General features: G+C 38.9%; 6 protein-coding genes across 20 annotated transcripts; 3 read left to right on the top strand and 3 right to left on the bottom strand.

The window, feature by feature from the left end:
• Window positions 1-27,527: 27,527 nt before the first annotated feature.
• Window positions 27,528-116,322, bottom strand: DYRK1A (dual specificity tyrosine phosphorylation regulated kinase 1A). 4 transcript variants are annotated; one of them, XM_086618213.1, is made up of 12 exons: window positions 116,290-116,322; window positions 85,717-85,795; window positions 51,331-51,536; window positions 41,641-41,733; window positions 40,583-40,771; window positions 39,700-39,847; window positions 36,048-36,334; window positions 33,493-33,639; window positions 32,971-33,111; window positions 32,365-32,671; window positions 31,919-32,043; window positions 27,528-30,856 (listed from the first exon to the last, which is right to left on the bottom strand). In XM_086618213.1, exons 2-12 carry the CDS (start codon window positions 85,724-85,726, stop codon window positions 30,233-30,235), a joined length of 2,277 nt encoding a protein of 758 aa, XP_086474339.1. In that variant the 5' UTR covers window positions 85,727-85,795; window positions 116,290-116,322; the 3' UTR covers window positions 27,528-30,232. The 4 variants fall into 4 exon arrangements, with proteins under 4 accessions (XP_086474339.1, XP_086474348.1, XP_086474358.1 ...); XM_086618222.1 differs by lacking the exon at window positions 116,290-116,322 and adding an exon at window positions 107,532-107,552; XM_086618232.1 differs by lacking the exons at window positions 85,717-85,795; window positions 116,290-116,322 and adding an exon at window positions 50,319-50,324 and having other exon boundaries at window positions 41,641-41,750; window positions 51,327-51,540.
• LOC147529385 (uncharacterized) lies at window positions 112,965-117,235 on the top strand. The gene is given in 8 exon segments (XM_086621526.1): window positions 112,965-112,970; window positions 115,668-116,374; window positions 116,376-116,513; window positions 116,515-116,725; window positions 116,728-116,808; window positions 116,810-116,872; window positions 116,874-117,057; window positions 117,060-117,235. Coding segments are annotated over 8 exon segments (1,566 nt in total).
• A 25,088-nt stretch (window positions 117,236-142,323) lies between these two features.
• VPS26C (VPS26 endosomal protein sorting factor C) lies at window positions 142,324-164,297 on the top strand. Of its 8 annotated transcripts, none has more exons than XM_086618158.1 (8): window positions 142,324-142,377; window positions 149,497-149,640; window positions 150,911-151,060; window positions 154,663-154,743; window positions 157,231-157,305; window positions 161,345-161,495; window positions 161,840-161,992; window positions 163,645-164,297. In XM_086618158.1, exons 1-8 carry the CDS (start codon window positions 142,336-142,338, stop codon window positions 163,725-163,727), a joined length of 879 nt encoding a protein of 292 aa, XP_086474284.1. In that variant the 5' UTR covers window positions 142,324-142,335; the 3' UTR covers window positions 163,728-164,297. The 8 variants fall into 8 exon arrangements, with proteins under 8 accessions (XP_086474284.1, XP_086474275.1, XP_086474308.1 ...); XM_086618149.1 differs by having other exon boundaries at window positions 142,324-142,392; XM_086618173.1 differs by lacking the exon at window positions 142,324-142,377 and adding an exon at window positions 149,945-150,129 and having other exon boundaries at window positions 149,610-149,640.
• Window positions 164,298-166,038: 1,741 nt separating this feature from the next.
• Window positions 166,039-232,560, bottom strand: TTC3 (tetratricopeptide repeat domain 3). 5 transcript variants are annotated; one of them, XM_086618085.1, is made up of 46 exons: window positions 232,533-232,560; window positions 231,667-231,752; window positions 228,626-228,671; window positions 227,326-227,458; window positions 226,139-226,226; window positions 224,863-224,916; window positions 222,968-223,091; window positions 221,926-222,011; window positions 221,293-221,387; window positions 219,418-219,480; window positions 215,787-215,841; window positions 214,938-215,100; window positions 214,769-214,817; window positions 214,306-214,429; window positions 211,003-211,057; window positions 206,097-206,157; window positions 203,325-203,391; window positions 201,167-201,304; window positions 200,082-200,162; window positions 199,239-199,351; window positions 196,868-196,994; window positions 195,204-195,326; window positions 194,914-195,015; window positions 194,152-194,244; window positions 193,395-193,459; window positions 191,858-191,994; window positions 188,581-188,895; window positions 187,494-187,757; window positions 187,005-187,051; window positions 184,638-184,694; window positions 183,152-183,228; window positions 182,237-182,389; window positions 180,990-181,887; window positions 178,978-179,043; window positions 178,119-178,268; window positions 176,749-176,888; window positions 174,963-175,031; window positions 174,149-174,245; window positions 173,069-173,169; window positions 172,312-172,405; window positions 171,583-171,681; window positions 169,148-169,569; window positions 168,561-168,681; window positions 168,180-168,407; window positions 167,873-167,962; window positions 166,039-167,315 (listed from the first exon to the last, which is right to left on the bottom strand). In XM_086618085.1, exons 2-46 carry the CDS (start codon window positions 231,739-231,741, stop codon window positions 167,205-167,207), a joined length of 5,916 nt encoding a protein of 1,971 aa, XP_086474211.1. In that variant the 5' UTR covers window positions 231,742-231,752; window positions 232,533-232,560; the 3' UTR covers window positions 166,039-167,204. The 5 variants fall into 5 exon arrangements, with proteins under 5 accessions (XP_086474211.1, XP_086474232.1, XP_086474222.1 ...); XM_086618106.1 differs by having other exon boundaries at window positions 172,312-172,402; XM_086618096.1 differs by having other exon boundaries at window positions 226,139-226,223.
• A 588-nt stretch (window positions 232,561-233,148) lies between these two features.
• Window positions 233,149-237,219, top strand: PIGP (phosphatidylinositol glycan anchor biosynthesis class P). Its single transcript, XM_009977995.2, has 4 exons — window positions 233,149-233,303; window positions 234,582-234,654; window positions 235,178-235,296; window positions 236,695-237,219. The coding sequence occupies exons 1-4, from the start codon at window positions 233,222-233,224 to the stop codon at window positions 236,823-236,825; spliced, it is 405 nt and encodes a 134-aa protein (XP_009976297.1). The 5' UTR covers window positions 233,149-233,221; the 3' UTR covers window positions 236,826-237,219.
• Window positions 237,220-248,524: 11,305 nt separating this feature from the next.
• Window positions 248,525-254,375, bottom strand: RIPPLY3 (ripply transcriptional repressor 3). The gene is made up of 4 exons (XM_009977994.2): window positions 254,260-254,375; window positions 253,295-253,364; window positions 249,946-250,013; window positions 248,525-248,672 (listed from the first exon to the last, which is right to left on the bottom strand). The coding sequence occupies exons 1-4, from the start codon at window positions 254,373-254,375 to the stop codon at window positions 248,525-248,527; spliced, it is 402 nt and encodes a 133-aa protein (XP_009976296.2).
• Between the last annotated feature and the right edge of the window lie 4,922 nt (window positions 254,376-259,297).

The following is a 259,297-nucleotide window of genomic DNA, read 5'->3' as shown; positions in this document are numbered from 1 at the left end:
AGTAAAGAACTTCTAAATAATGTACATAGATGTGTAATTAATGTAGGTTTAGAAACAGTTCTAGAAATACTGGGATGCAAAAACTAACTACCCATCAAGTAGGCATTTCTCTTTAAACATTTGGAGTGTAATATTGATTTTTTCCCCTATATCTATGGCTCTTCTAGTGCATGACATTTTCATCAGTGTGCCAGACTGGCAGCTATTTAGAGTACCTCACTGTTTGCCAAACAGATCGTTTTACTGACTCTAAAAAGCCATAAGTCTGGGAGAGGGCAAGGCAGAGAAATTGTAACATAATTGCTGATATACTGTGAAAATGTTTACAAATAAGGCAAACGGTTCCTGGTTATTTTTTTGGCAGTTCAACCTAAAATTTAGGCTGTGGCAAACTCACGGCAAACCAGAATTTCCTGTATACTCTTAATATAGTGAGCATGTTTCATGTGGAGGCATTATCCTTTATATGCAATATCTAGGGAAACTTCTCCCTTCTCCCCACCCAAACCATGGGATTTCAGTGGAGTAGTCTGCTACACAAACAGCACAAGCCATTGAAAACCGAGTGTTGCACCTTAGCCAGTAGATTTCAGCTACTCAGCTGGGAAAGAAACAGCCGAATTTCATCTCAAGCCGTAATCAATGAAATTCATTTCTTGACGGTACCGGTGCTTGGCCGGTCCGGCAGAGTCACGGCTGGCGCAACATCCCTGGGTACACGCTCCAGCAGGATTTCTCAGCTAAACACACGGTTCCTGCCACCCACGCTCAGGAGAGCGGTTCCCTCGCGACTTCCTTCACCTTAGGTTGGCTCCTGGGCTGTTGTGAATCAGCGCAAATCCTGCACGTTCCGACCGGACGACTCTAAAATTAACGGGGCGGTGACAGTTGGCATGGCTTCCGCGGCGGCGCTCGGGCGAGCCGGTGCACGCGGTCACGGTTCCGCGGGCATCAGCGCCGTAAGGGGCTGCTCACGCGGCGTCGCCCAGTGCTGAGGACTCCTCGGTCAGGCCCAGCGTGTGTAAAATACTGCCTGCTGAAAAAAGCATTGCTTTCGGTGGGCTTCCGCTCAGGCCCATCCCGAACAGCGTTCCTGCCAACGAAGGAGAAGAAGCTGCAGCCTTAATTTTGTTGGGTTTTTTTTTTTTTTTTATATACTTGCCTACTCCGGAAAGAAAGAATCCACTGAAGAGAATTCCGAAGCATTTTTGTACAGAAACATTTATGTTAAAATAGAAGAGAAAAACAAAAAAAATAACCTCAGGAGAAACTTAGTGGGCAGGTGGAAATTTTGCACTGTGATATAGCTTTTGCATTAATTTCACACTTATTTTCCTTTTTTTTTTTTTTTCTGAAACAACTGCCCGTTGCTAATTTTCCCAGAGCGTGGCTAGTCAGTGGGGTTTTGCAGGTCCTCTAGCTGTGCTTCATGCTGAGGTGGGAAGGGCAGGATGTGGGAAAAGGGGTTGCACACCAGGGACTGGTAGATCAGGCTGGACGGAAAGAATTTTGTGTTTCAGCTCTGAACAGTTTCCCTAAAAGGCATTTTCCCACAAAGCAGCACGATGTAAGGAACGGTGCAGAATATGGACTTTTGTTCCCTCCACCTGAGACACTGGTTCTACCAACTCAGCAAAGGTTACTTAACACTTACCTTTTGTGAGATAGCACTCATTTGGCTACAGACCTTCCAAAGCTCGTTCTTCTGCCCCAGCATCCGCAGCTGCCAAGCGCTCCAGTTCATCCATCACAACCCAGCCGCAAGGCTACCCATGAGGGGTACTGAGTGTTTTTAAGGAAGGGAGGCTCCACAGCTCCATGGGAAGACAGAAGCCTTACAGCAGAGGAGCCAGGGGAGCACGGCATCGGTAGCGACCAGCCGCCCCCACGCCTCTAGTCCTAGCGAAAAGCGCATGAGCTGAAAGCAAAGCATTCCTCTGAGGATAAACCTGCTTTTTGCTCTTGTAATTTACTGGGCCACTCTATAATTCATTGCTGCAGTTTAACAACAGTTTGCATTAATTAGAACAGCAGCTCAGGGCCCTAATTAAACCTTTTTTGTGTCCTTTAGCAAAAAAAATATAGACTTTCCGCCACTGGGGCATGCGCATGTGTAAGCTATATTTTTGTGAATAGGGCACTTAAAGCTTAAGGTGTGTGTGTTCGTCTCTTTCTCTCTCTCCCCATGTATTTTATTGTCTTTGGTATTAATGTAGTTCGGACTGTAAAGTTTATGAAATCTCATTTTTGTAACATAAGCTTAAAAAAAAAAAATAGAAGCCTCCAAAGCTTTCAATGGGGAAGCTTCACGTAAACTTTGTACTAGAATGTCCCTATCAAACACCTCTATTTTTCTACAATGATTGATTAAGCAGTTTAACAATGTATTTTGTGTCAATGATTTCAACTGAACTGATAAAAAGATAATTAAGAATTGAATGCTGTTAATTAACAATGGATTTTCAAGCCGTATATGCTGAGTGGTGTTTTCATTGATAGTAAATATCCTGGGAAACTCTTCTCCTAATCCTAAACAATATACTATGAAATAGTGGTGCCCTATGAAAATATTTTTGCAAACCACGTTTAAGGAACACGAAAATGCAACATTTTAGTATAATTGACAACGTAATTAAACAAGACCCATTACATCTATATATACTTCACTAATATATTTTGATGTCTTTTTCTCAAAGTATCTTGTGATTTCCAGGAGCAAAAGACTTTCCAGAGACAAATAAGAGCTCACGGTAATCTACTGCAGCTCTCAATTCCTTCTTCAACAAACAAAAATACTGCACAGGTGCTTTGTACAGACTCCATGCACAGAATTGCACAGTCCTCTCTGGCGCCTTATCATTCTTTTTCTTTTTCTTTTTTTTTTTTTTTTGAATAGCAACCAGATTTTTCAGCTGTCAGTAACAGACACAGACATATTGCTTTTAATGGAGGAACATAAATTTATACCTGGCGAGAACTTGACCTTCAGCAGATACTTCAAGCTCAGGCTTATTTTTTAGCAATAAATACCACCTTACCAGCATTAAAGTGAATTTCAGAAATTAGCTCAAAATAAACATCCAAAAATGCTAATGTTCTCTTAGATGTATATAGCTGTTATGATCTAGATCTTTGCCCCACATAACCATAGTCGTTGGCACTGATGTGAGCCATCCCAACAAATTTAGCTTCTGTGATCAAAGTTGAATGTCGTCTTCTCCGCAGGGCCTTGCTGCGAGTGTGCAGGTACCTGCAGCAAGTCCCTGCGGAGGGGATTGCACAGCCCTGAGTCAGAGCTCTGCGCGTCCCTTGCATGGTGGAGGAAGGAGGTGGCGTGCCAGAGGAGGGTCCCCAGCAGGCAGCTGCCAAACGAGGTGGGACAAGGTGCTGGCAAACGCAAGAGGAAAATGCTTGATGGACGGTTTGAAGTTAACTTCAAGGCAGGCGCTGGCTTTAACTCTGGTGTGCGGAGGTGTCCAGATCTGCGGTTGTCCATGTTCCTCTGCTGGAGGTAAAGAGGAACTCCTTTCAGGCTTTTCAAAACCAGGGAATAAATCCGTCTTCTCTTTTCAGCCACAGGGCAGAATTTTGGTCAGCTGCACAATATTGGGCTACTTCGGAGAGGGAAGACCTGGATTCAGCACTCTCTTCAGCCCAGGGAGGTTGAAAACCACATCCCACTTCTCCCAAGAAACTAACCCTGTCATAATAGGAACGGCAGAGCTCCAGCCCCCATGCCAAGGGCTGGCTGCCTCTTGAATTCTCCCACTAGCCCAAAGAAATTTTAAATTCTTGTGTTTTTAACAGAAGAATGGAAAATTCCTTATTCCCTGGGTCCATAAAATCCTCCATCCTATCGATCAGGGTGCTCCCTGGCTAAATGGCAGACCTCAGGCTCAGTGCTCAGGTTTCTCATCTCCTGAGCCGGCACAGCCAGCAGTCAGCTGCTATCTGCAGAGGTGCAGCACCACAGCCTTCGCCGACGTTTCCAAACACAACCAGCTACGGCATCTCCTAGGAGGGCAAATCTCCTGAGACCTGGGTTTGACGTGTTCTGAACACCAGCCACCAGACCAGCCTTGCCGGGCGGTGGAGGTGGAGGGAAGCCAAGTCATTTTATCTCACTCCAGCTTGGTTGCCATCGGGTACAGCAGGGCATAGCCCTGAGAGGACGCACAATGTTAGCCCCAGAAACCCTGGCTGGCAGGAGGAAGGGGTAACTGGGACTCCTGTCTTTTGCATATTTGAATTTAAGCAAGTGGTGAATTTATGCCACTTACTCCAGTTATTTAATGTGGATGTGAATTAGAGGCTCAACACTGAAAATGTAGTTTGTCTATACAGCAATGGGAGGGTCGGGCATCTAGGGTAGGACATTCTCGGGAGAGCTTCTGACTGTGAAACATTAATTTTTAACTATTATGGTACTTTCTGTCCATCAAAATATCTTTCTTTTCAGAATATCAGCCACCTTAACACCCACATTATCTCACTCAGACACTTTTTAGGCCATAAATCAGACCTAATAAAACAAGAACAGAAGTTGGCTTCTCTTCCACTCTCGTTCCTTCAGCTCGTAAACATGCTGTTTGGAAACACATACTTGGAAAGCAGGCATAAATTTGGGCTTTGTGCTGTAAATAATTCTTAAAGACAAGACCTGAAAGCTGTTATTTATTATTCATATTAAATGATGCTCTTTCACGCTTCCCAAGTGAATTTTAAACTTGTAGGATTTTGCTTGTTGGAGAGGAGTGGTGGTATTAAACATTCCAGGGTATGCTTCGTTTTGTGCATTTAGTTCAAGCTTACTTCTACCAATTTCCATTTTTTCACATCCTCTGGATTTCCAGAAATTATAATCTAGTGGCAACTTCAGCGTAATGGCATACTTATTTACCACTTGCCATTCTCCCATTTATTATCTGTACATTGATGCTCTAATACAGTTTCACACAGAAATCATATCCAAAGACAGCATTTTAAAGAGACTCAAATATCTTGCTATTTCATCTCAAGTGTGAAATCTGTTTTCTATTCTAAGCAAATTCACAAGTATAAACCACAGTTCTTCCCTCATCCTCCCTTACTTGTGTGTCATCCACACAGAATAAAAACTTAAGAGCTTCAAGTAATACCAGCTACTTTGAGGTTATTTTCCTTAGAGGATAGGACTGGGGAGAGCCCTCCTCACTTTTTTTGCCTTTTTTTTTTTTTTTTTTTTTTGAATCAAAGGCAGCAGCTCCAAACTCACAGCTGCAGCTCATGGGCAGTCCTCTGGAAGCTACAGGCACCATCCTGCTACCAGCTTGCTTTGAAGATTGTATCAGCCACCTTTCCCAGCATAGAGCTGTTTTCCCCTCAAATAATTATATGCAGTCACTTGCACTAACTTTTCTGAAAGGTTTAGACTGGAAGAACTAGTGGAGAACTGTTACCCCACCAAGCTTTCCCCTACATGCTTTTCACAGCCTGTTGGACTGGAGTCCTCTGGACTTCTTCCAGCTCAGGACAGGAGGATGCCTGGCACGCAAGCACAAATCCTCACAGCACCCTCCTTGGCTGCTTTGTCATCATCGTGACCAGGAGGACCCAGATTCCTCACTGAAATATCCGTACTAAAGTCTGCGTGATGTGCTGCTTGAGATGTTTCCATTCTAGTTCAGAAAGCATGGCAAAAAGCTGAGGAAACAGAACTGAAGTATCACACTACTAGCAGAGTTCTTTAAGGGCCTAAGAAGTCTTGCCAAGAAAGTAACTTTAAACAAATTAAAGTAAAACGGACCTTTTCTGAAAATATTACGATATCTTAATGAGAAATCTCTAATCTGAAAATATCAGTAAGCTTGGGAGTGGGGAACCCAAACTTTGAAGTCATTATAATGAATCTTGTTCAAACAAAGATAGACATTATTTCCTTTTCACAGCAACATTTTTGGTTTAGATGGATGGGATGTGAGAGCTAACTTCCTAAATCTCTGCTTTTGATCTTCAGAAATGCTGAACATTTACCAGCTCTTACCAAGATCAATAGGAATTAGGAGGCATTTCTGTGAAGAGAGACCATCTGCTCAGATGACAACATAAGAACTTAGTGCTGGCTTTTGCTCCTGCTTTTAGGCTCCCCAGGAGATAATGGAGTCAGGAGAGGTCCCTACCTCACTGAAATGCCGCCTGCATCAAATGCCAAAGTCCTAAATAAACCACACATGTTGCAGTAGGTTTTAGGAAGGACATGGAGCTGCTGGAGCGGATCCAGAGGAGGGCCACGAAGATGATCCGAGGGCAGGAACACCTCTGCTATGAAGACAGGCTGAGAGAGTTGGGGCTGTTCAGCCTGGAGAAGAGAAGGCTCCAGGGTGATCTTATTGCAGCCTTCCAAGGGGACATACAGGAAAGCTGGAGAGTGACTTTTTACAAGGGTATATAGTGATAAGACAAGGGTGATGGCTTTAAACTGAAAGAGGGGAGATTTAGATTAGATATAAGGAAGAAATTTTTCACTCTGAGGGTGGTGAGGCACTGGAACAGGTTGCCCCAGAGAAGCTGTGGATGCCCCATCCCTGGAAGTGTTCAAGGCCAGGTTGGATGAAGGTTTGAGCAACCTGGTGTAGTGAAGGCTGTTCCTGCCCATGGCAGGGGGGTTAGAACTAGATGATCTTTGAGGTTCCTTCCAACCCAAACCATTCTATGATTCTATGATTTTCAGAATCATAGACTTGTTTAGGTTGCAAAAGACCTTTAAGATCATCAAGTCCAACCATTAGTCCAATCCCTAGGCACCCTATGTTTCACTAAAGGCACTGTAAAATGTGCTAAAGATGCCGCCAAACAAGAACAAAGAATGACTTGACTCTCTCAAAGGCATTTTATTGAAATTGTGTTAAGACACAGCAGTGGGGCAAGAAGAGGAAGCTGCACAGCTTGCACTTGTGCTGTAGCTTCTGTAGGAAAAAAATGGAAGCCATCACTTAGCAGAGAAACCAGCAACCCTCTTTTCTAAAAAGCTCAATACTTAAAAAACAAGAAAGCAAGATAACGCTCTTCCTATTCAAAAAGTGAAATGGTTCAAAGCAAACACAAAAGACACCTGGAAAGGGAAAGGAAGGAATACAGGTAAGTGCAAAGTCTACTGATGAAACTCAACTAAAATCTTGGCCAAAAGGCAGGGCCACTGGAATCGAGAGGTCAAAGATAAGCCATGCTACTGGCCATTTCTTACTTTTCATACACAAGTATCATTTCTTTGACATGCACAAAATTACTATTAATAAATATAGTAAAGCATGACCAAAACTATTGCTTAAACAAGTCGACTAGCCAAATTATCAAAATGAAATCTGTATAAATAAGAAGAGACAAGGGAGAGAATTCATCACTTAAACCTCATTCAGCACTTTTTTCCCCCTTGTGAAATGCATGAGATGGCATTGGTTTTAAACTTACTGAATTCAAAAGGAAGGGGGAAAATGTTCAAGGCACAGAAATCATTGTGCGTCTTCAAGACCTTATCTGTAGGGTCTTTTGCCATCATCTACACGACAAGGAAAAAATTAGCTGTACGCTACTGTAATGATTGTAGAAAAGCTTTTATCCCTTGAGAGGCACAAATTCAAAATGACCTTGAAGAAAAATCACAGCAAGATCACCTAATATGACAACTAATACACTTAAAAGGAGTTAAGCTTCTGCTTAGCCTCATTTCCCAGAGAAGAAACAGCAGAACAGAAAAAGAAAACTGCATGCAAATTTTCCTGAAAAAGGGCAGAGAAAAATGTGGGTTTATTTCATAAATTTAAATAACAATTTCCTCCTTTTTAATGACAGTGTTTGTTCTTTCTTTGTGTCAATACTCTGACTGATTCGCTAAAAATCTGCATGGCCATAAAATTAGGACCTTTCAAAAGTAATTCTGGTTTTGTAAAGAAATAATTTATTTTGGGTCTTTAATTATTAATTGTTGAGTGATCTGTGGATTAGTACTGACAATTAGAACAAGATCAAAACAGTGAACTGCTTCAGAGAAAAAAATTCACAAAAATTAGAATACATCACTTTATGAATCAGAAGGAAATATTACATCCACAGATTTTCTCCTCACTTTTCCAAAATAAAGTAATGAAACATTCTGAGATGAGAACAAAATGTTTTGTTCAACTGGAGACTTTCTTGAAATAGTGACATTTCCATTTTGCTCATCTTTGCAGATAATGAACAAATTCACACCATCAAATTAATGTCCGTTTACCTACTGTAAAAATGAATAGGTGGTTGTTTGGTTTTGGTTTTGTTTGTTTGTTTTTTTTAATAAAATACACTGCTGGAGATATCTAGCACTGAAGAAATCTGCCACCAAGCTCACCCTTATGATATGAGTCAGTCATTGCCATGACTTTGATTGCAACTAAAATTAAACCATTCCCAATGTGACATTCTGTACGTTTTCACAAAAATGGACTTGTGAAAGGTTTGGACCAAAATGTCAAGGACCCACCTGGGATTTCAGAAATGTAGGCTCAACTTCCTGCTGTAACTGACTCAGACAGAAATTTTTAATCTTCGGTCATCTTAAATATGGAGTTGCAGAAACTCAGGCCAGATTTTCTCCTTCCCTGGCTGTTTCTGTCCATCAGGTTACAAGTTATCAGTCAATCTGTTGCAATCTCTGAAGAGCTATCAAAAATAAAAAATTATGTTAGGTTGAAAAATTCTGAGCAAATTTACCGTAAATCTCACAGGGAGATACAAAGACTTTCTTTAGTCACTGGTTGGAACTGGAGCTGTGCTTCTAAAGGCTGAAAGGCAATACTCTATCCTGGCCTACCTGGAATGAGCAAAGAGCCGTCTAAGAAATGAATGATTAAAAAATTATCATAGCTGTCAGCCTGTGAGCAGCGGGAGAAAGGGGAAGGGTTACACAAGCACAGGGATGGAATTCCAGCATGTTCCAGCAACGGCCCCTCCGAGTCACATCTGAAACACCGAGGAAGCACCGACTGCTTGTTTTCTGCATTGCAGCTCTCCTGCGATGGAAAATGTCATTATGGGACAAAAAAGGGGATAAAAAAAAAAAAAAAACAAGAAAAAGAGGGGAAAAAAATGGGAGAGAGGTGGAAGGGGGGGAAAGGTGCACTACCTGCATTCACCTGCTAAAGCACCTACAAGGCTCTACATTTTGAGAAATGATGGATGTCACAGCAGATGTGAGTGAAAAGGACCTCACTGCAGCCTCAGGCCTGGTAGTGGGCCACATCTTTAATTGACTCACGTTCTACCCACCTCAGCCAAAGGCAAGCTATGTTTCTCATCAGCATGTCGCGTTTTGCTGGTTGATTTGGCAATTGTTTATTGGAAAATTAGCAAAATGCTATCTGAGTAGATGTGTCCAGTTTGCCTGCAATCTCACTTTCATCTGGCCCACAAACATCAGCAGCACGCACAGCTTAAACACAGGTTCATGGCTCCGGAGTTCTCCAAGAGTCTGTTCCTGTGGGCACCTTGCTGGGACTAACTAGCCAGTTCAAAGCTGATGCAACACATGGAGGCTTATGTCAGTCACTGCTTTTATGGCACTACAGGAATATGCACCAACATCAGCCTGAAAACAGAGCATACTGGGTCATAGAAATTATCCGGTAGGAATCTATGTGTGGTTAAAACTGATGAGGTTTGTGTGCTGTGGTTCCAGGTCACATTTCTTCGGTAAACACAGTTCTTCGTCATTAGCTATTTGTGGGTTGTACCGTTTCACGTAAACACTGATAATTTGCTGAAAGAAAAGAAGCAAGGGAAAACAAAAGGGAGGAAAAAAAATGTCACTCTCCCTCTAACACTGAAACAACCTTCTAGTAGATGAAATACAACCTCTTTGGGTTGGCGCTTTTTCAATTATCCAGTGCTACAAACTCCAGTGTTCAAAAAGATAAAAAGTTACAAGATTATCTTAGCAGGCATAATATTTAAAATGGTAAGACACTTTTCAATAGGTTTTGTGGTCCTAAATTGGTAAGATGGCTATGGAAGATCAGCTTCCAAGCACTGTCATACTAAGAGCTTCATTATTGCTACTGGATATTTGAAATTTAATAATGCTTTGTTAGTTTATAGGACAAGAGGATGAAGATATTTTCTACAGCCCATATGTCTGTGCAGTTCTGCTTTGATTTATTTGGGAAAAAACAGCTAATGAACTGTAAATACAAATCTTAAAAAATGAGTTTTGGTGGGTAATGATCTTGGTCTCCGAGACATTTTGAAGTTGCTTTTCAACAGTCTCAGGTGACTCTGTCTCACATTATATCAAAGTATATTTTCCTTTATACTTTCTCTAAGTATTATATTATTAAATATGATATATTTTACAACTAGATTATACATAACATACTATAATCAGATTTCAAATTTCTTTAAAGACACTTTATTCTTAAGCAAATTTTAATTTACCAGAACTCAGTTGTCTCAGTGAGAACTCAGCTTTCTATTCTGTACCCTGTCCCTTGCCTCATCAGTCATTTTGCTATACTGAATCCTGGCCACCCATTGCACCATATCCCAAGCCAAATCTCTGCTTCTCATTGCTCAAGTTCTTTAGAATTTGCTTCTTCTGAAAAGCCCATGAGAATTAACTCTAACTCAAACTTGTTGGATCATTATTTGGAGAGTGGAATAAACTCGATCAAACTAAAGTCATTTAAATATTGATTAAGTGCTATAAACCAATTCAGTGCAACCAAATTAATCCACTTCAAATTATACCATTAGCTGATTTAGATTAACTTCCTAAGTGGAAAAGTCTCAGCTATAAAGCTAGAGACAACAGATAAACAGGAAGAGAAAGGGAAGTGATGCAGAACTATTGTTAATTTGGGTAAGGCAAGTAGACTAGCCAGTACTAAGGTTTTTGTAACTGTTATCAAAAAAAATAGAAGCTATGAGGAGGAAGATTACAGCTATACATAAGACTATTGCGTTATTATTCGTGGAAAGTCATTCTCAGATGCAAAAGAGAAACACAAGGAAAACGAGAAGACGGTGGCGAAACACTGGAACAGGTTGCCCAGAAAAGTTGTGGATGCCCCAGTCCTGGAGGCGTTCAAGGCCAGGTTGGATGAGGCTTTGAGCAACCTGATCTGGTGGAAGGTGTCCCTGGCCATGGCAGGGGGGTTGGAATGAGACGATCTTTAACGTCCTTTCCAATCCAAACCATTCTATGAGTCTATATCCTCTCTGAATGGAATATTCAAAATGAGTGATTGGATTCAGACTATTTTTTTTTTATAAAAATCATGAAAAGTAGGTAATTATTTAAGCAATTTCAATGTACCATAATGAATGGAGAAGCAAAAAAGCTCAGTCCTGGGAATATGAATCATTAAAATGCATATACCTATTCTCACACCTGACTTCTAATACACATTTTTTCTTAAGCTGGTAAATAACCAGAAATCAGTTTCTATGATTTTATTTTGTTATGGAAACAAAGAAAAGGACAAACAGCATTATTCATGATTCAGTCCTCTGCTGGTATTAAAGAACTAAGTATACTCATAGTTTTATATGCTGTCAATAGATCATTACTCCCTTCATGCCAAATTTTACATCACGTTAGATAACTTCTGTAAAAGGACCAAGAATAGCAAAAATATTAGCTAACTCTTCAGAGAAAATTATGTTGCATAAACTGGAGAAAACAGTTGCTTTTATACAAACCAACCATGAACCTACACCCTCCAAACCACATGGATATTTTATTAGCATAACATGCAGCAATAATGCTGTTTGTGTTTTGCTAACGTGCTGGAAGAAGAGCAGGACTGTCACATTTTCATCAACATTTTCATATTAATTCTGTGAATTTTTCAGTGGGAATGGAAGGTATTGTGAAATCAATTTAGGAAATTTTGTCTTTAGGCACAGGAACAGAGCTGTGCGCTGAAGGACATGGGTGTGCACAAATACCTTTCCCAAATTAGAGTCTGTGAACGTTATAAGAGCTACTCAGCACATTGCGGGATCATCTTAAAACGATTTGGTTTTGTAAATGACACATCATTGAATTCCATTTAACATGGTGGGCTGCAGAGCTGGTATATTTACTCCTCATTGAACAATAATAGTTAGGGCGCACAAGTTACCAGTTTAATTCCAGAGGCACGCCCAACTCACTGCCTGCATGTAGCTGTTTGCTGTTCAAGAGATCAGCGAGGGGAGCCACATCTCCCTCCAAGGGAGGGATGCTCTCATGTAATGACCAGTAGCCATCAGCAGAGCTTGTTGAAATCTTTCTAGGCAAATTTGCTTCATTTGGAAAACTGAAAAAAAAAAAATCTTACTGGTTTTGTAAGATTCTCCTGATTCTCAGTGAGTAGAAGCAAATACAAGGAGTATTTATGTGAAATTATCCATTTCATAGGGGGATTTTATTATTTTGCTTTGGCCTTGTGATCCATGAAAATTTATCCTTTGCTTTAAATTTCTTAAGACTTAGGCTACTTGGAAGCTGAAGGTCCAAGGGACATGCAGGAAGGCCTCTGCGCCATTTGGTACTCTACACCAAATGGCCATGCTATTGCTGGTTAACAATTTCCCATAATGATATCCTGTATTTTTATATTAATACTGAACAGAAAGGGAACAAAATTTTTTTTTGGTAAATGTTTCTCCTATAAACAGCAAATCAGGTCAGAGTTGCTCAAATGCATGCAAACAGATTTCTTTAACTCTCACTGTGAAGAAAAGAGGGAGCTATCAGCCAGATAGCTCTTCAGTTGTACTTTATGGAAAAAAACCACAACTGTTATCACCTAAGCCAGCTGACACATTACCTTTTCCGCTGAGCCGCACTTTTGGTTTTTCCTCCTCCATATTCTTGTCCAGATTGAATGACCAGAAAAAAGTACTCCTGCCCACTGAAAATTGTAATTGCACCAGAAGAATAGATGGATTTCATACAGTTTTCATTTATTTTCTTTATTTTTTCTCTTTTTTTTTGGCTAGCTTAAATTCTTTACTTTCTTTGAGCTTTATCCACTTCGCTTTCTTCCTGTCACGTTCCACCCTTGACGGATGTGTACAAGTGTTTCTGCTTTCCTTGCTGTATCAAATGTAGCCTTGCTCCGGTTATCTGATACAACAGTTCAGCTATTCTGTAAGGTTTTTTCCTCTGGCATGGATTTTGGTTAGCTCCAGAAATTTAACTTGCTTATGGACCTACAATGCACCAGCTCTAGAAAGTTGCATTTTATATTCCATTACTCCACTGACATGACTGAGAAACATCTCCTGCAAACATATCTTACTATTTTTACAAATCCTTCTAATAGCATTACGTTCTCAGATTTCTTCCATCAACGGCTGTGGGATTTTTTCAATGTCTCATTATTATTAATAGCTGTTCATCCTTCATATCTCTTACCTCAAATTCACTTTCAGTTATTTCTGTGTTGACAGTTGCAGCCTCTGCACTTTATCTAATCTCCCGCGTGTGCCTTCCCTTTTTTGAATTATGTTCTCCTGAAGCATCGTAGACTGAGTTAGCACTTTTGTCTTTCTGCCCCCAGAAACACAGCACAAATTCCACCTTCACTGCTTTGTAGCAAATGGCTTTTTAATTTCCATAATGAATGTCAAAACATTCTTTTAGTCTTCCCAAGTTGAGGAATTCAGCCTTGTGAGGTTTTTTGCTCATGGTATACCTAGACAAAGTCCAGAACTGCTGGACTCAAGTGTACTTTCACAGGTTTTCTCATTTCTTCAGTAAATCGAGCATTGCAAGACTTCACTTTGTCTCTTTACTTGAGACTAGTCACAAACTACATAGTGCTTTTTCTTCGTTTTCAGAGTGAATGAACAGAGATACCGGTTCAGGAGAAGTATAGTATTTTGCCTTATTTGCTATGTCAGTTTGTGCCCATAAGAGAAATTACTCAAACCTTATGAAGAAATCATAACCAAAAAGATGCAAGAGTGAAACAATCTTTCATAAAAAGCTCCACTACTACCGATTTTTGCAGGGTGTGTAACTCAGAGACAGAAGAAGTGAAGTAGCTTGTCTAAAGCTATGCTGAAAATCTGGCACAGGTGTGGGTATAGAGCTTAACTTCCAAGAAATGAGCTCAGTGCCTTAACCCTCATCGCACACACACAAAGAAAACCAGAGGTCAACATCGCATCAGTGCAGAGGGGAATTGGGCTGCACACACATGAATTTATTCTCCCCTCTCATGCCCAGAGGCAGGTACTGCTCCAGCCATTGTTATTGGGAGAATGAAGAGGGCACATGCGTGAAGACATTTCCTTCCCTTCTCTTCAAACCCTGTTTAAAAAATATTCTCTCCTTCTTCTAAATTAATACTTGAGGGGAAACCACATCAAACGCACAAGACGTATACTGGATTAAACAAAATAGGCCTGTTTAATAAATGCATCTTCAGTGTACCATACCAAAATAGATTTCATTAAAAATTTCCTTTAAGAGAACATCTTAAAATGAAGTTGGGGAAAGAAAAAAAAAAAAAAAGGGAATCAAATGCTGAGGCACTTGCTTTAATTGGCTTTAACTTCTGCAAAGTCTAAATGTGAAGTATGAGGCCCATTATGATTTGGATGGCTGGTGTTTCTAAACATAGTGTCAGAATTCAGTGAATGAAGAGAGGGGTGGCTGGCCAGCACACTCGCTGCCAAGCGAAACAGCTACTCCAGCCACGCTGCAAAAACCCAACGCACGCACAGAGCAGTAGCTATAATTAGACAGGAACAAACCATGCCAGACGTGTTAAGAACCCACTTTAATTCAAATATTTCTTAAGTTTTCTCAATTATGCCCTTTTGCTGAGTTGAACTGAAATCTATTTCAGATAACGGTGCAAGTTACCTCGTCAGGATTTTCTTTCCAAACTAGAGGAAAAACAAGTCAGTCGAAATGTCCATGCTTATATCTACTTTTTCCTGGTTCTCCTATTAACCCTCTTAAATCCTTCTCTCTTTTGTTCGGATTTTAAAACACGCCTTCTTGAACTCACAGCTGCGTGAGTTTGGCCAACGTTCAAAACAAGAGACAAGGAGCTGTTTATGTAATACACCTGAAGCTGAATGTGGATTCAGTGATGAAGGAGAAGGTTGCAGGACAGGCAAGCTTTGATAAAGCCCTTACATAGTCATGGAAGAGATCTTCAGTATCTTCTCCCCACATACAGCAAGCACTCCAGTTTCAAAGAGAGTAACTACAGTAGAAAGCAGCATTAGCAGATTTTTGTACCAAGAAAGTTTTCTCCTAACTTTCAATAACCAGAACTGATTAATGCCCCTAGGATTGAGGGTGCTTGTTCTCTTCAGTATCTGTTATTCATTTTGATTAAGCATTACCTATACACTCTCTAATGCTCTCTTTTCAGTCCTTGGTTTTCCAATGAGAGTTATGGGAACGAGCTGCATGGGCTTAGCAGCGCATAGAAAAGCTTTGACTTTGTCACTTTCGACTTCAATTTCAATTTTTTTAAGCAAAACAATTTCACAGTATTTCACCTCACAAATAGAAAGGTGAGTAGAAGTTTTCACTACACTATATTGGCGTATATTTTTAAATTCCTCTACATGCTTTTTGTCCCTTCTCATTAAATAAACAGCCTGAGACTTTTCAGTCTCCCTCCATGAGACCTTTTCCATTCCCTTTATCCTTTCTTCTCACTGCTCTCCACATCCTTCCCCCTGGACATTTTCACTGAGCTGCAGATACCCAACTGCAGGCAGCGTGCCGTTCAGTGAATTCCCCAGCTGGCTGAGGTGCCTCTCAAGTTTCTCACAGCTTTCATGAACTTTGCCCAAGTTTACCACCCTGTGTCATTTACGGGACTTGCCATTGTGTTCCTCATCCTCTTTCCAAATGTATAGTAAGGATACAGGTCCTAATCCAGGACCTTTTACTTGTCACTTCAAATATTGTTATTGCTTTCATTTGCATTGTGGTAACTTCCACGCTCTGAAAGAGAGCCCTGCTGTCCCTCTCTGCTCCCAGGCTCCTATGGAGCATCTCCTCAAGAGCAGAAATCATTTACGCATGTGGCTTCAAGCCATCTGTACACAGCCACGCTACGCACACAGGGCAGGAATCATCCTGCTCCCTTTGCTTTCCGGGCGATGGAGTGGAGTAAAAGACCTATACTCTCTGTCAAGGATAATGTTTGCTTGTTTTTCATGTAAATAAAAAATACGGTAATTACAGCTTAACTTTCTATTAGTTGGAGAAGTTCAGAGCACTTTTGTTATTGTTTGTTCTACTATCAGACACTAAAATTTCATTTGCGATTTATCTCATCATCACTTTGAATGTTGGGTTTTTTTTAGCTTGTACCACACTCAGGTTTCTTTCCCCTGTCAACTGTACATTTACTAAGGAAGACAAAAAGACATGCCAAGCTTTTGATAGCTCTTGAAGCACGCTGACCCAAACAAAGGCTCAGGGTTTCTGGTCTGAATTTACACAGTAGTGAATCAAATGCCTGGTAAAATTATTTACAGCATTAATCTTCCTTTCCTTTTCCATGACACGCACCAATTGGGCCACATACAAAAATGAGTTCAAATGGGCTTAGCTTGATTTTCAACAAACGTTTGCATCATGTCACAGAGAAGGTACCGCTTATTACCTGAAGGCAGGCAGAGAACATTCTTGAGCAAGAGGCTCAAAACCTACTTACACCTCAGATGATAATTGGTCAGCTCACAATGGAAACATGTTGGGTTCGAGTCAGTAAGTACAAGCCCAGACATCAGCGCTGAGGACTTAACACATTCTTTTTGCCTTGGATAGAAATCTATTTCAACTGAGAAGAGTCACAGAAAAATGAGAAAAGTCTAGACTTCAGCACTGCCTAGGTTAGACAGTTACAGACAGTTCTACTTTGAGCCACAATGGATTGTGTTTCCTGAGATTTTCCCTGGGAAGCACTGGCCTTTCACTCAGGGAATTTCCCTATCAGTTCTCTGGGAACAAAGTTCTCTCAGCCTTTTTCACACTCATAAAACAAAATGCTATAAAGACAAAACTGAATAGAAAACAGGGAAATATGTGAAAGAGAACTAAAAAGTATTAACGAAACACAGTGCTCATAAATGGACCTGAAGTGTGACTGCATTGGAGGCCCAGTCTCACCACTCCCAATTGCTCAGCAGTAGTATTGGGTCCTTCTCTAATGAAGACATCTTTACCAGATCTGCTTTCACATAACACTGTCAGACAGGAAAGTGCAACTACCTCCACTTCATAAGGGAAGCAAAAGGGCGGAAAGTTTGTTGTAACGTAAGCCCAGTGCCTTAGACCTTAGGATGCTGCCTGATTGTTTAACCATTCTTCTCTCAGGGGAAGGAAACTGAGTCCTTTTGGTCTTCCAATACTTACTCTATTAGTTGTCCCAGTTCAAATCACAGCCAGCTACAGAGTTTGTCAGCTACTCGTTCATACTCTTGAAAATTGTTAGTTTTAGACCAGAAAACAGAAAAACAGGGCCAAGAAGAAGGATGAGCTCGGGGCAGCATAAGCACTCACCTACCCACAAAAAAGGATCTGATCTCTTAACAGCAAACAGCTACATGCAGGCAGTGAGTTGAGCGTGTCTCTGGAATTAGACTAATTCTTATTACTCAACAAGGTAATTTTAAGAGGTGAGGGGCACAATGCCTCCTCTTCCTTTTCTTTCACCTTCTCTTCTATACTGAAAAGAAAAAAATATGTGAAAGAAAAGTGAAAGAAGATACAGAAGTTGAAGTGAGAAAATGAGACGTGAAAGAAGACACTGAAAAACAATCCTGAAAGATGCAAACATTTGAAAAGGGAAGCAAAAACAGACAGGAAAAGAAATTATAAGGAGTGAAGGAAGAAAGAACTGCCACAGAAAAAGTGAAAGAAAAAAAAAGAAGAAAGAAATTAAAAAATAGAACCGAAGAGGAAAATGAAAAAGAAACAAAAATTGAAAGAAGCAAACCAAAAAGGAGTGACGAGAAGTCAAAGCAGTGACAAGCAGGAAAATAAATAAAATACGGGAGAAAAAGTCCTGAAAGGCAGTGAAAAGAAATCAAAGGAGTGTGTATCTCGGACCAGTGTCAAAAAGGTGAGGAAAGCAGCAAAAAGGCTGGGAAAAGTGAGAAGCCAAAGGGAAGGGAAAATCAGTGAAGGAAAAGAAGGGGTGAAAGAAGGAGCAGTGAGAAAAAGTCAAAGCCATGAAAAGCAGCGGAGAGTAGGAAGGAGCATGGAAGGGAAAATCAGGGGAGAAAAGACAAGATGTGAGAATTGGCAACATGAAGTCAAAGCAGAGAAAAGCAGTGAAAATCAGGGAGGGAAAGGGGAAGTGGAAGGAGGAGGAAGAGGGAGATGGAGAAAGCCTAAGAGGAAGGAGTAAGGGGATCAAGGGAAGAGGGAAAGAAGAAAAACAGGGAAGAGAAAAGAAGAGAGGCAGGGGGGAGATAAAAGACCTGAAAAAACAGTGATAGGAAGCCAAAGCAGGGAAATAGATAGCAAGAGAAGGGAAAAGAAGAGCAGGAAAAGGAAAAGAGGAGGGCAAGAGGTGAAAAGCAGTAAAGCAGTGAAAAGCATCAAAGCACATTCCAAACAGTGTAAATCATGTAAGAAGAAAAAGCAGTGAAAGCAGGGGAAAAAAGAGAAAAGAAGTGAGGTGGGGGAAAAAAACCTCACAAGACATGAAAAGCAAGGAAAAGCAGTCAAAAGCAGTGACAAGCAGGGAAAAATCAGAGACCAGAAAAGCAGCCTAAAGAAGTTAAAGCAGTGAAAAGCAGGGAAGAGAAAAGCAGAGAAGTGAGAGAGGAAACAAAACAAAAAACACCTGAAAAGTAGCAAAAAGAAGCACATAAACTGAAAGCAGGAAAAAGCAGTCAAAAGACAGCCAAAAGCAGGGAGAAGCAATGAAAAATAGGGAAGAGACAAGCAGGGAAAGGAAGTGGGGTGGGGTGTAGAAAAGATCTAAAAAGCAGCCAAAATGTCAAAGAAGCGAAGCAAATGGAGAAGCAGGAGAAGGAAGGGAATGGCCTGAAAAGCAGTGGAAAGAAGTCAAAGCAGTAACAACTAATGAAAAGAAAGGAAAAGACCAGACAAGCAGCTGAAAAAAGTCAAAGCAGTGAAGAGGCTGAAAAGCAGGGGAAAGGAGGGAAAACAGGAAAGGAGGGGAAAAAAAACCCCAAACCCAACAAACTAAAAAGCAGTAGAAAGCAGGGAAAAGAAGAAAAAAATCAGGGGGAAGACCAGAAAAGCAGTGAAAGGAAGTCAAAGCAGTGATAAACGGAAGGGGGGGTGAGGGAGGGTTGAGGGGGAAGGGAGTCAGGAGACTTGAAAAGCAGTGAAAAGAAATCAAAACCGTTACTGGCAGGGAGAAGAAATCAAAGCAGCGAACAGCGGGCAACGGGAAGGCAAAAGCCAGGGTGCGGTGGGGCATAGGCAGGAAAAGACCTGAAAAGCAGCCACAAGAAGTCAAAGCACTGAAAAGCTGCAAAAAAAGTGTCAAAGAAATGATAAGCAATGAAAACAAGTCAAAGTAGTGACAAGCAGGGAAAGGAGAGAAAGGAAAAGAAGGAAAAATCTGAAATACAGAAGTCAAAGCAGTGTAAAGCAGGGAGAAGGGGAAAAAGTAAAACAGGGAAAGGCTGGGAAAAGAAGTCAAGCCAGCAAAAGATGTCAAAGCAAGGAAAAGAAAAGAAGCAAAAAGCTGAGACAAGAGTCAAAGCAATGAAAAGCAGGAAAAAGGAGAAGGGAGGGGATAAAAGACCAGCAGAACGGGGAACAGAAGTCAAAGCAGTGACTAGCAGGGAAAGGAAGGGAAAAGAGCTGAAAGGTGCTGAAAAATAGTCAAAGCAGTAAAAAGCAATGAAAAATAGACAACTGAAGAGAAAAAACAGGAAAAAGGAGAAGGGGCGGGGGAGAGAGTGAGAGAGAAAAAAGGGAAAAGAAAAAGACATTAAAAGATCTGAAAAGCAGGAAAAAGAGGATTGGGGGTGGGGGTGAAGGAAAAGACCTGTAAAGCAGCAAAAATATGTCAAAACAGTGAGAAGCACTGAAAAGAAGGAGTAAAGAAGTAAAAGCAAGAAAAGGAGGGAAAGATCAAGAAGCCATAACCAGACAGGAGGGAAAAATAAAAAAAATAAAACTGAAAATCAGTAAAAAGAAAGTCGATGCAGTGACGAGCAGGAGCCAGGGAAAGAAAGGGATAAGTATGTAAAAGAGAAGAGAAAAGCAAGACAACCTGAAAAGCAGAGAAAAGTCTGTAAGTACTGAAAAGCAGGCAGAGGGTGGGAATAAAAGCATTAAAAGCAAGGAGAAGACAAGGAGGGAAAAGCAAGGAGAAGACAAGGAGGGAAAAGTAAGGAGAAGACAAGGAGGGAAAAGCAGAGGAAAAAAGTCAAGCTAACGAAAGCAGGGAAAACAAGGGAAAGTCTCTGAAAAGCAGAGGAAAGGAGGTCAGAGCAGGGAAAAACAGTGAAAAAAAAGAATCAAAACAGTGAAGAGAGAGAAAAGGATGGGTGTGTGGGGAAAAAAAAAAAGAAACTAAATCCCTGAAATGCAGGGAAAAGGCAAGGAGTGGAAGGCCAGGGAAAGTTAAGAAGGGAGAAGGGGGAAAAGCTGAGAAGAGAAAAGCAGGTAAAAGACAAAGCAGTGACAAGCAAGGAAAAGAGGAGACCTGAAAAGCAGTGAAAACAAGTCAAAAGATGGGAAAAGATGTCAAAGCAGGAATAAGTTGGGAAAACAAGACATGAAAAGCAGTGAAAAAAAGTCCAAGGAATTAAACGAATATAAGGGGGGGTGGGGTGAGGGGAACTAAAAGAAGCCTAGCAGAGAAAAGAGGGGGAAAGCATCAAAAGATGAGGAAAGATGGAAAAAGAAAGACCTGAAAAGCTTGAAAGGAAGTCAAAGCAGGGAGGGGTTGGGAAAACAGGTGATGGGAAAACTGGGGATGAAATAGACCTGAAAAATATTTGAAAAAGTGGAGAAGGGGAAAGAAATCTGAAAAGCACTTAAGTGAGAAAATGAAGTAGAGAAGACACCTGAAAAGCATTGAAAAGAATGAAGGGAAAAAAGAAGGGAGAGACACAGAAAGCATTGAAAAGGAAGGAGAAAAAGAAATTAAAAGCATTAGAAAGAAGGAAAAAGCAGTGGAAATCGGTGAAGGGAAAGCGACGCAGGAAAAGCAATGCAAAGCAATAGTGGAAAAGGAAGTGGGAAAGACAGGCAGGAAAAAAGCAGGAAAGATAGGCAGTCAAAAGTAGTCAATGTAGTGAAAAGCAAAGAAAAGGATGGGAAAAAAAAAAACCAAGCTGAAAAAGCTGGAAAAAATGAAGAGAAGTCAAAGCAAGCGGGGAAAAGTCAGCGCAAGGAAGAGAATGGAAAGCACCATAAAGGAGAGAACAGAGAGAACCTGAAAGTCCTGAGAGGAAGCCAAAAAAGCAGCAAGCAGGGAGGAAGGGAAAAGCACAGGAGGGGGGTGAAAGACCTGACAAGTATTGAAAAGAAGGGGGCAAGGGGAGCAAGGGAAACAGGGAAAGAATGGCAGGAATAATAGGTAGGAAAACAAAAGCAGGGAAGACAAGCACGGACAGGACAGGAAGAGTTGTGAAAAGACAGGAAGAGAACAAGCAGGAAAAGGGAAGAAATACAGTGAAAAGAAAAAGCAACAGAGGAAAGCAGGGAAAAGCAGTGGGAGCAGCAGGGAAATAGAAAAAGCAGGGAAACAAAAGAAAAGCAAGGAAAAAATAAAAGGCTGAAAGATGGAAAATGAGAGAAAAGTAAAAGGTGAAAAGTAGGGAAGTGGGGAAAAGAGTCAGAGCGGAAAGTAAGGAAGGGGATGGGAGTGAGAAGCAGTGAGAAAAGACAGGAATTTGGTGAGGAAGAAAAGGCCGCGAGACGTTAATGTTTCTGAGGAGGGAAATGAACTACGGTTTCTGCTGAAAAGAAAATGAAAAGGGTATTAAAATTATTTTAGCCACAGTTACTATGTTTGACTTTTTCTTCGGACAAAAAGCTCTCATTGTCCCCATGAAAGAACTCTGAATATGGCATTTCTGATTTTCAAAGCTCTACCTCCTGAGATTTCTGTATTTGTCTTCTCAGGTCACTGAGGTTACATCAGGACATGAACCTTCATCCTGTCACCGTGTCAAAGTGACCTCTAGGGACACACTTGATTTCATGGCACCGCAACTGTAACGTTTCTACCTGTAGCATGTTCTGTCGACAGTGGAAATGCCCCTTCACAAACACACCGGATAGTACGAGCTCTGCATATCGGAATTGCCAAACTGATGTGAGATAGCACACACATACAGAGAAGAGTACAATATTCCAGCACAGAATAAACTCATGTAACAGCATTTTTCTTCAAAGAAACGGCAACTTTGCTGAAGTACAAAAAAGTGCTAAAATTTCCTCATGCACAAGGCAAACATTTTATACAGACAGAAGACCAATTCAGCTGAAAATAAAAATGCACGAGTGCTCTGGCACACTGCAGCGAAGAGGAGGAATTCTACTGGTACTAAACTGTGCCAGCCCTGCACTGAGACTGAAGCTTTGAAAACTAAATTCCCCAGCTTATTCTTGATTCCAAGGTCTCTGAATGGAGTTTCCTTCGAGTGCAAATTATGAAAGGGTTTGTTGCACTGAAAATGCAGAATAGCTCAGAGTGTGCTCCATTCAGGACTAGCCTTTCTTCCTGCTTTAGGTAAGGAGAGCTTCTCTTTATCATCATCATCCTTGTCTGGACAGAGAGGTTTTTCTGCTTGACATCTTCAATTAATTTCTTTAGAACAAACCAACTCAGATTTTACTTTTTCATGTATCATTTTCCAATCACTAACCAACTAATTGTCTTTTGACAGTCAACATCTGTCAAATTAATCTCCTTTCCTCCTACTTCTCATGGGAAGACCTACAGGAGGTAGATACGGTTACTCATTTCTGTTGGTTTATCTATGCTACTGTTCTTTTTGTTACTCAAGACCATATGGAATATCCCTAAGATCTGAAGTTTAAAAAAATTCTTAAAACTCATGGGATTTTGCAAGAGATCCATAAGCTAGTGCTCAGCAGGACTCCTCTCTGTGATGATCGCACAAAATTGGATTTGAGAAGCAATGTTTTTAACCCTTTCCTCATCTCCTAGGTTGTTGTTTTTTTTTTTTTTTTTTGAGGGATCAATCTGTAGATTGCCTTGAAAATTAAGTCAAATTTCTTTACATGCACACTGCAGAAAGCCAGCACAGCAGTAGGAAAGCCAGAGGTTTTTTTTGAAAAAAAACCAAAAAAAGCTATCAAGCCAGATCTTCAAAATTAAACTACTGCCATACCATTGCCTTAAGCAGTGAGAACTGGCTGACACTACGCAGAAAAAATACATGCAAAAAATCAATGCAAACATGGTAAGACAACAAGTGCGTTCCGCAGTCGAACACACCCACTTTCAACACCCTTTAACAAATAAATACTTTGAATCGAAAAGTTGGTATCAGTACAAGTTGTAAACAGCAATGCACACATTATTAAAAAAAGAAATTAAGCAATCCTTTAGACTCAAATTGTTTTTTCTAAGAGGCATAAAACTGCTCATCTATTGCTCCACTGGCAAAATGTCTTCCCAGAAAGTTTTCACGATAGACTCTACCAGGAGGCTGCAACGAGGAATCCAAATGGCTGATGTATTCAAGAGAACGTTGCATGTATTATAAAAGCATTCATATTGGAGACCAACATGTTTCTCAGGAGCCGCTGCAACACTGTCCTATGGAACACAGCAATTCCACGAGATTTGTCCGTTCGTGTGTAAAACAATGATGGAAGCAAAACGTCAAAATGTTTTCCTACTACTTTCTTTGTTAACTGAACAGCTTTTAACGAGATTTGACACATAAGATGCAGTGTTCTAGAAAATATAATGCCCTTATAACCAAAACGTTCACCCAGACATCATGACAATTTGTATTCCAGGACGCTGGAGTTCGCAGCAGGGGGAAGCAGAAATTCCTGTTGAAGCTGTTCCTACGGAGTACTTGGAGACTAAGAGCTGGACTGCACGACTTACCAGAGATGAGAAATGCCTCTTGCGAAGACACACAGGAAAGAGAAATAGAAGAAAATTCCAGTGTTCTACACAAGAAGTTTAATTGCATTGCCGTGTTTACCTAAAGCCACATTACATTCCGTTGTCCAAAAAGCCTGATCTACGTGCGGGTTTCTCAGTACTGGCTCTTTTGAAATCCAGACCAACTTCCCCCAGCTCAGGACACATCTGCTCTTTAGGATTATTAGAATTTGTTTTCGAAAGCCAAACCTGGTCCATGCGCTCCTCCTGAAAGAATTTATGACATTTTTATAATAATGGTAGTTCTGTCTTACCAGTAAGGATGTTATTAGCCTCAATTTTAAAAAAATAGCTGATGCTTTTTCTTATTTAGACTGAAAATACGGGGGCTGTTTTCCTTACATGCTAGTTTTCCATCTGAGGTTTGCAGCTTTTCACTATGACACTGCTTATCATTATTTAGCTGGGATACTTTCCACTGTTTCTCACTGAGGAAAAGTCGCTTGTTGTGAAACAGAGGAAGTCCTGCCTTAGTAATGAGGACTTAGGGTGGATGCACAATAAAACACCTTTTGGGTTATACAGATCCTGTGCCCTTTCTACTCCATTGCAATATTATTTTTTTTTTAAGGATGTCTTTGGTTAGTCTCACTTCCATTCTCATCCTACTAAACACATGTGCAAGTCTTCATAGATAGCCACTCACTCAAAAACATACCCTACTTGGGGTTTTGGTTTCTTTATTCCTACAGTTCTAAAACTCCATTTGTAAGATCTGCTGTGGTTTGCCTCTATCAAGGTCTCCCTAGGCTCTGCTTTCAACCCATTTTAACCTACACATCTCAGCCCTACTTAGTAAATAAATTAAAATCCCTTAAGTTGCCTACATGTTGAGAACAATCCACTCAATCCATTGACTGTTGCTTCTGCCAGTCTGACCCCTCCAGTATATCCTCATTTGGTCTGCTGTCAGAAATCAAATACTTTCTTCAATTTAGCCTCCCTAAATCACAATAAAATCATCCAAGCTTTCATTTCTGCTCTCTTGCAAACTTCCAAATTTGACCCAAGTCTTGCCACTCGATAAACAGTTGGGATTCAAATCTACCTTGAAACAAAACACTCAGTTACATTCTAGACATCTCTCACGTTAATTACTGGAATCCAACCTTCTGTGAAAAATATATTTTCCACTCAAAATAGGTCTGTTAAGCCTCATTCAACATGGCCATGAAGTTCTTCATTTAGGTTCCCTCATATGCTTTCCTAGGACCAAGACCAGATAAAAAAAATTCTTGGTCTCACTTTCAGTTAGGGTCTACACAATTCCACTCCAGCTAAGGGTAGTTCCCTCCCCTCCCTGTGCTATTATTCACATTGGTTAGACTCCCTCCATGCAGAACATCCTTCCAATTCCAACACTTATCCTCTTCTAAATCTTCTATCCTCACTTTCCCTCTAGAATCTATGCACATTGCTTAAAGCGAATTAAATTCTCCCTGCCATTCAGCAGAGGAGCCTGAAGTTCAAACTTTTAACTACCACCTTTGTCTGCCTTACGAAGTGTATCACGTTCTTGTGTCATTCCAGTCCTCAAGGATAGTCACAGCGACCGTCTCATGACTGAACTCTGTGACGCTCTGTAACATTGAGCATAACAGTAAACAACAGAAACTGCAAATCCTCTCAGGTCCAGACAGATCATGTATTTGACAGGGCTAGTATGGAGAACTATTGAAATAAAACCAAGGCATCTTAATCAGTAAGGAAAAAATAATTCAACTATCATTATGAGGTGGAGAAACAAACACCAATTGCAAACTTGTCAACATGAAGTTGCTTCTGTAGAACCCCACAAAACCAGGGATATGTAACAGAAAACTACAGTTTGGCAAGGTGACTTGCTTTGCTTGGCAGATGCAAGATACTGTGCAGTTCTAATGTGCATCCTTCTAAATAAAGTAAATCACTTGCCAAAGTCATGCTGGATCACATACAAACTATCCTCAGGAGATCAACACTCTGCAATAGCCCTACTTTGCAGTCAGTTACTTGTGTAATTTTGACTAGAAAAATACTTCCATACTGTTCAGAAGTTCCATATAATGATCTTCTGTAATATATTTGTTGTATAAATCAACACAACATATTCACCACACTGTCAGAAGGTTAGAGTTTTAGATTACTTCCTCATTTAAAAAGGATGCTTCTGATGGGTTTCAACAGGAATTATCTTCAACGGTATTTAAGATTTTTCAGTTATCAAGAATAAAATATAAGCACATTGATGGTTTAATGAAAATAACGATGGTAGAGAGTGATAAACAATGAAGACAAGACACATCTATAGGTGAATTCAACCCTTCTGTAAACCAGTCCCATTCAGATATCTTTATACTTACAGGATGGAAGACAACATCCTGGCAGAGCAGCAGTTCTGAAAAGGACTTAGGAATCATGATGGATAATCATCTAAATTTACAATCTTTTAATGCAAATAACTGAGACTGAAAGATTTAAAAATGCAATCCTTGGAGGTATAAACAAACAAGCGAAGATATAAACTGAAAGGTTCAAGAATGTACCTGCACATACTAGACGCACACAGCAATACTGAAATTACTACCAGATGCTGTATGCAGTTCTTATGTCCACGCTTTAGAATGGATTTTAAAACATCCGAAGTTTCAGAAGAGCCGTAAAAGCTTTACAGTTAGAGACTGAAGGAACTCCATCTATACAGGTTATTAAAGTTAACATACTTTTATGTGAATAAAGTGAAATAGTTCAAAACTAGAATAGTTATTTGTTATTCTAATAGGCAGCTAGCTATCTGATGGCCAGCAGCTGTAACTAAACAGTCCTAAAACTGAAGGAGGACTAAGAGCATGGAAAATAAACTAGCTGAATCACTCAAGAGACATGGAAAAATCCTCACACTTGAAGAATCTATATGAAAATCAGCTATCTTTTTCAAAAGTACGTTCTACTGCACCCAAAAGATACGGACTTCATGATGCAGAAACAACTAGATTGAATTCTAGGGATAATGGCATGCCAGTCAGATTACTTCATTACCATGGTCACTTCTGGCCTTAAAATCAGCTAGTCTGCAATAGGTAGGAAGCTGCAGCGCATATAAGAACATTCAAACTAACAGATGATAATATAAAGAAAAACTACAAGTACAGTCCATCAGAATCAAGCAGAGCTGTGTTCATACATCAATGATTTGTATACCTTGCTGTTTCAATTAAAAACTCAAAATTATCTGTTATGCCTCCAACTTTTACTTTCATATTTTTAAGTCTGTTTCAATGTATCTGATATTTACATATTATAGTATAATTATACCTACCATACCATGGCTTGGAGTAGGTTAATTGCATAGGAAGATTTACTATGTTTACATTTTTTCTTAAATTACTCTTTTTTTAAAAAGCACAGTAAAGAGTCTGAGGACAAATTATTCAACTGTTTATCATACATAAGACTGCATGACTATAATACAAAGGGCTTGTCTTTTCATTTAACGTTACAATATACACAGCAAGTCCGGACTAGATCTTACAATCTGAACACAGGTATTTAACCTTTTCCATGCTGTTTATGTTTACAATGCACAGAAGTCCTGTAACCAAACTGTGTAGTAAAGCACACAAAACTGGACTGTAACATAACACAGTATGCAGAAGCACTGATTTTATGATTTCTTCTTTATGTAGATATTTTTAACTGCTTTATTTTTGGCGCTTGCTAAGGTGTGGCAACCCGCGCACACAAAAATTACCCAGATTTCATATTACCCTTATATTCCTAGACAGCAGTAAGTACTGGATTCCTTTTTATATTGCTAAACTCAGCATCTCGTTTCTAAGGTGACAGCCTTCCAAATCTTGTAAACTTCTCTGAACTACGAAGTTTGGGGAAAAACAAAACAAAACAAAAATTAAAAAAAAAGGAAAAACCTTTCATCCACAGGGCTGATGTGTCAATATAAAAGAAATATGGATTGCTTGATTTAAAAAAAAAAAAAAAAAAAAGGTAATCCCAAGTATTCATTTCCAGGTATACGGTAGTCAGCTGCTGCATTGCCACTTTAAGTATAAAAAATTCCACCTTTTAGTCTGAAAAAATGGTTTAGCGGCATAGAATTGACCAGTATGAACTCTGAACTTTCTGCTAAATTAACTTTTAAAAGGGCTTACTGGCAGAGGTAGATCACTGCTTCTGCAATATATAACGGGCAAACAACGTCAATCTGGGCAGGGCAATCAATGAATTACCCTTAAGTCTTTCAAATGTTTTTCACGGAGCTTTTACTTTTCTTATAAATAAATCTCTGAATGGGCCCATAAATTTTGCAACTGCCAAGCTGACTGTGTTATATTAAGGCAGCATTACCCAAAAATTAGGCACCTGTTAAATACAGCCTGCTAACCTCAGGTCTCATGTGAGTGTTTTGCTTTACTCAGACTATTATTTTGGACCTGTTCATGCAATCAAGGTCTTGCCTTCAAGTTTACAATTATGTTAATAAGGAATACAAGAATCAACTGCTGGTTTCATAGCTTCTGGATCTAGTGTCCCTTTTACCTTCAGAAGCCTGAACACATTTATAATGTAACAGATGTTATAGTCTCGAAGTAGATGTCAATCTATTATGTTCAGTACACAGATTGCTGTAAATGTATTGGCTATGAATTCAACAACAGTTCCAGTTTTGTTTAAGCAATAGTACAGCCATAATTTTCAACTGACATTTAAAAATGGTCTAGTTACACCTTGTGTCAAAGTGCAGAACTGCTACATTATTGGTTACAGACATCTATGTGCTATAAAAACAGCTTTGGTACAATAAATTATCAAAAAAGAAAATAAATTTTTGTAAAATTCACAGCATAATTGTGAGGCAAAAAAGCAGTCACATAAAATTCTGCATTTTTAAAAATGTTCAGGATGAACAGAAGACGTCTTTGTGCAGAAGTAATGGTGGAGAAACCACGTGCCGAGAAAAAGCAAAAGAAAAAAGTAAAAAGCAGGAAGGGACACAGTTGTAGCTATTTCCATCAAACGCAAACCACTACTCCTGTGACCTTCAACCAATAAGGAAGTCAACTTTATGACACACGCAAAGTGACCTTGCAATACCTTACAATAAGTGGGTCACAAAAGTCTATTTTAAAAGAAAGGCCTCTTGAATTACCCATTCTCTGTGTTTTCAGCATTAAGGACTGTCTGCAAAAGCATGTCCAAAAGTGATTGCATCTGAAATGGTAGGCTCTTCTAACTTAAGAGTCCAAATCCATAAGGCCAAAGGTTATCCCAAAGACCACCACTTAGACCTCCCCAGGACTGGCCAGGACTGACCCGTTGATTGCTTCTCAGTGCACCTCAGTTATGAAACCAGTCATATTTCAATACTAACTGACTGCGGGCTCCAAAACACGAGACCCACAGAATCCCATTACAATTGCTGCTTTGATCCTCAGTAGATTCAGAAAAGGAGAGTTCTGATCACCGCCACTTAGCATGCTTAATGTGCCTTACAAACTCCATTACAACCGTCCCTTTTTACAGCTGAAGAATATATATTTGCGTAATCTGAAGGTCCCTCTTTCTTACAGTACTGCATTTCTGTGCCCATGTTTGTTTGGGGAACTAAAAAAAATATATATATATATATTACTCACTCCCCTCCCACCCAAAAAACTTCAAAGGGCCTTTTATAAATCATGTGCAATGCCTTTAAAAAGAAACTAGTTTGCAACTACAACTAACATTTGAACAACAACCCCTGTTGAATGAGACCGAAAAAAACAAACCCTCCCCAAAAAACCAAACTATGACTAGGTTGTGGCAAGTTAAAATGGGGGAAGCAAAAGGTGAACACCGCTAAGCTATCCATTAAGGTGGGTCCGGACATGGCTCTTAAAAAAAAAAAAAAAAAAAAAAACACCAACCAAAAAACCCCCCCAAAAACCAAAAAACTTCATTGTCCCTTTGCAATCTTTTCAAGTTTAAAAAAATAAGTCAGCTTTGCCCTCCTGTAGCGGTTCAGTGAGTTTATCTCCTTCTGATTCAAGCAGCTTTGCACTTTGTTTTTGGAAAAACACCACTTCTATAAAAACACACAAGAAACAAACTTAGTTTCAGTTTAGTCACGAGCTAGCCACAGGACTTTGCTGAACACAAACTCCTGTCATGGGAGACTCTTCTCTATCAATTCCTTGCCTCATTGCAAGGTGTCCTTCAGTCATGTAATGAGTGGGACCTGTATTAGCAGAAAACTGGTACGTTGGATGTCCAGCTATGCCAGTTTCTTGGCGCGGATTAGAGTAGACTGTTAAATTCATGTCCATAGCTCCATTTTGTCCAAAGTCCAAGGTATTAGCAGCCACTGGGCGGTTCTGATAGGCCTGATTGCCTTGGTTACCAGTAGAGGAGGAAGATGTAGAGGAAGAAGTAGTTGAGGAAGACAGGGATGTCATGGAGTGGTGACTGTGGCCCACCTCCATAGAATCCTGGGTGGAGGAGCTGTTTGTTGGAGAATTGTAGACTCTCGGCCTGGTCCGGCTACCCAAGGCTTGCTGTCCATGATGGTGGTGGTGGTGGTGGTGGTGATGGTGGTGGTGAGAGCTATTTCCATGGTGATGATGTAATGCATTCTGCTGTTGAGGGGTTACATGGAAGGTGGTTTCTTGAACCGGATGGTTTTCAACAGTGACCTGTGTAGGAGCTTCAGTGGCTGTCCAACCAATTGGAGGAGGAAACTGTTGTCGAACCTAGGTTAATAAGCAAAATAAATTTAAAATGCTTACTCAAATCTGTCCATTTGCAATATATGAGAGATTAAGTTATTAATGTTTATGCTAACTTTAAAAAAGTTAACGAAACCTTGTAGTTGCAAAATTATTCTAGAAATATCAGCATTTTAATACACTTTTCTGAATATACCTTAAGAAAAATCAGTGCACATTCTGGACTTTTTCAAACAAACAGTTTAAGGTAGTCCAACATGTGACTTTACTGTCAAAATTATAGAAGCAGCTTTACGTAACAGTAGCAATAAACAACGTAGTATTTGTACAACACCTAGAACAATCAGGCCCTGATCTCTGATTCAGGCCTCTGGATACAATAAGCATACTACTAAATTAATATGTTGTAGTTCGTATCTTCAACAATGTCAACAGCATTAAAGGAGTACTACCCACACCTCTGGAAGAAAACAGCTGATTAAAGACTACTGAAATAGCAGATCTAGCTACACACCAATTTGTTGCATAAAGTAAATTGTCTACTTGGGAGAATTTATATTTTTATCTGGTCTGTATGAAAATAAAAATATTACTGAATTATTTGTAGTTAATCAATGCGTTGTTGCTTCTTTCCAAGAAGAAATATTGAATAAACACTAATTCATCAATGACAATGCTGATGAAGTATCTGAACATCATAAAATAGAAGTAAGAACTCCAGCAGAGGAGTCTACTGAAGTACAAGCTAGCTCTTCACTGGGTTGGAAGATGCATAATTCTGCGTACCCTTACGCTCTGTGTAAGGTGAAGCCCTGACAGCTCCACCTGACTTATGGCTACTGATACAAAACCTTCACCTCTTCAGAAACTACGGAAATTTTTACAGCTACCTCCAGTACTTTTGTCTAAATGACTGACCTAACATATAAAAGACTATATAAGAGCTGAGGGTAAAAAATAAACCAAATCTGATGGCTAGTTCCACGTCTAAACCACTTCAATCTTAAAATGAGAGTGGTATTAGGGATTTAATATTCTCAGAAAAGTCACATAAATCAAACAGACAAAAGCTCTAGTTAAACATACCTGTGGGCTGTGTGTTTCGCAGTCCATAGCTTGAACAGCAGCAGTGAAGTGTCCACCACTATGTCGATGCTGGTGTGTGGGGTCTGACCGTGCCCTTCCACTGTTGCTTGTTCCAGAAGATCCACCTATAAAATCATAACATGCACAATAACTAAAGAGACACAAAATGTTAAGCTCTAAAATAATGACGGCATGAAGATATTTAAACTGCTTCAAGTTCAAATACAAGACCTATGATAACCACTCACATTTTTGCTCATCTACTTTTTATTTTTCGTTGGAGCAGTTACCTGTTCCAGCTGATTAAAATAATTGTTTTGATGAGCATGACTGACATGTCAGGTTTTTCAACAACAATAACAAAAAAGATACCATTTATATGGGGAAGACTCCTTTGATATGATTAGGAAATAGAATTTTGTCATCCGTTAATGAGAAAAACTTACCTGAGCTTGAAGATGTACTAGAGGTGGTTCCTGAAGACTGCGACTGCTCCATGGCAGGACTCGTAGACACACTGTTACTTGTGTTTGTACCTTCGTCTGCTGTTTTCTTGAAGAAACTATGCTGTAGGGCATAATAAGGTTGAATTCGTGTCTTGGGGTCATAATCAAGCATCCTTAAGATGAGGTCTTTGAACTTCAAGTAGTCAGCTACAGTATGACCCGATTCCCCAGCACGACGTCCACCTGGTCCTCCTGTTTCAACTCCTAGTATATTGTGAAGTTTACGAGTTCCGGGTGGTTTGTATTCCTGTTGGGAAGTTAGAAATTGCTTGAAATCAAGTTATATATTAGGCCTGGGATATGCACAGTTTAAACATGCCATAAAAGGAAGTAAGACAAATAAAAGTAAGAAACTATTCAACACTACAGAAAGTGTTATTTAATCAACCTGTCTTACAATACAGAACAATAATAAACAATAAAGCTACATTTTCAGTAAGGCAAGATGTAAACCAAAGTAACATCTCACCATTTCCCCCCTCCCCCACAAAAAAAAAAAAAAAAAAAAGAAACAGTCTATATTTTCATTTTAGTTATGTAACCCACCCTTTTTCCATCTTTGGTCTTCTTCAAGTTCCAAGTGCCATCTGGCAACTTCTCAAAGAACTTTCTTGCTTTTGGTGCTTGGTCAAGGATGTGGGTAGGTGGTATCCCCAAAACTTCCACTATTTTATTCATTTGATCCACCTGTTCCAAACAAAGAATATTTGTGAAGAACATGTGACAGACAGCTAAGCAGTGTGAGAGAGTGAGATTCTAGTCACACGGGCAGGAAATGTTAATGACCCAGACAAGTTCTAAATTAATTCTGAATTTAAGAAAAATCCACTATGTACAAAACAAATTAGTAAATAGCAGTAAGAGGGGGGAGCCAGAAACCGAAAATTATTAACAGGCAATTTAGAGTTCTGACAAAAGACATTGCTATCATTGACGTTTATTCATTTTAGAGTTGCTACACTTCCCTAATTCGTGCATTACAACTAATCAGATGAAAGTCATGATGAGAATGAACAAAAAAAAAATAAAAAAAAATCAAATTGCTTGTACCGTAACATAGCTGCATACCTCATTTGCCCCACTAAAAAGAGGCTCTCCAGTGTGCATCTCAACTAAAATACACCCAAGGGACCACATATCAATTGCAAGATCATAAGGCATTCCCAGTAGCACCTCTGGTGATCGATAAAAACGACTCTGGATATATTGGTATATCTGAAATAAAAGCATATAAAGGTAACGCACAGCATCCAAAGAGCACTATTATGATTCTGTATTACAAAACAGAACTACCATGAAATACATTTTTGGTGTAGGGAAAGCCAAGGTATCAGTGGTAACTAAAAAGTATATATACATACATTAATAAAAATATATAAATGTTAATTCTTAAGAAAATACTAGCATTCACACTCAAAAAAAAATCACAAAGAAATTGTGCAGATTCACTCATCATATCAATATTTTACACTTTAGGGTGTAATCTCATGCAATTACAGGTAATCATTTGACAACATTTTAGTATGGTATCACCCTAAGAAAAACTATTTCACAAGCAACATCAGAATCACGTAACACTTCAGACAAAACTGTAGTAAAAGATCAAAAGCCACAATTATGACGTGATGAAACAAGATGAAATTATCAGGTGATTACAGGAACTACAAAACACCACATGGGAAAAAGCAACCTCTTTCCACCTCCTACTATTCTGCTCATTTCACAAGACAGATAATTCTATCTTGATTCTAAACCTGGAGACTGGTTTAAACATAGGCATATTAACAAAAAAAAACCCAAACACAACACAAAAACATCCCACATCCCAACAAACCAAACAAATTAACAACAAAAACAACCATCCTTCAAAACCCTTAACAAAAAACAACTAAAAAAAAATATCCAAACAGAACCATACTTTCTATTCTAAATAACATGCAATTTTATCCAGCACTTTCCACAAAGGTACTGGTATGTCCTTATCACTTTTTAAGGTAACCTTAACGAGAAATTACACTAGGTTTTTGTATTTGTGCTTCTTAACACCTAAAAATTATCTTACTATTGACCTAAATGATCTAGATCTCATTTCACCTCCTCGTGTCTTCCTTCACCCCGGGATGAAAAGTTTCTAGTTTACAGCAAAAAGTTCTTTTATTAATCTCAATATATGTCTCACCACTGCTTTGAATACAATATTCAATATTCTGACCTGCTCTTCCTGAACTTCTTCCCATAATCAGTGACAGGGTGCCACTAGCCAGAACCACCTCCTCAACAGAGGACTGGAGGACTTCTGTTAAAGTTAGTCCATGAAGTTTCTTAATACTTCTGATATAATGAGCCTATCTGCAGTATGACTAGCCATACTTCTGAAATGTCATTTCTTTTGCAAATGTTGCTTGTTTTGGGGAGGTTTTTTGGTTGGTTTGTTTGGTTTTTTAACATCCAGATTTCTCAAAGGAAAAAGATACCATTCACAAGTTTATAGGTAAAACTGCCGAAGGTACACAATGGACTTGGGAAGGCTGAAAATCCTTTTTTCAAAGAAACTGAAGTCTAACTTCTATCTATAGAAGCCTTCCTTACCTCTCTAGCTAACAATCTGTTTTCAGTGCAAACAACTAAAGCAAAGGTACCCTGAACAGAAGTGGTCATTTGCTCAGCCAAATGTAATTCTTCCAACCAGGAAAGAGTCTATTGTACTAGGACTATAAGGTGCAAGCTGAACAGGACATCCTGATGAACTTTGCAGTGAGCAAATTGTCAGTACAAATCAAACACTTGAGGAATATGATTCAAAGCTCTCCCTAAAGAAAACAGGCTTTGGCATCCAAGCAGAATTATTTATGATCTTAATATATTAATATTTATTGTATATGTTTTAACATTTCTTAAAGCAAATATAGATCTAATTGACTATGCTCATCAGATTCTAACAGCTCAAATAAAAAATGAACTCATCTTCAAAGTACATGAACAACAGGACACAATTACAAATTTTGGACAACTGTTTAATAACACAGATCTATCTTAACCTGAGGAACTGTCGACAGAAAGCAATCCGGCCCTTTGTCCTGGAAATGCTCTGCACATACGCATCTTTACTCGTAGCAATACCACCACTAAACTCAATTTAGTCTTTCCACAGTTACTGAAGTGTTTGTAAAAATGGGTTAGTTACAATCAGTATCTTTAAAAGCCAGCTACTGCACTGTCTCAACCCTCAAATATCTATCTCCAAGGCACACTAAATAGAGGACATGCTAAAGTGGAAGGAGTGATACACATGGAATAAGAAAATAATAAGAGAGTATTTTATTTAATAGCACTGCAGACTTTTACAATAAAGTGCTGATGTATTCTGCATTAACATAGCATAAAAACATAACCTAGGAGAAAAGAAAGATGGAAAAGTCTATCACTATGGTGAAAGTTTATCTATTATGGCACTAAAATTCGTATTTAAAGCTCCTATGGACCGTTGACCTCTAACACTCTATGTAAAAATTAGTATTTCATTTAAGTCATCATTAATAAAGCTTAAATTAGCTATGTAGGTATTATGGCTTAAAAATATTAAATATTTCATACGTATCCAACAGTAGCATAATAATACTCACTCTCTGTCCAAGTTGACACGAACTGCCAAAATCAACAATCTTGATAGCGCTTCGTTTGGGGTTACAGAGCAGGATATTCTCAGGTTTTAGGTCACAGTGAATGATACTAAGTTCAGGAGTCGCCAGAAAAAGCAGTGCAGTGCACATTTGCTGTGCGAATTTTCGTGTCAGGTTCAATGAGACACCTCTGAAGTTGGTGTTCCGCAACAGATCATAGAGATTGTAGGACAGCATTTCAAAGACTAAGCAGAGATGGTTTCGGAACATGAAGTGGCGCTTCAAATGCACTTTAAAAATGGGAAGAAAATAATTAACGCATATCCTGTGTAATTACAATACAATGCTTAAATATTTTAATCAATATGCAGGAAGCTGACCTGTGACTAAGATAATACAGTGTTACTTTTTTTTTTTCCTAGATCTGTCGTTATTTATAGAATATTGCTGCCATGCCTAGGGTATGGGGGACATTTTACACATCTGAAGTGTCCTCAGGTGTACCTCAGTAAAGCTGTATTAACCAAAAAATTGATTTAAAAGATAGAATGGATATTTTCTTAAAATAAGCTATAACTCCTCTATTAGCAAAGACAAACACATTTGTGGGTAAATACCAATATCAGCTGAAGAGACAACAAGCACAAATTGTGTGTAACACAACCTTTGCCACAACACTTTTTCAGGGCAGAGTTCATTTCTCCACCCTCCTAAAGCTATAACTATATCCAAGTCCAAGCAGACTGGAAAAAGTGGACATACAGCGGCACTCTCAACAGTAATGCAGATCTCGCACTTTAGACTGAATTATTTATTAGGAATTTCCCCTACATTTACAGAGAAAATATTTGACTGTCAGATTAACTTAAAATATACGAAGATATTACTGAAATTTATAAGCCATGAGTTCAAGTGATTACTTCAGTTAATAGAACTGATCAATATCCCAAAGGCATTATTTTCATTTCAATCAGGCATAATCTGAATTTATGAAAGTAACCAATCCAGTCCAAATCTAATCAAATTTTTTTCCATGAAATAGGTGGAAAATTCATCACATTAATCTGTTTAGAGGCAAGCAGGGTTTACAAGTCTGTCAATCATACAGGTTGGCTGCCACAAGTAAAAGAAAACGGAAATAGGAAAAATACTTCAGCCCTCAGATAAAAAGCAACACACTCCCCTTTTTGTCATAATAAAACCTTGAACCAATAGCAGCACAATTAGAATTCAGACTTTCAATTAAGGTTATTATTTGGTGTCCTATGGACTTTTTTCTTCTCCATTATCATAAGCCAGTTATTCATGTGTCCCTTACAACTTACCTGTAACGATACCATTTGCTTCCATCCTGATGCCAGTTCCTGCAATGCATCGTCTAGACCTTTTGTATTTTCTCATTTTGCCACGTTTCCACTATCCTCCCACCATGAAAGCATCAGCACCCTTTCATGTCCTTGTGGTTTTCCTACACTTGATCCCAATTCCTACCCACACCACCTATGCCTGCTGGACCTGCCAACTTGGCAAGAATCACAGCCTACTTCAAGATACTTGAATCTACCAGCATGCTACTGTTCAGCTAGTAACACCTGCAACCACCACAGAGCTCAAATAGTTTGGATAAGAGCTGAACTTGCCACATCTTTCCTTCAGTGAAGACATGACATTTGAACATCTCTCCTCCAGTCTGCCACCAATTTTCACAAAACTTGAAGAACTTAATGCATTCTTACACTTGTCTTAGATCTGAAGGAGACCAGTCAGAAGGTTTGAAGGTACCAGAGGAGGTCTGAGAGAAGTGTGAGTAGTTAAACTTTATGTCCTTGAAAATCAGGCTACAGTATGTTTACCTGTGTTATCCCTGAAGTCTACATTTTACATCACAGAGTACATTGTAATAGTTGCAATGCTTTCAGCCTTATTCAGCTACTCTCAGCATCATGTATCTGAAAGTCTGTGTGAGGGTGAATTGTCCACATGTATTACAGACAACTTACTTTTTACATTAGTATGCTGAATGCTTCAATTACGTCCTGTTGCAAAAGTTTGATCATAAGCAACTGTTCCTATACTTAAAAATATTTTCCAGTGAAGTGCCTAGAGATCTCGATTTTCCACAGTCAGTTTTTACATAGCATGCAAGACAAGGTATTTATTCAAAACATTATCTGTTAGGGTTTTTTGATCTTTACCGATGCTGTCACGTTCATTAAATAGAAGGGGAACTACTCAAATATACTCTAATATATTTGGAAATCAGCTCGAAACAAGCCTAGAATTACCTGCCTAAGCAAAGGCAGTATATACTATTTCCCCACTGTTCAAAATTGTCAGGTTTTTTTACTTTTTTTTTGTTTCAGTACAGTCATCCCACCTTAACTCATAGAAGAGGACTGTATGATGTTTTGGTCCATTTCAGTTTACCTGATGTTACAGACTCTCTAAAAATTTTAAATTCCAAGAGCTTATTTGATGATGCCTATAGTGCCTTTATTTGTTGCATATTAATCTGAAACTGGTCATGTCTTTAATGTTCCTGAAAGATCTTTTTGACATAATACTTTGTTTAGTTTCTGTTTTATGTAAACATGTTATTAATAAATTTAAGTTAAAAATACTTAAAAATTTTTAAACTGAATAACTATAATGTATTCTAAAGACAATATTCTATAAAACAAGTTAAAATGTAACTGAATACCCATCAGATATTTTAATATCAATGTATATTAACATTATTTCAAAGGTTTCTTTCTAAACTACAGGGAAAACAATGAGTAATGCAATATATACATGCAACTCAGAAAAACATAGCTGTTAGTACTTCAGCTTCTACGAACTAAAATAAAGGATGCTTAAATCCAGTTTCATTTTCCTTAATCACTCTTTTTTGTACTTCTCCATCCCTCTTTACAACATGCTATTGCTTTCCTTCCATCATCTTTTTGCCCAATTCACCACTTCAGAGGATAAGACAGGATTTAATAAACTTCTTACATGAGCTGACTTAATTTCATCATTATTACAAAGTTCAAGTAGCATTACAGTAAGTCAAAGGAACACCATTCCAATCTACAGGAATCATCAAAATTATAAGCTTCGAAATATTTCTGAGCTATAAATAGGCCAGTCTTTACATTCACACAAGACTTATCTCAGTTTTGCTATACAAAATTGAGCTTTCTGAACACACACAATCAAAAAATAATGATTAAGCTAGCCATAAACTACTGTATGATGCTGGTTTACTTGGAATACGCATGCTCTTATCCATGACAGTTCTGAGATCATTTAAGATATATTCGAAGTAGGGAAAGAGATGCAAACTACCGCAGATCACAGCTTCTGTGGAAAAGTCAGTCCATGGCAACCCCTTCAGGTGTCCATATCATTAACTGGAGAAAGGAAATTCTACAAAATATCTCAATGCTACAAAGTAACAAGTCTGTTATATAAATGATGTTATATATTCTTCTCCTAGATCTGATCCTGTAGCAAAGCAAACTGGAGAATTTGCACCAAATAATATTAATAATTTTAAAATTTGTATTATTATTTTCATTTCTTTAGCACCAGAAGCATCCTACACTATATAGCAAGATCTAAAATATTCATAATTCGAGTAAATAAAAATTAAGAATAACTATTCAAATACCTATATAGTATTTCATCTCAGTGTCATGTTTGTTCATAAGCTCAAGCAGTCGCACTTCAATCTGAGCTTGGTTTAAGAAAGCCTTCTTGTTTTTTATGATTTTGATAGCCACCCATTCCTGTTCCACTCGATCATAAGCCTTTACAACCTGAAAGAGAGAAGCCAAATATATCAGTAAAGTCTCTCAAGTCTTCAAAATAGAGCAAAACTCACTTTCTAAACTTCATTTCTGAATTCAGAGAAAACATTTTTGGAATTTTTGCTCTTTCCAGCTGAATTTTTTTCCTTAAATTTCTTCTCTTACTTGATACTACAATAAAGCCACAATTGATCATGTGACATTTATTGCAGTGATGTCGCAAAACAGAACTGAGGCTTCACTGAGGATTCACTAAGGCAAGTATTATACCCAATGCAATTACCAAATCATCAAAAACAATACTGTAAAACCACTGTCAAAATCTGAGAAAAACTAAAAAAAGCAATAAAAGAAAAGCTCCATCCTACTTTCAGCCTTCTTCTCACGCCTTGGCTACAGCTATGAAAAGTCAAAACAAATGTTACTTAGTAACACTTGTAATAGGTAATCCCCAGCACTAGACTATTATTTTAATTTAAAAACGCAAGCCAAACAGCTGAAAGTGTGAACTGATAGTAAAAGGATGAGGATTTGCTCATTGCAAAATGCTCTACCAGATCTATATGCTGAAGTATATTCAAATGTTGTCAGCAGTAACAAGAAACAGCACAAAATGCAGGCACTCAGAATAATAGGATTAAGAAAAAAAGAGTTCAATTCCAAAATGAAACAGGAGTATCACTTCAAATAAAATACATATTATAGTTCACATGAATTATAGGTTGCTCAGTTGATTCACATTACCTGTCCAAAGGATCCTTTGCCTATTAAAGAGTCAATTTCATAACGATCCATCCACTTCTCCCCATTTTTTACAATATAGTCATAGTTGTCATCATCATAGCCATCATTGTAAACTTTTCTCTCCTTTTTGTGACTGGAATCATCTCCTTGGCCCTGCTGATGCCGCCGTTTTTTTTTTGCATAGTAAACCTGAATGTGAAAAGTATATTGCTTAAGAGCACTTTTTACAACAACAGTTCAATAAGGAACAGAATCAGCTATTATTATCATCATACCTAATCATAGGATTTTAAAATGCAACTTCTACTCATGGAAAAACAAACAATTCTCTCCTGCTATCACTCTATTTGAAGTCATTATACCAAAGCAAAACCTTGATGAACGATTTAAAAACTCTGAAAGCCGATCTAAATACACTAATAACACAGATCCCTAGATTTCACAGGTGCAAAAAGAAAAGATACATCACAGTACACTATGCATACAGCAAAATTAAAAATGGTAAGTAGCAAAATTAAAAATGGTAAGTAGCCTGGAAACAAGAGTTATCAGTTGCTCTCTTAATTCCAAGGAACTCAGTAATCACTGCAGAAATCCCTTCACATTCCATACAATTGCTGAAGGGTTAGAAACTAACAGATGCTTTCCTATATTAACCACATAATTTTTATACTTTACATTTGCCAATATTATTTGATTAAATAATTTAGGGAAAACACTTTACTATTTCCCTTAAAAGTCCTTAGACACATTCACAAAGGTTTATGGCATCAACTGAAAGAGTGCTTTTATCACTCATCTCTTCCTACTATGCAATAGAAGAACTCGACATTTCTTTATAAAACAACAGAAAATAAATTCCAGGATAAAAAATTTCCTACGTGGTGAACAAAGCAGGACCATGACATCCATGATCCCAAATGAGATGTGAACAACACAGAGAAAGTTTTATTTTTCTTATCTCTTCACGAGCTTATTTATAGAAAATATAGTTAATAATGTATTGTAAACAAAAGCTTCACATCGAAACACATTACAAAGAGAGCTGGAGTCATTACCTCATTAATATGCTTGTATGTTTTGATCAAATCTACGGAGAGTTTCCTCAATGGAGCAGTGGCTGGATCACGGAAAGTTTGGGGCATCCGCCTCTGTAATATAACCACATTGTAACTTAGAAAAACAGCCAGGACTTTAATGATATAATCACTACACCAAATCATGATATTCCTCACAGAAACGAGCTCGTTCATTGCAATGCTTTTTTCTTTAAGCTGATGTTAAAAAAAGAAAAACAAATATAAGAATCAAAAGAAATGAACAGTTTAGTTACTTTTTAATATATTTAATTCATCAAAAAAAATAAATAACTCTCAAGATTCCTACCTCTCCTCTCATTACGCTTAACAGGCTTAATTCCAATAAACAGTTTTTCCCTCAGTTAAAAATACAGCTCCTCTGACAACAGAGATTCTTGCTGACATTACTCCTCTGCTTCATGACTGATACATGAACTGTAACCGTATTTAATGTATAGCTGCATTAAAACCACAAATGGAAGTTAACAACTACTACTGGAAAACTGTGGCAGTTTGCTACATTTAAACTGTATTAAATTCAAAATACAAAAAAAACTCAGGTCTACCTGCTTTGCAATATCCAAGCCTAAATCTAAAACATAAAATCTAAAGACATCTAAAGCATGAACATGAACATCATACCTACTTTGAAAGTTTTAAAACAACATCTCTGGAAAGGTAGTTACGTTTCTTATTTTTCTTAAAATTGTTTCCTAAAATTGACTATATTTACAACAAAATCGTCTTCAACAGCAGGCCATTTTTTTTAATCGTTTTCCTGAAGAAACGAGATTTATGTGTGAGAAAACTATTTATGTGCCTTTTTTTAGTTTGCACACATGCACCACGTAAATTCTGGATCTACTGATCAACTTCTACTCTTCCTTCTAGATTCGTCTGAAATCTCAAAAGGTAAAGTTCCTGAAAAGATAAAGTTCCTAGTGGCAAGCCGGAGGTGAGTAGTATCCCCAGTGAAGGCAGAAAAGACGGAAGTTGCGAACTACTTCACTTGGCTGAAGCTGATCACCTGTTCAGCAGACACTACTGAAGAACACAACTGTAGCACCAGATAAGCTCTGGCAACTTCTCTGTCTCACCCGGTGAGAGTGTCAGATGGAGAGCTGAGAGCGCGAGCAGTGAGGTTAGTGCGACTGCTCCCCTAGCCTGCCTCTCTCTATTCCCACTCTTCCCAATGACAGAAAACCACAGGGCAAGTTTAAGCAACTCCGTTGGAGAAAAGCTTGTTTCATACATGCTAAAGCTTATTCTACTTTCTTACTCTTTATTAAGAGGGTCAGCTGATCGAGAACCACCACACTCAGCCTTGCAACTCTCATCTGCCATGATTTCATCTCATGCCATCAAATATGCTCACGCTCATAACTCTCTTCACTTCCAAGTACTTAATCTCATCTGCTGCCTCCTGTTACAGCTAACTGATACGCAGCCTCCTGCAGAGCTGAGGAAAGAGCATAAGCCGTCAACAAAAACAACGAAGCTGAACTTTGTATCAGTATTTCCGAACTAATAACCAAACTGGAAAAGCGTAATCCTGTATCATTCACGGCATCACTTAATACTTACAATGGTGGCTGTGCAAATAGCTCATTTTTTTTTGCTTAACGATCAGATAAAAAACATCACATTGAAGCGATAAAGACAGCCGTGCTTCTGAAATTGGACCTGAACTCAGGTACCCAAGCAATCACACTAGAAAGCTGAGCTTGTGCTCTCCTCTGGTAGATGTGCAGACCGAGCGAGCAGGGGAAAGGAGAGTGCGAGCAAGAGGGAGGCAGCGAGGCAGAGTGTGAACAAGCAAGAGCGCTCCAGACTGCAGGGAAAAGGTGAGACACCACCAGTAAGTTTCCTATATCTGCGTGAGGCTGAGACTCCCAACAGGTAAAACAATTCAGTGGAGGTGAAAGCTCACAGAAACAACAAATCAAAGCTTTGATGCACACCACTCCGAATACACTCACGTAACCCCCGCAAGACTGCTGACTTGTGGTCTTTTTGGTTAGGTGATGTTTCTCAGAGACAATGAGATGCAGTTAAACTTCCCTCAGGGAATTTTAACGCAAGTCATGCCCTAGGTCTTTGTTCCAGTCAATTCAGTTTTGGATATGCCCACTACTATCAATTTCTCTTAACTAGGTTTACCAAGTTAATTCTTTAAATTTCTTTTACTACAAGTACAACCATTTTGTGAACACCAGAAAAGTCATTCTAAAGTTTCCTAAACAAACTACTTGACATTTACAAAACATTTTTGTTTCTTCCTTTCACCTGTCAAACAAATGTGAACCATTAAACAAATCACATCTAAATACGATCTCTTTTGGTTCTCTCCCATGGCATTGTTAAACAACTGAACAGCATCTAGTCCTGATCCCAACTGTCACTGTCACAGCATTTTCATAAGCAAGTATTTCCTTTAAATTGCTTAACCTGATTTAAAGAGATTATTGGAATACAGGAACACCAGGAGATTTTGCTGGTAAGAGAAGCCATGCTGCGGTGCATGAACACTGGCAGGGATCAGTCTGTCCTAGGCTGACATGACCAGCACATGGTCTCCATTATCCAGGTTACGAGTTTTGAGGAAAGAGCCTCAGTGCAGAAGAAGTCCACAGTTCAGATCAACTATTCAGACATAAGGTTACTCTAATTTGGAAAGGGAATTTGTAGGACAGGTACTTCCATTTATTTTCTAATTTATAAGTCAAATTTGCTTGCTTACTTTAAAAAAATAAAAATCTTCTCATTTCAACTGTCAAATAAGGAGCCTGGTGGAAAAAAAAAAAAAAATCTAATTTGTTGCTGTTCCCTAATCGTAAATAATTAAAATTCTGCAGGCCACTCCTATATTGCTTGCAACTAATACCTTACTTGAAAATTCTACTTTTAATTGTGCATTTAGACAGTCACACATTTCTGAGGACACTCTTTAACCTGCACAAACTTTTTAACAGATAGTATTTTGCTATCCTGGGTTCATAAAGTTGTTTTTTAAAAATTTTTCCCATTATATTGCAAAATTTGTAACATTCTCTTCTTTTTCCAAGATCCTTTTGGAGACTCTTGCTCCCATCTTCCTGATGATGGAAGACTATGGAACAAAGTGGTCATTATGCATTTTACATAATAACGCACTCAAAATTCTTTATCATTGGGGTAATACTGATCTCCCTCTTGGATTTAAAGAATGTTCAACCACAAAAAAAAAAAAAAATTCTATTGCATAAGCTTCAGTCTCTATCTGGTGGCCAGACGGCAACACTGCAACCTCAGATCTTCCCAAAGACAGAATATAAATCAAAAGATATGCTTGTATTTCAAGACTGAGAGATAAAAATTTATTTACTAAATTAGTAAATACCCATCACAATCTGACTGGTCCACACTTATGCCTCGATGGAAACAGTACAGCTACCTGCGATGGTACCATGATGAAAATTACATCACAAGGAACTGAAATTTTATTTCCTTACCTATAAACCAAACACACATGACATAGTGCTGAGAAGCAACCTGTAACTAGTCTAACCAAAAAAGAATCAAATAAACACAAAAAAAGGCAACCAAGAGTCCCACTTATGTGTACTCAACATATTTGAGACAAACCATGTGTCAGGGAAACTATGACTTTTAACTCAGGTATGTTATTTTAACTAGCATGGTCTTTGAGGTTTAATGAATGAAGGAATAGGTAACAGATTTTTCTCTCTTTGGACATATGCTTTGTTATCCAAAAAAACAGGTGGCACTGTTCCTTACTAAACACATTTTATTTTGATTACAGGAAATTCTGAACAGATATGTATATTCTGTTAATGGAATGCTTTAATTCAGATTTGAAAAAAAAAAACATCAGCATCCACATTCATTAAAAAAAAGGAAGAAAAAAAGATAAATTCTGTTTCTGTATAGTACATGTTCTATTTTACAAACAGAATAAATAATGAAGATTTTTACACTATAAGGGTAACTTTTAGCAAGAATTCAAATCGTAATGACCTATTTAATAGACTCCTGTATTAAAGAATTGAATGGACCAGTCTCGTCTCCCGTACTCCTTGCTATTCAAAACCCTTCTTGTATCACACTAACATAGGATAGGAAGTCAACACTAATACCGTATCATGGTGGGCAGCCACATAATAGATGGTGTCTCATAACAGATGGTCAACAAAACAAATGTTTACTTGCTATAACCACAAGTCACAGTAACACTTCCCTATAATATAGAGCAAACTTCAGATTTTTAGAAAAATGACCAAAGAGAAAAAAGCACATGTGCCAGAGAACAAAATAAGAGAAATCCAAGACTAATCTTCAAACTGGCTGTACTCAGAGCCAGAACTACATGCAGGTAGGGACAGAGTTTCAGTGCAATTACTTTAACCACTGACTTGTGTTTTGTGAGTATTTCCCTCCTATTCTGGTTCCTTCCCCAAATAAATGAGGTTGCTGAACAACAGTAAGAAACAGCTAAGTTTAAAGTTAAAGAAATAAATAAAACCAGCAAGAAGACAGGGATCATCTGCCAAGCTTTTATCCTGCCCGATTCAGCCCAACTATTAAAAAAAAAAAAAAAAAAAGCACCAGGGGAATAAGAGAAAGGGAATGAAAAACTCCACTCTGAAATTCTTGTTGCCAGAGCACAGAAATATTTTTCTAAAAAATGTCCAAGAGAGATGGAAAGTGAAAGAAATGCTTTTACTGAAATGAATTGCATGCTCACACTCATTACGGTCTCATGAAGTCTGGCCATCACAATAATGTTGCCAATTAGATAGCTGAAGTAACTGAACTAAGAATTTGCTACTGCCTGTTAGAACACATCAACTTTGTAACGATCTACTTGCAATCAATAAAATCTCTGGCCAACATCTGGTCAGTAAAACTTAAAATTTTGCAGGTGGTAAGTGATCTTAGATACATATAAAGAGAAAGATGTTTAGCAGTCAGTCTGACCTTTGAATTCCAGGTGCTTCGTGAAAGCTAAACTGTTGGAATTTGTTAATAAAATCTACCCAGGAATCTCATCTCACCATCCTTATCGGGTAAATCAATTTTCTAATCTTTTGTACTTAACTGAAAAAGTTTTGAACCATCTCAGTATCCACGATGGAAGATAAACATTAGCACAACACAAAAGAAATGCTTGTTTGAAGTTGTGAAAACTTTTAAGCTCTTATCTTATATTCACATCAGGCTATGTTGAACTCTCAAAATGCAATCAGCTGAGACAGGACAAAGAAATAGTACTGTTTGTTACTGCTAAAGGAGAAAGGTCCCACAAATATCATCTTTTTTATTCACTGTAAGCCACACGCTCTTACTGCTTTCCTGAAAATGGCTCTGGCTGGCACTTGTCAGGAGAGTTAAGAGCACACAATCAAGAGCAGGATCCCATCCTGTCAGCAGGCCTGGCACTTGGTGAATCACAGATTTAAAGTAAACCCTTACAATCCAGCAGTTTTTGGGAAACAAAAGCCTGAAGCCTAACTGCTGAGGGTGGTGGGAACTGGGGAAAGGACAGAGCTGGAAGTTTTTAACTGTAACTCAAAACCTCATAAATAAGCAAAAAACAAAGCAATCTGGTTGGCTTTGAAGTATCTTCCTGTTATTTGCTCCTTGCCAATAAAGAGATGAGTAAGTTTTGGCCACCATAGTCATAAAGCAATAGGTGCAAGAGAAGATTATATAAATAATACTTTAAGGGTAACATATAACATAAATACACATAATTTATATAACTTTAATATAAATTGTAATTACTGTCTCCTAACCTTTAATCTGCAATTGTGAATGATTCATAAAATACCAGAATGTGGTCTGTAAGCCATTACGAATCAAAACCCAAGGAGGACAGAGCGGGGATAAAAACAATAAATTAACATTCAAGGCCTTGCTTCCCCATTATTTGGTTATGAATGAAAATCATTACGGGAACTCGAACAAGACAATACTCCTCCAAAAGAGGAGTCAGCCCTCAGTAAAAAGACAGACACAAAAATAACTTGAAAAAACATCAGGCAGATCATCTTTGCTATTTATCAAAATGACATTGTTTACAGAAAATGCTGCTGTTCTACACGGTAAAACTTAACAGCTACTCTCAGCAACTGACAAGGAGTATCCTTGTAAGTATCCTTATCTGGCTGCAGCCTGAAGAAATTTACTTTCAGAGAGGAACTACTTGATATCTATTATTCCTATAAAACTTCAGCATCCCAAAAGCTGAGACTTCATCCTGGGTTTTATTTTCAAGCAAGTCAGTTTTGTCCAGACTTGGACAAAATACTCTGTTTACAAGTTCAGCGAATGGAGAAAGTATCCTTCCTAACAGCCATGTTCTCGATCCGTCGATGAAAGGCTCACTCCAAGATACACTAAGCTGCTCCGCGAGTTAGTTAGTAGGAAGCGAGTTTATGGAAACGATGGAATATTTCAGAGAGGAGAGGGCAGACTTTCCCAGCAAAAGGCAGTTCGCTGGGCAGAGCAGCGCCTTGCAGGAAGACAGGCGATGCAGTGCGGCGCTCTGGCCACCAGATGGGGGCTGGAGCTCGGGAAAGAGTGTTGCCTGGCGGTGCCGGCGCAACCCCCGCCGACCTTGGGAGCCTCCCGCTTCGTTGACCCACCTGGCTACCGATCCAGCAAGGTAACGGAGCGCTGCCAAGAGCGAAGGGGCTGGCAACTCGCTGTTCATCACCCGTTAGACGCTTGAACCCTACTAGAAGTAGCCCATTTGGTAGCACCAAAACAGACCCAATCGTCTAGGCTGCTGATGGCCACCACTGCTGGCATCAGGCAATTTTAGGAAAGTACATCTCAGAGACCCAACTTCTTGTCTGTCTGACGGGATGCAAGACATTGCATTAAAAGGATCTACCCTTTAAGAATTACACTTCCTGTATCTGCCAAAAGTCACCTTTTTCTTCCTCGTATTTTTTATGGCTATATTAGATCAATCTATCAAGCCTTCTAGAACAGACATTTAGCCTATTCCTTTTGCTTCCCAAGTTAAAAACATGATCTTCTTAACCATATATACTTGAAAACACAGACGTATGTCACCTGAAGAGAGTTTGCCATTAGTAAAAGGTTAGTCTGGTACTAGAAGCTTTAGTAACAGACAAATACATAACAACAGAAAGAACTAGTGGTGGGATTCCAACAGAGGAACGAAACAACCACATCAGGACAGCTCAGAAAATGATCTCTGCAAGAGTTTTTCAGAACTGACATATACAGGACAGAACTGCTTTTATCAAGGACAGAGAGAAAAAAGTTGCAGCATATTCAAGGTAATACCTTGAATAAAAAGGACTCCTGTAGAAACGTCATAAAGAAAGAATCTGTAAGATGTATGTATCCTTTAGACCTGAAAACCTAGATGGTATGCAGATTACCTCTGGAGTGAAAGGCAAGATGGCAGTTCACAGAAACGAAGAAATGTAAGACAGCACAAAACCTTCATAGAGTCATGGCTTTTATAAGAAGAAAAGAAGAGTGAGAGTTACATTTTAACCAAGATGAACTAAAGCTGACAAAAGAGATATTGAAAGAGAAAGAACAAGAAAATCTTTTTTGCACAAAGTCTAGGGCAGATGATCTGACTCACTAGCTTAAAGATATTAGTTGGATTAGATTAACCAGAAGTGCAGTGCAAAGCCAAAAAGCCATTGAGACTCCCCAACAGAGGCTCATATAGAACTTCCATATCAACCTGGAATCTGGTGAGGAGAACTTTTTACGCGACTTGTTGATGGGACAAGCACATGAACTCAAAGGAGGAAAGAGTCACAAAAAGCAAAAAGAGTCAGAAGACTTCAAAAACTTGCCCACCATCAAAGTCAATGGTGCTGAAAGCAGCTTTCAATGGATAAAGGTGTAGCAATTCTGAGCTGCTTAGGCAGAAGACTATAAAGACTTAGACCACGTAATTATAGTATAATACGAAGACAGAAGCTACAATGCAGAAAAAAAAAAAGATGGAACTGGAAAAATAAAAACATTGATTCCATAAAATAGTGTTAATGGTGCAAGGATAGCTTAATTGTCATTATCAAAGTGGCCAGTTGATCATTTCTTCATTTGAATAACTTCCCAGAGCCAACCATGGCTTTTTCCCTACATTTACTACAGTGGGCTGCATTCTTTGGTCAGTAATTCTTGGCTATTCTCTGAAAACTATTCTTCAGCTTTCTATTATTCAGCTACCATTTTAAAGCCATTGTGATCACAAACAGTAATGGATGGTTCTAAAGTTCTTTGATTTTGCTTTTTGGTTTGAAAACACGAAGAACTAAGCACTAATGCACACTAAAGCTCACAAATATGATGCCAGAATGTAACACTTAGATAAGTAACTTGAAAGGTTTAAGGAACACAATATGTTTTCTTAATTGACAGACTGATTCAGTAACCTCATTGTGGAGGTTTTAGAGGACCTTTAACCTAAAAAAAAAGTCACATAAAATATCTTTGTAGATTTCTCAAGCTATACACTATTATATATGAGCAGATTTACTCTTCCTACTGAGTGGCTCTCATGAAACCAAAGACATCCTTTGCCAGCTCCATTCACTTTGTCATTCTTCACAGAGCCCTAGTCATTACAGATCTCCAAAATCCTACTATCAAATATCCTGGCACTTAGTTTGACCATTCTCATCCCCTCTAATCCTTCACTCTTTCTGCATAAGTGCCTTCCTACAGAGCAATACTAACAGCATCTCTTGATGGTACTGTAGATTTTAATACCAAAGCCATCTTGAACACAAGAACAGACCTGAATCTGGTAGCAGTGAAAGACTTCACTCTCGATCCTCTGTAAGTGGAACACGCCTCATCAGCCTGCACCAAATTTTGAAGGTCTGACTTACATACTTCTGCATTTTAAGCTTTGAAACCTATCTGCGTTCGCATCTCCACAACTGGGCTGTGCCATTTTTAAGAAAGCAACAGAATTCTCTCTTACACTCGGCAGTACTAGCTCTTGTGGCTAGCAACCTAGCACTATTAGTTAGGAAGCCACTTCAGCCCTTAACTCAAAAGCAGTTAGGAAGAAACACTGAGCTTGACAGCTCAAAAGCATTCATAATCATCATAATCCCCATGTTCATTTTACCTCCTTGCAATAGTAAGCAGTAAATTACTAGTAGTAAAACCTCAATCAAAGCATAGCTTTAGATTTCGCTAAATTTTTTTCAAAAAAGCATACCTTCCTTAATAAAATGTGTCTTTTGTGCAAACCTCTCTATTCCCAATACACTAATCAGTGACTCTGCATTAAAACACTACCCATTAGAACAAGTAACAAAGCAATCATATTCTAACATCAGTCCTTAAAAAGTCCCACAACTATTATTAAACTCTCTTTCTAACATTTCACTTGGACAATCTTTCTCCCCTCTCATCTCAAAAATGTTAAAAATAGAATAATCACAATAAATATACACCAGATGTTTAAAAACAACTTCCAGAAACTTACTCGCCCATCCATCCTTGAAAAGTCAGGAGCTAATCAGTTAAAAAAACCCAAACAAACAAACAAAAAACCCCACAAAAATATATGCCCATATCCTGCAATTTATGGGTGTATAATATATTTACAGAAAGACTTATTACATCTAAAATGACTTTTTTGTTATCACTTACCTGGTTTGTTAATGTTAGAGGTTGCTGAATCTGGTCAGCATACGATAAGGCAGAAACCTGTTGGTCATTTATGTTCTGCTGCCGACGATCACTGTACTGCTGATGCGAATGGGACATCTGTCCAGCCATCTGAAGGCCAGCAGCATGGAATGAAAACGATGGTGCAAGCCGAACAGATGAAGGTTTGCATGCTGAAGTCTCTCCTCCTGCAAAGACAATGAGTTTTTAATGCAGTTAATGGCTTGAAAACATTTACCTCAGTTAGCCTCCGTCTCCTGGCTTACAGAGCTTATAAACACTACTAGTTTCACCGTTTTAACATACGGTTCTCATACACAATGAACCCAGAAATAATGCTCATGTAAAAGATTACCTATCTGAAGTGCTTCTTCACATTTCATTGTGACAAATTATTCATTAATCATTTATTCCTATTGATCCGTAGCATTTCTTTTGTAACACAGAATCATAAAATGGTTTGGGTTGGAAGGGACCTCAAAGATCATCTAATTCCAACCCCCCAGCCATAGGCAGGGAAACCCTCCACTACACCACTTTGTCCAAAGCCTCATCCAGCCTGGCCTGGAACACTTCCAGGGATGGAGCATTCAAAACTTCTCTGGGCAACCTGTTCCAGTGCCTCACCACCCTCTGAGTGAAAAATTTATTCCTTATATCCAATTTAAATCTACCCTCTTTCAGTTTAAAGCCATTGCCCCTTGTCCTATCACTACATAACCTTGTAAAAAGTCCCTCTCCAGCTTTCCTGTCATAACTCAATCAGAATTTGACAGGGATTATTTTCAAATATATGAATTTTGCATATGGATTCCATGAAAGTCAGAAAAAAGTTTTGTCTTCTCCAAAGGCACAAAATCTGCCTCTAACCAGGACAGATCCCACACCTCTCAACTCTCATTTCAGACATCCATCAGATGGCATTTAATTGGTTCATGGTCTACTTGCATCTCCACTGTCCTCTAGCAGCTGAGGACAGATTAAAGTACAATTTGGTTTTCACTGTTTGCTAATGAAAGTTTAGCATGTTTCACATTTAAAATCCATCCTTTTGCTTTTTCTGACTATGCCAGAGGGGGGAAATTCTCTAAATGGATGCCATGTTGGCACAACATAAGAGACAGAGCAGGACGGGACAAGCAGCCAGGCACACTGAAGCCAACGTTGCCACTGAAGGAATACGTGTGGAATCAGACGTTGAAATCTCGAAGCACAATTATTGGTAAAGACTAAATTCAGAAGCAAGATGTGAAATAATCAAGCACCTCAACCAGCAAGGGAAATCCCCATTTCCGTTACAATCAAAACCTTGCAAGAAAATATAATCAGTAGAAAACAGTAGATGAACACCACCCATCAATTTGACTTTCTTAAAAATAACCGGTTGCTCAATTGGCCACCTGTTTCAAGTTGAGAAAAAAAAAAAATTGAAAATGATACTGCATCATTGACTCAGCATCTGTAAGGGCAGTTGAAGAACTGGGATGAAATCAAACACCATTTTACACTAATATCATTTTAGAAAAATATATTAAATTTAAAAGTCAAAATAATATTCAAACATCTATAAATAAGAAATCCTATACATAGTATAATCACTATTACTTTAAAAGGGGTGAAGTAAAATTGCACAGTGAAATACCCACTGACAGACCACTGGTATTTTTCATCAGTGTTACAATTCCGTACTACTAAAAGACCAACAGAACAAACTGCTCCAGAAAATGAACTGGTTGCCCACAAGCACCCGCATACTTTTGCAATGTTTCATTAAATCTTCAAACATTTTACTAAAAAAAAAAAAAAAACAAAAACAAAAACAACCAAACAAAAAAGCCTTCATGAAATAACTACGATATATGAAAACTTTTTTGGTGTGCATTATGAGGCCTCTGGTAACATGATAAAGTATCAAGGTGACCTTACAAATGGAAATAAAATAAAGAAATTCCTGACCTAAAACCATTATAAGCTAAGCCAACTTAACATTGCAAAGAAAATTACTCTAACTCTTCTGTAAAACATCTATTAAAAACTGTTTTGTGATTTTTTTTACACAAATACAGATCCTAGTAAGCTCTGAAAGTGAAACTATCCTCCCAACATTTAAAGATTCACTGAAAATACGAGTTAATATCTGAATGTAGACTAAAATACTTGCATCTTTTTCTGTTTTCATTCCAAGTAACATCGTACGTTCACCTATGAAATGGGCAACAGATTGTAGCCTTTTTTAAATTTAAAAATACGTATTATGAACTTCATAAGTTCATTTAAATACAGGGGAAAAATACGTGCAAAGACTAATGCATCAGCTGATCTCTCTCAAAGATATCATGGTTCCTTTCTATATTAACGCATCCGTCACCTTGATCATGTAAAAACCATATATATTTTTCTTCTCACAACAGTATTTTCTTAATATCTAAACTCCATTTTTACTAGAGAATCAGAGTTAATCTGCCATCTATACCACTTGGTAAATTTAGTGTACATTTACTTTTCAAGATACACTGAACACTTGTGTATGAATAGGTGAACATAGGTAAGACATTATTTGGTATGTCTACTTTCTGCTCTTTTAATTTCTGCTGATTTTCTGCTTAACCTGAAAAAAAAATAAAAGGTCTCACTTAGTAACATCATGGTGACTGAATTAAAAGTCAAAACAGTATTTAAATCAGATAGTCAAAAATTAAAATTCTAAACTGTAGAGCCAACTACTTTAGAAGTTTTGTTTCTTGTATTTTTTACCCCAGGCCACATCCCAATAGCATACTAGGTATCTAGCAAATTAGATAACTTAGTAAAAACAAATTTTATTTTAAAGAATCCTGCACTTACACATGTCCCTAAAAAAGCAGAAAGCACACATATATACACACAAAAATCCTGGTAGTATAGAGTTCTCATTTACAATTTGACTTCATAGTATCTTCTGACACTCACTCAAAAAGATCACAACAAATCTGAGGATAAACTGAATAATGCACTACTACTTTTTTTAAAAATGAAGAAAAGATGAAAAGTAGAAAAGGATGAGAAGTATAATCATCGCACAAAGAACAGTCATAATAGTGATGTTTCACTTCCACTTTAAACTTTTGATGCTTGCACACCCTTTCTCTCCCGAGTCCATTAGCAGGACAACAAGGCTATAACTTTCCTGGTCTTCCAAAGTGACAACAGTTATTAACAGAATTAACTCAGTTAATTCAACAGTAATGCCCCAGAAAAGAGAGCTTCATAATTTATAACAAGGTGACTGGACTGCAGAATCACAAAGTTACTCTAAGAACCGCAGTTTGACAAATAACTTATTTTATTCATTCAATTTAAAACTTTTTTGAAGATTCAGCATTTGTGACCAACAAGCATTTACCTCTTTGCTTGGAGATAAGTCATACGCAACCTATGATGTCAAGATACACAAATAAAAATTGTATCCAACAGGACACTTGTTCTTTGGTAGAAATGTAAACTGACATCACAGAGCAGCACTGAACCTCAGAAAATGGGTTACTATTAAACACAAGAGCCTGACTATACAGTCCCATGACCTGAAGTCTGTTACAAGTAGATGGATGGAAATCGGCTACCTCGCACAGCATGTTCTTATACCAAGTAGAAAGGCATTTTTAATAGTTTCTGTGAAGACAGTGGTATCAACCCTTAACCATGTTAGCAATAAGCAACAACTACCTGGGTCAAAAGTTTAAGAACTGTAACTACAGGCTCTAAAACATCAGTAGTCAAGTAATTTTCATCTTTACGATATCTTACTGTCACTGAAACGGAGACATACGACTTCACAGACTTCTCTTGCTGAAAGCAGTCTTAGCTATCCACAAAAACAAGGAATGTTCAGGATATGGTCCCCAATGAAATACCTGCCCTTACTACATTTCAGACTTTGTTCCGTGATACCTGCAATCCTACCCCGGTACAGGTAATCCCAAGAGAACACTCATAACTTACTACTATGAGCCAAGAAACACCTAATGACATGTTAGGAAGACATGAGGGGAGAAAGAAGAATTGGCTAGAAGAGCAATCTTGACCTCCTTTAGTTTTAGGCCTAGGAGTCAGTCAGCTATAGAAATATGAACATTTGTGTACATCCATTAATTAAGGTTCACAAAATTCTTGGTGGCTGAAATTCATTTGGAGAGCTCCAGACATTCAGTTAGATTAAGTGATCTAACTGACCACCATGGGAACACTAAAACCAACAGGAACTTCTTACCACGTAACATCCCTAACTTCTGCAGGGTAGAAATATCTAAGGAACAAGGTCTAGTCCATCACCAATCTTCCTTTCTAACCATTTTAAGTTCAAATGATTATATGCTGTGAAGTACCTTGGGAAGGAAACAAAGTGACGGGAAACAAAAAGTATGCCAAGATCTCTATGCATGAAGTACTTTAAGGGAAGAGACTAGATTGAGAGGGGATAGAATTATCTTACGAATTGGCCTTACCTAATGTGTTAGTTCAGGGAATGGCATAAAAATATACAGTTTTATGTATGTTTACAGTTTAGGTTTTTACAGTTTACAACAAACATTTATTTGCCTGTGATGAGATTAAATCAGAACTTGTTGTAAAGAAGGTCCAGCTACAGAAAATATGCCTTATTTGAGCCTTGAAAGCTTATGTCCCCTTTCTCCTACAGCCATGAATGTAACTGCTCTTTTGAAGTGAAGCTGTTCAGAATGCTGTTTCATTAGTGACATTCCATACACCATAATATAAGCCAAATATAAATGATAACAATAGCGACTTCTTGAGTTTTGTAAATTTACTGTCTCCACAAAGTAACAATTGAGGAAGATGTGAGCACTAATAAAATGCTACACTATAGTACAAGCAAACCACTGTACCTATAACCAGAAGAAAATGTTTAAAAGGGGACCAACATCATAAATGTGATGATAGAGAGAACTTAAATTGTAACCTCGAAAGAGGTTCATAACTCAGAACTATCTGAAGATACAGATACTCCAAAAATGGATTGTCCTATCGTATGGAAAAAGGTAGGGTTTATTTCTTTGAAGCATCATGTTAACACAGTGGAAGAATCTAAGTTCAAGAATATATTTCTTTATTTGGTAATTACAGGAAATACTTCCCCCATTCAGAATAGGTTTGTTTTAAATTACTTTTCCAAGTATCAAAGAAAATAGTAACTCAAAGTAGAAAAATACTTGAGATGGTAGTTATAAAGTCTATAAATGAACAGTCTATAAATGAACTACAGTTGGTTTAATAGAGGAAAAATTTTGGTACAATATTGCATAGTTTTTAAAAACTCAATGCCATTTCAAAATTCAATTTCTTACCTCATCCATTTTAGATTCTGTTATTCCCATTTTTACATCAGTCTACATAACTCATTTAAACATTACCTTCTCGCAAAAGAAAGTATCATAAGGTAACCAAGAAGTGCAATGCACAGCTGGCCTTCTCCTTTCAACATAAAGCAAGGCACAAATATTCACCCATTGACTGTGAAGAGCTGCAGGTGACAGTGTGCCATCCCAAGAACAGATCACTGTTCTTGATAAAAACTGTGTATTGTGGTCCTTTAAATTCGGTATCTAAGAACATGAAAATTTAAATTGAAGTTTTCCCCTACAGCTGGGCCATTGTAAAGTCTGTTCTCTGGACAAGACTGAGTGACGTTGAATAAAACTGAAAGCCGTGCTACAGCCTTTCCCCCAGTCACTAACTGAGCACTGGCACAGCTCACCCAGAGAAGCTGTGCATAACATGTTCTGGGAGACAATCAAAACCCAGCTGGGCGCAGTCCTGGGCAACCAGCTCTGGGTGGCCCTGCTTGAGCAGGGGGAGGTTGGACCAGGTGACCTCCAGAGGTCCCTTCCAGACTTCTGTGCCACACATGTCAGCACAAAGTTAGTGACAGGAGTTCTCTCTTTGAATCGAGAAGTTGTTAGATCAGCTCCTCTGTCATGTGACACTGCATCTGAAAATCCTCATAACAATTAGATACTTTCTTTGCATTTCTGTCACTCAATTCATTAAATATAGACGCTGCTTCTCAATGTAAATCTCTTTGTCCCTCTATCACAGTTCTACCAAAGTATTCTATTCAGGTACACTCATAGTGAGGGATGGAAGAGGAGACACTCTCAGCTATTAAAATCATTAAAACATCAAAAGAAGTGAGATTTCTTTAATATTTCTCCATACCTACTTACCTCACAATTAAAAATTAACACCGAAAAAGGATCACTGTGAGTTATACAAGCTTGCCTTTAAGACTGACAAAAGCATCTTCCAGTGCAGCAGCTGATCTTGATTTCATGACATCAGGAGACAGAGTTCTCTACTTGACAACATAACTTTTGCAACAGCCTTAAAAATATTTCACTGTTTATTGACTGTTGTGCAAGATGAAGCAGGTAAAAGCAGTGAAAGTCACACCAGTGTTCTATTTCATACTTCTAAAAGTTCAAACATAGTCATTCCTTGCATTTGAGAACCTGCTATCCAGGTAACTGATTGCTTTTGAAATTATAACAACTTCATGGCCCCTTCTGTACCTAAGTCCTCTGCATCTGGCTTCCAAGCAGTGATTACTACTTCCACAGAATGCTTTGGCTGTTCCCTAATAATGTCACTGTCCCCATTTTCCCACCTCTTTGTTCAACTCAGCTCAAAGAAGAGGCAGACTTTCTTATCAGATCCATAAATTAAAGACCAGTAAAGTACAGCACAATAGCATTTAACTGGCAGAAATAATGCAGAACTAAATTGGAATCGGTGGCAATATTCCTTGGAGGTTTATCCTGGACTGTGGGGTCATCTCATTTTGAAGTATGAAACTTTCTCCTCTGTACAACTCACCTTCTTTCATTCTCTTGGCATTGCTAGTACTTTTCTTCCTGTTCTTCAACTTTTTCCCCTATAAAGATCATTGCTTTGACCCTAAATGTTTTGAGGTTCCTTTCACCTCCTCTCCCTCCTGCCCCATGCTCTCTTTTCCTATTCCATCTCTGCTATTTGGGTCATCCAGCAATGTGCAGAGGTGATCCATCTCAGTGGTATGTTCCCAGCTGAATGAGAACCTGCTAGAAAACACGACCAGAGAATAAAAGTGTGAACTGTATCATTCACCACAATGGGTATTCACATTTCCACACTCAGAGCTCAAGAGCTTGTGGGCCTACACCACAGACCAAGCACAGGAGTTCTTAGTACTGTAGATAACTGCTTCAGACTCCAAACTTTTTTGTTTCCAATCCCTGCTCTCCCACCACAGATGAAGGTATCCACCTTCTTCTTAATGTTTTTGTTTTGTTTTTTTTTTCTGTAATTAAATTACCCAATGTGAAAACAGCGAAATGTCTCCTCAAAGAAAATCCTATATTAATTGAGGAACTGTACAGCTCTTTCTTCACACAAGATCGACATATTTTTTGCAAAGTTCATAGTTTTGCAGAGTTTTGGTCAACCTTGTTTTTCAAAACTCATGCTTGGAAAAGTTCTCAGTACCAATGAACATTACGATACTTCAGCTATCAAATTGAGTATACCTCTAAGAAATGAGTCTGGAAAAGTGAGAAGACTGATCTCTGCATTGCTTTAATACTCAACCACCTCTGCACTGTATTAGCACATCCCAAAACAGACAGTGAGTGATTAGCTATAGAGACAAACACTTGTATCTTGAGAACTCTCTGTTCAAATAAACCCACATTTAAGACAAGTTAGACCCAACCAAGTTCTGCCTAAGCATAATAAATGTCAAGCACTTGGGATTTTGGAGTTTAGAAAATCATCTTTTAAGCAATAAGCAAATGCCAACCTGAACTCTAAGTGAACTACTGCTCTACTGAAATGCTCCTTTGCCTATTGTTCTCATGCACTGCATTTAAAATGACTGCATGAGAATGCGAAGGTACATGGACTTCACTCAGCCTGCTCTGGAATGAGGAAAGCTGAGAGAACCCAGAGAACAAAGGGAAATTACCTGCAGCAGCTACTGTAGAACAAACAACTCCGTTATAAATATCCCACACTAGTTCCTCCTCCTCTGAAGGAACTATATTATTGTGGAGGAATTCTATTATTAAGAATGGCTACTTCAGAAGCTATTCTACAATAACTATTCAGTCAACTTCCCTGTACAGAAATCCCAAACACCATTTTCTCTCAAAGCAAAATTAAGCCCTAAACTTAGAAACAACGACCCTCTTGAGTCCTGTTCACTAACCCAATACACCCAGCCCACAGAATCCTCCTGCTTGTGCTCTATGGACAAAGCTGCAGAGAAGATGCAGGACGAAGCGCTTCGGAAGTGACATAAAATTACTTCTGGGTACCATCTTTCCCAATGATTTGCAGATCTTTGACATGATCTGCCTGTCACGTGTCTGGTCATACGGCAGAGACAAAGCAAGAAACCTGGAGAAAAGACAGGCCAAGAGTAGGCTTCATTAACCGTACTGACAGTGCTGTGTCTGTCTTAGCTATCCTCTTCCCTGGATGAGCTGCAACAGGAGGTGGGCTTTGGAGAGGACTTGCATGCATGTGCTTTATAGCTTTTGTGCAGTAAGGCCTGTACTCGGGGTACACTAGTTCCCTCTGCTGTAGAAATATGGTGGGTGGCTCAGACCTGTGACAGGGAGAGATTGTGGTATGTATCTCTCCTTAATCACTTTGAAGATCTGGTACCAGCAAGATTAAATGCCACCAGTCACTACAGCTATCCCACAACAAGAGAAGGAAATTTCTGAAACTCCTGAGCAACTTACGATTTAATCCATTGGCAACACTATATAAATGTATATTTCATTAACATATAAATATTACTTTGAGTATACCGTGGACAATCTTAGAACTAAGAAAATTTTGCAAAAGTGAAACTACTTTTTATATAGATGAAGCCCAAGACTGCCAAAATTCTCAGCTAAAACCTACACAAAACACAAGTGCTCTAACTTTCAAAGTAAAAAATCTAGAGAGCTCTGCTTTCACACTTCTATTCTTGAGAAGCAGGCTGCCCAACAGCACATCTGAAAAAAACCTACAGCCCCACAAGTAAACAGTGAGAATTGAACATAGGTACCGGCCTTCACATAGACCAGAAGCCTCCACCTAGCTGTACACTGGACTAAAAGAATATTAAAATTTAAAGAGTACTGTGCACAGAAGTTAGGAAACACCAGAATACTTCTACAGTTTTAATTTAGTGCCTCTATGTAAATAAGTTAGGATACTTTTTACTTACATGAATACCCTATTTATTTTCAGGGACAGAATGGAAGCAGTGCTCACTGAATAGGTTGCCATACAATAGATCTTTTTATTTTCATTGTATTTAACATTATATCCCTTGACACTCCTCAGACTGTGCTCCAAATAAAATTATTACTGTCTGCATATATATTCTATAGAACAGTCATTGTTTTTTATCTATGTAATTCACAAAAAACAATTTCCTTCTGCAATATCCTTACCAGACTGGATTTTACCCTATTCTGCAGAAAAACAGGGAGACACAGGTTAAACACAAAAGGTTTCCATTATTTTAAATTTCTAATTTTGTATATATAGAAGTTCAAAGACTTTACAATGACAAGGAACACATACTAGTAGGTAAATCTGTTTTACAGAGCTCCACAGAGGAGCAGCTTTACAGGTTAGGTTTCAAGAATTTGAAAAAGTAAACCAAATGAGAGAGATGTGAAATGGATGACCATTTCTGCTTGCAAACAAAACCAAACAAGAAGGGGTACTTGATTCATGTTGGACTGAGGACTGAATAGTAACATAGCTCTTTCTAACAACAGGGCACTAACATAAAAATTACTCATATATCAAAACCAGAGATCCATTCAGATCAACGTCCTGGCTCTCAAAGCGGCCACCAGCAGTCGTCTCGGAAGAGAACCGGGCAAGCATACAGCAGTAGGGGCCTGGAGTGTTCATCTAGTCTCCAGTCCAGGAATCACATGAAGCAGAGTCTTTGCGACTAGTATGTATATACACATATATATCACGCATCCTTTTCTTCCATGGACTTTCTGAATCACTTTATGCATTTCAGCTTCTAGCATCCAGAAGATTACATGGCAAAAGACTTCACAGCTTACTCACAGGTGACATTAAGCACCACCTCCTCTTGTTTGTTGTGAACTTGCCTTTTCCACCTGATGCCCTCTGCAGAATAGCAACAAAAATTAAGGCTGCCCTTCTGCAAAGAGGCAATGATATCAACTAGGGAAACCACTGAGGGGCTTCCCATCAGCAACTTTGTTTATTCTACTGTTGGGTGATTGGTTTAGGGTTTTTTTTAAGCCCCCTTTTGACACACTGCCTCCATGTGATCCTCCAAGAGAGGATATCCTAGTATTTAGAGAAGAAGAAACATTCTCAACTGTGCAACTGAATGCACGCCAAGGTATTTATCATTGCAGGTTTTATCTTTTTCTAATACACACTTAATATTCTCCAAAGTTTTCCTACCACTTTGTAACTCTGTCCACCTCTTCATAATAAACCTGTTGCTTGAGAAACACTGGTCCAATTCAAGTAGTTTGGCTGATGATTCAACCCAACATGGTATTAACTTCATGCCAAATGAATAAGTAAAACCAAATAGCTGAGCAATCAATACTTAATTACTGAATATTTAATAAACCATATTTAAAGACGGGGAATAACATTTACTTTAAAACTGAAAAAAAAAAATATTAAAATGTTCAAAAGAAATAAAACAATCATTCTTCAGAGGACACCAATGCTGGTGCAAATGTGCCACGGGCTAGGGTTTTGACACTTCTTTTTTCTCTCCCCCTACAAATTTATGCTTATTTTATGATTTTATGTAATTATTCTAACGTTATGTGGTTTCTAAGTTTTCTTACTTAATGAAAAGCCTGCCATTTAAAAAGAGGGATTATAAAGACCCGAGGAAAATGGAGATCTAGTTTTTTGATAATCACAGTGAAAGTTCATAACAGCTTTTAAAACAGAAACAAAGAATGAAGTGTGAATATTATTCCAAACAAAGGTTTAAAAACAAACTACTTCATTCCAACTATGTAAGCATATTTAATCTAGGTGAAAGGCCCACACCTGTCCTTCAGTTCCCAGTCCAACCTGTGAAAAACACAAATACAAATAGAAAACACTGTTTATACAGAACATTCTGTCAAATTCGGTAAGTAAAAAAGCATAAAGTATTTCTCTCCTTTAAGTCATGGTAGTCTCAAAATACAGAGAACAGAAACTTAGTGACATAAAATCATGTCAATTTAAACTGTATGTAAGTCGTTCCATTAAAAATGCCATAAGGAATCTCTACACTAACATTTCAGAAGGCTTCATGTAAATTCCGCTTCAAGTAAATTCCACTTCAAGTATACATAAACTATATTTTATCTTAGTTTTTAGCTTCTAAAATGCACTAGAAATCACCAAGTTTCCATATTAAAAGAAAATGTTTGCTTTATTCAAGAGCAATTATATCTACCTCCACTGTCAGATTTCTGAAGCGTTTACAAAACAGTCAAAAAATTAAAATTCCACCAAAGTAAAAATCAGATTTAATCATAGACTGCTTGTTAACAGTAAGCTTTGGTCTTCATGATGAGTGCAACTTGTAAATTGCCGCACACTATCACTCATATGAACTAAAGCGCTCCAATGTTTAGTTTAAAAAACAAAACTTGTTTCATCCTAAGTATAACCATTAAATCATGAAAATGCTGTATGTTGTCTTGGTATTAAAGTACCAATTAATCCAAATTTAAAAAACAATAAAAATTAAAAAATAACGTATTTTGTGCACAAATGTTTTTCAAAAAATATTTCACAAAAAATAGTTGTCAAATGGAACCACTTTTACCAAAATTCTAATTCTGACTGAATTCAAAGGATTCCAAATCTGCTGACACCAGGGTTATACCTGGTCAAAAATATGCCAGTGAAAGTAATTTCCATCATTACTAGTAAATGATAGGTGTCACCAAACCTCAGACATCTGCTAATATCTATGCTAAGTGGATGAGTGAGGAGCGGGGGGAAGAACACAGAGCCTATGTAGATGGATTTACTCAGCTAAATAATTCATTAACCTTACAGTGAGTTTTACTCAGATGGACAGAAAGAATGTGAGTAGTTATACAAAGAAAGCCCACAATTTGGACAGCTAAGGAAGACAGAGGGAGGGACTGGGAAACAGAACTGAAGAAGGTAAAGTAATCCATGATCGAATGGAAGAAAAAGCAGGTTTGGAAACCAGGAAAAAAAAAAAGACAGACACAGATTTAAGCAACGAAAACATTTTAAGATAAGATTTCCCAATATTCTTAGGAAGGAATGATATATATCACAAAAAAAATCCAGACTCAACTGTTACAGCTGAGGTGGGGTTTGGTTTTTGGTGTGGGTTGGTTTTTTTTTTTTTTTGGAGGGGGGGAGGGAAGACATGTGAATACACCATTTTTAAAAGGCAAGTGTGTGTTCTAGAAATAGATTATTCTATATTCAACACCATCTACAAATACTCTTCTTGGATACAGAGGTTATTGCATTTTAGGAAGTAGGGATATTAAAGCTGACTTTACTAACGTTAAATAGCCACGCTTTCTGCATAAATCTGGTTGCTTCAATATAAGGCACCTTAGGTTTGTTTTTTTTTTAAAAAAAAAGGAAGAAAAATGAAGACATTAAGTGGGGAAAGAGCAAGAACAGCCCTCTTCCATCCGCACAGCACTCTTTCCTGGTTTCACGCTATTCCAGTGAAGATTTTTTTTTTTTTTTAATTAACGTGGCGTATACATAGACACACACATTTTTTTTTAATATACATAGACGCACGTAGGTGCACGCACACACACACATTCAGACGGGCAGGAGAGCGCGAGAGGGCGAGACTGAAGCGCAATTAAATCCTCCTCCTCCTCCTCTCGCTGCCGCTCGGAGCCCGCGCCGCCGCGGCGGATCGTTAACTGCTCGTTTGTCAGCGCCGCTCACCAGGCAACGCCAGGCAGCAGCGCGGCGCGCGACACCGCCCCGCGCCCCAGCAACAGCGCCTAATTAGCATAGCCTACCGCCGACGGCCCGCCGCCTGATTGGGCCAGCTCGGCGGGCGAGTGGCCAATCGGAGGGGGCTATGCAAATCGCAGCCCTCAGTTGCCAGGGCAGAGCCGCTGCCTATTGTCCAATCGGAAAACAAGCCATAAACAAGCCGTGCAATTGAGCTTTGTCACATTTTCGAGCCGTTGTTAACACTTTCAAGTTTAAAGCAAAATTAGCTCCATCTACCGAGGATTAGACTCGTGTTCTACATTTCACCCCCACAGCAAGGGCAGGGCAATGCAGTAATGATACACGGGGATTACAGCTAAGCGCTGCATTAGGATTTAAACTTCCCTTCCCGCAAAATAGCTCTGCCGCGGGACGGCCTGAGGAAGGCGTCGCCAAGGGCCGAGGTGTTGAAATAGCCGGAGAAGATCGCATTCGAACGCTCTCCATACCGCTCTGTTAAAATTCTTCAGAGGGTTTTACACAGCAGTGAGGAGCAGGGAAGTTCCCTTTCACTGGCTCGCTTAGATCACCCTAGAAAATTATGCGGGCTGCTGTACTGCATCAGAGCAGTACCTGCTACTCAGCATATACACCCCCTTTTTCACAGGCACTGAATTTCTGTTTGTTTGCTTGCTTTTAAGGAAGAGGAAAAAGACTAAAGAACCGCCTTCATTATTTACCCCACTGACAGATTTCAGTAAATGAGTTTCAGTTCATTTGACCAAACTGAACCACCAATAAAGACTGAATGTAAGAAGCTGAAGTATCCTACGAGAAATGAGCAATTTTACCCAACCCATTAAAAAAATTAAGCTTATCTGAAAGGGTATTTGCCGTTAAGTGTCTCTGCATATGACAGTGTGAATACACAGGGGAGTACAGCAGCTACTGCCCATCACCGCTTCCAGCACTCCTCAGCAGGTTCCCTTCCCACACGCAGAGATGTGTATTTTGAAAACCGGCATCGCTCAGCCCCCTTCAAATGAAGTCTCTAAACGCAAAGACTGACAGACTTACTCTGCAAGCAACTGCCTCTCTCTTCAAAAGCAGAACGCAGCTGCACGGCTTCCCTCTATGCCGCGGCGGACGCAAGTGATCCTGTGCATGTTTTACTTCACTTTCCACCGCCCGACAGTGATGTGAAAGCGCTACTGCAATTCACTCACCTGGCAGACCGGTGGTTGTGTGTTTCTCGCTCTTGAGTGCTTGTGGAAGGTGCCTGACACTGTCAACCGACATCTCCTGTCCAGGTACACACCAGGTACAGGATGTAAAGCAACGGCAGCAGCAGCAGCCTCTGTGTCTCAAACCCTCACAGGATCGTGACACTATTCTGCCCGCCGATCAGCTGAAGGAGGGCTGGGACTTTCTGTCCGCCACTCACCTGGGTCATCGGTAAAGAGGAGAGAGGCTCTCTATTTCTTTATCAATCTCTATGACACTCAAAACTTTTCAGATCTGAATCACAGAATGTGCTTTTTAAAAGTGCCCAAAATGTCAGTTCCACAGCCTGATGCTAACAGAAATTCAAGTTTTACTGGCTCCCTCGCTTAGAAAAATTTAACAACTTCATTTTGGAAATTTTATCAATAGTAAAACTACTAAAATATTTCCTGTCCTAAAATACATACGATTATCTTAGTATGTGCCACCAAACCCTTTGACGCATACAAAAATGAATTCCATCTATTCTTTATCTCATGTTAGCTTTTTAAACTAAATTACTGCTTTTTGATTTATACTCATCTAGCAAACCCTGTAACAGCGCAGCAGCAGCAGCAGTAAGCAGCAGCAAGCAGCAGCAGCAGCAGAGTGTTATCTGACCATAGGCTTACAAGATTTTCCAAGCAATCCAGCCTGGGCCAGCACTAATCCTTCTCCTAGTCTGCTCAACCCTCCTCTCTGAGTAATACTTTTATCAGCAGTTAAGTAAGAGTTTCTTGTATTGGTGCAGCGCCTTCTCTTCTCCCCACCTCCGAAGAGAATATAAATAACATTACTTACCATTTTCAGTTTACAGTGCAAAACTAATTAAAGACTGAATACAAATTACCTGCTACATGGCAACACATCAAACCACACGATCCGTACAAGAGATGAAAAAACACGCAGTATTTTGTACCTAATCAATACCTGTGGCTAACAGCTAGCCTAATGTCTAAACTTCACTTGTCAGATTCCACATGCATTTCCAGCTGAACATAATATAAGGTTAGCACAAATATCTGAATCAGTTTTAAAGCTCTCCTTTAATCTATTGTACAAATACATATATATTAAAAAATACATGCACTAAAACCATCAAGGGAAATAGAATAATTCAAGTCATTTCCCATTTGTAGTTACTGAGGCACAAGATATATTTAAACAGTTGGTACAGAAAAAATGGAAAGCATCTACCATATCAATGTACAGCTAGCATGCCAAACCATTAATGTAAGAGCTAAACAAGGGATGAATACATCATGTGCAATAGTCTCACATGATATAAATTATTCAATACCTGACCAAAGAAAACAGCTTTCAGGAGAGAGGGGGAGGATCTGAAAGTACTTTGTAGTTTGAATAAATACAGAACTATGAACTGATGAAAAATCTTTCTAACTCTACACCATAGTTAAATAATAATATATATTTTCAAACTGTTTCACTATGTTACGTCACTCCAACTTATATTCTGATGTTAACCATAAAGGTAGATTTAATCTGATTTCAAGTGCTGAAAATTTTAAAGTAAAACCAACTGTAAAAATGAAATTATTTGGTACATAGGCAAGCATGTATTTTCAGAATTTATGCTATGTCCCCTCCTTGCACTTGCAGGATTCGGATAACGCAGAGCCCTATTGATATCCCAAGTCTTTTTGCTTTACGAATTTCAAACTGGCTATACACCGCTTTATTCGGGATTGCCATGCTAGCAAAAAAATTAACATATCATACACTTAATTCATGTCAAAGAGAAGCCTTTTCTAGACTTAGATACACAGATAGAAGGCTTTTTAAGTGACAAATTGAACAACAACAACAAAAATCTACTGTTATAAATTACACCTCAATTATGGGGAATCTGCTGGTGTAATGATTCCAGTGAATGCCTTCAATGGCTGATTTCACATGTGATCTTAAAATAGTTTACTTCACTCAAACAGAAGTTTATAGTATATACTCAGTCTGGCAACTAACAGCACTTATGTTACATTTGGAGACAGTACACTGTTTTTATACTCTCTATTAAAACCAGGAATTCTGATGTAGTTTCTAAAAAACAGAATACTTCGAAACTCCTAGACATGCTGTCCATGTCAATCTGTGTCACTGTTGATAAACATAATAACATTCAAAAATGTTTTCACCTAACTCCAAAGTAGACTGGAAGCACCAGAACTATCTTCTTCTATAAAATATTCACAAGCTGTAAATTGTAGCTAAATCATTTTTCTGCTGTGTTTTCAATGGTTTGATAACCGATATTCTGACACGAGCATTTTACAATAGCTGTCTCAAGCCAGTCTTTACTTTCTGACAACTGCGTTCGGACTTCTTAAGTCATTAAAAACCAAATCATTCTCCAGTAAAAAGTTATAGCATTTTCGTATCTAGCTACTGCTAATCACAGAGAACTCCAACTAAAATCAGAAATAAACCCAAGCTTTCTCAAGTGCAGTGAAACCTCACAATTCCAAAGCTCTTATTTGAAAGACCAATTTCCTGCTTTAATTTTAATACACATGCTTTTAAGTACTTAATTCTTTTGATTTGTATCATTTTGAAGTACTAGCTTTCAATGAGAAAAAAACTTAAGTATAGTTGAAGAGTACTTGCAGCTAGCAACTACCAAAAGACAGTGATGCCAGGTTTCATTAATCCAAACAACAATACGACCCCAAAGTAGGGCTCACTGTAAATTGCATTCATTTCTCTTGAGTAGCACAAATTGAAAACCAGAAAAATTTAAAACAAAACAACAGCAAAAAGCACCCACAAAACAAAACAAAAAAACAGTATCGCTATTCCTTTAGGGTAATACTGTGACCTAAGAAAATTATTTTTGAAGTAATTACATTACTCATGCATTTCCTTCAAAGGCTTTACTGTTTCTAGTATAAACTACACACTATTATTAAAAAATTACAACTAACTATTACAGTTGGTGGGTTTTCTCACACCAAGACTAACAATGAGACCAACACCATTCAAGTACCAGAGTTGTGCAAATTTAAAACCTTTAAATTTTGTTTACATCTTCAGCTACATGCATTTATAGATCTTATTCCTAGGTTGCAAACACTCTGTAAGCAGACACTGGAGTTCACGTTTGCCATGACTGGACTCCTCCTTTCCAAAAAAATGCCACCTCTCTCCTCTAGGGACACTTTAGAAGATGGATAAACCAAAGACTGTGTTCCAATTGTCATGCTTAAACTGTAACATTGAAGTCTCTCTTTCCATCCGTCTCTGGTTTTACATGGGAATTCTCAGAGCTGCCTCTGCCACACATCTGCAGTATCAATATGGGGAGCAATGCAGACATAGTGAGGTACACTCTGGCCACCAGAAGACAGGTTACTTCAGAACGGGTGCAGAAATGGGGCAGGGAGGGAAGAAATCATTCTGCCATTTCCTGAAGGATATATAAACTATGCCAAGGAAAATCTGACTAGATGGTTAGACATGGTTTTGCATTTGGTTTGGGTTTTCTTCTTTCCACAGAGGTTCAGAGAGAGAACATTCCACCTAAGGAAACAGACTTGAATGCTTTTAAGGAAATAGGATTATGTAAAAATATTAATGGGATCCAAACACTAAACAGACAAGCAATTCTTCAAGGTTCAGCTAACAACTGTGTTCTGTGAAAAGATCATCACAAGTTCAGTTCATAGCATAAATGCTAACGAAGTTCTAACCCCTGCAGGCTTTTAATTCTTACGGAGTTTCAAACACAACTGTGCCAGTGGTCTGGTCAGAGTATACTTCCAGTTCATAAGCACATACTGAACATTACATTTACAGGCATCAGACACGACTGTACTGTAATGCAAAAGAACCACAACCTCCCAACGTATCATGTTACCAAGGGTCTAGGCATTGCGAGTCAAGAAAAGTGAAACAATTAACACATGGTCTCTTTATCTTAAAAGGTTAGGTACCAATGTATTTCAAAGCTTCAGCATTATGGTAAATTTTAAATTTCATTCTCAGTGAAGTACAAGAACGAAACATAAATTTACCTGATTTAGAAATAACAAAATCTCTCTTTTTTTTTTTTTTTTTTTTTTTTTTTTTTTTTTTAAGGAGGAAAAAAAAAAAGAATATACAGAACAGGAAACTTCCTAATCCAAGCATTACGATAATAAGGCATGTTATCTCTTCGGCTCTATGGAATCAATGGGCTAATATAGCCAAGGCTTATGAAACACCCTGCTTCATGTATGGCAGGCAGCTACCCCTGTGAGGACTCTGGAAAATGTACACTTGAAGATGCGCATTTTAATAGCGTCTACTAGCTAGAGAAGAGTCATGCTAAGATAAGAGGGAAAAAGTTTGAAGTGCCCTCCTCCTCATGACTGAAAAAGCAGACACCACAGACTGAGGGCTATGTTAAGCTATTGTGGGAATAGATGCTTGAAAAGGGATACAGAAGGAACATCACCAACAGTAGGGCATAAACTAGAGCAGTTAATAAAACAATCTTCAAAGTAATAGGACTTTCTATTACTACAGTGATGAACTGGGGGGGAGAAGTACAAAACAAGCACAGTATCTGTCACCTGTAAGATGTCTGTAAAAGAAAATGAGAGCTAGGTAACTTAGTATCCACATCTAGTAGACTGCCACTGAGCCCAACTTTTTACCAAGTGCACATAAGAGTTTAAAATCCTTACCACAAAAAGAGTAATATTGTTTATTGTACTCCAAAGCCACTGCAAAAAATAGGGACTTGGTGCAGAATGAGCAGAAAAAATCCAAACCACCTGCTACTGCTTTGTAGCATCAGTCATTATGCCAAGCAGTGGCAACACATGAAGCTGCTATTTGCCAAAGCATCTGGGTTGAAAGCAATACGGTGTTGTTCACAGGCATCACTCTACAAGCTCGCTCAAAACTGTTTCAAAATGTCAATCTCAGACAGGCTCTTCAAGATCTCTGTAGGAATTTGCAGAAATGCTACAATTCTTAGCAACTTCACAGAGCCCTATCACGTACAAACAGGAAGTGCCATAGAGGACTTCCCCTCTTTTCCTCTGCCCCACAGAAGAGTAAGGGAAGACTTCCTGACATCTCTAGGAACAAAAGAGGGTGGACAGAAATGGAAAAATTGGGTTTGCCATTGTTTGTGAGAAGGAAGCATGGTAGACTCTTGAGAGTGCCATGGTATTGGCCACCTTTAGCCAACAATCTAATGTTTCAAAATGTCAGCAATGATTAAACTTTATGCTACAAAATGGGAATTGTATGGAAAGGCAGAGCTGCACAGAGACTGATGATGAATAAACAGTATTAAAAGGACTCAAGTCAGAGACAGCCTTCTTCATGTGCTGACAGTTCATTGTGGGTTCCACAGTTGTAGAAAAGATGGAAAAGAAAGTAACCTGATCTGTCTTCCTACCTAGGCATGTCCAAAGGCCATGGAGGGACTTCTCTGAAATGCTCCCAGTATCAAATAGAGAAAGCAAGCTAAACCATCTTCTTGGGCATGAGAAACAAGTTTGTAGTAGCAATGAAGTCCCCAATCAGCTCCACTTCAACCTCCATAGACTTTCAAGGGAAGCGAAGTCCTCAGTAGCAAACCACGAAACACATTTATATTTGGTCACAGCACTGTTTTCTCTATAGATACAGAAACCGTCATAAGGTTGGCCCAGAGTTTAACTGCAGACTGCCGTTTTGGTTGCATATGCTCTGTTTCTCTTTCAGCTTTTCTAAATGGTCTGTCTCTACTGTACTTATGGATATGACATTACGGTGAACATCTCTTGAATTCTCAGAAGGCCTGAAAAACTTGGGAGACACCTCACAGAAGAAAGGGAGATTATTCTTCTGACCACAAAGCAAATCAGAGGTCTGCACCCTGGCACACTGCAGACTAAGAACCAGGAGACAACTACCCCTTCTCAAAAGGCATAGGATTCAAGACTGCTTGATTCTGAGGCTGAAAAAAGTTATCTGTGGAGAGAATCTTGAAACTTGCTGGTGCTCCTGTCTTGCCTAGGGTTTAAAGCTTCAACAAATAGAAGACTGAGATAGATTGTGCTCCTCATCTAAAAAGAGGCAGAGTATCTTCCTGGCATAGGGAGAACTCTTCCAATGTGATCTGATAGACTCAACAAGACTGTAGGAACCTATGTTGAAGCACTTCTCTTCACGTTTTCTCTTCAAAGTTTCCAATATCCTATTTGAAGAAGGAACAGGAGAGAACTATGCTGTGAGAAGCTACAATTCTTTTATTTACAGAAATACAGGATCAAAAAATTTCATTATACTGATTTAGTGATGGCAAAGGTAAAACTCTCAACTATCTAAACTTGACATGTTAAAGAAGTGTCTAGGCTAACATGTGTCAAATAAGAATATAAACTTTATATTAAATACTGAGAAAATAGCAAAAAAAACCCATCCCAACCAACCCAAACCCAAAAACAAACGCCAAAAAATCACAAACCAACCAAAGTGCCTCAAATGAAAAGAAATGGTTACACTTCCACTTTTACCCTTTGCACTTTTATCTCTCACTGGACATTCTCCTGTCTGTTTTTATCAAGGACAATACAGCTATCATCATTTTTAAAGAAATCGTGCAAATATGTTTCTGCATATGGAACAGAATTTTTAGAAGTTCTCAACACTGATCAAAATTCCTACTGAGACAACGTGTAGCTTTATCATTTGGTTATCACAAATGCATAGCTGTGCAAACAAAGCTTTTGAAAAGCTCTTAAATATGAATACAAATTTATGGATATATGTCCCAATCTCTTTCTACTTGTCTTTGGTGTAACCGAATATGCTGCCTAGAGTTAATCTATTTACTACTACCAAATGTTTTTAACAGCTATCTAGGTATATAATCTATGAAGTTTGTGGGGCTACTCTAAAAACTAGACTCAATTCTGAAACCGAGGAAAGACAGACACCTTCCCACCTTCTCTCCTTTTATATGTTAGCATGAGTTTCCCCAGCAAAATTCAGCTAGTTTTTGGCAACTCTGATAAAAGAAGCTAATATTTCTTAATAGTGCTGCTTCATATTCCACTCTGCTCTACTCTGTTCAGACAAATAAGGAAAAGCTTTATGAGAAACAGTAGAAGACTTTCCATCCTTCTTCAGTTTACACGTATCCAAAATGGCAGAAATCAGAGTTCAGCTCATCCATTGGTAACAATGCATCCAAACTGTCTTCTCTGTGTTCTTCAGCAGAAGGGGCAATTTGCCTGGAAGAAACATGTGCACGTGTGTGTGTGTCCACGTGCGTGCGTGTCCACGTGCGTGCGCATGCCTACTACTTTATTTCTGAATTCTGAAGGAATGATCACAGAATCTCAAAGAACAAGGTTAAGAACCAAGGAATGTAACTCGAAGGAAGATCAATAGTCAGTGGACTCATGCATACAACCCCCTTCTGTAATCAAGTAGACTATATACTGAGGTCATTCTGTCTACTCAGATGAGGAACTAGACAGACAGGATTTAATTCTGAAGGCAGAAGCATGTAAGGCATACAGATTCATAGTTACAAAGTTAACATGCTTGTCCTTTCCCCTGTAACTGTACTGAGGACCCCAGAATGAGCTGAGGAAAAGAGACTCCCTGACCTTTCAAAAGCGGGCCATATCGATGCTTCTCCACGGAGCACCTTACACAGATGCTTCTACTAACTTTCTAAGGCATTTCCTATTTTCAAAAACTAATGAACTCTTGCAGATAGTTCATATCTTTGAATAAGGGAAGACAGAAAGGAAAGACCGACCTCTGTCAGAGGTCCCACTAATCCAAAAGGTGCAATACCTGTCTAATTACCTGGTCTTTGATGAAATTTAGTTGATTCATTAGATAAATAACCATGAAGCTAATCTTGAAAGGAGACCAAATCACTTTAAGTAGCTCACTACATAGACTTGCTCATAAGACATCAATTCACTTTTCTCTAAATTGATCAAAAGGCTTAGGTAAGAGGGAGATTAACTATCTTCCTAATGGTTTACTGCAGCTTCTTGGAAAGAAGAAGCTACTGCTAATCTGCTATCGAGGATAATGTGGATTTCTGATGGCAAAAAGATACTGCTAATAAACTCAAATCTTTGGAAAAAAAGTGTGACACACAGTAAAACAATAAAATACTATATTAAAATACTCTTAAACTATAACCAAGCTGTAAATCATGAGCAAGTGTGTTTGTGCAAAGCAAGAATTCCATCCTCTTCTCTACCAACCCTTTCCCCTCCTTCCCTGAAAAAATGGTGAAGTAGACTTTTCATTCATATTATATAGGCTATAGATCACAGAGTTACAGGACACAAATTACTCCTGCGCTGTCTTAATATACATAGTGTGTTTACATGCATCTGAGCTGAATACCTGTAGCCAGAGTGAAAGACTTAAAGTAAAAAGCCGTCACTATAGATCTGGCAGAATTTTTTACCCAAATCATTGCTCTAGACGAAGTTAGCTCCCAAATTCTATTTAAAGAAACTGCCTTCTATTGAAAAAGTGGAGTATTCAGCTAGCTACATTTTCGTGGCACTTTTTCTGAACAGAGTGTGTCAGAATTTTTGTATTTGGATGGTAGCCTATAGAGTCTGGATTTCTCCCAAGAAAAAAAAAAAAAAGAAGTTTCACTCTTGCCTTCCCCTAGAGCTCCACATGCCTCCAGACATAGAAGAAAACACCAAACAAACAAAAAACACAACTACTTTTTGCCTTTCTCAAGATTTAAACAGTTGTTGCCTGAGGCCTTTTGCTCGCAGTACGGTTGTAGGAATACAAAGCTGAACACAGCATTCTAAACTGAAGTTGCAGAATCCTCACTTGAAAATTGACCAATTGATTTGGGTGTGAAACAGCCTTTTCTTCTGAGGAAAATCTCTTTTCTTCAGAAGAGAAGTCATGAGGACCCATGAAGTCCATAAATTCAGCCTAAGCTAGAGGACAAGAACAGCTTTACAGATACAATTTTTCAGAAGATGATAGAAAAAAGAAGTTTTGAAGAAACCCTACAGGAACGCACCACTAAATTCTCTCCGGCTTTGTAACTGAAAAGAAGCAAAGGAATATTCCTGCAGCTCCAGGTCAGGGAAAAGTTCTGTACTTTTTTTTTAATGTATATTATGTATACATAACAAAAGGTAAAAAAACAGTGTTGTCTTTGTTTTGACCAGGAAGACAAAAAGTAATCTTCTTCCAGAGACGACGGTAAGTCCAAAGGGAAAGGAAAAAGGATTCTACCAGTCCTCTTTTAAGGACTAGTAGACAACAGTGGACTTAATAGTTCAGTAAACATGGAACTAGCAGCTGTGTACACCGATACTAACAGATTCAGCTGGGCCGAGGAAGGTTCCTAAACACAGAACTATGACCCACTGTGTTCATAAAACGTTAGAGCATTCATAGCATCCGTTCCAACTAGCACTCTTCCCCAGTAACTCCTGGGAATGTGTGGCAGTCAGCACGTTCCCCGAATCCTTCCCAATAGGCAGCTTTCAGGCAGCCACCCAGTTTTACAGGCTAGGACAGTTAACTAGCACAGATGTGTGCTGTTCCATGTGATCAGCTTCAGTGGCTGGGAACATTCAATTTACTAACAGAGAAGTCAGCCTTTTTGTCTGTGAAATTTTATTCTTAAATCTCTTCTGACTACATCTGCTCTTGCAGCTCTCTTTTGGCATACTTGACAAATACTGTCTTCCACCTATCTTGAGAAAAACTTCCTTCCAAATAGTGAAAATGGCAAAACAGAAAAGGTTCAAGTATGAACACATTTTTGTAAAATACTGGGGTGCAAAGAAAGAGGAAGGAAGACACATTAAAAGCTATCATCTAAAAACTGCAGCGCTTGCTTGAAGATTTTGGCCTGGTGAATCTGTTTCTTTGCAAGGCACTTGGTTTAAAAAAAGATAGTGCTGTAATAAGAGATCTGTACAGTGAGATCAAAGGACAGAAACAATTAGTTGATATTGAGGATCAACAAGTACACAACATACACATGCAAAGATCTTCACAAACTAGTCTAAAGTGAAGTACACAAGACTACCTTATTTTTTTCCAGTTATTGATTTTAGCATTAAGATGATTCTGATAATATAAAAGTTTTCCTTCAACATCTCAACATGCCAATTTTGAAAAACTGAATTTTGGAGAAAACTCCAGAGATGTGAACATTTAGCTTAAAAGAAACACTAGCTTTTGTACATCACCTTCTGAAACTAAGCACCAGAAATACACTTAAACTATATGCTATGGCTACATCATTTTACTCAGGTAAGTCTCCAAGAATTACTCAGCACTGTAAAATCACTACTTAATTTTACAGCAGAAAGTTTTAGAAATGTTTAACTTACTATTAAGAAACAAGAGTAAATCAATTAATAGATTACTGCTTTTTTACAATCTTTAAGCAGTTAACACATAGTCCACTTAAAGAATCGTCTTAACAGAAAAATATGGAACACTACCTAAAAGTTGTAAATGAAAGTATGATGGACATCCATTGCTTTTCACAGATATTTTCATAAACTTTACTAAAGTGAAATATTTCAAAGGGCAAACTCACTCTTCAGTCCAAGTTAGCACACAACTTCCATATTACTGGAAGGTAAACCTATTTGCTTCTTTTTTTTTAATTAAGTTGATGTAATACATGTAAGTCAATATTCCATACCTACATGAAGATATCACTTACCATTTTCATATTCAATCCAACTCACAGAGAAAGATCTGATCTACTTCTGAGACACGTTCCTAGCAAGCCAGAATTCATTGATGTGACAGGTGAAATCATATATTCCTTTACTAATACATAAAATCTTGCAGTCTTAGTTCAAGGCATCTAGGCATATTTCAGTGACCCTGGAGGAGCAGGAAGACGGATGAAAGTCCTACCACAGATAAGCTAGCGCTTAAAAAAGAATCCATCAAAATATGGTTGTATTCATCCCACTTCTTGGGCTTCCATAATTGCTGCTGTCTGTAGAAGGATCTTCATATATTGCTAGAAACAGTTATTCCTTTGGAATGGTGGGACAGCCCTGAGGAACTGCGGACTACAATCACAGTATTACAATGCCTCTTCTCTATTCAAATGCCTTACTGCCTACACAACCAGGTAAAACATTGATTCAGCTCACAGACCAGGTAAGAATGAAATCAACTTCACTCACCTTGGCAAAGATGATCCGCAATCTGGTGTAGTGGAGGGTTTCCCTGCCCATGGCAGGGGGGCTGGAACTAGATGATCTTTGAGGTCCCTTCCAACCCTAACCATTCTATGATTCTATGACTTCCTGGCAGAGCACATCTATCAATACCTCTACATTACATTTCAGAGGTGGTACAAACAAGCGGCAAATTCACTCCAAGATCTCAACCTCAAGTAGGAAAGACATATGAACAGGAAAATTCTCCGTGATGTCAGTAAAGACTCTGGGAGACAAGGTAACAGTATTGGGTGGTGTACCAAACTCTAGGTTGGATTCTCTGTTCACACATGAAGTGGATTCAGTAAGACAAGGAATTGTAAGTCAGGAGTACACAAAAAAGAAACCAGTTAAAAGAACTAGAACTAATCAGTACAAGCAGAACATAACACTATGCTTGTACCCTCCATTTTTTACGGGACCTTGAATAACCAATGTGTTAGGAAAACGCAGGCACCCATAGATTTTCATGCAGGAGGAGGAAATCAAGAACAAATCTCTCTTCTATGTCTGGAACAAAAACTGCTGCCACCTGTTCCACCTTTATAGCAAATATGTACAACAGCTGCCTCTATCTGCAAGATACTAAAAATCTAGATTTTCAAAGATACTTGGATACTTGACTCAGCAAAATGTCAACAGGAGTTACATGTAAGTATCAATGAAGTGCTGGGCCTCAGAAACAAGGCTTCGGAATATCACTTTGGTTGATCAATATACGTTCTGCTGTTTATTACCCACTGTTGCCAGGATAACTGAAAGGTCAAAACCGCAAATTTGATGTCTCACCACCACTCATAAAAACAAATGATTGTTTCTTGCTCTCTAATTTAATCATTGTCCATAACAGCTTATCAACAAATACGTATTTTTGAGAATAGAGAGTCAAGATGAAAATCTGAGAACTGCAACATTCTCCGTTTTACAACATTTTCCTAGCTTAATTATGTACCTTGGTCCTTGTCTGAACTGCATCTAGTTACATAAAACAGCTAACAAGTATGTCCTTAACTTGCCTTATGGAAATACCCAAGCTCATAAGCATGGACAGTTGATTGCATATTAAGAGATGGAAGCTATCATAAAACCTGGCGAGAGGAATATTTCTTCCCTTACATAGAATCATAGAATGGTTAGGGCTGGAAGGGACCTTCAAAGGTCATCTAGTCCAACCCCCCTGCAGCAAACAGGGATATCTCCAACTAGATCAGGTTGCTCAGGGCCTCGTCCAACCTGGCCTTGAATGTCTCCAGGGATGGAGCATCCACCACCTCTCTGGGCAACCTGTTCCAGTGTTCTACCACTCTCATGGTAAAAAATTTTTTCCTAATATCCAATCTGAATCTACCTCCCTCTATTTTAAAACCGTTATCCCTTGTCCTATCACAACAGGCCCTCCTGAACAGCCTCTCCCCATCTTTCTTGTAGGCCCCCTTGAGGTACTGGAAGACCGCTATAAGGTCACCACGGAGCCTCCTCTTCTCCAGGCTGAACAGCCCCAACTCTTTCAGCCTGTCCTCATAGGAAAGGTGCTCCAGCCCTCTTATCATCTTCGTGGCCCTCCTCTGGATCCTCTCCAGCTGGTCCATGTCCTTCTTGTGTTGGATATATACATATAACTAGGTAAAAAACTCTGTCATCAAGTCTTTAGGATATTGTATGCTGCTTTGACAAGCTAGTAATATACCAGCTTGGCACACCAGTTAGGCATTAAGCTAACAGAATGTGTGGTCACCACTGTCTGGAATAGCATTCAATATAAACATATTAAGAACCATGTATCAAGGGATGAATTGCACCAAATAGGAAAAGCAGGCTGACTAGAAACAGAGAAATAACAGTTTTTAAGAAGCCATAACATCCAATTTCAGCAAGATTTATGAAAAACATTTGCATAGTTCTTGCACTCCACCTACCTGATGGAGTATTATCAATAGAATTCCTACCGAGAACTATCAAGTACTTAGGACTGGCTATTAAGAGAGCCATCCTATGGCGTCTCTTTCTGTATCTTTAAACCTAACCCCAAAAGAATGTAACTGTTCAGGGATGGAGGGAGAAGTCATTTACATCTGACTACATGATTTATAAAATAGGATGCCTCCTACAAACATTTATTCCCCTGCTTATGAATTCTACATAGGATACGCTAAGGAACTAAAGTGGCGCACTTTTAAGTTAAGCCACTATTAAGTGCACTGGTCAAAACTGATAAATTTAAGGTATTCTGTCTCCACAGACAGCAAAGCCAAATAAGCCTATTGCTGTGTGCAATGAAAGGTGTGCACCCTAGGATGTACTTTTAAGAATGCAAGACTTCAGATGTGATTGTTAGAAAGCCGTAACAGGCAAGCTCCTGAACCAGTGTTGCCCACTGCCAAGTTGAAGGGAAGAAGGTTCCTGTAGATATAATTCAATGGCCTTCCCCCAGAAGCACAGGGCTGAGATTCACTTCAAAGCCCATTCCCGCTCCTAACTTCACTCAAAAACCTTTCAACCCAGGCAAACAGTATCACTCCCTGAACGCGGTTTGCTACTAAAAGCACACGGAACAGGACAAAAAAGCTGTCTGCTCTACAATATGATGCGTAAGACAGAAACACTCACACGAGCAAACACCTGAGCCAGTAAGTCAACAGGCTATAGCGCAATGCTGAGACTGTATTGGCAGCTGTAAATGCAGTCTAGCCATCCTATTACTGGGCTACCCAAGAGAACCTTTACTTTTCATTCACAGACTGAACACACTGACACCACAGGGGCTTTTGCATTACAGCTGCTCATTTGATGACTTTAAGGCTCTAAGAAAGACTCTATATTTGTAGTGTTATGTTCATTGTAAGCCTCGGGCATTCTCAGTGAACTGACCAATAATTCTGGAATATGTATAATATTTTTTTATAACAGCTAAGACTGTAATTCATAATCTGAATTTTTTCTTCAAAATCAACTTTTTCTCAAGTCTAAGTCTTCGCTTTCAGAAATAGGCAACAAATTTCAGCCTTGCAATACAGCTGCTAGAGCTCTACAGTTCATTAAAAAGAAATGTTCTCATCACTTAATACTTTGTTGAAAGTTACCTCAAAAAAAGTTTTTTAGAAGGGACCATATAAATCAGGATACAACATGAATAGAAATTACTTCTTCAAAATATTAAAACTATAGATGTGTATTTTTAAGAAACTTATTTCAAGCATTATGCAGCAAAGTAATGCTTTTGAAAGTGCAAAGCTCCTCTGAATCTCCTATCTTGATAGTCTCCTGAGCTGACAACATCTCAACTCTCACAACACAGGAGACGGAGACTAGGCTGCAGTGGCTGGAGCTCTTTATCCCCCTCCTTTCCTGCCCTCCTGACGGAACAAGCTCCTGTTGACAAGCCCCTGTGAGCCCCACTGAGCACTCCTACAAACAGCCTAAGAAAGAATATTTCAATTATTTTTGCTGCAAAACATAAATGAAACTTCCAGCCACAAAAAAAAACCTGCTAGCAGAGCTTTCTATAGGAATTCACACCTATGTCTCTTAAGAGGAAAAGAGTTGCTTTCTCTTAAGAAGCAGCAAATTAAATAAAAAATGAGGCCTCTAAAGGTTTTCTGGTTTAGACGCTTTAGTCTGTTCCTGAATTAGAAAAGTATCATTCTCCGCCAGGCTATAAACTTCCATGCCAAAACCCTGGCACAGGATTTTTGTCATTTTTTTCCTCTTAGATGAGGACCGAGGCTGAAAACTTAAATCTTCAATATCATGGGTACTAAGCAATTTTGGAGGAGGATGGGGGGGGGGGGGGGAAATCCCTTTTCTTTTAAATGGGCAACTCCTTTTTAAATATGGATGCATGAATCTAACTTTAGCTGTCCAGGTTTTCACATTTCTGATCTCAAATACAGAAAGTAGAGCATTAATCTAGTCTCTTGACTTCAAGGTTATCATTCATTGAGGTCAATGACTCCATCTCTGAAAAGCAGAACTTCCACTTTCAATATGATAACTGTTGCCCTTCAGTAAGCAACTGTGTTCAACTTGTTCCTGACTGCTTTCTCACAGCTGCTGACGAAAAAATAACAGCCAGAAAGACAGCACGAACAACTCCTGCAAAGGGACTTATCTATGTTAAAATAGTGGTTAACCCTAAAAGCATTCTTACTCATGCAAAGTGCTTGTTAGCTATCTATATTTAAAACCCTCACTACTAATGAGCAACCCTGTCTCTTACATTATTTTCTTGGTATCTTCTGTTTATGTTCAACTTCCATTTATCTGCCCAGGCAAGACCTGAATATCCAACAAAAACTGTCTGTAATGATAGAGTCAAATATGTGAACAAGTTACTGATGGACAGAATCAGTCTAATTGGAATGAAAGTCATCAACCAGAAACAAAACCGGAACCAGCTCATACCGTGCTTCAGTACAGAATTAGCACATGGGCCAAACGTTTGCTCCTTTTCACCCTAAATCTGGTTTTATGCCAACAACACGCATCTTACAAAAGACACACCACGTATGCATGCATGACTGAAGTGGAACTGTTGATAGCACAGTCATCATTTCCACAAGAAGATACAGGTAAGTGATAAAAAGGTGATGCCTCAGTAAATTTCTGGAATTCCCTGGTAAAACGTATAGTAGCTCTCCACAAACTAGTTCAAAGACGTATCAGCAAACCTGGTATAACGTTAATACAGATGAACTTCAAAACACAGAGCAGCAATATTGGACAGTTTTTTCTGACTACAGAATAACAGTTAGGGTTTTTTGCTTTGGTTTGTGTTTTTTAACTACTGACACATATAAAAACATTCTTAAAAATAGCTACAGGCTCAATGAATCAGTAGCTAAAATATTAGAAATATGAGATGTGAGAGACGTGGCCCAATTCTAAATTTTCATTCTACTCTTACAAAAAATTAACACCTGAACGCTTACAAGACTATAAACTCAACCCAATCCTGGAGAACTTCCCAGAAGTCTCTACTCTGCATTTGTTGTATTTTAATAAGCAATGCAGCTGGAGGTAGAGGGGGGAAGGCAAGTATCTGTGCAAGTATTTACCATTTCATTGTTCTTGCACTAGTCTTGTGTAGTAGGATTAGAACGGCTTTTTTTTTTCCTTTTCCAAACATGACCAATACTTTTTTAAAGTTAAGAGCAATATGATCATTTCCAATGCTTTATCAAACTTAAATACACTATTTTTATATTTTATATCACTCGCTTGGTTCTCAACATCTCTGGCGCATTCAACAGATTTTCATGATGAAGAGAAGAATTTGATATAACTATTATTTTGATCTGTTTTCTACATCAAATCTACCCATGAAAATGTGAATATGTTAAAAAAATGAAGTTAATACATGACAAATTCTACTGCACAATTAAAGATAAATTAACCACCCTACACTTCTTTTCAATGATTTTACACGACCAAACTTCTGGATCAGTTTATACAGGAATAAGAATTGGATAAAACCACTATAATATTTATATACTGTACATGTCTATTTAAGACATAATCGATAAACAGTTACCCCGTTTCCATGCTACCCTTAGCATGCAGAAATGTCCCAAACAATGTTGTTCAATGGTCTTGTGGGAGACCTAAATCAGGAAGAGATATCTGTTGCGTTTTAATATAAAGTGCATTGTCATCAAAAAGCAGTTCAGAACGTGCAGACTCTTTTTCCTTTCCTTCTTTCAAGAACAATACTTCAACAATAACTGTTACCAGTTAATCTTCTCTGAAAGGATCAGCATGTGGGGTTAAGGAATGGACCCTTTTGGAACTTCCACTTTTGGTTTAGTAGATCTACACTGGTCCCGTATACTCTCAACTGAGATATGAGTCCTTTTCTTACAAAGGTTAAGAAAAGACAAGAAGCTTTAAGCTCTTCAAAAGCTTAAAGATCAGGTAACTAATTATTTTTAGTTACATATTCCCAGGCTGCAGCTAAGTAGGAAAATCAAAGCCAAAACCATAAAGTTCTATCTTATAAAACCAATCAATTTTTATAAAGTAGCCTCCACAAAGAGGAGGGAAAAAAGTAACAACCAACCACACAATTATATTCTGCTTAACAGGAGCAGGACAAGATGTTGCAATCACTTTGAAAACATTAACTTTTAAACGCAAGATGAATCCTTCCTTTTAAGTACACAGCACAATCCTGAATTTGATGCTACAACACCATAAGTACAAACAAGTAAAAAAGAAAAATTCACATTCCAAAAGTATTCAAGATATACAGATATACAAACCACATTCTAAGGCATTAACTTTGTTATTACAACATGCATTTGTAATGCACAACTACGTCTGAAATATAAATTTAACTTTTCCTATAATGATCTGAACCCCCATCTTTGCTTTTTGCAGAATGTTTCACAGAAAAGCAGTATAGATCCTATAAAATCTACAAGTTAACAAGATTGACAAAAAGCAATTACTGAAAATCTTTCAGTCCTCCAGTGTCTTGAAGTGCCCTTCTCTATACGCATCCTACATATCATAGGTGCTAAGAACAGGGCAAAAAGAGAAGTCAGACATGCTGCAAATTTGTTTTCCTGGTTAGCCAAACTGGAAAAAATATCCATGATCACCATTTCTTCATATTCTCACTTTTTTTTTTTTTTTTTAAGGCAGTGGACCTTAATACCTTTTTGTGCTTTCAGTTTAAGTGGTGATCTAAAATTCAAGTATTCAAAGACAGAAAAAGTGAAAAAATCCTCTTCCTTAAGAGGATTGTTTCCCCCAGTTATGCTGTGGTTAATTTTAGGGTTTTAGAGTAGGTCAGTTTCCAGTCAAATGAAGTGATGCCCATTATAACAAAGAATTTATTTACCCTACAGAAGCTTTCATCCTTTAGCCAATGGTAGCTTAGACATTACCAGGCATCTCTGATCAGTCACCCAGATCAGTCACCCTCAGAAGCCAAGCCTTGCTGAAAATGCAAAAGAACCCTTCTCAGTAACCACAAAACCTTTCAATTTCTGGCCTGAGCTCTCACCAGCTACTTTGAACCTGAGAAAGGTATCAGCAGAGTCATCATATGACTCTTGCTGTTACTGCATTACAAAATAATTACAGTACAGTTTTTCATTTTAAGGCATGCAAATCATGTTTATTCTCAGAACCTCAGCATACTAATATTGGCTCTCCTAATAAACAGAAAACTGTAAACGAATCTTACTTGCTTAACTTCCAACTTGTATGACACATTAGAAGCCTGAAAGTCTTTGTCAAAGTACCACTGGTTTTCATTCTGTATTTATCGAGGGACTTCTAAATAAAGAATTTGGCCTTTAGAAGATAGAATTACTACTTAAAATTCAAAATCTTGTATACCTTTCTATTCTTTAAGCTCCTAATTCTACAAGCTCACCATCATCAGAAATCCTGACCAAAACCAAAAGTGCTTAAGTTTTAAATCAGATTAATGATTTAATAAACCTAATTCTCTCAAACCGTCTAAGACACATAAGGTACTATTTCATAATATTATCTCTCCCTTCAGTTGCGGGATGAATACTTTTAAAGCTTTCAAAACATATTCTCAATATTGAAGTTGGGTTATAGTTTAATCTACACCACAACAAGCAAATGATCTGTAACATTATCAATCGCAATGACCACTTACTAGACAAGAGCTCCACAAATTTGACGGGATATCAAAAGATTCAATTTTGAGACTTCAAGTGCTATTCCTCTAGATTTATATATTTTAAACAAAGGAAAAGTTCCTTCAAAATATTTTTTCTTTCTCCACTTCTTTATCCCACCTAATTTTAGAATTCTTTAGACCCAGTTTTACTTGAGATATCAACATACAACTTACAAACATTCAACTGAATAGAAGGAATGTTCAGTTTCCACAGAATGAAATATCCACTTACAGCATCTTGGCCTTAATCCAATACACTCCATGTAAATATACCCTCTAAAGCTGTTTATGCATGAACAGCTGATGCAACTGAAAACTGTCAATCAGGATATGATCTGCATGCGTACGTAAATCTATCTAGCTTTTTTCCCAACCCCAAGGATTCATGGGCTGTAAAGCTGAACAAGCAAATGAAAGATGTCTTAAGTGTACTTCACTGTTATAGGCCTCAAAACGTAACTCACAGAACTGTTCATTGCTTAAATAAGGGTATTGGGGTATAAAGAACTACATCGATCCTCCTGTACAACTTAAATTTTATTCCACTTCTGCCAATCATGATTTTTCACGTCAAAATAGTAACCGTATTTCCAGCAAAACAGTATCACTAAGAATAATCTATTTAATCTGCAAGTACACGTGGTACTTAAGAGTATTTTGAGTACCAAAAAACTGAAAAACTTCCTAAAACATCAATTTTAAGAGTGGCTTTTAAAGATGTTCAAAGATTCCCTCCTCAGTTCTTGAGAAATCTTACAATAACTGGACACAGGCATGCGATAAGGCATAATGAACTCTTGGCTATTCATTTGTCATCCTCTTTTTCAGATGGATCTATAACATTTCTTTAAAAGAAAGTTAATGAATGATTGCAATAGTGTGTCACTAAACAGGTGACATGCATCTGTTGGCAAGCGGGGAGGCATTAAAAGGGGGTAATAACAATCAAGACAAGACTAAAAGCAGTATGTTTAGTCAGCATCTTTAAAAGCAAACCTATTTTTTGCATAAAACTTTGGAAAACAGTATTTCCATTCAGGGAAACCATTTTCTTCCAGGACAGTTGCAAAAGAGTTTCAAAGGGCAAAGAAAGATTTCAAAATTCCACGGTTCTTAAATATTCAACTAAGGTTGGAATGACATCATTTTGGGGGTATAGAGAATGGAACAGAAATAAAAAGCAGATCAAGAACATCACAGATTTTCCCTTCTAAAAGCCCTTGAAAGTAAGATCACCTGTATGCATCGTCTTCTTTCAAGTCTCATATCATCCTGTGGGGGTGTGGGGGACAGGGGAGTCCAGCAGCAAACAACACTGCAAAACAAAGAAAAAAGAAGTAAATGTAAATACGAACTGATAAGATACCTAAAAAATGCAAACATCCATTCTATTAGACCCACACAGTGTTCAGTTCAACCCTAGCTCTCAGGTAGCACCACAGAGCTAAACCAAGGGATTTTCAACAAAAAAATGAGTTTCCAACAATAAAAGTAGAGACAGACACTACAAAGATTATCTTTCACTGACATCTATTGTTGGAATAAAATTATTAAAGTGTCGAAATTTCAGGTATTGGTTTAAATTTCAGCCAGTCATTAAACAGTTCTGAAAATTAAGGTCAGCTGAAAAAACTCTTCTCAAACCTGCAAAAGTAAAATTACTGACAGTTTCTCATCCTTGCAAAGCCCTTAAATATGTGGATGTTTACAGAAACTCAGGACAATATTTACACACCACGACTTAAATTCTGTGAGATTTTACCAAATCAACAAACTATAGTAAGTGCACATAAATCCGTAAATGTACAAGTCCATTTTTTTCCTTATATCTGTCATGAAATTGTTAAAATTAAGTTCACCTTACACTAAATTAAAATATACTCAGAAAAATAAAATTATAAGTTTCTATGAGAAAAGGAGATACGAAGACATGAGTTTCTAGGAAGAAACCTCTAACAAAACTTAAAAAGAATGGTGGGATTCTTAAAAAAAAAAACAAAAACAAAAACCCACCAAAACACAACACCCAACAACTAACCAACCCCTGGTCAAAGTATTTTTCCAGTACTTGTTTTTCACTTGTTCTCCAACAAAACATCATCGGTACTTTACAACCTATGAAAATATCAAAACCACTGAAAAATTTGAATTTCAAAAAACCTCTGCAAATTACCTAACAGCTCAAATTGTGGAGTCTAGATTATTGCTATTTAAACAACTCCTGATATACATAACTCCAAGAAAGCGTGTCTAGGACCAAATGCACTTAGATACTGCAATTTGAACAGAAAACATTGCAGTTCGCTCCATTTCTTCATCATAGAATCATAGAATGGCATAGGCTGGAAGGGACTTTAGAGATCATCTAATCCAACTTCCCTGTCATGGGCAGGGACGCCTCTCAACTAGACCAGGCTGCTCAAGGCTCCGTCCAACCTGGCCTTAAACACCTCCAGGGAGGGGGCATCCACAACCTCTCTTGGCCATCTATTCCAAAGTCTCACCACCCTCGTACTGAAGAATTTCTTCCTAAAATCTAATCTAAATCTGTTCTCCTTCAACTTAAACCCATTTCCCCTTGTCCTATCAGTGGACACTCTTGTAACAAGTCCCTCCCCAGCCTTCCTGTAGGTTCCCTTCAGGTATTGGAAGGCAGCTATTAGGTCCCACCAAAGTCTTCTCTTTTCAAGGCTGAACAATCCCAGCTCCCGCAACCTGTCCTCGTAGCAGAGGTGCTCCAGGCCCTGGATCATCTTTGTGGCCCTCCTCTGAACACACTCCAACAGATCTATGTCCCTGTTATGGTGGGGACACCAGAACTGGATGCAGTATTCGAGACGGGGTCTCACAAGAGCAGTGTAAAGGGGGAGAATCACCTCTCTTGACCTGCTGACCACACTTCTCTTGATACATCCCAGGATGCGGTTGGCCTTCTGGGCCGCATGAGCGCACTGCCGGCTCATGTTGGGCTTCTCATCTATAAACACCCCCAAATCTTTCTCTTCAGGGCTACTCTCAACCCACTCTGTGCCCAGTTTGTATTTGTGCCAAGGATTGGTCTGACCCAGGTGAAGGACCTTGCATTTTGACTTGTTGAAGCTCATGCAGTTTGCACTGGCCCATCTCTCAAGCCTACCAAGGTCCCTCTGGATGGCATCTCTTCCCTCAAGTGAGTCCACAGCACCACACAACTTGGTGTCGTCGGCAAACTTACCGAGGGTGCACTCAATGCCGTCATCCATGTCACTGACAAAGATGTTGAACAGCACTGGACTCAGAACAGACCCCTGAGGAACACCGCTTGACACTGGTCTCCATGAAGACATTGTGCCATTGACCACAACTCTTTGAGTGCGACCATCCAGCCAGTTCTTTATCCACCGAGTGGTCCATCTGTCAAATCCGTGTCTCTCCATTTTAGAGACAAGGATGTCATGTGGGACAGTGTCAAACGCCTTGCACAAGTCCAGGAAAATGACATCCGTTGCTTTACTCATGTCAACCAGCGCTGTAGCTTTGTCGTAGAAGGCCACTAAATTAGTCAGGCGCGACTTAAGCACTGCATATACCCTAAGCCCAGCTAGCTTTTCTGCCACCTCACTGGGTGGTTCTTTGTGCCACAGAAATGTGATATGCACGCACAGATATACACACACAAAAGGGGGTGGCGGGAAGACAAGGAAGAATATACTTTTTTGATTCATATAGGAGCATGCATTGCAGTGGTTCTACTGATTTTATAAGCAGGTGAATTCTTGCTGTCATGTCTCCAAAAGACAGAGGGGCAAACAAAAAAACGGCCATCCCACATCATGAATCAACAGCCTTAGTTTTTTACTGCTGAAGTTCCACAGAGACCTAGAATGTCGCTGCCACATCCACAGTAGCCATGAACTTGGCAAGGCTGATAAGTACTGCTGAAAGCTACACAAGATCCCACAAACTAGGCACTCTCATGCCTAAATCATGCATATATCACATAGAGAGAGATAGTGTCTTCCACTGAGCTTAGTCCCACTAAACGCAGCAGAGGCAGTCCCTTGTATTCAAGAACAAGAAAAAAGGAAGAGCAAACTATTCTCTTCTTTACACTAAATAGTCCCTGGATTTAAAACAAACAAACAATAAGACTCCTGGAGCACAAGATACGTCCAGTCTACATGGGTGTCTTAAGGTCGCAGAGCTATGGCCTCATTCTTTAAATCTCTGTCTAGCCTGGATACCTTTTTTTTTTTTTTTTAAACTGCAGTATGTATGGGCACTAAGATTACAAAAAGCCTTTTCCAGTAGAAGCTGCAAGGAGGTATCACTCTTTTGTCTTTACCACCTTGTAGCTCAAATACACCAAGGATCACCTCTCATTTGCATCAGCAATCAGCACAAGGCCAGTTTCAATACTAAGCCAGCTTAGTTCAAACTATCAACAAACACAGTTTAGCAAAGCTAGCTGATTTTCAGCCAAAATAGATTGTAGAGCGTTCATTCATTGTCTTCTACCAGTTCTACAATGGGAATGGTAAGCTCTAAAAGCAGCACTTTAGCGTGTCTCCGGCGCTCTACAACAGCCTCATGTTGTATCAAACTGACTGCAACGCTAGCAACAGACTGCCAACTCTATTCCAAACCATACGAAGAGGAAATCAGTTCATAAGAACACACTATCCAATAGTATATAGCATCCAATCCAGCAATAAGGAAGAGTTGCTGAGGTAACTATGAAGTTGTTAACAGTTTATTAACAGGGAATCAATACATCCACCCACTTCATAGCTAACCAGCTAAACACGGCCATCACAAACCAATGTGTTTCTTCAGTCTCCTTACAACTCTCCAAAAAGTATCACATTCTGAAGAACTAGTGTGGAAATAAGACCCAAAGTGGAAAGGCAGGTGTCTTATAGCGCTGTATTCTAAGAAGGGACCCACAACATAAAAAGTGATTTTAAAACATTAGCAGAGAACAAAGACAGTGAGTTACTGTGATGGTAACAGTATCACAGACACATAATATAAAAGGGTAATGTTTTAAACTTTATTTTTTTAAACAGACACAAACAAATCACATCTAATCAGGGGTAACACATGAAACTCAGTAACTGAGTGTCTTCTGCTGTGCCTCTGCATTGCCAAGTTCTTAAAACCAAAAAGCCTGTACAAGGGCTTCCTGGTTTAGATAATAAATTGTTGATAAGAGGAGGCAAGAACAAATCTCACTCATCACACAGTCTGTAAGATCATTACTAGAAGAATCCCCTTAGTAATAACATTTACTGGGCTTCAAGAACTCAGTTTGATCTACTTTGGTATAGAACAGAAGTGAATTGGAAATAAAGGAGTAGAGGGAGAAGGAGACAACAAGAAAAGTGTTGAAAAGCAAATTATTGAAAGTGGTATAGCAAACAAAAGAATAAAAGTCAAAGTCTTTCATTTAAACAAAGAGCAGTTCTTAGAAATCAACTGTGTTCGAAGCTACTATGCTAAAACTTTACTTCATGCTTTTATTTCCTATTTTAATTACTGCTGTATTCTACTCTTCATCTTTCCTACCCACACAATGCTCCCTTGATCTCCTCGAAATACAGATAATGGGATTACCTATCCAAAGCCACTCCACATTCATGAATAATTTCAATTTAGAGTTCAGCTTTACTACAAAATGTTTAGTTAGATAAGCCAAAGATGCTGAGCACATTGTATCCCAGGTTATAAACTATAAAGATGGTGACTGTGAAAATCATAAAGCTTTCAGGTGTCTCTTTTTCTCACACCATAAGCCTCCTCTGCCTGTTAGCCTCTTTGAAGAATGTTTTATTCCACTGTATTCCTTAGGAGCATCCACTCCTTCCTTGAAAACACTCAATACCAACTTATGTCAACAGGTCCACTGTAAATCAAAGTTGGTTTCAGAGCAATCATACTTCTAAAAATCTCAAAGTTGAAGGGCAAAAACCATTACTAACGTCTCTCTGAAGAAGTTTCATGATCCTCCCCCATTTCTCTTTTTTCTGTTTGCCTGGGTATCAATCAGACCATGAGTTTTTGCAATGGGGACAATTTTATTACATACAAGCAGAGCAGGAAGCCAGTTCAGCTGAATCTAGATGCAGCAGAGCACTAATTTTTTTTTAACTATATTATTTCATAAACTTAAAAACGTACATAAGTCATGTAATATGTTGTGTGTTTAGTTTCTATAATAGATATTTATTGAAAGTATCTAGAGTTAAAAGATTCTATCCAATGCAAGTTTGCAAATTGTTAAAGGTAAATAACATAAACACCTTTAAAGAAAGAACACATTTTCACTACGATTTTGCTTTAATTTTAAGTATACATGAAGAATTCTTTCCATGACAAATTTAAGTGAGCGTTTTCAGAATATCAACAATAGCACATCCAAGAGCTTGAATTAAAGGAAAAGTCTGCTGGGGAGAGTTTTAACTTTTACATTTTACCTATCTATGTACCACTTTGTACATAGATTTACTTTCCTTATTCAGTATCACTGTATGATAAGATTCAATATAGCACCTTTAGTAAAAAACTGAAAGATTTTGCCAACTAATCACAACAAAGTTCTGGAAATTGTTCCTCTGTGAGGTTATTTTGTAATTTCTACAGTCATGCTCATGGAGTAGCACAGAAATCTCTGCATATCTCATGACTACACACACTGTTGTCAGAGATGAACATAATTCAGGTCACTGACCTTTGGTAAATGCAGGCAGGCCTGTTGCTAGCAACATAAAATATAAATACTTACTTAGAAGCAAAAATATTTATTTATTTACTAGGAAAATTATCCTGAGGTTAAATTGAAATTAAATTATCAACATGTTGGAATATAATGGATTTAGATGTATATAAATCTATACAATAGACAGATTTCTTTCTTAAACTCTTGTTATTCTGCATCTCAACAGCCTACTCTTGAAACTACACACAGACAACCAATGATGTGACTTGACATAAGACATACTGGGCAAAAGATTTACCAAATACACCAGATTCGGTGTGTTATTTAAAATACTGCACAATAACATCTGAAGTACAACCAATACTACTGGAATTTAAGATAAATACATAAACAAATAACTAAATCTTATAGGGTGCTAGCAATTGTCAATTCCAGGACTATTTCCCAGAGAGACACAAATCAAGGAATTTCAAAAATCATTGTTTTTACAGTCCTAGCAGATACAGTGTGTTTTGTTACTAGGTAAAATCCCATGTGTTTAGACGTACAAATTAACATACATCTGAAAACCAAGCACACACATGTATTTCCTGCTTCTGTTCTACTTAAGACCAACAGATGTGATGTTATATATAAGAAATAATTCACGAGAATGAAGAGAGAAAAAAAAGACTACTTCATGTATGCAATGCACAAAGCAGAACTCAGTACAACATCTCAGGTTCACCAACAAAATCACATACATTAAATTAAAAGTAGATATGGCTTCAGCATGAAACCCCAATATATCCCTCCACTTTTATAGTCACCTGCATGTTTCTATACCTGATAGCAAATATACTGAGTACTAAGCAAAACACAAGTAATTAGCAATCAGCATCACATTTAGCATTTTCCCAAAGAAGCCATGGATTCCTGTCTCCAGGTTTAAGTGCTTTGGTATTACAGAAAACCTATTAGCTGAACGTTTTCAGTGAAATAGTCAGCAACTACATTAAGCCTATCTTTGGGGCTTAAAATTCATAATTCAATGAGGAAAAATAATACAAGTCTCTCTAGTTCGCGTATTCAACAGAACTATAAGCACAGTCACCTTCATATATCAGTTTACCCCATGCTTAAGAAAGGGAATGCTAAAATTTTGGGAAAAGGGCATTTTTGTACATGACTGGTTTCCAAGTTAGGGTGAAAAGACAAAAACAATCAAAATTGAGTTTATGTTAGACTTGACCCATACACTTTTCATCCTAAAAGCCTGTATTATACTTTTTACTTCCAATAAGTTTTAAATGCACGCTGCTAAACTAGAAGACTATGCTCGTTTCTAGATCAGTATTTGTGAGATGCTTACAAAACAATTGCATCTAAAGCAAAGCACATTCTACCATCATTATTCTTGTATACCGTAAAATTATTTTCAATGTTCCAAAAAGCACTAGCTCCTCTAAAAAGAATATACTGTGAATGACCAGTTTCACTTACACTAAATTTACAACATGTGATGCAAGAGCCCATCCTTTAAGTGTGAAAGCACATACAAGCAGCTTTACTGAAATCACAAAGTTCCTCACTCAAATTCAAACCTGGCAAAGGCAGAACTACAGTTGCAGCAGAGCAAGAATTTCTTTTCAGCAGCAGTACCGCTTAAGCAGCCTGTATACTTTCCACCGCTACCTGCGTGGCTGAGAGAGCGCTACTCTTACAGGGTCACTCAGCAAACTGCACTGGGGAACTGACCCAGGTGGAACAACAGGGAGCAGGAGCAAAAAAAAAGACCAGTATTTTTAATCTCATATCGGTTCTCTAATCTGGTCTACTACAGATGCACAGCAGCCCGGCCGCAGGAACAAACAGCTGGGACAAAAAGGGGCTTCTTAGGCCAGTATTGGTGTCAAAAATAGTAAACATCAAAGCGTACCTGGTTTTATCATAGAAGGACCTCCAACGGTGTCACAACAGTATTTATTTCTTCAGTAAGACTTCAGAGTGAAATTTCAATCTCTGAAATATCTGATTTATAACATACATTTTTTTAAACTTATCCTTTTTATGAAAAGAAATGCATAACGTCTAAAAAATTTACTGCTTTCCTTGTATATGGACGAACAGAATAGTGTAAAACTTGTATTTGACCCATACAGTCAGACAACTCAGGATTTGTTTTTTAAATATTTCTTTGTTCATGCGAACCCCAGAACAAAGCGTATGGTTTTAGGAAAAATTAAACTGACAATTTAGGAGAGGCAGGGGAGGAAGAAGAGAGGAAAAAAAACCCCACACTTCTGCTAATATAAAAGTTAAAATTTTACTTCAGATTTTTTTAAATAATTTGCATATGCTTCTTTTCTTACTCATTGACTAAAAATTATTAATTTTAGAAGCACAAACTTTTATTTTTCAGTATACTGACCATATAAGGAACGAAAAATTAGAGGGGGGAGTGGTTATTTTTTCCGCCCACTTAATAGTGTCAAGCAAAACAGATGTGGTTACCTTTTAACTGTTTTGGAACAGGAAAGTCATGCCACTGTATTTACATTCCTCTCTCTCATTCAAAAGAAGCAAAGAGATGCTACAGCTGAAGTTGCTCACCTCCTGCAATATCTGCTATGACATTCACAACTGTTGGATGGCACTGAACTCCTATAACCAAGCACTTCTTCCTGTGTTAATGGCCTCATTGAGTATAAACGCAATTACTAAGGAGTCCCATTTACATGATCCTTGAAAATAATTCCAACTTAAATTCACATAAGCATGAAGACAACAGAATTCCAGGAAAGGGAAGGATATTTATGAAATCCAGACATTTTTTGATTATTTCTATGCCATCTTACAAAAACAGATGTATGTAACAACCTAATTCTTCTTCATGTTAACACACACTCCCTACCTATGACTTCTTTAAAAGGTGACATCCGATAAACAACTATTTAATTGCGGGTTTTTTTAAGAAATAGAACCATTTTAGTTAGTATGTTAAACATGAACTAACCAGTAGCATGCAAATAAAGTAATATTTCAAAGTAGAATATCCATAAGGGCTGTACACTAGTTTATCCAAAGTAATTTGCTTTCACAGTTGTGAAATGCTTTTCAGAGCTTATTTTTCTATAGATGTCCTCAAAAAGATTGATCATTTCATTTACAAAAACTGTTTCTGTTCTTTGTGGTTGGGAAAAGAACTTTAAAAATGCAAAGCAAAACATGCCACTATATATTTGCATTCATCACTTTAGAACTTCAGAAGTCTCAAGAGAGTATAACCTTCCTACTTCTCCCTCCTTTTTTTCAGTCATAAAGCAAGCAAGCAAACAAAGAATTAAAGGAACGCCTAAAACTTCCACAGAAAGTGGCCAAACATCACTCAATTTACAGGTCTTTACTACAAACTTGATATTACTACAGCTTGCTGTTCTTTCAATTTAGTGGTCACTAACTACTACTTCCATTCTTTGCTGTGTCCTTTATTTACAAAACAGATTTTCTACTTCTCAGAGATCTGGCAAGAAAGGGTACTCAGATGCAGCTACTTCAACTTTTTAATCCTAGACCGAAGTTGTGACAGCACTTGTAGTGCTTTTCAGACAAGCAAAGCATACTGAAATGCTTTTACGTCTCAAAAACTGCAAGGGCTCAGACCCACATTACACATACGTACAGAGACATATACACAGGCACCTACATACATACGGGAGGTTGGGGCAGTTGCTCTTTCCTGCAAATACAGACTATTTTAACTGCAATGCCTTTACACTGATGAAAACGTAAAATCTCATTTTTCAACAGGCAAAGACAACAGCTTCTGTCCAAGAGTTTGCTAAAACAGCTATTAAAAAAGAAAAAAAAAAAGATGAATTCTAAGAAACGGAAGAAAATAAAATGGGCACCTGAATGGTATTTTCATAGCTACCACGGTTTTAAAAAAAATATTATGACACATTCAAGAGACTTCAGCTTTCTAAGTGACCCATCCTTATCAAATTCAGATGTTACTATTTTTCGGCATCATTACTGTTTCCTTGTTTTAAATGTTTGCTTTTTCTTTTCCCTTTCTAATTCTGCCCTGAAGCATGACAAATTCCATATCATGCTGCAATGTACATGTAACAGGAACCAGAAATTAATAAACTCATAGGTTATCATCATGTTTCTGTATACATTAACGTAACAGAATTGATCAAAAACAGAGAGAGTGTAAAAACAGACCACAACAAACTCTGTTAAAAAACACTTTATATATTTATACGGATTCCTAGGAAATAATCTGTACAGCTGCTATGGTATGTCTCAATGAAATAACACTACTTCTCCATTTCAACTTTGGCAGCAGATAGTTCCGACGTTACTTTCAAAAATGATCTAAAGTTACATATTTCAAGTACGTTTATAACAACTTAGATGTTCGTTGCCCTGATACAGTAGTACCCTTAATCTTGAAGGCTTCCAAAATATATGGATACATGTAGATATGCACACCTGTAGTCTTCCAAATTAAAAACCAAAACAACCAACCACACACAACTGTAAACTGCTCCCTAGATCTGTAAATAGACGATGCTTATTTATAAGACTTTGGGTAAGTGGCTTATTTCAGCTACACATTGGTTTGTGTGCCTTTTTAAATACTTTTTGACCTCTTCAAACACACCATGGATCAACTGCTGTTTAATTTATTCCCATATGACAGCTCCCATCGACAACTGCAATGCCACAGTCTACCTTTGCCTTTCGTTATTCAGGAGATTTAGACTGGAGACGCGCACACATAGCTGGGTACTCTCTGGTCACATGTTAACCATATGCCTGAATCTTAAAACAGACTTCACCCCAGAAACTCCCATACCTTCTGCCAAAGCAGGTATGCATCTGATATGAAAAGTGATAACGGAGAAGTACTGCTGATATTCTTTCCATTTTAACATGATAAATCAGATTTAACTGCCCAAGCTTCAGTTTAGCCTGAAAAACTGAAGCTTGTCTACTTCCACCTTGTATACAAAGAAACTAAATGAAAATATTAGTTATCAAACATTAGCCTTTTCCTTAATGCATCTGTCAGATTTCACCCACGTAGATGGGTTTTTCTGGGGATGCTTGTTCATACATGTTTCTGAGCCACTACATCTAATGGAAGCAGAAAAATAAATTTATTCCGTTATAAATACATACTTTTATCATCCTAGAAATCCTGCAGAACTCAAGGTAAACTTTCTCTAAACAACAACAAAAAAAACAAACCACACCACAAAAAAAAACCAACCTCTAACCCTTAAAAAATCAATCAATGAGCCAGCCAAATCTTAAGTCTTTCTGAAAATACTTCAGCCACAACATCATTCTGATGGTAAACTCACCAGTCACGAGGAAAAAAATATTAAAATTACTATATCTAGAGTGCAATCATTTAAGAAGCCTGCCATGGAGGATGGTCTCAGCTCTAAGCTTTCCCCTTTTTCTTCTTCTCTCAGGGAAATAGACAAGATATAGTCTGTCTTAGAGTCAGGTGATGATTTTTATGCAGGACAAATTCACAGGCTTCATATTCATATTAAAGCAGTCAAACTCAGTACTTCAGAAATGAGGTACACAATGCCTCTCCAGAAAGGAGAGGGGAATAGACTAATATAGCAGGTTGACAGCAGCAACCAAAGCAGTTTTGGCTCACAAATGGCTATTCCTAAAAGTAACTCTAAACACACTCTTCAATCTGGAAGGATAACCTTTTTCTCTACTTGCACAACTCGAAGTCCTAGAGCATTATTTCTTTTTCTACATATCCCAAGCATAATACTAAAATGGAACATGGAATAGCCATGCAAGTGTAGTAAATTGGGACATATCCACAATTTAAGTGTGCTTACAGAACTCAGATTTGCCTTTTAACTAGATTTATCAATGTTAAAAGGCACTTGAAAGGAGTTTTACGATTACTTCTAGGATTTTTAGGATACTGACAAAGTAACTGAGACCTTAAGGTCACAGATGGGAAAAAGAAGTTAAAAGGTGTTTAAACAGTAAGAGGAGGAATGACTTACTTCCAAAACTACATATAACACAACTGCTCTCCCAGCTTTTTTTAACTTGGAAACCAAAAACCAAGCTTCGGTTTCACCAGACATGTCAGCACAGAAACACCATGTTTAAAAATCTTGTTCAACATGCTTTGAAATAGCAGTTCATATGAAGTTCAATAGCTTTGAAAATTGACAGTGGTCAAGTTCAGGCTCCATGACAACCGGATGCAGTCAAAATTGATGGTGAATAAACTGCATTATTTCATTAAAATAAGAATTCTCAGACTGCAGTTCCCCAAAAGCCTAAGCTGATTTAGATTTGGCTGCTGCGTTCCCACCCACACCCCTCCTTGCCCTTAACCACCCAGTGCAGGCCCATCTCTTGCACCACGTCTGGCACCTGCCCCAGTCTCACTGAGTCAGTTCTGCAATTTAGCACGATGTAAAACATTCGCCTTTTTTGATCAGTTTTCTGCTGACTCGGCACAGCACCAGAGCCCAAGTCTGACTTTCAGCTTAAAAATCTACACAGTAAATAAGAATCTAATTGTACTTTCTAGCACGTGCATACAGCTAACACATTTATATTCTGCATAATACTACTCCATCACAGGGAACTTTACTTGCATTTTTGTGCGGTGTTTGATGTCCTGGACCTTTCAAACTGACACTTCCTAGGTCAATAACCAGGGCATTCTGCTCATGGATAGAGAAACTCATTGCATTAGGTGTTATGTGACAATAAAACAGCGGTCCTCACCTAAAAAGCTCATTATCTAAACAGACCACGTTTGTTCACAGAAAGACAACAGCAGAAAGCTCATAAAATTTAGCATTCTATACTAAGGTTTGCTGTATAGGCTAAGAATCAGTACAAGAGAAGTAAAGAGCAACCTAGCTAAAGTATTTCCAATAGTTCTTGCCAAACTGCCACAGAGCACCTTGAAGACCAAAGCTAACATCTGGTTTGATATCAATAGTAATAGACCCCACCTCTACTTCAAGAACACAAGTGAAATGTTTACAGGCTTTTCTATATATAGTTTGTGTCTGTCATAATAGTCTACATAAATAAATTTGAAGAAATAAATTTAATCAGGCATGCCAACTACAAACTTCTCTGATGTTGAAAAGCAAAATGAACAAAAAAAGACTTTTCACCACAGGAAATCCAGTATCCTTACCATTCAACTCTCAACGTCTCAGCCTAAGCATATACAGAGACTTCCATGATACGCTTTAAGTCCTAATTCGGGCTCAGGCTGACCAATGTAATAGTAGGGGACAAATTTGAATTCTAAAGGAAAAATAATTGGTTTTGATTACTGCAGCAATTACATAGGAAACATTATTTCTATTATCTTAAGAGATCCCAATTTAGAGGATCTAAGGAAACGCACCGTTTTAAAAATTTAAGACACCTCTAGAATAAGCACAAACCCATATATTTCTTATGAATTTCATTTACTGCATACATTCAAAAATTTCAAAAAATATCATGGAGTACTTGTATTCTAACATACGAATTAACAAATGCAAAGACACATAATTTATTAGATTACATCCTTCAGAAAATTAACTTAATTTTCCCATTAAAAAAAAGTCAGTGTTAAAGCCCCTTAATAAATAACTGAAGAGTGAATAGAATATAATCCTGCTGATGGGAAGTAGATTCTAAGTCCCATCTATATTCTCCCACACTCTCTCCATTTTATTTGCGTATCATTCCTAACTTGGTGGTTGCGTTACGTTTCCCTAATTCACATAATTATCTTTCCACTGAGAAAAGAAAACCTTATCCAGGAGCCACTTCCTGTAAAACGTGTAAGCACTGATTAAATCCCAGAAAGTTTCTTTTTCCTCTTCGCTTAAGGTAAGCATGCTAATCACTGGACTGGAGAGTCACGTTTCCTTTTCTCTCCCTCTGCCTCATGATTCGTTGCTTCTTTTTTGTATAATAGTACACATTACATGTGACTCGAGGACAGCTGACAAGAGCATCTGAAAAGCCAGGTGATATAGGTATTCTCATTGGAATTGAACATGAGTTCGGATTCCCTCCAGTTGAGGAACGCACTAAACTGTCAGGAAGGGCAGCAGTCTCCCTCTGTCTTTCCCAACTCTCAGGTGCACAGTTGTGTCCCTTTTCTTGGAAAGCTTCAGTGCTCACACTGAATATACAGCAAAACAAATCAACTCAATGATCCAATTAAAAACTGTTCACATCTTTGTCAGGTTTATTTCCTGCCAGTTTAGTAAACCAAACTGGCTCAGCAAATAGTAAAAAAAACCCAAAACCTTAAAGCTAGAACAAAAAGGCTAACAGGCCTTTTTGTGACCAAGAAAAAAAGATGCTAGCTCAGTTTATGCCACATAACGTAACTTCCCACCAAACATATGCCTTCACAAGCTGACCAAACTCAGGGCTACTACTTATAAGCAAAAAGCAAGCCACAGACAAGGCTCATCTTCCTGGCACTCTTCCATCTCATGATGAAACTGTTTATATAGCGAAATTGGCAGTAAAGTTTTTACCTTTACTTACATCATTAGTTTTTTGTGCTTAGCTTGTTAAGATGGCCCAACGTGGAAAAGTAAAGCAAAAATGCCAACAAAGAAAACTTGCAACGTGCTTAACCAAGGGAGAAAGTGAACAGAGATAGTCTCTTGTCATTCAGTTGGCTGCTGTCAAACAGCCATGTCATATTCTCTTGCAACGTCCAGGCACAAAGAGGTTGGGGCTGCAATGATGAGGGCTACAAGTCCCTCTGCAGCCCTTGCTTAAATCCTCCCTGTCCTGTAAACCATCTTCGAAGAAGTAAACTACTGTAACTCTTGTATCATGCTCATGAGGTAACCTCCAATGCATATAACATCACGAGGCACTCCACAACCGTGATAAAGAAAAATCTCCAAAGTAGATCAACCAAAAATGCACAAATGGATTCTCTCCTTCTTTGTTCCTTCAATGTAGTAAATAAATACATGAATAAACAAAGATTCCACATTTTCCTCACATCATCCACTCCAGAACTACAGCCCTAGTATTTCTCAAAACATAGATCACTGACAGATCCCAAAATTTTGAACAAAATATGAATCATCCCAACATAATATTTTTTAACTTAACATAATTCAACATGGTTTTAAGTTCCATCTGTAGTTCATCTATCATGGCTTTATTCCCCGGTTAAGGAATCACTGACCTAGAAAACTCTCAGTGAAGAGAGAGATAAATTAACAAACTTCAGTAAATTTTCATATAATCTAGAGATTAAGTCAAAATACCTTCTTCAGATTTAAAATTCTGAGGTCTTGTTTTACTATCTTGTTAGCCTCAATCCCTGCCATTAAGCATAACATTAAAGCAAATCATGGTATAACCCAAAATATACCACGATACCACTGCAGAGGTAGCAGGTTACAAAATTTTGCTGAGTTTTAAATGGAATTATAATCCAATAAGAAGAATTCAAACATCCTATTCCAGTCATATATGCATGTGGATGCATGCAGACAGAGGGAGACGAGCCAGTCCAGAGAGCAGGTACCCATCAACCAACAAAAGCTCTACTAAGGAACATTCATTATCACATTGAATAGAGGTTTCATCAAACATTGATGGCAGCTCTATACGTCCACAAAACATGGTTACACGTAGCTCACTGGAGACTCTAGAACACTTGTTTTGCCAGATAAAATCATTGCCTTTTCTGCTGTAAGCTTTTATGAAAAAAAAAAAAAAAACCTCCACAAAACAAAACAAAAAAAACCCCACAAATCAGGAAAAAAAACCCATACCATTAAGCACAGAATGTACTAATCATATTCTAATATGACCTTCTACACAACTTTTTAGAATTTCATCCAGTAATTCCTCATCAAGCTTTCATCAACGTATGGAACACCCTACAAAAAGATCTAATCATTTAAAAGCTATCAGTGGCCAGGAAACCATGGTACTCTTTCATCCAGTGGAATGGACTGCCAATCACCATTAAAACTGTATTATTTCTTGCTTATCGATATAGAAGACAAGGATCTTCTGGAGTGGAATCCAACAGGAGGTTGCAGATACTCTACCACAAGGTAACTCAAACCGAATTCGACAGCTAAGAATTCAAATTCACAACCATGTTTACAACTAGTTACCTTTTGTCAGCTTGTCCTCAGCAACTAACCACACACGTACCTACCCGCACACACCCCCCACTTTAGCCCACAACAAACGTGAGAGACTTTGCTTTCTCTCAGACAACAAGAAAGAAGGTTAAGGCTAAGGATGAAGTAGCACATGATTGCTAAGCCAATCTAATCATTTGCTGCTACAAAAAAAAAAAAAAGGGGGGGGAGCGGGAGGGCTGTTCTGCCCACATTCTTCCCCTTCCCAATCCTCACTGCTCTAGCACTAATTGACCCAAAAGAAAACCAATTTTTTTCAGGTTTGCTTACTGGCTTTCTCACATGCACAGACAATGCCAAATCATTTGAATAAATGTAATTTTTTTTGATGTACTAAAGGTTTCAAAGAACTCGGGACAATTTTTTTTTTTTAAATTACTGTGTTATATTATGGTCCTGAATGTGTAGTTCAAGCTTAGTCTGTCAACTTGGAATGATGTTGTTTTGAATCCCTTTTTGAGTACAGTCACTGTGGAAATGTATGGAATTCATTTTTGGGCATTCTCTGACAGCAGTCATAAGACAAGAGTCTAAAAGACATCTCTCACCAAGTTAAAAGCCCTGGAAAATTCTAACAGAGGCCTTTCGGATTAATTTTGTCCAATTAGACTTTTATGAGGTCAAATAGAAAAAATTGAACCTTTGGGACAGTTTATATGAACTTCACCAATTCCAGTATCTGAATACTGAGTATAAACTGATCAATCTAATGCTGAGTTATTTGATGTTTGTTCAAGAAGCAGACATTGCACTACAACTTTGACAAAATTATCTACTTAAGTAATTCTAGGACATGCTAAGATTATACAACTTTCTGATTATTTAATACTGTCTCTACCAGCATCAGAAGTTGCTAGGGTTCTGACCAGAGGAGTTTGGTTTCCTGTAGCATTTTTTTCCTGATAAAAATTCCTAAAATGATTTTAATAAGGCAGGTTGCTAGAAAGAAATGAGGATAAATTTAAAAAAAAAAAAAAAAAAGGTTTTCAAATCCTGACCTTACAGACCTCCAAACAGTACCCATGATTACCACCTCTGAGGTATCCAGGAAATAAAAAGGCAAGAAAACCTTTAGTGTCCCACTGAAGTCCTTGCAGGCTACCAAGAATAGCTCGCTAGATGGAAAGACTCCAAAACAAAGCCACTTTTCCAACTGATTTTTTCTTTAATTTTCTACTAATGTTACTGTTGTATTTCCTGTAATGACGTGTTGTGCTTTTTACAAAAGGTTCCTGTAAAAAGGAATCTTTTGATATAGGCCTACTCTTTTTCCCATTTTGTCAAAGAGCTCCACAAGGTCATGAGTGTGATCTGACACACTCTGTGGATGATGCCAGCAGAGGTATCCTTAGGAAGAACGCTGTTTTTCCAGATACATCTGAAACAGCAGAGCAACGTATGAAATCACAGGGGCATAGCAAAAGGGATACGAAAAGCAAGATTCAGAGCTCATACCTGGTGGACCAAATAACTGCAGCCTTATAGGCTCCTATCTAGAGACCGTCATACAACCAGTTTCCAGTGCAAGGCAACAAGGAAACACTGAACATGACAATGTAGTCATCAGGATCATCAAAACAGAGAACTCTGTCCCAATGTGGAACACCATATGCTACACTGACATCTCTACCCCACCCAAAACCAGCATATCAACTTAAGTTAGAAGCAGCAAAGCCACATTTAATGGCTTCAAAATGGGAACTTCCCTCTTCCCAACACTTTTTTTTTTTTTTAAACAAGAAGGCACCACCTTTGGAAATAAGCCAGAACTCCACACTGCTAAATTGACACTTGAAGTGAACATAAAGGAGGAGACTTAATAGCTTCAGAGTTTAAGAGAAAGAGACCTCTATGGAGTTCAGTGGTGCTACAGTGAATCTATCTGGAAGATGGATACCCACATGGTTCTAGCAGCCAAGGTCTAGTCTCCCTTTTTTACTCAAGAGAGATTTTTATTCAAAATATTCCAAGTTAGCTTCACACTGGATTTACAGGAATTACAAGAAAGCATGAAGACAGTACGTCCTTCACGGTGCCTGTGTTTAAGAAAGAGCAAGAAACATGCTAACCTGTACAGGTTAAGGCACTAAACATCAAAGCAGCTAAACCATTTTTTGACTAAGGAACCTCAACTACTCCTAGAAGCTGAACAATGTCATGTTGTTTATCACAAGCCAAAAGTCTTTAGCCATTATAAAAATCATCCATAAAACAAGCATGATGAACAAAGTTTACTGAAGAGTAGACTGGAGAAAGACCCATAGCAGAAGAGAAGATGGATGGGATTAAAGAAAAAAAATAATCAGGCAAGTCACAAGCCACTGAAGAGATTTACGAGTAATACTTTTATTTACTAACAAGGAACCGACTGAATGTTTCCAAAGAAAACTATCGTAGTTCAGAATAGCATTTGCCCTATTAGCAGGTACATCCTGACAGCAGGCTGCTTGATAACCTGACCTAGAACAGCTGGCCTAAAAAAATCCAAAAACCTGGAAGCTCAGAGAGTGATGTGTTAAGTGCCCTCTCATGTAAGAATGCAAAACTAGGACATTGTCCATCACGTTTTGCGTGGAGAAAGCATGCCTTGCAAGGTACGTAAGGTGCTCCTGCCTTCAGTCCACCAAAAGGCTCAGAGAAGCAAAGGAGATGGGCAGAAAAATTCTGTTGCTTTTTTCCTGCTATAAAGAGTAAGTGTACTGTCCAATCTTCCATGTTTTTATTTGAAGTCACTTTTGGATTACTAAAATATGGAAGGATTCAGATATTAAGGAATTAGCACTCCTGTCTACTTTCCCAACTAACAGTTAAATAGTTATCAACAAAATTTAAATAACTTGAACAACAATATTGGGTATCTGAATACATGGAAGTGAAACTACAGCATAATCCAAACAGCTCTGGACACTTATTTAAGAGGACAAGCAAGTACACAATTTCCAAAAAGAGATGTTTGTTTGTCTGTTTTTTAACTTGGCCAGTCCAGCTGGTGGTTATGTTAAAACTGGGCTAGCAAGAGAAATGTTTTTTCATGTCTCCTTTGTATAGCGGGAACAAGAAAACTAAGCATCTCTACTCTGCAATTTAGCTTCTGGTATCAATAAGCTATGCTCGCATCTCATAAAGGCTGCTCAAAAATACCTTTTATTAGAACATTAACTTCAGAAATTTCAATCCCTCTTTCAGTTTTATATAGATTTTGTATGCGCATATCTATCTTAAAGCCATACAGAATTGAAGCAAAATTCAGAAGCACATGAGATTGAGAAGTCTATATATTGTATTGTTTTGTGATAAAGTTGGGGGGGAACAGAAAATTAAAAAATCTGAGTTTCTTAAGAGGTTTTTGTCTTTAAAACAAGGATATTTTTTCCCCTCAAAAGCATTGTTATTACAGGGGGAAGAGAAAGTAAGAACAAGTGAGAAACCACAAGCAGTAGAAAACACTAAGCAAGAGACAGCAAGTGACAAAAAAGAGGCATGTGAGAGACCAAGCACTGAAAAGGACACAGGAGAAAAAGGACATGAGCAGAAGCTAGAAAAATGTAAAAAAGAACAAACGTGAGTGAGGAAGAACTAGAGGAAGAGCACAGGTGAAAAGAGCACAAGAAAAAAGATGCATCAGCAGTAAGTAGTAGAGTTAGGCAGCACGCAGGAGAGTTAAGAGAGAGAACCTGTTACCAAGTTCTTAAAGACTATGGCAGTCCATGTTACGAGTGCACACACGCAGGAACACTAGAGAAGGAAGAAGCATGTAAGTTTGAGATAGAAAGCAAAAGTCTGAGAGAGGCGGAGTGGGTGTGGGGGGTGGAGAGAGAGACTGATAGAGGAGTGATTTACTACAGGAGGGGTGGCAAAAATTCCTCAGAATGATGTTCTCCATTAAGTAACAGCGCTATCGGAGCCAGTTAACCAACCCCTGCCTCTTTTAGGCACCCTGTTCCTGTCCACCCACACAATCCATTCCATTATCTTGTCAAATGTCTGAGCAGCAGCACAGTGTACCAGGTCTGGGAACCGATCTGACTGAGAAGTAACCCGATTCTCCACCCCCGCACACACCCAAATGTTATATATATAAAATCATATATTTCAGCCAACTCGGTTTCCAAGACTGATTCACTGGTTGGTCTTACAAACAGCTGTGCCAACACAAAGCAGGTGGGAACAAGCAGCCAGAATCTGTAGGGAAGGGGAGCTGCTGAAGCTGCAACTGCCTTCAAAGAACTCCTTGTTGCACACTTTGCCTTAGACCGACTCTTTCAACAGTATCGTTCAAAGTCCTTCCATGACTCTACATCTTGCAGCACGAACTTCACATCAGTTTGCTAACACTTACGATGTAAAACAAACACGTATAACGTCATCAGACTAAATATCGCGCATGTCCCACTCCTCTTGTAAATGAGATATGAAAACAAGAGTTGTTGCTTTTCATCTTTCTGCTTCTTTTTTTATCAATCATTTCAAATTTGGCGTAGGTACAATTTTGGGGAGAGCAAGATAATATTCACTAGCCCCAGGAAAATATATACAGATTTGGCTGAGTGGAAGGAGAAAACAGTTTAGTGTAGAAGGAAAGGGAGAGAAAAATCAACGTTGCTTGTGTTTTCCTCTGAATATACTGTTCTTTGCTGTGCTGCCCTTCAGCATTCTCTCAGTGCCGAAATTATGTACCAGCCTACGGTCTTATCTCGTGCTAAAAGATGGAACTGATATGGATTAAAAAAAAAAAAAAGATAACAAAGTCTTCTCAAATTTCCCCCAAATTTAAGAAGGTGTAGCAGCAGAAGACCAATAGTTTCAATCTTTACTCATCAGCTTCTGTTGGTTTGCTTCCCTTCACTGCCACAACTACTAACCGTCTCAAGACTCTGACGAGTCTGATCAGCTGAAACTAGAACACAGATTAGGATTGTAGAAGGTAATATTTAAGACATTTAGCCAATTTTGCCTCATGAAAGCCAACTAAAACCAATCACATAAACATGTGGTTTACACCATCAGTATATGCTTGCACAGGTAACCCACTGTTTCCCAAACTGTTCACTCTCAAGTGGTTGGCCTGTAAGATCGAGAACTCAGCCCTGCCAGTTCAGGTAGGAGAGGTAGGAGCTTCTGTATTAATAAGATGCAGATTTTTCAATCACACAAACTAAGCAAGTACCACAAATGCCACTTTCTCCTTCCACGTGAAAAGAAGTTTCATAAAAGTCATAAAATCACAGACTAAGTTAAGAAATGTTTAAGGCAGGTCTGATACACAATTCTGTCTCTTTTACATGTTTTGCAACATAATCTTTACTCACACAGTCAAATGCTATTTTATTCATTGAACAGATGCTTGTCATACTCCTATCAGGAGCATAGCACATTTAAAACAAAGCTACACAGTAAACGCCAGCTATACCGTAAGTGATACTATTCGCTGAAATACTTCATCAGTTCTTTCCGAAATTGAGGTATGTGTATCAAATGGGGCGAGAGACTTCAAGTAAAACATGACTTTTTCTCTAAAGACAAGCAAACACCCTTTGGGAAGAATGAGTTCAAACCCTAATACCCCCAAATTTCCAAACAAATCCTAAGTTCCTTGAGCAGACCTCTATCTGGATATGCTGAGTCACTCTCCAACCTTAAGAGACTGCTTGTCTGAGTTACAAGGCACTCAGAATATAAACTCAGGTCAAATGCAACTGCAAATACATGGCATCCTGCTGCAAGACTCCTAAACCCTTAACTTCAGCTTGCCCGTTGTGTCACTGCTTAACTTTGGGCAAGTCACTTCACCTTTTTTGCTTTCATTCTCCTTGCTAAAAAGCAGCTTGGTAACACATGTTTATCTTCTGTTAGTAAGGCAAAAACTGCTTTGTGTATGGAAAGCAACATGAAGTTAAGTGCTACACAAAATGCCTAAAATCTCTGGAACTCTTGTCCACACCCCAAAAAAAAGGAATTCTGTGCCTTAGGTTAGGCTGCCAATAAGCAAGGTACAAACATTTCTAGGTTTGGCAGAGGTTTTTTTCTGTACATTGGATCCTAATGACTGAAAAACATTTTTCTTCCACAAGATGCTAAAAGAATCTGCTATCATTTGCTAGATTCAGATATTAAAATGCTACATTTGTGCACAAGCTTATGAGAAAGTCACAAACCTGAGACTAAGTGCAAGGTCTGGACAGTGCAATTATTAACAACTTGTACCTAAAAAAAAAAAAATAAAAAATTATATTTATTGTATGATGAAAGATACTTCAGACCACCAAAAGTAAGAGATAATTTTCCCATTTTTGTCAGTATTTGAGTGCTTGACTTAGTTTGGGAATTTTTATGGAAATAACTAACAAAGTCAAATGCAATTCTACACAGGTACTCAAGATTGAAATACAGGAGAAAGACCATGCTTACGACATATGGAATATAATGCATACCTGCTTTCTCCAATATATAAATAAACTGGCACTGTCAATTTGAGAGCTCATAGGTTTCACAATATACATAATGACTAACACATAACAGAAACTGCATTTTGGGCCCACTCTATGCTTGCTAAAAATGCATCTTGAGCTTCTGCCTCACCTCAAACCACAAATCTCAAATTGTTTTGTTTTATGCAAACAACACTTTGTTTTAATACACGATGATTAAAACTAAGATTTTTTTTTTTTTAAATAGCACTAGTCCAGAGAGAAAGAATGAAAGCAAAGCATGTAAAGAATCCTATACCAGAAAATACCAAGGGAAAATTTTTCAAATATGGAAGTCTAAAAATTAAACTCTTCTGCCCATCTTCAAACTCTTTTATTTATTATTTACTGATCTAAATCAGGACGTGTTCCTGATTAAAAAAAAAAATCAGAATTAGAAATTATTTTTATTACATTGGATGGGGGGTGGGGCAGAAGAAAGGGAAAAAAATCAAAAACTCCTATGCTTCAGAATGTAAGTCTACCATGAATTTCTCAGTACTAGGAAAACGTCTGATGACATGAACTGCTCAAATTTGGTGTTTCCTTTATCTTAAGATGTTTCTTTAATAAGCATCTAGAAAGGTTCTTGAGATTATTTTTTTTCTGCTATTAAATAAAAGTCCCACACCCTACGAATACTGATAGTCTATATGCACACAAGTCATGCATACAGACTGATCACAGGTCACTGATCATCTCCAATGTTTCCAAATGCAAAGCACCACATGCATACACTGGCAGAGCTTCGGAAGACCTCTTAAAAATGTCATTTTTCACATACATACATTCCTTTCCTTCACATACAAAACACTAAGCTGAATGCCCCTGCATATCACTACATACATTTTACCTTTACATTTCACTTCCACCAGAACAGTAGTTAAACTGAAACAAACATATTTAAAAACATCTCTGTTCAATCAGAGAAGCAGCATTTGCATAAGGTGTGCAGAACAGAGAGTGACTTCAAAACACAATACTTGAACCTTGTGAACTACAGGTAGAACTTGTTTTCTCATTTCTTGAAATAACTGGATGCTGGTTAAAAACATCTAGTAGAAAATCAGAATGATACACCTGCTTTATGTAGGTACACAACTACTTCCTTGCATTATAAGAAGAGGAAGAAAAACTTAAATTTTTTTAAACTATTATGTACAACAGAGAACTCGAGATAACACACATAACTTGGCCAACATGTTTTCCTTGCTTAATTAACTTCTGTAAGAAATTAAACAAATATTTTAGCAAAAAACTGTATTTTGGTTTACTGCAATTGTCTAGCAGTATGCAAATTAAGTAAAAGGGTATTAGGTATTACCTTCAAATCCACATTTAGAAATTGTCTCCAGTTCTAATGGTTCCTTACACAAGAAAAGCATTACATAAGTTTCTAGTCCCCATCACGTGAAGCAAAGCCAATCCTGCTTTAAGAATGACAACAAAAGTTGTCAGTGTTATCATTAACCACTAAGGTAAGGCAGCCAAGTACTTGTACTCCAACAGTCTGTTTCCACACGTGCAACTGGATTTCTCAAGGTTTCAGAACTAAGCTCATAAAGTTTTAAAATGTCCATGCTGTGAACATGACTCTGGCTAATTTAACTCCATAGAGATACGTAAATGAATGTTTTGATGGGTAAAAAGACTGAAACTAGAGTCATATGGACACTGTGAACTGCAAATCATGACTGCACGCTGTATAAAATACACAGGTGAAAATATCTCCAAACAAATCCTACGAAGACAGGAGATAAATCCACTTGTAAGGACTACATCAGGTATCATTAACGACTTCCATTCACACCTCCAGAGCATTAGTTTTTTGACCTCCTATCATTAAGCTTATGTATAACGGACTATCAAATTACAACAACTCACAACCCTTTTTATGTACCAGAGGAAAAAACAAACCACAAACACGTACGCGTACACACAATGCCATAACAAAAACACTACATAGGAGAACATTAGGAATGAATGGGTATGCATCTCAACATCATGAAAATCTGATTAAATGGAGAAATAATATTTCCTTCATGTTTTACAGTACAAAACAAAATGGAAATCAGATCCCCACTAAGGTGTCTAAGTAGTACAAGCAATTTTTAACTATGTCCTTACAATACAAACTTCAACTATAGTTTATAACACAGTATCATATATACACTTTCCACTCAGCCTTCAACATAAATGAATCATTTAAGATCCTGTCTCTAATAGAATCATTTAAGATCCTTCTGTGAATAGTAGTTCACAGAAGACATTAATACACTTAGAAACTAAGTTTGTAAAATGCAGTGTGTATTAAAAATAACACACCAGCAGGAAAAGTTTGAGGAGATGCAAGGGTCACTCAAAATGAAGCTGTAGTAACTGCATAGTTAACTGATCTCCCCTCAGAACAGCACCTATTAGCGCTTCTGATTTTGGGGGAAAGAAAACTGTAATGTAAGTTTGTAGCCTTAGCATATATAGAACTTTACTTCAGCAAAAATCTTATTTCAGTGGGACAATACAGACAGATACGTGCAATCACGTACATGTTCAGCATGTGCAGTACTGCTCATTTTCCTGCATAGGGCCTACCATAAAAATCTCAACTTCTGATGGCACACTATGACATTGACAGGAAAGTCACCCTAAATATAAGAACACTAACTTCTAAGCTTACAAACATCTGATCGTGGTGAAAACGTACATTCAGCTGTATTATTGCACAACTATGACCCAGTATTTGTAGCGTTCATGCATAACTTCTACAGAAAGAGAAACTGCCAAGATCTTCATGCAACAGTCACTTCTTGTTACATTAACAGACATCAATATATTTTGAATGCTAATTTTTGGCATACCATTAAATTAATGCCTACTTATCCACAAGTTAGAAGGAGTAACAACAAAGAAGCCAGAATCAGACGTGATCCAGGAAAGTCACTGAGCTTCCAATATCAACTGGATTTCAAAAGAGTGTATTAGAAACTGATTTGTCTGTAATCAAACACATAGCCTATATGTATTTCATACGTAAGTCCTGTTAAAACTGGACTTTAAAAAACAGAATATATATGGTTACACATTTATAAGAAGGAAAAAAGCTGTAGTTACAACTGGACAGACCAAACAGAGGTCAGTGTAAGAAAATTCATAGTGTTTAGTAAAATACAGAACTGAGGAAGTACTAATACATTAACTTGCCTACCTGACAATATTTTTTTTCTCTTTTTACCTCTTCCTTCAGTTTAAGCAGTAAACTGATAGAATGGACACAAAACTATTTCCTCTACAAAGGATGGGCTGTGCTCCAATTGGCTCCTCAGTGACAGGTCGACTGGCAAAGTAAATGAGAAGTTATTAGCAATTTACGTAGTTCACAGGAACACACAACTAAGTTTTGAGCACACAGAGGAGAACAAGATTTTGAATGAACAAAAACATTAGCTACCTGTGTTTGAAGCCAGGAAGCCAAAAATCGATGAACAATAGGTTTCCAGGACACTAGCATTTCGAAGTTTCACTGGCAAGTTCAATTTAATCACTAAAATGTATTTAACTGTGATTGTGTCAACTAGTCATTCTACTAGCTTGATTTTTTTTCAGTAACTCATCAAAATTCACTCTAATTTTTTTCAATTATATTTTGAAATAATAACTGCCATCAGAAATCAATTTGTACATTTCCATTCCTCTCTTATTTCATCACCTAAACAGCTATTAAAAAGAAAGAGGAAACTTTTCAACACATAGATATATTAATACATTATTAACTATTGCTTTAACTGACTCAGAACACACTCCATTTATATTTGCCTCTGGGGGAAAAGAAAAAAGGAGGGGGTGAGAGGGAGAAAAATAGAAAGTTTTGGACCTTAATGTAACACATAAATTGAAAGCTTGGTTTCTGACAGCTGGAACAAAACTGACACTCAGTGGAGTTAATTTCACTTTCATTTACTCAGTTTCACTTTCAGGTATTTAGTGCTACCAAGACCCTGGAAACTTTGCAAGGAGTATGTTTACAAATAAGTGCTAGCTTATGTGATTTTAATTACAGAAACACTTTCACTGCTTTTAAGAAATGCTATATTCAGAGCCGAAATTAAACTGATTATGTCTTCATACAGGGTAACCAAAATAGCTACTATCTAGACTTCAGAGGCTCCAGAGTATTCACGCTGCATGAATGTCAGCAGAGCTGACTGGGAAATATCTTCTAATCTCCCTAGCCCTTCAGTGGCTACTCTCCCTGTAAATCGTACGGACAGGACATTTTGGAATGAATGAGGATATGATAACATCAGTACCTTTCATAGCAAGCCACCTCCATCCTTTTTTAACCGTGGAAAAACTCACCTATCCTTTAGAGATTTGGGAGGGGAAGAAAAAACAAAGGGTGGAAAGCAAACCTTATAAAGACAATGGGACTTAGCCTGTGTCATCATTATGTGCTTTCTAGTCAAAAAGGAGCTCCTTTTTTGATCTGGGCTCTCAGACAAGTAAGCCATAATTAAAAAACCACAGATACTGGACAAGACTCATATATATGAGTATTAGGGGAAACGGAGCTAAACTCCAAATAAAGCTGGGCTAAGTATGAACTAGAGACCTATTCTAAAGTACTAAAATACATTCATACTAGCAAAAGCAACTGAGCTATTTTTTCACTCATGCTAGGATAAATCAGAATCAAACGCAGAATTTCACCTTCCTTCCACATAAGGGAAAAAGATAACCAATGGATATCAACTACAAACTGTTACATTAACTGTTACACGCAAATAACGATTAGGTCAATGCAATTCTATTGGTATATTATGTCATCTTGAAGAGAAAGTGCTGGTACTAGCTGTAGATGCCCCATCCCTGGAGGTGTTCAAGGCCAGGCTGGATGAGGCTTTGGGCAACCTGGTCTAGTGGAGGGTTTCCCTGCCCATGGCAGGGGGGCTGGAACTAGATGATCTTTGAGGTCCCTTCCAACCCAAACCTATCTATGATTCTATAACTGTACATATAGAATATGTCTTTTGGAAGTAATTGTTTCTAATTATCAAAAGCTTCTTCAGTGTTTTTAAACCATCAATAGACTACAGTTCCCATAAGTCTCCTCCTGAAGGACCCATGGAGGTAAGGAAGGAAGGAAAAGGAGAGTATCCCCCTCCTCAGAATGTCTTGTTTACTTTTTTGCCCACTTGTAAGCTTACAAGAAAGGCATGTTTGCTCAGAAAGGTTTTTTGTGTAATTTCAAATAGTCTTAAAAAGGAAGTCTCACTGCATAAACATATCAAGTCTTTTAGACTTCTTAAAGTCTGATTAGCAAAAAGTTATTACATAATTTTTTAAAAAAGTATGTCTTACCAAACTCTTACTGGAAAAAAAAAAGAGATGAAACTGTAAACTTAACAAATAATCTATTGTACTCAGTTATAAAGACAAAAGCAGCAGTTCTCTGTAAATAATCCTATTCTACAACAACAGATCTATTTACAAAAGGATTTCAGAAGTTATACAAGTCTCCCGTGCTCCCATAAAACAAAGATATCGAAAGTTTTTGACTTCACTTTGGAGAATGGCATTAAAAATTACTGTAGAAAGACTAAATATATACCAGTCTTCAATTCTTACTCAAAAACATAAGCTGTAACAACAACTTTCAATATACAGTCCCATAGCCAGGGTTAACACCACCTGAAATAAAGAGGTTTTAAGAGGAATGTTGAAAAGATAATCTAATTATAGTAACAAAATTGCTTATTTGGTAAGAGTACATTTTAATCTCCAAACCACCACCCATTTCAGTTCATATGAAACTATAAAATGCTATTGAAATAAAGGTATGTTTTTTCATGTGTTTTATTAAGTAGTCTTTTCACATACTACCAATATGACGAGGTGGTACAGTTTCAAACATGTCAGCATAACCTAAAAGCAACTTTTTCACTTTATGTTAAGGTGCTTGACTAACTTGAACTAAAATGACAAAAATCTCATGGTAAGTCCATTACGCAAAGCCTAATAATACAGTCAACCCAGACACATTTCTTTGCAAGGCTCTATCAGAACTAAGACTTTAAAATTTGGTATACATGTTAGCAAATATGTCCTAATTAAATGTAACTTCAAAAGCTTAGACGAGGCATACAGTTTTTACTAGAGACCAGTCATGTTTTTCTACTTTGTATAAAATATCAACGAGTTTGTTAGAAGACATTTATGGCCATCGTGTTAATTCCCAGTCTACACAAAACCCATGTACTTTAAAAATTGATAAATTCCTGACAACTACCTCATTATTTTACATAAGTAAGAGAATACTACCCATAAATTGACACTGACATAGAGAACTCTTGGCTGCTATTAGGTAAAATTATCCTTGTTGTGGCTTCTCCGTCACTATCCAAGGTGGGGGAGGGGATTCCAATGACAAGTTCTAAATCCACCCAAGTATTGATTCAGGAACTGTAACATTGCTGCTCATGTAACAAACTGTCTTTCTTACTTATTTGCCTGGAAACAATATTAAACTATTGTAAAATGTAAATACATACACATTAAATTAACAGAAGGAATTGCTCTCTTTTCTTCATTTAAGACTGTGCTCTTTATTCAATTTTGAACAAGATACACTTGCTTTACTCAGAGAATATTCAGAAACCACAAATTAAACTTGATAAGCTTTATAAATTTACATTTCTGCTGTGAAATAAAAATTCTGTCAAAGTTTAACACATCACACACATATTCTACTTCAGACTGCAAATAAAAACACGCTAGCTCTAAATAATGTACATAAGCCAAAAAATGAAGCGTGGCCCACAAAAGTAGTCTCTCTATATATATATATATATATATACACACACACATCAAGTTCACTACATATATGCAGATATTAGTTAACAAATACTAGCTCATACTGAAGAGTTATTTTCAGTGTTATTATTCTAATTCTATAAAGTATAATTAATTTTCCAAAAATACCCGACCTATAGAGGTTGGGGGGAGGAGGGCGTGGAGAAAAAGAGAAACAAGTTTATCAAAACTTTTTAGGGCTAAAGACTATTCCAATGAGACAAGTTAAATTCTGCTTGGTTACAGGCAGATAATTAAATACTACTACAAACAAAATGTTTGCTTATTTATCACCAGACATCACTGATGTATTCTTCAGCTTTACACTCCTTTTCTTGAGGAAAGGAGAATGAAACACCAACACGATAATAAAACAAGTTAACTTCTACTTATCTAGACCCCCCACCTTTTGATACTATATCCATGTAAGTGTGACTGTATATACCTACTGGCAAAAGTTAACAGCACACCCTCATTTGGATTAAAACAGTAGGTTGCCAAAAACATGCTCGTTGATTTATTTTGTAGTCAGATATTCCATCTTTCTTAATTTTAAAGAACAATGAATGTTTATTTCCCCCCGATGACTGTGGAGTAATGGGAGAACTAAGTAACACCAGCAATCTAGACACATGATCAAAGAACCCCTACATAGTCTTTGGACAGACTAAACTGAAAACTTCAAAGCTGACTGAGATTCAAAAATGCACCAATTTCGAAATTTCAAATTACAGTACTTTTAATTGCATTTTCAGATTCTGTGGTGGCGGGAGGGCATGCCACTCCAGAGAAGGAGCACTCTATGTATCAGATGAGGTCTCAAATTTCTTCAGCAACACAAAGCTAAATTCCTAAAAGACTGCGGCCAGCTATTAAAATACAGAAGTGCCTGTGTGTCCCTGTGCCTATTCCCAACGGCTTCTCCCCGCTCTTCCCCACCCCACCCCCCGCCCTGATGACAGTCATCTCGCACAGGTACTCCTTCTACACCGGCCTCCGACTCCCCCACCTGCCTATCGCGCCAGCCCCTCGCACGGGTGCAGGCAGGGCCACCTAAAGCCTCCACCACAACAGGTGCCCGCTCAGCTGACGGTTCAACTCCTGACGCCCTCCTCGCCTCCTTCTCCCCGCTCCCAGACCGGGGCGAGACCTCGCACCCGCCCACCGCAGGGCGTTGCGCATAAGAGCGAGAGAATCCCGGCGAGCTCCTTTCCTCCATTGCCGGTCCCGCGGCCCTTCTCGCCGCTCTGCTTCCCAACCCGGCGGCGACAGCGTCTCCCGGACGCCGAGGAGAAAAGGGCCGCAGAGGCCGCGGCCGCCGCCGCCGCTGCCCCCCGGCCATGCCCGGCCCGCCCGAAGGGGGCGGCGGTAGGGAGGGCGGGGAAGGCGGCCGGGTCCAAAGCCCGGTACGGGTCCCGGCCCTGCCAGCTGAGGCCCGGGGCTCGGCGGGCCCCCGCGCTCTCCCCACCTCCTCTCTCTAAGATGGCAGCGGAGCTGCCCCCTGCGCTGCGCCCCCCTCGACCAAGCCGGGCCGGGAGGTGGCACCCGCTCGTCCCGCTGCGCAGCTCCCCGCCACCGGCTGCGGCGTCTCACTCACCCGTGTGGGGGGCGGCGGGCCCTGCGCTCCGGCCCGGCTTCTCCCGGTTGAGGCCTCTTCCCTCGAGCGGCGGGCACAGGCTGGGCGAGGAGCGAGCGCTTCTCCCGGCCTCGGCCAGGGGCCCCGGCGCGGCAGCGCCTCCCTCTTGTGCGCTCCGCAGTCCGGCCGCCCCGCCGCGCTCGGGCCCGCACGGCTGGCGGCGGTGCCGGTGCCGCTCCGGGCGCGAGGGGCACCGGCCGCGGGGTCGGTCCGCTGCGCGCCTTCCTCTCTGGGCGGCGAAGAGGAGGAGGGGGGGGGGGGGGCCCGGCCCGGCGGGCGGATCCGCGACGCTTCCTGGCCGGGCTGGATTTTCTATCGCTCACAAAATGGCGCGCGTTCCAAACCTGCGCAGCGCCCGGCGGCGGCAACGGCAGGGCCCGGCCTCACCTCGGCTCAACGCGGCGGCGGCGGCCTGAGCCCCGGCCCGGCAGCGCGGGGACAGCGGCGGGCGGGCGCGAGCGGGCGGGCGAGAGGAGGAGGAGGGGGTGGGGGGGAAGCGCAGCGCCGTACCGAGCCCCCGGGAACTCCTCGCTCCCTCCCTCCTTCCCTCCCCCGCCTGCCAGCCTCTACCTCCTCCCCCTCCCTCCCTCCCCGCCCGCTCCTCCTTCCCCCTCCCTCCCTCCCTCGCGAACCGGCTTCGCCGGAGCGCCGCGCCGCCCCGCTCCGCTCCCCTCCCCGCCCGCTCGGCACCGCTGCTGTTGCTGCCGCCGCCTCGAGCCTGCCCTCGTCCGCGCGGGACGAGCTTCTCGCGTGTCCGCGCCGGCCCCTCGGGGGACAGTTTTTTCCGAGGGTGTTCTTTCGTATTCTCGTGCGCTACCGTCTTTCAGGGTGGAGGTGGGAGGGAGGAAGGGAAAAAAAAAAAAATAAAAAAAAAAAAACAAACACGATTCAGGCGGGAAGGGGATAATTTAAAAAAAAAAAAAAAGCTAACTGACAAAATGGCGACGGGGCGAGCCTGTTTCTATGGCAACTGTCAATCACGCCTCCCGGCTGCCCCACCCTGGCGCTGACGTGGGAGGGCGGGGAAGAGAGCGACGGGTGAAGGGCGGGCCCTGTTGCTTGGGCAACGGCTGCCCCCCCCACCCCCGCCCGCCGGCGTGTGACGATGTCCGCGCGGCCGCGGCGCTGCGGGCCGGGATGGCCCTGGCGCGTGGGGGAGGGGGCGACGCCGGCGCGGGGCCGGTAACGGCGCGGGGGGGGAAGGGCAGCGGCGGCCCTGACCCCCGCGGGGCGCCGGGAGCGGGCGGCCCGCCTGCCTTCACCGCCACCCCGGAGGGATGCGGCGGCGCCGCCTTCCCCGGCCCGCAGGGGGCGCCGGCAGCGCGGCCGCCGGGCCGGGCCGGGCCGAGGTGGGCGGGAGGAGCGGGGCGCTTCGGCCGCCTGAGGCGAAGCGAGGCCAAGGGGGCCGCGCTTCCCGCGCCGCCGGGAGGGCTGCGCCGTTGTGGAAGGCCGCTCTCCCACGCAGGAGGAGCGGTGTGGTGTATCGTGTCCGGGGGACTCGGGCGGGCAAAGGTGCCGCTCCTACCGCCTCTAAAAAGAACTCTATTCCCAAAAAAAAGAGAATAAAAATGCACTAAAAAGTTGCCTCGTCTGGCAGGCGCGGTGTGGGTGTGCTCTGTGAAGGGAGCCTCGAGTTGTCGGAGGGAAGGCTCCTTTCCACTCATAATCGCGGAACGGAGTTGTGGCGTCAGTGCAGGTAGCCTAAATCCGTGACAGGGATTTTTTCTTTTTTTTTTTTTTTTTTTCTGGAATGCCCACAAAGATCAAAAAGTAGAGTATGGCCTTTATCTAATACTTTAATTCTAACATGTGATACTTTAATCTAGTCATATTAGTTCACAGCCAGCCTCCTTGAAGAAATTAGGACATATTACTAACACTTGTTCCATTTGCTTTTCTTCCTATTTTAGTATTTTTTATCTCGGCTTAGAAGGTGGAAATAAGCAGCCAAGGATAGGGAGACAGGTGCAGCAACAGCCAAAGACATAGGTCTCCCAAATAATCTAAGCATTGCTTTACAAATGCAGTATCACACGCCGTTCAACCAAGCTAGAATTTTGTTGCAGCTGAAAATAGCAGTCCAGGGTCCCTCCATCTTCAGCTGCGCAGTCCCTCTGCCTCATTTTTTCTACATCACTTGGAATGCTATCATGATCAAACTAACCAAAACGCCTATCCAAAACAAAAAGTTATTTCCATGGCTAGGAGAAATACTGATGCAAAGGAGACAGCAGGAACATGTGGCGGGAGAATTATGGGACCACCCCATTGAGTAACAGCACAGTGTTAGGTTAAATTAAATCATCCATGAAATTGCACCTTAAAGCCATGGTAGGTGTCTGGGAGGACCATGATTTAAACAGTCGTTTCTCATTCCCCTCAGCCCCACAGAGACTTGAGAGGTCGCTTTGAGCTGCTGGTGACACTTGTCTGTTTGCCTTCAAGACTGACCAGAATGCAGCTCTTTCTCCAGGATGAAGAAAGCCAGCACGCGTGTTCTGCAGTGTAACAAAGGCTCACAGGGTCGCCTGCTTCTGGCCAAGGGCTCCCAAGTTAGTGTCATTGTATTTTGGCCAAGGGTGCCTGCACACATGGTGTATCGTACAGGAAATCCAGAACATACGGAAAGGCATTGGCTGTCTTGCATATGCTCTGCCTAATTCACCTGCAAGGAAGGACAGCTCTTCTCTTGGGGACAGAGGAGAGTCCTCATCCGTCCCCATGAGGATTTCATAAACCTTGCTAAAATCTCTTCGCCGTTCTGGGTGAAGAGTAATGTGTGGTGGTGGAATAATTTCTCTGTTATTCAATGTAGGTAACTACAAAGCTCATAGAAACTTGTCTCACCGTTTGCTGTATTAGAGAATGTTACAGCATGTAGCTTGTTCGTTTTGGGGGATTTTGTTTTGAGGGCTTTGTTTTGCTAACACTTAAAAATATTACAGAGTTTTCATGAGTTTGTGCACTTGCTCAGTAGTCCTCTACTTTTATTTTGCTGGCTATACCTAAGCTTGCAGAGATGGGCATGTGGCAGCTTGGGCTGAGATAAAATGTCCTTTAAAAGGTGATGGCCATTTTTTTTATTATTTTCCAGCATAAACAACTAAATGTTTTCTTCTTTGAATATCTTGATAATGAATAACCGGTATAGTTCTGGTCTTCTACAACAGTGTTCTCTTAAATGTCCACTTCACTAAAAGCATGTATACACACTACAGACAGTCTACAACATTTTCTGTTTAGGTCCTCAACAGCTGAAGTGTTGAAGCTGGCAATCATTAAAATTAAGGAGCAAGGCTGTTGTGAACTGCAGTTCTACCAGAATTCTGCTCCAGCCACGGAATCTGGGATTAGAACTAGTGTCAGGATGGGCTTGCTTGTCAGTATGCACTGGGAGGAGGACTTGTGTCCTCTGCTGCCAGTAGGTTTAGGACTAGGGTTAGGGATCTGAGCGTCTTCCAAGCTGGAACTCTACCAGAATCCTGCCTCACCTGGAAACCTAGCACACAGGGTGGGAGTAGGACAGAGCTTTATCTTAGCACTGGGAGCTAGGAGTCCTCTTCTGTGCTGCAGATACAGCTAGGGTAAAGGTTGGGTCCAGCATTTGGGAAGAGAAGGCCTTCCAAGCTGAGACTCAGCCAGAATCTTGCTCCATCCAGAGAAGTTTTGTTTTGATTTTAAAACCAGGTCACCTTCCTGATCTGTTGTGCAACACAGCCCACAAAAGGTTGTACCGGAGTAACCAAGAAGTCGGTATTGCATAGATGTGGGGTGGGAGTAAGGAGTAGAAGATGCAGGTACTCCTTAACTGGTTTCGCTAGTGAACTCCATACAACAGGCCAAAAGAAAATATGACAGCAAGAGACACTACCTTCTAAGAGATCAGCTTTGGGAGGAAGTCGCTGAGATGGAATAATAATAATAATATGGGGACTGAAGATGGAGCACTGAGAAGTACTTTGTGATCTGGAAGAAGGGCATCCAAATACGTGCGTATTTCTTCTACTTTGTTCAACATAATAACAAGTTATCACATCTTTATTTTTTCTTTAGGAAGGAGGAGACTGTCAAGAGGGGAAAGACTGACAGTCTTTTTTTTTTTAAACTCTTCATCAATAACCACCTGGAATAGGTTAGACAGTATTTCAGTGTCGCTCTTGAAAACAGGAGTTTGCATACATTCTTTATGAATTAGTAGACAGGCTCCTACAAAATACTTGGTTTTCTCTTCCTAAAAGACTAACCCCTCAGAAAGCTGAATTTTTTGGACCAAAAAGAAAAACAATAAGCAGAATACTTGAGAAAAAAATAAGAAAAAAAATACCTAAGAACAAAAAATAAGGTGGAAAAAATAGAGTATGGAGAAATAAGATCAAAGAGAGAAAATAATACACAGCAGACCAGAGAAATAGAACAGATGTAAAAGAAACAACAAAACACTATAAAACTTTTCTTAGTTCAGTAGGTACAAGGTGACATGAAACACAATATTCAAACCATTAAATTACAGCATCTTAATGGGACAGAAATTTAGCTTACTGTCAACCTTGGTTGACCTTTCTGCCTCTCCTGTCTGTCTTCCAGTATGATTATGCTGGGAAATACAGTCCTTCCTGTTTTCTTCTGTTTTTTTGGTGTGCATCTACATCTATGCTGTCAACAAAGTAGAGTTAGGACCAATGCAGAAACGTTTGTAATTGGAACTTAAAGAATCCCAGACTTCCCAACGGCGCAGGACTACCACATAAAATATGCTATAGAAACAAAGAGTTTCCCGGATTGGTGGCTGTTACTACTGGTATTAGGGGGAAAAAAGACACCCTTTGTCATCTAAGTGAAGAACAATAGAATACGGCATGGCAGATGAATATAAAGTAATAAATAGATATTTGTGTGTTCCTATTTACTTCCTGTTTTACCAAAGAAATAGAAAATAATATAAAATGTAATACAGAAAATATAAATATATAAATAAATAAAATATATTTATATAAAAATATAATACAGAAAATAATAGAAAATCAATTAGAGATCAATAAAAATCAGAGGGAAAAGCTGAAAATTACATAACCTTACTTTCACCCTTTGAGTCTTCTACTCAGCAGTGATTAAAAAGGAATTACTCGTTAGGTCTGCTTGGTTTATAATTGCTTTCTTTAAGATTTCTGGTAGTGAAAGCTACTGTGCAAGAGACAGTACCAAAATGGATGGACTATTGGTGTGCTAATCACAGAATCACAGAATCACAGAATGTTAGGGATTGGAATGGAACTCAAAGGATCATGTAGTCCAATCCCCCTGCCGGAGCAGAACCACCTAGATCAGATCACACAAGAACACGTCCAGGCGGGTTTGGAACATCTCCAGAGGAGGAGACTCCACAACCTCTCTGGGCAGCCTGTTCCAGTGTTGTGTTACCCTTACTGGGAAGAAGTTCTTCCTCATATTTATGCGGAACCTCCTATGTTCCAGCTTATATCCATTTCCCCTTGTCCTATCATTGGATGCCAGTGAGAAGAGCCTGGCTCCATCCTCATGACAGTCACCCTTTACATATTTATAAACATTAATGAGGTCTCCCCTCAGTCTCCTCCAAGCTAAAGAGACCCATCTCCCTCAGCCTTTCCTCATAAGGGAGATGCTCCATTCCCTTAATCATCTTTGCAGCCCTGCACTGGACTCTCTCAAGCAGTTCCTTGTCCTTCTTGACAATTGTTCTAATTGTTTCACTTCTTACATCCACAGTGGCCAGTTCTGCTCACTTATACATTGATTCATTTGGTTGCCTCTGATTATGGGCATAATCTACAAATCTGCATATGAATCCAGATTCACTTACCTGGATTCCCAGATGGTGGAAGCAACAGGTAATTTCAGAACCTTCCTTCTTCCTTCATAGACTTCAAGCAGTATAATTGTGTCAATAGTCATTTCTGTGACCTTCTGAGCACACATTATATCCGTAACACTACCGCCACCATTTTGAGGATGAAGATGTTTTCCTAATTAAGGGGCTAAGTACTTCTCAAGTCTATGGAAGCTGCTCGGTGCCATATCAGTTTAGTTCCATCTCCTTCTGCTTCAAACTACAGAGACTCAATTTGTTTTTTCGGCCACACCATTGCCTGATAGTGGAGTGCGACCACAGGTAATACATCTGTTTTTCCCTTCTCAACTTTGCAACATTGAGTAGAGGAGTCCATACATTCTGGAAGTCTTAATTCTGTGATCAAAACCCTAAAAAGCCCTTTAGCCAAGCAGTTTTTGCTTCAGAGTGTGTGCATTTCTGTCTGAACTCCAGACTTCTTTTGCACCAGTCATGGGCACTCTGACCTTTCCCGTGCTTAACGTTGGTACTTTGAATAGTTTCAATCTAGAAGATTTGTTGTGCCAGTAGCAATTCAAATAATTCTTGGCATCCTGCACATCCTCTGCAAGAGTGGCCTTCCTAAGCCAGCAGACCCAGCTTAGGAGATCTTCAGAAAGGATTTCTTCATAACACAGAAAAAGGATTATGATGTCAAGTGTTCTGTTAACTCGTGTTTCTCAGGCAAAGCCACCATAAAGCACCAATCCCTTTGGTGCTAGGCCACGATCTGAAGTTAGGTCCCAAAAGAAGTTCTTCTCTCTGGGTTACATCATTAACACTTCAGAGAATGCCATGGCAGCTCTCAGACAGACTTAATTCTAAATCAAACCATCATCTGGAGTGAGCAGCTTGTGTTTCGCCTGTCAAAAAGGTGCTGCTAAGTAACTAATGTGGTCCATCTCTTTTTAGGCCAGAGAGGTTGCCATGGTAACCTATTCGAATGTAGATAGATACGCTTTTGAGTCATCATCAGAGCCCGGCTTTGATAGTACAAGGTTTGGATTGACAGCCAGTACTGCATATTGTGTAGGTTGGCACGCCTCTGGACCAGAAGGTCCTGGAACTGCTGCTGTTGCTGCCGGATGAGGCTTGCTAGGAAAAAAAATGTGCATCTTCCTGAGTTTTCTCTCATCTTCTCTTGAATGGCAGTCATATATTCCTTGGTGTTCTCACTCTGTAAAGAGGCAGGTTGAGGATCACACTCCTAAGTATGAAAAGTTCCACACTTCAGTTTAAAAGTCCTTCCCCAGAACAATGAAGTTTTTCTGGGAAAGAGATTGTGTTACTTATTTTAGGAGAAGTGTATACTTTTAAGTTGTATTGCAGAAGTCCTCCTGAAACCACTTTCCATGATAAATACGTTTGTAGGAGTGCAGAACAGTTTCCTGTTAAAATCAGGCATGCTGAAGAATTGGGATTCTTTAAAACTTCTGCAAATCAAGTGCTACAATGTCATAGAATCATAGAATCATAGAATGGTTAGGGCTGGAAGGGACCTTCAAAGGTCATCTAGTCCAACCCCCCTGCAAGGAACAGGGATATCTCCAACTAGATCAGGTTGCTCAGGGCCTCGTCCAACCTGGCCTTGAACGTCTCCAGGGATGGAGCATCCACCACCTCTCTGGGCAACCTGTTCCAGTGTTCTACAACTCTCATGGTAAAAAATTTTTTCCTAATATCCAATCTGAATCTACCTCCCTCTATTTTAAAACCATTACCCCTTGTCCTATCACAACAGGCCCTCCTGAACAGCCTCTCCCCATCTTTCCTGTAGGCCCCCTTGAGGTACTGGAAGACCGCTATAAGGTCACCCCGGAGCCTCCTCTTCTCCAGGCTGAACAGCCCCAACTCTTTCAGCCTGTCCTCATAGGAAAGGTGCTCCAGCCCTCTTATCATCTTTGTGGCCCTCCTCTGGACCCTCTCCAACTGGTCCATGTCCTTCTTATGTTGGGGGCTCCAGAACTGGACGCAGTACTCCAGGTGAGGTCTCACGAGGGCAGAGTAGAGGGGAAGAATCACCTCTCTCGACCTACTGGCCACGCTCCTCTTGATGCAGCCCAGGACGCGGTTGGCCTTCTGGGCCGCAAGAGCACATTGCCGGCTCATATTGAGCTTCTCGTCCACCAGTACTCCCAAGTCCTTCTCCTCAGGGCTGCTCTCGATCCATTCTCTGCCCAGTCTGTATTTGTGCCTGGGATTGCCACGACCCAGATGTAGGACCTTGCATTTGGCCTGGTTGAACTTCATGAGGTTGGTACGGGCCCACTTCTCCAGCCTGTCGAGGTCCCTCTGGATGGCATCCCTCCCTTCCAGCGTGTCGACAGCACCACACAGCTTGGTGTCATCGGCGAACTTGCTGAGGGTGCACTCCATGCCACTGTCCACGTCACCGACAAAGATGTTGAAGAGGGCCGGGCCCAACACGGACCCCTGAGGGACGCCACTCGTGACCGGTCTCCACTTGGACATTGAGCTGTTGACCACTACTCTCTGAGTGCGGCCATTGAGCCAATTCCTTATCCACCGAGTGGTCCATCCATCAAACCCAACGTCAAGTATTTCCCTTCTGGGAACTTCTCTGCATCCTTAGTTTCCCACTTCTAGAGGGATCTGGTTTCCCTGTGTTTGAAAAGATGAAAAAGACATTATGTTAATTTAATCATAAAGTTTCACTCACATCCAAAAGGACTAGTACAACACAATTCACGTCTCTCTAAAAATTTGTATTTGGTTCTGCTGATTTTAACATAGCTAAGTTGAATCTACCTACACCTGTTCAATGTAAAGCTTTTGCTTCTCTGTAGGAATTCCTGGAAGAGTCAAAAACTGTCCTCAATCCTGTTCAAATTAGGTCCTTCTCTGTAGTTTTGCAGCAGAATGTATGTCTTTGCTGGCTAAAATGAAAACTTTGTTCTTGATGTCAGGAGAAAGCTGCTCCTGCTCCCTCTGGAGGGATGTTGTATTTGAAATTCCAACACACGATATTTGCAGTATCCTGACTTCACAAATCTGGTTAGGAAAGTTCTTAGAAGTATATTCTGCTAGGAGCCTACATGACCATAAAATCTGCTAGCTAAGAAAAATAATAAAACGTGACAAGTTTTAAATTACATTTCTCTAAACTTGCCATTTACAGCAGTTCACCATACTAAGAAATCGCTCTTCGAGCAGTAGAAGCAACAATGCTTGGCTGTCTATCCCTTTTTTCTCCCAGATCCTCTTCTGCCCAACATTTTATTTCAGGTTTTCAGATTCCCTTTGTACCTCAGACACTGAACTACGCCAATGCTCCATCATGTGACCCTGCACTATCTGTTGAGCAAAGGGGACTGTGAACCGTGACTTATTTGGGGTTACACGTGTGCAGCTTGGCCCGTCAGCAGACCAAACAGAAGCATTAACAGTTCAACTTACAATTCAGCTTTTCCCAAAGTGAGAAACGGTTAACTAATTAACCAGGATCAATCCTCCACCCAGCTACCAATTCTCACAAAACTTCTTTGAACCTCTGTTATTCAAGATCTCCGCCCAAGACGGGTCTGTCAAGTCGTGAGGTGGCTGATCATTATTACGAGTTAAAAAACTGTTACGAGAGATTGACTGAGGGTCTAATCAAAAGATAGTCCACTCAGCCTTATGAAAACAGAATAAAAAGTTTGTTTCTTTCCAATATGCGTGTAAAACAAATCAGCTGTGTGTACATTACCTTCTTATAATGTATATATTTCAGACTCAGTTCCCTGGCTATCCACACCATTGTGGCCCTCGAGCATATTCTGTGGCGTCACTAATGTAGGCTAATTGCTATGTGGGCCAGCACTCCTTTTTTTGTAGGGCACACTTTTTAGGGGCTTGCAGTTTCACCTCCATGAGCTATTCTAGGGAACTGGCAAGGCAGGCAGGGTTGGTGCTGACCTTCTGCTGAGAACGCCCCTGCCCACCTCATCATCACCACTACTGCGTACCATGCCAGCGGTACGGCCAGCCAGGCCTGCCATGTCAAGTCCCACAAGGGTAGTCCTGGCAGAACAGAGCCACTAAAATAGCACGTCAGCTGCCGGCAGGGTTTTTCTGCTAGTGAGAGGATATCCCTTAAGTATTCCCCGCTGCAGATTCCCCAGTCTGTAACAGCCTGGAGAGGGCAAAATGCCACAGGCATCTGTGGGGGAAGCACACATGGACACAAATCTGAAACTGGCGTGGGAAGAATAATGGCACACAATTTGGTGCTAGCATGTCAGCCAGCCCGCTCTTCCTGTGGTTAAGTCAGGTCCCAGTTCCCTTTAGAGGAATAATAGGGGGGCTGAGTCCAGAAGGTCACCAGACGGTTTGCAATGAGGTAGGCTTGCTTGATTCTGTTGGACCTACCGTTCCCCAACCCTGTTCTTTTTAAAGAGGCTACAGGGCTATCTATCTCCTAGTGTTGATGTTAGCGACTTCCACCCCAAATTCTCTTCTGCTGGGACTGTAATATTAAACTAACTGCCAGGATAAGAGGAAAAATAAGGTTGGAGAAATGATGGCTTTCAGGTCACAGGAAAGGACAAAAGCTTGCAAGGGTTCCAGCCCTCCAAAAAGAATCTGGGGTAATGCATCCTTTTTCTTCCTCAGCTGCGGTCAGGAGGTCTGATCATTTATTCAGCACAGATATATTTGTGAAAAGACCTTAGAAAAAAATGGCTTGAACCATCTCCAGATCAGTCCAGGAACTCCTGAGCTGGGCCAGATGCTTGTGTTTTGGCAACACAGTTCTTGCTGGGCAAGAACTGGCCTGTAAGCACTACAGAATAGATAGCTGGACTGTTCTTTATTAGTGGTTTCCCCTCTGCCAGAACGTGTATTGTCACGTGTTGTTTTACTAAGGTCCGTTGCAGGATTTGTACACTGAGTAAATCTACGGCAACACGGGACGCGCAGCTGGTGCACTAGTGTGCTACAGCTGTCTGAAACTCCCGCAGTCACACTGATTTGTTTAGGATCTGTTTACACACTAACAGATTGCTTAAACTTGTGGTCGAGTGTTATCAGTGTCACTATGTTTGGAGGGCATTTCTGAATAAAGTCTTAGATTTAGTTTAAATATAAATGTCTAAATCTGCATTTTGGCTCTCAAGTGGTGGTGGTTTGGCTTTCAAGATGCTAAGCATATTGAACTTTATCCACCACTACTACTGGCAATCACATTACTTCTGTTAAGTGTATGTAAATAGTACAGACCTCCTTCAGCCCACTTTTATCTGCACCAGTACTAATTGTGGAAGGTGGATATAGTTATGATGTATGGAGAAAAGTGTTTTATATTGGGGATGATGCAATATTGGCAAGCACTTGTAGCATAATTGAAGATGAGGTGTGTTGTTTGCGTAAGTGCTGTGAAACCTGATTGTGAGTGGAGGAGAAAAAGGCCTTCTACTGCTGTTCCATTTGTCGCTGGGTTTTGTGCATTTTAATTGGTGGTATTTCATAAATAGTATTTTAAACTGTTTCACAAGAAATCTGTCATTCACAAGAAATCTGTCATTTTTTAAATTTTAGAATGGACTGTGTAAAGGTGGCAAGTCTGTAGAGATGTGAAAGATTTCATTCAGCAGCAGCTGCGCATGAAACTCACTATGCCAGTGGTTGCACAAAATCACTTCTCTGTTCCGTTAAGTGCATTGCCCATAAATTCTTTCCCTTCTGGAGAATAAAATTAACATAACTTCAGATAGCTAATATTTTTATGTGTAGGGCCCATCAAGTTTATGAATGCACAGACTGTCATGCTTATGAGTGCACACATCATCGAGTTTATAAGCAGAGCACATAACAGTTATGATCACAGCACGTAAGGTTTATCTCTTGGTATATAAAACTCAGTTATGAAAAACAAAAGCTGAAAAATTACTTCAAATCCATTTTTTTCACTCTCTCAACCTATATGTCATAGCAGGTCTTTTCACAATAACCCTCAACTGAATTTTGTATATATTGACAGAGGAGTTTCTTAAAGATATTATCTCAGATATGTGAAATCGGACTACTGTAACCAATTTCAGGCACATCATAGTTTTGAAGACTTCCAGTTAAAAATTATAACAAAGCTAAATGAAAAGCATATAGAAAATTCGAAATGCCTAAAAACTAAATTGTGAACGCTCATATCAAAATCCTACTAACTCCACAGAAAATCCCAAACATGTTAATTTTAAGCTGTTTTTTAAACTCAACCCTATCTTTGCTCTAGCCAAGATGCATCTGTAGTAGTATAAGTATATAAAAAAATTAATGTAACATACCGACTCTGAGTTTTTAAGTTTATTCTAGGTGTATCGGTATCAAATGTGAATCCCATATTTGACACCCAGAAGTCTGAATTAATATATTTTCTGAAGAACTAGATTGTATTAATTTAATAAAATATTAATTACACAGTGCCAATTATATACATGGGAGACTAATAAAAAAACAGTGCTCAAATTTACACAGGTGCTTTATATCTGGAGTGGACAGACTGTACAGTTTTCTTTCCTACGTGAAAGAGAGTACAGAACACTGTGTTACTTAAAGCTTTTCTGGTTTATAATTACTAACTCTCCCTTCCTGGTACTTAACTACTCTAAATACAACACTTAATTGCTAGGTTAATGCCAGTGGCCACTGAACAGAGCACGTACCTCCCCAATACACTGAAAAGCCAGCCACCCTGATCAAATGCTCAACTAGCTGAAATAAGATGTCCTATCTGAGTTGTGCTATGGGAAGTTACTCACTTTTTATTCAATTAGGCTGAGTCCTAATACTACTAAACATCACAGGATGTATCGAAGATGTAAAGCAAGGGCTGATAGAACTAACCCAGGAAAGCACAGCAAAAGCAGTAGGTATCAGAAGGAGCCCAAGGCCCAAGGCTAGTCTTACTGACACCTCTTTTGCTGAGGCTGAAACTCCTGTCCATACCATCTGACTCGACAGATCTTTTTTTCCCCTATCTGTACCTACCTTCTCACCCGCAATAATAACCCTGCTCCTTGTCCTCTCACATTCGGTGGGATGCCTGTCTCCTCCGGACCACAGCAGCAGCCATGCTGGAGAGACAGGAGAGACATTCTCCTCCCTGGAGGTGCAAGTGCCCAGAGCTCGGATGCCACCACATGCTGCAAAAAGCAACATCAGTTAGTCCACTGCTGTTTTATTTGGAGAAGCAGGAACTTTTGGGAATTTAACAAAGTTTCTACTGTGCATGGGCCACTGTGATTCTTCAGACGTTCATAATTTTGCTTGAGGAGGATAATAGGAAGAGTTGAGTCTTCTTAAGCCCTGGGGTGAGAACCAAGTCCCAGCTTCAAATAGGTCCCAAAGCCAGTGTCCAGTAAGCCTGACACTGAATATAATCAATTTGTGTACATGGTGTATAGTCACTGAGACCAGATTCTCTTCTATGTGTGCTGCAGAGCCATATTCTACACATGTGGAATACATCGGCTGTCTTGGACATGCTGTACTTGCACGCATGGTGGTCAGAGCCTTGAGCACTCATGAGATTTGGGGAAAATCTGAAAGGAACAGAAAAACTCTCTCTGACACCAGGGCAGCACCTATGTTGATTATTAAAACCTGGTTCCAGAGGACTGAGTTTCCAGTTAAAAGTCTAAGAGTTTTAGAGAAATTTAAAAGAATGCATTTCCTTCTAACTTAATTCTGAGAAACAGCTGAAACCTTTCTGGCCTTGTTTTTTGGGTTTTGGGGCAGGTTTGTTGTTTTTTGTTTTTTGTTTTTTTTATATGTCCAGAACATTCAGGCTGAGGCAAACATCCAACTAATCCTTGTTTGTTTGTTTGTTTGTTTGTTTTCCGTTGTTTATAGGTTTGCCAAGCTTTAACTACTTGGAAGAAGCTTTCTGTCCTGGGTGTTGCTTCAGACTGATTTTTTTCTTTTTCACTTTTTTTTTTTTTAATTTTAAAGGTGAATGAATATGGAGAAGTTGGGGTTATTTTGGAAAGGGGAGTATTTTGATTTGGGAAAATTATAAGCAACTGCAAGTTTAAAGGGCTGAAAACAGCAGGAAAAAAAATCTCTATCTTAGGTTTTCACAAGAAAGTACTTCTTGTTGTCTTTTTTCATGTTGCTTTTCAGGGCAGTGAAATCAGTGTTTAATAAATTAGTCAATATCCCAACTCTGTGTCATCGATTTTTACCCAAACCCTAGATGGCCCTAAGCATCATAGAATCATAGAATCATAGAATAGTTAGGGTTGGAAGGGACCTCAAAGATCATCTACTTCTTAGACAAAGAGACAACAATATACAGTTTTTTACAGGCAACAGACAAGTGTCACTGCATGTGTTCCACAAAAGAAAAAAAAATGCTTAAAAGTTACTTCTGAATTAGGAAAGTTTTTCAAGCATTTGTTGTTCTTTTCCCCAACAGAGTATCATAAACTGCGAGAACTGGGCTTTCTGCAACAGCTTCCAGTTGTATTGCAGAATTCTGTCAATGACTTTGCCACAGTTAGATCCGAGAGAAAAGGTGTTAAGTCACTGCTGCTTCCGAGCCAACAGAAGCACCTTATAGTTTTGTTAGGACTCCCAAAGTACATCCTCTTCTACACTTTTTATTTTATGGTTAATAGGAAGAATAAACCTATTACTTTAAACAAAATTAAGCTATTCATAAATTAATGATACTTCTAGTCAAGTGTCAAGGTTTGTTGTCTGACACAGATTTTACATACGTGTGGTACACAGATCACACTAAAATTCTCAAGTTTACATACTACTGATGGAGCCATAAGCCCTTCCTAGCTGCCTCATCTTCTAAATACTGTCGCCTTTCCAGCCCCCTGCTTGGACAGGAGAGACACGGGGGTCTGGACCTACCACCTCCGAAGTGGCGCAGCACTTGCAGCAGAAACATCACTGGCAGGAGACTAGTTTATGAATAATTAGAAGCAAATAATCCTTTAAGGCCATCACTAAGGGTGTAAGGTACCTCTGTGATGACAGTAATCGGTACCACAGCAGCTCGATATTCATATAGCACTATAAACAATTTTACCTACATATCACCTACAATGAATGATGGGGTTTACTGCATCAATATAGATATTGCAGTTTTAAATGATTGCAGCATCAAAATAATGATTTGATTTTCTTCAGACTAAGATTGTTTTCCTTTCCTTAATGGCCTCACAAGCCAAATTTCATCTTCTGCGTTACAGCTGTGACATTTCAACTGGAGACTAATGGAAAATGTATTTTCCTTCATGCTGTATAAGTAAAGAATAACTGATTTTGCTAAAGTTTCCCAATAACTCTTGAGTTGAAACGAAGCACACAAAGCTGCAGTGCAAAAGCAAAAGCATTTTTTTAAATTATGAAAAAGGGAGGTTAAAAAGGATGCTCAGCTACGACCTTAGCTAATACAGTTCAGTGCAGCAAGCATTATAATCTGTGGATGTGTGAACAGCTGAGGTAAGGTGAGCATCTTCTATACAGTCTGTTTTCAGGTTACCTTTATGCAACTGAATGAAAAAGTTTTAATTCAGGCATTGCAGTATTATGCCACGTTCTACCATACATCTAAAAGGAGAGAAGTTCTGAGTATACAAACAGCTTTTCTTCTTCTCATCTGAAGGTCATGCTCCCTCTTGCATTACTACCTCCCACATTTGCACTCATCTTTTCTGTTTCTCACAATCACAATGGCCACCTGAAAAAAAAAATAATTGGACAATTCATGGAGATTTTCCTTTTCTTTTTGGAGAAGGATCTTGAGGTAGCCTCTTCTCCTACTAGGAGGTAGCCTTTCTTCCACCATGTGCTCTTTCTTTCTTTTCTTGTTTTCTAAGTTAATTCTCTCCCTCTGCTCAGTGATATGGCTTTGTAGCTAGCAGCTGTCCCAGTGATCACCAGCAGAACTCTCAGACACCAGCATGCCTTCCCTGCAGAGGACTGGTGTTAGGTATTTATACACGGGTGACCTACTTCACTGCCTAACTGGTTTTGACACTATTTTCCAGCTATATGGATTAAGATTTTTTCTTCCTGAAGTCATCAGTTTTTCTCCTAACCTTTCATTCATGTCATAATGGTAAACCTCATGGGCTCTTAATCTTCTCTTTTCCATAGCATTTGCATGAAGAACTGCCATGCCGGCGATTCAAAACTCATCTAGTTTGGTATCTGGTTTCCAGCAGCAGCCAATAGAGGATACCCAAGAAAGACCTTACAAACAAGGTAAGCGTGTTGTCCTCAGGCACTCACAGTGTCCGGTAGTCTGTGGATTTGGAGGCTTCTGCACTGTGGATGGTAAGTGATGTTTTCTTATTTAACAGCTCTTATTTTTAACAGACTTTTCTTCTGTTGATTTGTCTAGTTGGTTTTAACTCCCACGCATGTAGCTTCTTGCAGCATCTTACAGTATCTGCAGCAAACATTTTCACAGCTTAATAAAATGTGAAGAGCCCTTTTTTTTGTTTTGATTTGAACATGCTTTCTACCAGCTTCATTAATATCCCTAGTACCCATTAATATTGGAAAAAGATAGTAACGGTTACTCCATATTCATCTTTTCTCTGCTACTGGTGATTTTGCAGACCTCTGTCATATCTCCCTTCAGGCATTTGTTTTTCAGAGTAAAGAACCTGTAGGTGTACCTCATGCAGAACCATTCTGTTTCTCTGGCTATCCTTGTCAAACCTTTTCCGAATTTCCATTCTATTATGCCCTTTTTGAGATGTGCAGAAAAGAACTGTACATACTACTCAGTATACAGAGAACTATGGATTCATACTGGGGTGGATATATTACAGTGTTCTCTGTTTTGTTCTCTGTTCCAATCCTAATAATTCCAAATATTTGATTTGCTTTTCTGAGTAAAAGGGAACATTGTGCTGATGTTTTCACAGAAATATTCATTAGAACCCAAAGATCTCATTTGTGAGTGGAAAACCAGCATACCGCCCATCACTGTATATATAATCTTTTTTTCCCTTGTGTGCTACTTTACACTTAACTACATCAGATTTTATCTGCCATTTTATTATCCAGTCACTCAGTCTTTTGAGGTCTTTCTTCAGTTCTTCACAGTCAGCCCTTTAACTGCATGACAATTTGTCCTCTAACTTTCCTTTACCTGAATAGCTTAATATCATTAGCAATCTGTGATATCTCACTGCTCACCCTCTTTTTCCAGATCATTTATGAATACATTAAGCAGCACAAGTCACAGCACAGGTCCCTGCAGACTCCTCTTGTGATCTCCCTCTTCTATGAAAACCGACCTTTTATTTCTGTTTTATTTCTGTTTCCTGTCATTTAGCCATTTTTTTGATCCATTCCTCTTGCTTCTTACTGCATAAAGGTGCGCTTTTTTTTTTGCCTTTTTTTTTTTTTTTAAATGAAGCATTGTCTAGGGACCTCATTGCCCCTGGAAATCCCAGTACCCCTTAAATGTGAGATCTCCCTTGTCCACATATATGTTAACATCACCAAAGACTTACAGATCTGCAGTACTTGATATAATGTAACAAAAGCTGTGTTGTCTTCCTCGATATGTCATATTTATATTTATGTCCAGTGGCTCTGCGCTGTGGGACAGATAGTACTTATTTGCCCAGCACGGACAATACAACAGGGTCACTCATGTCTAGTTGCCTGGTTCTTCACGTTTGCCTTCTCCACTTGGTTGGCAGGGAAAGGGGTTTTAAAACTAGGGTTACACACTGCAGTTAGTACTTCAGCTTTTTGACATCTGAGTTCTCTTAGAATTCCTGTATGGAGGCCACCTGGTCCCCATGATGTCTTGCTTGTTTTATCCGCTCATTCTCTAACCTTTTCTGCCCTGCACTTATGTTTGAGATAGATAGATAGATCTGCTAAATTTCCCATAATGGAAAATGATGGCATGGATTTCTCTAAGCTGTTGCACTGTGAACACTGATGCGAGAACATGAATGTAGTCTTTTCTCCTATGGTCTTGCCATCTCTGAGCGATCCTTTTACACCTTCATGGTCTACAGGCCCTACCCACTCTGTGGCAAGTCTCCTGTTCCTGATACTTATGGAAAAGGACTTGGGTTTTGTTGGTTTCTGCTTGTTTGTTTTTTCCATGCCCTTACAAGTCATTTCTCAAGCTTCGTTGCGATCTGCCTTATTGTTACTAATGTAATAGAATTTATGAACCCATCCATTTTCTACATTTCTGAAAGTTTCCAAAGGATACCTTCTAGCTTCTAATAACCTCCCTTACGTTCTCGTTTAGTCATGCTGGCTTCCTCTTCTTCTATGTCCTCCTTTATAATGTCCTGAGAAGCTAGAGTAGCCCATTATTAGCAAAAGGATGAAAAGCAGGTTTCTCTTGAATACTAGAGAATAGACCTAATGGCCAGAATTTACCATGCAGAAGAGTTACCTTCCATCTTCCTGTCAACAGAAATTTTCTTCTCCACAATTAAAGGAGTCTTTCTCCTCTGATGTTTTCAGTCAATACCAAGTCCTGCTCAACCAGCAGCTAAGGATCTGTCTCTACAATGCTGAAAGAGATCTAAAACTGAACACTAGCATGGTGTTTAAGAAGAATCTTATACATATACGTGCTTTATTGGCTTCAAAAAATATTAGATAACTTTACTGTGTACACGCGTGTATGTGTCTATATGAAAGCTAAAAATAATTTCCATACTGTCCCTTACTCCATTTTAAAATATTGCCATCCAAACATACAGAAAAGTAAGTCATCAGAAATGCGTAGAGCCACTCCACATTTTGTCACGGTATCTCATTGCTACCACATCTATAATATGCCAAAGGAAAAAGCTATTTTAGGGACCAAGTTACACGGTTTTATTTTTACGTGACAGGAAGAAAACTAAAAAAGATCTGTATACTATCTCAGCTAACTCCACAGTCCAACAATCAGAATAGTATGGTTGTAAACATCCAGTCATTAACACACCTTAACTTGCATGCCCATTTACATACTCCTTATGACTAGCAGAAAGAAACATCAGTGGATAAAAACTAATCAATAAATTGTAATTTTAGACTTGAAGTTTTAAAAGCTATTTATATCACTTCAAAATGTAAACAGCTGAGGGTATTGATATCAGTTACTGATTTTTTTTTTCCAATCCCAAATAAGTATTTTAAAAAATCAAATGTAAAAGGTTCTGTTACATTCAAGTTTCCTTTGAGGCCACTACAAAACTTAGATATGCAAAACTTGTTGGTTATAAAAGCTGATGTAAAATGTGAGGTTTACATTGCATTATCAGCAAGTCCATATGCTTGTTTCCTGGGAAGTCAATTTCTGCTCCTCTAAGTGGCTGTTCTGACCTAAGTCATGGGCTTAATAATCAAAGGAATAAAAAAATTACCAAGTTAGATCAAACTAGTGAGTTGATTGATTCAAGATTTTGCTATCTACATAAGACTTGTCATAAAAAACATCATGGAGAGTTACGGAATATCCATCTCCCAGACAAAATCTGGGTTAACACTTTTTTATTTAATATGACTATGGATGTTTTCAATATCTATATAAATATAAATTATTTTTCAAGTGCTATCAGTACTCAAAGAGTTAGTTAATTTTACACATTAACTATGTGTGATTATTTTAATTTTTTTTTTTTTTTAAACACTGCCTACTTTAATTTTTTGCTGCTGGCAGAATATGCAAGTTTCAGTAGGAGCATGCAATTTACTTTCTACTGGTTTTATTCTACATACTTGTATCATGCCACAGGCTATCTGGCAACTTAAACAGTTCCTTTATATCAATCAGTTCTCACACAGAAGTCTGCAAATTTTACTATTTCATTAAGAGTTTCTTTTTCCACAACATTTTTAAAGATATGAATTTGCACATCATCATACAGAATCTCACAACACCCAATATCAAACTTCTGCACTAGGAAACATTACCATTTATTTCTATAGGGTTTCTTCTGATTCTGAAGTACCTCTTATTTAGGATAAGGCCTTGCCTGTCACTGTTTTCTTTTCCTGACAAACTCTTTCAATATTTTTTTTGAATGTCTAATCACTTGTTTTGTTTTATCCAATGTTGATTGTCACCCCCTACATGTCTCATAACGTTATTTTCCATATTTGCTAATTCTGTTGAGAGGGAAGTAAAGCTCAGTGCAGTTTTCAGTCAGTTCAAGCCCTTTTTAAACTATCTAATGACATTTACTCTGAGGTAATTCCTTTAAAATTGTGCATTTTTGCTGGAAAATGAGTTAGTTCATTCTTAAATAGCTTCGAAATTCCTTGACCAATATTACCTAGTTTATGGGATTATCTGCATTTAGCTTCTTGCCTTCCTATCACTGTTTCCTGCTTTTTCAACACCTCAGCTTCCAGCATTACTTTGTCACCTGGCACAAAGAACATCAGGTATCTCCATGTTTCCTGCGACGCATCAGTTTGCAGTGTTTTTACGCTCTTCAGAGGAGTCCTCATCCTGCCACTGCTGAAGTTAACACTAAAAGCTCTACAGGTTTCAAAAGCACAGAATCTAGTCCTTGTTCTGTTTACTTTGTAGTGGCTGAATACAGTCCTCTAATTAACATGGGCAAAGAATCTGTATCTGCATTCTCCGACTCTATTTACGTCTCGTTTCCAAGTCTTTGAGCACTTACTTTCATTGTACCTCTCAATTTTAACGTGGCATATTATCAGGCTTTCTTTAGGCCTTCTGTATGGATTTTTCTTCAGCTTAGTTTAATCTTGACTAGCTTTTTTCCATCTTGGCATTTGAACAAATGGGTGTATTTTGTTGTCTTCTGTAGCCTTTTCTTGTTGATATACATGCACAGTTCTTTTAAGTCTGATATACTTTGAAAGATAAGTTTTAATGAAAAAAGACATTTCTGTGCAATGGGAAATGTTTTAGAAAACATGGGTAAGATTTAATGTCTATGTAGCCCCTCTATGTGGTACAGAGATTTTAATTTATTTTTTATTACCCGCCTCATTTCTGAGGCATTCAGAAACCCTGTATGTTACAGTGCTGGGATTTGGTATGATTTCTCTGCCAAAGAAAGATAATGAATTTCAGTACACTTCCTGTTGTTTAGTGTATCAGTTACAGTTATTTCTTCAGCTATCTCCTTCATGTTACTTCGGAGTAAAGAAGAGCCTTTCCACTCAGGTACTTTAAAAAACAATTTCTAGTTTATCAAACATATGCTTATAAAAACCATGTAGTGCTCTAAAAATTGTCCAATACCGGAAAAATATTTGAAATTACTCGTTTATTACACTTAATCATCTCTGATCTTTTTCAATAGCATGTACTCCATATTCTTCTGATGGCAAGGAGTGAACTTTCAAGTACATTTCTATTGTCGTGACTTTGTATTACCTGTACAACTTCTCCCATTGAATTCCTTAAGGTATACTGCTGTTCTTTAGGCAAAGATTTCAAAACTATTAAAAAAGCAGAAAAAAAGTATGTTTCAGCTTCCCTATGGACATTTACCCAATTTGCATAGAGTAAATTTTGCTTATTCCAAGTTAGGAATGCTATCATTCAATACCAATGCATGCATAAATTTAATGGGTTGAGGCAAATATAGAAACCTGATTATTCTAAACAGTTTAAACATATTTGTTAAAATAATGTCCCAAAGGAGATCAGTTACATCCAGAAAACAAATGTAGGTATCGTTCTGTGGAAGTTAATATAATTTTTCCATTTGGTTTCAGTTTAGGTTCAACTGTTACCAGAGTTCTTCTAGCTGAGTTCTGGTTCAGGCTCAGCAAAGCTTGAAGAAAAATGACTGACGTTCAAAGTCAAGTTTGGGTTTGGTTAACTCCACAAGTAGAATTACATCCAAGATGAATTCAAACAGAAGTGTACCTTTTTAATCTAGTTCTTTGTGATAAATTCAGAAACAAACAGAATATATTTATTTAATCTTATTCTGGCAGCTGAATGCAGCACTGTATGAACTAACAACAATAACAATTATATAAATTAAATAATAAAGAGCTGTCCTATCAAAGTAGCTACTATATTTCTAAATTAATTCAGATCTCCTAAATCAAACTATGTTAAAACAGAACAAAAAGACTAAAAACAAAGCAGAAGAAAAAAGGGAGAATAAAAGAACTACTTTTAGGGAGAGAAATATCTCATACTATTTTGTCATTAAAACGCATATACAGAGAGAGCACCTGAAGATTGCAGAGTAACCTGAACATTGTAATTACCTAACCTGTGATTCTTTAACTCTGGGATCTATCTAGCACCTACAGATTCCTAAAAGCTGAGGAAAGCAATGGAAATACCTCCCCAATTCCGCTACATGGCACACTAGCGACCCACACACACATCATCTGTTGGGAATATCTTGATCCCCATCCCAGACCACTGCTACTGAAGTTGCCTCAGAGCGGTATAAGTCATCGCCGCGTGCCCGGGTCTGCCCTCAGAGGGAGGAAGCCCCACTTTTTGCCCCAAGCGCTGCAGGTTGGGGTTGTCAGCCCAGGCATGGTGAGGGGTGAGCTGCCTTCCCACCTCCAGTCTGTGGGCACCAATATTCCCCTGAGAATCCCCTTACCTGCTTTTCCCTTTTCATTGCTTCTGCACTTCCAGCCTGGAGCGTGGCTGGTGCAAACAAAATAGAGTTGCGACTCTCTGAAGGACTTCCCGTTGGCCAAATGAAGCCTAAAATTTTCAGTCTTGCCATTTGTCCAAATTCAGAGTGGATTGTTCAAGTGGACGGAAGCAGCACACTCCTGACAATGAGATGACTCTGCCAAAATTCAAGCCTTTGCTCTAAAGCTTGAACTGTTTAACTGATTTTGCTGAAATCTTTCAAAATAATTCAGTATGAGGAGGATACTCAGTAAAGAAAATTTGTAACTTGGATTGCTCGGAAGAAATCAGTTCCTATGAATGGTTCTAGTTAGGCCTGTAAATAGTAACGTGACAGAAACAAATAATACAAGAGATTATCACTTGGTGATTCGTGATCTTCCCCCCAAAGAGTTGGATTTGACTTTGATAAACCTTTTTGTTTTTTCTATATCTTGTGATAAAAGCGGTTAAAAGGGGAAGGGATGATCACAAGCAAGTAACAGTAAAAATCTGTGTCAGATTTTGGCAAGCCGAATTGAAGAGATGAGGCTGGTGTTTGGCTTGGGCACCTCTAATCATTAAAACCAGCATCAGCTCAGTCCAGGCATTGAGACACACTGACGGCCTCATCTGCAAATCTCTTTATTTTGGCCAACAGCCTCACTAGTCCACCAGAACATACCTTGCATCAGAGGTCATGGTCACGGAGGAGACACCCAATGCTAGCAAAAAGAACTGCACTAAAGAGTGCTGAACTGTCAATACAGAGACCGTATTTGGACACGGCACTCCTTGGGAGCCAGGGTGCTCCAGAGCCGTTTGTTTGTGATGATCTGTGTTGCTAGGCAGATGGGCAGCTACAGCTTGTACCAACGGGAGCTTTTTCTGGACATGAGACTTCAGTTCCTAGAAATGAGTAACTGAAGTACCTTTAAAGTTTCCTAAGAATGATAAACACTTGATTGTGAAAGTGATGGCAGAAAAATCTCCGTACTCAGAAGGCAACTGTACTGTTTAGGCTGATATTTTTTTCTTTCGAGTTCTCCTTTGTTGGAGTGAAAAATAAAAATGAAAAAATTCCCTCTTTATCTGCCTCACAGAAACTAACAGTAACTATCTATATGAGGCATGGTACTAATATTCAGTAATCAAAGTTCTTTCTCTTTACACTGACCACTTTCATTCTCTCTTCTTTGAAACAAACGCTCTGCAGAATGCGGAGTAACTTCCGTATCTCCCTTCTTTTCCCAAAAGCAGCTCCTCGTTACAAAGGCGTACACTGTTTTTTGCCAAGCTTTCCCTTAAGTGCTTAAGCGGGAAGGGGGCACAGTGATGAGGTGGCTTCCAGTACCGAACTGTGTGTAGGAGTAAGGAGGAAGAGGACAGAACAGTCTCCTTGGCTTCACATAGCCGAGAGGACTGAATGCAGACTCGGAGTGCTGCAGACCGCTTCAGGTAAGCTGCGAGTGCTTCCCTCCTGGCTCCTCTGGAGCCCCTTCAGGCTCAGGAACGATCTCTCTGCATGCTGTTTCTAGGCCGTGGTACTCCCACCACTGACAGGGCTGTATCTATTATTTTTTTAATTATGCGAAGCTTAAGAAAATGTATCTTTAGATTGCCACTTCTAAATACCCATCTTTAAAAAATGGAGTTATTTATACTAGGCAATGAAATCAAAATACAGAGAACTTTAGAGTCCTTGAAAGGTTTATTCATTCTCTAGTTTCTTTTAGACTCATTTGTATTACCTGTTTTCATGGAGAACCGTAATAAAAATGCTAGAAGACTAGTCTTCAAGCTCCAGTCAAGAGAACCAGCTCTAGTGATCAGGCTTCAAAGATCCGTTAACACCACCAGTGAACAGTTCCCCGAGTGTCTATCTTGGGCCATCTGAAGACTTCTTGGAAGACAGCGTTCCACAGACGGATCTGTCTTTACCCTTCAGCTGTGCACTTTATGCACATTCGTTACAGCAGAGCCAGCTTACAGTAGCTGCGTAGTCCGCTTCCAGATGTTGTTGTTCAGGCTTTCAGTGGTTCTATTATTTTGATTGCTAGTACTCAAAACCCAGAAATTATCACGATCCCCTGCTCCCCCACCAAGCTGTAGTTTAAGGAGAATTAAAGAACTCCCACCTTTTAAAATGATGTAAGAATGGTGTTGCTAGACTCTGAAGCTGGCTTCTGCTTGTAATATCTCAATGAAATGGCTGCCTTCACTTTTAACATGGTAAGAATAATGACTTTAGAAAAGCATTAAAATTCATTAACTAGATTCAGGCTTTATAGATTTCCTTTGGGACTTGAGATACTGCTGATGGACAATTTCTGGTCCCACTGAAATCACAGGAATTAAGTATCTGTGGTTCACATCTGTAAGAGACGTAAACCATCAGTACTTTAAGCATGGCCACACGTATTTGCTGTTCACCTGCAACATTTTCCAGACCAGGTATTTCTTTGCTTCAGGTTTTTAAGAGATTTTCTCACTGTGTATTTTACAAGGCATTGCTTTCTTAGCTTTATTGAACGAGTTGCAGACAACTTTGAGAACAGAGGTTGGAATGTATTTTGAAATTTAATATACTGAATCATACGTGTAATTATAACAGACATACATTCAGTCCTCCTATATACAGGTTCCTACGCCTGTTAAGGCGTACCTAAGACTCATCGCCTTCAGTGTAGTCAGAAGCACGAATTTAAAGACTGCGAAGCCGTTCATTATCTCCTATTGTTACTGCGCTACGCAGAACGCGACTCCCAGGCGCTGCCACGGCAGAGCAGCGCAGAGGCTGCGCCCGCGGAGGCCGAGGGCGACGCCTCGGCCCGCACCGTCACGGCAGCGGCGGCTCGCTGGCCGCTCCGGCCGGGCGGGGCGGCCCACTCTCCGACCCCAGCACCGGCCACCCCTACGGATGCGCCCGATTCGGCCGTCTCCCGGACACCGGGGACAGGCGACTGCCGCCCCCGCCGTGGCGAGCAGCGGACGCCCGACTCGCCCCCCTCTCCTCAGCGGACGGCCTCGCCCACCCCGCCCACTAACGGACAGCGCGCGCGCGCGGCGGCAACGCCTGCGCACGCGCGAGACCGCTCGACCGTTACAGCTGAGCCGCTCCGCGCATGCTCCGTCTGCCCGCGGCCGCCGCCTACGCGCCCCCTCGGGCCGGGCGGCGCGGCGTGCCCCGCCGCTCCGGGCGCGCCGGGAGCCGTACGCCCCGGGGCGTGCCGCGTCACCCGCTCCTCGGCTCCGCCCCGATCCGTCCCCGCGTCAGTGGAAAGGCGCCGACATGCCCGGCGGGAAGTTGCCGCCGCCCCCCTCCCCCCCCCCGTTGTTATGACTACCAGGAAGCGGGCGGAGCCGAGCGGGAAGTACGAGTCATCAGCTGAGAAATGACGCCATCGGAGACCCGGATGTTCACGGGATAGGCTCCACCCCCTCTTCCACCCCTTCTGCCCCCCTCCCCCCCCCCCCCCCCGCTGGCGGAAGCGGGTGGCGGGGGAAGGACTTGGCGGGTCGGGTCACGTGACAGCGCGCCTCCACGTGACGGCGCGCGGCGGCCGCGATGGGCACGGCGCTGGACATCAGGATCAAGCGGGCTAATAAGGTGTACCGCTGCGGGGTGAGTGCGGGCCCGGTCCCGTGGGCTCCCGGACCCCTGGCTCGGCTTGGGGCTGCCGCTGCGGGGCTGGTCTTCCCGCCCGGTGCCGCGTCCTGGCTCCTGGCTTTCCGCTGGGACTCGCCGGTAGCCCGGGAATGCCCCGGCTGCTCTGAGGCAGAGGGGCGCTTCCTCTGGAGGCGCGATAATTCGCCCTCTTCTGCCTTTCTGTCCGCAGCGGCGGCTCGTCGCGCCGCCCCTTGCCGTGGCGATGGGGCTGCGGCAGGGCTTGTGGGCTGTGGCTGCCGCCGTGCCGGGGGAAGCTTTACCTCTGCCCCTTCCCAGAGCGTTTCTGCTCCGCCGCCTCTCCCCTCCCTGCGCCTCCCCCGTAGGTCCCTCCCGAGGACGCGGCGGGTTCCCGCTGGCCGCCTGTGGCAAAGCGGTGCTCGTCTCCGGCACGTCGTTGGGATTAGCGCCTGGGTTTCGTCCTCTTTCCCTCAGCCAGCGTGGCGACACCGCGGGAGTATCGTTAGCCCGTCCCGGGGGAGGGCGGCGGGGCTTCAGGAGGGAAGGAAGGAAGGAAGGAAGGAGCAGGGCCCCTGGGACATGGTGATCTGAGTTCACCCACAGCACAGCGTCGCTTGAGTTGTTTGTACCTGTGTGTTACAGCGGGACTGCGGTGCGGTACGCAGCTGCGGCCAGCTGCCGGGGCAGAGTCTTCTTCGGTTTCTGTGCCCTGCAGGAAACCTGAAAGCGTCTTAAGATGTTGTTCCTACTTGTTAGGAAACATCCTCTTAAATAAAGTACTTCGGCAGGAGCAGATCTGATTTTTTTTTTTTTTTCCCCCCACTGGGCAGGAGTCTCGATTTCTTAACTTTTTTCACCGATGTAGTTGTTGATAGTGGTAAAGTGATCGTGCATACTTCAACTTTTGCAGCTGCTTGAAAAAACGTTGTGCCTTTTTTCGTTGTTGAAGATTTCAAATGCAATTAGAAAAAAAAAATAAAATCACCTGGCTCATGTTTTCGAGATTTATTTTTATCACTGGTGTTCTAGAAATATTGTATCGTTTAAGCAGAAGTTTTCAAGTCCTGTTTGTTTTTGGTTTTGTTTTTTTTTTCACTATCCAGCCACACACTTCTATTATTCATTCTTTTCCACACACAGCTTTCCTATACGTTAGTAGTTTGGTTGTTACAGTGTACATTATAATTGAATGTTTTTAATGCTGGAAAACTGCTTTAAACAAATTTGGATGGAAGGGGATGCAGCATCTCTTCTGCAATTGTTAAATCATCTAGAGAATGATTTTCATAAAGCTAGATTATCATTTTGTGGACAACGCATTCCTTTAGGTATGGCATCACAGTGGTAAAGACCACTTTCTGTGTCTCACTTCCACACCGTTTTGCTAATGCTTGTTATTAGAAGGATCTTAGTTACTTATTTCAGTATCATAAGGCTGTCCCCATTTTCTGTTTCTTCACTTGGTGTATCACTTTAAGCTTTTTTTTTTTCCTAATACAGGAAAGGGATATTTCTTCTGTCTTGAAGAAATAAGTGGAAATTAAATAAGATATTTATGATTAGTAAATCTCTCAGTATTATTGTTTTACTTCCACTTTAACTCCATGTGAAGATGTTTATAAATTTAGTTCACTAACTAGGCCTGAAATTTGAAGGTCTGAGTGATGTGAAAACACAATGATGAAAGAGCTGTACAGTAAAAATACAGCATTAATTTTTAATAGACATTTCCAAGGCACAGAAAGGAATTACAACTCTCTCTTTAATTAGGCATGGAATGTATTCAAGTTTGTGAGGGTTTTTTTAGAAATTTACTGATTGTTGTATACTTCAGTGACAGTAGCTATGCTAATAATACCTTCTGCCTATGACAACTTTCATTCCAAAATATGCTTGCATCAATGCTACTTGGAAAATGAAGGGATTCCTTTGCTAAAAGATAACAGTTCATCCCAATGTATATGTCTAGCCAGTCATTTGAATGCAGGAGGGATACTGTGGCTAGACTTGATCCTTTATTTTCTGAACTTGTTTAAAGCTGCATTTGGATATGGAAGAAGGTGATGTCTAAATTATGCACTGGTGTAGTAGTCTTTTTGTTATACTTGCCACATTACAGTAACACAAAAAATTGCTAAAATGTTACTGAGCTTTCTAAGTCATGATTTGCCCGAGACCATGATTAATCCAGCATAACTCCACCCTGCCACTCGCCTCCCTACCCATTCAGTTTCTGCCACCTTTATTGTGCTGGTAGCATGGGTTCTGCAGTACGCCAGATCAAGGAAATGGATGCTGTTTGGTGGGCGTGACACTGAAAAAAGTAAATAATAATTAAAAAATCAGTCTGTTGAATAATGGATCTCCTTTTTTGTTTCTCTTATGAATGTCTTCTCAAGTAGAGTAGAACAGAGAACTTTTAACAATCAGTGTCAGGACGGTACTGTGTTGGAGAGCTTACAGAAGGCATAGTGTCACACCTCCAACAGAGCAGGACGTCAGACAAACAAAATTAAAGTGGGGTGGATGAAGAACCGTCTAAAGGTTCTCAGCCTCTGATTTTTAGCTGATAATAGACCAAAGAACTTGTAAGGGTAGTGGCTGCTGATTCTTCCATTCAAGCTCTGGTTCTGTACCTCTTGAGAGTGCACGGTCCGGGTGAAACATTCAGGGATTTTTAGCAATTGGTATCTGTTGATTTATTGCATGTACGTCAACCAACATCTTTGTATCTGTTGAGTGTATTTGCTATCAATCTTTATTCCCTCCAAGAACAAAGGAGTGAGGGGAAACAGGTATAGGAGAGACCCATAATTAGCAGATAACTATTCTGAGGATCTATTAATGGTAAATTCCATACTGAATAAGGCCCTGAAGGTCCAGGAGTTTTTAATATAGACTTACAGAGAAGAACTCTGAAAGTTAGCAAAGTTATATTTAATTTTGTTGCAGAACTGAATTTGAGTCTTTTAGGGATGAATATTGTTGAAAGTACATACGAGAAGGCTAGTGAATGGAGAAGGTAAGGGTGTGTCTAAAGCAAACAGCTGACCAGGAAAATTAAGGTTGAATAACTTCTTCTGTTTTGCCTTTTGTAAGGCATACTTTTCGTTACAGGCTTTCCCCATCAGGCCAAAATCTTTAAAGTTTATCTTTGGTGCTGAAATATCATATAATAGAACCTTCAAATACTGTTCCCTGTTGTCTTGGGTGGGGTCAGACTGCTTCTCATCCTGGTACGGGGACCTTGGTTATACTAAATCCAGCTGAATTGAAGAAAATGCTTCAATTCAGCTGGATTTAGTATAACCAAATTGCTTTGTTTTCTAACAATCTCATTGTTCCAATCTCCTACGCCAAGTGGAGATCATAGATCGCTACACCGCCTACAACTTTCTTTAGTTCTAGGTAGTTTAGTAGGCAACAATTATGCTTTTTCAGTTGTTCTTTCCTTCTGCATTGACCATCCCTTTTTAACTGGGAGAAATTAGACACAAAGTTTGTAAAATAGTCATGCATGATGCAAGCCTGAGATTGTGTTCCTGCTTCTAAAAAGGAAGTTTATTGAAATAACTTGCTGTGATAAACAGTAAGCGATTTCTGTAATCATTAGTTACAATCATCAGAAATCAGAGGAACTAAGCAAACAAAGACCTTTATTTTGTCCAGACTTCAATTTGGGAAAAGCTGTTTTAAACAAATTACTTCGAATTGTGAGTAAAAAACAAGTTTACGATTTCTTGGACCAAAAGAGTAATAGCATTGTTTAAAAAAAATCAAAAGTGATAGGAAATTTAGAACAAAAAGACCATAAAATGGATCCTAATAGAAAAATAAGGCTTATTGCAGCAAAACTGTGTTTAAGTTCCTAAGAAACAGAAGATCTGTGTTCAGGAGACATTTTTTTTAATTAGATGGAGAATTCTTGAGCCATTGAGGCTCATTTAATCAACTCTGGAATGCTAGAAGAATGAGAGAACAGGCACAACTAATGATGCGTTTTATTTAGAAAACCTAAACAAGATGACTGGAGTAACTGTGGCAGTTAGTCAGAGATTGATAATTAAAAGAATTTTAGACTGAAAGGCCTGAAAAATGTGTTGTACAAAGAAAGGTGCCATAGTTAACATCAGCCAAGACTTTTAATGACAGGTGAGTTCAAAATACGCTTAAGTCAGAATTTGCCCATAAGAAAGCCTTTTACTTTATCTAGAAAAAAAAAAAAAAAGGGAAATTAATTAGTAAATCTGAGCATTGAGGTTGTAAAGCATCTAATGACTAGTTGGGAGATGAGTCTTATCCAACAGGAAAAAAAAAAAAAACAACCCAACAGTAGAAGCAATACATTTTCTTTTCTACTTCTTCCTCTCTAGTAGAGATAAAATAGTAGTAAAACTCTAGAGAGAAAAGGAGTGTAATCAGGTTGAAATTAGTATATATTTTAATATTAAAAGTAATTTTCCCAGTAATTCATGGGACAGTATAGTGTGTACTTTGATCCTTCCAGGCTTTATGTAAAGTTTATAGATACTGACTAGCTGTCTAGTACAGTCAGAAGTCTAGATGTGACTAAGGACTCTCCAGATGAGATTCTGTGATCCATGTTATGCACCATTTCATGTAATTGACTGAAGATTGTTCCAAATTGTCCTCAGCCAGACTTGGGTAACTCTACTCCACAACTAGAGAAACAAGGGATTGTGCTGCTGGATCAGATGAATCAGGTGTTCATCTTAGTTGTGACCTTAAAAGTGACTGAACCTTTGAAAGTGTCAGTCTTCCTGGCAGTTTTATCTGCACATATCTAAATGGTAAGGACCTGACAACAGAAAGCTGAAAAGCTTGTTTGAGATCATTAACCTGGGACAGTCTTCTCTCAAGAATGTTTTGTTGCAGTTTAGCATATGTACCTCATTTCTTTGCTTCATGAAATACCCATCCGAAGGAAGGCCAGTGTATTCTGTGCAGATGAATAATTCTGTGTAGAACTATATCAATTTAGTTCCATCTTGTAAAGTTTTATAATCATATGGTGAAGCCATGAGCGAGTCCCTAGTAAGGGAGAAGGTAAAAAGTGACTGAGAGCAACTGATTGTAAGTTACCACGTTGTAGTAAGTGGAGTTTAATTCCTGCGGTGACTTTCTCTACCTCTTTAGTTCTGGGGTGTTAAAGGTAAATGAACCCCTTTTGATAGGCACTAAAACCAGTACTAGTTTAGTATTAAGTGATGCCACATAACTTTTACAAAAGGTACGTGTTTGCAAATGTTTTGCAAAAATGAAGTTGCTGACTCTAAAATAAACTAAAAATAAAGTGCTAACTAAAAGTATTTGAACATCTTGGTAAGCTTATGCTCTTTGTACTTTTTAGAAGGACAAGTACACTGGCAGTTTTGTATTTAGAGGGGACTCTGTTTTTTCACAAAAAAAAGGACAAAGTAGCTCTTTTCTAGAAAAGACATAGCTGACTTCCGCCCCGCATCAAACAAATATAATCTGATTGTATATAAAAGTTTTAAGTAAATATTACAGCATCGTTTTCATGGTACTTCCTCTCATCCACACTAGTGTCTTTTAAAAGTTTGTTAGAAAGTGGTTTGGAGGTGTTTTTTAATTTCTTAAGAGACATTGAATGTTGTAAGAAAAAAATCATATTTAACTTCAAGTCGTTGTTCTCCTTTCTGCCCCAAATACATACACCCTTATCGCATGGAAGTATGTAGGCAATAGCTCTGGACTAGGTTGTTGCTGGGTGGTGGGAGACTGTTCTCGTTTATTAAAGCAGTTCATATGTTCAAGATTGTCCTTTCTTCTTATAGTTCAGCTGTACTCGTTTTTCAAAGCAATAACCTAATTGCTCGTACTAATTAAAGCCTGTTAGCAAAGCAGTACAGTATTTAGGTCAGCTTTTCTTCACTGTCCTTTTGCGCTTGTGCCTCCTGTTCCTGGCCTTTCCCAGTCGCTGCGGGTCCTCTTTTCCGACTTGCAGCGTGTCAGCCTTCGCTGTGATGCGGGATGTTCTACCGCTGCCCTGTTCTGCTTTGCACCGCCTGACCCATTTTCTGTATTGTCACCCTGTATCACCAGTAGAGACAAAAGCCCGGCAAAATTCAAGCAGCGTCTGTCAGAGATGTACATCGCTAGACTGGTTTTAACTGGTCGAGTGTAGAGTGGGCAGTCTGAGTGATCCTTTGGTTGGAGTGATCCGTAGTTTGGTGTCTAGTTTGCAAGCCTGGTGCATGTGCAGAGAGCATTACTGTCGAGCAGAAGAGAAGGTTAGCCCCAAGAAACTTTCTTCAGGTGCTCAAATCACTTGCTGCTACTTCCAGATGTTATGAATGTTTGACGTGGAACACTGGATTGAAGTTGTAGGAGAGGGAAAGGATAAACTATGGGGTATGTAAAATGAACTGTGTGTTGCTCTCCTGCAGTTAAAATCTCTTTTTCAGTGTTAGAACTTCTAAGCTGATACTTCTAAGCTGCAGTGTTCTTGTGCAGATACAGTTTTGTAGACAAAGCATTTCAAATGGGATAAGTGACGCATCTCTTGAATCATATGGTCATTCCATGCCGCATGGAATTTGCTTGTGTGCCAGAGCAACTATTTGTTTTTATTTATTTTAAATCTGTTCTGCTCCACTCTTGAGGTGAGTCTTGTCCTTAGCTTGGCCATTGCTTTTAGAGATATGCCTCCTCTTCCATCTCCCATGGCTGACTGTCCCACTCTTCATATGAAAATTCCTTCCGGGATTTCATTCTAACATGTGAAGCGGAACTTGTCTATTATGAACTCTCCCGATTGTTGTTTGAGGGTATTTTTCATCTTCCTGAGGAGGAAGATCTTGAATCTTTGGCAAGAAATTTAAGCTCAGATTAGTACTTCTGCAAGGAGGAGGAGAATATTTTTAAAAACAATCTAGAAGCACAGAGGTCTCTTCCTTGCATTGCTTTCGTTATCAGTATTTGTCTGTTCCGACAAGGTTAGGTTCTTCTCTGGGAAGTTTTCTTGAGTTTGACAATCAGTTAGCATGCTGTCTGAGTAACAGCTGTAGAAGAAATTTATTTGAAGAAATGCTTTCATCTTGTCTTTTCTCTTATTAGGAAGTTCTTTCTGGAGTCGTGGTCATAACAAGCAAGGACACTGTCCAGCACCAAGGCATCTCGTTAACAATGGAAGGATCAGTAAATCTGCAGCTTAGTGCCAAAAGTGTGGGTGTGTTTGAAGCTTTCTATAACTCTGTCAAGGTAAGCCCTGTGCAGGTTCATGTTTTTTGCACAAAACTTCTGTCTCTTTTCTCAAATTAAATCTTACCTTAATGGCTCTCACAGCGCTTCATGGTATGTGAATGACAGAAAGCAGAGAGATGCTCAGCATTATCTAGGGATATATGATGACGTTTTGGGGGAGGAACTTGCACCAATTGAGAAGTTTTATTTAGGGCTGAAATACAGTTAACATAGTATGGTTACTGGATGATGCATTGAAGGACTATGGTTTAAAGAAAAATAATAAGTTATGTTGTGTGTGTCTGTTTTTTTTTTTTTAAAGTGACTGAGTTTAATTGGACTTTTGTGCCAGGTAAGTCAGTATCACAGTAGTTCCTGCAGGGGCCATTGAAGTTGTGTGTTACTAGGCACGATACAGGACCTGCACAGATCCTTCTGTGGAGTATGAGGCTGTGCACAGACAGTTTCTCTGCGGAGCTCCTGGAAGGCCTCTGTACTGCTCTCCAGGTTTGGAAGTGTGCAGTTTGGAATCTAGCAGGGAAAGTTATCTCAAGCTCCACACCAGCATGGCTGTACTGACTGAAGAAAGACTGATGCAGTATAGCTACATTTGCAAAACGTTTTACTTAAATTAGGATAGCCTCAGTGCAGGGCCTTTTAAGGTTTTCGTTTGTATCATAGTAATTTGTTTACAGTATGAATAATCTGCCCATGAATGAGTGAAAACAGAAAAAGCAGTAGAAGCAATAGATTTTCTTATTCCTCTCTAGTAGAGGGAAAATACTAGTAAAACTCCAGAGAGAAAAGGAGTGTAATCTTCACACAAACTGCTCCTGTCGCATCATAGTTAACCATTGTTCTGATGAGAGACTAGCCCTAAATACAGATCTTCAGGGTGGGAAAGGGCCAGGGAGGAGGTAGAAGGGAACGCCAGACTGCTCAGCTGGCACCTGCACTTGTTGATTCTTGCTGCTACTATTAAGGGTCATAATTTAGAAAATGGAGCTCCACTTTCCAAAGCACATGAGACTCTGATTTTTAGCTTTCCAAATATGTTTGGTGCTTAGTGTGATATATACTATAAAATTGATCACAAATTATTTTCTTGAGGAAAGCATTCTTAATATTTCTTTTCCTTGTAAGACTGGAGAGCTGTGTGTCGTGAAGAAATAGCTGAGGTTTTGGAAATTCAGGAAGTCTATTAGAGCTTAGTGGATGTTGTTTATTCTTGAAACGATGGGGTTGTCACTCTGCTTCAACCTAAACTTCTTAATATTTATCTTTGCAGCCTATTCAAATTATTAACAGCACTATTGAAATGATAAAACCAGGGAAACTTCCCAGTGGCAAGACAGAAATACCATTTGAATTTCCATTGCATATGAAGGGGAACAAAGTTCTCTATGAGACATATCATGGTGTCTTTGTTAATATTCAGGTAAGGCAGTCATATCTTCAAGGAAAACCTGAACTTCTGTTATCTGCAGAATATATTCTAAAGCATCTCTTATTCCATGGAAGCAGAGGATAAAGTTTTGTGGTAAAGTTTTCTTTTCGTAGTGCCATATGTTTTCTTTTCTCAATTTGAAGAATGAGCAGAAAGTTAGACAACCTTTGAAGTAAGTAGCTTATAAGCATCCCTTTATTAATATAGCCTTCTTCTGATATGTACTGTATTTTCTAGATATAACTAAGGATTAAAAATTGTGATACATGTTAACCTTCAAGTACTAGTTTGTGGGTAGTTTCTATTTCCCTTTGGCAGCTCTGTTTCCAGAGGCAATAACACTTCTTAAATGTGGCAAAGGAACCATCCAGAGATCTCAGAATCCCATCAATATAATGTTGCTTTTAAAAAAAAAAATTGTTGCAATGTCTGTTCCCTTTTCTTTTCCAGCAAGTTCAAGCTTTTAATTGGAAATAGTTGATGATAATGAAACTGATCAGATATAACATGGGATATACAAGAGAGAATTGAAAGCATAGTGGAAAGAGGGGCTTTGGGTTGAGAAAAGGTAAAATGTATTTGTCACACCAGTTAAATCTCACACAGTTCTCTTACAGGGTGATGTTTCATCTAGCTGTGATTCTTACTGTGAAAGAAGTTGCATTTACCGTTTTGTAGATAATCTGTATCATACTGCATACCCAAAGACAAGTGTGTGTACTGTTAGCATAGTATCAGTGAGGCTTTGTTAGCATAGTAGGCAACTGATTACTGTTGATAATACTTAAATATTAAAAATTAAATGTACTGACTTACTAGATCCATTTTAAGACACAGAGACAAATCCTACAGGACAAAGTACCTAGTGTTCAGAGTCAGTTTTCCTACATTCATTTGTGAGAAGCGTCCTCTAACTAGAGGAAATCTTTCCATCACATTGTTTCAGGCCTTCCATAGAGGGTAAATCTTTAAAGAAAGATGGCATAAACAGAACAGTGACAAGATGCCTTGCCTGAAATACCTTGTTGGAACTACTGTAACGTATATCCGATCCTTCCTTATCTTGTAGACAACTACATTCATTTCCTTCATGAAAAAAGACTGCACCACAGTGTCTCTGTGTTCAAAATAAATGTGGCTGTGTAATTTTATAGTAAAGACTCAAACTAAAATGTTGAGAGCTTGTAGCATCCTCAAAAACATGAATTGTTTGCTTTCCTGGGGAGATGAGTAGTAACATTTCCTGCCCAAATCTGTATGTACTGCATGCTTGTAATAGAATCTTGTGGAAACACAGTTTTGACATTTAACCTTTTTTGGTTAAAAATTGTCTTACCATAGGTGGGTGCATTTGTTTGTAGTGTGGGGTTTTTCTTTTTTTTTTTTTTGAGGGAAAGTCTTCCTTCAGCCATCTCTTGAATGTAAATACTATGCTAGACAATGATTTTTCTTACTGAGGAGTGTTTGAGTTTTTGGGTTTGGTGGTGGGTTTTTTTAGTGGTTCTTTTTTTTTTTTAGTTGTTTTTTTCCAAGGAAAATGTTGAAAGAGCTACTAAATGCAAGAACTTTGAGACCAGTGCTGATGAAGACTCATTGGGTTGCAAAACTGCCCACCCTACTCGCTCAACTTGTAGCTCATGGATGAGAGTATTGTATTTGATGACAAAAGTATAAAGCTGTTAGCTATTGAGCTGAACTGTAAGTCTTATATTACAGATTTAAAAAAACCCTAACAAACAAACCACAAATCCACGAGAAAAAGCCCCACCTATCAGCCTATCAGAAGTAACTGAAAGAAAAATTCCCTTGTTTTTTGTCTACATTCAGATGTTTTTTTAAGTACTTCCCGTATCTTTTTTTCATTCTTGCCTTTCTAATGTAACGTCTAATGTGGTAGGTATGTCAAAAATGGTGCGAAACTGGTGGAGTTGTTTTCCATAATCCAGATAAAACAACTGATACTGATCATAAGCAAGTTAAGGTGTACTTTAATGGTGAATATTTGTTTTGTTCTTCCCTTTCTCATCTACATAGCTTCTCTTTACAAGCAGGGGGTAAAATGTAATTAAAAGCTTAACCATTAGATTTCAGCCAAGCTTTGAGAGCCCTGCTCTCCTGAAGAGGAAAATGTAGTCTCTCCCAAGGTTATTTACGGTGCACGGATACCAGATAAAACAGATACATGGATATAAATTGGGGAATGTTAATTCTGTTTTCTAGGAAATCAGGCTTGAACTGCTTAAAAATACTTTGCTAGTTTTAAATAAGTCAAAGAATAGAGTTCATGTGCTTCAAACATGCTTATATTTGTTCTCTGTCCAAATCAACAAAAGGAAAAATAGACTACAAACAGTATACCACCTATTTTCTTTTTTCATTTCCATAACTAAAGGTGCTGTTTAAGAAACACTTCCTAGACTCTGTCTGACTCCAGTGCAGTTTAAAAGCAAGCCTCTATTTCTTGATCTAGGTATTGGTATATTAGCTGGGGGTTCAGTATCAAGATTCAGGTCTTCTGATTAGACACTGATGGGGAGCCTGTGGGCCAAATTGCAAGGCACGTGGTCCTGCTGTCTCATTGCACAGCATTCCCTGATCTGAATGAGGTGTAGTGTGGTAATAGAAGGTTTGCTCAACAGTGTGATTGACCTCAGTGGAAGCCATAGTCTGTGATGGGGAAAGAGATGTGCTCCCCAGTCTTGTTCTTGCTCGCGTTTTCAGGTTATGTGCAGAGACACACCATGAACTAGAAGTTAGCAGCTGAGTCTCTTAGACTAAGTACACCTGTTTTTGCCAATTCCTCATCTATAAAGAAGGAATTCAAAACAAAACAAAACAAAAAAACAACCCACCCCAATAAATTCCCTATCTTGTAAGGACATGGAAAGGCTATGTTATAGATGCTGAAGTGTATGATTACTGTGGTAACCAAGGTCATGTACTATTTTTCAGTCACTGGTTTATGGCCCCCTTTTTAGGGGAGAAAGGGGAGGAAATTGGCAGCAAGTTTTTGAACAGTGAACAGCAAAATTAACTATGTTAGGCTTTACTGTGCATTACTAAGTATGATTAAAGACAGTTTCCCATTAAACATGCATATAACTGTTACCACTGTTAAATTTAATCTTACAATAAATGTAAAATTAGAGGGGCTGTGAATACATCTTACTGATAGTCACTTACCCAAAGTATTGTGAAAAGCAATACTGCAATCACTCTTAACTGAATGTAATTTGGGTGCTGAAGCCGTGCAAGAATACTACTCTCTGTCAGTGAATTAGTCCCTCAGTCTCCTGGGTTGTGACATAACACAGAAGAGATGGAAAGTATTTGCAAATGACTGTGGGACTGTAAACACAAAGGAAAAATCAGCTTTCATTTGGGAGCATCTAAAATCATTGTATATCTCTTATCTCCTTTCCCTCTCCCCATCACTGGTGTGTACATTGCCTACTGATCTATTTTAAACAATGCCTTAAATATTAATTACAGTAACGTTCTGCACGTATACAATAAAAAGATGAAAAGTTAAGAGAGAGAGGAAATCTTAACTAAGACTCTCTTCTTTTTCTTTGCCATCCTGTTCTTGCCAGTATACCCTACGGTGTGATATGCGACGTCCTCTGCTGGCAAAAGACCTAACTAAGACTTGTGAATTCATTGTCCACTCACTGGTAAGTGTGGTTTATATTAACTATACAAAGTGAGATTTTTTTTTTTTTCTTCCACTTTAAGTGAAGTTTGGCAGTAACGTTAAAAAATGAAGTAAAACCATGTAATTTGTAATAGCAACGCGTGAGATGCGTGTGAGTAAAGGAAATTAGCCTCAAAGCAAAAGCATCCAGAAGAGCCAAGGGGTCAGGTGCTCCTGATTAGAATAACACATCTCTCTCTTCATTTAAAGAAAATATCACAAAGAAGATTTGGATTACAAGATGTTTTTATACTGCACCGAGTTTATTCTCCTATTCATCCTTTCAGTTCTGAAGCAATGGTGTGGTTAGATAAATACCATGGCATTCTTCTAAACACTGTTTCAAATTATCTGAGCTTTTCTTAACCAAAGGTTCCAGGCGCCCACAGTGCCTGTCCTAGAAATGGGAGTTCGTTGGTGAAAAGAAAACCTCTGATTTCTCTTCTTCAGATGCATAATTATGATTTAGAGCCGTGACCCAAAGCGCGAAAGCTGGGACTGCATCAAGCTGGAAAGAAGCAGCTTGTCAGCTTAATCACCTTTGCTATTAAGCAAGCCCATTGTTGGCAGTACCCTAAGATAACTAGGTTAACAAACACCACACCCCGCTGTTAGCACATGGAGACAGCCTTCCTCCTGTGGAGATATCCTTGTGGGATGAGATTTGACTGTCTCACAAGAAACGCTTTGCTGCTTATTTGAAGTCTCTACGTCAGATTGGTTTTTCGTTTATATTGACTTGTGAACACGTCCAGAGCATCTGATGTCCGTGCAGGCCTAATGAAGTACCTCTTTTCCACCCAAAACTTGCTAGAACATACTGTTTGTATCCTTTCTTGGAACTCTAACAGGATAGTAAAGTATTAGACTCTTTTGTCTAATGGAAAGACATTATTTTAGTTCTATAGTACCTTTTTAAAGATTTAGCTAGGTGCTATAAAGAAGTTTCCTGTTGGAAAGATTTAATTGTTTTCTGAAATATATTGTGCTACATTTCATTTGTCCATTATTCCAAGTAAGCCACACTTGTCAAAATAGTGAACAAGTTACATATTATGCAGTTTCCTGGTTTTATTTCTTGTTCCCACTACAGCACTTCTCAGATCAGAAGTCAGTAAATCATGAATCTCTCAGGGTGAATTAATGAGATTTTACTGAACATATAATTCTCACTGTCAGTGCTCAATGTGCCATTTCCCTTAACCTTATTCTTTGCCAGAATTTGTCATTTATGGGAAAATGCAGTTAATCTTTTGCTAATATCTTCCGTCTTGCATCTGGGCAGCAGAAGCTATTTTGAGTTCTGAACTAGCGAGGGTAGATCCTAACTGAGAGTTCAAGTTAAGCCAACTGGTGGTGGTGTGCACCGTGAGCTCCCAGTTACATACCAGTTGGGTCTCATAACTGATGCTGCGCTGGCCACTTACTCTAAATACGGAGGGAAAAGACATTGCTCCTCCCTGAGATAAGGATGGAGAGAGAGGTTGATGAATGGTAAGCAAAGCTTGCTTTCCTGATGCAGAGGTCAGGCTGCCATCTCAGCAGAACTCAGGACCCATTCAGCCACTTACGGAAAGACTTAACTTCTTGGGTTTGTGATGAATGATGTAAATAGATACTGAGGAACTGTAATAGTGTGCCCCGAAAATTGCTTCTCCAGAGTGGAAAGCTAACCTGGACCAAATTGTGTTTATTTTACAGTTAAAGAAGATGGAATGCTAAGCCCATTAAATCAATGCTGCATTAGATTCCATCAGCTGAGGGTCTCCTGGTAATATGAGGATGGTTTAGGAGACCTGAGCCGTTATTGAAACGGGGCAGAAAGAATTCTAAGTGCTCAAAATAACAAGGAGGGAGAGTTTATAAAAACAGATATGAAGCAATGGAGCAAGTTCATTTATAATATTCCCCCTCTCTCCCCTGCCCAAATTTACTAATTACTAATAATGAAAGGAAATATTGTAAGTGACATATAAAACATAATTATTTGTAAATACTGAAATGTGAAATTTAACTTTTTTCTGTAGCATACAATATGCTTCAGATTGGTAGTGTATTTCTACTTTTCCAGGTGGTTTAGAGTAGTCAACCACATGTTTTGGGTTTGTTTTCTTTTTTTTTTTTTTTTCAGTGTAGATAGAGCTTATGCTAAAAACTTACAAATTGAGAGCTTGTTGTGGTTCATTGCAATAGCAAACACTGAGGAACCAAAAATTGACACAGTTCTGTTTCTACAGTTCAGATTTGTGATGCATTGTGACTTGTATTTGGACAATATCATAAAGTTATTAAATAACAAAGGCAGAAAATCGCAGAGGTTTTATTACATAGATGCATACTTTCAGTAGGAAAACGATCCTGAAAGCCAACACATCCAACAGTTGCTTGACTTTGTTGTCTTTTTTAATACTCTGTCTGTGTGTTTTCTAAATCCTTGTTTACAGTTTAACTCTTTCATTACTTGTAGTCACAGAAAGGGAAACTGACGCCAAGCCCGGTCGACTTCACAATTACTCCTGAAACTTTGCAAAATGTTAAAGAGGTAAGAGTTTTCTTATTGTTTTATTTTAAATGTAATGCTTGTGTGATTCTGAGTGAGTGAGAACAGGAGAGGAATGTTTAAATGCCACCCTGCAGATTAATAAACTTTTTTTTCCCCTTTTCTCCTTTTTTGCTTTTGTAAGCAATGGAGTGATTTACTTCTGTAAGCAATAAAGTGATTCTGCCTGATCTCTTGTGGTAGCTCATGTAAGGTGGAACTTTGTTCAGTAACAGTTAAACATTTTTTACAATTTTTCTGAGTGAAAGCAAGGAAAAACATTCTATACCATGTGTAGCCAAGATGCTTTAAAAATGTGTATTTTGGTACTTGGTTATGCCTTTTTTCTTTTTTTTTTGCAGCCTCATGTGGCTTTGGGAAGCCTCTATGAAACAGTAGTAGCTGTCCTGGTCATTTAGCTTTTACAGCACAGGTTTCTGTTTGTCCACTGAAACCTGTGTTCTGTTTTTCCAGATTTTCCTGTTGTGCTCTTTTTGTTAAGAAGACTGCTTTGCTGCTTTAGGTCTCCCCTCTGCATTCCCAATTTGTCTTCCATTGCTTTTAGTCCCAGATTTCTGAATTTAGACATACTCTTCCACTTATTTCTCAAAACAGACCTCTTAATCAGCTGTTTCATTTTTTCATGCTATTGTTGACCTCACTCTACATATTCATAGAATCACTGTGGTTGGAGGAGACCTCTGGAGATTGGTTAGTCCAGCCCCTGTGCTCAGAGCAGAGCCATCTAGTGCAGGTTGCTCAGAGTCGTGTATAGTCAAGTTTTCAATATCTCAAAGGATGGAGACTTGCAACCACTCGGAAGTGTTAGTGTTTGACCACCCTCTACATTTAAAGTAATTTTTTAATTTTGATTTGTTCCCATAGCCTGTTGTCCTTTCACTAGATACCACTGAGAGGAGTCAGACTACTTCTTCTTTACTCCTTCCCATCAGGTATTTATACATACTGATAAGATCTCCCTGAGCCTTCTGTTCTGCAGGATCGTGAATGATCCCAGCTCTCAGCCTCTTCTTGTATGTCACGTGCTCTTAACCGTCTTCATGGCCAAATCCAGCAAAGACTGGACTTGCTTCTAAGTCTGTTTCTGGTACCAGGAAGTCCTGAATTGGACACGCTATCCCCCGTTTTGTCTCACCAGTGCTGAAGAGATGGGGAGAATCGCCTCCCTCCACCTGTTGGCAACACTTTCTGAAGCAGCTCAGGATGCTATAGGCCCATTTATCCAGACTGCTGAGGTCCCTGTGAAGAGTAGCACAAGTGTCTGGTTCACCAACCACTCCTTCCCATTCTGTATTATCTGCAGGCTTGCTGAGGATGCACTCTGTCCCATCATCCAAGCCATCGCTGAAGATGTGAAGTAGTATTGGTTCCAGTACTGACCTCAGTCACTGGTGTACATCACTAGTGACGGGCCTTCAGCTGGACTTTGTGCTACTGATCACAACAACGTTGGAGTCCTGCAGTTCAGGCTGTTCTCGGTCTGCCTCAATGTCTGATCTCTACATCTAGTCTGTACTCCAGTTTGTCAGCGAGGTGGTCAGGAGAAACAGTATGAAAAACAGTGCTGAAGCCAACATGCACAGTATCCACTGCTCTCAGCTTGTCCACCAAGCTAGTTGTTTCATCACAGAAGGCTATCAGGTTGGTTAAGCATGATTTTGTTTTCATGAATCCATGCCGACTGCTTCCAATCACTTTCTTGTCCTTTATATGTTTGGAAAAGGCTTCCAGGGTTATTTGCTCCATTGCTTTCCCAGGGAATGAAGCAACGCTGACGAGCCTATAGTTCTTGGATCTTCCTAACTGAAGATAAGAGTGACATTTACTATCTTCCGTTCCTCAGGAACCCTCTTTGTTACTGACAGCCTTTCCGAGATAATCAAAATTGGCCTCACGGTGACACAGGTCAGGTTCCTCAGCACTTACAGGTGTGTCCCATCAGGTGCCCTGGACTTGTGTACATCCAGTCTGTCTATATCTCTAATGTGCCCCTCCTCTACCAAGGATAACTGTTCCTTGCTCCAGACTTTCCCTGTGTTTGCAGGGGTCTTGGATTCCTGAAGACAGAACTTACCAGTAAAGTCCAAGGCAGAGAAGACATTAAGTACCTCTGTCTTTCATATCTTTTGTCACTAGGTCCCCTGCCATACTCAGCAGCAGGCTGACGTTTACCCTCATCTTCCTTTTGCAACTGGTATACTTGCAGATGTCCTTCTTGTTGCCCTTCATGTTGCTTGATTTAACTCCAGGTGGGCTTTGGCTTTCCCAAAACCATCCCTGCACACTCAGTGTTTTTATGTTCCTCCTGGGTCACCTGACCCTACTTCCATCTTTTGTGTACTTTTAACAGATTTTATCAGTAACATCCTGTTCATCCATGCAGGTTTCTTCCTACCTTTGCTTGACTTTCTGCATGTTGGTATAGACCATTCTTAAGCCTGAAGGAGGTCACCCTAGAAAACCAACCAGCTGTCATGAATGAAAACACAAGCCTCGTAGACTAGGATTGAGGAAAATGGCCTCGAGTTCTTGTTCTGCAAATTCCTTCTGTCTCTTAGGTTCCTGAGCACACTACTTCGAGGGGTAGCTGTATGATGTCCCTGTGAAGCAGGGTAGCAACTCTGTGTTTACTAACAGTGGTGATGAGAAGAACCTGCTAGGGATCATACAATAAAAAAGCATTTTACTAATACATTATTAGGACTTAATATTTCACAGGGTGGTTTTGCCAGGGATGTAACGTCTGTTATTTAAGTTAGGAGAAAAATACCCAAGTGAGGTCATGTTTACTAAACACAAGAAAATGCCTTTCTTTTTATTTCCCCCAAAGATTTGTTTTGAGTGGAACAGCTAAATTCTGCAGGGGTGTTGGGTATCTGAGTGAAACAGTCTAAATAGTAGCTGAGGAGAACTTTTCTGCCGTTGCTCCTGGCAGCCAGGACTAAGAAGCAAAACAAACAGTTTGGGAGGAAGAAAGTTGGGTTGGTTTGGAAGAAGGGAAAAAATCAGTTACATGGGCAAGGAAATCCAACGGCACAAGCAAGTGTGAACAGATGGTTAGAAGATAGGGGCTAACACCAAAGATGTCAGTAACAAAAAATTAAGGAGGGAGAGGAGAAGAACAGGAAGGTTAGAGCAGGCTGCTCAAAGAATTTGAAGCAATTTGGATGATGAAGATAGGAGCCGAAGATACAGGTAGTAAACTTGACTGTTTCAATACGCCTCCTGCCAGAACTTGAAATGTAAGTGGACCTTTTGGTGTATTAGTTTCTCTGCTGGCAGAGAGTATCTGTGATGGCTGCTGGCCTGAAAAACGGGAGGGCAGGGGGACCAAACCCCTGCTTTGGTCTTCTACAGAAACTGATTTATAGACTGTCATCCTCGATTGGCAATTCTTACTGCTCCTTTCTTAAAATGTAGGAAACATGCTTGCCGTTAGGAAAATATTAAAAGTTAAGTGTGATCCTGTATTCAAATCAAGCTCTTTATTAATTGTCCTTAATTGGTGTCTTGGTACATAAGCAGTATGCTACATTTTGCATTAAACAAAGATTTTTAAACGCCTGTCTTCCTTCCCAATAGTAGTGGCCATAAGAGAAATTTTAAAATGTGGGAAAATCACTGAAAAGATAGACTGTATTGTAATCTGTAACAAAATGGGACCAGAATGCAGTACTCTAGAGTGCTGCCAGCTGACTTAACTTGACCATCCTGTCCGTTCCTGCCAGCCCGCCTCCTTCACCATGCAGTTCCCAACTCCTGGATTAATTGTTAATAGCCGAGTTTTGTCAGTTCATCCCAGGAAGAATGCTTCTGTGGATGGAAGGAGTAGGGGGGGAGAGGGTAGTTAAGAGATACCTTAATGCATCTGCATAAGGATGCATCTTTAAAGAGTTACGTAAGGCATTTCTGAACTTTGCAACTATTGGGATTTCCTATGTATTTTGGTAACTGTCTTTCTGTAAGGTATTCTTTTTCCTAGTCTGCTCTTACAGTTGTGTCTCTTTCTCCCCCCGTTTAGAGAGCCTCGCTTCCAAAATTCCTCATCAGAGGTCATCTCAGTTCTACAAACTGCATCATTACACAGCCCCTAACAGGGGAGCTCGTGGTGGAGAACGCAGAGGCTGCAGTCAAAAGCATTGAGCTGCAGTTAGTACGCGTGGAGACCTGCGGTGAGTTTCTTTGTGAAGGGAGCGTGTGCGGAATTGACTACAGTAAACACCACCTGTGCTCTTGCAGCTTAAATATGAAAGATTGTCAAAAGCCAGATAATTAAATATACTTGTAAAAAATTGTTTTGTGCTTCAGGTGGGACAGTCCAAAGATGAGTTTAAATAATCTGAATGATCCTTAACTCGGAGTGCTCATGTGAAAACTTGCAGGCCAATGGGCAAAACGTGTAGCCCACACATACCTCCCCAAGTCCCAGTGTATCTTTGTTTTAAATTTTGGCCACTCCTTTCTCTTCTCTCTTTCCCTTCCCCTCCTCTTCCTCTGAACTTCCCGCTTTCACCAGGGTGCGCGGAAGGTTACGCCAGAGATGCTACAGAGATACAGAACATTCAGATTGCTGACGGGGATGTCTGCAGGGGCCTACCCATTCCTATATACATGGTGTTTCCCAGGTTGTTCACCTGCCCTACCCTGGAAACAACAAACTTCAAAGTTGGTAAGTGCGCAGGTCTGGATGCTGTGTTGGCATCTCTCATCTGAGGCAAGTTTCTAGTTTCACTTTAGCTTCCAGCAGGTAACGGGATAAATTGCTGACAGTGCTGCAAGAAGAACGAAGAACATCCCTCTGTTCTCCTGTAGAGGTTTCTTGAACAGGACTGTAGTCTGCTGTATTTCACATAGACTGAGAAATTCAGCCTGAATACTTCCAAGTAAAACCAGTTGTGCAACTAATTAAGCTACTTCTGACTAACAGAATTACATGGTAAAGGGACAGGAGAAGCAGTGAAATGGCAGGTAATTTTTTTTTTTTCTGTCAAAAAATTATATGTGATTAAACACTTGAGTGACAGCCCAAGAATAAAATGCCAAGATGACCCCTTCTTCCCATCACCAGTGAGAACTCCTCTTTCCATTCCCTTTCCTTTTTTTGTTTCCTATTGTCCTGCTGCACAGACTCAGAAGTAGAAAAAGTTAAGGTTAGGCTGTAGGCGACTTTGCCTTTCTTGATCTACACCAGCCACTTCTTCCTGCTTGTTGTTGCCAAAATCCAACATTTTCAGTAACAAACACCTGAAATTCAGGATTTTCCTTATTTGTTCAAATAAATAGTGCAAAAATTCTCTTTGCTAGTCTGTTTTTCTTCCCTTCATCCTGATGGAATCTGTTGGTTCTTTATTTTATTGTATCAGATCAAAGCTACAAGTCCCTGGCTTTAGGATCCTTCGCAACTGAAGCCCTCCCTTTTCTGCTGTGTATCTTGGACAAATGTGCACAACCAGTTTTTCAGCTTTGCCTGTTTTATCTCTTCCCCGAAGAGCATTTTTGCATCTGATATGTACCGTGATTTTTGCCCAAAATAATATAATTCTTTTTTTTTTTTTGCCATTTCTGGCTGTTAAAATAGTAATTTAAGTGACAAATGCTTATTGTTTAGTGCAGTATCTACTTTTATTTTTAAGAACAGTCTTAATATACTTATGAAGATTCTAAAAAAGGACAATTATTTTCAGTTTATTTTGATGCCTGGCTTCCCTCTTTTAACTCTACCTGACTTTGTATTCTGTCTCCATTTAGGATTAAGTAGAGATACTGAGTTTGGTTTGAACACCATGATATAATATCTAAATGTAGATTTTATTTTGAAAAAAAATTTTCATAGCTTGCAGGTATATTGTATTTTGGTGTTAAATTTCATAAGGCTGTACATAATGCAGGATTCTAAGGCCATGTTACATGCTGACAGCAGGGGAGGAGTCCATTTCCCAACTCTTCCGTTTACAGCTTTTAAACAGTGCATGGCAGTGTGAGGTGCCTTTCCCAAAATATTTTAATCTTGATTTCTGGACAACAGGCAGAGTTAATAGTATGTCATAGTTTTTCAGTGATATTGAAATAAATCCAGAGGAATCCCAAAGATTAGAATGAGCCATGGTTCTCTAGGAATGGTTCAAGGTCTAGAATGCCTGGGGTGAGATTCTGCCTGGAGTAGTGTTCATCCCTACCCACAGGAAAATCCAGGATATTGGAACAGCTTGGAAGAGGCCTGTGAAGTGTTGTGTCTGAGAGGAGGAACTGCCTGCCTCTCATCTGACTGCTATGGTTCAGATTCATACAGAACTCTCTATTTTTTCCCCCTCCTTCTTCCAGAGTTCGAAGTTAACATTGTTGTCGTTCTGCATGATGATCATCTCATCACAGAGAACTTCCCACTCAAGCTCTGCAGGATGTAAATAGCCAGAGGAGAATCATTTGAGGATTTACTGAAAAAGGACAAAATTCTTCAGCAGCAAAGTGAAATCTTAGCGGTGTCTTATTTTAACTGAAAACACATCACTTCCTTCTCCCTACTGGTAGTTCTTGTGCCTTCAGTTCTCTATAAAACTTGCAAAGACTTTGCCTGCTTTGTGAGAGCCTATGTCCTGACAGCCTTGTTGGGCACCTTTCTGACTTCAACAACCATGTTTCACCCCATTTTTCTCAGAAAAATCCTGAAGGAATGATTCTGTATATTTCTGCAACTTGTAGAACTATGTAATAAGTGTCTCTTCTTATTTCACTTTGTAATACTTGTTCCAAAGGCCTTTAAACATGTCTTAAACCTAGTAAGTCCTGTTACACATAGTGTGTATAGATACTGGAAGGAGGGTATGGGGCTTGTAATATACATTCAAAGACACTATTCAGTATAATAAATGGTGCTACAGCAATGCAAGGTGGTGGTATGGCATGAGTATTGCAAGACAAATGTGAAGTGATGTGAAATTAATGATGACATGAAAGCACAGCCCTCATTTTTAAAAAGGGGAAAAAGGAAGACCTGGGGAACTACAGGCCAGTCAGTCTCACCTCTGTGCCCGGCAAGATCATGGAGCAGATGCTCCTGGAAACTATGCTAAGGCATATGGAAAATAAGGGTGTGATTGGTGACAGCCAACATGGCTTCACTAAGAGCAAATCCTGCCTGACTAATTTGGTGGCCTTCTATGATGGGGTTACAACATTGGTGGGTAAGGGAAGAGCAACTGACATCATCTACCTGGATTTGTCTAAAGCATTTGATACTGTCCCACATGACATCCTTGTCTTTATATTGGAGAGACATGGATTTGATAGATGGACCACTCAGTGGATAAGGAATTGGCTGGATGGCTGCACTTGGAGTTGTGGTCAACGGTTCATTGTCCAAGTGGAGGCCAGTGACGAGTGGTGTCCCTCAGGGGTCCATGCTATTTAACATCTTTGTTGGTGACATGGACAGTGGGATTGAGTGCACTCTCAGCAAGTTTGCAGATGACACCAAGTTGTGTGGTGTTGTGGACATGCTGGAGGGAAGGGATGCCATCCAGAGGGACCTTGACAGGCTGGAGAGGTGGACCTGTGCAAACCTCATGAAGTTCATCAAGGCAAAGTGCAAGGTCCTGCACCTGGGTCAGGGCAATCCCAAGCACACATACAGGTTGGGCAGAGAATTTCCATACACTATTATGCAGGGTTGAGGCAGGTTAAGTATATAGTGTTTTAGAAAGGTAACAACCTGAGAAGACAGAATTAAGAAAACTGCCAAAAAATAATTTCCTTTAGCTTTATCCAGCAGCTTTACCAAGCAGGAAAATGTAATTCCAGGTTTGGCCCTCGTTCTGTATCATCTGTATTTTAGGAATATACATCTGAAATTCTTATTAACAGTTGGGTTTTTTTTGGGGGGGAAGCTATTTACTAGAACTTAACACTTCTGTAAGATCAGGAAGTCATACAGTATGATTTTTGGAAAACAAAAGCCATTCTCTCTTGCCTACATGCTAGTGTAAGTGTGCCACCTGCTGCCCAAAGCAGCACTATCACCTCCGACCTTCAAAAGTTATTCGGAGAGATGGACTGGCGTTCATCCTGCCTCAGGCCCCAGCATCCACGGTCAATCCAGCTCCAACCTGCTCAGCTGCCCCTCTCTGTGTACAGTAATGGTCTGGGGGCAGGTGTCTGCTCTAAGGCTTCCTTTTAAAAGGTGTGAATGAACTACCTCTGAAAAAAAAATCACTAAAATCCATCCAGCTTATGGGAGTCAGGGCAGAAAAAAGGAACATAGATGAAAAACAATCCTGCTTATTTGGGAACTTGGGGTTTTCTCTGTGCTGTGAGGATAGGAAAAAGAAGATTGGCTGATAACAAGCAAGCGTACGTAAACATCGGTTCAGCACTAAGACTGCACTGTTTCCGCAGCCAGTTTACCCTTACTTACTACCTCAAGGCACACCAAGTTCGATTTGGAGAACGCTGACCAACAGGGCACGTGCACAGCTGCTTTGCCACTGCTCAGCAGGTCAAGGATAACTCTGCTCTGGAAAAGTCTCCTGTGGGCCAGGGACTCAGGCTGCTTTTGTGAAAAGCTAGGACGATGATACGTACATACCCCCACCCCAAGAAAATAAGGGAAGCTGCAAAGGATGTAAGCAGCGCAGTACCTAATTCTTCAGGCAGCAAGGTGCCTCAGCTCTCTAGCATATAGTAGATTACTCAGTAGATAACTCAGACTTAGCAAAAATATTGCACAAAACCCCCACATTTTATTTTTGATCCAAGTGTCAATATACTAATTAATCACAGTAGTAGTTGAAAACTTCATCTGGAGGCTACTTACTCATTTGGGAGAACAAATGATCCCTAGAATTAACTAACAATCTCATATAATCAACTTAATACTGCTTGTATCCCAACAACAGTCACACTATCTTCAGAGTAGTTAAGCTGTACCCTCTCTAGTCTTGGTCTTTTGGCGACTGGAGACAAGTTTTACAGTGACGAAGGTTCTCTGGCAAGCTCAGATGTTTAAAGCAGTGAACTAACCGTTCTTCCAGCAGTTCGTATGCTGTACCTCTCGCTGCTGATGAACATTCATGCACAGAACACAGGTGCAGTGTTGCTTCGTCAAAAATAAAAATCCTGTAATTCTGAATTAAACAGATCAGCTCTTCCAACAATGAGGGAAATTCAAACCTTATTTCGAAATTAAAGAATTGAGCCACAGTATTCCAACTCAATGATACACAAACAAAAAGAATCACATAAATACTTAAAAATTATTGCTTCAAAATATTACTAAAAGTTATTATTTAAACAATTGGAATTATTAGCTATGGATTTATGCAGAGAGTCTCATTCATAATGATCACAACAAGCCTGATTTGAATCCTAGAATTAAATGGTAATTGTTTACGCCAGAGGAAGGTAATGTCTTGGCTGTTCCAAATTCTGTTAGTCTGATATTCAGGTCACCTACTTGTTTGATATTAGAATTTATTTTCAGTGTGGTGTAAGCCCTGAAGGAAAGCCCCTCCCCTCTTTACAGGAATTATGCACCATCTTTTCAGAAAAGTAGATACAGCAGTTTCAATATCCCTTAGCCAAAAAACCCTACCAGTTGTGTGTGCTGCTGGCCTCTGAACTGCATCAGCTTCACACATTTGGGCAGCAACCAGGAAAAGCGCTGGGTCTTGGAGTGTGCCATCTTGATTCTGCAGGTGCTGTGGCAGCACCAGCGTCTTACAGCTTAATGCAAAGTGTTACATAGGGAATCAGCCCGAGTCCTTCTACCGTTTTCAATAAAACCAGGGTTCTGTCTCTTTCTAGGCATCATATTTCTGTTCCTTATCACCGTGGTTATTTTGCAGCTACTTTGTATCCTACTATAATGTGTCCAAATAAAACCATGTCTAGGCGTACTTGTTCCGTGCAGGAAGCTCAGGAAAGTCTTCAGGTAACAGAGCATGAACGCGGCAGATGGGGCAGGTGCTCGAATGTTGCTTAAGCCATGTTCTAATGCACTGCAAGAATGGGAAGATGATGTTGAGGAAACAAAGTCCGGTATAAAGAGTTCAACTTAAATATGTCAATAATTGCCACTAACAAGTAAGCACTTTCCCAACATGTTCTATGTTACTAACATTTGCAGTTAGAAAACTGTTCTCCAATTCTGATGCTGCGCTGATCAATTTACATTTGCACTTATTCTGCAATAACAAATCAGCAGTGAACAAATAAGGTAATGGGAAAAGGTCATGGACAGAAGTATCCTCTTACTCTCACGTTCTGACTTACTACATGCAGTTGTACACCCAACTGCTGTCTGGTGGCAAACGCAGGGTTTATAACGACTTACCATTTCAGCTAAAAATCGAAAACTGGAAACTCTCTGACACAGTAGAACCATACACATAGCAAGTCTTGGTGTACAAAGCATGTAGAAAAAAGTTGTGCACTGTTCTTCAAGCAGTGAAGGGCAAGAGGGGAGGAGGGTTACTTTTGGAAAGCAGAACAATGACCTAACTGAGCAGAGTTCGTAAACACTTGCATCTAAGTGACAAGAACAAAAAGTCCTTACTTCTCTGTGAAAATGATGCCCGCATTCTAGTTCACACGAGTCTCTGTTTAGCTCATCATGACATATTGTGCAGGGATCATCACTGGAGGCCTATATATAAAATAGCAAGTTATTTGAAAACTAGCAACGATTAATCAGCAAATTCCAGTAAATTAATAATGTTACTAATTTTACCCAAGCATATTTAAGCTTTTGTACACAAAAAGAACAAGTCAATTATTTTTTCCAGCAATACTTTGATTATTTCATGTCTTATAAGAAGCACATGGCAATAACTTCACACTCATCAAAACAGTGGACAACTTACCGTACAGTCTAGTTTTTTCCATTTAGATTTAGGTGTTGCTCCAACATTTCCCCATGGCTGGAGATTTGCCCGAGATGGACTCTTACTCGAGATGCTTTTATGCGCAGGTCTTGCCTTGGCTGGGCTGGGCACGTTTTCTTCTGCAGGTACTTCCTGACTCCAAGTTCCAGTCTGTGCTGCTGAAGCAGAAGGTGCTGACTTCAGAGGTCTCTCTGTTGAAGGTGGTGCCTAGACAGGTATTGGAAAAGAATTCTGAGCAAGTTCATTATTTCAGAGCTCGACAGCAAAGGAGAGTTTGCATTCTTTTCTGGACTGCACTGCGCTGCTTCCTCTGCCAGAGAGGCACAGTCAAAAAGGCAGCAGCCACATACACCACGGTACCTGGTTTTGCTGGTCCAGGATGAGTTCTGTCACTCTGCTTAGAATTTCGTCTAAGCTCAAACCTGACAATGTATTCCCATTTCTTCTTTGTACATCTTTTATGAAGCTAGTAAAGTCCGAACTGAAGGGACAAAAGAGACATAATTACTGACTGGCAATACTATGGCTGTTAGCAGCATTAGCGAATGCTGTAGCTTCCGTGTTTCATTCAGTAGACCCTTTAAAAGACGCTCACTTCTGAAATGAACTGTAGCAAGTACCTGATTCCAATACCTCTGAGTAAACTAGGATCTAGCTGCCTTAATTGTAAAAAAAACCCGAACAATAAAATAATACTTCTTTTTACTGGTAGTTCTAATTGGAAAAACAAAACAAAACAAAAAACCACCCAACACACACACAGGTCAACACTGTAGGTCGATTCCTTTAAGGAGTGTCCCACTGAATGGGAGAGGAACAACTAATACCACCCTTCTCGTGAAATAGAAGCCTTCTACTACTAAGAAATCAATTCTTTTTGTACTTTACCATTGGATATTCAGAACTTCTGTTACCCAACATAACATTACACACGTTAAAAAACACACCTGCTATAATTTGGGAATATACTCTGTAGACGCGCAATAATATTTTCAAATGCTTTTGCACGTGTTTTGTTGTTTGGAAGTCCAGGCGGCCTTAGTTGTACACCTGAGTCATCTCGGTGGTTCTGGTTTGGCTGGACGTTCTGAGTATTACTTCCAGAAATCCCTGATGGGCGAGTTGCCGAAACTTTATCAGAATATGATCCTTCAAGAGGTTTAGAGTGCGTTTTCACTGATCCACCACTTGCAGAACCAGACTTAGAATTTGCATATGCTGGTTTAACCCCGTCCTGTGTGTTAAATGAAGCATGTGTTGGACCTGGATCTTCAGAACTTGAAAACGCAGGAAGTAAATTAGGATGCGCAGATGCAGAGGAATACATGACAATGGCTGGATCACTGACTGGAGATCTGCCTTGTTTTGCCTAGGAAATAAAGAGATTTCAGAGGACAATCAGTGATTAAAGTAAATTGAGCAAAACTCTCAAGCGTTTGCAGCATGTATGACCCATGTGGTCATGCTAAGGAATCGGAAGGTCTTACCACTTTATCTTAATTTGCTTTACCTAGGTAAAAATACTGCACAAAGGTGCTCTTTAATAGGTACTACGTGCAGACAACCTGTTTGAGACAGGATTAAGTAGGACAGCACCTGTGCAAACTGTTCCTTTAACTTAAGTTATTGGTAGAAACAGAACTGCTTTAAATAAGTGCCATCGATTTGAAAATAAACAATTCACTGCTTTTAACTGATTATATAATCTATATACAATCCATTGTAATTTTTTTTAAACAAAAACACATCAGCTACAATCATCATCTTGAAAAACTCGGAGCTGACGTGATCCAGGAAGGCTTTTTTGCGCACTAATGACTCTCTTCCATAAACGCAAAGAACCCGGTAAAATAAGTTCTGTTGTTTGACCCCATGACTGCTCTGGTTGTTTCAGAACTGGACTGCTCTAGGAAGGTGCCTCTCTAACACACAGAACTAAAATTCTACACTTCTTCATAGTCAAACCTTTTCTGGTTCTTTTTCTTTGTTCTTTAGTTTAACACCTTTTTGAAGCGGTATTTTACCTTCTCTGTAAAGGTGTTTAATTAACAGAATTTATTAAACAGGAAGAAGAATTGTTTTCATCAAGCCTTTTTCATTTGGACTCAGTATTTGTCTATTAAAGTCTTCTCAAAGCTGAAAGAATTACAGATCTCTTTACTAAAAGGTTACTCCTGTATTACTGCAGTAAAAATAGATACCAAATGCAGAACGAGAGGCTCAAAAGTCACTCCCTCCCAACCCATAAATTGATGGTAACCTAAGGATGGTAACTAAGTTATCTAAATATTCTTAAGAGTTCTGTGCCAATAAGGAGAAAGGAGATACCTAGAAGTAAGCAGGGAAGAAAAGGTATGCAGGAGAGTGTAACTATTAACTTGTGTAAGTCCAGAAAAACCTGAAGTAACAGTCATAAATATACAGTATTAGAACAGAGTCTTAAATCTAAATTATACCAAAACAAACAAAAGAAAAAACCTTGACTTTCTGCAGAGAAAGTCATGCGGCATCTTCAATGCATTCGGGGATTTCACTTGTGTGTGTGCTATGAATGCGTTTTACTTACTGGCCAACTATCTCCCTTATTTTAAGAGACGACTGAACCCTTATTCCTTACTGCAAACAGTCCCAGGTCCAGCAGTTGCCGAGTGCTATTTGTCTTCAGGACCGGGCATCAGCTCTGTGCCCTGGTTTCAACTGTAGGGTCAGTGAATGGCAGCAGGTAGGCTGTTGGCACCACTGCTGCACCTCGCTTGCCTGCAAGTGTTTTAGCGTTGCCACGCGTCTCCCCAACACCACGGTGATGAATGGCTGAAGGAGCACTGACTGATGCTGACTTGGTCTTTGCACAAGGAACAATCACAGGGTTCAGAAGTAACTGATATGATTTCAGCAAAGCAATTGTGGAACTGTTGGCCCATGAGAAAACGGTTTTAAATAGTATTTATCTGGGATGTAGTCATGACATGCATTTCCATAAAAGGCTATACTCCATCTAGTTTGTAATAGAGACGACTGGAAGTAGATTTTGGTATTTGTAATCAGTTACACGTGTTGGTGTAATAGGACCTTGTCCCTGTGGATCTTGGTGCTGCAGCAAAGTCGCAATATGCAAAAACATGAGTCTTAATTCAGGCAGAACGAAGCATTTTGAAGTTAACTTTAAACAGCTTAAGCCTCTCAACACACTTGAGAATGTGCTGCTCACTGGACTTCATTGTGCTAATTTGCAGTCACCTTTTCCTTTTGAACGTCACCTGGATGTATGGAGAGCCACAGTACTATATATTCCAGTTCTTTACGTACATGTCCTGTAACAGACAGCCATGCCAATGCAAACTTTAAGAAGTTCTTAAACTGCTATCAAATGTAAGACACCTACTAAGACACTGGGAGGAGAAGTAAATTCCACAGTTTCCATTTTAGTTAGGCTGTTCCGTACACCACTTTTCACCATCTGAATTTTTTCTTCATACTCAGCCTGCAGAAGAAAAACAAAACATCCTCCATATTAGCTTAATTTATTAAGCTTTATTAATTTTAGCTCCATTTAAGTTACTAGTAAAGCTCGCTCTTTATTTAAAATGACTTTAACACAACTACTTTTTTGCAAAACACCAAAGATACCAGGCCTTTCAAATGGAGGCATAAGGCTGCCATTTGCTACAGTAACATAAATCTGTATTTGTACTTGCATTGATGCTTGAAAGGGTTTGGGAAACCCTTTCTAGTTCTTAAAACTCAGCCTAGACATTTTAAATCCTAACTTTTCATAGAGAGTTTTCTGTTGTTTTTAAAGAAGTTGCATGGATTTCTAAAAATACAGAAGAACCAAAAGACTAGACTTGTTAATATGGGATCTAATTTTGAAGCAACTGTAGAAAGGACAGATTTTTGCCTTTATAAAATTGAAGATACTCATTGTAACTTAACTATACTTAAATAATCTGCACTTAAAACCGGATCTTTCTTTTGTAATTAAAAAACAGTTCAATATTTGGAGGACAAGCTATTGGCATTTTAAAAAAGGAAAGCGAAATTATTCAAGTTATTTATTCTGGTTTAATTACAAAGTTCAACTTAAAGCTTGTTAAGAGAAATTAAGGCTTACCTCTACTTTTTCCAGCTGTTTCTTTACATTTGATATAAATATTTCCCAAGAATCAATCTGTGGCTTCAACTTAGATGCTGCTAAAGCCGAGCTGCTGAAGTATTCAAGACTGTCAGTTAAATTCCAACATTCCCATTATTTTTGTTTAAGACCAATGCTTTTAGTACAGTTCCTTCTTCTACCAACTAAATCACAGTTAAAGACTTCAAGCAATTTTAAGTTAAAATCAGTTAAACTACTGGTACTTAGATCCCATCCAATCTCAGAAGTGGACTCCTCAAAGGTAAATTAGTATTTTGTGGCAACATAAAGACAGGGAAAGGGAATGTGGCATAAGTTTTTAAAAAGGTAACACCAAGGGCTAAATTTGTTGCTTATAAGGAAGAAAACAATGTTGTTGCATGCCCAGCAGTTTTGTTTGCACTCTTTTCTATTTACATTGCAGCCTCTTCCCAGTGATACTGTGCAGGAATAACTGGAATGTTCCCAGTAGCCTGATCCTCCTCAGTTAAGAAAGAGTAAGACAAGCAGCTTGCTCCTGCTCAAGTATAACACACCTTGGTAATTTAAAACTGAGAAGAAATTCAGCTTCAGGAAAAGCTGCGTTTAACTATTAGGTTTCTATGCACCTTTCAGGCTAGCATTCCTTTGTGAGGAAAACCAACTTGTCTAGTTAAATGATCACAATTAAATGTTCAGTAGTTACTTGTACTTAGCCACTAGTAGTACTGAAATTTCTGGTGTAAACTCTCCATACCTGCTCAATGACTTCAACACCTTAAGATTTGCTTCCGCATTGGCTGCTATGCCATTTAGCTTGCACACTTCAGTTTTCTTCCAGTTTTTGAGTACTGATACCTGTAACAAAACATAACTGTGTTTAAAAAAAGGTGCAGTAAAAGCGCTGCTATAACACGAGAAATAAAGAAATAAATTGAAATAGATTTTAATAAGCATCTGAAACAATAGTTTGATGATAAAGAGTGCAACACACACACAGAGTTCCTACTGGTGAGGAATTTCAAGTAGAATTAACAGCCCTGGCACGCCTTTGGGAGCATTAAAAGGCTACATTCACTTCAAGTGATAGTAGAAAGCTTCTTTAAATGTTTCATTTGCAACTGATTTTATATATATATATATATATATGGAAATACACACACATTCTCTTACTTTAAGTGATTAAGGCAACCTTTTAAATACTGCATGGTTGAAGACTAATGTGGACCAGCAATTAATCTTTTTATAAAACCCTACTGCAGGTAAGACAGCCCTCAAGCCCTTCTTAAGAAGGGACAGTTGTTCATGATATTGAAAGAATTTCCAGTTAAAACATACTGTTTTAGAAAAAATCTTGGTATTTATCAGTAACGCCCTCCTTTCAGTGAAACACACAAGTTTGTTGCAGCAATCTGATTCTACCTGATAAAAAGTAGCTATATATTCACTAACCATGACTTACTTTTAACAAGGAATTTTTTGTGTTCCTATAGTTAATTCTTACTAATGGACTCTATTCATAACAAGGACAAGTATGAAACTGAGTTACTAGTTGAATTTTGTTTGGGGCAATATTACATGCCCCATATTCTGGGCATTTTTACTATTAGTCAATAATAATAATGTGCCTTGATGACCTGCAAAGTTTTGTAGGATAACATCACGAACAGCACTTATCAATATTTAACACTTTTCATATGTGCTTATGAAAAGTTTTGGATGCTATTCAAAAAGTACATTGTTAGATCTGAGACTTCACCAGCTTTCTTCCCCCACCTACTATCAGTGCAAATGATCCAAGCTCTAGCAAAAGTGTTTTAAGATTTTTTGTTAGTACCTCTGCTTTAACAGCTCTTTTCACACACTCTTGGCAGTCATCTTGACTCTTTTTTATAAGCTCTTCCAATTTTACTTTCTCATTAGCAAGTTTATTACTGTGAAATAAAAGGAAGTTAAATATTTGAGTAACATTTACAACAGAGTAGTATTTACAATTTATGGCATTTTAGAGGTTTTCTACAACTATTCTCTCTTTTTCAGAACCACGCGTCTCCATTTACGTTGTACAGCTTGTGCTTTTAGTATCATGCTCATGTAGCCATACTGCTCGCTCCATGGACACGACCTTGGGACTTCTTAACCACATTTCACTGTGCAACCTAAAAAGCTTATTGCAGTTCGACTACTGCAGTCATGCAAGTATTATTGTTCTGAGCCTGATCACATATATAAAGAATGTATCTATACATGAAACTTTGACCTTTACTATGTGAAAATGAGTAACTTCTAGAAAACGTTTAGATAACCTTATATAAGTTTAGGATTAAGTGTGTGAAGATCCAAAGCTACATACGACAGTTCAGTATGTCTGTACCACACCCAACTTCTACCGTGTGTTCTAGAACATGGTATTGTATAATCAAGGGAAACATATGAGAGGATTTTAAAAACCCAGACTTTTATTATTCCAAATATCTAAAAGAAAATAATGTTTAGTTATGATAGGTAAAAGTAAACTAACTGATAATAAGAGATACAGGTTAAAGTGCTTATTTTTTTTCTAAGCCTTCACCCAGAGTGAAGGAGACAATTTCAATAATAACAAGTCAGTAGAAAAATTTATATATTGCTGAAAGGCACAGGAGTTTTACCTGGTCTCGAGAAATGTATTTAAGTATACATTATACTGCTTTTCCTTCTCATCAATGGTCTTCGAATACCTAGAGTAATCAAGCAGTTACTAAGCTTGTTCTGAAAAACGTGCACAAGCAAATACATGACATATTCCTCTATAACCATAGTGACAATTATGCAGCAACAACAATCTGTATGTTTTACATGCTGTTTAATACTGTAAGTGCATTTAAATGTATTTCTAATTAACCAGTAACTAATATAAAAGCAGACAAATGATTTTTTCAAGAGAGATTTGGCCTAAACTACCCAGATTAAAGATAATGCAACAGCATTCAAGGATCTAAGTTTTCTCAGGTCCGTAAACTGAGAGAGAACATTAAAAATACAGTAAGAATTGTCAATTAGAAAAATTATTGCCAACTCAGTCGGTTTCATCAGTTATCTAGAAGCTATTTTAAACGTTTGCCTGTAACTTGCAAAAACAACAAAATACGTTGTTGAAAGCAGACACGTACATATTTCAGCCTATCACTGTGATAAAACATCTAGCTGGTTACACAGCCAATGATTAGGCTGCTTAAAGATTTCTGAAGTGTTTGGAATGTTTTGGGAAAAGCTACTGATAATACTTCATCAAATGACGCCTGATTTATTTTTCAGTACATTAGTGAAGTTGATGCTTGCTCCTCCACAGCCAGGAGTACTCATCACCAGGGGAACAGCTGGGTTTGCTGCACATGGTCATGACGGGATTCACATATTGATATTATTGATTTAAGTTCCACAGAAAGCCCTGCAGATTTCTGTTTTAAGGTGAAGGATAGGTAAAAATCCCTCAGAATAGATACACGCAGTTATGTGGTTCTTGCAGTTTTACTTGAAGCTGAGAAATGAGTGACAGGACTAGAAAAGAAGGAAATTGGCATCCTTGGATGACCCTCAGATAGGCTATGTGGCAGAACAGACAAAAAGCGTGTAAGACAGACAGATGCAAGCCAGAGTTCAGTTGGACTGATTGTACAACAAAGAAGAATGAAAACGGAAATGAAAATTTAAAGCTAATCATAATGCAGTAGAGGAGCACATTGTGGAAGCACCAGTAAGTCACGAAGGAAAAAAGCGAAAAAGCAGTGCAGATCTAAAGGATACTGGAAAACATGGGAAGATCTTAAATAGTGAAGGGGTAGTGTCGCAGCTGGAAGGCTTCAGGCGGCTCCAAGCAGACCAATGTTCTAATGCAAAGGCTTTAGGCTCTACTCTAAGGAAGGCCCACACTCCTCCAAGGCTCAGGAGGAAATGCCTCGCCCTTAGGAGTAAACGCCCTGCCTTAAATAGTCAGGAGTCACATGATTTGCTAGATGGGTCAAGGCTATTGGTCACTTGACCATCCATCTCCCAGAGTGATTGGCTGAATGCTACAGCACCTGTTTCAAGGTAACTTTCCCAGTGTAACGAGCTACAGGTGTTTCTTAGTTAGCCTGCATAGGGAGAGAACTTTCACAGGATGCTGCAGCAGCCAAAAGGTTTCTCCACAGGGTAGTATTTATTAATTAGGTTAAATAACATTGTATATAAATCCTATTAACAGCAGCTCTAATCCAAGAATTGCATTTAACTCATTTCAGAATGACATAATCAGGGCAACAAGTTTGAGTTTCCACTCTGCGTACATCACAGAACCAGCAGATACAGAAACTTATCACAGTCTATCAGAAATAACTGTACTTACTGCTGCTTTAGGGGAAAAAAAAAAAATCTAGCAAAGGGAAAGCAATGTAAATCTGTATATAAAATTAGTACCTATCATTGGTATCCGTATGCTTTTTAGCTGTGTTCTTTAGTGCTTTTAAGTTCTCTTGTTTTTCTTTTTTCTCCTGTTGCCATTTTTTCACTTTTAATTCTAAGTCTTGATGAAACCAATCCAGTTCATTCTTTGATATCTAAAAGCAGAAAATAAGGAAACCAATATTTCTGAAAATACTTTTTTTATTCAAATGTAAGTTAGAGCAGATGCTAAGACAGTGAAAATTACAGTAACAGAGTTTTACTAGAGCTTCATTTACTGTTAGCTCAGGTGTTTAGCATGAGCAACGTACTCTTAAATGCCTTCCTGCAATGATCTGCACACCTAATCTACGTGGCTTCAGAATACTTGCAACCGTGTTTTACTGTCAGATATAAGAAGAAACCCAGTTCCACAGAGTCATGTACAAATACATTCTGAAATCCAACTCAAAGTCAGGTCAAAATCAGTACTGGTACTGTTTTTTCCGTACTAACAACTGGGAAGTTACAAGTCATAACAGAGCAAGACAGCAGTGCATCTTACGGCTGTCATGACTGCTTAAAAAAAACAAAGCAGCATTAATGCCTCACCAGGAAACATAAAAAAATATTTTTTAAAAAGTGCCTGCAATGCCCATGGACAAGTTCATCCACCCTGCATACAGCCCTGCTTTCAGCTCAAAACTTTGAGCTCACATTTTTACCAAATGTTCATACAGAAAACCAGATGTGAGACTCCATCATCTCTTACATGAAAGTTTGCGAGGCTACTTGCAGCCAAGGGTAAAGCCAGAACTCAGGAGCTCCCAAGCTGCAGTACATGAGCTTACTCCAACACATCATTGAAAGGGAAAAAAATATATTAAACAGATTGAATGACAGGCCCCATCTTAGTAAAGATTAAAGAGAGAGCATGGGGAGAGATGGCTTTGGTCTCACCTGATTTTTTATTTTTTTTTAAATGAAAAAATTCCTTTTCATGTAGACAAATGGGTAGTCTGCGGCATATACAGTTTTAACTATAAAATTAATCAAGTCAAAGCGATAATAGGCTGATAGTGTTGTGTGGGGACTATTCCTCTTGCTCCCAGAAGTTCTTGTGGAAATAAAGCCTGTTAGCAAACCCAGCAAATCAAGAAGGAAAGAGTCAGCCATGTAGTGCTTTTTTGTTCTGGGGTTGAACCAATACCTATCCGTTAAGATGGTGGCAACCAATATCCTACATGTTTCAAGGAAAACGACACACAAAGATGGCACCGTTTGTGGAGTTAGACTTCACAGCAATGAGTTCTACCATTCGAGTTTCAAAAATACTGTTGATCAGTTACAACCAATCTTGTGAGCCATTGCAGTTTGTCCCACTGCTGCACGGATAAAAACATTACCTCAATCTCTTCAACAGTTCTTTTCAGGAGTTCTTTTAAAGCGCTGGTTTCCTCAGAGCTTCGGCTTTGTAGCTGTTCATATTTTTCCTGTACTTCTTTAAGTTGTTCTTTTAATACCTGATGCTCTTTTTCCATACGTAGAATGTCTCCCTGAAAATAAATCAGTTATAAACAACGATCTAATATCTGTTACCACAGGGCAGCAAACATTTATGATATCTAAAAGGAACAGTCTACTGTCAGTTGAGATTAAAAATCTTGAGTGTGGTTGGGGTGGGGAGTTTTTTTTGTTTGTTTGCTGGCGGGGTGGTAGAGGTGTGTTTGAGAGAAAGTTTTGTAACAATTTCAATCCAGCTCAGGAAATGAACATTCATGTCTGACCATGAATGGAATACGATGAGTTCAAAGGTCACATTTTCTCGCTTTTATCTCCTTGTACAGGCACAAGGCTACCATTAACCTCAGTCTGAGCTGTCTATATGCCCAAATACAGCACTTAAATCAAACCTCAAGATTTTTGGAGAGGAAAAGCTAAATTTCCCTGAAACATACTCCAACATCTGAACAGCTGCAGAACAAAGTTCCAAAACCTTCTTGGTGTGGGCCTGTGTGAAGTTTCCAAGAACATCATCACAGGATACAGACCAACATGAAGGTGGGGGTAGCACATATCCTCCCCCCTCAAAAAAACCCCAAACCAACAAACAAACCACAATACACACCACCAAACGAAGCATAATAAAAAATACCTCTTAAAACATGTCATTTTCAGAGAATCTTTATGTTTTCATTACTAAATTTTTGGGCATTCCTTTAACCTTCTTCATGAGTATTATAAACAAATATGCGGGTAACTTACTTGTTGCGTTTCAAATGGACGAAAAGGTAAAGTATTAGTTTCTCTATCAGCTACTTCACGATTTACCTGGAACCCAAAGAATCATTAGCTCATTAAAAAGCTTTCCAGTTTATACATGTAACCAGTAAGTCAGCTCTGTTTTGGAGCTTTTGTACCTAACCTACAATTTTACAAATCCAACTACACTATGAAGTAGGTCTATCTAAAATGTTAAGAGGAAATTATTCCAGTGTTTCTGAAACATCCTTCAGCCTTTAATGAAAGCACTTTTTTGCTGTGATCCTTCCCTAGTTTCATTGACCATGAAGCGTTCATATTAAGAACAGTTCTCGGAGTTTTTAAACACAGCTGTGCTGTAAATGTCTGAAAACTTTCTAAACGTCTGAAAACTTAAGAGTTGCAAAAACAGTGTCTGACAGCTCACTGAGGAGCTGTGTTTTGTGGCTCCTCCTAAACTCAAGATCTACTACGTAAGTGCCTCTGCTAAGAAGGGACTAGACTCATGGACCTTCAGAGTCCCTGCTTGTTTTCCTCTAATACCATCCACCAAGGACTACTGAAAGAACTGAAGTTTAAAAATCTAATCATGCAACATATTAAAGATGCAGTTGATGATTTTGCCATTCTAATAGGCTACTGAAAATCATAGTCGGATAATGTTAAATGCCTTGCTCTACTACACTTTTGCAAACAGAAACATATGTGTTGCCTAGCGCTCTTTTGATCCCTGCTAACCAGAATTCACTAAACTGAAAACTGTTGCCTCTTCCGTTATCTCTTTGTTGCATGTGTTCAAGAACCAAATAGAAATCCCATTCTAAAAGCCCAGTCAGCCAAAGCGACGAAATTCATCTGCCAAGACTGATGGGAAACTAACTTTCAGCAACTGCTCAGGAAAGATTTAAAGTGAAGAAAAGTTTTGTACACAAAACAAGTTTGAAAACAACGTGTTAACATTTGCCTAATTTAGAAAGCAATAATAAAAAGACAACTATTTATCTTACAGCTGTAAACAGCTATTCCTCCCTTACTGACACGAAACAAACAAAGAGGAGGACTCCCAGCAGTCTCTCTAGCATATCGGATAATCTCTCATAAATGGATGTGTGAAACTGCCACATCCGTAACTCTGAAAACCCAGCATCTTAATCCAAAATGTTTCCTCTAACAAACATGTATGCGACCATTGTCATCTCCTGTTACTTGAAGTGTGTTTTCACAAGCTGTGTATGCTGGTCTAACGCTGGGCTACCATTAAGGAGTGAATGCTCCAGCCCCTCTTCTGCTCAGCTGCATGTCCTGCCCCTTTCCAGATGTCCAGCAATGCTTTCTCTGCCTGTAGGACACCACCTTCAGGTTTCTTTACTTCAGGAGGGAAAAGGAAATGTGAGGGAGTTTGTCCTTTGAACTCACCCTACAGCTGGGCTGCCACTGGAAGACCATGAGGGAAGCATCAGCCAGCAGCTGTTAAAATGTACAAACTACCTAAAGCCTCAAATATTGTGGAAAACAAACAAATCACTGAACTGATTACAAAAATAAAAATGATGACACAGAAAGACTTTTCTTAACCTCTAAAGCAAAGTTTAAACTGATGCGCACCAGTTCCCTCCTTTGATCCTGGGTCAAAAGATCCGTGAAAATTTCAGGCAGAACAAAATTCAGTTACCATCTCTTTAAAGAATTACAAATGAAAAAACAAGAGCAGCATCAGCACCTTAAACTGCAAGTTCTAAGAAGTTCCCAGTCTGACAAATACCTCGTTATCTTCCAACTCATGGCCTGTTTTGGGGAGATAAGTACTAGAGAATGCTAAATGCTACTTTTAAGATTCCTTATGTTTAAGCAGCTGCAAGTATTACTTGAATGTTTGCTCTTGAAACTCCATACAACATTTGGTGCTTTGGGAAGTCACGAACAAATCATTCAAAAACAAGTTGCACTTTCAGTGCTCACCACTGTCATTTATTACTTAAAAGCTCTCAAATAACTGTTCCATTTTAATTTCTTACCTGAACAGCCATCATCCTTGTATGAGGATTGTTTTTCATTAGAGGTATACCTCTGCTTTCTTTTTCCGTCTTAATAACCTGTTTACCACAATTAGCTTCATTTGTACTATTTGCAACAGCGAAATCGTCTTCAGAAAATGCGTTACCCAAGTTCCTTCGTTGGCACTGAGGGTCTTCAGATGTTTTTATTTCAGCTGGTGTAACGTGTTTTCTGTCTGAAACTGCTGATTCGTCATTATCACAATGAGCTACACGATCAGCATAAATATAACTAGGTTGCTTGGCAACGTTTGAAATGAGAGGCATCCGAGAAGGCACTGGCAATATTCTTTCATATCGATAACCCCAGGAAGTCTGAGGCAAAAACATACCAGGAATTCTAGCATCAAAGCAATTTAGTAAAATGCCTGAAAACGACGACTCATTTTCTATGGTACCAATATTCTGACTATGCAAAGAACGCACCGATTTACGTGAAGCAGGAAAAGACCAGGGCAAATATCGTGAAGTCTCGTAACTTGCTACTGTTAAGTCAGTAGATGTCGGTATATTGGGTTGCTTAGGATAAGAGAGTGGTTTGAATTCCTTAGCAGCTGGATTTAACTGTAGCTTGTTCTGGGAAGAATTTTTTTGCACGTCACAGACTGTATCATTTTCTTCTTCACTATCTCCAGTCTCATTTCTATTTGTATTTTCTTTAATAAGAACTTCATGCTTTCTCAAGCCTATAAGATTATCCACCATAATGAAACGAAGGGACTTCAGAAGAAAGGACTTCAGACCACCTTCATCTTCTACAATCTTTCGAGCTTCTTCAGGGAAATGTTCATATTCCCCAATTAGTAATTTATTATCAATTTCCATAGGGCCATGTTCTTCCAAGATTTGAGAGAAATATCTTAAAAAAAAAAAAGACTTGTCAAAGTTTTTTCACGTACTTCTAAAAACATATTTCACACATTTTATTTTCAGAATAATACTTTAAAGCAAAGCACTTCTAGAACTACTGAAGAACAATCATTTGGAAGATGGGGTTCTAGCCAAGCACAGAAATTTTCTGCAATACTTTTGCTTGTCCACATCTTACTAAAAACCATGCAACTATTTCAAAGCATTAGTATGCACCTTTATGTACGTACCTCCATCTACCAGACTACCAGGACTCAAATTCTGGAATTAATATGTTATAAAAATTATGAAGTAATATTAAACTCTCTAAACTGCTAAGTGCAGAAATGTATACATACTCATATAAGCTCTCACAGGTTTGATTTGGGTTATTATCTGAAAATCTTTGATAACTATTACTATTTGAAACATCACATAGAGCTTCAAATTCCTCTAGTTGCCCCCGAAGATATTCTGGGATTACAAATGGTTCATAGGAATTTGTGAAATCTCTGTAGCATTTAAAAAAAAAAAGAGAGAGAGAGAGAACAAAAGAAATAGTGCATATGAACAATAATTCTTGTCTCTGAAAACAATCATACTTTTTAACATATACCGAAAACATTATACTGCAGGGTAACTACATAGCTAAAAATACAGCTCAATAGCCAACTTTTTTCTAACATGCAGAATAAACACTGTCCCCAAAATACTTAACTGCTAAACTTATTGAATGACCTGCCACTAGCTAGTAACAAGGCCTGGCTCTTGCCTATCAGCTTTCACACATACAAGCAAGAGCAAAACTGGGCTCAGAATACAAGAGTTTGACCCCTGATTAACACACAAATTCTGAGCAATGCACTACAGATTATCTCAATTCAATATTACAACCTGCTTGACATGGTGTGGATGGCAAAGTTCAGTTGTGACTGATGGAGTATGTACAAATTTATTAACTAATTTCTTGCTACATTTAAAGTGGAACACATAGCAAGTAAGATCTTACTCGAAACAATAGCTTCTGGCCTTGAAGATGTATTGGGCTGCAGCCTGGCAACCATTTGCTTACTTCATACATCGTTGAGATCTTTAAAATTTTAACACCCCATACACCTGTCCTGGAAATAGAGAATAGCTCTATACAAGCTCAGATCAAAACCACTTAGATGTTAACCCAGACTTGGTGTTTCTAAGACTCTGTCTTCTCCAGTACCTACACAAAGCACCTTGGATTCTGGGCAATAAAAGCAAAGATGCATGACTGTACTTACAAAGTATTTTCTTCCATAAATATCTTATCTTCTTCCCGTGGTGCTGTACTAACTCCACTGGATAATACTAAAACAGACTAATTAACAATAGAGGATTACTTTTTTTTTATCTCACAAAAGTATATGCAAAATGATCCACTGTAAAGACTATGAGTAACTTATTTACACTGAACCTTGTTCTGCAATTTTATCTTGTTGAGATGCCGTATTATGAACTGCAAAACAATTATCAATACTAAGCCATATTGAGAAAGTTCTTAAAGTTATTAATTTCTTCTTCAGAACTTATTTTGGGAAAAGAACTTGGGATATTCAGACCAAGTTCCCTCTTTTTTTCCCCAACTTCTTCAAAATCCTAGATGTGCCTCATGTTTCACTGTGTTCGGATAAAAAAAAAAAAACAACACACACAACAAAACCAAAACAACACTATTGCTTCACTTTGTTAAAACTTTTATATAACTTCTTTCCACTAGGCTGCACATTAACTGACTTTCTAGGAGTATTTTCCTTTACATTCGAGCTTTAATAATTTTATTACAAAGTAAGTCTGAGTTATCCCTAGTTCCACATGGTTTTAATACACCTGTTATTCTTATGTTCACTATTATAAATGTTTTAGATAATAAAAATTAAAAGACAACTAACAACTTTAGAAATGCACAGACTTGTATAAATGTATCCAAGCCAGAAAAAGAAAAACCTGACTGATGAGAATAGGAAAAATATTAAGATTTACTCTTAAAATTCTAGTAAAATTATAAAAATTTAGGGGCATGGAAGAAACAAAAAAGACTTTATCTAGAGCTTTAAATAAAGCAAAATCCTAGAAAAGCAGGACAAAAGATAATACAAGTTTCAGGGATGATATTATTCCTATCAAAATACACAAAATACTGAACAGCTAGCTAATAACATTTTTCTGAGCAATAAATGGAACACTTGTATCTTCAGTCACTGATAGACTCATAAAATTCATCAGAAAATACAGTTAAAGACATAATTTCGTATTTATATCACGAGGTGTAATGATGCGTTTTTCTTTCTCAAAATGGCTGGTAAAGTTTTCTTCTCCAAATTCATTATTTGCGAGTGCAAAATGAAACACAGCATAAAGTATTAATTACATAGTGTAAACAGTGGTATTCATAGGTGTTATTTTCATTTTCCCATATGGGAAATTAAGATCAAAACAGTCATTCTGGATGAAGACCATAGACTGAAGGTGTTGGTATCCAGTCAGAGCCAAAATTATTCATAAATTTTTTTTTTTTTTCAAGTTTAGAAATATCTTTTATATTGACAAATTCCTTTTTTAACAAAACAAAACTGTTTTAATTGATTCTTAACAGCATTATTCTACTTCAGGAAAGATTCCTTCAATAATAAGTCTCCACAAGGTATTTAGGAAAACAGCCTTTATACATCAGAACTTCGGCAATTCTAAAAAAACCTATTTGTAGTAAGCAGCTAAAAAGTTACTGACCCTCAAGTCTTTTGAGTTCTTCTTCCTGTTTTTGTTTTTAACTTTGATACCATTAGTCTGAAACAGAAAAAATAAAGTCCCAGTTTTCTTTATTAGAATAATATTATGATGCACTTCTAAAATCAGTACGTGAGTTTTAAGAAATTTCATATTAAAATTCTCATTCTGGTTTGATCAGCAAGATTTACAAGGATAAACAATCTTCCCCCTCTCCACGCCATCCCCAGCTGGAAAACACAAAAAGAAACAAAGCTTTGCAAGACACTATCTATTTTGTTCCTTTTCATCATTTTCCTCTTTAAATGCATTTTTAAAAACAGTGATTTTTAAGACAGAATACTCTACCATTTTGGTATTTCAGATGCATACTCATTACTTATAGCCAAAATTGCATATTTAAGCAACTGTGACATCCCACACAACACAGTTTTTGCAGGGAACAAGAAGCAAACAGAACCGTTAAATGTTCTGGTCACTTTGTACTTCTACAATATGCAGTGATGAAGGAACTAAAACGCATGTTTGCTTTTTAATAGGACATGATTATAGATTAACATAACTTTACTAACACTGACTTACTAAGATTTTACTTTAGGATTTAAGTAACATTGACACAGAAGTAGTTTTAGGCTAATGGCTTTCAGTTCATTCTTGGATTTCCAATTCATAAAATGAAAAAGCAAAGGATTTCACATTTTCAAAGCTAATATATTAAGTAATTAACTCAGACGATTTATTCTTGTCCTGGTTTCAGCTGGGACAGTTAGCTCTTCTTTTTAGCAGCTAGAAGAGGTCCGTGTTTTGGTTTTACTCAGAGGCTCACTCTGAGAAGAATGCTGATAGCAAGCTGATGTTTGTAGTTGGAAGTGAGACTCCAAGGACTTTTCAGTGTGCCATGTCCTGGCCGGAGTGCAGAAACACGGCGGGACAAGGGGGGAGAACAGCCAGGACAAGGGGGCCACGATTCCCCTTGTGATTTGTGGTGGAACTTAAGATTGAGGGCCAAACCGGCCAATTAGTATTCCATATCATGCAGCATCATGCCCAGTATAAAAGTGAGGGACAGCTGGGAAGAAGGGCTTTTTGCGCTTTTGCTCTTTCGCCGCTTTTGCTCTTTTGCGCTTCTGCTCTATTGCCTTTTTCCCCCTCTCTCTTCCAGTACTCCCACTCTCAGAGTACTCTCTCTCTCCCCTTCTCTATTTCGGGGCCTCGTGTTCGTCCGGGATTGCAGCTTCGGGACGAGACGGGCTTCGCATAACAAGGGGTGGTGAGCATCTACACTGTGTAATAAATCATCTGTATTAAATTGTTCTTATCTCAACCCACGGGTTTCCTGTTTCTCCTTTAATTCTCTCCCTCATCTCTGGGGCTGGGGGAGGGTGAGTGGGCGACTGTGTAGGGTTTGGTTGCCAGAGTGGCCTACCTCATGACAATTCTATATCAAAAGTAAATCTTAGTTTTCTGGAGATAAATTTATCTTCACGCTAGAATAATTTTAAATGAGCGCCTCAAACACATAATTCTCAAAAATAGTTAATATATTTCTGCCAGTTAGAACGGATTTTAATTAAAACACTATTTGAAAAGGGATTCAGAATGATGTACAATTGAAGACTTACGGGTTGAATCTGAAAAGCATCTATAAATTGTAATGAACAAATGCAAAAATATGTCTAACTCACCTCAAATTTACTTTGCTTATTAGAGGAACAAATGTAAAATTCCTAGCCTTACAGTTTAATGACATCTGAAGGTACAGCTGGGTTACGCTACCTTCCCATTTTTTGCTTTGGAATGTAAAACGTACAGTACAACTAGTGTCCAAAATTACGCAGCATCAAGTTAAGCACACTCAGGGAAGAATAATGCTTCGAGTTCAGTTGTCATGGTAAATTAGTAAGAGTCTCTCTGTCTGTAAATCATGCACTTTTTTAAAAAAAAAAAATTCCTGAATGATACTTTTAGAGACACTTTTTTTAAAGTTAACACCAAACTGCTGTTATCAAGTAACATGTAATACAGCACATCAGTGTACCCTCATCTGCTTTCACTACAACTTCCTCACCTGCATCTTTGAAATGCTCATAATGTAAAAGGTATCTTGTTGGTTTGTGTTTTAACTGAAGAGAAAACCCTAAACAAGAATTTTACTGACAGAAGTTTAGAAAAAACGGTACGCAGTCTTCAAATTCTTTAAGAAAAGGGGAGTGGAGGGGGAGAAGATAAAACAAAAGAGTAAATCTCTAATCAGGTCTGAAGGATGATTAAAAAACCAAGAGATGCACATCTCTATTCACTTTTGCACATTTTTAAAACACCACACTCATACTTGTTTCTGAGCTTATACCAAACAGTAAGTTCACTTACCAATATATTTTCATTTCCCTGCTTCTTTAATATAATGGTAGGGTCATCTATTGAAAGGATAACAGAGTCACATTTGTGAAGAGAAATAATAATATTTTATGAAACTTGTAATTGTGACCTATGAAATTATAGTAATAACTATTATAATGCTTTATCAAACACCACCAAGGCATCTCGAAGACTGTAGCTGCAGGATCTTTATGCTTAAAGTGAAAGACAAATCCTTAATTTGGTCAGACATCATACATGCATAAAGGTAAACTCAGGTGCCGGTTGTGGCACATGAAACAAACCAGCAGAATGCAACCTAAAAAAGGGGTGGTTTGCCTTTGGAGGCCATATTACCTTTTAAACACTAAACTCATGAGATCCCATACAATGAGGAGGTTAGTAGTTTGCTGAGTTTCGGCCTTTTACAGAGTCCATCAAATGTCTGTAAAACCAGACAAAACACAATGGTTCTAAGAATGATGACCTTTGCATACTCACCCATTTTATCAAAGAATTCATCTAAAGCTTCATGAAGACATGGAAAATTTTCTCTGTTGTCTTCTAACAGCCATATAAAACAACGGGTTTTCTCCAGGGGTGGTTTTAAGAAATAATCACGAATTTCTTTGTCTTCAGAACTAGTTGTCACGTAGTCAAATTTACTACCATACTTCTCATTCCAGAGCGTGGTTAAAATTGAAAGGTCGAGTTCTTTTAAAAAATGTCCATACTGAAGGAGAAAGTTATTTGTAGCTGTCAGACCTAAAAGAGATTAAAACCCCCTACATTTCATTCTGGCTTCAGAGTTTCAGTGCCTACAGTGTGATATTCCTCTTCAAAGAGGAACAGTTTGTTCTGGAAATTAAATATACAGTAGCTAAAACAGATTATGTGAAGCCTTTTTGTATCTTGAAAACGCAAAGAAAAATGATAAACGGAGTTTATATAAATTTTACTTTTGGTCAACATCAAGTTATTATTTGTATAACAAATTGTATAATTTCCTTAAAGGACATGGATGCAACAGAATTAAGAACCCAAATCTTGTCCAAGGTTTTGGCATCTTATGTCCCTTTTCCCTGCAAAAACAAACTTCTGCCTTCATTCCATTATAAACTCAATAGGAAACTAAAGAGCAAGGCAACATTACTGAAGAGCACCAAGTTAAATTACTTCCAGGTTACACAGTCGGCTAAACTTTTATGACAAAAAAACCCACCATGATTTACTTTCCAGAAACAAATCATTTATACAAATATTATTATTTAAGCCTATTCTGGAATGTAAAGATGTTAAAAAAACAAATCTATTCAATTTTCTCTTTCCTACATGGACAAAGCCCATCCCACATTAGAATCCTCTACTTGCAGAGACCAGAGAGGTTGTTCCTGTGTTACCACTGGTCATAATTTCTTCTCTAGAAATCGTGGCTAAGTATCAAGTAAATGAAAAAAAGGAAAGCTTTACTTTAGTATTTAAAGTTAAGAAAGCGAGACCAGAAAATAGGGAGGTTATCTTTTCATCTGTAAACTGAACAATTATGACAGGGCAAGGTCTTCTGCTATTACATAAACACACAGCTTACCCAAGTTGTTCAGATGTTTCAGCCACTTGTGCAATTTGGGATCCACTTCTTCCAGCTCGCTCAGCACATGGACAAAACCCCGTGTTTTTACTCTGTTTTTTTCCTGAATTAAGTAACTGATGAGCTGCTGCATCACTTCATGTGACATGCTACTAGTTTTGGAATATGACGTGTAATCTTCCTCACTGATTACAAACCATGAAAGTAATTCCTTTAACAGTTTGGAAACATCGCCAACAGCTGTTTTTATTTGCTCAGCATTTCGACTGATATGCTGCAGGACTCGATCACCAGCATATAAATCCTGAACATAACCTATAACAGGATTTACAAAAAAAAAAAAACCACAAACGACAAACAAAACAAGGTTTCATGTCTTTTAACCAGAATTAAAAACATCAACTCTGAAGTACAGGTAAGTTGGACTAAGAGGTGTTTTTAAATATCTGTTTTATCACAACACTTAAAATTACAGAACATATAACTTTCCATATAAACTAGCCTTAGCATTATGAATTTGACACAATATTGTTTTGAATTCAGTTTACACAAAGAAACAATCCTTAGCACTTTAACTTGATTTCAGAAAGAAAAAAAGTTACCTGCCAGTTATAGTAGCTTCAAACAATTGTCTATACAGTTTTATCCATGTGGGCAGCATGTCAGCCTTGACGCAGGGACAGAATTCCCCCAAGCATTAGTTCTCAGAGCAAAGGCACACTTCTGAATGCCTGAGCGTACATCTAGGAGAAAACCTTTGCCCTGACCCTGCCACTGGTTCTTTGTGGAACAAGTATGAAAAAGATCAGTCTCTTATCAGCCTTCACCTTTCATTACTTAAGACCACACATTTATAGAACGCCACTTTCAGAGCTGGACTGACAGTAACTATATTCTAAACATGTAGCTCTGAAAAGAATTTTTTAAAAACAAAGCACCTACATATGACACCTGGAATACTTAAGCATCATAACACAAACAGTTCCAAGCATACTAACAGATTCAATGAATTCTACAGGTATAAGGAGTCTTCATTAGAAACCTCTGTATCTTACAAATGTACATATGTGATGGAAGTTTATTAAATAATGATTGATTACTGTTTATGAAAGAGTCTTTGATCATGTATTTAATTAGGAACTGTTGAACTTGGACAGCGAGCTCAAGAAGCTCAAGGACAAACATAAATCGCATTTAATGAATCCGACAGATGGTGCTTGTTCTGGGCTCCCTGAACAGGCAGGATGTGAGCAGGACCATCCAGACAACAAATAGTGTGGGCAGCTGTGTCATGGCAGTAACTCGACTATGCCCAGACGTCTGGCCAATGTCCCTAGCGTATGTGGACCTTATGGATCACGAAACAGTGCATGCCTGCACTTGGCACAAATTTAAAATCTTGCATACACTAGTTATGTAAGCTGGTGTTGTTTTCACTGAGTATAAAGGCAGGCAAGCTCCCGCATTGGGCCAGAAGCCTCACCTACAAGTGGACACACTGCATAGGAACTTCCTACTTACTGAGAGGCTCCTGGCACCGGCTGCAATGGGGCTTCCCAGCCGAAGTGTGGGCTCAGCTAAAGGTGGAAATTGGTGATGTATCCTTTCCTTAATCATTGTAACACTTAGCAGTTATGGTTTGATGCATCTCTCATATTGCTCTTTTATCATATTGTGCATAATAACTAGCATCGTTTCCTTTTATCACATCGCACGTTATTCTCCTTTATCATATAATAAGTTACATTTATTTTTACATTTAATTTGGAGTCCGTTTTTTACTTGGTATCCGGCCAGTCAGCAAAACAGCATACAAACAAGTGCTCCTCCCACTTGCACTCCTGTCTGATTTACAAGCTGATTTCTTCTTAAAGGTAGCTACGTCTGCTAATAAATAAAATAAACTCCTTTGTAACATAGCTCTCCCTTGAAATTGGCCTCTCAACTTCCCAGACAGCGTAGGAGATGAAATTAGATGTTTTTTTGAAATATTTCCTCACGAAATTTCCCCAAGTGAAAAAAATCAGGGTAATAGATAGCTTGCCTCCAAAGACATGCAAGACTTCAATTTTATTATGGAATTATCTCAAGACCGTTTAAAAAGGCTGGCCAACACCAACACACAGATTTTTGCAAAACTGTGTTAAGTTGCTTCATGTTGACATAATCCTGCATCAATGCTCCAACTTTTACCCCACAGTATTTCAGGATGAGTGTTTTTGTCACACCAAAGGCATTTTAAGTTCTTAGAAGTTTTGAGGGTGTTGAGGACAGTCCAGTCACATACATGTAACCAAGTGACCTCCAGTGGACCTCCAGAACTAAAGATAAGCCATAGGAAAGGAGATGGCCTAGACTTTAAAAAGTCAACTGAATGTGATTTTAGAAAGCCACATGGAAGCAAAAATAGTAATCTATGGTGCTAATGGAAGGGATTGCTCCCAAACAAAACAGTTAAGAAAAAAAAAAAAACCAAACAATAAAAAGACCAGTACCTGAGAGGTTTTTAAAGAGAAAGTGCCAGGATATATCATTGAAAAGGCAATAGGGTTCTGGAGAACTCAGAGTATGGCATGTATGGGATGAAAACATGCCCTCAAATTACTTAATATGAAATTCTACAAGGATATTAACATGAGCATTATTGGAAAATTAATAATACAGACAAAAACAAAAAAATTCACCCATTTTTATTTGCACTGTAGCTTGTCATAATTCAAAATGTAGTGTAACTTCACACCTCTGAAACACAGAATGCTACAGACCAACGTAACTGGAACAAAAAGCTGAAGCATTAACTGACTACATACTTACAGGTTGAAGTATTTTATTTTTCCCGATCCTCTGAAATATACTTTAAGTCACTACAGTTTCTGCAGTTAGGATATTCATTCTTTCTTTATCTGAGATGCAGTTCTTATTTTTATTTCCTGTAGCAGTGTCCTAACTTGTTGGACATAAAGCTTCTCCTGAAATCACTTTTAAATAGATTAACTTGGAATTTGAGCCTTTTCCCTCTTCAGGTTTCTTCTTCACGAATCAATGAAGCAAGAATAAACGTTTTCTACAAGGAACTTAATCCTCCTCTTAAAGACTTGTATTTTTACTTAATATTACTTTTATTTCAGTTCTGGTTTTAATTTCTAAATAACTGTAAGATGTTAGTGTAGCGTTATGTTCAATATTAGTATTCCGTTACAATTTGACTTAGGACATTCAGAATGTTAACTATGCAACCTCATGATAGCATAGAGCAATAATCTATACTTCCACATACCACTGTGATCACTGTATTGAGATGATTTGTTTCCCATCTGGTTTTCTTCTATTTTCTTTTTAGCAGAATTCTGTGCCTCTTCTCGTGCACGTTTTCTTCGCAATTTTTTTTCTTGTTTCATTTTTAACTTCCTAAGACTGAAAAAAGCAATTAAGCGATGAGCCTAACATTGAGAAGTTGCCAAAGGAGTTGGGCACATCTCAGTTATTGTCCATGTCGTACAATAGCTATATGCTCCATTCTACTATACAATATTATGCTGAAAAGTATAAATATAATAAAGCTAGTTTTCATTTAGAAGTTAAGAGCTCACAAAAATGTCGTAAAAGTTTCACAAAGATCATGTACATAAGGGTAAGAATATCCTCAAGATGCAATAATTTTTACTCCCATTAAAGATGTCTAAATTAGGATTCATTTAAAAACTACCAAGTTGTTTTTCCTTAATTTATAACTCAGCATTTTGAATCAAATACCAACATTTGATTTCCTCAACTTTTAAAATCAATTTTGTTTATCGTCTCAGCATGATTCCTCATTATTTACAAACTTACTTGGCCGAAAAGTGTTATGTCAAAGGTACATGCATCAACAACTGGAATAGCATCATTAGCAATTTTTATTTACACTTCCTAAACACTCACGCAATGTTGGTTAACTAATAAATTCTGTGGAACAGTGGTGTTGAACTTATGCCACACAGCGATATCTCTCCTATCCAGCTAACAATCTGAGTGTCTTCCCTCTAGCAAGGGGAAGGAACAGAACAACGCTTGCCATCTCAGGCTTAAAATAGACATGGCATTCTAACCTAGATACATAAACGGTGAATGTCGAGTGTAATTAAGACAATCAATCCATTAAGAATAACAGACACCCGTTCTTTTAGTATTCCAATTGTTAAGTATCTTAGGACAAGTGAAAGACACGTATGGAGAATAAAAGTAAAGAACAGGAACAGTCATCAAGTTCTGCACACAGCCTCCAAATCACATGTTTTCCCAAACAACATGTTACTTCCCTGCCCACAGATTTCACAATGAAATTAGGTTTCGGGTATAAAGACTTAAAGATGACTGCAGAAATTTATATTTGAAAACTATTGGTTCAAATTGCCAGGAAGTCAATGGTGCAATGGACAATTTACTCCTCAATACCGTCATGTGGTATTGCATCAACTCATATCTAGTATATTTGAAAAGAGTTTCCTGTGGCCAAACTGAAAATGTTGTTTTTAAAGAACTGTATGACCACTAGAGAGCTACTAATAATTTATTAATCAATAATAGTTAAGGCCCTCCTGTGCTCATGTTATAAATCTGTAGCTCTATCTTCAAGTTAATTTAAATGATTTTATAATTGGATAATAATGTATTTCACCAGACTTTTTAGTTTATCAGAGGCAAAGGGCAAGAATAGCTTTCCAAATTATTTGTGATATTTTAGCAATTCTTAAAAAGGCATGAAAACTAATCCTAGAGAAAACTGCTTTGTTCTCAAATTGATTCAACTCAGTTTTAAACAGTAGAGAGCTTACCTTGAACATTTCTGTTTAATACTGGCTCTTGGTGGTTCCTTGGTTTTTGTGATTTTTTGTTCAAACTACCAAAATAAGTGACATCATAATAATTACATTAGGGTTACGATGCAACATTGCTGTACTCAAAACTCAGGAACATTTGATGCTTTGGAAAGCAGTAGAAGTAATACTACGAAAAGAGATGAAGCCTCATGAAGGTCTACCTAAAATTATCTTCTACTGCTACAACTTGGTATACAGCAAGGCGTCTTTATGTGCAGAAAAGAGAGGTCAAAAGATAACACAAAGTCAAGAAGAACTGGAGGCCGTTTTGCTTTGCCAGTGGGCAGAAAGCAAACTTTATGATCACGTTTTTTCTTCCCACAGATCATTACTGCTCTGGGAAGAAGTATTCATCTTCCTGTGACTCTGTAGAGGGTAAGAGCCCCCTTCCAATACAATTATTTCATTTAGCAAGATTAGCTCCGAGTTAAACTAACGGAGTTCCTTTCACATCATACAAACAAAATACAAAATTGAACTCCAGTGCCCATCCATGACAACTCTAACCAGTACCATAAGGTAATGCCTGCTCCACCAGGAGAACAGGCAAGAAGCGAACAGGCAATTAATATTCCTAAATAACGCTCAGATTCTGTAGTTGAGATAGTATATTACTTCTAAGTTTGCAATACATTCTCATCTTCACTTTAACTCCTTTACCAAGTAAATATTTTAAAGATTATTTTCATATTTTACATGAACATTTACTTACTTCACATTTTACCAGTCCAGAAGAACTGAAAATAACTATTTTTGAAATAAGGCCTGTACAATCAGGAGTGAAACACAGTTCTTGAAGAAAATCCTGTAGGAGAAAATAATATACAAAGACATTTAAATTCATACAAAAATCTATGTTCTTATACAGATTACAGTTTCTTAATTTGAGATGACCAAGGTAATTAAAGCTAACACAGTCCTAAACTCTTACTGGATGAGGAAAGCAAGTGACAGCTGACTTGGCAAGGACAGCAAATCAAAAGGATCCTACATCTGTGGTGTATACCTGTTAGTCCCAAAGCTATAGCAAAGCCTCTCCTCCTCCAACTTCACACTCAACAGTCAACTTTAAGAATATTCTTTTCTGAGTTCATACGCTGCCTGGACTTCCCTTCATTTTATACTGGCTGCTGATATTGTATTTTGTAAAATTCCTTTAGACATACTCAATGTTGAACTGTCGCTTCAACAGCAAGACTGTAGAAGGAATAAAACTTCCATATGGGAGGACATAAACGATGTAAGAGAAACAGGCTAAGGAGACTAAGCCTTCACACAGGTCTTTCTTCTGCAGACAACAGCAAGCTTTTTCTAAATTGTCTGACACGCGAGTGCGGATAAAGACTCCTCTTTCCATTGTCAGAGGGGTGGAAGATCAGGGTGTAGCACTGCACTTACCAGAAGCCAATGGAATGCTATAATCTTGACTAAAAAAAGAAAAAATAAAATGCTTGTAGTCTGACACAGCTCTTACCTTATCATTTTTATCACTGTAGTTTGTTGTTTTCAACTTTTTCCAACAGCTGATATGAAACTCCACTCTACATTGCTGACAGCAATTAATACGTATAAAACCCTACATTGAGAAATAATATGAATTTAACATCTTTTTTTAAAAAAAAAACAAAAACAGAAAACAGTGCACAACTTAACAGTAGACAGGATAAGATGGTGTGATCCACATAACTCTTTAATATGAAAGGAAGAAGAAAACATGTAAATATGAAATTTTCTTTCCCAAACCCTTTTAATGTAAAAATTTACCTTAAAGTCTGGGTCTGTAAAAAATATTTGGATTTTGGACTGGCCATGGCAATGCTGGTATCGACAAATTGCATCTGGTTCTGGAGGAAACTTGCATTCCTCAATACAATTCTTTAAAGTCAACTGAGAAACACAAAATGACGTGTGAAAAATTGCACAGAAACCAGGAAAAGATTCAATATCTACTTATAAACTTCTAAGGAACTCTGCAGTGAAGCATATGTCTTTTTGAACAGCAGATGAATAATACCAAAAGAACAACTCTTTTCTAGTTAAAGTTATGGAATATTGTCCTTTTATGGCAAAATATTCAAAAGCTCGTTTGAACTGCTATCAGCTAAGTACTCATAGCTTCCCTGCATGCAGGTTTATCTTGGACCAATGCTTCATATGCTGACCAATTCCAAATGCATGAGAATATAGTAAGCTTTCCATTGCCAAAACAATGAGCCAGGTTACTCTGGTAACATGATGAAAACAGAGTGCCTGCTTATTTCTGTCATTTCCCAGCACTTCAGGAGTACCTAACCTGGGATCTGCATTACAGGATCAAGTACATTCCTAGGGACAGCTCAGAGCTGGACCTGCACTGGAGCTAGAGAGATCTCCCAGAATGGTGTCTGAGGTGAAGACATTTCAGTGGCTTTACATAAAGTGAGTTCAAGTCCCACAGGCATTGAGGCCAGATTAATAAAACAGTCTTAGAAACAAAGAGACCATCAGTTAACAGCCTTTCAGATATTTGCATTATGCTCTCCAGAAGTTCCAGACCACTGATGCATTACTGTGGCCAGACTACTGTGATGTCAGCTGGGGTCTATAAGAAATCTTTACGTCAGTTTTTGTTTAGGAAACAGCAGTACTGCTGCTTCTACTAGAAATGAAACAGGTCAGCATAGTACAGCCAGGTTCATGTGCTGAACAACCAAGCATGTTCTACTGCGTCGAATCACCTCCACACAGAGCAGCTCACACGTCTTGCGCCACAAGGCACGGTTTATCCAGAAACCCTTCACAAATAACAATAACTCAAGTATAGTCTAAAAGCAGTAACAATAATAAACAAACAAAAAAAAAGCTGTTTGCTGTGAGAAAGCAAGTTTGTAGTGTCAGAATCACAAGTTAGATTTTTTTCAAGTCAAACAGGGAATTTTACCATACAACTCCCACAGCATCAACCAAGAGTTACATAGTCAAACTCTCCTATGTGTTTTTTTTAAACATCGCACCACTGCTAAAATTTTCAACTTCACATTTTGCTAATTCAAATTTTTTACACAGTTCTCTCCAGCATTACGTTGTGTATAGTACTCACATCTACTTTAAGTTTGGTAACATGCAACTAAGAAGTTAACACATTACAAAACACTTGGAGCAGACTAGAATCATATCATTACATAGAAATTCCCAAGCATAGAGCCTGACAGAGCCCCTGATTTGTCATCACAAGAAGAAGAGTTCTGCTCTACAAAAATGAGGCCTTGGAGCTGACAACACTCTAGACAACGAGCAGCAGTACTTGCACTGGCTGAAACCTTTTTCACCCATCTTTCTTTGGCTTTGACAATAGGGAGGCAGGGAGAGATGACAATTTTTTTTTTTTTTGGAAAGGCCATTTGACAGGTTTTTATGCCTTTTTTTTTTAAAAAAAAACCCAAACATACCTGTAAATTCTCTGTTCGTGTCTCTTCAATGACCTGAGATGTTGTGGGCCAAGTTAATACTCCAGGTACAATCTTGTGATTAACCATTGTTTGTGATTTCAGGAACTGATCAAGCGCAGCTGAAAATCTGAAGTTTGAAACAAGTACAATATGTTCAGATCACACATGTAAAACTTCTACATGGCCTGTAGTATTTTCACAATTAATTTTTTTAAAAATGGTAACTGTAAGAGTATGTAGAATGAAAGCTCACTTGGTCATTAAGTCATCTGTTTAAAGACTCTTCAGTATAAAAGACTCCAGGTGTGAGCCAGTCAGCCAGGCTGGGTAAGGGGTCCAGGTGCAGATATGAGGCAGGTGAAAAGCCTGTGCTGATATTCAAGGGACCCACCACAGTGGGAGTGCTTGTCAGTGTAGAGGGTGAGGCCACATGTACATTCACTAGTGACCTTCACACCCTGACCAGCCAGGGAGGAGTCACAGGACACGGGTACCCGTACTTGCATTTTACATGAGTTCAGGTAGTGCTGTACATAGGAGATGCTCGGCCTGGGGTGGTCCAGGTGGCCAGCTGTGTTGTCACACGTGTGCACCTCCTTGGGACACGCACACAGCCTCACGACAGGTCAAAACCATCACAGGAAACAGCCACATCTGTGGGACTGGGATGCAGACACCTCCTGGGTCTCAGACTGCACCTGGCTACGCTGCGGCAGTGGGAAGGAGGAATTCCCTCTCAGAGTCCAACACACTCTGACCAGGTGCTTTGAAGATACTCCATGAGGAGGGTTTAATGTTTAATACTAGACTTATTTGGCATTGTACTGGGTTTATGTGGCAAGGTTGGGCAGGGGAGTGGGGACCAGTGCTGCAGGGGCAGCCTCTGTGAGGAGAAGCCAGGGCTGTCCCATTCTGGACACAACCTGTTCTAGCTGGCTCCAACAAACTCACCCCCTGAGGCAAGATGGTGGCACCTCAGGGAAAGCATGGGTAAGAAAGGACAAAATATACTGCATGGCTGTGAGGAGTAAGGAAAAAAACCCCAAACTGTGAGAAACAGCCCTATAAGCAGCAAGGTAAGAAGGAGGAGGGGAAGAGGTGCTCCAGGCACTGAGCAGAGATTCTCCTGTAGCCCCTGGAGATGACCCCACTGGAGCAGGTACCCACACTGCAGCTGTGAAGGACCCCTGCCAGCACAGCTGGATGTGTCCCAAAGGAAGCACGGCTCATGGAGAGGCTCCACTGCTGCAGCAGGGGAGGAGTGTGTGGAGAAAAAAGCAGCAGAAGGGAGCTATTACGGACTGACCACGATCCTCATTCCCCATCCCTCTGTGCCAAGTGGGGGAGGAGGAGGTAGAGGAGGCAGGAATGAGGGAGTGAAGTCGAGCTTGGCATAAAGAGGCAGGCAGAGGAAAGGTGATTTTAGTTTTTTCCTTTGTTTCCTACCATCCAACTCTATTTTAACAGACAATAAATCAAGTTATTTTTCCTCAAGTTGAGTCTGTTTTGCCTGTGACTGTAATGAGCAAGTGACCTAGCCAGCAAGGTCTTTATCTCAACCCCTGGGCTTTTTCATGTTATTTTATTTTCTCCCTGTCTTCCCTTGATGAGGGGGAGTGGGAGCACAGCTGGGTGATGGTCTGGCAGCCAGCCGGGGTCAACCCACCACAGGCATTACAGGGTATTTTGGTTCAGTAGAGCAATACAGTCATATACTGACCTCACAACACAAGCATAACACAGCAATTGCAACACATAGTTGAATCAAAACGGATACAAACGCATTTTGCATTACCGGCCTCTACATGCTTACCGTCAGGATGCTGGAAAGAAATAGCACCAGGAATACATGGGTTGAAGCCAACTCAAGCCCTTTGCTCTCAAGTTTTAGTTCTCCAGTTTCTGCACTTTATGTCCAGCTGAGCCACGTATACACATCCCCCTCTCCCCCCATTCTGGTCTGGCTAGCTCAGGAAGACATTACTCTTTATCTGTCTCAGGGAACCTGATGACTCACTTGTGCAGCTGCCTTATCTAAAACCAAGGTTACCCTCCAGTGTCCCTGGTGTTGAGATAAGTTAAGCTTTCTTTACGATACATTTTTCCCCTGAGATCATCATTTTTTTGCCCTTCTCCTGAGCTCTCCTCCACTGCAGGAGTGTGCTGGTTGGTCATATCCCCATGCCCTGGAGTCCGCTTGATTCAACGGCTTCCATTACATCCTTAGCAGTAACAAACTTAAAAGTTGTAATAAATCAGTCTGATGTATGAATTTAGTGATTAAAAAAGAATAATTCAAAAAACCACACACATGGTTTCTCAAATGAAGATTTTTTTTCTATCAAATATTGAAGCTTTATATTATACCAACCTGTTTTGTCTAAGGTATACTTTTCCAATTCCATAGTATGCCAAACAACCAAATCTTTCCTCCTGGTACTGTTCAATTATTTTCTTAAACTCGTCTTCAGCCTTTGTCAATGCCTTCAAAATAAATTTAAGACAAAAATATATGACCTTTTGCCAGAAGCTTTTCACTTTTCCTCTGCTTTTTATTGCTCCAGTACAGTGGGTCAGTATGCCCTGTTCTTTGATCAGTCTTATGAACAGTAAAGGTAATTAAGCAATCTTATGATCACACACAAAGGCTTCTCTTTATTAAAAAAGAAACTTATTCTGTAAACACGAACTCCCTCTGAAATAATGAAACTAAATGGTTGAGCTCACTAAGCTACAAACACCAAGACATTTTAGAGTTCATTGTAAGACACTGAATATTTTTAAACACTGCAGGGAAAAAAAAACGAACAACAAACAAAACAGCCCCCAAAAAAACCCAGATAACCCACATATCTGTTTTGGTGTTTTCCAGAACCAAAAGCATTCTCTTTCTCTTGTTTCAGAAGCAGAATGTTTGTGGTAGAAAGACTAGAGCATAGCCATATTAGAACAAACTAGAAGAAAAATAGTTCATTATTCTTCAGTAATACTTAAGAATCTCATTTGAAAGCTTAAAAAGAAATTTCATTTGGTAGCTTAGTTTATCCAAAACCATTAAAGATCTAGTCTCCAATATTAAACCATACGATTTTCTAAAACGCGATGAAAGCTCTCCTTCCCCCCTCATTTAATGTCTGTTAAGAGACAAAAATGGATGACCGACTACTTGAACTAGAACTTTGAATAAGAGCAACATAGTGGCTTAATATCATACCTCAGGCTGTCCTATTCCCAGAAGAGCAGTGGCATGTCCATAGATGATTACAACGTAATTGATAATATGAAGATTCAGTTGCTGAAAACAGAGTCAAATTACAGCAGTAGCACACACGAAAACACTGTGCTGGTAACTAGAACATTACTGTCTACTGTGAACTGAAGTTCTTCACTGCAACAGAGACAGGAAACTCTTTGTCTCATCCTTCTTATCACAGCCTCTACCCAGGCTGATGTTACGATTAGCATAAAAAGTGATGGTTAACTACACTTTTACTGCTGGTCATTCGGCAGCCCTATGGATTCCAAAGAGATACATCCTGAAGCATCTGCTTTCAGAAATGCTCTAACTACAGGCCTTACTATGTTGACTTCATGCAGTGCAACGTGTCTTTGCTGTATTTTATGTTAAAAATTGAGTAGATTGTTTTTAAAATATAAAAAACAACCTTTTTCTTCCTAATAAACAAGGTCACAATTCCAGATGGATTGGTGCGTTACTTGCTCAGACTTGTTGGCACTGCAACAGCCTTTACTAAAATGGGAGCTTGAAACACAGCAACACACGTGCACGAGCACTGTCACAGAAAACTTAATACTACAGTACAATAATTTAAAGAAATCTAAGATGGCAAATGGGACAATGGCTGATTGGCTAGATATACATTCACAAAATTTCACAGTTTCTGCCATCAGAGAGTTATCTGACCTGAAGAATATATATTCTTTTTACCCTCCATTATTATGAATAAAGGTTAAGCTGACAATGGACAGTAGTTTGTTATCAAGTAAGATATTTAATAAGTACATATTATTCTCACAAGAATACTATTGTATTTCTAGATTGCATCTAGAAATGCATGTGTATGCTGAACGTTACAAAAATGCATCCTACGCTACTATCCCTTTCTCATTAGTAAGCTCCTTGGCAAACGTATCAGTGAAACACTTGGCATTGTAGTCAACATCATGGGCAACAATTCAACAATAATGACTATTTCGGTGGAAGGAAGGAATGAAAGACAATACTGAAAACATCAACTTCAATTACTCTAATAAATTAAGTTATTCCTCTCAGTTTACCTTTAATTCTGAAGGATTTAGAATGTTCAACAATTGTGAAAAGGCTTGTTCAGCACTGTGACACCGCTGGTCCATCAAGGCTGTATAACCATCACGAACAAGGGATTTAACCACTTCTGGCAACATAGTTAAATCCATCTAAAATATTTAGGAAAACAGTAAGTCCAAAAGAAAATAATCTTTTTTTTTTTTTCCTCTCGTTAGAGCATAGCTATTTTCTAAAACACATATCAAACAGACAATTGTTAAACTTCTGTACTTCCTACAGTTTTATCACAATTCCACTTTTAAAGCAGCAAATCAGGTACATTTTTATAATACTCTTTTAAATTCAGCTTCTAAAAACTTAAGATTTTCATGGACCTAATGCTGCTACTCTTTTAAAAATCTAGGTTTTGTTCTAAGTTTAGATCCTTTTCTCTTCAGAAAGTTTCAAATTTGGCTCAAGTATTGTTTAATCCTTCTTATGTATTAAAAAAAACAAACAACCAGAAACAAACCAGACTACACTTTCTCTTCATCTAGAGTAACAGTTATGCCAGAAGGTTTCAGAATGCATTGTTATTAGCCTTTCAGCACAGATACTTCCCAAAGTCTGTGGGAATTTCCAGCACTGAGACTGTAAATCGAGACAAGCAGTTGCAGAATTAGGAATCTGTATGTTTTTGATCTGTTAAAACACTAAAATAAAACTAGCTTCGGGAAGCAGACCATTGTGTCAGGGTAGAAGTAACTCAACTATTTAAGAAGTTCCTCCAGCATCTACTTCTGCAATGACAAGCAAAAAACAAAGAAGGAGGAGGCCCCCCTGCGTATTTTAGGCCACCACCTCATTTCAGTATGAATTCATCTTCAGTATGAAGTAATCCTGCTTCATAAGCTTTTCATCAGCCATCCTTTTTTCTACCCCCATACATGAAATTTTGAGCCTGCCATTCTGAAGGCAGGGTCGTGGGCAAGAAGAAATTGAAAGAATTGGAAGATATGGGAAAAATGGAACGTCATAATTTCTGAGTTGCTTGATTTTTATAACATTATTCTAATGGTGTGCTTAATTGTATTCCTGTGAACTGAATTCAGCTTTTGACATACTAAATTTAATGCATGTCTTGAATGCATTTTCCCGAGCATTTATGACTTTCCATCTTACTTTGTGTTCATCCTGTCAACTGACCAAAAAGGACAAACATAAGAAAATACTCATGATCTAATGACAGTTATAAACAAAAGTGGCAGAGAGAGTGGAAACTACAAATAGGTAGAGAAAAGACCAAAATGCAGAAATGAGTTAATGAAAATATGATTAAGACTTATTTTAATTTCCTAGAACTATTGATACAAGGTATAACGCCGTCAGAGAATATAGTTATAGAACAGAACAAATTATATTAATTTAATGTTAAGCTACATGACATATGAAGCTTATTAGACCAGCTAAAAGTGTTACTTTCAAAACTAGTAACACATTAGTCTTACAAAAACAGGTATTTTAAAGGAATTAAGGGGTCTTAGTGCAGGCAGAACCTGCACCTTCTCCTCAAACCAGTTTTCTCTTATGAGGTAATTAATCAGAACAGATTTCTGGTATCCACTTCCCCAAATTAACAGAGAGGAAATGACTAATTATGTATTGTCCCCATGATTTAATTCAAGAGCTTTGAGATGCTCTTCATTCATTACTGATAAGACTTGAGAAGGAGAACTCTCGATTTATTAATTTTATAGCGTTTAAACAGCTATTCAACAAAATGTTCTATGATTGTTTCCAAACGTACCAAACACAGGAAAACATACTTACTTAGAACCCTGAGAAGGGTATTATAAATCCCTGAATGATTCCCAGTGATTTTTGTATTTTTCTTACAAATTAAGGTACAAGGGGACTACATTACTAACTCATGTTTCTACCTAAGTTATTCTATGACTACAATGAGTTTTGTTACACTAATTTCCAGTGTGAGGTCTTACAAGAGGGGAAGGAAGAGAAGCAAAAAGAACACTAACAGCAACAAGACAGTATAAATCAGTGTAATCACATACTTTGTCTTCTGATAAAAGTCAGGCTAAGCATGAAGTGGTGAATTTTTGAGTTAATCGAGATTTTGGACAGTGTGACTAGAAGGTGACAAATCATTTACACTAATCAATTCCCAGTTACCTGTTGCACAGTACAGAAGAGTTTATCTTGGATGGTTCTAGACTCTGTCTTCAAATCAAGATGATCTCTACAAATAACAGGACAACGGCATAATGAGTTTGTACATCTACTTTATATGTAATTTTATTTTCAAGAAACAGAAGTTTCTGTGCTTTTATCAACTACACCACATTTGCCTACATGCTAGAGATTATTATGGCACACTTTCACAATTGCAATAACAAGTGCTGTAACACTATCAAGGATTATACAAGGATTTTACAAGGATTATATCAAGGATTTTACAAGGGTGTGTAGTGATAGGACAAGGGGCAACGGATTTAAACTGAAAGAGGGCAGATTTAGGTTAGATATAAGAAAGAAATTCTTTACATTGAGGGTGGTGAGGTACTGGAACAGGTTGCCCAGAGAAGTTGTGGATGCCCCATCCCTGGAGGTGTTCAAGGCCAGGTTGGATGAGGCTTTGGGCAACCTGGTGTAGTGGAGGATTTCCCTGCCCATGGCAGGGGGGTTGGAACTAGGCGATCTTTGAGGTCCCTTCCAACCCTAACCATTCTATGATTCTATGATTATTATACTATTCGTATAGTTCATATACTTCTGGCTCAGGAATCACTAGGGCTTCAGGGAAGGAGGAGTGTTCTCCATTTTGTTTTAACTTCTCCACCTTATTCTCAGCTAAATTGATCTTAAGAAGGGGTGTGATAGGTGACTAGAAAATTCCCTACACCAAAGGCAGAGGTCTAAGAAGGTGCTTAGGCCTCTCTCCCCTTCTCTGCTCCTCCTAAGTACAAGATCCTTTATCCTAGCACAACCACTGCTTAAAATCGAACGAGCACATGTAGCAGCTATGCATGGTGGGGACAGAGAGAGAAGAGAAGAGAGGAACAGAGTTGTTCTTCCCACCTCTTCCTTCCCACTACTGCAGCAGAAATGCCATGCACAACCAGAGAACGGAGAAAGTATAACAAAGAGGCAAAGCACTGCTCAATACTCTAAAATAAATCCTCAATGCTAAGATTGCTACTCAATCCTTAACGCTACTATATTGCCTGTTGCTAACATACATTCTGTTCTGGCCCACGTTCAGAGGCATCAAACACTCATCATCTGAGATAAAATTCTTTACTGTGTCAGAAGATTCCCTAGATTTTTGGAAGCCAAGCAACTTCTTAATTACAGAAATGGAGATAAGATTGTAACTGACCACGCACCTCACTTGTTGAGAAACACTATTTTTTTAAATAGGTCTAACAAACTTCCCTGCGAGAGAAGCCATTTTGCAGATGGTTCAGTTAACATTAAAGAGGATTTGTTCCCATAGTGAATTCTAATGTTTTTGTCTCCCTTAAAGTGAAAGGAGAAATTAATCAGTGGCAACCCAGTTAAACAATATAAATTACCTGTCCTGTGAGAAAGTTTCAGTTGTCCTACCTACAGTGGTATTCAAAAAGACTTAAGGAAAAACAAAAGGACTGTACTATAATAAATACAGATTAAAACATGGTAGGTTTTGTGGTCACACTTAGATCAGGGCTGGGGATATCAGGTTCAGCTCCCAGGCTTCCTAAAGGCTTGGACTCTATGTGAAAAATCTGCCTTAAAAGTTATCACTTAATGGAAACTTTTCTATTTCAATATAAACAGCTTATTTCACTGTTCCCTTCATCTGCTTTTAATCATCCTCAACACAACTGAAAAACAGTAGCTGAAGCAGCACACAAGCAAGAAAGTACAGTCAGAGCTTAATTTGTCTAATTTCACAGCTCAAGTTAAAAAACTAAAAGCTTCCATTCTGCGTGGTCTTAAGTAGTAAGTCATCATTTGCCTCAGCCATCTTAGAAATAAGTCAGCAGTAACGGTTCTTTACTCCTTATCTATTAGATGAGGAAACATGGTGGCAAATGGAATCACCTATAAATGCAGCAATTTTCCCAAATCTGTTTGGAGCACGTTGGCCCCAATATCACTGGAAGTAATTATTTATTTTGTTAAACCTTGTTTTAAATGTTGTAACAGATGGAAGCATAAATTTTGTCCATAAAATCTACAGTGCTTTTTATCTCAAGTAATTTAATTTTGGCCCCAAACCATCAAACATATTCATTTACATTCAGCATGTCCTACTGGGATATTCATGTACTTAAAATTAGACATTGGTAAGCTTGAAGCAAACATTCAAGTCTACAACCAACTAAACTACTCTTTAAGCAAAAGTTCTTTTCTAGTATTCAATTCTGAGACTGACTTACAACACTTTCCTCACAGCCAAATCTCTTCTTAGTAAGCACATGAAGTGTCAAAGAAGTTTTAAAAATTATTTGGTACACAGAGTAGAACTAGTACAAAGAGGGCCTGAAAATAAGATAGAGCCTAAGTTACATTGTGGTGTAAGTTTGAGTGCAACAACTGAAACAAGATTCCTATTATCTTTTGTTGCAAGCGAAGCACATGTGTTATGGCTATACTGTGTAACTTGCTTTTGGGCAACAGTTTTTGAACAGCAGTTATTAAAATTATGCCTTCATTTACTAAAATCCAACTGAGCTTTGGAAAATATTTAGTTTTCAAGTAATAACTCAGGCTCTTCATGAAAACCGGAGTTCTGTGAACTTTAATCAGCTATCTTAACATGAACTATATCCAGAAAAAGTATGCAAACAATGTAAACAAACGATTAGCAAAGAGCAAGCAGCAAGACAATGTTGCATTAACTCCTTTTTAAGTGCTACATAAAGTAACACAAAATAAAAAATAAATACAATTTCTTACCTCATCTTTTCTGAGTCACCAGGTTTGGTTTTCGACCTTCCTTTGTTTTGATAACTTTGGCCTGTCATGAGAAAAAGTATTTTAAATGAAATGATCATCACCTAAAACAAAGGAAGAAAATTGCACTCAGAACTCACATTTTGCTTTATAAATAATAGATCTGAAACATTTACTAACATGACTAAACACGACTAAAACTAACAGCTTTTTTAAAAAGCCACCTGTGAGTGTTATAGTATGATTTTTATATTATTTTTATTAAGTAGCGCAAGATTTTATTAATTTTATAAAGAGTAAAAGATACTTCAAATATATAGAACCACCTTAAAATTCTGTAAGGTATGATCTGACTCTACAATATCGTAACAAATATTAAAGTGGACTCCAAGCTAAAGAACTCCACACGTTATACAAAATCACAGTTGATATTATTCACTATTAGTTGATAACTAGAATTTTTAAAGGGAATAACAGATCGCTATGGATGTTCCAGTTTGACTACAGAAATTTTACAGAAAGAGTCTGCTACTTCAAAAATACATTGCTAAAGGAGTTAAGTTCAACCCACATTAATATTTGACATGTGAACATATGAGTCGGATCAAGATAAATGTCCCTGATTACAAAATAAAAATGTTTTGGTGATGTGGAAATACTGGATCACAAAGACAAGAAAGAAACTATCATGTGATACTGACTCATTTCTAACTCTGAAACTTAATGTCAAATACTTAACACAAAACTTTGTTAATACACTTCCCAACTTCAGACATCTAATACGGTTGAGTTACAGGCCTCTACAAGCTGAGTAAACAATGCATTAGTAACACGGAAGAAGAAAACACATTTTCATGTGATTTATTGTAATTGGTCAAAACCAGGAAGTCATGCCATTAACTTTAAAATAATTTCTCAACTGTTTTCTGTGGAATTAAAACGTAACATTAGGCACCTGAATGCGCACATGCACACTCATGATTAAGTTAAGAAGTCTTTAATTTTCAAGAGTTTTAAGTTAGAACTTTACAAGGCACTAGCGACTCAAGAGCAGCAGTGACAAAATCCACTTACAGAGATCTGCCTTCTAGTAACAGGACAGATAGACAAGCAAGGCAGAAAAATAACATTTCTGGAGTGGGAAGGAACTGACAGGCAGCAGACGAATTCAGCTGCAGAACTGCTGAGAACCACATGTTGCAGGTGTTCCTTATGACACACAGTGGAGTCGAAGGGGTGCAGAGCAGCAGATTTTTTACTAGTTAAACCTGATAAATTTTACGAGGCATATAGGAATGAATGCCACCTTCTGTCTCAGCTACCTATTCCAAAAGGGGATAGGTTCCAGCTACAATCTCTCCGGAGCAGTTTAGGACGCAACTCTGTCCTAATATTGGACACGATCACACAGACAGCCCAGCACCTGGCTTCAAGCTATTTGAGCACTGGAACCCAAACATAAAGTACAGCTACCTAAATCATTCAACATCACTCTGTTTATTGTTACGCTTATGCTGAACTACCATAAAATCAAATGTGAAAAAAGGAGTTATTAATTTTATATATATAGTTTCACAATAACTATCTATGCTTAACAATGTTTATTTCATGATACTCAGGTAAGTATTTTATATGATTAGATAAAAAACACTGAAAGACAGTGATTGTGGAAAAATACCCATCTGTCCATTTGAGTAACCTCACCCAAGCCAATGGGATGTCTCACGAACTCATTTCTCAAGTTAAATCGTATGCGTATGCACTTCATGCCTTGTGCTGCAAGTGATTTTTCATTAAAAACTACTTAATGATATAAAATTTAAATTAATCAGAACAAAAATCAAGCATCATGAAGACTGAACATGTTCAGAATTATTTCATGAACCGTTTCTTGAAATTGTCACACAGGAGTCTGAAGAGGTGTCTGCTGAAACAGTTCATACGCATTAAGAACTCCAAAGCTACACTAATAACCATCACAAATTCCTCATAATAGAGACATAGAAATGACGGAAAACAATCTTTTTGAAAGTCAGAAAACACTTAAAGTATATCATCATTTAACCATTTAGAGCTAGAGATATATTACTTTTTCTTCATTATATAGGTTCCTTTCCCTTGAGGAACTATCAGTCAAAACAAAATCTTGATGAAGATACAGGAATACAAGCCTTCTCACTCATCATCAAAAGAAAGAATTAAATCAGCACTATTTTTTCACTGAATGATCTAATTTTAAAAGCCATTCAACAAAAATGATTCCAGCAAAACTTCCTACAGAAAATACTACTCCCATGTATCACCCAACTTAAAAAGATACTACTTTCAGATTTTTAAAAAATACTTTTAAATAAAAGTAACGAGTAAATCCTGTAGAATTACAGTTAAAATACTTAGGGAGATATATTAATTGAACAACAAACATGATTCACTTACCCCACAAACATTTTAAAATATTAGTAGAAGTAGTATTGCTTTTGCTAGACATTCCCATTAGTAGCAAACAAAGATATTTAACAGAAATGTACACATGCTCAAAAAAATAGTACATGCAGACAAAAACTGAAATTAAAAAGGACAGTAACTTTACGATAAGATATAGTGGCATAAAGTTCCTTTACATTAAACCTCTTGCAAGTCTTTTAAGTGAACAAAGGCTTAGAAAAAGCAAGCTATTCTTTCCCCACCCACAGTAAACTTGTATCAGCTAGTCGTTCAGAGCGTAACTCCTCCTTTCAAGTCAAAGCCAAATCAAATACTTGCTTCTACATCAGCACTGACATAGTAAGTACGAGGGGGAGAGCAGGAGGAGGAAGGAAGAATAGAAAAAAAAAACACCATGGAATCAGCACTGGGTTTTTTTGAAATTACTCCGTTGAACATAATATTTCATAGTCCTACAGTCTCTTTAGCTTAGAAGAATTTTCAGCTCTTTCCTAACATTCAGCCTTTCATTATCTGCCTTCCCTCCTCAACCTCTCTAAAAATCAGCTATCCTCCAAACACCCTGCCCCTTCGCCGGTATCAGCGGCGCAGACAGACTGCAGACACCCTGTCCTTGGCCAGTATCGGCGGCGCAGACAGACTGCCGACACCCTGCCCCTGCCAGCTGGAGCTGCCCACATTATTCACGCAAAGTACGACTCTCTCAAATCCCACCACCGCTGGTGGAGCCAGGGGGCAGCGTGACTTTTACCTGCATTCAAAAGGCATTTGCAGGATTCCGTCTTGCTGCGAGGTGAGCTGGACACCAAGTGTCCCTGGCAGTCTGCTGCAGCCGGGGAATCACTTAGAATCCTGTGTCTGCCATCGGTGACTGGGTGAGTCGCCGTATGGGTATGTTGTTGCTTCCCTTTTCCATTGCCTCCAGAGAACTTTGTTTTATAACGTGTCATCAGACTCCATCACTATTCAGACCACACCTTCTCGCTCAGGAAAAGGTCTGGATTCACTTAATTGTCAAACTCATTCAAAATTCCCTATGGCCTCCATGCATTTCTTATTTTGCCCCTTCACACCATCAAAACTGTTAGTCTTCCAGAGCTTGACTTGCCCTTTATGGAAACCCTCCTTGATTCATGCTTTGTGCAATAAGTTCCTTCAACACTTCATAGTTTCTTCTTTTTTTTATTATCCTACCACATAACATACAATCATAGATTCTTCTCTGGTTGGAAGAGACCTTCAAGATCATCAAGTCCAACCATTCACCCTGCACTGTCATGGTTCCTAAACCATGTTGCTCAACACCAAATCGACAACATCTTTTCAAGAAATTAGTCTTGACTTTTCTTTTGCGACCTTTCCTACATTTTCCATCTCCCAATAAATTCTTTAATTCTTCAAGATGTTCACATATGTGCAAAGTCCACAAGAACAAGATCACTGCTCCTACTGCTCATTTTAAAATAATATTTTGTAATGTATCTTCACTGGCTTCCTAAAATCAAATTTTGAAGTGCTCTGCACTGTGGTACCTTTTCAACTAAGTATTTACATATATGAAGTCCAAAGGAGAGTATGGCTGGGCACCAAGGACTTTGGGCTGTTGCACGGTCAGGACTAGAAGGACCCTCTGCCTTCCAGCTCACAACTTTAGATTACAGCATGAGCATGCAGCTGGTCCAGATCCAGTAGGAGCATTCCATACAAACATTATAAATAAGTATAATTTTTGAATGAGGGAAATCTCTTATGCTTTCTTGGTTACAGCAGGTTTAGCAGGTGATAAAAAATCTGAGAAAAATCCAGGAAAAGATTTCACTTTGAAGATCAGAACTGCTTGCACTTCACTGTCACCACAGAAAGTAACTCCGGTACTGTGGAGGTTTTAGGGGATGGGATTATATAACCCTCTTATAGAAGTTGGATTTTTTTTTTTTATTCATTAAAAAAAACAAACACCATGAACAACAAATCACGCCAACTTATACTTCCTAAAGTTTGTAGCTAAAGATCCACTCTGATAAATATTTTGTGGCTTCCTTCCTCTCTAACTGCAAGATTATTTTCTTAAGGATCCATACAGAGATTTTAGTAATCACAAATGAACTATGAATATTGCAACTACCCACATACTACTTTTAAACTCAGATCCTTTTAAATCCCATACCTGTCTCAGAACGAGGGAAAGCATTTCTAGCCTGACTCAGCATTCTACTTTTTAGTGCTAGTTTCAATTCTGAATTCATCCATGTAAAGTAGATTCAAACTACAAAAAGCACGAAGGAAGTAAGACAGAAATACAGGAGAGAAGGAATATCTACGTAACTGCACGCTATCAGCAAGAGAAGTGAAACATGACAGCTTATTGTTGCAAAATAACAGTAGATACACTTTTGCTTATCAATAAAGGCAACAGCAAGGAAAGAAGTGACTCAGACTTGATGAACAGCAAAAATGAACTCACTTGGTGGAAACTCCAGAGACCAACTTTTGCTTTCTGTTCTTTGGATGTCAGTCACCTAATGACAAATAAGTTACTTTGGTTTTACATAGATAACAAAAAACAAATAGATATTATTCACTAAACTTAAACAAAGAAAAAAACCTAAACCACTAGAATTTAAACAAAGAAATCATAATGATAATACAGTATATTATGTCCCCAATCAAGAGGTAAAGAAAAATAATTTCATTAATCAAAGTTTATTTGTACACTTATACTTTTCCCAAAAAAATTCATATCAATTTATATTATCTACTAGTCCAACAAATACTAGCCTTTTTTGCAGTAATATTCATCCTAAAGGAAGATAAATTTACACAGACCTAAATTATGAAGATTTTCATGGCATAAAAGCAAATGAAAGTTTTCATAAGACAAAAATCTTTAAGCACTTCTTGTGCCTTCTATAGATCACTTTTTCTACAAGTTCTCTCCTTTCCCTCCCTTTGCCCTTGTGCATTGGTTTTGTTTTCCTCACTGAGTCATCTTTTTTTCCTGCCCTGCCCTCCTGTGAAACCTAAAAGGGTTTTTTCACACGTGCGTGCTAAATTGTTTAAACTTTGCTAGCGGATTCAAATTATCTATCATCTTGTTTTTCTGTATTGCATAGCTTACTTATAACACACTTTATAGGCTAAATTATAACAATCAATTTATTAATTAGCTTAAAATAACGATGGTAAAGACGATCAGAAAGAGGTACGAGTGTTCCTTTTAAATTAATAAATAGTGTGAAAGAGAAGAGCTCTCTGTAAGCAAACTGGAGGTTGATTATTAGATTTTTAATTCCATGCCGTTACAGCAGGACTGTCACAGTCTACATGTGTCTAGTAAAGCAAACCATGAAGGAAAATTTATGCACAGGAATGGTTTACAGGTTCCCCATCACACTGGACATGAGATAGGCACTAAGACAGCAACAGCTGGGAAATTCCACTGACATCCACTAGCAAAACCCACACAAAACAAGGTAAACATCAACAAAATGCCCCAACTTTCCACTTTTTTGGGGGGTGTGTGTTTTTTAATGAATAAAAACATAAGTACTAGTTTTGCTTGAGATAAAGTTAATCTTCATAGCAGCTCATATGGTGCTGTGTTTTGGATTTGTGATTAAAACGGCATTAGCAACACAGGGATGCTTCACCTACTGCTTGCACAATGTCAAGGCCTTTTTTGTTTCACACACTCCCCCACTAGCGAGTAGGCTGCGGGTGCACGAGAAGCTAGGAGAGGAACAGCCAAGACAGCTGACTGCAACTGATCAAAAGGATCTCCCAGACCACAGGACATCGTGCACAGCAATAAAAGCTGAGGGAAGAAGGAGAAAGGGGGAGAAGTTCTGAGTTATGGCATCTGTCTTCCCAAGTAAGCATTATGCATGATGAAGCTCTGCTTTTCTGGGAACAACTAAACATCTGTCTCGAAGTACGGAATTAATTCCTTATTTTGCTTCACATCTGCATGCAGCTTTTGCTTTGCCTGTTAAACTGTATCTCAATCCATGAGTTTTCTTACTTCTACCCTTACGCTTTCCAACCCCATGCTGCTGAGGAGAGTGAGCAAGCAGCTGCATGGGGCTGAGCTGCCTACCAGGGTTAAACTACGACAACACAGTACACCATTGCACTTCCAGCAGTAAAATAGCCTTCTAAAAGGCAGAATTAGAGGCTTTTGTTGGTGGATTTCTTTGGTCATCCTTCACTAACACGTATCCTTAGTTTAACTATTTTTAAGGAACATAAATTAACCATGAACAAAGAACAACATTTTACCAGGCTTCTGTGATGGATGCACTCGACTCCTTGACCAAACTAGTGGTAGTTTGGTTCAGGCTCCAAAGAAAGTAAAGGCCTAGGCTGTGACCAGGCCATGAATTTCTCTAGTTCCAACCTATTCTTTGAAAACCCACACAGGGCCAGGGTGACACGGTGAGCTTTGATGTATACGAGCTTGGAAACCGGAACACTGCTGATGCGATGAACACGTAGATAGCAGGTGGTTCTTCCAAAACTAATTTGGTCAAGGATCAAAGGAAGTTGTGGGTACAAGGAGTCTCATGTTTACCTTCTCTATCGCACATAATTTGAATAAAAGCCAACCGCTCTATTCCATGAATATGACAGACAGAGAGCTTTTTTGGAGCTCTCCTTCCTGAGTAGCTAGCAGCACAGCAGTGATCTCCCTTTGAGTTAGGACGCCTCTCAAGGTCACTCCTCGAGGTTGAGAGACCCCTTACCAACTGGGAGTCTTTGGTAAATGACTGGTATTGCACATAACAGGGCATTAAGGTTTCATATTGGCAACTTTGAATCATTATTATATTGTCTGTGCAGTAGAGTAACAGACTGAACCTTGCCATCGGACTTTGTTAAGACTCACTTTTACAACATCTTACTTCAACAAACCCACTTTTGCTGCTACCTTTGGAAGAGGCTCTTTAAGCAGTCTAAGTTTCCACTGTGACAGCTTCATTTTCTCTTTTACGCCTTCCTCATCAAAAAAGTTAATAAAAACAATCTAGTAGAATATTTCAACTTGTAAACAGTCTTTTAGATTGAAAGAATGAATCTAAAGAATTACAAAGCACTACTAAAATAACACAAATCCATCTTACATTTTAGCACTGTACTACACTTGTTTTAAACACGCAAGCCAAACCGACATTTGAGAACCACAAAACCCTAGTTTTAAATAATACGCTTAACTGGATCATATTTAACTCATGTTTTCCCATATGAAAGAAATCTGTTTACAGAGCATGAAAATAATGGTCTAGAACCATGCAAATATCTTACCGTCACAGTATCAGTGCAAAACGATGCTCCAGTATACCAAAAGCCCTAAGTATTAATTAATTTTGGCTAAAGCATCTTCCACTGATATCCATTACACCAGTACGTGTTAACTGAGTCCTCTCCCAAGGCCAAAGGGAAGCCACATCTGAACACACACGGACAGGCAGGACCGGACAGTCGGCTAAATCAGACCTGACTTCAGTCTCACTTTCAATAAGCCCAGAGACCCCTCCTCTCCTCATAACATACAGCCTCCACCTTCTCATTCAAGCAACCACCTCCTATCTCCTTTCAAATCCAAAGTTCTGAACATGGCTTTGGTAGTTAAATATTACAGGAAAAGTACATAATTATTAAAACACAGTGGGCGCAAAATTTCAGCCACAACAGTAAACAAGGCATTCCAGGACAATGAAAAATCAACACACTGTTAGTCTTATAATTCCAGCTGTAGCATAAAACTTACCTTGATATCATGTTTTTGATGACAATGATGATCTTTAGGATCGAATTGTGTTCTCTTTCTGTCTTTTTCTATTTCTTTTTGTTCTTGAGAGATTATTAAATGAGACTCTGAAGAACTGCAGTCTCTGATATGGTAAAAAGAGAGAACTCTAGTTCTTCCATGTTGATGTCTTTTCTCCATGTTTAAGACACATACCATACATATATCACAAAAAAAAACCCAAAGACTAGGAAACTGCTTGGAAGTGGAACACATCTCAACATAGCTTATTTAGTTCCCAAAAGTCCTCTTTACTTCTAGGCTGCGCTCTGGTTGCAGTTCTGATAAGTTCATTCCTTCTATTTTTATTTACTGATAGATAACAAAGTTTAAGCAATATCTATGCTATGTATTACTTAAATATTATACTAAGCATTGCTAGTTAAAAAAGTAATAAAAAAAATCAAACTTGACACTTGCTTACTTTTTCTCAAGAAGCAACTTCTTTGGTGTCTGTTTATGTTGTTTAATACCTATAGAAAATTGAGCAGGGGAGGGTGGAGAGAAAAGGGAATTAGGTAGTTTCAAATGAAAGTTACCAATGATGGAATTTTGCTATGTTCAAGGTAGATCTTGAAATCAGAACAAGCTACCATTGATTTCTTCTAACGTCTTCTTTAACTTGTCATTTTGTTGAATAAGATCCTTAAGTCCATCAAGAATATTCTTGCATAGCTCCTGAGCCCTCTCATTAGCTTCCAAAGCCAGCTCGTGTTCCCCCAGCAACGACAGCGCCTTACAGAAGTGGTAGTGACCCTGCAAGAACATAGATTTGAATTTCAAGCATTCATTCACACAAATAAGAAAACAATTTATATCCAAAACAGCTGCAGTAGACAATACAAAGTAAAATTTTACATACTCAAAAGTTATCAACCCCACCTCTTTAAGATCAAATGATGAATAATCAAAGTTTTCAACTACTCAGCACACTGAAACAGAAAGACAATTCACTAGAAGCAGCATCTAGCCTCTGTCTTTGGAAAAGAGCAAATTTGCTTTTTCCGTTAATCTCAGCTACTACTTTGCAATTTTGTAACTATCCCTTATTTACTCTTCTTCAGGCCAAGAGTATTGGGAAATACATGTTGGTCATTAATCAGGATTTTTTTTATTGTAAGGACTATGTACAACATGGCTATGCACAACAATGTAATAAATGTTTTCTTCTCTCTTTAAACATGCAGAACACCATGTAAAAACACTTACAAGCATGTAAAAATAACATTTTTAATATAAAAATTCAAGCAACTATGTACATGGCTGCCTGAAGCAGAACTTCTAGTCTGCAAGGTATTGTGTTCATTCTACTGTCATTAGTGCTAAACGCAGATGAGAACATGTCACATCTACCTGGGTCAAACCTGTAATTCAGACTCTGTGTTCTTATGTTAGTTTACAGTACCAAGAAAAGATAATTTTAAAATGTGTATGAAACTAACCTTTGGCCAATTAGGCTTCAAAATAGTGGCTCTTTTTCCATCAGCAAGGGCTCTCCTTAGTGAAGGGAGAAAAAAGAAGAGGTATTAATTATTTGTACTTCAGAAAAATCTACAGACCAGATGTACAAGGCACTATAAAAATACAAAGTGAATAAAAGAACAGTTCACTCACCTGTGTAAAGGCACAGTCAGACAACACTTCTTATCTGAAAACCATCTGGGTTAAAATGTTACAGTCTCAACTATTTCACCCATCAGGTATTTATGCCCTCCCCCTACCTACCAGGTTTTCCAGTATTTCTGCATACATACCCACCCCTTCACTGAGTTCTAACAAAAATGTTCCTTTAAAATGCCAAGCCTTAATAAAAAAGCCGGAATACCAAATCAAAATATTTTGACAGAAGTCATATTAGAAAGTAGCTACATAGTCATAGCTAGAGATTTGAGGTTGCAAGTGTTAACTGCTGAGCACTGAAAGACAGTAAGCCCCAAAACTCCCAACAAGTGAAGTCCAGACAATATGCCCACCTGACCTTTTACATACAAATTGCTGTGGAATAACTGGAATTACAATTTTGATCAGGTCAGAAGAGAAGCAGATTATCCCTATAACTACAGGAGAGAACACAGAGCAGCAGTGATGGCCTCCACTGATACTAACGCTGCCTGAAGCGGGCAGGTAGAATTTATATACCTTTGGGATATACCACTCATTTTTCAAGGCCAGGTTGGATGGGGCTTTGAGCAACCTGGTGTAGTGGAGGGTGTCCCTGCCCATGGCAGGGGGGTTGGAACTAGATGATCTTTAAAGCCTCTTCCAACCCAAACCATTCTATGATTCTACGATTCACTGAACTGCAGCTATGTGTCAGATAAGGAAAATGTAGTCAATAACATGAGGAAGAACTTCTTCACAGTAAGGGTAACAGAACACCGGAACAGGCTGCCCAGAGAGGTTGTGGAGTCTCCTTCTCTGGAGATGTTCAAAACCCATCTGGACGCGTTCTTGTGTGATCTGATCTAGGTGGTCCTGCTCCAGCAGGGGGATTGGACTAGATGATCCTTTGAGGTTCCTTCCAAACCCTAACATTCTGTGATTCTGTGTGACTCCGATTCTGTGAAGAGTGGTCACATATGTATTACTTCAGACAAGGGCATTTACAAATACCTCCCTCCTTTGATAGCTGGGTCATGCTGACTCAGTGAGGCCTCCAGAAAACGTCTGCAGCGAGACCTAACTGGAGAGGCCTGCAAAGGCCTATGAGGCATTAACTGTTTTACCTCCACAAAGGGAAGGAATATGGAAAAAAAAAATACCTTGTTTCATATGAAAGGTTCATAAAATGCCTAGTCACTACCCCTTTGTTTGTGTAACCATTATAACAGGAAAGCTTATACAGAGGGATACGAAGGAGGAGAATGAGATGTTCCATGGTAACAAAAGCTGGATACTAAAGAAATGCCTGAAAGAGACAGGCATTTCAAAACAAGGATCATGTTTTACACAGCAAAATTCTTCAGAGGTTTCAGGAAGAATTCATTCAGTTAAATTAAAGCAAGTTAGAGCAACTTTCCCCAGTTAGAGAAACCACAGGTAGTAATATCAGAATTTAGAGATGTGGCAATGCATTTAAAAAAAATTAGTAATTAATAAAATCACAACAGAACTAAGTGATTAGAGTGGGAGAAATTGTATCATATTCGTATTGTAAATGGATGCAAACGCAAGGAAAAAAATGCTTGAGTAAAAGATAGATAGTGGCATACAGAGCCTCAAGATACTAAGAGATTATAAAAGCAGTTGAAAAGATTAGAAAAAAAACAAGCACTTGTCTTGTTCCCTAGTGTGAGCTGTTACGGTTTGTTTTCACCTGCTCAATCCTTCCTCCAGTGCCACCTTCCGACAGCCCCGTGCAGTGCTAAGGAAGTTGCCCCGGAGCGCTGTCGAAACAACACGACATGAGGCCGAGCTGCAGCAGAAGGTCCTGTCCTGCATCAAAGTCTGGGAGGGAGTATGCCCACTGCCTCTTACGAGGCTCTGAAAAATGGGAGGAACAACACACTCCTCGGGTAAAGCCAGGAACTCTCCAGCAGACAATCTGGAGAACACTGTAACTGCACAGTCCTGTAATACGGTACTGCCCTATTAGGGACTCTCCTAATACGTATTAGGGACGTATTGCAGCTAGTTAGGGAAGGAGTATGATGATGAAGCAGATGAAAGGCAGCTCACACTGGGAGAATGAGAAACGGAAGACCATGCACAGAGCAGATGAAGCAAAATTCCCTAGCAGCTGCTAGACATCACTGAGCAGCCACGAGCTCAGCAGTGAGCGTGCAAAACTTCAGAACTGAGCCTTCTCCACCTTGCTCAGCCTGAACTGCCGCTTCACCTGCCTGCAGCTTTCTTTTACTTGCTTTAACTGTGGCAGCAATTTCTCTAATTGACTGGGTGTCCATGGCTAATTTGTTCTACTTTTGTTTATCTTTGCATGGCCAACCATCGATTTAAATGGAATAACTGCTTGTTACTACTATTTATACAGAATGAGGTATTTATGACTCCCAAATGATGATGTCCTGTATAGAAACACAAGCCTGATATGACAGCAGAAGCCTTAAGAAGTGGATACACAGGATGCTACATAAATAGCACAGATACAAGATAACAAGAGATGGGGCACAAGCTTAGCCACTGGAGACCCCATGGCTATAAATAATTCACCAACAGTCAGACATGCCAAATCTGGACAAACAGACTTTAAGAGCAACAAAGAAAAAGTAGTATCTATAAAAAGTACCATGTATAGTAAACTCAGATGTAACATGGAGCTGCAGATGAACAAAGACAGAGCGAAGGTGTAACAGCACATCAGCAAACACAAAAGTGACCCCAAGTGGATGCCAGAGTGAGGCAGAAGAAACCATCAACATGAACATCACTTTCTTCCCACAGAGGAACTCCGCATGGTGACAGCTCTCTTAACCCCACTGCTACAGCAATGGAACTGCCGAATTTAGTACCCAGAGAACCAGAAGAGGGGTGAGCATAACACCAGGAAAATGGGCAGAAACAAGAATCACATGGATATCAGTTTTAATTACATTTTTATTATTTATTTTTATTTCAACAATTAGATCTGGACTAATAACCATTAGACCCTTAAGACTTCAATTATACTAAGAAAAAATTCTTCAGTTGCTTTATGTAAAAGGTATACATCCACCTTGCTAATAAACAAGATTTTTAGCTTAACCATCAGCTTAAGGAAAGTAACCTACATACCCTCACTGATCTCTTCGAAAGGTTTAATAAAAACTACAATACTCACTGGTACTGAGATTATTTTTTTTTTCCCTGTTGTATAACACTCCTGCCAATTTTAAATGGTATTTAAATAGTATTAAATAGTATTTAAATACTATTTAAATACTATTTAAATAGTATTACCTACTGCTAGTAGATAGTGTTAATACTATTAATTTTTCTTAATATCAGTTTTCTGAGGTAGTAACATCACAATTACTACATACTTCAGTTTTAAAAATACTATTTTCCTAGGTATATTGACAATTTTTAACTACAAATCACCATAACATTTCAGATTATTAACAAGTGGTTACTTACTTGTACTGCCTTGTGAGAATTAAACAAAGAGCTCGGTTTCCATACAGAAGATGGTTTGCAGGACTTTAAAAAAAATTATGAAGAGTTAGTCATGTATATTACTTCTGAAAATCTCAAGGAGGAAAAAAAGTAAGTTTTCATTATAATTGTCTGAAAGCACTCTAGCACCAACAATTATATACAAGCTTCCTTGAACAGTCCCTTTGATTTACAAGTCAAGTCACTGAGAATATTAGTTTTAATTATGTAATAATTTGTAAGATTTGGGCCCACTAATGCAACTTCCAATCAATTCAAATCACTCCCAGTCTACTTAGAGAGAAAAGAAAAAAAAAGAGACATTTAAACTCCTTCCCCAACCCACTAGGCTTTGACAAACATATCAAAGCACACCTCAAATGGTCCAAAAGTCCTATGTTGCCTACAATCCCAGCTTTGCTTTAAAAAAATTGGAAAAAAAAAAATTAAAAGAAAAAAAAAGACATGAAGCATGGAAAAGCTAGCTCAACTGCTTGACTGGGCAGACTAAGCAGCAGTTCTAAAGAGACAGAGCATCACCCCCAAGATACCTATTGGAGAATGAGAGGAAAGAACCAATAAGTGCAACCCAGCAACCACCTGAAAGGGAGCCAAGGGAGGATGCAGCTTGTTAGGGAAGGAGTATGATGATGAAGCAGATGAAAGGCAGCTCACACTGGGAGAATGAGAAACAGAAGACCGTGCACAGAGCAGACGAAGCAAAATTCCCTAGCTGCTAGACATCACTGAGCTATCCTTCACCTTCTAGGAGGGTCTTAAGGACAAAGAACAATTTCTGACATAGAGCCGTAACAGCTCAGCTCTACAGCCCCTAGAAACCATGGGATTTCCTTTGCTCTTTGAATGAACTCTGCTCCTCCTTCCCCCTCACCAGCTACCCTGAGCAAAGCCCTCTTAGCCTGTTCCATCATCTCAGACACAGTCACTTGACTGAAGTCAGCCTACCCAACTTTTCAAGGAGGCTGAAATCAGCTTGAGTTTGGGATTGAAAGTATCCTACTATGTGATATAAAATGTAAAGCAAGACATCAACAAAACACTAATCCTTTCAACTGCACAATTATAAAGCTACAGACTTCAAAATGGAAAAAAAGTTTGCGCAATCAAATTTTTATGAAAGGTGGAACTTTATGAATTTCACCGTATTTCACAGACACCAGAACTTGTCATGCAAATGCTGCTTTTACTACAACACGAGTAGCAATTACACCAAACAAGTGTTCTGTAAGCAGCTGACATTGCATGAGGACTACAGGAAGGAGGCAAATGCTCTATATGCATATGACAAACTCTCATTTAACCTCTGCCACCCTGCCCCTTTCTAGAGTCCAGGAAAGAGTTCAAAGCCTTTCAGCAAATTACTTTGGAAAGAAATTAAACAAGACTTACAAAAGGAAATTAAGCCTGTTGCTTACAGAGTTGCCAAGAACAGATACTTAAAAATAAATATTTGTTCTGCATCATAACCAAGATGATAAATATTTGCAACAGTTGGTTGTACTGTTCTGCTGGAAGAGTATTGAGGAGGGATGATACCCGAAGTGCCTGTTCACATCAAATAACTTATTTTTTTCAGGTTTTCTATACCTACTCTTAGTTGTTTTAGATCAGCTTTAAACCCTAACAGGACTTTTGGAGCAGTAAAAGTGCAAACAATCACTACTAACAAGAAATAAAATGGAACAAAACACTTGTGTAGTTTTTTTTTTTTTAAGTTAGGTATCATTCGCCCTCTAAGTCGAGTGGCTCATGTAAAACTATATCAAATCAGGATAAATCTGAATAAGCTGAATACAGATTATATAACACAATCTAGTTAACCAGTTTAGCTCTTACCAAAACTCTATGGCTTTCGTATATGACATTATAGCACGATCAAAGTTTCCTTGGGAAAATTCCTCATTTCCTTTCTGTTTCATAGATTCGCTATTCTGTGAAATCAAGAAAAAACAATTCAGCAACCACTGTAATTAAACTCCTTTGCAATGAGAAGTAAAGAAAACATTACAGAATGTTACATATGCACTATTAGTTGTAATTTAATACTTTTAATTCATTGTAATTAATAAGCTTAAAAGCTTGCTAATGAAAACATTATGCAGACAAGAATACAGTGAACAATAATTAAAAAGCAGAACTAACTCAGAAGCTCTTCCGGGTTCTGTAACACAGTGTGTTAAAAGGATCAAGCGAACAGTCTTCTGTCAATATCAACTGTATTTCCTCGAGCGTTTTGGGGGGTGAGGAAAGGATGACTCTCCAATGTACACCAGTAATGAAAACAACTAATATTCTGTTTACTAGGCCAGGATATCTCAAAGTAACTATTTATGTCAGGACAATTACTCACTCAAGCTTTTGAAGCCTTTAATCATTTGGCCATCTTTATAACACTTGATCATTGAAAGTTCCCCCAAAAACAACAACAAAAAAAGAAAAGCACAAACACATTCTGATATCTTCTCTCACCTTTCTACAGTTTTCACAGGTCACAGCTTTAAATTCTTCAACTAAATTACAATCTTCCAAAGTAACTTTAGTAATATAGCGTTTGCCTGGAGACAAAATTCAGAAAAATACAGTGGGTGAAGAAGTTACCCAAAACCAGAAGTAGAGTTTATCTTCTGCTGCTAAGAATCATGCTCTGTTTTCTGACTGGAAGTGAAATTTGACATACCAACTAAACAACAGAAACAAATTAATCAACAAAAACATTCAAAAGAAAAGGAATTTATTATTGGGTAAGCCCAAAATAACTGATTACAAGCTGTAAAACATTTAAGTACCTGCCTAATTTCAAGCAATCATGTGAAACTTGATTTATTTTGAAGAATTTGCATTTAAAGAGTTGTAAATATTTGTATTTTAAAGAATTTGTACTTTGGTACTTAACTATAAAATTATTTTTCACCTTACATGCAAGTTCAATTTCTACTCCCCTGTTACTTACTGCAACAGCTGAGTCAGAATGTGTACATGCAAAAAGTAAGCCCAGAACACAAGCCATTTAACACACGTCAAATACAGGCCTGGGAGCTTCTTGTAATTTCAGCACAAGTTCTGCTGCTAGTGTCAGTATCTTACAGTAACTCCCATGAACTACATAAGCTAATTCTTGAAATATGACTAACATCGTAATTAATATTTTGACAAAATCCTCTGCCAAATGTTTAACAGAAAGACCCAAATAATAATATTTTGGGCAATTTTCAACTTCACCTTACGTTAAAGGAACACAGGGCACACATACAGCCCATAATGGACACTGAAGTGAAAAAAATGTTCTGAACTCCTGTCCAGAAAGAGCATGTGCACTGTAAATACGACCCACATACAGAGAGTCAAGGAAGAATTGACTAGCTCAAATGAGCAAAATACAAGAAAAAGCCCACAGCATCACCACTATTTTTCCAGTCACTGCCAGAGCAATGAAATACATGCAAACGTTAACTATTTCATAATTACAAGTGACTTCCCTCACCGTTTTTCCTTCAAAAGTGTTAATACTTACATTCAGCAAAGAAAATTTCAAGATAGATCCAACCAAAATCACCGAGTTTCTCCAGCCTCTGCAGAATATCAACATCACCTGTGCATCTGACCCAATCAAGTGCATCTCCAACATCAAAGACACCCTATTTTAATTGAAGAAAAGGAAAACAAAGGAAAAAAAGGTAACTAATTCTACACAAAGCAAAGTCTTCAAACCAACATCACACGAACCAACAGCTCACTGGCAATACAGTAGAAGCATTCCGTGTAAATGTAACAAACAATACTACTGCAGCACCTACACTACGCACTTGTTACCGACTTGTTAGCTTTTGCAACAGACATCAGCTCACAAATATATATATACACACACCTGGATAACTCAAGCACAGCACAATACAGCATATTCACAAAATGAGAACAGTCATTCTTTCAACCAGAGACAGGGAAGCCACTCGAATTATAGAATTTGATTTCGAAAATTCTTTTTCATGACTGCACACAAAAGTGCTTCCGAGTGAAGTGACAGGCTGTATCAAAAAAAGCAACATTCTCCAGGCTGTTAGACATGCAGGCAGGGCTAAGACTTAATTCCGTAAATCATTGTTTCCCTTCTGTTCAAACTAAATTTAATTGTTTGAGCTACAGAGCTTTATTTGAAGGAGAGGGATTGAGTAACATCAGTTGCCTGGGATACTCCCACATTATCTGAGCCTACAGATTTTGAAAAATAATGTAAAAACTCACATGACTAAGACAAATATCACTAAAAATACAGGAAGTGGGTCATCCAGCAGTAACATGCAGTTGTACCTATTCTGCTTCTCCTGTTGCTACTATCAGCTATGATATTGTCTTATAATTTGAGTATTTTTATTTTAGCTTTTGCAGTTAACCTACAGCAGGCAGCAGAAACTGGAAAGTGAGGAAAAGCGACAAACACAGGTAAACTAAGAACATTCACAGTCCAAAGTTTACAAGCTCAAAAATGTAACTGTACACTGAATTTGGTAATGAAGATGGATCAGCAGGTTTCCAAACCACACTCTCACTCAGCCATTCACAGTCTCACTATTTGATAATCTCATAAAAGTTTTCCAGTCTGTCTAAAGTCATTTGCTTTAGGATCCCAAGCAGCAGTACAAGGATAAGGACAACACCTGGAAAAGGGTCAGATACTAGGAAGTGCGTGTATTACAATCTTAACTGTACTATTATTACTACTAGAGAGTTCTTCTGTTTAATAGTATTTGTTTCTTCGTTTTCTTTCTTCTGCAATAATTCATTCTGGAAGACTTCAACTATACTAACAATAACTTCTTGTTTTTACATATGAAGCATGTTTGTCTTTTGCCCATACCTAGACTTTTAGTGTTACCACATCAACGCAGAAAGAGAGGACAAAGTAAAACACACCACATGGATAGGACAGTGTGCCTGTGGGAAGGAATTTAGAAACCTTCAAGGCCGAAGGCAGAGAGCATCAAGACATGTCAAAGGAACAAGCCTTCAACAAGAAACGGCAAATCTGCGAGCAACCAACAAGGAAAGCCACCTGCAGGTACCAAAGCAGATACTGGAGGGCTGACCTGGGCTCCAGCTGCACAACCTAAACCCACCCAACCACACTGCAGAAGCAACCTCCACGAGAAACCATTTATTTTTCAGCATGTGAACTACCCGCAAACTTCCCACACAGATGATGCGTATTTCACAGTTCCTGTCACATATAGACTTCGTTTCGTGGCTCAGTGTTGCAACAACTGGCAACTCCAGTCCTATATACTACATATTTCAAAAACCACAGACTATTTATTTATGCAAGCATTTTAAAGTTTTGCTATTTGTACAAATATTTTGTTTGTATTCACACATAAAGAAGCATTCCTACTAAAAACAATTCAGGAAACTTACATTTTCTATTCTGCTGCCAATTCTCAGTATGCCCCCAATAAAAGGTGGAATGTTCTAGAAGAGGGGTAGAAAGCAATTAAAAAACAAGTTATTAAGATCTGATAACTTTAGCTCAGGTTCAACTCTGTAGCATTTTCTATTCTGCTTGAATGAGGTATCATTTGGACAGTTGCTCTGGTTCATTACCAAGTTTCAGGAAATATTTGTGTATTCAGTAGCAAATCCCCTACCACTTTTTGTTGAAAGATAAATAACTAGTGACATGGAAAGCCAGAACGTATGGATGCTGCGACATCTGGTTAGGAAAGTCAGCCACTTTAACCACTCCTGCAGTCATCTACATACCAAAGAACCAGCTGATAATCCAATGAAAACCATTCAAAACTACAGTACTTCCTCTCCTGAGTTCTTCTGCTCCACCAAATAAATTTTACTATTGGATATACAATCTTTTACATGGAGAAAGAGATAGAGGCTGAAGAAGTAAGATGAGAGAAGCAGAGATAAACAGGAAAACAGGAATATACACAAATCCTTTCATATAAAGATCAAATGGGAGACTACTAGAGAAGGAAACAGCACAAAGAACCCATCACATGAGACAAAGTGGAAAAACTGCAGGGACATCTTAAGTACAAGGAGGTGAAAACAGAGCAGTCAGATAGCCTGAAGGAGGAAGCAGCAAAAAGAGCCCAAGGAAATACAAATCCACAAGATCAATATGGTACATGAATACCTGATCATAGAAAGTAACGTAATAGTAAAGTGGACTGGAAAAGTGCAGCTTGGGGTTGAGCACAGAATTTCAACAAAACAGTATTTTTTAAAAAGTGTCAGCTTTAAAAAGTGTCTCAGCTGCTGAGAACATTTCTTATACCATGCTCTCCTCTGCACTGTTATGTTTCTGTTTTAAGTCAGCAACAGCAGCAAATTTTAAATATAATTTTTTGAATGAGTTAAAAAGAAAAAAGTATTTAACTTGTTTATTGGGGAATGGTGTCATTTTTCTCACTGATATGACTCTTTCTTAGCAATTTACAAGGGCTCCAGTCAACTGTATTATTGACTCTGCAAACATTTAGGAAGTTATCCCAACTGCAATAAAGCCTATGACATACTTTCTTTCTAGAAAGCTGCAACTCACCTGTCAGGTGACTTACTCAGTCCAGCAAAAGCAAATGTCTAATTTAAGACACAATCCCAAGCTGCATAAGGTACAGAATTAATTAACCTATTATACATGAAAACTTACACAAAGTTAAAACATAGTACTTACAACAACTTTTTTAATTAAATCAACAAGGTCTTCCAAAACCTCTAAATCACAGAGCCTCTTCCAATTCCGGTCTAAAATCTGCGAACTGCTTAAAAGTAGAACGAGTTATCATTTAGAAAAATAACAGTGTTACATGGTCTTAATTACAAATATTTATTATAATTAGATCTAAGCAAGAGCATGGTTACAAACTCAAATCAAACTCTTTAGAAGAGGAGGGAGGAAAAAAAACCAACGAAGACTGCAAAGCTTTTAGTATTTTTTTAAATATAAGGCATCCATTTAAATACTTAAATGCACTCTTAGATTCCAGACTTCAGAAACTCATTCTTAACAGTCGCAGTTTCAATGGGATTGAATCACAGAATCAGTTTTCTGTTCAGAAAAGCTACATTTCTAAAGTAAACTGCATTTTTAAGAAGACTGCAGCACCCGATTTGGTGAGAACAAAGTTGATAAGACACTGTTTTACTTTATAGCCAGCTGTGGTATGCAGGTATCCATAGTGATCAATGACTTTTCAACTTGTTTTTGCTGACAGCCCAGATGTTCAAGAACCTGGCAGGAGCACGGTCAGGGCGACTGACACAACTGACACCTAATTAGCAAATGGGTATTCCATGCCATGTAATGTCATGCTCACTGTAAACTGGAAAGTTCGTTGGGGATGAGCTCTCTTTCTCAATGGTTGCCATCTCTACAGGTTCTCGCCTGCCATTCTGTTCCCAAGGCCTACTCTCTCTCTTCTCAGATTCCAGTTTGGGATTTTCCTGCTCCAAGATCACTAGCTGGGAACGGGCTGGACATTGGTCAAGGGGTGGTGAGCAACTGCACCATACATCACTTGTCTGTATATATTACTATCATTATTATTTTCCATTTTATTTTATTTCAATTATTAAATAGTTCTTATCTCAACCCATGGGTCTTCCTTCCTTTTCCCAATTCCTGTCCTCGAGTGGGGAGGGGTTATTGCATAAGAGAACAGCTGGCTATTGTTTAGCCCCGGATACAGACTAAACGTAGACAGTATTTTCTTCTGTATATTCAAGAGCTACACCTTCTGACCTTATCAGCTTAGTCCACTGGTAAAAACATTCCTGCGGACAGTTTAACCACTACTGAAAGTATACAATGATCTTTCACATAAGGGCTGGTGAAATCCTTTTGAGAACATTATTACTAACCTCCAATCAGCTACCAAAGAATTACTTTCACTTTTGAAGAGAAGAGGCCAAAAGATGCGTATCTTAATAACATCACAATATTCTCTTAATATGTCAGCTGGATGACTGCACCACACTTCACAGGGATCAACATCTTCAAGAAAAAAGTTAGGAATTAGGCTACACAATTCAGGCATTACAAATAATCAAATTCCATATCGACATTCAAAATCATCAGGTATTTCCATACTGTATTCCTAAATAGTATCTAACCAAAACAAGAAAACACTCTAAATTCAGCTGGCAGCTTGAGGTTTTTGTAAATTAAAGGCGGAGAGGGAATTCATTTGGAGATAAGAATAGGGACCTGCTGGCAGGCTTAACATTCCTTGCTTAAGGAATTACCTGTGTTCTGAATTGTACTGATATAATACATTAGAAATTAATAAATGCAGCCTGCTTCTAACGAGAAGCCTAACAAAGGCTGTGACCTGTGTAATAGCTATAAGGCATGCTATTTTCAAGATAAAACATGAGCCTCTAACTGTATCCGTTTAATAATTTTCTACATTCAGAGTAGTGTGGCACATAGCAACATGCTACAAAAACATTCAGCAATAGTCATCTTCTTTCTCCAGAGGCATGTGATACATGAATCTTTCAAAAATGCGATCTATTTACCTCAGAGACTGTCTTTAAAAGATAAAGATTCTTATTAGACTATTGAGGTGGCATCGAGTAGTCTCAGAGCAGCAGCAGTGTGATCTCAGAGCCTGAATATATGCAAAAATTCATTTTACACAGCTGGCTGTGTTCATCCCAAGTTTTCTACGTATTATAGGTTACCATTTGTATAGTGAATACAATTTTAAAGAACTTAACATACTCTTGAGCCACCTGCTTTTCGGTAGCTATTAAAATTAAAAAAAAAATTATAACTGCAAAACTTTACCTAAAAATATCAACTTGAAGGTGTTTTTAGACCTATACAGCTAAAACACAGCTACAATTAAAACACAGGTAATGAACACAAGCCTTAAAACTCCATCCTCATAACATTAATTGAGTGCATATACGTACATATTATTAACTGTTTACACTGTTCTCATAAACGTATCGTGGTCTTCTGCACATTACATTAGGACAAAAAAAATGAGAATTCTTCCTGTGTAAAAGAACATACCAATGCTTCTGCCCAGGAATATTTTGTCTGAATAAGTAGAAAACTACTAAGGAAAAAAGCGAAACAGCAATCAAAAGATCCAAGCACAGAACAAAAAGTGCATTAGAAAGTTATGTGATATCGGTTCAGTTTACGTACCTGTTTTAGGCTTCTGTGACGACTGCTGTACAAACACCCCATGACCCTAAAGATAAACATACTTTTTAACACTGCACATCTTGCAGATGTGTTACCTTAACTCTAAGCAATGATTGCTTAACTCTTTCTAAATATTAAACCAATATAAACTGCTTGTATTGGGGAAAAGAGGGATGGAAGTGATTTTTACACTCTGTCACCAACTCCTCTTCTCAAGAAAAGGTAATTATTGAACATATTTAGACCATATTTAAAAGCCTATAGTTGTATCTTCACAAGCGAGCAGCATGATCAAATAGGAAACAAATCTATAAAGCAAAGTATTTGGTACTGAGCAGTCTACTTTCACATTATATGCTCTTCAAAGGGTTTTAGTCTGCACTGGTTCAAATCTAGTCCCATAGACAGAGCGCCCATTCATGGTTGATGCACATTACCTATACTCTTAAAACCACCTTCTAGACTAGTTTTATCCCCAATGAATCCCACTAGCACGCTCCAAGACCTCTTCACAACATAAGCCAAAATGTGAAAGACAGAGACAATTGGGATATTTGCTTCAAAAATGTTCTCCTGATTCAAACTAAAATACTAATGCAGACACAATAATTTACAAAATTAAGTAAAACAATTTAGTTAACTAATATCAACTGTAATTATTTAGCAATTAACTAAAATACTCAGGCATACACCATAGACTAGGACAAAAAATATTTCTATGTACCTACTCATTCTGAACAGAAGCTTTTATAAAATGTCAATAATGCTCATTCAGTGCTCAGCAGCATCTTGTATTGTCTAAGACCAATCTGAGGTGGGTGAATTCCCACTGCTTTTCCCCTCCCATCCCATTTCCTCAAGAATAAAATACTATCGGTATTCCCCATTCTCCCACGTTTCTGCAGTTCTGCCAACAGTTTCCTGAGGAAAACATGGAAACTTAAAGCCTGCAACATTTTGCACTACCAGACGACAAACCCCTTTGGATCCAATCTTTATAATTCACATTAAGTGCAGTCAAAAAGCAAACAAATCAAACAAACAAGGGAAAAAAGCATCTCTACTAGAATTATCTAACACAATGGTCTGGTTGCTGTGTTATCAAAAAAATGTTTACCTGCAAATTCATTAAAATGTCCATAGATTGATAGTTATGAATGGACGGGCAAACTTTTAATAGTTTGAACAATATATTAAATCACACTAGAATAGTACTGTAAAAGCTAATAATTCATAATCAGGTACTAGGCAGCAATATATCAATACCACCTAAGGAACATGTTTAAGAAGACAACATAGGTTTTCAAAAAATAATAATTAAGTTTTGACAGTTAGTGCATGTATATTTAAATAAATACATATATAACAAAACAAGTGGAGTGAGTGGTTGATTTACTACTTCATGGCGGCATACTATATCAATACTTTAATGGGTTTAAAACACAGCATTCCATATGAGCCTCTCAAGCTGAAGAATAAACGACTTTGTTCTGTTTTACAGATCCCTACAAAGTCTATTATTTTAACAAACATTATATATGTGTTATTTCATAAATTCTATGTATCATGTCTATGTATTGGACATTATCATTTCAAAGAAATGCAAAGCTGTTTCTGCATATGACTGGAGAAAAGTATAAAAACAAACTAGTTACCAAACACATCTTTCATAAAGTTTCTTTAAGAGTCATTTTTTTCTTTCAGTGGTAGACTTTCTGGAAACACTAGCACGCCGTGCAATGATGACTTACTAACTTGACCTAAGGTGATGACAAGCAATCACATGGTTTCACTCAAAGCAGTGTTTCTGAACTATTACACCATTACATTAAAATCAAGGCTTACTCTCAAAAAGGAGTTATTATAACATCAACACATATAACAGATGAGGACACTCAATAACAAAGAGGAAAAAAAGTAACCATTATCCCAAAAATCAGTTAACCATGAAAGATGACTGAACATCTCTTTCACTCCACAGCCTGGATTTTGCTACAATATTTAGAAACAAAACAAACCACGCACATCCCCCCCAACACACTCTCTATACATCAAGACCAAGGTGGTATTCCCACTAAAGCAAACCTGAAAACCAAGAGTTAGCACTTGCACAGAATCAAGGGCTTTCTTTCCACAGCACAGCACACACATCACCTTAAGGAATAAAATGTCTAGTATCTTGTGCTAACAGAACTGTTAAAGTACTTTATTTCGTCCATAGCACACAAAAAAATAAAAGCCTTTACTGATATAAAAAATTTCCAATAAGACTCATTACTGGTAACAGTCCCTTGTCAAGATACAGCTTTACGAATAAGAAATTCAATTTACCTACACGTTTTACTTCTGCACAGGAAGAATAGCAGGCCAGCTAGTTTGTATTTGGCAGCAGCAACACTTAGGACAAATAACTCATAACTGAACTCTCCAAGCAGCAGAAAGATTAACTAGCACAGTGTCTTCCAAGACACCTTAAGCGTAGCGAGAAGGGGAGAATAAAAGTCAAGGAAAACATTCTTGGAAGTGTTAAAACAGAATAGTGCTACAGTTTATTCAATAAAAGCAACAACTAAATAAGCAGAGGCCTTATTGGGCACAAAGAACTAGAAAATAATTTAAGAGATGGAAAGAACAAAGAATGGGTGAACACTCTTCAGTTAATTTGCAGACTTGAACTTCCATACACTAAGTTGCAGTTACTTTGCAATTAAAAGATCTGAATCTGTCACTCTGAGGTATATCATCCCAAGTATGGCCTGGATACAAGGCCAATAGGTTTGTCAAGTTCTCTTAACAGGACCTATGCATCACTGTCTAGTTTTACTTAGTTGTATATGTAAAACTTGCCTGATAGAGGATACACAGTCTCTGTGCTCTACCCCAATCTAGTACTTTTGCAAGCAAATAACGTACAGTGGTGTAAGATATCTTCGCATCAGTTTGAATTAACCAACACCAGCAACTGCTCCTGTAGATCAGATCTGGGTATAAACCCCACTAAACACCTTGCGAGGTGTTCAGCTAGTTTCAAACCTACTCACCAATTCACAGCAAGACTTATCACCAGCGTAAAAAGCCAAGGCTGCAAACTCGGATTCAGATATAGGTTCACCCATGGTACATGATCCTGAAAGAAAAAGGATTAGGAGAAATACATGAGGGGCAGGAAAACAACATATGTTTTGCAGGACTTAAAACGATCGCAACGTTAAATCACGCTTTGCAAGAGTTTCACAGAAGACATGTTCTTACTATTACACCGCATAGGTTAGCGCTCAAAAAAGTAACCTAAAGCACCAGTTAAAAGCCAGTTACATCAACTAACTAAAAGTCTCCTAAGCCTCTAACGCCTGACAATACTTCTGGACGCTACCTCACCCCTGAGAGAGGAGGCAGGGCAGGGAAGGGCAGTTTACACCCGCCGGGTCACGCAGCAGCATCTCAACAATTATCGCCACATCCCGGGAGCGCAGAGTCAAACATCCTGCCCTCTCCGCCGGGCAGCCTCTTCTGACGGAACCAGCGGCGCAACCCCCGCCCAGGCCGCGCGTCGCGTCGCGTCCCGCCCTGACCGGCACCGCCCGTCCCGCGCCGGCAGCTCCGCCAGCGGTGAGGCGGGGCCGCCCGCGCTCCCCGACGCCTCCAGACCCCGGAAGCCCCGGGGCTCGTCACTGACGTCTCCCGCCGGGACAGCCCCGCCCCTGCCCGGTCGCCCTCGCGGCACGGCGCTCCAGCGACCGCGGAAGGGCTCCGCCACGGCTCCCGCGGCCGACAGCACCGGCCCCCACCCCAGACGGACCGCGCCGGACGCCGCCACCCTCCGCCGGCAGAAAGGAGATGACGAGCTCGGCGCGGCACGGAGCGGAGAGCGCCCGGCACTGCCTCCCTCCCGCCCGCTCTCCCTCACCAGTCTCCACCTCAGCCGCGCTCCCCTCCGCCGGGCCCAAAGCGACTCCCAGCCCCACCCGCCGCACGCGCGAGCAAGCTCCCCGACCCAGCCGAGCCCTGGCTATTGGCTAGTTACCGCCTGACGTCAAGGCAAAGAGCCAATGCGCGGCAAGAGGCCGGCAGACCACGCCCGCCGCGGACTCGCCGGCTCCGCGCATGCGCCCGCTGCCGCGGTAGGGCCCGGAGCTGGCCGGGGCGCTCCGGCCGCGCATGCGCCGGGCGCGGCTTGGCGGGGAGGCGGACGCGCCGTTCCGGGGGCGAGTGGGCGCCGCCGCCTTCCTCCTGCTGCGCCGGGCGTCCCGGGTGTGTTTTCCTCCTTCAGTCAGGCCGCGGCTTCGAAAGGAAGGAGGCAGCGCTGCTTCGCCGGGCGGGGAGGGCGCCGGTAGCACCGCGGCTCCTTTCTGTGTGCCGAGGGGCGGGTGAAGCGGGCGCTGCGGGCCCCCGGGGCGCCGTGCGCGCTCCCGCGCCCACCCTCACCTGGGGCCGAGGGGACCGGGGTGCGTCCGCGGGCTCGGGAGCGCGCTGGGGCGGTGTCGCGCCCCGCGTCCGCCAGCACCGGCGTGTGACGGGAGGAACTTGCCGAGAAGCCTCTAATAGCTGCTTATCGTCTTTCCCGCCCCGCCCCGAAGTTAAAGGGAAGAGAGCAGCATGGTTGAAAACTCTCCAGCCCCGTTGCCAGAAAGGGCAATATATGGATTTGCTCTTTTTTTAGGATCGTGGTTTGGCTTTAGTAAGTATGGCAGCTGTTGAACACTTCACCGAAAAGCGTTGCTTTGCTTGTGAGACAAATATGAGTCTGATAAGACCATCTGACAAGGGTCGAAATTGCGTTAGCGCCACCTATTGTAAGGGTGCATGAGGAAGGACTGAGCATTGTCGTTGTCATTGACATTGTCATTGACATACACTTGTCAGAGTAGTGTCAGCTGTTACAATGATGTCATTGCCTTTTGTGGTTTCCTCATGTTTTGTCTGTCTCTAACCTTATTATGGGGTCTTTAATAATATTACAGAGTCAAATTATTTTAAAAACTTTCCACATTCTCATTTTAGTAACTTTTTTACTTGAATTGCATACATTGTCGCTATTTGGTAACCATTGTAGATAGTAGTAGTGCAAACTTCCTGACACAAATACTAAAAAAAAAGTCAGTCTGGTCAACAGCAACGGAAAATTATTAGGATTATACCAGCATATTTTTTTTTGCCAGTGTAACAGGTGCTTTAGCATTTCACTGGGGATATTTTGCATGCCCAGACAGGACCGAGGCTTGAGAGGGGAGAACGCTTTCACAGCGCAAGAAAAGGTGCTGCAAGTAGACTGTAGTTGAATAATGAAACAGGATCCTGCTGTAAGTCTTTCTCACCCTTAGGAAGTAAGTTAAAGTAAGTGGGTTCCAATTCCTCTCACACGAAGCCACTGCAGTTCAGTATCTTGTGTTACTGGCTCCTAACTTGTTCCCCTCAAGTTTGTTAAACCTTTCTCTGCATTTGTTGTTAGGGAGCAAAATTTCTCAGTATTGATTTTGTTGGCATGAAAATGATTAACTTGCCAAGAATCAGAAAGTGTTTCCAGCAACATTTTCTTAACAATTTCATCCAAGCACTGCAGTTCTGCCAACTTTTCTTTCAACCAAATGATGCGCTGTGTGATTTTCTGCTTTAATATTTTCTGCATTCGGAGCCATTTGACATCCTTTTACTGAGGGTTTTTTTGTTCTGCGGTTCAACATGCGAGAAATTCTTGTCTATATGCATAGGAAATCAGAAACTAAATGTTAAATATAAAATGGTATCGTATTACCATCTGCAAAACATTGTTCCCATATTGGGCAGGTTTTGTGTCTGAGAGGCATATTCTACGATGTTTTGGTAGAGCTATTTAAATAGTATGAATGCAAAATACTGTCTCAGAATGTATCAGTAGGGAATATTAATCTAAAACTTAGGAATGAAGTCCAGAACAATATCAATTGTACTATTATGAATTTTTAATTCTTCTGTGCAGTGTTGTATCTTATCTGGGCATATGTTCCTGAAACTTGGCTGTTCTCATTGGGACTGACATACTGGCCTCAAAAGTAAGTTAAACTAATGAAACTCTTTAGCCTGCATATGTGTAAGTATAAGACAACCTTAATTATTTTCAAATAACAAAACTTAGTATTGGGCTTGTATTTAATCCAATTTTTCCTGATGATGAAGGATTGTCTCCTTTGTGAAGCATTATTTTATATAGATAAGTAGCTATGATAAAATTTTTTCCATTGTGTAATGAAAGAAATGATATTTGAATGTTTTTTGATAAATTTGACACGTTGTTTTCAGGAAGTTTGCTGATGAAAACACAGTAAACTTTAAACTGTAATAAAAAAAATAAAAACCTTCTTAAGGAATCTGTTTGGTGGTTTAGACCAAAGTAGCTACAGTGACACTGCAGTCAGTAATCTTCTTGGGAAGGATGATGATCCATATTGAGAGGTGCTGTTTCTTTTCCACCTGGCTAAATTTGTGGTAGATACTGTAACAACCACTACATTAAAACTGTTACATGATTAGATGTTTGTTATTATGATATGTAAACTTGAAAATCTTTTTCCTCAGATACTGGGCAGTTGCTTTGCCAGCGTACCTACTGGTTGCTATAGGAATTGGTTATATATTACTTTTTGGTATTAACATGATGAGTACAGCTCCACTTAACTCCACACATACCGTTACAGGTAATTTTATTGGAGGTTTTTTAAGCTTTTGATACTTAACTGATAATTGCTGTAAGTGTATATGTGTAGCTGCATGTAATGTAAATTAAATTTTAAGCCTTTAAATATTTTGATCTACAAAGGGAATTCTTGGAACTACTGAAGTACTAGAGTGAAAAGATAGCCACGAGCCTGACCCTTCCCTCTGTGCCATCTTATGGGAGTGGTTTTCAACTAGGAAAGTGAGCCTTGTTAGTAAAACAGACCACGTTAGAGGAACAGGGCTTAAGTGTATAAAGCTCTCGCAGGCATGTGCTGTGCATTGCAAACCAGTGAAGAGTGTCATGGGAAGAAGGGCGTGAGTACCTACCTGGCAGAGCCAGAAGTGGGAAGGTATGCAGAAGTCAAGGTGGTGCAAAGGAGGATGCTACAGGATTGAGACCTGATGAGATATGTTACTGATTCCCTGTCTAAAAAAGCTGTTTTTCAGTTCTTCTCTCAACTTCCGCGTAGTCTTTTTTCCTTCCAAGGAGACCTGTTCTAGTCATTCCTGTTATTCTCCAGGCAGCTGCATCTTCCTCCACATGGTGTTCTATTTATAGTTGGCCGTTTTTGTCAGAAAAAATGTAGACTGTAAAACTTGGCGGGGAAGTTACCTGTTGCTAAGACTGCTGAAGTTGCATCATTTTAACAAACTACATACAGTGTATTACATTACACTGAACTGCAAAGGAAAAAAAATCAGTGGAGGCTGTAGTTCAAATGCATTACTTCGATGAGTCTGTCAAGAACTGCCATTTTGTCATCCCTATGTTCCTGGCTGCTCATTCACACTCTTAGGTCACCTTCTCATTTGTTGTCAACCCAAGAGGTTGTGTGGCTATATGGCAGGTGGGATGGGGGACCTACTCTTTTTGAAAAACAGCTATATTTGAAAATTTTGGTTTTCAGAGGAAACAGTTCCATAATTGTGTTCAGATTACACCTGTAAAAATGTTTATGCTGTTATAGGAGTGGGTGCTGTGTGGTGATGGGAACAAGCAGCTGAAACAAAGGGAGAGTGGACAGCAACGCAACAGAAATCCTAGTACAAAGCATTCAAACTACAGACTGAGCTCTTCATTGCGGTGTTTGTTTGTTCTTTTGATCTTTGGGTAGTTATGGTTCAGTGTCACACAGCATCCTAAATCCGGCAAAGTTCCAGGGCGATTTCAGCAGGAGAGTAGGATTGTTTTCTTCAAGGGCTCTGCTAATATATGTTGACGTAAAGCATTTCTGGTGACCATCTCATTACACCTCAGCAAGATGGGGTTTTCAGCATGAGTCAGAGTAACTAAATTTATACAGTGTTGCACTATATAGCATTTCTTGAAAGAACAAAATCTTTAATATGTGGAATGTTCTCATTGTCTCTTGTAGATAACTATGCAAAAAAGCAGCAACAGAAGAAATTTCAAGAAGAAGCAATTCCAGCATTGAGGGATATTCCTATCAGTGAAGTGAACAGAATGTTTTTCCTTCCTGAAAAAGGGATCTGCAATAGCAGATAGTCAATAAAAGGATTGGTAGAAGTGTTACATAAGGAAAATTAAAACCTCTCCAAGCTAAGAAAAACTCTCCTTTTAACCGTCCTTTTACTTGTAGAACAAAGTGCTTTTTTTTTTCCCTTCTGAATTTCTAACTAAATTTATGTTAACACATTTAATTGAGATGGCTTGATTTTATTATTATGCATGCACCTTATAATAATCTGCATTGGTATGAGATTTATGCCACATTAATCTATATAACTGTTCTTATGAGTTTAAAATAACACTCTATTGCTTGTAGATTTCTGCTTGTAATTTTCCTCTACAAGTGAAAAAAAATAGCTTTTGGATGTAGCAAAATTCTATTTCCCTTTGAATTCAGGGAGAGAAAATGTGTTCCGCTGGTCAAATGCTTAAAGATCTTTTTTTTTTTTTTCACAAGTTATGTTACTTTGAAGTGCTTACATTGTAAATACACAGTTTTCGTTTGTAAATATTAATAAAATCTAGCTAGTTTTTACTCGTTTAAATTAGCAGTTTTTCTGTGGTTCTTCTGTGATATTTGTCCTCAGTAAAGGTGTATAGTGGTCCATTTTTCTTTACACAATTCTTTCCTCGACAAAATATGTTGATTTTTCCCTCTCGCCCCCGAATTGGTGGCCTTATTGAAATACCAAGATTACTAGAAATAAGGAAGGTGGGTTGTGAAGATTTTTCTGAAACAAGTCTTGAAATGACATTTCTTTTTAACTATTCTTAAGAACACTGAAAACTAGGTTCAAGGAAATTTCTGAAAATACAGGAACCGACAGGTCCATCTTATTATAGTTTAGGTTATAGCACAAAGCACAGTAACTTGTTATGGCATTGGTTCAGATGTTTCTTAAACCGTGAATTTTCTTTCATATATGCATTACTAAGCAGAGACACAATTATAGCCTTTCTTCCAAGTGTCACAAACCCAGTTATTTTCAGTAGTCAAGGTTATTTAGTTTGGTTATAGAGACTAGTGAATATAGCCTCATTATTGTTTGTTAGGTCTCTAAGCCAACTTCTGACCAGCAGAGAATTTAGTTAAAAATGTCACTATTTCATTAAAATATTGTAAGAAGTTTTTGAAGATTCATGTGAAGAATCTTACACTGTTTCTTTAGAAATCAGTCAAAACAACTATCAGTTGCTGTGGGAAGTCTTAAGACCTGGTAATAATCAATCTGATATGAATATGAAATTTGTAGTTTCCTGGTCCTTTAGGCTTCAGTAGTTTACTATTTTTTCTGCCTGCATTTGAAGGAAAAAAACGTGCTAGGTATTACGGGTAGGAGAAAAAAATGCTTTTCAACATTTCGCTCTGTAATAGTAGATTTTAGATATGTTGTTTGGGAGCGTTTCATAAGAACGAGTATTCATACCTAAGCCTAATGACTGCAAATTAGTACGATGTTAATTACTTCACTTCTTTGTGAAGTTTTGTTTTTTTAGTTTGCCCTCAGTTGCTATTATTTCCCCCTCCTGCTATGATTTTCCTCTTCTATTAATTTTAATTTACGTGTGCAAACAGCCATACATAGGATGAATTCAAGATTTTATGATCCAACAGACATGAAGTTGTATTTACTCTTTCGTCAGTTCTCTAATGACATTGTAGACGCTGAAGTATTGACTGTAATCTTTTCTTCTGTGTAATTTCTGCCTGTGTTCTATGTTCCTTTTGCTTTCTGAGAAAGCAATTTCGTTTTTAATTCTAAATTGACAACAAGTGAAGGCCACATTTCTGGTATCATTTGATGTAAGGATTAACTTAGTCCCCTGTAAAGGATACCCAAATCCCTTCAGGATAAAGAAAAGCTACTGGAAAATGCCCTCAAGCCCTGAAAGCACACAAATTAAAGGACTGTAAACCTTGGACAAAGATTGTATCAGTGATGAATCTGCCATTTCGTTTAACTGCAGACCTCACAATTATGGGAAAACTAACAGAGACACCTAAGCGAGTAGGCAAACCGAGGCCATTTGTTTAAGTAAAACTTGCAGGCATGAAACTCAATCTTTGCTTTTCTGTCACTACTGCGTAGCGGTGCTTCAAAGACACCATAGTGACCTTTTCCTCAACCTTAGGAGTAATGTTTGACACTTCAGAAATTGCCTCTGTGATCCAAAATAAAACCAGGTAACAGTGTATGTGGGCTAATAAATCCATTGTAGGGAATTGCAGGTGTTTGGGATCCATCATTTCACGTTCTTGCCTATGACTCTGATTGAGGACAAGATACGCAGCTCTGCCAGCAAAGAGAAGAGAGATTCTGCCGTTTGTAAATACGCAGCGTGCTTATAGCTGTTGTAAACACACAGTATGCTTATAGCAGTAGGTATTTAGTGGAGTTTATGTAGATTTTGCCTTAGATATTATTCAGAAAAAGACCTGAAATGATTGAACTGTGTTGCTAGTAGTGCCTTTCTTTACAAAACATACCTGTTCAAAGACTGGATATCGGGTATCCATTCTTCTCAGAGACTGAGGAAAAACTAAATAAATAAAGGCAAAAACCTAAATTTGCCCCCATTTTCACCCTTCTGACTTATTGATGGTGTATTGTTATAGCACAATCAGTAGAGTTAGACCAACTGCATTATCCCTGCTGAAAGAAACTGAATGATGAAACTTCAGCCGTGCTTTTTAATGCAGCTTCTAGGATTTTTCTGCAGTCTTCATCATATTGGAGCCTGATAGTATTTTACACATCCTGCTATAAACTTGATTTTGTAAGACAGGTTCCTCCACAATGGTATTAGAATGAACGAATTTATAAACATATCATAAAAAAATAACAAAGTTGCACTGTTTCAAATGAAAAGATGGTATGCCAATGGAAATAGTAGAGCCGTGGTTGCCAAATTTGTGTAAAGGTGGCAGAGTACGTCTCTTTCCATCTTAGCTGTAAAGGGGAGGGTAGTAATGGCGCAGATGGTGCATTTATGATGTTGAAGTTGAGAAGTACTGAAAGAAAAAAAAAACAGAAACAGAGCATCCGATTTCAGTTTGTAGGCATGGAAGTGATGTCCTTGCAGGAAGCAAAGCTGAGTGAAAAAACTTGTTTTAGCAGTTGTAAAATGGAGTTATCTTTCTCCTTGTGATATGCAGGTATACTTACGCTGTTACCTAAAGTATTCTGAAGTGTCCAGGCCACCTTAAACATATTTTGAGCATACTATGGATTGCAGTTAGCTTGATTCGATGATCTTTAAAATAACCATTGTTTGTGATTTGGGATGGGGAGAATAGGCTAGAAGGTGAGTAACAAATTATATTACTCTAAATTTTTTTTTATGGCAAAAGTTCAGATATCAGTAAGTACAATCAAAGACCCTCTCATATAAATCAGAAAGCTGTAATACTAAGTGTTTATACTGTTGCTTCAGGCAGCATTTCTATAAAGTTAAAAATTGGCCTGAATCAGGAGGGCTCATGCTGCCCGTGAGGCAGGTAGTGTGCCTGAAGCTTTTCTGAGAGTAGGAGCAGGGAAAATACATCTATGTTTTAGTTCCATAGTGTAGATCTCTTTCTGGTACTCTGGTTGTTCCTTGGTCCACCTCTGTGCTAGGTGGTCTGCAAGCATTAAAAATGCAGTTCTGCCACCAAGGGCAAGTGAAGCATACGCAAGGAAAGATGGTGGTAAAGTCATCTTAATAGGTTTTGTCATTCTTTTTAGTCGGCCTGAAGATGCTGTAAGTTAAATTGGGCAAAGTTAGGCCAAAAAGATACCTTAATGAAGAGAAGAGATCGTAACTGTAGAAACAGTGAATTTTCTATCTCTGACAAAACTTAAATAGGAGAATGGGGGTAATGGTGAGATAGTCTGAATAGTGTTTGAGTCTTCTCCCTCTTCTCACCTGCTCCAGTTTTCTGTCCCAGGAGGGTGTAACAAATCAATGTCTTTGCTGTATCTGTGGCAATTCAGTTTTATAAGAGTAATAAGAAGATATCAGATCTTTGCTCTAATACACTGTTTCTCTAATACTTCATTCACATTCATGACGAAGCTCCCACCTACAGGTACAATGAGAAACTCGCATCTAAAGCTCTTTTGAAAAAGGCTTTTGAATACTTGATTTCTTTAACAGACAGTTTCTATGGACTTCAATTCCATTTGTGAGTGTAAATGATAAGGTATTTCTGACTGACAAACAGAATACTTAATAAATTACTTTGTGTAAATACATTTTGTTCCATAATGCACCTTTTCCCCAGACCCTTGCATCTGAGTGGCTAAAACATTTAATGCAAAGTCCTACTTGCTGCTGGACTGTTAGATTTCCAGCCAGCTCTAAACCAATAGAGATGAATGGGGGTTTTTGTATCTCTCCCTCTATTCATGAATTGAATCGTGTTCTGAGGAGAAAGTTTTGGAAGCATTTAGTCTTGTTCTGCCAGTTTCCTTACAGAGAGATTGCCAAAGTAAATTTTGTTGGTATGCTGTGCAGTTATGTATCGACTTCATTCTCAGCCTTCTGCTAAAAGCAGCTGATTGATTAACCTGGCCTGGAAATCATGATTATATGGAGGGTAATTAAATGGTAGACGTTTCAGTGAATTGGATGGATTTTGTCTCTAGACCTCATAAAACACTGTTGTGAAAATTGCCTTTTCTCAATTGTGACAATTTAGTCCTGCTACTGTTGTTATTCTCTCAGTATAAATGTAGCCTAGAAAAAAAATTGTTCCTGTGATAGTTCTTTTCCTCTTAATCCAAATTATAACTGCATCATATGTAGAAAGAACGCTCAACAAACTTTAATGTCATGCAAGGATATGCTTCTCTTGGATGTATGCATCCTTCAGGAGCTTATTTTAAGAGAGCTTGGAAGTTGAATTTAAAACAGTTTTATGAACATGAATTGAACATAAATGAACATAATATATATGCAATAGAAATGTAAAATTGTAAACAGTGTCTAGATACTGTTCCAGCATTCAGGTACCAGTGAAACATTAATTTGTCTTTTACTATCATAATTTTAGACAATGGAAATGAAAAGGTAGCACTTACTGGAAATGTTACAGCTGTTGAACTACTAAGGGAAGTTCTGTAGAACAGAGATCCTGAGCCAATAATTTAATCTGTAAAATGCTATGTTTCTAGTCTTGTCTTTGAAGTAGTAACCTCACGATAAACTCATTGTTTGGGGATGCTTTGTTATCTTTTTCCTGCAAATGATGGATCCTTCTAAGGTCACTGAAAACTTAGCAAGGTCAAATCACAGATGAAATAAGAAACCAGAACTGAAACCTGAAAGTTAACTGCAGTTGAATAACAGAGGTGCTATATTAGTTCACTTTTCGTCTTCTCTTAATTATTAACAAACTGGTAAGAGATTGCAATGCGTATTTTATTTGAGTGTGCAAATAAGGGTATGTTGACCTTGTAACATGAAAAGATAGTCAGTTATTCAACAACAACAAAAAAATAAATGCTGGCTTTATGGGAAAATGGTTATACAGTTTTGGCTTCTTCTAATGACTGTAGTTAAATATTACCAATCAGGTAAATAGTGCAATAATAGTATCTTAATTTGAAAATGGAATTTGGCAATACAAGGGAAGTGAAAGAGAATGAGTAGCAGAGTCTGAGAAATGGAATCCTTTTGTGCCAATACCATGTTGACAGACCTCAGCAGGTGTGCAAGATGATTTGTTTTGATATTTCTAACAGCCTTTGGTAAGACTGTCAGCCAGTTGCATTTTTCTAGTAACAGTGCCTCTTCTACTGTCTTAAAGGACACACTTCTCTTAAGATTTTGTTTTTCTGTTTCAGAGATGTGGATTTGTAACAACACTTGCTTATGTCATTAAACCTGCATCTGATGTATCCAGGATGTAGTCCATTTACGAATATTAAAATGCCCGTTTTGTGGGAGACCAAAGATAAATATAGCTAATATCCTGCTTCCAACACTGGCAAGAGCAAACAAGATTAGGGCAAGAAACTAGTAATGTTTCCCCAGAATGCTTCCCCAGCCTGCAACAATGTGACACTTCTGAGTCAGATGTTGTATCTTTTTATTTTCCTAGGAAAATCTTTTGTTTACTTCTTATATAGTAGGTAAATTCAGTTTCAACATCACAGCTTAATCACAAGCTGAATTAAGTGCTTTCTTTTGTTTTAGACTGACTGCTCACTATTTTCATTTGATGTCCAATTGTTCTCCATCATCTCCAGGACATTGTGATGATGCAATCCTCCCCTGCCTGGACCACTCTGTGCTTGGTGTGATTCCCCTCCTTTTGCTGGACCGCTCACCAGCCTAGGATGAGTTGGGTGTGGATTGTGAAAGGCAGCGAACCAGAGCGTTAAGGAACCCCGTTAATGTACCATGCCTCCACTTGACCTGGTACCTGGATTGCGGCCCAGAAAGTGTGATGCCAGAAACCTCAGAATCAGCAAGTTCAGGGTTTGCATAGCTGGAAAATACCAGAATATTTCACCATCTGAGTTGGGCTGAAATGGAAAAATACCTGACAAAAGCCAATTATCTCGAACCCTATAAATAGCGATTCCAAGTGAGACCCTTTGAGCTCTCCTGGGTCGCAGCGGGCTGTGACCAGCATCTCCCCTGAGATGGGACACCTCTCAGGTACTCCGCAAGTCATCTGCTGACAAAGCTGACAGAAGGACGAAGTAAAGTACCCTCCTTGAGTCTCAGTTAAGTTATTGCCCGTTGAGGAATGCTGATGCATTGTGAGTATTTACTCTAAGCTCGAGAGGGAAATTTCACCCATAGGCTTGCCTCTTCCATCTATATCTATCTATGTGTTTGAATATACACATTTGTCTTCATGAGTGTGGATGTCTATATTTCACTGGATCCAAATATTTCTGTTTGCATGCTTATGTTTTATACATAGGTACATATATATATTTTGATTTAGGACACCTTGTAGTAAGTTAGTGTGAATCTTGTCATTTTGAATCTGTAATTGAGTCACTGTTTTAATTAAAACATATCCTACTGAATCGCCTTGTTAATCTTTAAATTGGTTAATCATCAAGTGTTGCTAAAAATTTAACCTTTGATTTACCTCGTACCATTATTAAATCTTGAATTGCTGCTAAATCATAACCATGTTAAAACATTCCATCTGCAACAGCCACTCAAGATGTAAAAGACTACTTTTATAAAATCAATCTTGTCTTCCAGGCTGAAAAGTTCTGATCTATTTTGTTGTTCATATAATCTGTATACTTGATCATTCTTCCCCTTCCTCTCTCTTCATGACGTTCATGTCAAGTATGAATATAATTTTCTAGGATACAGCTCACATTCTGAGTAATCCATCTGCCTTTATTCAGTGGCCAGTTGTCTGGGATTTCCAAACCTCCAGCATTTGTCTAAAACTACTCCTCTTTTCTGCCTAGGAATATTTTTAATGGAGCTACTGTCCTATGTGGTTTGCTGTAGGTCTGGAAATTCTGGACAAGTTCCAAATGGTCAGATTCTGCCTGGGCATGTTACAGGAAACTTGGAATAAGATGCCCCATCTGGTATTGATGTGGTAGTTCTGTTAGTATGTATGGCCACTGTCTATACTGTATCTGTTCTCTTGTGTTGTTCTATTAGTAAGCCCATCTGAAGCTGCTTCTACTGACCAAAGTTTCTTTACCAAGACTTCTGAAAAATAGTTAGTATACTGAAACAGATGCTTTCCATTTCTCAAAATAAACAGTAGATTTCGCCAACCAAAAATCAACTTAAAACCTGGCAGAGTTCTGGCATGCTGCTGGCACTTATCCAGGAGGCTTTTTCACAGGTCTCAGTGAGCCACTTGCCACTCCAGACTGGTTGACCACCAGCTGGTGAGAGTACAGGACAGAACAACAAAGCTCCACACAAGTGGAGTGAGCACCTGGAAGATGACATGTTGATGCTAAAGATTTGATATTAACTCCAGACACAGATCTTCAAAAGCTCTGTCTTTCTGCTGATCATCCAAGTTGCAGTTATCACATTTTCAGATAGAGCTTTCAAAGATTTCTGTCTGGAGTTAATAACCGATCCTCAGCATCGACACCTAGTCCTGCCTGTTGGTGCTAATCCCTCCAGCTCAAAACCTCTCCTTAATGCAAGAAGCTCAGTCTCGGCTGCAACTGAAGCTGGCCTTTGTTTATGTCACATGGTCCTGTGGATATTAGTCCCTCATGGCTATCCCACAACAATAATAACACCAGCTCTTGCTGGGCATCTGTGTCTGCAAGCGTGCATTGGTCTCATCTGAGGCTTTTCTGAAGAGTAACCACAGCCTACTGCTGGGCATCTGCAGGACAGGCAGAGAAGCTGTAAAGGAAGAACAGGCAGCATGTTCTCAATAGAAAGGGAAGGATTAGCAAGGAAAAACCTACAGAGTGTTTTTGCATAATAGATCCTTAAATGGTGACAATATCTGTGTAAGGCAGATGGCTCTTCAGAGTAGTGCGCATGTTAGGGAGCACCATGCTGTATGGGGATTGTGTGGTAACCAACGTTTTTGTAGGAGATGGAGATGGGTCTCTCAGCACATCTCTCTGATTCCGGTAATCCTCAATGAAGGTCTGAGTAATTCAGCAGCAACCAAGTTGGTTTGTGTCATAGCACAGATTAAAATAGCACACAGATGCACACTGAGGTGTCTTAACAGGTGAGGAAAAGCCCTGCCCAGGACTCAAAGTGAGGGCAGAACTCCAAATGTTGGGAGGGAACTCAGCCTGAGCATTGATGGAGACTAGAGCTTCTTGCAAGGAAGAAGTTGAGGCTTAATGTACAATAATTTGACCATTGTAGGGAATGTATTATTGCTGAGCTGTTAAGTGATCTTGGGTGCTTTTCTGTTTGTGCTACTGTGCTGGGTTTATGGGAGGGGCTGCAGAAATGGCCCCTGTAAGTAGCTGCTTCCCTGGCTCCAGAACTGGTTGGTCTGGCCTCTGGCCAGGTGAGACCCTCCCCATTCCCTCAGGCCAGGGCTGAGTCAATCGGCACCTCTGCAAATGCTCTATTTAAGGTAGAGACAAATGAGCCTGAACGAAGCTGGACCTCCAGTGAAAAGAGTGGGGAGGCAGAGGCTGGCCCCCTGGCCTCCCTCACGGGGGACTGCCCACACTCGGCCACTGCTACCGAGGTTTGTTGAGCCCGGCACAGCTGCAGTGGAGAAAGGACTGAGATCTGAGAGAAACGGCCATTCAGACACCAAGGCAGTGAAGATGGAGTGGGAGGAGGTGTGCCAGGGCTGATTCCCCTGCAGCCTGTGGTGAGACAGCAGTGGCCCCCCTGCCACCCATGGAGATGAACGGTGGAGCAGAGATGCACCTGCAGCCCCTGGAGAACCCCATGCTGGAACAGAGATGCCTGTGCCTGAAGGAGGTCATAGAGAATGGTCTTTGTCAGTGACTGGAGACTGACGGCGAGGCGGAGAGGCATCTGAAGCCTGTGGAGAACCCCATGCTGGAGCAGGTGGCAGCTCCCTAAACTGCGACTCTGTGGGAAAGAGGCCTGCACTGGAGTAATCTGATGGGTAAGGATTGCATCCTGCAGGAAGGACTCACGTTGGATAAGTCTGTGGACTCTCCTGTGAGGAGGGGATCCATTGGAGCAGGGGAGAAGAGTGTAAGGATTCCTCCTCCTTCAAGAAAGGAGCAGCAGAAACAACGTGTGATGAACTGACCTGCAACCCCCCTATTCTTTGTTGCCCTGTGCCTCTGTGGGAGGAGGTAGAGTCAAGAAGAAGGGACAGGTGAGGGGAAGGCATTTTTAAGATCTGTCTTTGCTTCTTTTTATCCTCTCTGAATGAACCATTAACGAATTAAATAGATTTGTCCCCAAACAGTCCGTTTTGCCTGGGGCCATGGTTGGTGGGTGATCCCTCCCTGTTTTTGCCTCGACCCTCAGGCCTTTTGTTACAGTTTTATCCTCTCCACTCCACCCGGAGGGAGAGGAGTGAGTGAGCGGCATCCGTGGTGGCTGAGCTGCCGGCTGCACCAAAACACGGCAGCTACAGACTGAATAATGGGGAAGCTCCAGCATAAATAATTTTAGGATATGTTATGAGAAAAGTGAAAGACCTTTAAAATGTCAGTATTTTAGTGCCATATGTTAGGAAGTGAAGATGTGGAGATGATGAACGAGTGAAATATAAAAGCTGAATTTTCATGTGTCACACCAGGATTTACAATTTCAACTAGTTCTTGTAATTCCATATGTTATAGGATGCTGTCTTCTTGTGTAAATTTAATTAATAGATTTACTTTTTAATTTGTAAATGGAGATTTTAAAAAATTCCTCTATTCTAATATGTTCATTCATTTGGAATCCTAATTTGCTAGAGTTAGAATTTATAACACTCGCTTTGTTTGATAGTACATTCTACTAAGAAGAAGATCTGACACACACTTTAAGTGGCTCTTAAAACTGTATGACCTTATCTACACCATCAACAGTAGCATAAAAGAGGCCAAGAATCTTGAATTCTGCCTTTGTCTTGTCTCTGGGGAAACTATGGCAGTTTTGGTTAGAGATAAGGTACCTGAAGCATAATTCTGAAATATAGTGGGGCCAAATAGCTAACTCTTGAGCTAACTAAAAAATGCTGGCATAGCAAGACAAGTACTGGCAACCCTCTGAGCATACAAAACTTATGCAAACAAAAGGTTAAATACAACAGATGATACCAATTCTCTGAATTAAATAAACTTTACTGAAAAAGCATTTTTTTCCAGTGAAATAACAGTGTTGGAACAAATGAGTCTACATTGTATATAACATAAAGATGCTTATGAAAATTAGTAAATTTTAGTCTTCATGAACATCAATTTAAAACAAATGCCAAGGTAGTAAGAGATACATCCAAACCCCACTACACAGGAATCAACAGTAGGTCAGTTGTATTAAAATCATATATTCAAGCACACAGCTATAGAAATAAGATTTGAATATTGTGGTGAAGACAAAAACAAAAGTAGCACATAATGCATGTTTTAATGTGCCATTAAATTAAATCAGTGTTTTTAATCAAGGCCGACTGTTTTTCTGACTGACAAAAAAGCACTTTTCTGATCAGAGGGGAGAAAGCTGGTAATAACAGAACGACAGGACTCCAGAAAATATCATGATTGTAATTTAGAACTTGTCTTGACAGGGGGTTATACTGGAATCTCCCTTGAAATGGATTAGGTCAATTCAGCATACAGCATTTATATCAGAATAAACATGCCCCATGGAGCTAATAGGCAATAGTCTTTGCATTTTGTAACATTCTTTACTTAAATTCTTAAAAATGTTGTGTGTCAAAGCCTTTGGGTTATTCAGGGACTGTGCATTACACTATTTTGCCCCATAATCAATCCTATTCTCATTTTATCAGGACTGTAATGTAAAAAAATAATGAGTACAGTGCTCTTAATGTTCTTAATACGTGGTACTTAAACCATCATAGTTTAAAACATTCTAATCTTTTGTTCGACTTCATGGTTTTATGTAACAGTCTCTCAAAACACAAAAGGATTTCCTCTTAGTTTCCAGTTGCATTGACTCATTCTTCTGGTAAAATAGTTATAAATAGTTTTCTTATGAACTTTGGTGCATTTTCTTTGTTCATTCAGACGTTTGTCCATACATTTGTGACAGCTCCTTTTTGATCTCTTGGGTTTTTTTTTAATTTTTATTTTGTGTTTGTCAAGGCTGACCACTGTTCATTATTAGGCTGAACTGCTTTCTTCTTCGTCTTCCTCAGAGTCAGTGTCATCATTGTAGAAGTGAATTGTAGCTTGTACTGGAAAACTTGCCAGAACCTTCTCTCCGATGTTATTAAGAAACTTTTGGGATTTCGACTTGGGCAAATAAAGTCTAATAAGAAAACATATTTTAAGAGAAAAAGTAAAACTATGGTCCACTTTCCCAGCTAAGCTAGCTTGAGTATTAAAACCTATTTTTATCTTTCTTTGAAGAGCGAAAAATCCTGGGGTTCCTTGTCTTTTAAAATAAAAGTTGCTAACTAAAAGGTACAGTTGATTTTAAGTTACCTCAGCTGTTTTGGGCATATTGTATATTGGATTTATCTAAATTCCCACTCTGATTGATAAAGTGTTGCCAGGGCAATGATGTGTGCTTGAGATGTTTTGTTTTGGTTTGTTTTTTAGCACAGTTCAGAGTGGAAGCATCCAGTGCAACTGGGGGAAGTTTGAGGAATGTCCTGGGACTCTGAAATTAAGATTAAGACACCAGGTTAAGATTGGGGTGGGTTGCCTGTTGCATAGAAGTTGATCTTAGTGGGATTTTTGTGTTTCCAGGTAGAGGAGATGTACACTAAGAGAGATTTATTTCAAAATTCATAATGTTTTTTATTGAAATTATAAATGTCTTAATTTACATTTCAGGTTTTCACCAGCTTTCCCACTAAAGCAAAACTTATGTGGTCTGTATACAGCTGTATGTGGTTTTGTGTGCATAATATGTACACCTCTTCCTCTTGGTTCCACTTTGGCCAGTTTTCAATTAAATTTGACAGTGATAAAGGTTACACAGAATTTCAGCTTCTACAGCTTTTATAGAAACAAGTGCTTGTAAAGAAGAAGGATATTCCCTTAATTTTCCTCCTCTAAACAAAAGTCCAAATCACGAGTTTCTGCATCATTAAGCTTTAAGAAATCCAAATGTTGGTGAAAACCCTTATAAATCCTTCTAGCTTAGGAAAAGCTTTACTTGGAGTTCAACTTCTATTCAAGAGCAAATTTAAGCAACCTCATGACAGATCTGTAACTAGTCACATTCCATTAGCAGCTGTTCACATTAATTATTTGGGCTTCGTGAGGTTGTTATCATATTCATAAATGTAAATATAAATTAGATAAGGCAGAAGAACATTGTTTCATTTAAGATTACTTTTTTCTTATTTTCAGTATTGACATACTGTTTCAGGTTCTGTTCAGCCTAAGCAACTTTCCTCGTGGAGGGATAAAAGTCTATGGAGTCTGGTGGGTAGTTAAACTGCATTACCAAAAAGAGATATTCCAGAGACAAACTGATACTTCTCCTGAGACAATCTGATACTTCTCCCAAGAAGGAATCTTGTCTCCAAAGGTGTCACTTTTCTTGTATCAAGTGACAGGACTTAACTCACCTCACTGGATGTTGAAACCCCAGGGCTCCTTTTGATCTAAAATTTATTAGTTGACCATCCAGTTCTAACTGTAAAGAGACGTATTTATTGTTTAGAATAAGCTAAAAATTAAGATTTCACTTTTTTATTCTACAGGTAACTGTAAAATTATATAGTAATGTTGCTTTATTTGCTGTGCTGCAAGTTGTTTTACTCTGGCTAAGCATACTTCAGAGAATACATGTGCTCAAAGGCTGCCCATATTTGCACATTCAACAAAGCATTTGAACTTGTATGGTTTATGAGCCTTACAGCCATGAAGTGTTGAACACTTTGCTTAAGTTCTTACGGCATATCTACAGAAAGTGGTGAGCTAATAACATCACCAAATGGAAGGTCAGTGATTGGAAGAAAAAAGGATTTTCAATCAGTAGAAAAGATTAGGAGGTTAGGGTTTCATAAAATACCTCTTTAGCTACACTAACCAGTAGTTAGGAGTTGAAATGTTCAAGTTGGCAAGTTTAACTGTAATCAAAGATCACACAAGCACATTAAGAGTCCAAATAGTAAAATCAAGACACAACTGGCATCTCATATTTCTATGCAGATAGCGATAAAAAGCAAATGTAAACCCGAAAAGATCTTGCAAAGTCACTCAGCTCTATTGCTTCACCTTGTAGGCATGGATTCTCTTCCATATCTTAAAACAAGACGACTTTTTTTTTCCTTCTATCACTATAAACTTGATGTTGCATAAAATAGGAAGATTCAGCTTTGCTATACTAGAACTTCTAGCGAACAGAAGCTAGCAACCATCCACTCTGCTACAAACAGACAAAGATTACTTTTGCAACTGTCAGAGCAAATTCATCTGTCTTTCTGAGGAAACAGGCTTCAGCATCGATATTCTGGAGGGCCCCAAAAAGCCCTTGGGCTATGGACTGAGCAAGGGGTCCTATAGAATTCTCTCTGTACCTTTTATGTTGTACCCATGTGTTTGTCTTGTAGCCAAAATGGGTTGTCTTCAGGCTGTTAGGAATTTGTTGAGGGTTTTTTTTGTATTTAATCAGGAGACTCATTTACTTTTCAATGAACTCCTGATCTGGCTGAACATTGTAGATGTGATCATAGTATCTGTGTTAAATACCATGTTATTTTTCTCCTTTCATATTTAGATCAAAATTAAAATGGCCTTTTTTGTCTTTATTGACCTGTATTTTCTACTGTCTTCTCTTTAGAATGCATATTATTTTTTAGCAATTATATATGTAATAATACACATTGATTAAACACACATCATATGCTTTTTCTTTTCAGACTATAATACAGCATTTCTGAAAAGCAATCCTAATAAAGGCCAATTAAATGCAAAATCTAACTCAGTTTGTCTATAGCAGAAAATGTTCAGTGTTAATTTGTGTTATGTTGTAGATATGGCAATAGAATCGTAGAATGGTTTGGGTTAGAAGGGACCTTAAAGATCATAGTAACTTTAAATTACTTTTCATGGCTTTCCTTTGGGCATAAATAATGACGTATTTGAATTAGGTAGGAAGAAAAGTGTTAATTTTTATATAAGGAAATTGTTACGCATAGGTAATTATAGGGTATAGTGTAACACATGTTCTTGGCAATAGAGGTTAAATTATTAGGTTTTTTTACTAGTACTTTTATTTTTTAGTGCTTTGCTCTGCATCTTGCAGTTTCCTTCACTCTGCAGTGTCTACTGATCTGTAAGCATCGGCATTTGTATGTATACATTGCAGAAAATAAAAGCAGCCAGTGCACAACTAACTAGCAAAACATTGTGCTCAACTCATCTTTGAAGGGCTTCTGCTAGCAACCTCAGTAACTTTGCTGAGGAAGATACCTCTTGCCTTCCACAGCTGCAGGATGTAGGTATGCATTAGTGAGCACCTCTTCCCGCCTATGCATCACACAAAGAATCCAAGCATCTTTCCTCAGTTGTTGTGACCCTGTTAAAAACCATATGAAAGGGCTCCTAAAGCCCTCCTTCAGCCCTCGTTAGGTCCCAAGCTAAAGAGGCACCTCGAAAACTGAAGCAGTGTGGATGGGCCATAAGGTATGGGTGAGAAGGATCTGAGAAGCTTCTGGCAGGAGGGAGAAATGTTAAAAAATTGAAACCAACTGTTTCAGCTATTATTGGCTTGAAATAATGCGAGGCTGTTAGCAATAACTGTGAAAACTTCATATATGGTTCGTTTTTCTCACACAAGTGGGCAGAAGCCCAAGTGTGAATTAAAACTTTTGAGCTGGTTGAATAAAATTTTCTACAAAAACATAAACTCGGTAATAAATCACAACTTCCTGATTTCAGAAACCTTAGTTTCTTGAAATCATCACTGTAAGCACGTATTCTCATGAGAGTAAGACCCCTTTCATCCTTAGCAAATTTAGAGGTGCCTCTGGCAAAGCTTGGAACACTGCTGGTAAGGACATTCTTCTGCAGGCTTTCTCAAGTCACCTGCTGGGAGGAGTGCAGAACTCCCTCAGATCTATATAGTTAAAACCTCCATCTTCAGCAGACAAAAAGTACAAGGTAAAGAGGTGTTGCACATGTTAGAATATAATAGAAATTGTGAGTCTTTAAAGACTTGCACTAAGGAGAGTTGTTGTCTTAATCTGCTGAGTCTTTGGTAAAAAGTTGAAGATGTAATTGTTGATTGGGTGCTGCTTAAAACTAAGCATGGGAGGAGCACTATTTCAATACATTTTTTAAAGTTCGCAGTGTCAGAACCTATGTTGAATGTGCTTCAATCTCTATTTTTATTCATTGATCCTAACAAATCTTCCTACACGAGTAAGTAAAACTAATAATCACAGTGCCTTTCAAAGGCGCTTGGCAGTAAGAGCTACTCTAAAATCCAATTTTCTGTTGATTTCCTAGCGAATTTAGCTATAGCAACATTCCTCCCAAAAAAAATCAATAAAACTGTGCACCTGACAGTATGTTTTTTAAATTTAATCTAAAAGTCATTTTCACTCAAACTCCCTCTATATACAAAATATCACATATCGACTATACCTGGTAATTTCAAACTGAGGTTATTCTTATTTTTATAATTAAGAAAATAAAAACTGCTGTTAAAATAAGGATTATTTTGAGTAAGGAATGTTTTCTGCAGCTCTTTAAGTACTGATAGTGATTCTATATCTGATACAAAATTAGAGATACTTTTAACCATTATCATGTACAGAACGCTGTGATTTGAACCATATTTTCTAACACTGAGGAAACGCTTGAAAGAACAAATGAATAGATGACCAAGTCTCACTTCCTGTGTTCAAATAGTTTCAATTTCTGCACCTGTTTTCTATAAGGATTATTTTCTCCAGAATTTAGTCTCACCATTTGTTGATTCTCTGTCATCTCACCATCTCTTGCTGTGAGCATCCAGGGCCTCCATAAAGCAGGGCTGCTGAAAGATTAAGATAGAATAGCACTCCCACAGTTAATTCTTTGTGGTAGTATCCATACAGTACAGCTCCTTTTGGTAGATTCTGCTGGTATCTTTTGAAATAACATGATTTTTTTTTCTTTTCAACACATTTTGATTTGGTAAATCTGATTTCTACGGCAACATTAGTCTGTCTTCTGTCTACAATCTGATTAAACTAACTAGAGAAATGCTTGCACATTTTTAGCTAAGGTGCCATTTCTGTTTAAGATTTCATGACTCAAAACGACTGCATTGAACTCCAAATGATGTATTTAATACTGAAATCTTTTTCTTTATGCAGCAGTGCTACAAAATAAAAAGTAACCCTCTCTCTCTGACAGTATGTCTAAATACAGATTCTGTGTCGTCAGTGAGTGGCTGGTTATTTATTGAGTAAGCAACTCCAGCACTAAACTGACATGGGCAATCTGATCTACTTAGCTTAAGAGAGCATATGCAGTGGTGGATGCCACATCTGCCTTTTGTTTGGTGGCAGGGACTACAACTACAGCTGCTCTTTTTAACAGCACTTTCCATCTCTGCTGCTGTGTAGCAGATCCACACAGCTGGGGAAATGGAAAAGTGCTTTCAGATATGCAAAGTAAATAAATCTAAAAAATAATAAATCAGTTATCACAATTTTCATTCACTTCCATTTATAAGTAAGTTCTGAAATGTTTGACTGAAAAGGATAAAATATTGGCAAAAGAAATAAAACGCCAGTTCTGAATTAAACGTATTTTGCCTTACATCTAAAGTTGGAAGTTGTTTTCCGTTGTCTATTTAATGCCAAAACCATTACATTGAAATGACACTTACAGTCAGAGATTTGAAAGGAAGGCTGCTGAAAAAAGTCTCTCTGCACCTGCCTTACCTCTCTGGGTGCTCCCTTGGCTGGGATGGGTGCTGCCGCTGCCGGGCGTCCCGGGAGTGATGACAGATGCAGCCGGCCGTGGCCTGGAGCGGGAGACCTGCAGCTGCACCCTCCATGGCACTGGATGGTCTCGAGCCTGTGGCAGGTTGGGCGCTCGCCTGGGCCTTTGAGCCCCTCCTTGCTCTCAACTCCCAAAGAATACTTACCTAAAACAAACATGGCCTCAGGTAAAGCAGGGAAACATCCTTAATGAGATTTCTTTTGACTCCTCCAAACAGTTCAAAGACAGGGCTCTCCAAGTGGGCAGGCTGTCTGGGGAGAGCACTGCTCGGGAAACAGAGGCTTTTTGTTAAGTTTGGTTAGCAAATCGCATGGAAAATAATCCGCGCCCTTTAGCTTTCTGTCACTGTTTTACAAAATCCGTATTTGCTCATTGTGGAAGATGTGATGTAAACACTCGTTTTGCGTACCTTGGGAAAACTCATCAACATCACGTCCTAAAAAAGTGTAACAGAAACTCGAAGAGAATTTTAAATGTAAAATAATTTTTTAAATGACGAGTCTTTTCCAGATCCTAACTTTAAAAGAGAAAATAATACCAAAAATTAGTGAAGGTGAGAGGATTTGAAGACGGGCCTAGTGAACTCCAGAAGACTGCAGGGATGCTCCTTTAATTTGATTGGTATTTGATGGATGGAGAAGAAAGCTTATGCCAAGAAAGATTACTTTGTCTATCAAAGAATAAGGGCTATGAATGTCATCACTTCAAGGAATCTTTTATTTCCAAGTATGCAATATATACGTTAAGCCTACCAAGACTGAATAGAAACAGACTTCTTCCGAGCTTTCTTCCCACTGTTTTGATTCGTAGCGTGCATTACTCATAGCCTGTTACATTGTACAAGAACAATTTATTATCTGGTGAGTGACGTTATCTGATTTTCATTGTTGTGGTTCATTGCTACAGTTCACTTTGTTTCCTTTATTTCCCAACTACTGCAGAAAAGTAAGAGGATTATGAGAACCTAAAGCTGAATTCTCTTTCCACCAGTGCTGTTTACACATTAACATAAAAGTGAACAGATTTGGCTCCCAAATCTAATTGGTTTCTACTGTGAACTTTCTTCCCAGAGAGAGAAAAAAATTTTCATTTACTGAACATGGAATCTCCATTGATAATTTAGTATGAGTTAGGTCCCTTCTAGCTGACTTAGTTGAGGAAACCATCAAAACGGTCAGTTTGAGAGGACACTGAAATTTCTCAGCAGGAGTCAGATCCCTCTGAGGTAAGCCTTGTGGCTCTTTTTCAAGTTATGATCCAGCTGGAGGTAATATGTGTCCAGTCAGCAGGAAGAGTCTGGACTCACAGATAAAAACCACTGGGTATATTGCCTTGGAGAATTCCCATCATTTTCCCCTGAAATTGTTCTGTATTAGAACACATTGTATATATACCATTGCACACATGGGTTTTTTGTGCCTTCTGATGATTTTGCTTAAAATTAAATGTCATTTTTTCCAACAGGGAGGAGCTTAGGTCAGATTTGATAGTCAGACTGATGTTCCTGCACTGATACAAGTTGTACGGTTGTGTCAGCTACTTGGTACTCCTAAGACTGCTAAAAGTAGTAGCATAACAGATGTTCTGCTGTTTTTGAAGTAGTATTCAGTAATGGTTTCCAGGATTCAATTTGTTGAGGTCAATTACACTAATTTTTCCCGTTCTTTAAAACATCCCTTCTTGCTGTGACAAATAGACACGGTTTAAACTCAAAGGCAAAAACTATTGAATGCTGTTCTGGGAAGCACTGACAACACACGGTAGAGGATTCGCAGCTTAAATCTACTCCCTCTCATATTCAAATCCTGTGTAATATTTGTAAATTTGTAGCTCAGTAAATAATACTGTATCTCAAAGAAGAAAACAGACGCACAGTCTAACAACTTTAAACTTCTACGTATCAAAATCAATGCAATTATTAGAATGAAGAATATAGTGAATAATATTCAAATAACAAACTATATATTAAATAGCAGCATGAGTTCTGAGAAAAAATAGCAAACTTCTTAAGTAATCTAAATTGTAATTAAATATCTTGCTGAATTACAGTCTTAAATACACATATATAATTTCATTAGCTTAGTTTTCTTTAGACCTAATTTAACTTGATAGTTGAAAGGGAAGTGTCCATTACACAACTGATGTCTATGGTCCTGATCTTGCAATCAGATCCATATGTGAGGATAATCGATTTATACCTCTGGATAGAATCTACCAACATGGATATTAGTGCAGGACTAAAGTCTAAACTACCAACATAGAGCTCTCCGGAAGATGCAAAGTTACCCTCAATTAAATCTGTTGACAAAGCCCCGCAAGACCAAATTTATTGCGAAATTATTGAAAATATAATTTTGTTAATGAAGCTATAATATAATCTTATATACTTACATGCAACACTGTAGAGAAAATGTAAGCTAATATTACACTGTTGTATTAATCAATTGAAGCATACTCCTTTAACTGGCATTTTCATGGAAATCATTAGCTAAATTCAGGCTGCAGATCTGTGGAAAATTGTTTATTCCAGTAAAATATGAGCAGCTGTAATAGTGTTTGATCTCTAGTTTAGGAAAAGAGAAAAAAAAAAAAAGGCAGTGGTTAGTCCAGTCATACTTGTGTAATTTTAAGAACTATATTATTTTTGCAATATACTTAATTTTAATATGAGGTGCTGTATTTGGTGAAGAACACTTCACAGAATCAGAAAATGCTGATTCTTTTACAGATGCTTGTCTGTTTTCCCAGTCAGGAGTATTTTTCACACTTCTCATACTACCTGAGAATAACTTTGACAGACCTAATTCTGACTTTATAGGAATTAAGCATCATATATTGAGAGAAATGAGCCATAAGACAATTATTCTCTGTTAACTGGAAGAGGGTTTTTTTTTATCTTCGTGGGAAACCTGTTTTACCCATTTTTCTCATGAAAGCACTTGTGCATTTGCAAGAACGTTCAATATAAATTGGTATAGTTGAGGAAACGGGATAGCTCTAAATCATTTGTAGTTTTGAATAATATCTGGTATTAGACAACATGACATAAGCATTTGTAGTCATTAATAGCATGCAAAGCCCCTCAAAGAGAAATTCTTGGAAAAGCTTTTAGGGGACAGAGAGAAGAGGAAACAGAGTCATTCACAAAACACAGCGAGGCCAATCTCATAATACTCCTTTGAAGTCAAAAAAAGAGACACTCATCTATGCTGAGGTTTCATGGTACGGTTGGCTCCCTCTCCTGAGGTGCCTCCTTTGGGAGCCTTCCCACACAGACTATTTGAGAGCTAAGGGAGATTTACTGTTCCTAGACTGAAACTGGCCTTCCTCTCCCATTGGGGTGGGAGGGATTTTCTGAGCTTGTGGGCAGAAATTCAAAATTTAGCCTGTTCACTTTCTTCAGGGTTTATCAAATTCTCTTTAAACAATTTCATGTCTCTGTGTCTGCGTTCTGCATCTTGCAATACCATTCTGTAATCTTTTACCTATGACAAAACCCCAAGTGTTCTGGGAAGTCTGAGGGCTAATATTACTCATTGCTTCTTCCCAAGGCTTCCTTCCCCCTTCCTGTAAGGAGGAACTGATTGACATAGTTATTTCAGAATACTTATTTTAGTAATTTTCCGGGTGCATACAAGGCCTTGACTTCACAATAATAAAAAAAGGATTTTTCCCTATCTAAAACTTTAACCTTTTAATCAGAGTTTGTCATGATGAAGTCTAAGCTACACTATAATAGAAACTAGAAAACCTACAGCAACTTTGTGGCTTCAAATTATCCTAATTGAGAATGGGCCAACATACGTAGAAACTTGTTTTAAAACAGTGGCTGGTTTTGCTTGCATACTGTTCTGCTTTAGATTTCCTCGCATCATGAAGTTTTGATTCAGCTTTCTCATTTACTCATAAACTTTTCCAGGGTAAGGGAACCCTAAAAAAAAGGGGGATCAAAATATCATTGACTGCATTTGTTGCCACGGTGGGATTAAGAAAAGCGTGTTCCTCATTGTGCAAAGGTTATATAAACAGCTGTGTTTTGTGGTGTGCTCTGAAGGTCAGCAATGCATGTGCTGTTGAACTATTACAGAGAAAGTGAATTCCAAAGTTGAGAGCTTTCTTTTGAGGTTGTATACTTTGCTTGTTTTCTTTCTTTTGATGTGCCTGGGTAAGTATTTTGACTTCCTGCATAAGATAAAGTCACACAAAGGAACAGTGTATAATGCCAAGTTAGGACCACTGGAGACTTTGTTCCTCTCTCTGTAGAGTATGTACAGGATATAGCAGCAGCAGCACAAGGCTGGTATTTCTTAAGCTTGACATGGACAAGGAGAATTATTTAAATTATTTGACTCATCAACTGAAACTCTCACCTGTTTCTGCCATGAGTTGTGGAGATCAAAATTATGTCAGCAATTCCTATCAATTTGGACAAGTTTTTGCTGCGAGTGCAGATTTAAAGAAGTAAAAAAATGTCTGTCATAGTACTGGTCATGTTTTTTCATATCAATGTCTGCTTCAAAATGTGCAGGGCCAATTTGTTCCTTGTTTATCTACAATGACAGCGTGTTGTTGCTGAAGATCCATTTAGGAAATCATTATTTTAGAATACCTATTTTAGTAAATTTCCAAGAGCATACAAGGCCTTGAGTTCAGAATAATAAAAAAGAACGTGGCTTCATGCCCTGTTCAGGAAGTGATTGTCACGTATCGCCAGCTACAACTGTTTAATATTGGTGTCGGCTTCTTTCTTCTAACCTTCTTGCATTTTTCCTCTTGCCTTTTTTTTTTTTCCCCTTTTCTTTTCACTCACCCACTAAATATCTGCTAGGATCAGACTGATATACGTGTTCTTCTCACAAAGCTCAATGTTGTGACTACCTTCCATATAAAACACAAAAGTTATTTAATAACTTTTGTGCATACACATACCAGAGGAATAAAGGATACCTTGTGTGAGTTCTCTGTCTCATCTTAGTG

This window comes from Tauraco erythrolophus, chromosome 1 (genome assembly GCF_009769465.1).
Source record: "Tauraco erythrolophus isolate bTauEry1 chromosome 1, bTauEry1.pri, whole genome shotgun sequence".
Taxonomy (NCBI): Eukaryota; Metazoa; Chordata; class Aves; order Musophagiformes; family Musophagidae; genus Tauraco; species Tauraco erythrolophus.
Note: the sequence above shows the minus strand (reverse complement) of the source record. Positions and strands in the feature narration are given on the sequence as shown.

Coding starts and splice junctions, on each gene's coding strand:
- VPS26C (XM_086618149.1), top strand. CDS start 142,336: ATGGGCACGGCGCTGGACATCAGGATCAAGCGGGCTAATAAGGTGTAC. Junction 142,393..149,496: donor ATAAGGTGTACCGCTGCGGG/GTGAGTGCGGGC, acceptor TTCTCTTATTAG/GAAGTTCTTTCTGGAGTCGT. Junction 161,993..163,644: donor AACAACAAACTTCAAAGTTG/GTAAGTGCGCAG, acceptor TCCTTCTTCCAG/AGTTCGAAGTTAACATTGTT.
- PIGP (XM_009977995.2), top strand. CDS start 233,222: ATGGTTGAAAACTCTCCAGCCCCGTTGCCAGAAAGGGCAATATATGGA. Junction 233,304..234,581: donor AGGATCGTGGTTTGGCTTTA/GTAAGTATGGCA, acceptor TCTTCTGTGCAG/TGTTGTATCTTATCTGGGCA. Junction 235,297..236,694: donor CTCCACACATACCGTTACAG/GTAATTTTATTG, acceptor TGTCTCTTGTAG/ATAACTATGCAAAAAAGCAG.
- TTC3 (XM_086618085.1), bottom strand. CDS start 231,741: ATGGGTGAACCTATATCTGAATCCGAGTTTGCAGCCTTGGCTTTTTAC. Junction 201,305..203,324: donor TCTTCTGTACTGTGCAACAG/GTAACTGGGAAT, acceptor TAAATATTTTAG/ATGGATTTAACTATGTTGCC. Junction 187,758..188,580: donor GAAACATCTGAACAACTTGG/GTAAGCTGTGTG, acceptor AATCTCTTTTAG/GTCTGACAGCTACAAATAAC.
- DYRK1A (XM_086618213.1), bottom strand. Junction 41,734..51,330: donor CTCTAACATTAACAAACCAG/GTAAGTGATAAC, acceptor GTTATATTACAG/AGGCGGATGCCCCAAACTTT. Junction 30,857..31,918: donor GCGAAACACACAGCCCACAG/GTATGTTTAACT, acceptor TTATTAACCTAG/GTTCGACAACAGTTTCCTCC.
- RIPPLY3 (XM_009977994.2), bottom strand. CDS start 254,375: ATGGAGGGTGCAGCTGCAGGTCTCCCGCTCCAGGCCACGGCCGGCTGC. Junction 253,365..254,259: donor CCAAGGGAGCACCCAGAGAG/GTAAGGCAGGTG, acceptor TTAATCTTTCAG/CAGCCCTGCTTTATGGAGGC. Junction 250,014..253,294: donor TGACAGAGAATCAACAAATG/GTGAGACTAAAT, acceptor GTCTCTTTACAG/TTAGAACTGGATGGTCAACT.